Source organism: Euleptes europaea, chromosome 9, assembly GCF_029931775.1.
Source record: "Euleptes europaea isolate rEulEur1 chromosome 9, rEulEur1.hap1, whole genome shotgun sequence".
In the NCBI taxonomy this organism is placed as follows: domain Eukaryota; kingdom Metazoa; phylum Chordata; class Lepidosauria; order Squamata; family Sphaerodactylidae; genus Euleptes; species Euleptes europaea.
The window spans coordinates 10680550-10968907 of record NC_079320.1 but is presented as its reverse complement, the minus strand read 5'-3'; the positions used below and the strand labels follow the sequence as shown (position 1 = coordinate 10968907).

Genomic DNA, 288358 nt, shown 5'->3' with positions numbered 1-288358 from the left:
TCTGCTGTCACACTGTCCCACTATAACATTTTTATGTCACCCTGCCCTCCAAGGAGATCTGTGGCCTACATTTCTCATCTCACAATAAATGCCTGTGAAGTAGGCTAGGCTGAGAGAAAGGCCTTTTATGATTTCCCTCGTGGTCACCCCTCTGGCGACTTTGGGTCTTTGTTTTGATTATGCGTGCCGTTTCCGGCCATCAAAGGTCGCCTCGCTCTCCCCCTGCCTTTCCCCATGTTTTCCCCATGTTTTCCCCACGTTTTCAAATTCGAGAGAAAACAGGTCCCTGAAAATGCGGGCAAAACGCGGGGAAACGCAGGGGGGGAGCGAGGCGACCTCTGAAGGTCAGAAGCGGCATGCATAATCAAAACGAAGTCCCGAAGTCCTCACGAGGAAAACAGCCAAGCATAAAAGGCCAAAGTGTGGCTCCAGTTCACCCAGTGAGCTTCATGGTAGAGTGGGATTTGAACCTGGATCTCACTCTCCTCATCCAGCATTCGGACGCCTCAGGTTGTCTTAACTATGTATACTCCCTCTTATTGTCAAAACAGTGAGAAACTGGATTTCACCACAATAATTTTCAAGGATAGAAACATCTTGTCCCATCTAACAGGAGCTATCTTATCTCCTTCTTTTGCTCTTTTTTTTTTTAAAGCAACCATACGTGGCAACCATACTCATTGTTCTGTTGCAAATGGAGCTCCTTCTCCACCTGTCTGAGTTGTGGATTCAGGAGCTGCTTTCCTCTCTGAAGAGGTGAAAAAGAAACGACTCCCCCCCACACACACACACACTTCTCAAAACTTCGCAATTATGGCAGAGGAAAATCAGAAAAGAGAAAACAGTATCTAGCCCAACTATAAGAGCTAATTTACTTCGATCTGAGATGCACTTATTATATGAGGCTGCCACTAAGACTTGTTCACCTCTTTATCATGGAATTTTTCCTAAGTCTGGTGAAATTGCCCTGTACTTACGTCAACCGTGTACCCCAGCTTTGCGCAGGGCTTCCTCCTTAGCCAGATTTAATGTACTACCATCAGCTTTATTAACTGGTCGTTATCTTGGTGTTCCCCTTTCTGATAGATTTTGCCCTTGTTCAAACGAAGAGGTTGAAACTATCCAACATGTTTTTTTCCGGTGCCTCTTTTACCAAATGTTGCGTTTAAAATTCTTAAATTCTATCTTAACTCTGAGAAATTTCCTAATTATTTAATGGTTCTCACTCTTCTTAATAATCAGAACCCTAATATTATAGAAACCGTGGCTAACTTCTTTGTTGGTATGGTTGCAATCCGTTCTGCCTTATAATAGCTTTCTAAGTGTTTTACCGTATTTTGCCAAATGTTGTTATGCCAATAAAGGTACCTGAACTGAACTGAGTGGCTAAGCAGATTGCCTTACAATGAATATTACTGCTCAGCAGGAATCTGGGTCACTCTAAGACGCCTCACACCGAAAAGAGATATTCTACATACATGGGGAGAAGAAACAGTTCTGCACAACTGATTGTCAGAAATATGGCAGGGAATAGCACAACGTCCGTACGGGCACAGTGGAAAGTATTTCAGATGGATGCAGTGGGATTTGTGCTCAGGCACAATGCTTGCCAAATACGTCTAAACTTCCCTAATGGTTTCTCCATCTATGTACCCACTACTGGTGTGTGCCAGATTTATTCCTTCTACTGGTGCATAATGCACAAAAGGAAACTATTTGAGTAAGAAAATATGAAGGGGGCGCTTTGGTGCTGAAGTTAACCTTCTCTGAGTTTTGCACAGCTCGTACCCATCACTTCTAGTCCCGCATGAACACGTGAAGCTGCCTTATACTGAATCAGACCCAAAAAAAGCATATGTGATCTTAAGAACATAAGAAAGGCCATGCTGGATCAGACCAAGGCCCATCAAGTCCAGCAATCTGTTCACACAGTGACCAGCCAGGGGCCTCTAGGAAGCCCACAAACAAGATGACTGCAGCAGCACCATCCTGCCTGTGTTTCACAGCACCTAATATATTCGACATGCTCCTCTGATCCAGGAGATAATAGGTATGCATCATGACTAGTATCCATTTTAACTAGTAGCCATGAATACCCCTTTCCTCCATGAACATGTCCACTCCCCTTTTAAAGCCTTCCAAATTGGCAGCCATCACCACATTTTGGGGCAGGGAGTTCCACAATTTAACTATGCGTTGAGTGAAGAAATACTTCCTTTTATCTGTTTTTAATCTCTCACCCTCCAGCTTCAGCAGATGACCCCGTGTTCTAGTATTATGGGAGAGGGAGAATCTTGGGGTGCATCAACAGAGACCTCACATCCAAATCGCAAGATGCCATAGTTCCGCTGTACACTGCATTGATCAGGCCGCACCTGGAGTATTGTGGGCAGTTCTGGAGGCCTCACTTCAAAAAGGATGTGGACAGAATGGAGCGGGTGCAGAGGAGAGCGACGAGGATGATCAGGGGCCGGGAGACCAAGTCCTGTGAGGAAAGGCTGAGGGAGTTGGGAATGTTCCCTGTTGATATTTACAGAAGTTCCAAATATTTGGTAGTTCTGAATTTTTCAAATCCCAGATTCTGAATCCAAAGGGTCACAATTCTGAACCTGAATTTTGGTGCTAGTGCACCCCCCCCCCACCAAATAACATTATGTACGTTCATGTAAATCTTGTGCCTTGGATTTGCCACTCTCTAGATGCACATTTTTTCCCATCCAAATTCTCAAAAATAAGCCCCCATGCAGAGTTTCGAGAATTTGGGTGAGAAAAAGGTGTATCTAGAGAGTGGCAAAACTTCCCATGCATAAATTACTTGGAAATTCAGGTATTCTGGAGCTCAACAGTATAAAATACTGCCATACTTTTTGTGCTGGTTTTGTTCCATTTCATGCTCCACAGAGCACAGTCGTATGAGAGTCCCATTCCATACAAATAAACAGGTGCAACATAAACCATGAAATGAAAGATGATCTCTTTTCCTTTCAGAAGGACTAGCACAACACATGGGAATGAGGATTTTTTTCCAATTTGCAAAAAATGCAGACTTCCCCTCCTTCTGAAAATCTCATTGAGTCTCATCTGGCAAGAAGATTCTCTATGTCTCTCTTGCCAAAAGCCGTCAGTGTGAGACCGAGCTGGCTCAGGACTCCATCCTGACAAGTCCACAAGGTGCGGTATTTCTCAGAGACATATGGATGGCAGACAAGAACCTTCTTTTCTTAAAAAAAAAATGATGAGATAGTTAGAGAGGGACTTTCCAATTAGTTTTTGTCAAGAAAGTTAACAGGCAAAATCCCATGGAAAGATGCCCCACAATCCCATGGTTAAAAAGTTCTCCAAAATTATAAATAGTGAAACAGCAATACCATTCATGCATTACATTTGCTGGAGAAAACACATGTCTAGTACCTGTCTGTACACAACTGATGAGTTGTCGGAGACTATTGAAGAAGCATTTTGTCGTAACACACATGATGGTGGATTAAGTGTAAGGATGTGTCACTGGGAACCAAGATCAAGTTAGTTCATGCCATCGTATTCCCTATTACTATGTATGGGTGTGAAAGCTGGACAATGAAGAAAGCTGATAGGAAGAAAGTAGATTCCTTTGAAATGTGATGTTGGAGGAGAGTGTTAAGGATACCATGGACCACCCAAAAAACAAATCAGTGGATTATAGATCAAATCAAGCCTGAACGTCCCCTAGACGCAAAAATGACTAAACTGAGGTATAGTACTTTGGTCACATTATGAGAAGGCAAGAGTCACTGGAAAAGACAATAATGGTAGGAAAAGTTGAAGGTAGCAGGAAAAGAGGAAGACCCAACAAGAGACTATAAAGGAAGCCACGGCCCTCAGTTTGCAAGACCTGAGCAAGGCTGTTAAAGATAGGACGTTTTGGAGGACATTGATTCATAGGATCACCATGAGTTGGAAGCAACTTGACAATACTTAACACACACACACACATCCTCCAGGTGGCACCTGGAGATCTACCACTACTATCTCCCACCTGCAGGGTTTTTACCTTCCTCTGGGCATAGAATAGGGGTCACTGGGGAAGTGGGAGGGGAAGGTAATTGTGAATTCCCTGCATTGTGCAATTGTTGGACTAGATGAGCCTTGAGGTCCCTTCCAGCTCTATATTTCTATGTTGCATCAAATCCAGAGAGAGAAAGATCCTACACCCAACCAACCAGTGGCTTCAACCAACTCATAGCAATGTCTGTCTGCCTCTCTCTGGCTCCGTCACTTCCAGCATGTAAACTCTGTGCATTGGTTTCAGCTAGGGTTGCCATCTTTAGATTGGGAAATCCCTGGAAATTTTGGGGGTGGATCTTGGGGAGGGTGGGGTTTGCAGAGGGGAGGGACCTCAGCATAGTATAATGCAATAGAGTCTACCCTCCAAAGAAGCTCTTTTCTCCTGGGGAACTGATCTCTGCAATATGGAGATCAACTGTCATTCTGGGAGAGCTCTGGGCCCCACCTGGAGGTTGGCAACCTTATTTTTCAGCCAGGCACCATTTTGTTCCCCCAATTCATCTCACTTCTAGCTCGGACCAGCACTTGGCTCAAGCCTTTTCCTGACATGGCCATTTGAGATAGGGTTGCCAACCTCCAGGTACGAACATGAAATTATCCCAATATATAATGGGAATCAAAATGCAAGAGTACCATATGTTCAATGTCAATTTTCCAAAAATGGTGTTTCACTGTAATATTACAATCGTGTATATTAGCAAAGGTAAGTATACATTCAATCAAAGGTTCTAATACTAATATTATTGTACAAATGTTGTCTTTTTACAGGAACAACATTCCTTGTATTCAACACATGTCAGGTTGAAGAGGAAGTCTTCCTCTTCAACCTGACATGTGTTGAATACAAGGAATGTTGTTCCTGTAAAAAGACAACATTTGTACAATAATATTAGTATTAGAACCTTTGATTGAATGTATACTTACCTTTGCTAATATATATGATTGTAATATTACAGTGAAACACCATTTTTGGAAAATTGACATTGAACATATGGTACTCTTGCATTTTGATTCCCATTATATATTGGGATAATTTCATGTTAGTGATTTTCTGTGTGTTTTTGGGTTAAACTAATTAGTGCACAGAAGTGTCCATTTAGATATAACCTCCAGGTACTAGCTGGAGATCTCCTCCTATTACAACCAATCTCCAGCCGATAGAGATCAGTTCCTCTGGAGAAAATGGCAACTTTGGCAATTGGTCTCTATGGCATTGAAGTCCCTCCCCAAACCCAGCCCTCCTCAGGCTCCAACCCTAAACCTCCTGCCCGTGGTGAAGAGGGGCCTGGCAACCCTATTTGTAGGGCATATCTACAATGTTTAAGCAGCATTACCATTCCTTTAGCCGTGTGGGATAGACTGGTCCAAGAGGGATCAGAGGCCCAGCATATAGGAATAGGGCTGCTAGCTTTTCATAGAATCATAGAGTTGGAAGGGACCACCAGGGCCATCTAGTCCAACCCCCTGCACAATGCAGCAAATTCACAACTACCTCCCCCCCACACCTAGTGACCAGAAGATGGCCAAGATGCCCTCCCTCTCATCATCTGCCTAAGGTCACAGAATCAGCATTGCTGACAGATGGCCATCTAACCTCTTCTTAAAAACCTCCAGGGAAGGAGAGCTTACCACCTCCCGAGGAAGCCTGTTTCACTGAGGAACCGCTCTAACTGTTAGAAAATTCTTCCTAATGTCTAGACGGAAACTCTTTTGATTTAATTTCAACCCGTTGGTTCTGGTCCGACCTTCTTGAGCAACAGAAAACCACTCGGCACCCTCCTCTATATGACAGCCCCTCAAGTACTTGAACATGGTTATCATATTCCCTCTCAGTCTTCTTCTCTTCAGGCTAAACATGCCCAGCTCCTTCAACCTTTCCTCATAGGACTTGGTCTCCAGACCCCTCACCATCTTTGTTGCCCTCCTTTGGATGCTTTCCAGCTTGTCTACATCTTTTTTAAATTGTGGTACCCAAAACTGAACACAGTACTCCAGCTGAGGTCTAACCAGAGCGGAGTAAAGTGATACCATCACTTCGCGTGATCTGGACACTATACTTTTGTTGATGCAGCCCAAGACTGCATTTGCCTTTTTAGCTACTGCATCACACTGCTGACTCATGTTCAGTGTTTGGTCTACTAAGACCCCAAGATCCTTTTCACACACACTACTGCTCAGACAAGTCTCCCCCATCCTATAATTATGCATTTGATTTTTCCTACCTAAATGCAGAACTTTACATTTGTCTTTGTTGAAGTGCATTTTATTAGTTCTAGCCCACTTCTCCAGCCTGTCAAGATCATCCTGCATCTTGGCTCTGTCTTCTACTGTATTTGCTACCCCTCCCAATTTAGTATCATCTGCAAATTTAATAAGCATCCCCTCTATTCCTTCATCCAAATCATTTATAAAGATGTTGAACAACACAGGGCCCAGCACAGTTCCCTGAGGAACTCCACTAGTCACTTCTCTCCAAGTGGATGAGGAACCATTAACTAGCACTCTTTGGGTTTGGAAATACCTGGAGATTTTGGGGGTGGAGCCTGGATAGGTCATGTTTTTTGGGTGGGGGCAAGAGACCTCAGCAGGGTATAATGCCACAGAACCCACCTCCAAAGCAGCCATTTTCTCCAGCAGAACTGATCTTGATTGTCTGGAGAACAACTGTAATAGTGAGAGATCTCCAGGTGCCTCCTGGAGGTTGGCAGCCCTATATAGGACAGAACCCTTCACAAATCCTAAGCTCATTACAACATCAGTGGGCTTTAGACCCAAAGATACGAACATATGCAATTTCAGTTGGCTTGTGACAGGGGCCTTCTTGTATGGCAAAGGGGTTATTAAGCAATCCCCTTCCCTAAACTGCCATGACAAACCGAAGAAAGCTGAACTCAGAAGCAGTTCCCTCTTTCCCAGCCAGAGTTTTACGGTCAGTTAGTGGTTTCGAGCAAGACGGTTTTCTGTTTGGGAAGTCAGCCTTTCCGTGGCTTCACAGTCAGCTCCGCTCAGTTGGTATCATTATGCACGAGGCCAGGGGTAGGGTGGGGGTGGGCAGCCCTAAATTGAAAGTAATACTGTGGGTAAGGAAGACTGATGAACTAAGAGCTCAGGCAGGGAGAGACTTTGTTGACTGAGAGGCTGGGCAAAAACGCACGGTCACTTTAGCCTCCTTTATTCCCTATATAGCCAGGATGCAGCCAGGATCGAATGCACGTTTGGCGAAACGCATGTGTTCGATCCTGGCTGAATCCTGGCTGAAACAGGGAATAAAAGAGGCTAAAGCAACCATGCGTTTTTGCCCGCTGTCTCCCCCTGAGCTGTTAAGCATCGTTTGGTGTGTGTTTTTCCATTGGGAGGGAAGTTTTAGGGCTGTGGTGTTTCCTTTGTAGAGTGGCTTTTTAAAAAATGTTTACTTAGCCTCCAAAATGGGCAAGGGCCTGTATGAGGATGAAAAACTGAGGCGATCCTTGTGCTGACAGCTCACAAATCACATTAAACAAGATAGGGCTAGAAATACTTGAGCTTGCAGGGCTAATTTGGTCCTTAAAAACAGAAGGACGTAAGAAAAGCCATGCTGGATCAGACCAGGGCCCATCAAGTCCAGCAGTCTGTTCACACAGTGGTCAACCAGGTGCCTCCAGGAAGCCCACAAACAAGATGACTTTGCTTTGAACATAGGCAGGACAATACTATAGCAGTTGTCTTGTCTGTGGGCTTCCTGGAGGCCCCTGGTTGCCACTGTTTGAACAGACTGCTGGACTTGATGGACCTTGGTCTGATCCAGCATGGCTTTTCTTATGTTCTTATGACCCCTTACCTTATTGTGCTTATGGAAGAGGAAGGAGAAGCCCTTTTACTCCCTTGACCTCCCTCACTTCAGCTCCCCCCCAACTTGCACAGTTATTGAACACATGAATACATGAAGCTGCCTTATACTAGAACACACCAATGGTCCATCATGGTCAGCATTGTCTACTTGGATGGATAGCGTCTCTCCAGGCAATGGCTCTCCAGGTGGCTCTCCGGGCAGCAGAGGTCTTTCACATCACCTGCTGCCTGATCCTTAACTGGAGATGCTCGGGACTGAACCTGGAACCTTCTGCATACCAAGTAGATGCTCTACCACTGAGCCACAGCCCCTCTTCACAGATCACACAACCCTGGGAAATTATCTTTCTAGGTGTTAGGACATGAGGACTGATGTGGTATAGTGGTTAGAGTGTCAGAGTAGGTCCTGGGACAATAGGGTTGCCAACCTCCAGGTGGTGGCTGGAGATCTCCAGCTATTACAACTGATCTCCAGCCAATAGAGAGATAAATTCACCTGGAGAAAATGGCCGTTTTGGCCATTGGACTCTATGACATTGCAATCCCTCCCCTCTCCAACCCCGCCCTCCTCAGGCTCCATCCCCAAAATCTCCAGGTATTTCCCAACCCAGAGCTGGCAAACCAATGAGACAACCAGGTTAAAATCCCTCACTCAACCATGGAAACATGCCAGGCAACTTTGGGCCCCATCATAATCTCTAACCTAGCCTCACAAGGTTGATGTGAACATTAAGTGGAGGAGAGAGGAACCATGTGAAAAGCTGCTTCAAGTCCCCAATCAGGGAGTAAAGTGGGATATAAATAAATGATAATCATAAATAAATGTGCTACAGGAACGGGGAGAAATGTCCCATGTGGTAGTATACTGCCCAATGAAACATGTAAATACTTTTTTTTTTCAATTTCAATTTCAATACCTTTATTGGCATACCATCGAGCAATCAAACAGAGTATAACCTAGCCTCTGTACATCATTTTACCTCACCTCTTAATTACATCACCAAGAAATTTAGCCACGGATTCAATAATCTCAGAACTTCGGGAGGATAACAACAGGTTAATCTTACTATCATCAGCTTGATCAGCATAATTTGAGAGAAGGATCTAAAAGGGCAGCACGAATTTCACAATAAAATGGAAATACTTTTTTTTTTTTAAGGACCAATTTAAAGTAACAAAAACTCAGGGACAAGCGACAGAGGAACTCCAACATTATGTTAAAAATAATAATAAGAAGAAGAAGAGTTGGTTTTTATCTGCCGACTTTCTCTACCACTTAAGGAAGAATCAAACTGGCTTACAATCCCTTTCCCTTCCCCTCCCCACAACAGACACCCTGTGAGATAGGTGGGGCTGAGAGAGTGTGAGTAGAGCTGGCTTCATGTGTAGGAGTGGGGAAACAAATCCAGTTCACCAGATTAGACTCCGCCGCTCATGTGGAGGAGTGGGGAATCAAACCCGGATCTCCAGATCAGAGTCCACCGCTCCAAACCACCGCTCTTAACCACGCCACCATGCTGGCTCTCATTGGTTAGGTAAAAACGTGCACATCTGATAGGAAACTATTGCATTTATTAGATTAGATCGCTACGTTGGAAAGCATGGTAATTTACTGTGTATAATCAGTATACGATGCATATTTCAGAAGCGACGTGGAGACCTGTCTGTCCCCACTGTCTGCAATTCGTCCTTCATGCTACGGAGGCCTCTGGGTTTGCCCGTCGTTTCCCAAGCAGCGGGTGACTCACGTCAGTGTGACCACAGCTGTTCCGTTTCGACACACATGACCCCCACTAATTGCATCTCGCTCTTGCGGCTGTGTCAGGACGGCCAGTGCGCTAAGCTGGCTGAAACCAACTTGGAAAAGGTCCTTTTGCAACCAAAATGCTGACAGCGTCGAAGGACCTGAACAAGGCTAAAAAAAAAGAAAGAATCAACACAAAGATGGGGGGAAAGGCGGGGAAATGGCCATAAGTGGGTGGGGGGTTAGGGTGAAAGCAAAGTGGCCCCAAATCAGGCCCTTCATGAGGAAATTGTGACTGGCGAACAGGTCAGGATGCGAGCCAGTTTCTAAAATAACATCAAATGGGAACTGCAAGTGGATTTAAAGCCCTCTTTCCACTGCAGTCCTAGATGTACGAGGCCTGAAGGAAAGGCAGGGTTGCCAGCTCCGGGTTGGGAAATACCTGGAGATTTTGGGGGTGGAGCCGGGGGAGGGTGGGGTTTGGGGAGAGGGAGGATTGTGGAACTCCCTGCCCCAGGATGTGGTGATGGCTGCCAACTTGGAAGGCTTTAAGAAGGAATGTCCATGTTCATGGAGAGGATAGAGCTATTCATGGCTACTAGTAAAAAGGGATACTAGTCATGATGCATACCAATTCTCTCCAGGATCAGAGGAGCAGGCCTATTATCTTAGGTGCTGTGGAACACAGGCAGGATGGTGCTGTTGCAGTCGTCTTGCTTGTGGGCTTCCTATAGGCACCTGGTTGGCCACTGTGTGAACACACTGCTGGACTTGATGGACCTTGGTCTGATCCAGCAGGGCTTTTCTTATGTTGTCATGAGGACTTCAGCGGGGTAAACTGCCATAGAGTCCACCTTCCAAAGCTACCATTTTCTCCAGGTGAACTGATCTCTGTTGCCTGGAGATCAGTTGTAATCCAAGGGGATCGCCAGCCACCATCTGGAGAGTCACGTATATGGTCTATGTTTCACCTCAGTAGCTTATAAATATTTGCACTTTGTGTATATACAGTTTCCTGTACTGTTTTTCTAAATCTTTTGGTACGAGTACAGAGGTGCCGTTTTTCTCCCCACCATCTGGAGAGTGGCAACTCAAGGAACACCTCACAATTTCTCTGTTGAGTTGCGTGCTGGAGAGCTGAGGTCTCCTAGCCACTGCTACTTCATAGATATGAAGATGAAGAAAGGAGGGGAGAAGTGAGGAGCTTAATAATCTTTTCACTCTTGTGTTGTTTCTTCCTAGCATTGCCAGCCTCCACTTGGGGCCTGGAGAGCTCCCAGAATTACAATTGCTCTCCAGACAAAAGAGAACAACAGTCCCCATGGACAAAATGGCTGCTTCGTAGGGTGGACTCTACGCCATTATACCCAACGGCAGTCCCTTCCTCCCCAAACGCCATAGGGATGCAAGGTCCCTCTTCGCCACCAGTGGGAGATCTCCTGCTATTACAACTGATCTCCAGCCGATAGAGATCAGTTCCCCTGGAGAACATGGCCGCTTGGGCAATTGGACTCTATGGCACTGAAGTCCTCCCCTCCCCCAACCTCGCCCTCCTCAGGCTCCACCCCCAAAATCTCCAGATATTTCCCTACCCGGGGCTGGCAACCCTAGTGGCTTCCCATTCCAAGTACTAACCAAGACCGACCCTGCTTAGCTTCCAAGATCTGACAAGAGCAGTCTAGCCTGGACCATCCAAGTCAAAGCTTCAAGTAAGGTTGCCAGGTCCCTCTTTCATCACTGGTGGGAGATTTTTGGGACGGAGCTTGAGGAGGGCGGGGTTTGGGGAGGGGACGGACTTCAACGCCATAGAGTCCAATTGCCAAAGCGGCCATTCTCTCCAGGTGAACTGATCTCTATTTGCTGGAGATCTCCAGCTAGTACCTGGAGGTTGGCGACCCTAGCTTCAAGCCACTAGCACTCTGGAAATCCAGGCAGCCTATTTCTGTCACCCACACAAAGGTCCAAGTTCAGGCCAGTATCGCCTCGGCAAGATCCTGGCCCAGCTGCTCTCCTGGGCTCTCCTGAGGCGTTTCTCCAAGGGCCTCTTCACGTCTGAACCCGTCCTGAGATTACCAGTGAAGCCGCAAAAGATGAAAGCTGGAAAATGCCACCGTTCTGGCATTCGTTTCTGGAAAAAGAAAAACCCAAATTAATCCTGTTAATTAAATTTTTGTTATATAATTTTTATTGAATTTTTAACAAACCATACAATATACAAAAGGGAAAAAAAAGAAAAGAAAATACAGTACTATCAAAAAAAAGAAAAAAAAGAAAAAGAAAAGTGTAGAAGGGTATTTGTACAACATCAATATTCAATACAGTCATCAATTTAAGTAATCAAAAATACCCTTTCTCCCCCACCCACCGAAAAAAACAAGTGACCCATCACCAGACTTCCGAAGAAGTGTCTGGTAGTTTTATTAATCAATTGTCTGAAGTTTAATTTTGCTTAAAAAATTATTTTCTATAACTCACTAAATAACATCCTAAAATCCATTTTTGCCCTCTTATCCCAATATGAGGTGGCCTTAGACCCTGTTTGTTTAAACTCTTCCATATCATTTCCGTGCAGAAATTCCGTTAATCTGGCCATCCTCATATATAACCATAATTTCTCTCTCCAGTCTATATTTGAAGGTTTATTTGTTTGTTCTGTTAATTAACTTTCAACCACAAAGTGTAGCACAACTAACAAATGTGTCCGGGGGGGGGGGGGGAATAACTAGGCCACCACTACTCAGAGCTTCGGTGGGCATCTCTACCCTCCCTACAGATGTTTGCCTTCGGCCCTTTTTGTGCTGGCGAAGAGCGATTTGAATGAAGCGTTATTAATAAACTGGGCAGGTCGGCGGCAAATGAATAGCAAGTCTTCCTTCTCCACCACTTGTAATGGACCCCGGCGCTTTCTTCCACACCAACTCCTTTTCACTCCTCTCGCAGTTGCGAGGGGTTGCCAGGGAACGGGGTGGTTCTACTCGAGGGTCAGCCGTGAGCTCCGGTTGTATTTCATTACTTCTCTCTCTTTGTCCGTTCTCATTTCCTCAAGGAACACTTTTGTTTATGCCCTCCTTGAGGTACAAGCCTCCTTTTCGGGAAAAGCCCACCCGTGAAACTCCCCACCCAATCCTCTCGAACTGGCATTGTGAAATTCCACTATCATATGGACAAAGGTCTGTAAATGAAACTGGGGGAAAAGCAAAGTCAGAGCAATGGGGATACACAAACACCGCTCCAGGGTCTCATCAGACAGACGGGATGGTTACAATCCTCACATATGAAAGGATATGATTATTATAAAATACCAAATGTCCCTTTCCTGAGAGGCAGTTTGCAGACAGAGTCTCTTTTTAGGATACCTCTTGCACTGCTAGGGCTGCCAACCTCCAGATGATGACTGGAGATCTCCTGCTATTGCAAGTGATTTCCAGGTGACAGAACACATGAAGCTGCCTTTCACTGAATCAGACCATCAAGGTCGATCAAAGTTACGAATACCGCCTCTGTCCATGCCAATCTGGAATGGTGGAAACTGTTGAACATGTGCTATTACACTGCCCATTTTATCAAGACATACGCAAAATGCTCATTGATCCAATTTTGTCTAGCTTCCCAGATAGAGACAGAGTTGGTTATACCACTTTATTATTAGAAGATTCTGTTAAAGATATTACCTATCAGGTTGCAAGATTCTGTGCAAGGCATGTGCAATAAGGCAGAAGAAGCTGCTAAAATGACTTTTACGTTAAACAGACTATTTTACCAAATATCAGACATTCTGCTTTAATTATTATATCTCTTTTTGTATAAACTGGTCTTTGACCGTAATAAACAAATGATGATGATGATGAAGGTCGATCAAAATCAGTATTGTCTACTCAGATCGGCAGCGGTTCTCCAGGGTCTCAGGCAGGGGACTTTCACATCACTGACTTGCCTGGTCCCTTTAACTGGAGATGCAGCAGATTGAACTTGGGACCTTCTGCATGCCAAGCTGATGCTCTACCACTGAGCCATGGCCCCTCCCCAAATCAGAGATCAGTTCCCCTGGAGAAAATGGCCGCTTTGGCCATTGGACTCTATGGCATCGAAGTCCCTCCCTTCTCCAAACCCTGCCCTCCTCAGGCCCCACCCCCAAAATCTCCAAGTAATTCCCAATCCGGAGCTGGCAACCCTATGCACTACACAACTAAAGGGTTGTTCTTTTCAGTTCACGTGTAATGGATTCTGTGGTGCGGTAGTTCCATGGCTGGTGTGATATAAAGGACAATGTGTTGAAATAGGACCTAGAAGACTCAAGTTTAAATCCCTACTTTGATCTTGAGCTGATCGCTCTCTCTCAGCCTAGCCTACCTCACAACTAGGGTTGGGGGTGGAGGGTTGGGGGTGGAGACCTGGTGGGGGCAGCATCGTAAGCGTGATGACATCACTTCCAGAGAAAACCCAGAGGTGATGGTAGTAGCTCAGGGAATCACCAGATTTTCAGGGGATATGACAGTGGCCTAGGCCTTGATGCCTCCATGTTGAGAAAGTAAGGCTGCCCAACAGGTGGACACCGCCGGGGTGAGCCTCAAGGGGTGGGAGTCATTCTAAAGGCAAGGTGCCACCACTGAAAAAGCCCTGTATCTGGTCACTGCCCACCTCACCTTTGCAGGTTAAGGGCACAGAGAACAGGGCTTGAGAAGATGATCTTTGGTGGCAGGCTGGACAATCCAGGAGGAGGTGGTCCTTCGAGTACCACCCCAGTCCCTAGCCACTGAGGGCCATAAAGGTAAGAACCAGCACTTTGAATTGTTCCCAGAAACAGACAGGAAGGCAGTGGAGATCTCAGCCCAGGAGTAGAAATGTACAGCTTGAACAAGCATCATAGAGAAGTAGCATGAAGCATTCGCCAAATTCACAGCAGCACCCTGAGATTCCCCATCGGCAGGTTTTCTCTTCATATTCTTTATCATTTCTTTCTGGCCAACTCTAAACACGGGTTCTTGCAGCTTTTTCAATGAAACAGCTGAAACCAGAGTTCCAGTAATAACTTGGAATGTCATGGATGTTGTTGCAAACGTGTTAGACAGTCACACTTGCCATATTTGACAATGACCATATGATCTACTGTTCTGTTTGCTTCAGCACCAAACCTCTTGGAACGCCTGCCAAATAGGTTTGTATCTGGTGTTCTCAAAACTGTGCATGCAATAAAACACTGCCAAGCCAAATAGATCAGCCACCACTAATGAGGCCCAGGGCTACTCAGATGAACATCAACGGTAGGAGTTTGCTTATTATGCATGATTCGTTTATGACTGATTTATATGATTTGTGATTGATTTAACTATCCATTTAAACAATTTGTCTGCCAATTGGAGCAAAAGGAGGGAAGAAGAAATTGATTGGGCTTTGTGAGAACACACAGGCACAAAAAGCCAGCTACGCCATACTGGACTGTTAACAAGGAAAACTGTGAAATAACCTCCTGAACAGCCACAAACGGGTTGGTAAACAGATGAACCATTTGATGGAAAATCGGCTCCCTGTTCGTGACTGGTGAACAGGATGTGAGCTGAACTGCAGGGTGTTTGAGCATCCCTAATAAAAACAGCAACAGTCACTATTCTGCCCAAAGGCCTCCAACAGGAGGGAGTCACCACAGAAAAGACCCTGTTCTTCATTCCTAAATTCTTTGCTTTGGATAGCAAACCAGGACCAATCCATATAATATAATTCAATGTTTAAAAAAGAGCTCAAATGAAATTGGTCATAGATCTCCCTCCACAGCTACTGCCAGGATCTGATAGATTCCTCTGCTTCTGCCCTATTTGCTTTGTAAAGTAAAAGTAAAAAAAAAATCAATCAATTGCGGTGTCAATTTATTTAAAAGAGCTAAAAGAGCCCTTTAATTGTCTGGTGCTTCCTTCACTGCCTCCATCTTTCTTGCCTTTCAACATGTCGTTGTTGCCTGAGGGCGAAAACTCATGGTCGCTTTAGCCTCCTTTATTCCCTGTTTCAGCGAGGATTCAACCAAGATTGAACACATGCGTTTCGCCAAACGTGCAGTCGATCCTGGCTGAATCCTGGCTGAAACAGGGAATAAAGGAGGCTAAAGCGACCGTGCGTTTTCATCCTGATTCACGTATCCTTCTTTACTGCAACACATTTAGACTCAGACCACACTATGCAGAGAGAGCCAATCAAAGTGCTTTAAGGCAGCTCAGAAATACACATGCACACACACATACACAAACCAGCAGAGTCTTTGTGCTGGTTGTGTTTACTAGAAAAGCAACAATCTCACATTGTTCCTTTATGCAAGGCACATTGTAACCGTCCACCCACTAGAGAGCTAAGGGCAGGCTCCTACTGAGGTCAGAGACACCCTGGATGGGGAAGGGAGACCAAAGAGATTGAGCCCTTGAGAGCACTGAGGGACCAAGGTAAAACAACGTGGTGTAGTGGTTAAGAGTGGTGGTTAGGAGCAGTGGATTCTAATCTGGAGAACTGGGCTTGATTCCCCACTCCTCCACATGAACGGCGGACTCTAATCTGATGAACCAGGTTGGTTTCCCCACTCCTACACATGAAGCCAGCTGGGTGACCTTGGGCTAGTCACAGCTCTGTTGGAGCTCTCTCAACCCCACCTACCTCACAGGGTGTCTGTTATGGGGAGAGAAAGGGAAGGTGATTGTAGTTTGATTCTTCCTTAAATGGTATGGAGAAACTAAAGATTGTGTCGTTAAACATTAACGGCCTGAATTCCCCCTCTAAAAGAAACAAGACATTTGGGGTGGATATAATATGCCTCCAAGAAATTCAAATTAAGAATTCTTCTTCTTCTTCTTCTTCTTCTTCTTCTTCTTCTTCTTCTTCTTCTTCTTCTTCTTCTTCTTCTTCTTCTTCTATGCACATATGCAAAACACAATGCCATCCCTGCAAGGGGATCCCTTTCCCCCTCGTTTTCCATTTTCCTGAGCTGATGCCAATTAGTAGCATAGTCTTCAGGCTGGCCTTCTCTTCCTCTCTGTCACCGCGCCAGCAGCCAGTCCTGATCTCAGGACGGAATTATCAGACAGCTGTCCAGCTCTTTAAAGAAAAGTTTAACAACTGCAGGAAAGGATCCTCCCTGCATAGCTTTTTGCCATCTGCTGATTCAGCGAAGTCTGTGCTATCGGAATGCGATGCGAAGTTTCCTTGTTTAGTTTGTTCAGGAGCCAGGGTTGCGCGGAGCAAAGTTTGTTCACACTTCTACTGTACTGCCGAGGAGTCGGCTCTTCTTGGGTACGCAGAAAGAGTACGTTTATGAGCCAGCTCACTTCAAATGGTGAGGCTAATTATAGAAGGGGAGCGGGAAACTTCAGGCCACTTTCACAAGAGATGTGGAAGCTGATCTTTGAAATTCCCCACATCTGCGTGATGACCTCACTTCGAAACTCAGAGGGCCTTTGACTGTGATCAGAGGCCCTTGCAAACATTGGGGTTTTTTTTACAATTAACCATCTAAAGCAAAACAGTATTTTAAACCCCTCAATAAAATGATTTTAAAAACCAAGAAATACTAGAAATGTCATGAATCAAATAATTTCAGTTTGGCAACTATTATCTAGTGCCATATGAATATATCCATGAACAAGCTAATGCAGTAGTAGAGGCCAAATCTAGGGGTGCCAACCTCTAGGGAGAGCCAGTGTGATGTAGTGGTTAACAGCGACGGACTCTACTCTGGAGAACCGGGTTTGATTCCCCTCTCCTCCACATGAAGCCTGCTGGGTGAGCTTGGGCAGGGTTTGGAGTGGGGAGGGACTTCAATGCCATAGAGTCCAATTGCCAAAGCGGCCATTTTCCCCAGGGGAACTGATCTCTATCAGCTGGAGATCAGTTGTAATAACAGGAGATCTCCAGCCACCACCTGGAGATTGGGAACCCTAAATCAGGGGGGGCACAGTGCCAGAGGGCATTTAATCCCTGGGGACATTCCTCGTGTTCCTCTTTACCTGTGAGCTGCTTATTATCCGTCAGTCCCATCTTTATCCCACTGTGGAGTCAGGGGAAAGTTTGTGAGTGGAAGGTGATATAACAAAGTCGTCATTCCCCTGTTCCAAATCAGTCTGTCATCTCTGGTCAAACAGCTAGCATGGTTTTCCAAAGACGTACAAAACCCTGCAAAGCTGATGGATCTGGTATGTCCCTTTCAGCATTCTTAAGAGGGGGAAAAACACCCCTATCATCTGTCTCCAGCTGCAGAGTTGGGCTGAATGATTTCTAGTGGAGGAGGAAGGAAATTGCCCAAGCAGGAAATGCCCTTGTCATCTTTAGCGGAACAAGATAGTCGTAAAATAATTGGGCTATTTTCAGAATGCTGCGCTGCCAATGCATCTGGACTTTCTTCGTGTTGTGAAATGTTTTGACATCCATTTGAGCTTCTAGGACTCGGCTCTGACATCTGTTTTAGCACCACAGTGCAGACTTGAAATCTGTGAAGTGAGCCTGTGGAACCAAGCGCCTTTGGAGCACGTGGCCCTCCTCCTTCTTTGGTTTTAATTGTTGGTTTTATTTGTACGTATTGTTTCCAGAAGTTGGTTTTTATTCTATTTCAATTGTTTGCCACCTCGAGGGCCCAAATTGAGCAGAAAAGTGGCATATATACGTTTTCAATAAATAAAACGAATCAACGCGCCCAATGCCTTTCCCCCCTATAACCACTAGGCTTGTCAGCATCCCGTGGGGGTGAAAGGTCTTCTGTTCCTGGTGCTTGTTTACATTTTGTTTTAATTTTTAACAAGAATTTTTTTTTTTAATTAAAAGACTTTTTTTTAATGGCCATTGGGCCAACAGCATTATGTCACTTCTGGAGATCATTCGTCCCTAGGAATCATTCTTCTCTAGGAATCACCAGAAACTCTGTGGTAAAACCATAGGGTTTCTGGAGATTCCTAGAGGGGCATCGGAACTTGGAATCGGAAGGTTTAGCAGCCCTTTTTTGGGAGCATAAAAATTAATAAAAAATTGCAAAAAAGCATATTATAAGAAACTAATACGTTTGAATGATAAAAAAATAAAAAAATAAACTGTATGGATTATATTCCTCCCAACTAGTATACCTTCTAACACACCAAGAGGCTGATGAAGCTATGCTTTGGTGAAAGCGCTAAGATATCCGGAATTGCGTTTCCTCCTTCCCTTTTTGAAACAATCTTTTTGGACTTATGTGGACTTTGTACCTACGCTTGGATCAGAAGATTTTGGAATAGGATAAGACCGTTGGACTTTGGACTTTTTCCATTTGCTCCTTGTATTCCATTGTTTATATTGTATATATTGCACACTTGTGGTGGTTTCATTTATAGCACTTTAATGAATTGTTCATTTTCTTAATTGAGTTGTGCTAGTTCTTTTTTCCTGGACCTCCAGGTACTAGCTGGAGATCTCCTGCTATTACGACTGATCTCCAGCTGATAGAGATCAGTTCACCTGGAGAAAAATGGCCGCTTCAGCAATTAGACTCTATGCCATTGAAGTCCCTCCCCTCCCCAAACTCTACCCTCCTCAGGCTCCGCCGCAAAAACCTCCCACTGGTGGAGAAGAGGGACCTGGCAACCCTACTTCTGAATAAGATGTAGGCTTGGGCATTATTTGTTTCATACCCCGTGATTACCTTTTGATTCGGTGGCACTTTCCATTCAGACAGACCCTGCTCTCGTTGCCGAGTTCTGTGTATTTTCAGAATGAATGTCTGAGTCGGATTATGTTTCCGTCCACACTAGGGTTGCCCACCTCCAGGTAATAGCTGGAGATCTTCTCCTATTACAACTGATCTCCAGCTGACAGAAATCAGCTCCCCTGAAGAAATGGCCACTTTGGCCATTGGACTCTATGGCATCGAAGTCCCTCCCCTCCTACGGTTGCCAGGTCCCTCTTCACTACTGGTGGGAGATTTTGGGGTGGAGCCTGAGGTGGGCGGGGTTTGGGGAGGGGAGGGACTTCAATGCCATAGAGTCCAGTTGCCAAAGCAGCTATTTTCTCCAGGGGAACTGATCTCTATCAGCTGGAGATCAGTTGTAATAGCAGATCTCCAGCTACTACCTGGAGGTTGGCAACCCTATCTCCTCCCCAAACCCTGCCCTCCTCAGGCGCTGCCCCAAAAAGCTCCCGCTGGTGGCAAACAGGGACCTGGCAACCCTAGTCCACACAACAAATTACAGTTCCCACCATGCTCTGCCTTCCGCTTGCTCAATATTCCGGCTTCATGTTTGGTTCGTTTCTGAGCTGCTTGTCCCAGCGATAGCAAATTCCATCACGATTTGGTCTGTTGGTCATTGTTCTTTAAAAAAAAAAATGGTTTTAATTCTTTGTGTTCTTAATGGGGGGGGGGTCATACTGCCCTAATTTAAGTATTTAGGTTTTGTAGCCTAAAATGACACACACACACACACACACACTAACCATGTCATGGCCAGCCCTCCACCATCACCCAATTGCTTGTATGAATAACCAAGAAGCATGTTTTTTTTAATGGTCTTATTTTTCCTTTTAAATCACCTCGATTTTCCTCCCCTCCCCTTTATTGTGATTTATTGTGATTTATTGTGTTTGAGCCCTCGTGCTGCCAATTATCTTAAGTTATCTTAATTCTGGCACAGGTTGCATATTTTTTTGTAACTGTACCTGGAGGTTGGCAACCCTAACAAGCATGTACCCAAGTCACATGTGGGCTTGCCATGGGGATAGGGTTCCTAGGCATGGCCCTGCAACCGACCCAAGATGGGAGGAGGCAGGAACTTGTAGAGGGAAGAGGTGCAGTCGTCGTCCCTGTGTGATGATTCAGCTTCCTGGAAGCAATGGCATTGTGCCAGAGGCAACGCTCTAGCAGTTTCTGGCTGAGTGCTAGAGCGTCACCCCTGGCACGACGCCACAGCTTCCGGGTTGAACCAGAAGGTGCGTCATTGCACCAGGATGACAATCACCCCTCGCCCAGTTTGGCCAACCAGTTTGCATCTGGGAAGGGTGTAGGGTTGCCAGGTCCCTCTTCGCCACAGGCGGGAGGTTTTTTTTGGGGGGGGAGCCTGAGGAGGGCAGGGTTTGGGGAGAGGCTTCAATGCCATAGAGTCCAATTGCCAAAGAGGCCATTTTCTCTAGGTGAACTGATTTCTATCGGCTGGAGATCAGTTTTAATAGCAGGAGCTCTCCTGCTAGTACCTGGAGGTTGGAAACCATGCGGCATGGTTTGTGAAAAGGAGGGACCTAAGCAGGATATAATGCCATACAGGGTTGCCATATTGGGAAATACCTTAGGGTTACCAGGTCCCTCTTCACCACCGGCGGGAGGTTTTTGGGGCAGAGCCTAAGGTGGGTGAGATTTGGGGAGGGGTGGGACTTCAATATAGAGTACAATTGCCAAAGCGGCCATTTTCAGGTGAATTTATCTCTATCAGCAGGAGATCAGTTGTAATAGCAGGAGATCTCCAGCTACTACCTGGAGGTTGGCAACCGAAGAAATACCTGGATATTTTTGGGGTGGAGCCTGAAGAGGGCAGGGTTTGGGGAGGGGAGAGACTTAAGTGCCACTGAGTCCAATTGCCAAAGTGGCCATTTTTTCCAGGGGATCTGATCTTTATCAGCTGGAGATCTGCTATTACGACTGATCTCCAGCTGATCAGTCGTAATAGCAGATCAGTCGTAATAGCAGATCTCCAGTTAGTACCTGGAGGTTATGGAGAAAGGCAGCACTTTCTCCATAGTTTTTACTATTTCCAGCATAGGTTTCTCTCTCTCCTAGTACCTGGAGGTTGGCAACCCTGCAGACAGTCCACCCTCCAAAGCAGCTATTCTCTCCAGGGGAACTGATCTTTGTAGTCTGGAGATCAATTGTAATTCCGGGAGATCTCCAGGCCCCACCTGGAGGCTGGCAACCCTAAACCCCATCCTCCTCCGGTTCGACCCCCAAATCTCCAGGGATTTCCCAACCCAAAGTTGGCAGCCCTAGCACTAGCAGTTGGCCAGTGTGTCTAGTTTTTGAATCCATATTCTGATGGGGTGGTGTTCCAGTAGTAGCCAAAACAATGAATAAAGGCCTCTTTTTTCACACTCCGGTTGTGTTAGTTCTCCCAGATCTCCCCCCCCCACACACACACACACAAACACACACTGAGTTTTCTTTCTTTCTCCATCCCACCCTGGTACTTACTTTCCGTTCAATGCTCACAGACAGATATGAAAACCGTTCTGTTATCTGCTGCCCCTTCTTTCCTGAACGCCACAGCTGATCACTCACTAAAGGGGCCTTATCACCGCAGTACAAAACTAAAAAAAATGTAAAAAGAGACTACGCCAACGGACCATTTTGTTTTCCACAATCCCCTTTCGGTTTTTACAGCCTGGATTTCTTCTGGCATCACAATGCAGGTTTTCCTTGGACACATCAAACGAGGATTGGATCTGAGTTGCGAAAGCCCAGGAAAGCGCTTGAAAATCTCCAACGGGTGGAAAAATTTCGCCTCCAGACCTGGTCTTCAAGGTTTGGGACCATCTGTTCAAATCACTTTGAAATATGCTGCTAATGGAAAACCTTTCAGAGATCGTAAAGACTCATCAGGGAGGCCAAAGATAATAAGAGGCTGAACTATACAAACCTCAGGCAGAATACGTTATCCTTTCCATACACTTTAATCTTGATATTTCAGTGTGTGTGACAGCAAGAGGTGTTTTTTTTACCTGCTGCTCAGTATATATTATTTTGAAAGGAACTGGTTCAAAGGTAGAGACAAATTCACTACTAAACAGCAGCATTTGATATAGGATGACCCGCAGTTTGCTGCTCTGGGCATAGAATCATAGAGCTGGAAGGGACCACCAGGGTCATCTAGTCCAACCCCTTGCACAATGCAGGAAATTCACAACTACCTCCCCACACACACTCCCAGTGACCCCTACTCCATGCCCAGAAGATGGCCAAGATGCCGTCCCCCCTCATGATCTGCCTAAAGGTCATAGAATCAGCATTGCTGACAGATGGCCATCTAGCCTCTGCTCAAAAACCTCCAGGGAAGGAGCGCTCACCACCTCTCGAGGAACTCTGTTCCACTGAGGAACCGCTCTTAACTGTTAGAAAATTCTTCCTAATGTCTAGATGGAAACTCTTTTGATTTAATTTCAACCTGTTGGTTCTGGTCCGACCTTCTGAGGCCAAAGAAAACAACTCAGCACCATCCTCCATATGACAGCCCTTCAAGTACTTCAAGTGAGCTTATAATTCTAAAACTATGAGCCATAAAGGGACAGAAACTAAGACAGCTGCTGAACTGTACATTATTGATATCTGTGTTGGGGAAAACGGACAATCTGGCATCTGCAACTTGTCAGGGAGCTTTGCTGTGGTCCAGTTTCCACCTCCCAGAAGAGTCTTTTGCATCCGATCACACTAAGTTCCCACTTCTTTCTATCCTTCCCTCAAGGGGCTCAGAGTAGTATATATTTAAGTATTTGAAAAGCTGCCACTTAGAGGAGGGCAGGGAGCTGTTCCTTTGGCAGCAGCGGGTAGGAATTGCAATAATGGGTATAAATTTCAGCCAGAAAGGTACTGGCTGGTTACATTAAGAGTATTTCAGCAGTGGAACTTACTGCCTAGAGAGGTGGTGAGCTCCCCCTTTAAGCAGAAGCTGGACAAACACTTGTCAGGGATGCTCTATAGGCTGACCCTGCGTTGAGCAGGGGGTTGGACTAGATGGCCCCTTCCAACTCTATGATTCTACGTAATATTCTGCCGGCCATTTTAGCCTCACAACAACCCTGTGACTTGGCTAGGCTGGCTGGCCCAAAATGACTCAATAAACCTCCAGGTACTAGCTGGAGATCTCCTGCTATTACAACTGATCTCCAGCCAATAGAGATAAGTTCACCTGGAGAAAATGGCCGCTTTGGCAATTGGACTCTATGGCATTGAAGTCCCACCACTCCCCAAACCTTGCCCTCCTCAGGCTCCGCCACAAAAACCTCCCACCGGTGGCGAAGAGGGACCTGGCAAACCTATCTCCAGGTGCTGGCTGGAGATTTCCTGGGATTGCATCTGATCTCCAGGTAGAGTTGCCAAGTCCTCCCTGGCCTTTGGTATGGGTAGGGTGTAGGGTTGTTAGATCTAGGCTGGGAAACTCCTGGATATTTCAGGATGGAGCCTGGGGAGGACAGGGGCCTCAGTGGGGTACAATGCCACAGAGTCCACCCTCCAAAACCTCCATTTTCTCCAGGGGAACTGATCTCTGTAGTCTGGAGATGAGCTGTAATTCCAGGGGATCCCCAGGTCTCACCTAGAGGCTGGTACCCCTATCTCCAGGCAGCAGAGCTGTTCACCTGGAGAAAGGTGGACTCTATGGCATTATACACTGCTGAGGTCTCTCCCCTCCTCAAACCCCACCCTCCACAGGCTCCACCTAGGGTTGCCAACCTCCAGGTACTAGCTGGAGATCTCCTGCTATTACAACTGATCTCCAGCCGATAGAGATCAGTTCATCTGGAGAAAATGGCTGCTTTGGCAATTGGACTCTTATGTATGGCGTTGAAGTCCCTCCCCTCCCCAAACCCCGCCCTCCTCAGGCTCCGCCCCAAACACCTCCCACTGGTGATGAAGAAGGACCTGGCAACCCTAGCTCCACCCTCAAAATTTCCAGGTATTTCCTGACCCAGAGCTAACAACCCTAATCCTGTGTTTGGTAAGGGTAATGTCTCTCTCCTGAGCTCTGTCTGGTGTTGCAAAGATAGCTGCTCTGAATCCAGAATGTCCCACCACTACCAGTTCTACCAGAACGCCGAAAGCAGCCACTGAGATCCTCCCGTTGTAATTAAATCTGATTGAGTGGCAAGCAAAATAACCAGGAGTAAAATTTTAATCATAGAGCAGCTGGGTCGCTTCCAGCCTCTATGAGCTATAAATCAGCAATTAAAAAAATGCAAATGCAAGCTGAGCTTCTGTGCGGCCAAGACATGGTCATTTCCATTTATCCAAAGCAGCTGCCATGGATTCATGCTTAGGAATCATCACACGCGGATGCTAATTTTGGATGGATCTCCTTTGGGCAAAGGGAGGATTTGAACACGCAGCCTGTAACAAAACTACTTGGGGGGTCGGGAGCCTGTGGTTTTTCGCAAGTGATCTCATAAGCACAGCAGCCTTGCAGGTAGGCATGTTGCTTTTTTGTTTTTGCTTTTATATAGTTGTATTTGTTTGTTATCACATTATTTATTTATTGCCCATCTATTTATATTACTTACACATTGATTTCAATCGGAAGTGTGTTTCTAGATTTAATTGTGTGTGTGCGCGCGCACACACATGTGCTTTGGATTCTGTTTGCATGTCATTTTCAGGCTGTTTTTAGTCATCTAAAAACTAGGGGAGATCCTAATCACAGATCTCCAAGGTTCCATCTAAGGCCAAATTCACACATAACAAAGGTCTTTTAAGCATGGCTGTTTCCCTCGCCATCACCCCTCCCACGACTTCGGGTCTTTTTTTTATTATGCACGCCGTTTCTGACTGTCAGAGGTCGCCTTGCTCTCCCCCTGCGTTTCCCCATGTTTTCAGGGATCTGTTTGATCTTGAAGTTGAAAATGCGGGCAAAACACAGGGAAATACAGGGGGGGAGAGAGGCGACCTCTGACGGTCAGAAACGGCGTGCATAATCAACACAAAGACCCGAAGTTGTCGGAGGGGTGACCGCGAGGGAAACAGCCATGCATAAAAGGTAGGGTTGCCAGGTCCCTTTTCGCCACAGGCAGGAGGTTTTTGGGGCGGAGCCTGAGGAAGGCAGGGTTTGGGGAGGGACTTCAATGCCATAGAGTCCAATGGCCAAAGCGGCCATTTTCTCCAGGGGAACTGATCTCTGTTGGCTGGAGATCAGTTGTAATAGCAGGAGATCTCCAGCTAGTACCTGGAAGTTGGCAACCCTAACAACGACCCTGTAAGGTAGGTGTTGACTGAGGAAGAGAGCAACTGGTCCAAAATCATAAGCCAAGTACAGGAAGCCCCTCTGGGCATTTAGCACAGGATGCTGTAGATTGCCAGGAAAGACAGCCGCCTGTTTTGCAAAGAAGAGTGACACAGTTGTTTTTCCTGAGCAGCTGCCGAAATTAGAGTCCCCATTAACTGTTTGCCTGCCGTTGCCCCATGAAATCATGGGACTTTATTGCTGCAATGGAGTCCGGGCCAGCTTCTGCATTTCCCCAGCTGCCATTTGCTTCCTCAGAATAAAGGGCTGCCTCTGAGGCAAGGTGAGTAACCAGAGCCCACAGCCAGAATAGTTGTGCTATGGGTACACCTGGGGTGGGGTAGGATTAAGTCAGTGCAAAAAAGCAAAATCCTAATGTCAGTTGATGTAAATTATTTACAATTAGGGTTGCCAGCTCCAGGTTGGGAAATACCTGAAGGTTTTGGGGGTGGAGCCTGAGGAGGGTGGGGTTTGAAGAGGGAAGGGACTTCAGTGCCATAGAGTCCAATTGCCAAAGCGGCCATTTTCTCCAGGGGAACTGATGTCTATGGGCTGGAGATAAATTGTAATAGCGGGAGATCTCCAGCCACCACCTGGGAGTTGGCAACCCTATTTACAATGCAGTGCTAAACATAGTTGTACCCTTCTAAACCCATGGACTTCAGTGGGTTTAGATGGGAGTGATTCTGCATAGTACTGTGCTGTTTATCCTGTCACATAGGGTTGCCAGCCTCCAGGTGGTGGCTGGAGATCCCCGCTATTACAACTGAACTCCAGACAACAGAGATCAGTTCACCTGGAGAAAATGGCCGCTTTGAAAGGTGGACTCTATAGCATTATACCTCATTGAAGTCCTTCTCCTCCCCAAACCCCACTGTCCTCAGGCTCCACCCCCAAAATCTCCAGGTATTTCCCAGCCCAGAGCTGGTAATCTTATTCCAGGTGGTTGCTGGAGATCTCCCGGTGTTGCATCTGATCTCCAAGCCACAGAGGCCAGTTCCCCTGGAGAAAATGGCTGCTTTGAAAATGACATTCTACCCCGCTGAGGTCCCTCTCATCCCTAAACTCGGCTTCCCCAGGCTCCGCCCCCAAAATCTCCAGGAATTATCCAACCTAGAGTGGGCAACCTGTCAGTCAATCTCAGGTCTTGGCTAAAACACTAGAAGAAGGGAGCGTGAGCCGGCCTGTTTGCTTCTTTTTATGCAATCAAGGAGAAGATAGCCTGCACATTTTAACCAGATACCTTCTCACGAGAAAGGGCTAGAGGCATGCAGCCTGATCCTTTGCTTGTTTACACAAGAGTAAGTCCTGCAGATTCAATGGAGGGGTCATTATCTAGCACGTGTGCCTAAACCTGCAGCCTTAGGGCAAAAACGCATGGGAGGTTTTACCTTGGATTTGCTGCTCTCTAGATGCACATTTTCCCCATCTGAATTCTCAGAACTCTGCATGGGGGGCTTATTTTTCAGTTTTGAGAATTTGGCTGGGGAAAATGTGCATTTTGTCCTTAGATCTTGGCATCTGGAGGGTGAACTCCATAGCGCTCACGTCAGACTTACTTCTGAGTAAAAATGTGTCAGATCCAGCCATAACTTTAAAATAATGAAAAGGAGGGTTTTTTTAAAGAGGATTGGCAGAAGTACAAACACAACAGGCCGCTGCATTGGAGGGAAATAATCTCCCCCCCCCCAACTGCAATTACTCCAGCCTCTTGCGCAAGCAGTCAGAAAACAGTAAAACAGAACAACATAATATTTCTTAAGAATATTGCACCAACGGGATGAGTTACGTTCTGGCAATTGGTGGGACTTCAGTTCCTTTGTTTGTTTTCTTTCCATCTTCCTATTTTTCTTATCAGTTGTCATTGAGGCTACATATGCACAATCAAATTAGTGAATCATGTAAATAAAAAATGTCCAATCAATGCCCTGCCTCTAGGACAGGGGTGGGGAACCTTTTCCCTGCCAAGGGCCATTTGCACATTTATAACATCATTCGAGGGCCATAACCAGGTGTAGATCTCCCAGCGGGGGGGGGGAAGGCTAGGGTTGCCAGGTCTCCAGCCACCACCTGGAGGTTGGCAACCCCAGGGGAGGCCACGCAGAGAAGGCCTGGAGGGCACCCCTGCTCCCCCCTTCCTCCTCCCCCCCCCAGGCGGGAGGGCAGCCAGCAGTGGGTCCGAGCAGATGAGGCGCCAGGGGGGCGCAGCCCGCAGCAGATCCGCAGGGGAGGGAGGAAAGAAAACAGAGAAAGAGGAAAAGGGAGGGAGGCGAAAAGAGAAAGGGAGAAAGAAATGGAGGGAGGGGGAGAAAGAAAGAAAAGGACGGAGGGAGACAGACAAAGAGACAGAAAAAGAGGGAGAGAAAGGAGAGTGACAGAAAAAGAGGAAGAAAGAAAAGCCTTCCCCCCACACACACACACACATCCGCCCGCCGGCCCCACGCAACCAGGCCCCAGCCTCCACGCCTCCCACACACACACACACACACACACACGGCCCCGGAGCTCCCGAGGGCCATGGAAAATGTCCTCGGGGGGCGCATACGGCCCCCGGGCCTGAGGTTCCCCATCCCTGCTCTAGGATAATGGTTTGCTCATCCGTGCTGGTGAGGGAGTCTCCTTCAGAAGGCTGGTGGTATCTGCAGCTGTTGAAGCCGGTTCTTTTAGCTGGAGGGTATATCCCTCCGGACAGGACTCGGTGAGCTCGCCTTCTAAAAAAACCCTTATGCTTGATCCATATCAACCCACTGAATGGTTGGTCAGACCAAGTTGTCTCCGATTACACGACCCTGACCTCAAAAGGGCTCCAACTTTGGGGCCCTAACAAAACCAGTAAAAAAAAAAGATAGAAAAATGGGAGAAAGCACAGTGCCGTGCATCTGAGCAAAGGGGAGAAGCCGAAGCCGAATAATTATTCGGTTTTTTCGGGAATTGCCTAGTCAGCTTTGGGCAGACCCCCAGGTTTTGGTGTTCGGTAAACCCAGATCCCAAAATTTGCTGAAATGGTAAATTTTGGGTTTATTTTCGGTTCGGGTTTATAGATATGCACAACCCTAGTCATAACCAAATTATTGCAACCCTGTGGGGTTTTCAAGGCAAGAGACATTCAGAGGGGTTTGCCATTGCCTGCCTTTGCATAGCGATCCTGGACTTCCTTGGTGGTTTCTCATCCAAGTACTAATAAGAGCCAACCCTACTTAGCTTCAAGATCTGATGAGATCAGGCTAGCCTGGGCCATTCAGGTCAGCGGCCTTAGTCTGGAGAAACTCTGAATATGATTGGATTGCTCATCCCTTGTGTATCGCAATGGCCAATTCCAGATGTATCAGAGAACGTCCAGGACTGTTATTGTAAAAGCTCAATCCAGCATATGGATTGATTTTAAATTCTGGAATTGTTTAAGACTCGGGGTCAAAATGCAGAACCACAACAGGACATGTTGCTTAGCAGCTACCACACCCAGCAGCATTCTCATACCCGTGTTCCACAGCACCTCATATAATAGGCATGCTCCTCTGGGACTGTAGAGAATAGTTATGCATTATGACTAGGAGCCATTTTAGAACATAAGGAAGGCCCTGCTGGATCAGACCCAGGCCCATTAAGTCCAGCAGTCTGTTCACACAGTGGCCAACCAGGTGCCTCTAGGAAGCCCACAAACAAGACGACTGCAGCAGCACCATTCTGCCTGTGTTCCAAAGCACATGATATAATAGGGATGCTCCTCTGATCCTGGGGAGAATAGGTGTGCATCATGACTCCAGGGGAACTGATCTCTGTAGTCTAGAGATGAGCTGTAATTCTGGGGCATCCCCAGGTCCCACCTGGAGGCTGGCATCCCTACCAGGAGAGAAACAGTTTCTAGTTCTTAACCAAAACCAAAAGCCATGGAATACCTTCAGTGAAGATCAACCAAAATGACACGGCACATTGTGAATGCTTTCCTGTTCTGCAGAATTCCTCATTAGACTGGATATTAAAAGGTAAAGCTGGGGTGGGGGGAGACACATCTTTCAGTTCATGGTCTTAAGGCCTCTTTGTGTGTATCCTGCTATCATCTCCCCCTAGCCTGAAAAGGTGTGCTTTTCTGCCCCTTTTTTGTTTGTTTTTAAGATCCAGACTAATGAAGCGTTCTGGAGAGTTATTTTGGTTGTCCTTAATAAAAGGTACTACGTGGGCTCTTAGTTTGGGATTTTGTGGTAGACCAACACGGCTACCCAGTTTGTTATTAAACGTTTGTCATTTTGTAAATGCTTTTGCCATCTTCAGGCTCTGAGGAAGCGAACACTAGGAATGCAAAGGGCCACCAGCTTGTAGAGAAGGGAACGGAGGAGGAAGGAGGTTGCCGTGCAGAGAAAGGAAGACCACAGAGGGGAGAAAAACAGGAAATAAAGGGCCTGATAGACAACCCAGCAGAAAACCCACAGCTGTTTTCTTTGAAACCTTTTTTGCCTGGAACTCAGCAATTCAATTGAGCCATGGACCCCAGTTTTTTGAGAAAGACAACCTCCTCCCCAGATAGTGATGGAAATGACTCACAGAAGATTACAGAGAAGAGACATGGTAAAAGTACAAGGCTTATTATCTTTGGTTTTCATAAAAGTATCTCTAGCGGTTGCTTGGACTATGGACATAGGGTGATTGCTGGCATTAGTGATGCACTAGAAAGTTTTTAAAAAAGGAAGGTCTAGGAAAGTTTTTAAAAAAGGAAGGCAAATGGAACTCAACCAAAATGCTGATTCCAAACCGAAGAGTTTGAGCTGAAAAATGCTAAAATTACAAATATATAAATTTTAATAAGGTGCACAATCAAGTTAAAAACATAAGGCCTCTACCATAGGCAAGACTTTCACATTCAATATATACAAACATAAACACCTGCGATATACAATCTTACATTGACCGAAGTAGGATCCAAAAAGGACCAAACGCATTTCAGCCTGAGAAGGCCTTCCTCAGTGGTCAGTCATAGAGTTATAATTTAGCACACATCCTAATAATATAATTCTGTCATACTAAACAGTAAAAAATGTATAAAAGCCCTTCTAGTATAGTGAAGCTCCCTGTAAGTTTATTTATTCCTTGTATACTAGAACATGGCTTCCATGTCTCACCTTCTTTTACATGCCGGGCCCTTGAGGATGTGTATACCTCAAGCAGTGTATTAGGTCATTTGCGGGGGGAAATAGCCCATAATGGCAACCATAGTGACACTCTAGGAATTTCCCCATGTCTCTATGGTAAAGACTGTAGAAACATGGGGGAATTCCTAGAGTGTCACCATGGTTGCCATTGTGGGGGAATTAGCGGGAATTCCTAGAACGTCAGCCAGAAGGGATGTCACATCCTTCCCAAACCCCACCCTTCCCTGGCACCACCCTCATAACCTCCCAGCATTTGCTGAGGCAATGCCCGAAAACTGAATGCAAAGTGTAGGAACAAGTATGTAGAAATACTAGAATAACATGCATCACTTGGTTTCCGATTTGATTAAAGAAATCCAGCCCTCTGTGAGTGGGGCTGGCTCTGCTACGAGTGAGGCTGGCCATTTTTGTGTTACCTGCTGTAAACTTGGTAGTGCAAAGGTGCCACCATGCTGAATTGATGCCACATCTCTGCCTCTGAAAACATGTCATGATGTTTTGATTGATGTACTGGAAATATTCACGCCCCAACCTTTCAGCCCACACTCTCAAGGAGGCTCCCAGCGATTACTCAAATACTGATAAAAAGCCATTAACTGAAAGCCACAAGAAAGCAGATAAAACCAGCAATAAATTTTAAAAACCCAGATAATTGTAAGCGCCAGCTGCAAGACTGAAGCATAAAGGAGATGAATAAATAGACACCATCACTCCACAGAGGACTAAAGCCATATCCAGTCATTAGCTAGGCATTGGAGGGCCAGTGTGGTGTAGTGGTTAAGAGTGTTAGGCTAGGATGTGGAAGACCCAGGTTCAAATCCCCACTCGTGCCATGGATGTTTACTGGATAACTTTGGGCCAGTCTCACACTCTCTCAGCCTGACCCACCACATGGGCTTGTTGCGAGGATAAAATGGAAGAGAGGAGAATGATGTAAGCCATTTTGAGTTTCCATTGGGGGAAAGGCAGAGTATAAAGGAATTAAATAACTAAAAATAAATAGCATTTTGATAATCCAACCACAAGTAGCGAGCAGTCCTCTCAATACGTGCCGTCGCCATCTTGTGTGAATAGGGCAACCTGCGTATTTTCCAGCTTCGATATGTGCACTTAGAAACCCAGATTTTTGAGGGCACATCTGCACACACCAGTGTTGAACAATATGCATGTTGCCATGTGTACACTAAATGGCAATTGTGCGTTATCAAGAAGATTGTGGGTAGCATTCTTTCCCACTATATAAGGCTGGAGCACCAGAATTGTACAGACCAGACATGGTTTATCTTAGGAAAAAGCTTGGGAAAACAGAATGGGGTTTTCTATACCCAACAGGCTATAATGCACAATTTGCTTTAGACTTTTTGAGTTACAAGCTGTTCAGACCCGATGTTCAGTCACTCGTATTCCTCTCTGGTCTAGAACATGGATGTTTGAATGTACCCTATTTTGTTTCTGTTTTCTATTCATTTCTATTTGGTCAGTGCTTTCAGTTCTCCACTTTCCACTGCTGGTTTCAGTGTGCTATGTTGTACTGGCTTTATAATCCATTAACATTGTATTTATCTATCCAAGGGTACGTTCAATGCTGATTTATTGATGCATAAATAACCTTGAAAGATTTTTGCATATTACAGGAAAGAAATCAGCCAGAGGAAACAGAAAATGGTGGGGGAAATAAAAGATCAGGGGCTCAGTTCACAGAAGGGAGAAGCGAAATCAAGACAGATTTGCAAGATGAAACCGCAGAAATTCAAAACCGAAAGGGTTGATAAGTGATTGGGGGAGAAATGGGAAATGCTTCTTGCTTTTGTGGGTGCATAAGGGAGCAACAAGGATGATCAGGGGTTGGGAGACCAAGCTCTACAAGGAAAGGCTGAGGGACTTGGGAACGTTCAGTCTGGAAAAGAGGAAGTTGAGGGGGATCATGTTTGCTTTCTTAACGTTATTTGAAAGGCTGTCACTTAGAGGAGGGCAAGGAGCAGTTCCTGTTGTCAACATGCAGAGGATAGGACTCGCAGAGATGGATATAAATTACGGACGGAAAGATACCGGCTGGATATTAGGAAAAATTCTTTTACAGTAAGAGTAGTTCAGCAGTGGAATCGGCTGCCTAGAGAGGTGGTGCGCTCCCCCTCTCTGGCGGTATTCAAGCAGCAGCTGGATGAACACTGGTCAGGGATGCTTTAGGCTGATCCTGCTTTGAGCAAGGGGTTGGACTAGATGGCCTGCATGGCCCCTTCCAGCTCTATCGTTCTACGATTCTAAAATTGAAAACATCTCTCCCCCCACCACCACTTAGGTCAGTTGAATCCCACTTTTTGGTTCAGGGCTAGAGACCATCATTTCCAGACACCCCTCCCCAGACGCATTGCTGCAAAGCAACCAGTGGTGTATGAAGACTCTGGTTGGGGCTTATTGGTGGAAGGAAGAGGAAGAGGAGGAAAAGGAAGAAGAAGAAGAATTCTTAATATGAGTTTCTTGGAGGCATATTATATCTGCCCCAAGTTTATTCAGGGCATGGAATGTCCTATTTCTTTTAGAGGGGGAATTCAGGCCATTAACATTTAATGAGATGATCTTTAGTTTCTCCATTTTGTCTGTTACTTATATGCAGCTGCTTTAGGCTGATCCTGCACTGAGCAGGGAGTTGGACTAGATGGCCTGTATGGCCCCTTGCAGCATTATGATTAAAGCTACAGCATGCTCTTGCAGCATAGATCAGTTCCAGGAATCAGCTTTGCTGTTGCCTGGGCTGATGGATCAACTAATCGTTTTAAAAGCCAGCGGTTCCCACATTTCTGTGCTTGTGAGCAGCACGCTTCAGCAGAGCTTTGCTCACCCACAGAAATCAGCCACAAAACACACATTTTGAATTTGTGGGACGTGTGTGCAAAGTCCACACCTTTTTAATGAGGTCTCGCGGTTAGGGTGGTTTTTTTTGTGCATATGTGAGAGAACTGGCCCCTCAGTAAGCCCCCAAATGATGAGCCCCCTCCCGATAAACTAGCTGCGAGAAGAATATGGAAATGATGTATTATTCTCACTCCTGCTGATTTACTGAGATGTTCACCTTTGTCTTTGCAGGGCTACTTTTCTTGGGAGGAATATAACCCTGTGGATATCTGAGGCATCTTTGTCATAAGTTTGTTCAGTGACAAATGTACAGGTTGAGCAGGTATATTTAAAGAGCCCAATCTGCTAGCCCATAGACTGTGTGAACTGTTTAATTTTTAGAACAACAACAATGGTCTTTTATGCATGGCTGTTTCCCGCCGATGACATCAGGTCTTTGTTTTGAATATGCATGCATGCCTCGCTCTCCCATGTGCTTCCCTGCATTTTGCCTGCATTTTCAAATGCGCTGCAATAACATTACTTCCAGGTTTACCCCTGAAGTGATGGGGGCACTCTAGCACATTCCTCCAAAACCTCTACGGTTTCCACAGAGTTTTGTTATTTTTTAGAAACCCGCTAGTGCGTCCCCATTGCTTCCGGGGTAAACCAGGAATTGGTGTTATCATGGCGCCCTCCCCCCAGCCCCACCACAACGAAGGTCCCTCCGGTGGCAAGGGGGGACCTGGTAACCCTTTGGGCACCGCAAGGAACACATTGATGTCCCCAAATGACACCACCAGGATTTTTTTTTTTTGCCATCAAGTCACAGCTGACATATGGTGACCCCTGGAGGGGTTTTCAAGGCAAGAGATGTTCAGACGTGGTTTGCCATTGCCTGCCTCTGCGTCAAAACCCTGGAATTCCTTGGTGGTCTCCCATCTAAATACCGACTCTGCTTGGCTCCCAAGATTTGATGAGATTGTTTTAGGGTAGGGAAATGGTTCAGAGGGGAGGCTGAAGTCTAGGGTTGCCAACCTCCAGGTACTAGCTGGAGATCTGCTATTACAACTGTTCTCCAGCCGATAGAGATCAGTTCACCTGGTGAGAATGGCCGCTTTGGCAATTGGACTCTATGGCATTGAAGCCCCTCCCCAAACCCCGCCCTCCTCTGGCTCCACCCCAAAAACCTCCCGCTGATGACGAAGAGGGACCTGGCAAGTTGCAACCCTACTGAAGTCCCTTCTCCACATGCACCATGAACCTGATCCTAATTGGGCACCCACAACTCATGTGTGAATGTGGAACATCTGGCAGCAGGTGAGGACTCAGACCCAACCTGTGTACTCTGTAATGTGTGATCACACTTTCCACTTTACACCCAAGCAATTGCATTATAGCCAAGCCATGACCTGAGCTCCACTGCCTCAGTTTTTCAAAGACTCAGGTATGTTTACCCAACTTCTGGATAAGAAATTGCTGATGGTGCACACCCTCTGGCCCATTGTTTCTGCTTGAACAGCATTTGGCTGAAATGATCCCCATAAATCACTCAGATCAAATAGTTTTCTTACAATTACAAAGTAAGTTCGGAGCAAAGGCTGTTGCTTCCCACGCAGCTTTGCCGGAAAGTTCCGTAGAATAACAATTTTGCAAGGTGGATCACCCATCAGTAGGGTTGCCAGATCCCTCTTCATCACTGGTGGAAGGTTTTGGGGGCGGATCCTGAGGAGGGCGGGGTTTGGGGAGTGTCAGGATCAGGCGTCCATCCCTAGCATCCCTTAAGCAAACTCATCCAGGCAGGTAGCTCTGAAGCAGTAGTACTTTATTAGGTACAGGCAGATGAGGCTGGTAATGGCGAAACTTAGGCAGGTTACATGTTTAAAAGCACTACAGGCTGTGAAGGTGAACATGGCTAAGCAACCCCGAGATAAGCGATTCCCAGGAAAGGGAAGACTAAACATTAGAGCACAGCTGTGGAAAACAGGACGAGCGAAACTGTACAGAGTCTACAGGCATGAGAACCAAGGACTTGACGTGTAGCCAGAAACTGGCCTACTCATGTCAAGAGCTTTTACTCCTGCTATCAGCAAAGGCCTGACAGGGAGGGGAGGGACTTCAATGCCATAGAGTCCAATTGCCAAAGCCACCATTTTCTCCAGGGGAGCTGATCTCTGTCGGCTGGAGATCAGTTGTAATAGCAGGAGATCCATAGCTAATACCTGGAGGTTGGAGATGGGAGAACTTACCGGAGGCCCATTGAATTGGCAACTATGAACTTTGCACTTTTTGCTATCAAATGATATATAGGAATTTATTGTAAATTGCATGTTGTACTTTTGGAATGCGTTGTTGTTCCTTGGAATATATTCACTTGGCATAATTGTTCTCGTGTGAGTGATTTATTGCCAGTAGTGCTTTTGTGATTGTATAAATACCTGGAGGTTGGCAACCCTACCCATCAACCTACTGGGATTGCAAAGGATACTCAAAGGTGTCAGACACTTGGTTTGTTTGCCTCTTGAGCCAGACCTGATATCTGGCACAAGTGGGACTGATGCTTAAGGTGTCAGTTAAGCCTTCTTCTTTGGTTGCCAACTTGTGATTTCAGAAATTTCAATATCTGGGCAGAACCCTGGGGCAAGCCTGAGGAAGGGCCAAGAATGGTTTCTGATGTGAGATCAAGTCCCCCACAGCTGTCCTCTTGTGGGGCAACTGTTGACCTTGTAGGTAGGGCGCGTTGGAATCCTGCAAACCCACATGTCGCCTTTTATTTCCAAAATAATTCTGGCTTCACTAAAAGCAAAAGATACCTTGCAACCAAATGTCTGATCACACAAGACATTCTGGAGACTGGTCTAGAAGTACAAAAAAAAATCAGTCTGGTCAGAGAGCCAGTGTGGTGTAGTGGTTAAGAGCCGTGGACTCTAATCTGGAGAACAGGGTTGGTTTCTCCACTCCTCCACATGAAGCCAGCTGGGGGACCTTGGGCTAGTCACAGTTCTCTTCGAACTATCTCAGCCTCACCTACCTCACAAGGTGTCTGATGTGGGGACAGGAAGGAGATTGTAAGCCAGTTTGATTCTCCTTAAAAAGTAGAGAAAGTAAGCATATAAAAACCAACTCCTACTCCTCTTCCTCTTCGCCTGGAGGTTTTTAAGAAGAGGCTAGATGGCCATCTGTCAGCAATGCTGATTCTGTGACCTTAGGCAGATGAAGAGAGGGGAGGGCATCTTGGCCATCCTCTGGGCATGGAGTAGGGGGTTACTGGGGTTTGGAGGGGGGAGGTAGTTGTTAATTTCTTGCATTGTGCAGGGGGTTGGACTAGATGACCCTGGTGGTCCCTTCCAACTCTATGATTCTATGACTCTTCACCCCTTAAATGTGTAGGAAAACGCAAGATTTCGTGTGCATCCGTCGCAGGGTTCCATCTGCTGTGACTTAGAGCAGCCAGGGGATTTGGCTGCAGAAGGAAGCCAGAGCCTTACAGCGAAAAGTATCCAATTCGGGGTTTTTTTGTTTTTTGTTTTAGTAACAATGAGTGGGTGGAATTTCAAGCACAAAAGCAGAGTCTTCACCCAAGGCATGAAAAAGACTCTTTGTGTGTTGCTCGCACCAGCCCAGGGGCTTTACCAAAGGGGGAAAAAAGAGAGGGCGTCGCGATTCCAGTCCCCTATTGGCTGCTAAAACCCTTTTGTTGCCTGAAGTGCTGGATTTCGGCTACCATAAGGGATCGCTGGCTTTAAGGCCTACCCATCGCACGGTCGGTTCGGCGTTCCTCCCGTAAACACTGGTATGGTATATAGTAGCCCATTATGTGTTTTGCTGAGTAGCCTTTTCTCTTCGGCGCTGGCAGGGGGGCGGTTTTCAGATGGCCATCGATGGCGGACGCGGGCGACATCCTCGCACGACGTTGCGCGAGCCACAAAAGGGTTTGCTTTCGTTGGCAGGCGTCCTGATGCCGACGCATTCAGGGCCTGCCAACGGCTTTTGTCCCCGACAAGTGACTCTGTGCCGGAAACAGAGGAGTCTCTGTGAAACCCCTCATGGGCTCCGAGGCTGGCATCTTCAGGGGAATTTGGAGCAGCTAGGAAAGCCATCCCATCATTGGTTAAAATCATCAACCCTAATGAGGTTTGAGGTTCCTCTTCCCGCCCAGCATAGTGGTAAACACCAAACAATGACATATTTTTGAAGTCTCCTTTGATCCGAGACCTTCCACAAGATGGGTTGATTTACTACGCCAACGTGGTGTAGTGGTTAAGAGCGGTGGTTTGGAGAGGTGGTGGACTATTGTCTCCAGAACTGGGTTTGATTCCCCACTCCTCCACATGAGTGGCGGAGGATAATGTGGTGAACTGGATTTGTTTCCCCACTCCTACACATGAAGCCAGCTGGGTGACCTTGGGCTAGTCACACTCTCTCAGCCCCACCTACCTCATAGGGTGTCTGTTGTGGGGAGAGGAAGGGAAGGCGATTGTAAGCCGGTTTGATTCTTCCTTAAGTGGTAGAGAAAGTCGGCATATAAAAACCAAGTCTTCTTCGAATTGTCCACATCTCAGAGGATGTTATCTTTGCTTTGGCTAAAAGTAAACTATTTTCTACCTTGCGTGTAAGGTAGACATTAGCAAGCAAAGTCAACAGCTAAAATCATTACAAGCAGGAAGCAAAGTCCAGGCTTAGGGTTGCGGATAGTAATGATAATAAAAATTTCTTCTGTAACCTGAAGCTTAGCCGCGTGATTGCTGGGGAGCGAGGTATAGAAGTAATGTTTTTATTATTGGCGAAAGGGACATAGGTAATTGTTAGAGCATCTCCAGTTAAAAGGATTGAGTAGTAGGTAATATGGAAACACTTTGCCTGCAACCCTGAAGAGCTGCTGCCAGTTAGAGTAAATAAGACTGACCTTGATAGACTGATAATGTGAGTCAGTATAAGGCAGATTCATATATTCAAGGCGAAACCACCCCAAAAAAACCAGTCCATCACTGATCGCCACCCAGCTCATTTGGAAGCACAAAGAGCAGGTTTTGGAGAAAGCTCTTCACATGCAACCTTGCAGAAGAGCAAAGAAATTCAACAAAGATGTAGACAGAATGGAGCGGATGCAGAGGAGAGCGAGGAGGAGGATCAGGGGCCCGGAGACCAAGCCCTACGAGGAAAGGCTGAGGGAGTTGGGAAGGTTCAGTCTGGAGAAGAGGAGGTTGAGGGGGGACAGGATTGCTCTCTTGAAATATTTGAAGGGCTGTCACTTCGAGGAGGGCAGGGAGCTGTTCCTGTTGGCAGCAGAGGATAGGACTCGCAATAATAGGACTCACAAGGTGTCTATTGTGGGGAGAGGAAGGGAAGGTGATGATAAGCCGGTTTGATTCTCCTTAAAAAGGGAAAGTCGGCATATAAAAACCAACTCCTTCTTCTTTACCAGAGATCTTGGATAGATGCTACCAGTTTGACTAGACAATACTGACTGTAATGGACTAAGGGCCTAAATCAGTATAAAGCAGCTTCATGTTTGGAAGAAAAAAAGCTCTAAGGGATTGTGTATTTGCGAATCTCTCACTTCAGAAACAGCTAGGGAAAATTTCTTAGAGGAAGCTCCTTTCCTGGAATGGGGGGAAATTTACTCTATAACAGAAAGGGAAATTCCAAAACTGTAGGGCAACTGCCAGGGGTTGGAGAGTGTAATGAGCATTCTTTCTTCCCACAAGAATAAGAAAAAGAAGAAGAGTTGGTTTTTATATTCCGACTTTCTACCATTTAAGGGAGATGCAAACCGACTTACAATCACCTTCCCTTCCCCGCAACAGACACCCTGTGAGGTAGGTGGGGCTGAGACAGCTGTGACTAGCCCAAGGTCCCCCAGCTGGCTTCTTGTGTAGGAGTGGGGAAACCAATCCATTTCACCAGATTAGCCTCCGCTGCTCATGTGGAGGAGTGGGGAATCAAACTCAGTTCTCCAGGTCAGTCCACCGCTCCAAACCACTGCTCTTAACCACTACACTAAGAGAAGATCCATAAACCTTTTGCCTTGTAAAATGATCAATGGCTTGTGTCCAATCACTTGTTTCTGATGGCAAAAAAGCACTTCCATCATTTGGGGAGGGGGGGCAGATTTCAACTTATTTCCCCCTCCCACTGCAGATGCCTACGTTGCCCCTATGCTGTTATTCAAAATCAGCTGACCGCCCAGGAACAAAATTTCAGAGGGCTGCACTTTGCAAGACAGTCCAGCCCTGCCAATGGATCTCACAGGAACCTTGGCATGGAAAGATGGGGTTTAACTGCAGTTGCCAACCTCCAGGTGGTGGCTTGAGATCTCCTGGGATTACAACTGATCTCCAGGAGACAGAGATCGGTTCACCAGCGGAAAATGGCCACTTTGGAAGGTGGACTCTATGGCATTAGACCCCACTGAAGTCTTTCGCCTCCCCAAGCCTCACCCTTCTTAGGTTCCACCCCCAAAATGTTTTCCAACCCAGAGCAGGAAACCCTAGGTTTAATTCTTTCCCCTTGGTTTACACTCTTTTCACACACTCTGTTTCCTGACCCCAAATTGGTATTTTCTCTATGCCTGGATATTTTCCCCAGTGGACCAAATACCAGCTTCCGGTGGGGAGGGGAAGACTAAGTCTGCAACCTCCCAGCCACTAAGATGGATCCTCCCCACCGCATGGCTAAAATTTAGAACAACAGGAAATCCTGTTTATGACTCCACAGTTCAGCCCTAAGGCTCAGTTAATGCAGTCAGCAGGATCAAACAGGAAAGTCTTTTTCTTCATTCTCCCCACCCCGCTTCAGCTTGCTTGGTAAAGTGGCTGAAATCTAGGTTTTCATGCTAGGTATGTAGGGTTGCCAACCGCCAGGTACTAGCTGGAGATCTCCTGCTATTGCAACTGATCTCCAGGCGACAGAGATCAGTTCACCTGGAGAAAATGGCCACTTTGGCAATCGGACTCCATGGCATTGAAGTCCCTCCCCTCCCCAAACCCTACCCTCCTCAGGCTCCTACCAGTTGTGAAGAGGGACCTGGCATTGCCACAACTGGCAGGAGCCTGAGGAGGGCAGGGTTTGGGGAGGGACTTCAATGCCATGGAGTCCAATTGCCAAAGTGGCCATTTTCTCCAGGTGAACTGATCTCTGTTGCCTGGAGATCAGTTGCAATAGCAGGAGATCTCCAGCTAGTACCTGGAAGTTGGCAACCCTGTATGTATGGGGAGAAACACACACATATACACTCCCTGCACATAGGGTAATAATGTCAGGGACAAAATGAGGCCCAGCTCTTCTCCTTAACATATAACATTTCTTAAAGGAAGGGTGTTTTGTCTGAGCACTGAAATATGGCACACTTTCCCATCACTGTAGTGGTTTAGTCAAGGGCTAAAGCAGTGGTTCCCAACCTTTTTTTGACCAGGGACCACTAGGACTTTTTTGTTCCGTGCAGGGACCCCAAGGTTCAAAATAAAAATTCAGAGAATTTGAAAATAAACTTTAATCATAACTGTTAGTGAAACATTAAACTTAGAATAATATTTGAATATATATATATTATAATAGAGAACTTTTAATTGAAAATATTAATTTATTATGGGTTTATAACTTTGTTTTGCGGACCTTAATTTAGTTCTCGCGGACCCCTGGGGGTCCATGGACCCCTGGTTGGGAACCAGTGGGCTAAAGGCATCGAAAAGGCCTGAATTAGAGGCCTGTAAGGACACTGCCACCTGGTGGCAGCTCGTGGGCAAAACGTCTTTTTGCAGAGCCCGCCAGCCGCCGGTTGCCAACCAGAAACGCCAGCAGCAAATGAGAAAAACGCTTTGCTCCTCAGATTTGCTTGACTTCGCTCAGCGTGGAAGGGTAATTTGGGAGTGGGTGGGCCAGGGAAACGGGGCCAGGAATTTAGAACAAAAAAAGGCTGGTCAAGAGTTTTTTGGGTGGTTTTTTTTTTTTTTTTTTAAGAATAAATTGAGCTTACGGGAACAGTACGAAATTCCCCACTGTAGTTCTTGATGTTAATTCAGAGCTAACTAAAGCTTTACGCCGCCACAGCTGCAAAGTGAGGAAGCAGGAAATGGAAAAAAAACACGTTAACTGAAGCAGCTGCAAGTTTTGTTTCTTCTCGTTTGCACAGAGTAGGGGAAGAGGATTGTGAGCCTTTTTTGATAATTTTACCTAGTTGATAATTGCATACACATTTTATATGGGAGACATATACAGCCCAGTATAACAACTTGTAGACAATCTAACCAGATGTTTGCATAATTGGAAATATACTATACAACCCACATACATGCCTGGTCTGAAATATAATTGTCTGAGAAAGCCAGCGTGGTGTAGTGGTTAAGAGCAGTGGTTTGGAGCGGTGGACTCTGATCTGGAGGACCGGGCTTCATTCCCCACTCCACATGAGCAGATGAGGCTAATCTGGTGGACTGGGTTGGTTTCCCCACTCTTCCCCATGAAGCCAGTTGGGTGACCTTGGGCTAGTCACAGCTCTCTTTGAGCTCTCTCAGTCCCACCTACCTCACAGGGTGTCTGTCGTGGGGAGGGGAGGGGAAGGTGATTGTAAGCCGGTTTCAGTCTCCCTTAAGTGGTAGAGAAAGTGGCATATAAAAACCAACTCTTCTTCTTCTATATCTTTGTAAATCTGTAAATATGTGTGTTTTACATGGGTATCAATTGACCACTGAGGAAGGCCAAACAGGCATGTGGTTACAGTATATCAACCTAGGATATGCTATTGTGCTGTTTTAATGATATTTTAAAATATTTTTTATCCTGACATAGCGCCTTAAATAAATTATATTTCCTTTATCTATTTATTTTATTTGTCCCGCCCAACCTTTTCGACAAAAACGTCTTAAACGCGCTTTCTCACCCTCGGCCAAGGCCCAATCCTGCGGGGAAAGCTGTTCCACCAAGCTCTAGTGCGCCTCCTGCTGGTTTCAGTGGAGGATATTGTAGGAGACCTTACTTTCCTCCCCCAATTCAAGAGTTGCCCGATATCCTAGCCCCCTAGAGAAGGGATTGAGCCTAGGATGCAAAAGCCACTGATATACAGGTAGAGTTGCCAACTCCTGCTTGGGAAATACCTGGAGGTTTTAGGAATGGAGCCAGGGGAGGGAGGGGGCTGGGGAGGGGGCAAACCTCAGTGGGGCACTATGCCATAGAGTCCACCCTCCAAAGGTAGTAATTTTCTCCAGGGGAACTGATCTGTCGTCTCGAGATCAATTGTAATAGCAGGAGATAGCCAAGTACCACCTGGAGGCTGGCAACCCTATATACAGTCCTCCTCCCACCTCCCCTGGAGGTTGCCATAAATCAAATCAGACCACAAGATCCTGCCCTACAACACGGCTTGAAAACCATCAATGGCTTCATGCCAGTTAGACAAACCGTGAATACGAGACTTTGCAAAAATAATTGGGCAGGGATCGCAATTTTTTTATGAGCTTCATTGAGTGACCCGGGATTCCATCTCTTTACATTTTCTCACTCCTTCCAAACAGACGGCAACTTCGCAAGTGGCAACGATTCTTGCAGCGCAGGCAGATTTGGCCTATAAAAATTCAGAGCGCGGGTAATTCCTCCAGCTCCCGGCGTGCAGAGAAACGAGCGTCATCAATCGCCGGAAGGGATGCGCTCCGAGAAGCATCTGCTGGTTACGATGCAGAACGACAAAGCAATCCAAAAAAGAGCGTCGGCAATTTTACACTTGCTTAAGACGTTTCAGAATGCCGTGAGAAAAGCTGTGAAGAGCGGGGGGCGGGGGGGCGGGGGGGGGGGTCTCAGCACTTCTCCCAAGGTCCTTCCTCGTCAGTCGTCTCCTCCACAAATCCGGAGCAACGTGATCCTGTAATCCCCAGAGGTGTCCGACTGCAAGGAAAAGAGAGAGAGAGACGTAACTGTCATTTCCAGCATGGTCTCGCTGGCCACTGTAACACTGGAATTTTTAACCATGCAAATAGGAAAGAGGGCAAGGGGATGACTGGTCATGTAGCCAGCGTGTTGCAGTGGTTAAGAGCGGTGGACTCTAATCTGATGAACTGGGTTTGATTCCCCACTCCTCTACATGCGCGCCAGACTCTAATCTGGTGAACTGGGTTGGTTTCCCCACTCCTACACAAGAAGCCTGCTGAGCAACCTTGGGCTAGTCACAGTTTGCTCTGAACTCTTTCAGCCCCACCTACCTCACAGAGTGTCTGTTCTGAGGAGGGGAAGGGAAGGTGATTGTAAGCAGGTTTGAGTCTCCCTTAAGTTGTGGAGAAATTCGGCATATAAAAACCAACTTTTCTTCTTCTTCAGCTGCTGCTGTCACCATATCCCTTAATTCTGCACAGACAGCCTTTACCCTACCTCGGTTCATGGCAAAGTGTGGCATTTAGGGGGATCTCAAGTGAAGAAAGTTGCCTGACCTCACACTATTACCTCCCCTAAATCCTCAATATTCGAACAGTATCTTTCCTGTCCAGATCCGAAGGTGGACTGACACAATCCCGCACGTCATCAGAGTTCACTGAAGCACTCACTTTAATAGCAGAATACAAGGAATGTCCATACAGCTTCTTATATTCAGCTCGGATGTCCAAAAGGTCAATTTCTGATCTGAATACCATGATTCTGTTCAGTGTAAATTCGTCTGTCCCAGCCCCCTGAGAACAAGGAAGGGGGGGGGTAAAATATTTTTTGTATTTGTAAGCCATCTTTCTATTTCGAAAACAAGCGGAGGCAACATGCCACATGTAAAACATTTCATAAAATTCCAAGCACGAAACCTCAATTTGAGAACAAAAACAGCAGCTAGTATTGAGTACCGCGGACCCCTCTGACTCTCTTGCCATGCTCCCACGTGGCCCAACACGAACACCTTTTTTCTTACTCATGCCTCTAGAATGCAAGCTAGAATCCTCCAAACTGCCCATCCATATTTATTTAAATTCTATAGACCCTCCCTTTTGAGCCAATGATTTCCAAGAGGAAATCAAACTGGGGGGGGGGGAGATGCATAAGGGTGCTGCTAAGCAACATGTGATGTGACCTCCTTAAGGGACGGGACTTCTCAGCTTGGCCAATGGAATGTGACTCCCAGTTCATCTTTTGGAAATGGGACAGCTAAGAAAGGCGCTGTTCTTAAAACAAAAGTCCAGCGGTACCTTGAAGACTAACATTTATTCCAACATGAGCTTTCGTGAGCTGGAGCACACTTCTTCAAATGCTATGAAGAGGAAATCGTATTCTAAGTGATGGTAATGTTTTTCCAATTCTTCCAGTCCAGTCCCACAACACTGTTTTATTTCATTAACAATCTTTGCTGTTAGACTCAATGGTTTTATCACATTTTGTACCCCTCTCGCTGATTGTCTGAATAATATTTCTCATTGGTTCTTGTAGGTTATCCGGGCTGTGTAACCGTGGTCTTGGAATTTTCTTTCCTGACGTTTCGCCAGCAACTGTGGCAGGCATCTTCAGAGTAGTAACACTGAAGGACAGTGTCTCTCAGTGTCAAGGGTGTAGGAAGAGTAATATATAGTCAGAAAGGGGTTGGGTTTGAGCTGAGTATTGTCCTACAAAAGTATTGTCCTGTAAGTATCAAGATAATGTGCTAATGAGGGTATGGTATGTTAATATGGAACCATTGTATCCTGAAGTGATCTGTTAATGTGTGTAATCCAAAGCTAATCTGTATGGCTATTGTTTGGCTATATATTACTCTTCCTACACCCTTGACACTGAGAGACACTGTCCTTCAGTGTTACTACTCTGAAGATGCCTGCCACATATGCTGGCGAAACGTCAGGAAAGAAAATTCCAAGACCACGGTTACACAGCCCGGATAACCTACAAGAACCAATGAACTCTGACCGTGAAAGCCTTCGACAATATTTCTCATACCTGTAATCTGCCCAACCCCACTGCATTCTTCTGTTTTACTAGGCATTTTTTTTACGTTCAGAATGTTTATATCATACTATGTAATATACTTGCACCCTGACCTGGATGGCCCAGGCTAGCCTGATCTCATCTGATCTCAGAAGCTAAGCTGAGTCAACCCTGGTTAGTACTTGGATGGGAGACCACCAAGGAAGTCCAGGGTTGCTACACAGAGAGAGGCAATGGCAAACCACCTCTGTTCATCTCTTGCCTTGAAAACCCCTTGAGCGGTTGCCCTAAGTCGGCTGCAACTTGACAGCACTTTCCACCACCAATTTGTTTGCTGAGTGTAATCAACCATAGCCCCAGTGAGAAAGGCGAACTATAAATGAAGCTTATTATTATTACAATATAAGAGCTGGCGTGATGTAGGAGAGCTGGCGTGGTGTAGTGGTTAAGAGTGGTGGTTTGGAGTAGTGGACTCTGATCTGGAGAACCGGGTTTGATTCCTCACTCCTCCACATGAGCGGCGGACGCTAATCTGGTGAACTGGATTTATTTCCCCACTCCTACACATGAAGCCAGCTGGGTGACATTGGGCTAGTCACAGTTCTCTTAGAGCTCTCTCAGCCCCACCTACCTCACAGGGTATCTGTTGTGGGGAGGGGAAGGTGATTGTTAGCCAGTTTGATTCTGCCTTAAGTGGTAGAGAAAGTTGGCATATAAAAACCAACTCTTATTATTATTATTATTATTAATTATTATTATTATTATTATAGGAAAAAGTACAGAAGGGAAAGAGGAATAAACACTGGAATAAATGTTATTAGTCTTTAAAGTGCCACAGGACTTCTCTTTAATTTTGTTACAATGAACTAGCACAGCTATCCCTCTGGAATGATCATGGAAGGCTGTCCTTAAAACCATTCCCCTGCTCTCTGGCGTCCCTGCCGCAGTCTTTGTGTAATATGTGGCAAGCTCAACATACCGTATTTTTCTCTCCATAGGACGCACCTTTCCATAAGACGCACCTAGATTTTAGAGGAAGAAAACAAGAAAAAAATCTTGTTTTCCTCCTTTAAAAACTCGTCTTATGGAGCGAATGCCAGCTGGGCGCGTGCGCGTCGGGACGGCGCGAGTTGGCGTTCCCTGGCCCGACGGCCAGCTGGGAGGCGGGTGGGGCCGCACAGAGCGAGCCAGCGCACCCGCCCAGCCAGCTCTGTGCGGCCCCGCCCGCCTCCCAGCTGGCCGTCGGGGCGGGGAACGCCAGCTCTCGCTGCCCGACGCGCATGCGCCCAGCCGGCTCTGTGCGCCCCACCCGCCTCCCAGCTGGCAGGGCGCACAGAGCCAGCTGGGCGCGTGCGCGTCGGGACGGCGCGAGCCAGGGTTCCCCGCCTCGACGGCCAGCTGGGAGGCAGGCGGGGCGCACAGAGCTGGCTGGGCGCGTGCGCGTCAGGACAGCGCAAGCCGGCGTTTCCCACCCCGACGGCCAGCTGGGAGGCGAGCGGGGCCGAACAGAGCCGGCTGGGCGCATGCGCCTGCTTGCTCTGTGCGGCCCCGCCCGCCTCCCAGCTGGCCGTCGGGGCGGGGAATGCCTGTTCGCGCCGTCCCGACGCGCACGCGCCCAGCCAGCATTCGCTTATGGAGCGAAAAATACGGTAAATAGCCTCCATCTGATTGGAACCTTTGTACCAAGATGGCATCTTATCTGTGACAATCTAGAGGGTGGCACAGAAGGAGGGCTGCCCCTCCTTTAAATCTTCCAGTGCAGCAGGAAAGGGAGCAGCCGTGGTTCCCCTTGCTCCTCCGCCCCCCGATCTGAGTGTTCGTCCCTCCCTCATCGGCTGTAGTGCCTTTGACTGCAGGTGTGCCACGCAGCAAGTGAGAGAGGAAGAAGGTCAAAACCAGACACCAAATCAGTGGGGAGGAGCAGCAATCTATAAACTTCGTCAAAGTCTTTTTTGATAAAATCCAAAGAAATTATGGAAAACAAAGAAGAGAGAGGGATTTAAAAAAATGTGTCAAAATGTTTATTTTTTACCTAACTGTAAATTATTTTAATTATATATACTCTTTCAATTTAATACGACATAACTTTTAAATTATATCAATGTACCCGTGGTAACATTGCTGTTATGTTCTTAATCTTTATTGGCGCAACGCCGCAATAAATGTACTACTACTATTACAGTGGGGAGGAGCTGTGTCGGGAAGATTTAAAAGATACCTGTCCCAGGACAGCAGAGGCCAGACCCAGACAGCAGCGAACTTAAGCAAGAAGAAAAAAGCATGTGCTGTCGAGTTCCATGGTGGTCTCTTATCCAAGTACTGGCCGTGGCCAACCCTTCTTAGCTCCCAATCCCTGACAAGCTTGGGTCAGACTGGGCTATTCAGACTGCTCAGCAAAGCCTTCTTCAGATAATCTGAGAATGCAGCTGAATTCTTCATAAGAACATAAGCAAAGCCCTGCTGGATCAGACAAAGGTCTATCAAGTCCAGCTGTCTGTTGACACAGTGGCCAACCAGGGGCCTCTAGGAAGCCCCCAAACAACAAACAGCAGCATTATCCTGCCAGCGTTCCAAAGCACCCAATACAATAGGCCTGCTCCTCTGATCCTGGAGAGAACATGTATGCATCATGTCTAGTATCCATTTTGACTAGTACCCATGAATAGCCCTCTCCTCCATGAACATGTCCACTCATAAGGACATGAGAAAAGCCATGCTGCATCAGACTGAGGTCCATCAAGTCCAGCAGTCTGTTCATACAGGGGCCCAAACAGGTGCCTCTAGGAAGCCCACAAACAAGATGACTGCAGCAGCACCATCCTGCCTGTGTTCCACAGCACCTAATATAATAGGCATGCTCCCCTGATCCTGGAGAGAACATGTATGCATCATGACTAGTATTCATTTTGACTAGTAGCCATGGATAGCCCTCTCCTCCATGAACATGTCCACTCCCCTCTTAAAGCATTCCAAGTTGGCAGCCATCACCACATCCTGGGGCAGGGAGTTCCACAATTGAACTATACATTGTGTGAAGAAATACTTCCTTTCATCTGTTTTGAATCTCTCACCCTCCAGCTTCGGAAGATGACCCCGCGTTCTTCATGTCAGGAGGTGGGTGGTCCAGCTCCTCCGGGCATCAACCCCCCCCCCAAACTACAAACAGAACTGGAAGACTTACCCTCAAAGCCCCACGCAGCTTTTCAGCAAAGAAGACGGGAGTGTTTTTCGCGCATTTAACTAGCAAAGGGAAAGAAAAAAGAATTCGAGTAGACCCACCAGGCTGCTTTGCTTCTGTTGGGCAACCCCTAAGCTCACATATTCACAGTTTTGGAGGAAGGACTTACTGAAACGGCAAGTGAGGGACTCGCGAAAGATTCAACAGGTGTTCCATTATAGGCCACGTGTAGCACAGCTGATAACTTAATGGCATACTTTAGTTAGTATGTTTTAATTCTTACTGCCCCCTTGTGGGTAATTATATTAACTGTTAGATTTGTCCAATACCACCATAGAGATCAACAAGAGTTTCAGGGTATAATCTTCCTTCGTCAGGCACGAATAGATCTCAGAGAGATCTCCATTTCTACTCATGTCTGATGAAGAAAGCCCTGACTCTGAGCCAGCTTCCTTTTCTCTGTTTTGAGTCTCTCACCCTCCAGCTTCAGCAAATAACCCCGCGTTCTCGTATCCTGAGAGAGGGAGAAAAGCTTCTCCCTGTCCACTCTCTCCATTCCATGCATAATTTCATAGGCCTCTATCATATCTCCCCTTAACCGCCTTCTTTCCAAGCTAAACAGCCCTCACTAGCATGCCAGAACCAGGTAAACACACATGCCATGACCCAGTCCCTCCCTGGCTGCAACAGGTACATGGCAGCTCTCCTCCCGTCCTCCTTACCGATAGCCAGCAGCAACTCCTCAAAGTGCCCCGACATCTCACTCCTTATGCTGTCCTCGATGTCCTTCCCGCAGAGTTTGTGGTATTCCTTAAAGGCTTAGAAAGGACGAAAGAGAAAAACACCAAGACTGTCAGTGGAACATGCTTGGGAAAACATGAGAAGGAAAATTAGTGACATTCTCCTGTTCTATGCTCCGGGCCGTATGGAATTTGATAGCAGAGAAAGCAAATTCCCCCACCTCGCACATAACACAAGAACTCCGATCCAGTGATACTGAAGGTCTGTAGATTCAGGAGAGATTAAATAACGTCCTTTCGTACAAGGCATAATTAGTCTCTGGAGTTCACTGCCATATGATTCATTCATTCACTCATTCATTCGCCACTTTTCTCCCTAAAATTCACCCAAGGTGACTTAGATCATTCTCCTCTCCTCCATTTTATCCCCACAACAACCTTGCAAGGTAGGTTAGGTTGAGATTGTGTGACTGGCCCAAGGTTACCCAGCAAGCTTCCAGGAAAGAGTGGGGATTCGACCCTGGTTCTCCCAGATCTGAGTCTCACACACTAACCTCTACAGCTTGCTGGCTCTACATAAAGGGGGTGGAGCCCAGTGCCTTAAAATGAGGATCAGACCAATTGATTGAGAATTCGGCAAAAGCTAAGCAAGCTATTGCTAAGAGCTGAATCTGCCTCTACAGGCTCAGGCAGTGTATCAAATGCAGGGGACAGGGCATCGGGGGAAAGATGCTGACTTTGGTACAGGCAACTACCTCTTTTGCCCGTTGTACCAGCCCAGAGACCAAAGCACCTTTTGGTATTCAGCAAAGGCTTAGAAAGGATGAAAGAGAAAAACAAGACTGTACATCAGCATTATTCAAAATACAACCAGACATACTTGTCTGCCTAAAACACTTGTCACTAACTGAAGAGATGTAACTTAATTGACCAGTTTCTTACTGTTTCTTAGCTGTGGCATACTGCTAAAGCACAGGATCTGTATGAATTTGTCTTCATCTGTGCCCCACTTCTTCTCACCGGCATTGTAGAGGATCTAGAAAAGGGAAGGAAGTGAATGATCCTCTTCCATCTATAATGCCCGAGTTCTTTTATCAACACTGAAGAACAGGGGTGTCAAACAAATGGCCCACAGGCCAGATATGGCCTGTTGAGAACTCTTCCTTGGCCCGCAAGCCAGCCACACATACCCCACTCCCGAACTGGGCTGGCGAGGCATGGACCGGCCCGACCAAGTGACATTTGTGTCATATCTGGCCCTCGTAACAAATGAGCTCAACACCCTTGCTGAAGAAGGTTACTTTGGAAAAGTGCAATTCGTTTCACACCACCATGACCGACAAGGTAAATTCAACATCCTGTTACATTTTCCCTCCAAGGATCTCTGGTGTGCGTTAGACTGATCTTAAGAAGAGCTAGATTCGAGTCCAGTGGCATCTTAGAGACCAGCAAGATTTTCGGGGTATGAGCTTTCGAGAGTCAAAACTTCCTTCGAATATTTTACGATATTCGTCAAATATCTGATGACTATTCATCAGATATTTGACAAAGGAAGTTTTGACTCTTGAAAGCTCCTGAAAATCTTGATGGTCTCTAAGGTGTCTCTGGTTGCTATGCAGAGGCAGGCAGTGGTAAACCCCCTCTGTTCGTCTCTTGCCTTGAAAACCCTACTGGGTTGCCATAACTCGGCTGCGACTTGATGGCACTTGAAACACACACACACACACACACACACTGTCTCTCTTGGTGGGGTCGAAGCAGATGTGAGGTACGACTCTAGCTACTTAGTGGTACTCTACGCATCAAATCACATCAAGTGCCATCAAATCACAGCTGACTTATGGTGACCCCAGCAAGGGGCTTTCAAGGCAAGTGAGAAGCAGAGGTGGTTTACCATAGCCTTCCTCTGCAGAGCCTCCCTTGGTGGTCTCCCTTCCAAGTACCAACCCTGTTTAGCTTCCGAGATTGGGCTATACCATGCTGCCATTCCTCAGTGGTACTCTGTACTAGCCCATGTCTGCTTTCTCCACCCATTCCACCATAACTAGCAAGTACAAATTAAGCTAATATCTTTTTAAAAAGTTTAGATTTGCATGATTTTTACATGATTGGAGAGCATACCGGATGCCCCCTGCACTTCAAACTTGGAAGAAACAGTCAGGAAATGTCCAGTCATGGGATTTATCTGGCTACCTCCTTTCTAAATTGGCATACCTGTGCATCATTCTTGGCAAGATGGGCGTCCACAATTGGGCTTTCATTTCTTCGGCTCTGCAGTCACAGTGAAAAGTGAAGTGGTTAAAACAAAGCCCAAGGAAATTCACAGAATCCTTATTTAGTTCTGTTATTTATTTCTGTTATTTAGTTTCCCGTGTCCCAGATGTGAAAGTGAAGACAGAGGGAGGGGCCGTGGCTCACTGCAAAACATCTGCTGTGAATGCAGCAGGTTCCAAGCTCAATCTCCATCATCTCCAGTTAGAAGGAACAGGTTGTAAATTATTTGAAAAACCTCTACCAGAGATCCTGGAGTGTTGCTGCCAGCCAGAGTAGGCAATACTGACTTTGGCAGACTATGTGTCTGACTCAGTCGGCAGCTTCACATGCTTTCTTTGGAAAGAACAATGGTGACCTGGTATCTGTGTTGCATTCCATTTACTTGGAAATTAAAATGTCAAGACATTTTCACACAACGCATAAAATTGTGGAACTCCCTGCCCCAGGATGTGGTGATGGCAGCCAACTTGGAAGGCTTTAAGAGGGGAGTGGACACGTTCATGGAGGAGAGGGCTATCCATGGCTATTAGTCAAAATGGATATTAGTCATGAGGCATGCCTATTCTCTCCAGGATCAGAGGAGCATGCTTATTGTATTAGCTGCTGTGGAACACAGGCAGGATAATGCCGCTGCAGTCATCTTGTTTGTGGGCTTCCTCGAGGCACCTGGTTGACCATTGGGTGAACAGACTGCTAGACTTGATGGACCTGGGTCTGAACCAGCATGGCCTTTCTTAAGATGGCTTTATTACAAGAGCCCTCCTAGATGGTCTCATTTTGCCTGTGCAGGAAAAAAGGAAGTGATGCTGTGTTCACTTTCTCATGGAGAGATCTAAACTGGCATCCTTCCACTTAAAGCCTGTGAAAAGCACAAAGAAGCACCTTCTGAGAGCATGAGAAGGACAGACTGGCTACGTTCAGAACTGAGAGGAGCATTCATCAAGAGCCTGGTCAGAAGTGGGCATTTGTGAATGCCATTGTAGGGGGCAAGGCACACCAAGCTCTGCACAGTGTGCCGAGGCCAGAAACCCAGCCCAGATGGGATCATTTTCTAGCGGCAGAGGTGCCACAAGAGGAATCGTGCGATTCACTACAAAAACTTGCAACCCGGCGTTTGAGGGAAGCCGAAAAGTCATGAAAAGAACTACTAAGGGGGCAGAGGGCACAGTCAATGGATACGGGGCGCTCTGGCCAATCACCCCAGAGGCTGCCGAAGGATCACTTACACCTGCCAGGGACACCAGGGCTTGTCGGAAGTTACCAGACGTATCAGAGCTGATGTCGTCGCCGAGGCTCTTCTTATACTCTTAATTCGAGAAATAAAAAAAATCAGGGGGGGAATTGCCAGTGACATTTGTCCTCAGGGAAAGCAGCAAGAAAGAAAAGTGAAGAGCAAGGAGGCATGTACGGGCAGAAGGCCCGTATCCTATTGAGTATCACAACAACAGAGAGCCAATATAGTGTAGTGGATGAACTAGGATCTGTAAGACCCAGGTTCGAATCCCCCTGCTGCCATGGAAGCTTGCTGGCTGACCTTGGGCCAAACACACGCTCTCAGCCTAACCTACCTCACGGGGAGGAGGAGGAGAAGGAAGAAGAGGAGAAAGAAGAGGAGTAAGAGGAAGAAGAGAAAGAAGAGGAGGAGAAGGAGGAAGAAGAGGAGTTGGTTTTAATATGCTGACTTTCTCTACCACTTAAGCAAGAATCAAAGTGGCTTACAATCCCCTTCCCTCTTCCTCCCCACTGGAAAGAAAGAAAGATTGCAAAGGGGCTGATCCACAACTAAATGCTTGTGTGTTTGTGTGTGCGTGTGAGTATGTGTGTGTGTGTAAAGCTCCGTCAAGTCGCAGCCGACTTATGGCGACCCCTTTGGGGGTTTTCATGGCAAGAGACTAACAGAGGTGGTTTGCCAGTGCCTTCCTCTGCACAGCAACCCTGGACTTCCTTGGTGGTCTCCCATCCAAATACTAACCAGGGCTGACCCTGCTTCGCTTCTGAGATCTGACGAGATCAGGCTAGCCTGGGCCACCCAGGTCAGGGCAAATGCTTGTCTGCAGAACTTTAAACATGCTCACTTACTCCACTTCTCAGGTAACGTGGAGCCAACTAGCCTGCCAGGACTCGTGAGAAACTGTACATGGAAGGCAAGTGCTCCAGAGTCACATGGAGCTGGTCAGCACAACACACCGTTCAAGGAAGGGAAGCCTCATTTCAATGGTACTGCAAAGAGTTTAGTGATGCAACTATGCTGAACGCGGAGGTCTCGTTTACACGGTTAGCTCCACAATGCTTCAGATTAACCAGACAAGACTTGACATTCACATGAACACATGTAGCTGCCTTCTACTGAATCAGACCCTTGGTCCAGCAAAGTCAGTTTTGTCTACTCAGACCGGCAGCGGGGTCTTTCACATCTCCTACTCGCCTGGTCCCTTTAACTGGAGATGCTGGGGATTGAACCAGGGACCTTCTGGATGCCAAGCAGATGCTCTACCACTTAGCCACAGACCCTTATGCTACAAGAAGAAGAAGAGTTGGTTTTAATATGCCGACCTTCTCTACCACTTAAGGAAGAATCAAATCAGCTTACAATCACCTTCCCTTCCCCTCCCTACAACAGACAGCCTGTGAGGAAGGTGAGGCTGAGAGAGTGTGACTAGCCCAAGGTCACCCAGCTGGCTTCATGTGTAGGAGAGGGGAATCAAACCCGCTCCAAACCACCACTCTTAAGCACTACACCATGCTGGCTCTCCAATTGCTTATTCTGGTCTGGATTGATCCATCTGGCCTTGGGTGTGATTTCTTTACAAATTGTCATTTACAAGAAAACTAAATTAAAGGTCTTCTAGCCAGCTGTGTAACATCCCTGGAGAACACCACCATGCAGTTAATGGGTGATAATTCGCTCTCATGCACGGGGGGTGGGGGTGGAGGATGGCTTCGGGACAAGTCCATTAATGACTCAATAAGCTTGTTCTTGGCTCCCATTTTTATTGGCACCGTTCAGCCTGCCTGGCTTATAATTAGCATACAATGCACCGGAGCTGGAAGCTAAATCTACCCTCCCTCCTGGAGGGGATTTATCCATCTATCCAGGAAAACAGCCATTAATCTTCCTGATCTTAATCAAAGCAATGGCCGCCCTCTGACCGAGCTGTACCTTCTCCAAATCTCTACTTCTCTGGGTTGGCTGCGCTAAACTTCTCAATCCGTCTTGTTCGGCTTCTCTAGAGCTTGGGGAGGGGCCGTGGCTCAGTGGCAGAGCACCTGCTTAGCATGCAGAAGGTCCCAGGTTCAATCCCTGGCATCTCCAGTTAAAGGGACTAGGCAGGTAGGTGATGTGAAAGACCCCTGCCTGAGACCACTGGAGCGCTGCTGCCAGTCTGAGTAGACAATACTGACTTTGATGGACCTTGATTGTCTGATTCAGTGTAAGGCAGCTTCATGTGTTCATGTGAGCTCAAAAATTCAACTGCCTGAAAAGCAGAAGAATCTCTTCCAGGAATCACCTGAGAACTAAAGCGATTTGGGATGGATTTGGGGGGGGGGTGGCGGCGGGGGGATATCAAGCATTTCCAGCGACTCGGCTGAAGTTCATCAGGTTGGTCCCCTTGGAAACAAACGAAAAGTCAGTCAGTTGTGATTAACTCGTTCTGTTGGTTTCAGTGGGGCCTGTGACCAAAGTCTGGTTCCTCGTGCTACATTCTTCAAGCATAGTCGGATCAATGGGTCTGTGACTGCCAGAAGATCCCAGATATTAGGGTCAGTTCAATCGTTGCATGGTATAGAACAATCTGAGCGTCCCCTTTCAGACATGTAGAGATAGCACACTGTAGACTACAAACGAGGAAATGATCAGAACATTCCCACATATGGGAACCATGCACTGCAAAGGGAAAGCTAGATTAGAAGAAGTGTACCTATCAAGCTAGGTTTCCATAGGCAGGGAGATCTGGGTGGGCTCCAGGTGACATCCTTTTGGATGGTTAAAGGAGTGGATTTTATCTATTTACTTTATATATCCTGCCTGTCTCCCTAATAGGAACCCAAAGCAGCTTACGTCATTCTCCACTCCCCCATTTTATCCTCACAACAACCTTGTGAGGGAAGTTAGGTTGAAAGTGTGTGACTGGCCCAAGGTCACCCAACAACCTTGCATGGCAAAGTGGGGATTTTCACCTGGGTCTCCCAGACCCTAGGCCAAAATCTAACCACTACACCATACTGGCTGTCTTAATCCAGAGTCCCACCAAGTTGCAACTTCCCTGCAAATTTTACCTTCCTGGTAAAGTCCAGGAAGGGCTATACCACAGATTATATCTGCTCGTTTTCGTCATCCACAGGATCCCCCGACAGAAAGCGGATATACAACATGCTTTCACAAAGTGCTTTTTGCATACAATGAGAATCGGGGCAAGGCTACTGCTGATGCTATTAAATTCTTGTGACATTCTCCAATTTCAGAGAGATTGTCTCCTAGGGGTTGGCCTAGCAAATTACTTGAAAAGCCACAGGCTGGGTGAACCTGTGAAGGCAGACGTGTTCCAGAACACAGGACATGCTTTTCCAGGGCCTTCTGGAGAGCATTAAACTCCTCTCCAGCTGGTCTTTCCTATCCTAAAGAAGCCTCTTTTGCCAATCTCCAGCTCAGCCTGGCTACCTCATGCCTGCTGGCAGGGAGAGAAAATCGATATGCTAACTGCTTTACTAAGATTTCACCCCGTCAGAAATATCTTTACTTGTATAATATGCCTGGGCGACTTCCTTCATTTGCCTGTTGCTCCTGGAAGCGAGGATTTCGATCAGCGTCTTCTCTTCGGTCCCAGAACCCTTAAATACAAACAAGCAAAAATGCCCTTGCACTAAAATCAATAAGTATTTTCCCCTCATAAATGGATTCGAGAGGATCTCTTTGAGGATCCTGGATTTATCAGCCTTCAGAAAAAGCTGAAACACCAATAAATTGTGTGGGTTTTTAAAAAATAACATTTCAAAAGAGGGAACAACCACAACATTCACTCGGGCAGGAAGGAGGAAATGAGCACAATACCAGCCAAGTGAAGTTACTTCTAAATTTCTATCAATTTGAATGGGAAAGGTTTCATTGTGGGGTTGCAGAGATGTAAAATTTGCAGATTCTGAAGACATGGGGGATTTGTTTGTTTTTTCCTCAGAATAAAACTTAAATTAAAAAAAAAAGGAACTATATGCAATTGTTACTTTTCTGTAACACCTAAAACCATTTTCCAGCTTAACAACGTAAAATGCATCATGTAAAACTTAGTTAGCATATAAAATTGTGTTAACTGAAATAGTTATGGCATTAACTATATAAAATTGTGTTAACTGAAATAGTTATGGCATTAAATATAAAGGCCTTTGTTTCCCACACGATAAACTGCAAATATACCCAATACTTGCAGTATCCTATGCTATTTTATCACATTTTACTTATTCCAAAAGATATATAGATATATACACTCACACACACTCACTATATATATATATATATATATGTGTGTGTGTGTGTGTGTGTGTGTGTGTGTGTGTGTGTGTGTGTGTGTATTCCATGTGTGTGTGTGCGCGCCATCAAGTCACAGCTGACTCGTAGTGACCCTGTGGGGTTTTCAAGGCAAGAAACGTTCAGAGGTGGTTTGCCATTGCCTGCCTCTGCGTGGGCTGAGTGAGTTCTGAGAGAACTGTGACTGGCCCAAGGTCACTCAGCAGGCTTCATGTGGGGGAGTGGGGAATCGAACCCGGTTCTCTAGATAGAGTCCAGCGCTCTTAACCACTGCATCACGCTGGCTCATTTATATATTCCATAGGAGGGTTTTTTAAGTGCTCTCCACTCAAATGAAATATACATATTTGAAAAACTGAAAACAAAGTCCTCAGACTTTCATGCTACATATTTGGAGTAAATAAAACCTTGTCTTAAAAAGCATTTCACTCATTTCAAAAGCGAAAAAAATAGGCATTTCCACAGCAAAAAATGCAAGTCACATGGTAGTGAGATACCCGGTGGTTGCTGTCTTGCCTGGCCCCAATGAATCCTCCCCCAAAGGCCAAAACAACCCTGGAAAGGGCGCTGCCCCTTCCCCCTGCCTTTTACTGAAAGAAACCCAAGCTTCAACTGGCAATACTGTTGTAGTTGTCTAGCAACAGCCACAGAGGGAATTTGTTTCTTAAAGCTACAGGCACTACTATTATTATGGGGGAGGCTTAACCCCCACACACACTGTTTTTTTTTTGTTTTGTTTTTTGTTAGATTTCAGAGTTTTTTGCAAATCTGGGGCTTGTAGAAAAATTTGTCTTGTCTGTTCATGGCTCCAAATTCTGGATTTAAATATCTACAGATTTGGCCACTTTGAGGATTGGATATATGGATCTCATATACATTAATATGGTCATCTTTGTTCGTTTTTTTTTTTTATTATTTGTCTCAAAATATCACCAGAAAGAGCAGGCTAAACACTTCAAAGAATACAGCAAGTGTAACACCACCTTTACAGACACTTACCTTCATGGCTTTCTTCAGCTGTTGAGCATCAAAAACCGCTGGAGGAGTCACAAGAGCCACCATAACGTGCTCCAAATGGCCTGTCAGATCACCCTTCAACGCATCTTTCAGATCCTAAACAAAACACACAAGGAACGGAATACTTCTCACATCCATACGTCACGGCTCATCACTGGGATATTACCAAAAAGGTCCTTCCACACAGAAATCCAGCATCTCAGGAAGAAGGGTTCTAGCCAATCCTCGTAGGCATGTACCTCATCCAGAACCAGAGAGCCCTGCCTCCCTACACCCACCAGCAAATCCTCACCCCCACCCTGACCGCTGATGGAGCGTGGGGGCACACAGGGCAGCCAAGCACTGATTCACTACAAACAGCACTCACAAAGCCCTGCTTCATCTCCTCACCCCTCTACATCCTGACATGCTGCCGTATTTTATATCCTGTTGTTCCTTGGAGGCGCTAGGGGCACTGCGCATGCGGCTATCCTCACAACAATCCTGCAAGGCAGGTTAGGCAGAAACAATGAGACCTGCCCAAGGCTACCCAGAGAGCTTCACAGAGATCGGAGCCCTGTTCCTCCAATTCCAGCATTATCCCCTATGCCCCACTGCTTTTTTCTCTTTTGGAAGGAAGGCTCCACCACCTCCTCCCAGTGGGAAACTCCTGAACGTCGGCTGACTCTTATTGTAAAACCAAACCTGCAGTTCAGTTATCACGATGGTTCCAGAAATGTTTCCATTCCATCCCTGCTTTGATGGACCCCTTTGTTGCCCCGACAGCCTTTCCCAAACCTTACCTTCCCCGCCGCTGCCTTGTACTCCGCCACAATCATCTGTCGCTGAGCACTCGACCTGCTCGTAAGGATGTCGATCAGAGTTTTCTCATCTGTTCCTAGAACGAAATGTACCACCTTCTCATTTAGAAGTGGTGGAATTCCCAAGCAGTAAGCACCCCAGTCCAATGGCGAGCCTGTAATTCGGTGTGGTCCGTAACTTGGTACCCGCCTCCACCACTGGATCCTAATCTTTGGTATTCTGGCTAGCCAGGGTTGAATGCTGTTGGTTCCCCCACACTGCGATGGAGTTCCTTGCAACCTTGCTACTGATAAGCCCCAACCAGAGTCTTCATACAAGGGACAACGCTGGTGTTGTGGCCCATCAAGTCCTGCATCCTGTCCCACACAGTGGCCAACCAGTTCCTGTAGAGATCCAGCAACAGGGCACAGAGGCTGAAGCCTTCATACGAACATCAGAAGAGCCCTACTGGATCAGACCAGTGGTCCACCTAGTCCAGCATCCTGTCCCACACAGTGGCGATCCAGTTCCTCTGGAGGTCCATCAACAAGGCACACAGGCCAAGGCCTTCCCCTGGTATTGCCTCATGACACTGGGATTCAGAGGTTTACTCTGAATCTTGGAAAGAGAAGACAGCCCAGCTGAGCCTAACTGACATCATTATATTGTCGAAGGCTTTCACGGTCAGAGTTCATTGGTTCTTGGGGGTTATCCGGGCTGTGTAACCGTGGTCTTGGTATTTTCTTTCCTGACGTTTCGCCAGCAGCTGTGGCAGGCATCTTCAGAGGAGTAACACTGAAGGATAGTGTCTCTCTTGACACTAGACACTGAGAGACACTGTCCTTCAGTGTTACTCCTCTGAAGATGCCTGCCACAGCTGCTGGCGAAACGTCAGGAAAGAAAATACCAAGACCACGGTTACACAGCCCGGATAACCCCCAAGAACCAATGACACCATTATATTTTCTTAGGTTTTCCCATAAGAACGTAAGAAGAGCCCTGCTGGATCGGACCTGGTGGTCCATCTAGTCTGGCATCCTGTCTCACACAGTGGCCAACCAGCTGCCCTGGAGGACCAAACAAACAGGGAATAAAGGGCATGGCCTTCTTCTGACGCTGCCTCCCATCGCTGGCATTTAGAAGTTTGCTACCTTTCTATATGGAGGTTGTGTTCACTAACTGTAGCTAGTAGCCACTGACGGCCCTCTCCTCCGTAAATCTGTCTAACCCCCCTTTTAAAGCTCCTGATGCTCGAGGCCTTCACTACCTCCACCAGCAGTGAATCCCACAGTTTAATTATTCATTGAATAAAGAAGTCTGTTCCTAATCTCTTTTTTGTCGGTTCCTAATCTCTTTCCTAGTATACCTATAGACAACACACTAGATTTGGTTAATTCATGCCATCATATTCTGTATTACTATGTATGGGTGTGAAAGCTGGACACCGAAGAAAGCTGATAGGAAGAAAGTAGACTCCTTTGAAATGTGGTGTTGGAGAGTGTGTTATGGATACCGTGGAGTGCCAAACAAACAAATCAGTGGGTTATAGATCAAATCAAGCCTGAACTGACCTTAGAAGCTAAAATGACTAAACTGAGGCTGACGTACTTTGGTCACATTATGAGAAGACAAGAGTCACTGGAAAAGACAATCGTGCTAGGAAAAGTTGAAGGCAGCAGGAAAAGAGGAAGACCCAACAAGAGATGGATGGACTCAAAGGAAGCCACGGCCCTCAATTTGCAAGATCTGAGCAAGGCTGTCAAAGATAGGACATTTTGGAGGACTTTGATTCATAGGGTCGCCGTGAGTCAGAAGTGACTTGACGGCTCTTAACACACACACAGATTTGGATGGGGTCTGTTCTATTCCTTTACTAACATAGCAGCTGATGGCGAGCTCAGTGCAACCCCAAAAGGTTTTTTTCTAAATGTCTATGACTTATTTTGGGATCTATTCGATGCCCGCTGAACCCCAGCAAGATTTGTAGAGCAAACGATTTTTGGATGAGGGTGAAATGGCTTTTCAAAAAAAAGGATAGACCAATCCATAGATCCATCAAAGACCATTAGGCCGGACAGTAAGATGCAGACTTCCTGCCTATAGCTCTAAATAACAACCACTGTGCGTAAGCAACAGGAAACGGCTACCTCCAGTGCATAGCGCTACTGATTTTTAAACAGTCGCAATATGTGGCCAGAGCCAACTCACAGGGGTCTTGATTGAGAAAGAGACAAATTACAAGGGAATGGGAGAGGCAGACTCACCGGAGTGGGGGAGAGAAAGAGGAACCTCCCCAAGACCCCAGCTAAATACTAAGAACATAAGAATATAAGAAATGCCATGCTGGATCAGACCAAGGCCCATCAAGTCCAGTGGCCAACCAGGGAAGCCCACAAACAAGACAGCTGCAGCAGCACCATCCTGCCTGTGTTCCACAGCACCTAACATAATAGGCATGCTCCTCTGATCCTGGAGAGAATAGGTAGGCATCATGACTTGTATCCATTTTGACTAGTTGCCATGAATAGCCCTCTTCTCCATGAGCATGTCCACTCCCCTCTTAAAGCCTTCCACGTTGGCAGCCATCACCACATCCTGGGGCAGGCTAATCTGGAGAACTGGATTTGTTTCCCCACTCCTACACACGAAGCCAGCTGTGTGACCTTGGGCTAGTCACAGCTTTCTTAGAGCTCTCTCAGCCCTACCTCACAGGGTGTCTGTTGTGGGGAGGGGAAGGGAAGGTGATTGTAAGCCAATTTGAGTCTCCCTAGACTGGTAGAGAAAGGCTGTTACCGCACTAGGTATTCCCAGCGATGTATTAAGAGTTTGACAATGTTATAAAAAACATCACTTTAAAAGGGTTTTTGGATGCCATGGCTAAAAAATGGTTGGAAGACGTCTTCACAGCTAAAGGGGCCAAACAAAGTGCGAACAGTATTTTTTATAACAGTTTCAAACTCTTAATACATCACTGGGAATACCTAGTGCGGTAACAGCCAAAGTCAGCATATAAAAACCAACTCTTCTTCTTATGTGTAGCAATCCCCTGGCACCAGTTCAGGTCAAGAAATTGTATGGTGGGGGGAAGCTGAAGCCCCTTCTTCACATGCATCACAGTCCTGACCCAAATCAGGACCCTGCACATCTGGAGAGCATGACTCTCCCAACTCACGCATGTCCCGAAGTCCTCGTCTATCATGGGAATCGGAAGTTACATTCTTCATGGACAGGAAGCAGATGGTTAAGTGCTTTACACCATATCCCGTAGGCAATTTTGACACGCCAAAGCCACAAAGGTCGGTGTGATGTCAAAAAGCCAGCTGCAGAGTCAGATGCCAACCTTTGCATTCACGCAGCAACCCAGTGAAGGTTCAGCACGCCAGCAGCTCTGCTGGTCTTCCTCCTAACCACAGTGCAAACTTACCCATTCCCCTAATGGCTTTCCGAATGGCCTCAGCATCTCTCGCCGGATTAAAACCTGAAGCATCCTGGATTGTTCCTCGATTGCCAACCTAAAACAGACAAACAAACAAAATAATTCAAGTGTATGAAGATACTCTGGTTTTAGGATCAAGAAATTCACGAACACACATTAACACAGGAGGGTCATATCTCTATGACCGAGCCTCTGCTTTGAGCGTTGAAGGTCTCAGATTCAGTTCCTGGACTCTCCAGTTAAAAGGACTGGAAACAACCTTCATTTTCATAAATGAAACGAAGGAATGGGAAAGCGGCAAACCAAAGACCAAATCCACCCTCCCCAAAATAATTTTGTTTTGGCATAGCAACCCGGTTGCCGTGAAAGAGGAACTTTGCTGCCTTGAACCAAGAATAAAGGTAGGGAATCTTTTATAAATATTCCCTGGAGAGGGACCATGGCTCAGTGGTGAAGCATCTGCTTGGCATGCAGAAGGTCCCTGGTTCAATCTCTGGCATCTCCAGTTAAAAGACCAGGCAAGTAGGTGATATGAAAGACCTTGGAAAGTCGCTACTGGTCTGAGTAGACAATACTGACTTTGATGGACCAAGGGTCTGGTTCAGTATAAGGCAGCTTCATGTGTTCAATATTCACAGAAATAAATCAATTAAAATTAAATAATTAAACTATTGGTTTGTGTGGAGGGTTCTAGAAGTTCTGGGTCTCACAGCCAATTTCACCATGATTTTTTAAACCGTCATGAAACTTCACACCAGTTCTGTACCGGTACCTGATTCTTTTAACCCGATTCTTTCAGTGTAATTATTTCAAGGAAATTATGCAGCTTCTCCCACCAGAAGCATGAGGACAAGAAGCATGATTCACTCGAAAGGGAAGGGAATGCCACTGTAAGTCCCCCCACCCAAAAAACATACCAAATGCAACAATCTAAACCACATTCCTCCAGTTACGGCCTGACCGTGGGAATGCAAATTTGGCCATACCTTGGAAAAAAATTACTTCCCCGTTAAGCCCTGTGGTTGCTTTGTGCTAACATCTGATCTGGCTAAAATGGGGCAGAGGGAAATTCACGGGTATGGAGGAGGGGAAAAAACACCAAGAGCTTATGATCTCAGTCTTTCAGGAATGTTGACTTAGTTGCTGTATTTTTAAAGAGAGACAGAAAGGGGGAGGGATTGTCCAAGACCAGGATCCAGCCCGCATGATATGTTTTTGTTCTGCGCATGGCCAAATCCAGCCCACTGTAAGAGACACACAAAAGAGACACACACCCAGCACATTCCTGAAACTGTCCGTTGTGCATTGGTGGTACAACAGGGAGTGAAACACTAGCTGGATCAAGTGCTCATAAACCACAATGTCTCAGAAAGCCCTCTGTTTATTAAGGACAGATGCCTTTTAAGTAGGGTTGCCAACCTCCAGGTGGCACCTGGAGATCCCCCACTATTACAATTGACCTCCAAACGACCAAGATCAGTTCTCCTAGAAAAAATGGCAGCTTTGGAGGGTGGACTCTATGGCGTGGAAGGAAAGAGTGAAACCACCTTCCCCCGCACACAAAGGCCCTGATCCATGCTGGTCCTCATTTTGCTGCCCAATTTCACGCCAATCTCTGCTCACTAGTCCCAAAGACCAGCCTGCACCAAAATCTGGGGAGAAAACCCCTTTGCATAAATTAAAAGCTTTACAACCAAGCATGTGGGACATTCTGATTTAGAAGAGGAAGAAGAGGGAAAAGAGGAAGAAGAGGAAGAGGAAGAGGAGGAAGAAGAGGAAGAGTTGGTTTTTATATGCTGACTTTCACTACCACTTAAGGGAGACTCAAACTGGCTTACAATCACCTTCCCTTCCCCACAACAGACACCCTGTGAGGTAGGTGGGGCCGAGAGAGCTGTGACTAGCCCAAGGCCACCCAGCTGGCTTCGTGTGTAGGAGTGGGAAAACAAACCCAGTTCACCCGATTAGCCTCCGCCGCTCATGTGGAGGGGTGGGGAATCAAACCCGGTTCTCCAGATCAGAGTCCACCCCTCCAAACCACTGCTCTTAGCCACTACACCATGCTGGCTCCCCGCTTCTTCCCCACTTAACTGTTATTGCATGATAGAAGACAGAAACCTGGAAGCAGCTGGCCAGCGTCTGCCATCCCCTCCCCACTCGTCCCTCCCTGTCTTGCAAAGAATCATCCTCTAGCACAGACAGGCCTACCGCTTTTATTATGCCATACTTCAGAGGACAGAGGATTTCAACACACCGTCCTTGCATCCGCATTCCAAATAAAGTGAGAAATCCTTCCTCAGAACTTTGTTGGCCTCGCCAGATTCTCAACCCACCCCTTCTGCCAACACATATCTTTAAAAGAACGCTTCCTTTTAGTGCCTACAAAACTGACTCCACTGCCTTTTCTAAACCATTTATTGACAGTCTTCGGCCACACCATTATTGACCTAAGGAGCAGTAGGATGTGGGAGGCCTTTGCTCCAATGCCAGGAGTCCCGCTGGCAGGAGGCGGTCTTCCAAGCCGGGCACCGCTCTGCTAGGGTTGCCAGGTCTCTTCTGGCAGCCAGCAGTAGGTGGGAAGGACTTACTGGCAGTGAGGAGAGGCCTAGGCCAGTGTGGTGTAGTGGTTAAGAGCGGTGGTTTGGAGACCTGGACTCTGATCTGGAGAACCGGGTTTGATTCGCCTCTCCTCCACACGAGCAGTGGAGGCTAATCTGGTGATCAGGGTTGCTTTCCCCCCTCCTCCACATGAAGCCAGCTGGATGACCTTGGGCAAGTCACTCTCACGTGAACACATGAAGCTGCCTTCTACTGAATCAGACCCTTGGTCCATCAATCAGTATTTACTCAGACTGGCAGTGGCTCTCCAGGGTCTCAGGCAGGGGTCTTTCACATCACCTCCTTGCCTAGTCCCTTTAACTGGAGATGCCAGGGATTGAACCTGGGACTTTCTGCATGCCAAACAGAGGCTCTACCACTGAGCCACGGCCCCTCGCTCCCTACTGTCTCAGCCCCACCAACCTAACAGGGTGTCTGTTGTGGGGAGGGGAAAGGAAGGTGATTGTAAACTGGTTTGAGTCTCCCTTAAGTGGTAGTCGGCATATAAAAAACCAACTCTTCTTCTTCTTCTTCGCTAGCGATGCAATAAGGTTGCCAGCTCTAGGTTGGGAAATACCTGGAGATTTGGGGGTGGAGCCTGAGGAGGGAAGGGTTTAGGGAGGGAAGGGACTTCAATGGGGTATAATGCCATACAGTCCACTTTCCAAAGTGGCCATTTTCTCCAAGTGAATTGATCGGTATCACCTGGAGATCAGCTGCCGATTCCAGGAGAGCTCCAGCCCCAGCCTTGAACTTGGCAACCTTACAATGTTGTGACATCACTTCCAGCATACTGCAGAAGTGACAGCATTGCATTGCTGACGATGCAGGTCGAGGCCTCTCCTCGCTGCTAAGTCCCCCGCCGGCCAGCTCATCGGCCAGTGTGCCAAATTCTACACACAGCCCAACATCCAGATCTTTCATTATGGCAGCTACATAATCAATCAATCAGTTCAATACGGTCCAAGACCAGCAAACAAAAGATATACATAAATATACATAAGCTATCTCATGAGATCTCGGAAGATAGGCAGGGTTGTTCCTGGTTGGTACTTCGATGAGAGACCGCCAAGGAAGTCCACGGTTGTTACGCAGAGGCAGGCAATGGCAAACCACCCCTGTTCGTCCCTTGCCTTGAAAACCACACAGGGTCGCCATAAGTCGGCTGCGACTTGATGGCGCTTTCGACCCACCCCCACATAAGCCCAGTTGCTCAAAAAAAAACATATTTCAGCTTTTTCATTTTACTCACCCAAGCTGAGGCCATGATTATCTTCTCTCAGGAAGGGGTTGAAAAAGAAATCAGATATTAACGGGATGATGACATTGTGAGCGTTCACTTATGATCAATCAATCAATCAAGTTTTATTTTGATACAATATCAGCTCGGAGTTAAAATCAAACGTATGAGAACATGGGCTCCACCCATTGGTCTGACTGTCACAGGGATATATTGGACAGTTCCTGGAACATCACCACAGTGTCCCAAGTCTCTCTGTCACACACCGCATCGAATGCGCCACCATTTCAGAACGTTTTGCATTTATCTTAGTTCTGCAAAGGTTCTTCATTCTGCCTTCTAGACCTGGAGCAAAGGGCTCCCACAAGAGTGTCTTTCCATCCTTAGGGACGAGGGCCATGGCTCAGTGGTAGAGCAGCTGCTTTGAGTGCGAAAGGTCCCAGGTTCAAGCTCTGGCATCTCCAGCTAAAAGGGTATCAGATGGGCCAGTCACAGTTCTCTCCGGACTCTCTCAGCCCCACCTACCTCACAAGGTATCTGTTGGGGGAGAGGAAGGGAAGGAGATTGCAAGCCCGTTTGATTCTTCCTTAAGTGATAGAGGAAGTCAGCATATGAAAACCTTCCCCACTCCTCCACATGAAGCCAGCTGGGTGACCTTGGGCCAGTCACAGTTCTCTCCGAACTCTCTCAGCCCCACCTACCTCACAAGGTGTCTGTTGTAGGGAGAAAGGGAAGGAGATTGTCAGACGGTTTGAGTCTCCTTAAAAAGGTCGAGAAAATCAGGGTATAAAAACCAACTCTTCTTCTAGAAACTGGGTTGCCACCCACACAAAACAGCTTTGCTCCCCCCGGAGCTGCTCTACATAGATCACTGGTTCCCAACCAGGGGTCCGTGGACCCCCAGGGGTCCGCGAGAACTAAATTAAGGTCCGCGAAACAAAGTTATCAACCCATAATAAATTAATATTTTCAATTAAAAGTTCTCTATTATAAATATATATATATTCAAATATTATTCTAAGTTTAATGTTTAACTAACAGTTATGATTAAAGTTTATTTTCAAATTCTTGGAATTTTTATTTTGAACCTTGGGGTCCCTGCACCGAACAAAAAAGTCCTAGTGGTCCCTGATCAAAAAAAGGTTGGGAACCAGTGACATAGATGGTAGCCCCATGTTAACAAGACCCCACAAGGTGCTCGGTCCCCATAAGTGCACGCTTCCGCTCTCACATTGAAACCAAACAGCAAGGGAACAGAGAGCCTCCCTTTCGGAGCTAGCCCCCACCCCACCGAAGAGACTCCTTAACTCAGGTTAAGGAACACTTTGGCTGAACACGGCCAGAGACGAAATATGCAAGACCGCAAAGGAATCCTGAATCAGACCCTAAAAATGAATTTTCCACTTCACACCCAGGCAGAACTGAAACGCCCAGAGCTGACCACAGTGGTGGTGGTGTTTTTCAGGGAGAAAAACCTTCCCACCCATCCTGATGCAATGGAAACCAGGAAGCTACAAGCACATTAAGAAGTGGGAAAGATTCTCTCAGCTTTTTTCATCGTATTTAGAAGACCAGGCTACTAGCACGTTTCATGGAGAGGCTCTACAGACCTTTGTCGGGCTTTGAAGGCAAGGCCCAGATCAGACTGGATGGCCATTCGTTTTAAGAGCCCCATACTCCGAGCATAAGCAAAGTGCAATGTCAAGATACATCTTCATGTGAAAAACCCCACCATAAAAATTAAGACAAAGCATTAATATCTATATATCCATACAGGTTAAAAACGTATTTTTTAGAAATACCTAGGACCATTCTCAGATGAGGCACCTTGTGAAGGAGGTGAGGCTGAGAGAGTTCAGAGAGAACTGTGACTAGCCCTAGGTCACCCAGCAGGCTTCATGTGGAGGAGTGGGGAAACCAACCTGGTTCTCCAGATTTGAGTCCACCACTCCTAACCACTACACCACGCTGGCTCTCACCTGCCCATTCATACCCAAGTGTGCTTGGCATGTAGGGTTACCAATCTCCAGGTGGGGGCTGGAGTTCTCCCAGAATTACAACTGATCTCCAGACTCCAGCGATCAGATCCCCTGTAGAAAACGGAAGGTTCAGAGGGTGGATTCCACGGCCTCACAGCCCCGCTGAGCTTCCTCTCCTCCCCAAACTCTGCCCTCCCCAGCATCTTCGCCCCAGCAACCTGGAGTTGGCTGCCCCAGCACACTGGTCTGGCCCATTCACAGGTCGCCTTCCCTGGCCACCTATCAGTAGCCTGTGCTAAAGTTGCCAGGTCCCTCTTCCCCACTGGCAGGAGGTTTTTGGGGAGGAGCCTGAGGAGGGCGGGGTTTGGGGAGGGCAGGGACTTCAATGCCATAGAGTCCAATTGCCAAAGCGGCCATTTTGTCCAGGTGAACTGATCTCTATCGGTTGGAGATCAGTTGTAATACCAGGAGATCTCCAGCTAGTACCTGGAGCTTGGCAACCATAGCCTGTGCAGATGTGCCCCTGCTGGCACGCTACACGCTAACGGGCGGTTGCTGCCCGGTGCATTTGAACGTGGGGACGTGCATGCGGGACATTTAGCGTGCTCGATCCGTGAGACACGTCACATCTGTTTCAGCCGTCCCACTTTTCCTGCTTGGCACCGATTGCCATGGAGGAAATCTGTCTTGTGCCCAGAGGCCATCAAGAGGAAAAAAGGCACCCCGCCTCCCTCACTTTAAAAGTAAGCCATTTATGCATGGAAGTTTTTTTTGCTTTGGATTTGCCGCTCTCTAGATGCATGTTTCCCCCATCTGAATTCTCAAAACTCTGCATGGGGGCTTTTTTTTTTTTTTAGTTTAGAGAATTTGGATGGGGAAAACGTGCATCTAGAAAGGGGCAAATGCAAAGCAAAGCCTCCCATGCTTAAATGGCCATAGTCATGGAGCTGGAAGGGACCATCAGGGTCATCTAGTCCAACCCCCTGCGCAATGCAGGCAATTCACAACTACCTTTCCTCTCCCCAGCTGTTTGACAGGTCGGTCACTGGCTGCAATCAGCTGGATATTAGGAAAAAGGTTGTGTTTTTTTTTTTACAGTAAGGGTTGTTCGACAGTGGAATCAGCTACCAAGGGAGGTGGTGCTCCCCCCTCCCCCCGCTGGCTGTCTTTAAGCAGAGTCTGGACAAGCACTTGTCAGGGATGCTCTAGGCTCCTCCTGCATTAAGCAGGAGGTTGGACTAGATGGCCTTTATGACCCCTTCCAACTCTATGATTCGGGGCAGGAAACTTTCTCTACTCCTGCCCCACTCCCAGGTCCTCTCTCTCTCTATATATATAATTATATATATATATATATATATATATATATATATATATATATATATATATATATATATATAATTTTTCAATAATTACTGTACATCTCATTTGACAATACATCCTATAACCAATCTTTGAGTCAATAAATTTTTTTAAAGAATTGTTAGGTGTACGTCTTCAGTATTAAATGTAATTAGTTATAATTGACTTCCCCACCGACTTCCTCCCTCCCTACAAATATCTAGCATCTCCTTTGTATTAATATTTTCTAATCCTTACAAGTCATTATTCTTAATGTTCTATTTTCCCCTTAATGAATATATTTCAACAAGCAATAATAATATAATATTGATAATAAAGAGGGGGGGGGGAAGGAAAAAATCCTTTAAAAAATAAAAATAGGCAGAATAAAATAAAATAAACAATAAAAACAGACAGAATAAAACAAAACAAAATAAAAATAGACAGAATAAAATAAAATAAATAAAAACTGACAGAATGAAATAAAGCAAAATAAAAACAGACAGAATAAAATAAAACAAACAATAAAAACAGACAGAATAAAATAAAATAAAAACTAAAAACAGACAGAATAAAACAAAACAAAACAAAACAGACAGAATAAAATAAAATAAAAACTAAAAACAGACAGAATAAAATAAAATAAAAACTAAAAACAGACAGAACAAAACAAAACAAAAACAGACAGAATAAAATAAAACAAACAATAAAAACAGACAGAATAAAATAAAACAAAAAATAAAAACAGACAGAATAAAATAAAATAAAATAAAAAATAACAGACAGAATAAAATAAAATAAAAAATAAAAACAGACAGAATAAAATAAAAAATAAAAACAGACTGAACAAAACAAAACAAAAACAGACAGAATAAAATAAAACAAACAATAAAAACAGACAGAATAAAACAAAACAAAATAAAAACATATTAACATAATTTCTCCAGTCATTCATCTCTGTCATATAAAATGGATTAGATTTATTATTATTATTATTATTAATAAAGATTTTTAATAAATTTTAAATGGATTAGATCTTAACCCCACTCCCGGGTCCCGACCGATTCCTCCCTTGGACCCCCCACCCCCACCCCCCACCCCCTAGACTCCCCCCGGCGAGCGCCCCGGGCCAGCGCCCAGCGCAGCGCAGGAGGAGGGAGGCGGCGAGGGTTCGGGGCGCGGCTGCCCCGGCCGGAGCCACGCAGGGGGGAAGCGGAGCCCCGGGCGCGGCAGCCCAGCCCAGCCCAGGCGGGGGGCTGGGAGCGGACCCCGGGGGGGGGGAGAAGCCCCACTCACCCGCCAGCCGCAGCCCAGCCGCCAGGTTCGCCAGCCAGCCAGCCAGCCAGCCCCGCAGCGGCCAAGGGGAAAGTTTGCGCCTCGCCCTGCTGGAGGAGGAGGAGGAGGAGGAGGAGCGCCCGGGCCAGAGCGCAGCGCCGCTGGGCAGGGAGCCTCCCCGGGGCCCGCTTCGCCTGCTGGGCGGGCCGGTGGGAGGGCGGCGGGCGGCAGGCGGCCGTGCAACAGGGGCAGCGTCCGTCTGGACGCCTGGCTGCATCTTTGATGCACTCGACCGAATGACAAGGCAGCCCATGGGGAGCAATGGCAGAGGCTGCCCAGCCCGTGGAAGATAAGGGGCGAGGAGAGTGCCGGCTGACTCTCTTGCGCGTAATGACCGCTTCGCCGCCTCCGAAAGGGGGGGGGGATCTACGGCCTGGGGGCCGCTGAGCGCGTGCAGAGTGCTAAAGCCTTGCAGCCCTCGTTAAGGACGTCAGAAAAACCCAGGCTGGATCCGACCCGGGCCCGTCAGGTCCAGCGGTCTGGCCACACAGGGGCCAACCAGGGGCCTCTAGGAAGCCCACAAGCAAGACGGCTGCAGCAGCATGGTCCCGCCTGTGTTCCGCCGCACCCAAGATAATGGGCATGCTCCTCTGATCCTGGAGAGAACATCAGATCATAAGAAAGGCCCTGCTGGATCAGACCAAGGCCCACCAAGTCCAGCAGTCTGTTCACACAGGGGCCAACCAGGGGCCTCTAGGAAGCCCACAAACAAGACAACTGCAGCAGCACCGTCCTGCCTGTGTTCCACCGCACCCAAAATAATAGGCATGCTCCTCTGATACTAGACAGAATAGGTATGCAACATGACCAGTATCTAAGCCATGAATACCCCTCTCCTCCATGAATATGTCCACTCCCCTCTTAAAGCCCTCCAAGCTGGCAGCCATCACCACATCCTGGGGCAGGGAGTTCCACAATTTAACTATGCGTTGTGTGACATTGAAGTCCCTCTCCTCCCCAAGCCCTCCTCAGGCTCCATCCACAAAATCTCCAGGTATTTCTGAACCCGGAGCTGGCAACGCTAGGATGGAGGACAGGGACCTCAGAGGGGTACAATGCCATAGCGTCCACCCTCCAAAGCATCCATTTTCTGCAGAGGAACTGATCTCTGTAGTCAGGAGATGAGCTGAAATTCGGGGGATCTCCAGGTCCCACCTGGAGGCTGGCATCCCTAAAACCAGCATGGTTCCTTGAGTGGCACTGGCTACAGATTTGTTGAATGTTCGGTCTGCCAGACCCAGAGTTTTGCTTGGATGATTCGTTTGGAAAGAATGGCAGTTGCTTCTTCTTCTGTGAACAAATGAAACGCCTGAAGCGGGAACAGGTGGAAGTTTGCTGCGACTGCAGCCAAGACTAGAAAAAGGAAATGCATTTGGCATTTCTCCCTAAGCTGCCTCTGCAAGTCTTCCATGCATCCCCGCTTTAGCCAATGTGTGCTATGAGTCATTCTTAAACCCTGTATATCTGTTGCAATGAACCGGCATGCATCTGTTTTAACACACATTCGCTTTCAAACCAGCACCTGGATAAACAGGTAAAGGTAAAGGTCCCCTGTGCAAGCACCAGGTCATTCCTGACCCATGGGGTGATGTCACATCCCGATGTTTACTAGGCAGACTTTTGTTTACAGGGTGGTTTGCCAGTGCCTTCCCCAGTCATCTTCCCTTTACCCCAAGCAAGCTGGGTACTCGTTTTACCAACCTGGGAAGGATGGAAGGCTGAGTCAACCTTGAGCTGGCTACCTGAACCCGACTTCTGTCAGGATCAAACTTAGGTCGTGAGCAGAGCTTTTGACTGCAGTACTGCAGCTTACCACCTTGCGCCATGGGGCTCCTGGATAAATAGGGGCAGGGGTTAAATCATCCTTTCTGCTCTGTGCATAGTGAAAGTCATGTAAGAATTACTTGGCGTGCATGCAGAAAACAATTGTGTGCACTGCACGAAGATTGTACAGGCATCCACTGGCATCCACTCTGTTCCGGGTTACTTACAGGGTTTATCCAAAACAGAAAGAGGTTCTGGCACCTTAAAGACAAGCAGGTTTATTGTTCCTTAAGCCAACTTCATCAGCTGTCTCACTTGACAAAGCGGGTTCTACTTATTTCACTCAGTATCTTCTCAATATAAGCAATCCAGAACGTAGGAGAGCTTTCACCTTAATGTGATATAACGCTCTCCCATCGGCCGTGATAGAAGGCAAATATAACAAGTTCCCTTTTCAGGAATGAATGTGCATCTGCCAGGATGGTAGTGTGGAGACAAAAAAACATGTGATATTTGTTTGCAGGATTTACAGTCCAATTCAGCATTGATACCACCCATTTTGGCTGGCCTTCCAAACTAGACAAAGATCCATCCAACTAATGAAAATACTTTCAGATAGGAATAATGTGACAACTTATAAAATGCAAGTTTACGAATTAAGCAATAAATCACTGAATGGGTAACAATAAGCAAATAGAATTTTTATTGCAAACATTTTTATAATTAGTATTTTATGGAAAAACATATTGCTATATTTTACCGGTATCTTTTTAATCAATGTTAATCCCATTGTATATCTGTTTTGCTGGTCAATGACTGTAATAAATTGAATTGAATTGAATACTACTCTGTATCTGTAGAAAAGAGCAAGAGTCCAGTAAGCACCTTAAAGACGAATAAACATTTCTGGCAGGGTTTGAGCTTTCGTTGAGTCACAGCTCACTTCTTCAGATACAGCGAGAATGTGAGTCCATCTATCCTTAAGTACAGAAGAGTGAATTAGGACACCCAATGGCAATAGCGTGTAAATGTCAAAAGAAAGTAACTGACATTAGCAGGCGTGATTAGATTAGGTGTGATTCGCAGAGGGGTAGTAGGTGTATCTGTTCATCTTCAGGATACCAGAAAAGCAGGTCTCTGAACAGGTGATGTATATATGTTAGAGTGGTAGAGCATCTGCTCAGCATGCAGAAGGTCCTGGGTTAGAATCATAGAGTTGGAAGGGACCTCCAGGGTCATCTAGTCCATCCTCCTGCACAATGCAGGAAATACACAACTACCTTCCCACACCACCAGTGACCGCAGAAGATGAGCTTGAAGTCTCCAGATGGTTCAGTCCCCAGCGTCTCCAGATTAAAAAAGGATGAGGTGACCTGGAAGATATGAGAGGCTGGAGAACTGGTGCCGGTCTGAGCAGAAAATACTACCCTTGATATACCAATGGTTGTGGTTCAGTATAAGGCAGTTTCTTGTGAATGTGATGTCTAAAAATAGGATACATTTGGGTGGGTAATGGATGGACTCCTTTTCTGGAGAGATGGCATATAAAAGTTATAGACTCTTTTTTCTGCGGGCTGCAGCAAACATATGAGGCTGTACCATTGGTGTTCAGCCAGCTGTGGCAACATCTGGGCCAGATTTTGAGGATGCTCTCTGGACTAGTGTTATCCTGGTCCCCTGCATTTTTGTCTTCCTTCACCCTGGATCAAGCATGAGCTTTGTCTACTGAGCAGACCTTGCCACTCTCATTAAGTGCTTTGGCTTCAACTGGTCCAACAGACCTTTCTGCTCCTAGGGCAACCCTGGGAATTGTAGTTCTGCCATGACATCCACCAATTTAGGCCCTGTTTTGCTGTTGTTGACAGTACACATGAACACATGAAGCTGCCTTCTACTGAATCAGTCCCTTGGTCCACCAAAGTCAGTATTGTCTACTCAGACCATCAGCGGCTCTCCAGGTTCTCAGGTAGAGGTCTTTCACATCACCTACTTGCCTAGTCCCTTTAACTGGAGATGCCAGGGATTGAACCTGGTACCTTCTGGATGCCAAGCAGATGCTCTACCACTGTGCTATGGCCCCTTCCCCATGACTTGACTTGTGTGTCAAAAGGCCATTTCTTCTAATAAGGTGCACACCTGGTTGTCAATTGAGATAGGGATGGACTTGAATTCATGAAGCTGCCTTATACTGAATCAGACCCTTGGTCCATCAAAGGCAGTATTGTCTACTTAGATGGGGAGTGGCTCTCCTGGGTCTTAGGCTGAGGTCTTTCACATCACCTACTGCCTGGTCCCTTTAACCGGAGATGCCGGGGATTGAACCTGGGACCTTCCGCAAGCCAAGCAGATGCTCTACAACTGAGCCACAGCCCCTCCCCTTGGATTCTATCCTCAACTTGGCAACCAAGGTCACGAGGACCTTGGTGAACACCTTGGGGGCTGATGATAGTCCGAATGGAAGCACCCTGAATTGGAGGTGATCACTCAAGTGCACAAATCGGAGGAATATACGATGGTCTTTGTGAATCAGCATGTGTAGGTAGGCTTCCATAAGATCGATTGATGTCATGAACAATCCCGGCCTGAGGGCTTCTACAATGCATTTTAACATTTCTATCTGTGAGATAGGAGGGACTAAGAGAATTCAGAGAACTGTGACTAGCCCAGGGTCACCCAGCTGGCTTCATGTGGAGGAGTGGGGAAACCAACCCAGTTCTCCAGATTAGAGTCCGGTGCTCATGTGGAGGAGTGGAGAATCAAACCCAGTTCTCCAGATTAGAGTCCACTACTCATGTGGAAGAGTGGGGAAACCAACCCGGTTCTCCAGATTAGAGTCCACCGCTCCTAACCACTACACTACACTGACTATCCTGGATTTTCTCCATTCGGCAGTGACTAAATGTCATGCACATACAAGAATGTTGGCTGTTTTCATTTGTGAAATGTGGCAGGGATATGTCACATTTGCCCTGAATGAGAATTCCATTTGTCACAACCCTTGACAACAATTGGACAGATTTATGCTATCGAATAAGACTGAAAGACTGCTCAGGTTAAAAAGTAACCAACCGTTTTTATTGGCGGGCAAGGGAGGACTGTGGAATTAAAAAAAAAAAAACTGTAACAAATTGAGAGGCTGATATTCCAAAATACATAAACGGTGAAATTCAAGACAACAGGTTTGACAGCACCAAACGAGATTTACTCAGAGCAACTGAACACATTCTTTGTGAATGGAAACAGGCAGCGATGAACAGGAGGCCTGGAGCATCTCTACCTGCCTACCCACCTCAGTTCAGAGAAAGAATGTACGCTCTTTGTCTCTGGGTTCTACAACATTGTAACTATTTTTGTTAATAACACACCACCAGTGTATTTGAAGTACTATACCAATGGGATGGCCCAGGCTAGCCCAATCTCAAGATCTCAGAAGCTACACAGGGTCTGCCCTGTTTAGGACTTGGATGGGAGACCACCAAGGAAGTCCCAGATTGCTATGCAGAGAGAGGCCATGGCAAACCATCTCTGAACATCTCCTGCCTTGAAAACACTATGGGGTAGCCATAACTTGGCTGCAACTTGACAACACTTTCAACCACCATCAATAGGATGGATTTTCATGCTTATACCAACAGTCCACGCCAGTATTGACCTCTTCTTGCATTTTCATCCCACCCTTCCTTCAAGATGTCACACACAGACACAGCCCGTTTTATCCTCCCAACAACCTCTGTATGGTAGGGATAGACTAAGAGATTTTGATTTTCCAGCAGTCGCCCAGTGAGGTTCATGACTGGTCAGAGATCCAAACCAAGAACTCTTTGGTCAAAGTACGATAACATATCCTCTGAGTCTCACCCACTTCAGTTCAATAACTTGCTACGGGCACAGGGGCTCTAACTCATACACTGAGTTATGCTACCTAAAAAAATATGGCCTTATGTAACATGAGAACGTAAGAAAGGCCATGCTGGATCAGACCAAGGTCCATCATGTCCAGCAGCCTGTTCCCACAGTGGCCAACCAGGTGCCTCTAGGAAGCACACAAACAAGGCAGCTGCAGCAGCATTATCCTGCCTATGCTCCACAGCACCTAATATAATAGGCATGCTCCTCTGAGCTGGACAGGGGCAGCCAGCAGAAGAATGAGCTGCCTAAGTGTAATGGAACATACATGGAGCTCTGGACAGGACATTAGCTTGTATTCTTATAGGTAAAGTATGCCATTGAGATGCAACCGACTCAAGACGACCCCATGAATGTTTCCAAAGCAAGAGATGAGCAGAGATGGTGTGCCATTGCCTTCCTCTGCATAGCAGCCCGCCTTCCTTGGTGGTCTTCCATCCAAGTATGCACTTTGCTTACCTTCTGAGCTCTGACAGGATCAAGCTAATCAGAACTATTAGGGCTGCTCCGGTATTCTTTCATGCAATCCTAAACATTTCTTTGCCAGTACAAACACAGTTTAGGTGTAGTTGCAAGACCATTTTTTGAAGTGAGGTCAACAAGAGTTGTCCTTTTCACTGGGTGTCTCTGTGTTGACCCATTTGTGTGATTAGTCCAACAAATGTTCAGCTGGCAAATCAATGTGCCGGGGGGGGGGGGCAACCTTCAAAAAGGGGTCCCAATCCAGGTGCATTCTGAACGCAAATGTCAGAGCATTCACAAGGCTTCCTCAAAACATCAGGTGCATAAATGTATACTGAAGAATACTGATGAAACTAGATAAACGGGTTCCATGTTATCAGACAGAAGCCAAATACTGCCTGCGGTTGTCACTTGGTCTCAATCAAAATGCATGCGAAATGAATTGCTGAATCAAATGGTTTTAAGTACTAATGATTTCAGTTCCTTGACACTTTTCACATATCTGTCTGCAAGTAAAGTTATTAGCCACACAGAAGGATTTTAATACCTTCTGCGAGCTTCATAATTGCCTGGAAAGCCATCACCGTGGTGAGGTTGTCGGAACAAAATTTGTCGCGGGTACATGAGCTGAGCTACGAGATTAATTTACGATGGATTTATACCCAAACTTTCTGAAATCAGATGAGCCTGACTTCAACATCCATTGCCCGTCTCTTTTTGGGATCCCTGTCTTCAGACCTGTGCAACTTAACCTTATGGTGTGCTTACTGAGAAGGTGTGCTTTAGAATAGTAGCCCTGAGGCTAAGTTAATAGGCACTAACAGAGGAATTCAGTCATTCCGGTCTAACCGTCCAATGTGTGTGTGATGCTCCCGTCATCATGTGACTTCCCTATTCACTTCAAGGAAGCAAGCTAATCTGCACATCTGTCCCTTTGTGCATAGACCGGTTCGTCCTGCTAAAATGCACAGGGAAGCCCACTCTTCTCATAGCCCCGTGTGCGCACAGGCGCATATACGGATCTTTGAATTGGGGTGTGTACTGCAGGATGGATAATTAGCAGCTACCATGAATTAAAAACGCTGGGGCTTAGCTCTTTTTCAAACCCGGCACAGTTCCCTGCAATGCAAATGTAATTCTTGTAATGACCTATAATGTGGCTATACTGGGAGAGGGGGGGATCTACATTCCATCTGAAAAAAATCATTCTTTTTCTATCCTGCATGAACAATGTTCTACCTGGACACAGAGTGGAAGAGCATAGAAGGTGTCTTTAGGGTCCTGTGCTACTGCTGTTCCCATGTGACCTCGTCCTTGTTCTGAAACAAGACCTGATTCACACAGTAGAGCTGCCAACAGACGTGGAGAAAAATGTCTTGTTGCTTTCAGAAGCTTGCTGTGTGGACATTGGTATCTGCAATTTCTCATGGCATGGAGCTAAATAAAGTCACCTGGAAAATAACATCCAATTATGCCTCTACTAAAGAAGTAGTAGTAGAAGAGTTAATTTTTATATGCCGACTTTCTCTACCACTTAAGGAAGAATCAAACTGGTTACAATCACCTTCCCTTCCCCTTTCCACAACAGACACCCTGTGAGGCAGGTGGGGCTGAGAGAGCTCGAAGAGAGCTGTGACTAATCCAAGGCCACCCAGCTGGCTTCATGTGTAGGAGTGGGGAAACCAACCCGGTTCACTAGATTAGAGACCGCCGCTCATGTGGAGGAGTGGGGAATAAAACCAGATTCTCCAGATTAGAGTCCTCTGCTCCTAACCACCACTCTTAACCACTACACCACGCTGGCTATCTAAAGGGATAGGACATTTTTCCCCCCAGGTAGCTGGCAACCCTATCACACAACCACTGTTGTTTTCAGATGACATCAGCCGAAATTGATTCCCCTCACCAAGAATATGGTTTTCAGCACAACAATCAGGTGCTAAAAATGCTTCAAAACAAATCACTGCTTTCCACATCCAGAGCATGTGGCACTAGGATATTGCGTGAGTTGTGGTCTTGACAGGAGTCAAAACATTCACAAAAGTAATCTGGGCATGCCAACATCCACCGGTAAAAAAAAAGTTAACTTCCAATACATAAATGATGATCCTGTGAACTGCCCCATATCAGACATGTGAGTTCATGTGGTAACGCATACTTTCTAATGCAGATGACGGCTTGGGCACACAACCCACTAGGCTGTACTGCTGCACACGCAGCTCAAGTGAAAGAGCAAACAGCGCATTGGGGACGGCATCCAAAGCGGCTTGTGGAATTCAAGCCGACGGTGCAATCCTAAACACAGTTACACCTTTCCCAGCACAATGACTTCAATGGACTTAGAAGGGTGCGACTCTGCTGAGGATTCCACTGCAAATTACACCAAGAAGAAGAAGAAGAAGAGTTGGTTTTTATATGCCAACTTTCTCTACCACTTAAGGAAGAATCAAACCGGCTTACAATCACCTTCCCCTCCCCACAACAGACACCCTGTGAGGTAGGTGGGGCTGAGAGTGCTCAAAGAGAGCTGTGACTAGCCCAAGGTCACCCAGCTGGCTTTGTGTGTAGTAGTGGGGAGACAAATCCAGTTCACCAGATTAGCCTCCGCCGCTCATGTGTAGGAGTGGAGAATCAAACCGGGTTCTCCAGATTAGAGTTCACTGCTCCAAACCATCACTCTTAACCACTATACCATGCTGGCTCTCAGTATAAATTCCCCATATTGTTATGTGATAAATAGTTTGGCACAAGATATTTTTAGTTTCCAAAATTAATGGTCATTTTATAAAGAAATTCCTAGCGGGAATCTTAAAAAAAAATCATTCTGAATTAGCATTGCAGGGATGGGCCGGAATGCTGTTGATGTCGGGCTTCTTCAGCATTTATCTTGGCTGGTTTTTCAAAATTGCAGAACTCCTACAATGGGCAACCAGAGGAATCAATATACCCTGTCTTCTTTGGCTCCCTTTACACAATCAGTGAAGGGGCCGATAATCAAGCTATAAACATGATCATTGGCTTCTGTTGATTAAAGCTCTGCGCTTGGAAAGCAGTTTACAAATAACCATTACCCACAACCAAGCAAGCTCTCACTTGTTAGATGGGAATCTCAGGAGCTGCAAACGCACAACCCAAGAGCAGTTGTCAGTTGCATCTCCATGCGAACACAGTCTGGTGCTAGCTCCGCGCATGTCAGCGGTAACACACACGAACTGACTCAAACAAAGGAATTAAAACACATCCGGCAACGTGTTTTCATTTCCATTTAGGAGCCACATAACTGGAGCACTGATGCTCCAGCAGAACTGTGTCCAGAGCATTACTGAGTCTGGAGTCACGGCAACCTCTGGCTAAAACAAAAACCCAGCGATGGTCAACTCTAGTGCAGAAATGTCTCGGGGGCAAAGGTCGCGGTCTGTTGCCCATGAGTGTAGTGTTGTGATACTTCCACCTCCAGTTAGGCCTCGAGGATGTCGGACCCTGTGCTTTTAAAATATTTTCTAAAACAAGAATGACATCTTCTGCAGCAAGAGCACAACACATAGAACTGTAGAGATTTAGCAACCCTCCAGGTTGGGTGACTGGAATGCCCTTATGAAGGTGACCCACGAGACGCCACTTAGCATAACCCGCCTCGGGGAGCTTCACGCGGATCTGTGTCCAGTGAGGTAGCCCCGGGGGGACATGTCGCTTGTTCACCACTCGAGCGAGCAAACCCCCCCCCAAAAGTATCATTCTTCCCTTTTCCCATAAGATTATTTATAAAAATACTAGGATGGGTTTTCTTTTTTCATTTTAAAAAAACTGTATATACTTTTTTTTTTTACAATTTATAAAAAGATGTTACAAAAAAGAAATCTGTGTGCCGTTAAACTTCTGTCCCGTCATGTAAATTGTTGTGGACCTTCACCTCCAAGTTCACTTGCTTGACCTTTGCCCCTTTGAAATTGTAGGTCCCCTCATTTTCACAGAGTATATTCAAGTTCTTCACGGTGCAATACTGTCGGTTTACATTTTTCTCTCCCCTCTCTGTGCTTCTCCTGGCTGCCTCCACTTTGGTATTGAGGGGATACTCCTCCGCACCATCCGTGGCGGACTTTTTCTTCTTCCTGTGTTTCCGACACTTCTGGGTCACGAAGCAAACCACCAAGAGCACGAGGAGCAGGAGCAAGATGGCAGCAAAGGCGCTGCCGATGGAAGCCCCTGTCTGCGATAGGGAGGCGGCGGACACGGCCTCTTGGCGCTCCAGGTTGAGCGACTTCATGTTGGTGCCGTTCTTGACTTGATCCCCTTCGTTGTCGTAGATCAAGGAGTCGTCCAGAGACAGGCTGCCCTTGTTGTCCGCAAGATCCCGGCGGTGGCGCTTTAGTTGGTGTACGAGGGAGCGCGGGACTCGAGGGCCCGTGATGGACTCGGGACCAATGATGTAAATCACTTGAAGGTACCACTGGTGCCCAGCTTCCACCTGTACAAAAGGGGAAAGAATCCAAAGACTTTATTTGTACATTTATATTCCATCTTACTCCCATCATTATTATTTATTCCAGGTCCCTGTGGTGATAGAAAATGCTGTCAAGTCACAGTTGCCTTATGGCGACCCCGTAGGTTTTCAAGGCAAGAAGAAGAAGAGTTGGTTTTTATATGCCGATTTTCTCTACCACTTAAGGGAGAATCAAACCAGCTTACAATCACCTTTCCTTCCCCTCCCCACAACAGACACCTTTTGAGGTAGGTGGGGCTGAGAGAGTTCGGAGAGAACTGTGACTAGCCCAAGGTCACCCAGCTGGCTACATGCGCAGGAGTGGAGAAACCGACCCGGCTCACCAGATCAGAGTCCAGCTGCTCATGTGGAGGAGTGGGGAATCAAACCCGGTTCTCCAGATTAGAGTCCTCTTAACCACCCACACCACACTACATCATAAAGATGATCGAGCCCACAAACCCGGCCCCACCACTTCTAGCCACCTGCCACACAAAGGTTAGGAGAAAGGGCTCCATGGCAAACAGCCAGTTTAAATAATGACGTTTGGGCCGGACATAATCGTCACATCACACACACCTTGTAGAGGGCATCCACCTTCATGATGAAGCCATCCACTCCTGGCATGCTGGTGACGGGATGGAAATCTGGCAGTTCAGAGGCAAAACAGGCGTCGAAAGGCACATCATGGAAATATTTGTCCGTCACTTCTGGCTGATTCCGGTCCTGCAATATGAAGAAAGCAGCACGTGAGAATAAGTTGAATGCAGCCCAAGTTCTTGCCCAGACCTGGATGGCCCAGGCTAGCCACATCTCAGAAGCAGGGTCCACCCCAGTTACTACTTGGATGGGGGATCACCAAGGAAGGCCAGGGTGGTTCTGCAGAGGCAGGCAGTGGCAAACGCCCTCTGTTCGTCTTTTGCCTTGAAAACCCTGCAGGGTCACCACAGTCTGCTGTGACTTGACAGAACTTTCCACCACTAGTCCAAGCTCGAATAAGAAGAAGATGATGAAGAAGAGTTGATTTTTATATGCCGATTTTCTCTACCTTTTAAGGAGAATCAAACCAGTTTACAAAGTTCTTCTCTCCCCACAACAGACACCTTATGAGGTAGGTGAGGCTGAGAGAGCTCGAAGTGAGCTGTGATTAGCCCAAGGTCACCCAGCTGGCTTCATGTGGCGGAGCGGGGAAACAAATCCAGTTCATCAGATTAGCCTCCGCTGCTCATGTGGAGGAGTGGGGAATCAAACCCGGTTCTCCAGATCAGAGTTTACCACTCCAAACCACCACTCTTAACCACTACACCAGACTTGCCATGGAGGTTGTAAGCATGGAGGCCCGCCACTCATGTGGAGAGGTGAGGAATCAAGCCCGGTTCTCCAGATCAGAGTCCACCGCTCTTAACCAGTGCACCACGTTGGCTCCCAAGAAGCAGCACGTACCAGCAGGAGGAATCTGTGTTTCAGATGCTTGCTGGGTTGGATGCATCCGTACTGCGGTCCCTCGTTATAGATGGTCCCAGTGGGGTCGAAGAAAGGAATGTAGCCGTCCTTCCCGGTGCAGAGATAGACTTTCTCCAGCTGCAGCTTGTAGGCAGAGTTTAGGTTTTGTTCAGGGTTCCACATCACTCGGCCATATAGGATTTGACCTGAGACAAGGAAACTTACAGGAGTCAGACGGATGAAAAGAATTTAGAAAAAAAAAAGTACAGCATAGAGAAGCAGAGAACTTTCACGTCAGGGGTGGCAAGTGGCTGCAGCAACCCCAGGGCCTCCTGGGATTGTATGTTTAGCCTGGAAAGGAGAAGACTGAGAGGGGATATGATAACATCTTCAAGTACTTGAAGGGCTGTCGTGTAGAGGAGGGTGCCGAGTTGTTTTCAGTTGCCCCAGAAGGTCGGACCAGAACCAACGGGTTGAAATTAAATCACAAGAGTTTCCGTCTAGACATTAGGAAGACTTTTCCAACAGTTAGAGTGGTTCCTCAGTGGAACAGGCTTCCTCGGGAGGTGGTAAACTCTCCTTCCCTGGAGGTTTTTAAGAAGAGGGTAGATGGCCATCTGTTAGCAATGCTGATTCTATGACCTTAGGCAGACCATGAGAGGGGAGGGCATCTTGGCCATCTTCTGGGCAAGGAGTTGGGGTCACTGGGAATGGGGAGGTAGTTGTGAATTTCCTGCATTGTGCAGGGGGTTGGACTAGATGACCCTGGTGGTCCCTTCCAACTCTATGATTCTATGATTGTCTGCAGTGCCCTACAAGATTCAGAAGCACAACTCTTAGCTCGCGTGTCAACCCAACAGACCCCACGGAGGAAGAAGTGTTGGTGTTTATATGCCGACTTTCTCTACCACTTAAGGAAGAATCAAACTGTCTTACAATCTCCTTCCCCTCCCCACAACAGACACCCTGTGAGGTAGGTGGGGCTGAGAGGGTGTGACTAGCCCAAGGTCACCCAGCAGGCTTCATGTGTAGGAGTGGGGAAACCAACCCAGCTCACCAGATTAGAGTCTGCCGCTCATGTGGAGGGGTGGTGAATCAAACCCGGTTCTTCAGATTACAGTCCACCGCTCCAAACCACCACTCTTAACCACTACCCCACTCTGGCTCCAATAAGTTAAACATGTAATGAGAGAGGGGGCATTTCACTTGCTCGGTTTCTCTTTGGCCTCTGGGGAAAAGGGAGAGCGAAGAAGGGCCCAGAAGGAAAGTGTGTTCAATAGCCGTGTTATGAAGCTGGCTGCTGTGTGAAGAAGATCTGGCCCTGCCAATAGGAAATCAACCTGGTTTCCTTTGAAATGTGGTGTTGGAGGAGAGTGTTACAGATACCATAGACTGCAAAAAACAACAACAAATCAGTGGGTTCTAGATCAAATCATGCCTGAACTGACCCTAGAAGCTAAAATGACTAAACTGAGGCTGTCGTACTTTGGTCACAATTTTAGAAGACAAGAGTCACTGGAAAAGACAGTCATGCTAGGAAAAGTTGAGGGCAGCAGGAAAAGAGGAAGACCCAACAAGAGATGATTGACTCTATAAAGGAAGCCACTGCCCTCAATTTGCAAGACCTGAGCAAGGCGTTCAAAGATAGGACACTGGAGGACTTTGATTCAAAGGGTCGCCATGAGTCGGAAGCAACTTGATGGCACTTAACACACACATAGGAAACAAGCCGTTAAAAAAAAAAGGTAAAGGTCCCCTGTGTAAGCACCGGGTCATTCCTGACCCATGTGGTGACGTCACATACCGACGTTTACTAAGCAGACTTTGTTTTGTGGGGTGGTTTGCCAGTGCCTTCCCCAGTCATCTTCCCTTTACCCCCAGCAAGCTGGGTACTCATTTTACCGAACTTGGAAGGATGGAAGGCTGAGTCGACCTTGAGCAGGCTACCTGAAACCAACTTCCATTGGGATCGAACTCAGGTCGTGAGCAGAGTTTGGACTGCAGTACTGCAGCTTACCACTCTGTGCCACGAGGCTCCTTACCCTTGGAGAAAGCTCCTTTGTAGTCCATCTCTTCCAATGACACTTCCGATTTGGTTGGGTCCATCAGAAACACTTTTTCGTTATTGCAGAGCTGAAACTCAGTGTTGAGGGAATACACAACAGGAACAGGCCGGTTTGTTTGCTGAAAGGCAATTGGGATCAAAAATCTAAATGGGGAAAAAAAGGAAAAGGGGGGGGGGAAGAGATGGCAAATGAAATACTTTCTTAACAATGATAGCGAATGGCTCAGATGGGCCGGCATATATTTTCTCCCAGATCAATCTGACCTTCTTCCAGTTAAGGTTGCTAGGGGTCTGGTACTGACCCGGACAGTCCAATATTTTTACTGACTGTCTGGGGGGAAAACTGGAAAAATACTAAACAGAATTGCTGACAGATGACCATCTAGCCTATGCTTAAAAACCTCCAGGGAAGGAGAGCTTACCACCTCCCGAGGAAGCCTGTTCCATTGAGGAACAGCGCTAACTGTTAGAAAATTCTTCCTAATGTCTTAGGAGGTTGTTCTGGTCACCTGTCTGAATGAACAGACAAATGAACAAAGTTTTTTTAAAAAAAATTCATATTAGCAATTTGCCAATTTTTTTGCCATCACATCACAGCTGACTTATGACAACCCCGCAAGGTTTTCAAGGCAAGAGATGTTCAGAGGTGATTTGCCATTGCCTGCCTCCACATCACAACCATAGTATTCCTTCGAGGTCTCCCATCCAAATACTAGCCAGGGCTGACCCTGCTGAGCTTCTGAGATCTGACGATAAACAAACAGAAAATACACCCAGGTACAGTGAATCTAGCTACAAATAAGATAAAGAACAGTGAATGTGTTTTCTTACTTTTCGGGAGCATGAGCAGTACAGGGAAATGGCTTGTCTCCGGGATCAACCCACGATTGTGTGGGCTGTACCGTACATGGTATTAAGTAGATGGTGTATTCTCCTGAGTAATCCTTCCTGGAAACAGAGAGAAACCACCATAGATGCTGCATTAATCTGAGAGCTGTTTATACACAGAGAATACTTTTGCTCATAGGACAAAATGCATGCTAGTCTAAGAGAGATCAGTTGAATAAAAAAATAAACACACAAACCAAACAGACTTCCAGATTGTGCATGTGTAAAGTGCCATCAAGTCACAGCTGTTTTATGGCGACCTGGTAGGGTTTTCAAGGCAAGAGACATTCAGAGGTGGTTTGCCATTGCCTGCCTCCGCATGGGCTGAGAGAGTTCTGAGAGAACTGTGACTGGCCCAAGGACACCCAGCAGGCTTCATGTGGAGGAGCGGGAAATCAAACCCGGTTCTCCAGATTAGAGTCCACCGCTCCTAACCGCTACACCACACTGGCTCCCAATTTACCACGAGGCGTCTGAAGCACAGAGCAGGTCCAGGTCACATGTGATTCTTTCATCTGTGTAATTTGCCCGTTAGGTTCCTGATAATGACAGTAACCAGATGCGACCCCCAAAGGGTGCACGAGTGACTCTTGCATACTCTTCCCATGCTTCAGGATAATGCTGAAGGTGGAGACTGAACTATGGAGAGATACATGACCTAAATGTATAGGACAGGTGGAGTCACCCTTTTAAAGATTAGATGGAAGCATTGAAGGATATTCTCTCTCATCCCCTTTCCAGAGCTCTTGGGCAATATCCAAAATAGCTCTAAAGGATTCAGCGCAATGCTGTTGATGGAGAGCTGGCGTAGTGTAGTGGTTAATAGCGGTGGTTTGGAGCAGTGGACTCTGATCTGGAGAGGGTTTGATTCCCCACTCCTCCACATGAACAGCGGAGGCCAATCTGGTGGATTTGTTTCCCCACATGAAGCCAGCTGGGTGACCTTGGGCTAGTCACAGCTCTCTTAGAGCTCTCTCAGCCCCACCTACTTCACAGGGTGTCTGTTGTGGGGAGGGGAAGGGAAGGTGGTTGTAAGCCGGTTTGAGTCTTCCTTAAGTGGTAGAGAAAGTCGACATATAAAAGCCAACCCTTCTTTTCCCCCTCGTGTGCTTTCCCCCATTTTGTAGACCTTTCACACGTCTCTGGTCAGGTGGCAGGGGTCAAATATAGCAACTCTACAGCCTGCTTAGCTGAAGTAGTTTAGAACCACGATCTTTAACTGCCAGAGACTCGGTGAGTACCGTCAACTGCCTTTCATCACCTGCATTCAGGAAAGGAGACAAGTCTCATTACCAGCCCTTGCTGTTCTCCTCTAGGTTTCCCCTCTGACCCCCAATGCCTGTCATAATCACCCAGTTTCTCCAAGCTCCTAGCACCAGCTGCACCCTCATCCAGCTTCCCCCCAGCTCAACACCATCACCACCAAATGGCTGCAAGCATTAGAGCAGAATTCCAACACAGCATATCCAGAAGCCGTCTCGGACGGCAATTTCAACGGCCACACATGCCACAGCTTTCCTTTTCCTTTACCTGCTGTAAGAGCTGGTGGCCCTCCAGAGCTGATAAGGGGAGTCAAATGTCTGGCTGCTCCACAAAAGCTGCAGGTCAAACTCGATCCCTCCCAGGTGGTCGGGAGTTCTTATGAAAGACTTCGCGTCAGGCAACGTGTGATGTTCCATCACGAAGTGTCCTGTAAGGGATTTCAAGGTTGAGTTCATGACCGAAGGTCCCAAATTCAATTCCCCGGCATCTCCAGTTAAAGGGACCAGGCAAGTAGGTGATGTGAAAGACCTCTCTCTGCCCGAGACCCTGGAGAGCCAGTGCCAGTCTGAGTAGACAATACTGACTTTGATGGACCAAGGGTATGATTCAGTATAAGGCAGCTTCATGTGTGTTCAAGCCTAGTCTGTGTGTGTGTGTGTGGGGGGGTAATTTGGTCCATTACAGAAGACTTTGCGGCTCCACCTGGTTTGTCTCTTTGCCATGGCTTCTTCCAAAGAATCTTGACTGTTGAGAGTTTTCCGTGTAGGGGTTACTGGCCCCATCACAGATGTTTTTTGGGCGACTCCCAGAGGAGAAGACGTTTTGGGGATGGGCTGTGGCTCAGTGGGAGAGCATCTGCTTGGCACGCAGAAGGTCCCAGGTTCAATCCCCAGTGTCTCCAGTTAAAGGGACTAGGCAAGTAGGTGATGTGGAAGACCTCTGCCTGAGACCCTGGAGAGCCGCTGCCGGTCTGAGAAGACAATACTGACTTTGATGGACCAAGGGTCTGATTCAGTAGAAGGCAGCTTCACATGTGTTCAAGCTCCTGGTCTAGTTTACAGAACTAGAGCTTATTTCCTTTAGAACAGAGGTTCCCAAACTATGCTCCTTGGAGCACTTGGTGCTCCGCGAAACATCTCCTAGTGTTCCGTGAAGAGTTTGGAAAGAAAAATACTACTGTCATTCGGTTTAAATATATAGGTGCTAGGTGAAAATTAGTGCTCCATGACAAATTTCTCTGCTGAAAAGTGCTCCAAGACTCAGAATGTTTGGGAACCGCTGCTTTAGATTATCAATATTACAGTAGCAACCGTATTGATGAACAAACAATTCTACTATCATCACTATTGTCAGCACTGATGAATAAGCAGAGTTACACCCTTCTAAGCCCATCGACTTCTTGCTTAGGAATGCACTGTGAGTTTGCAGGAAAACCTATCTGTGTGTGAAAAAGAATTTCAGAAAATCCTTTGTGTAGGAAAGGCCTGTATTTTTTTTTGCCGTCAAGTCACAGCTGATTTATGGCGACCCCATAGGGGTTTCAAGGCAAGAGACAAACAGAGGCAGGTTACCATTGCCTGTCTCTGCTTAGCAACCCTTACTAATCAGGGCTGACACTGCTTAGCTTCCAAGATTTCACAAGATTGGGCTAGCCTGGGCCATCCAGATCAGGGCAGGAAAGGCCCTACCTTACCAGAAAATTAATTCTAATTATTTCACTCAAATGCTCCTCTGATTCCCAGACAAAAGATCTTCTCTAGCCAGCATGGTATAATGGTTAAGAGCGGTGGTTTGGAGTGGTGGACTTTAATCTGGAGAACCGGGTTTAATTTCCCCACTCCTCCACATGAGCGGCGAACACTGACCTGGTGAACCAGGTTGGTTTTCTCACTCCTCCACATGAAGCCAGCTGAGTGACCTTGGGCTAGTCACAGCTCTCTTAGAGCTCTCTCAGCCTCACCTACCTCAGTGGGTCTCTGTTTTGGGGAGGGGAGGGGAAGGGAAGGTGATTGTAAGCCGGTTTGATTCTCCCTTAAGTGGTAGAGAAAGTCAGCATATAAAAACCAACTCTTCTTCTTCTTCTAGTCCTTTTCCTAAATGGTTTAACTAGTATATCAAATAACCTTTGAGAAAACCAACATTTTAAAATTATAGATTCACAAAATTATACATTATTTTAATAAAAATTATAGCTAAAAAGCCTATATATGGCTTACCCAAGTTTTCTAATAAAGGCAATCCATTCAAATTTGGCGACTTTGAAAGCGATCTCTTGATTCTTATCTGCTAGCATAACTGAGAAAAGAGTCCTCTATTTTTACCGGGATGGCGGGAAATTATGGGGGTAATTAAAGTTTCTCTAATATGACTACAGATCTTACAATCAAAAAAGATATGCTCTAGGGTCTTGATATTCCCATCTCCACATAAGCACACACATTCTTTAGATGGTAAACCTCTATATCTACCCTCAAGAATCTCTGAGGGCAGCATATCATACCTTATTAAAGTGAAAATCTTTCTATGATCAGGGTTATCTAAATGCTTAACATAAGGCATCAAAGCCACCTTATTTAACATGCCTGGATCATAAAGAAAGTTAGCGTGGCGTAGTGGTTAAGAGCGGTGGTTTGGAGCAGTAGAGAACCTGGAGAACCAGGTTTGATTCCCCACTCCTCCACATAAGCAGCGGAGGCTAATCTGGTGAACTGGATTTGTTTTCCCACTCCTCCACACGAAGCCAGCTGGGTGACCTTGGGCTAGTCACACTCTCAGCCCCACCTACCTCACAGGGTGTCTTTTGTGGGGAGGGGAAGGGAAGGGAAGGCGATTGCAAACTGGTTTGATTCTTCCTTGAGCAGTAGAGTAAGTTGGCATATAAAAACCAACTCTTCTTCTTCTTCTTAAGTTTATTCAAATCATGCTGCCTAAATGGTTTAACTAAGCACTTCTCGGACTGTGGGCTGAGATCTGAAAGTTGACGGTGACTCTCTTGCAGGGGTGGGTCAAAAGGCCGGGAGCAGAACAGGGTGAGTTGGAAGAGTAAGCTCCCAACTTGCCTCCTCACAGTGGTAGGGGAAAAAAGGGAAGAGAGGGAGGAATGTTCATTCCTCTGTTTCTCCTTCGCCCTCTTCCCCACTCATTCCCTCAGAGAACCTGCCAGCTTTCTAGCCCAAGGTGGGTTCCCCACACAGTCTCATGGGAGGGGAGGATCAGAAATGCCGCTCTTAATTCCTTGAAGGAACGGAAGGATAAAGATTAGACAGACAGACGATCTGACTCCATCAGGCCCTGCCAGTGTGGAAAGCAACAAGCACAGTAGGCTAGGCCTGTCACCTCTGGCTCCGCATCTCAGAGCATTACCCTGAAACCCTTCTATTAAAACCAGGGCGTAGCCCTGGAGAAAGTGAAGAAATAATAAAGGTGAGCATGTGCAGAGTACCTGTCTCCCTCCCTGCAGACCCAGACACCCCAACCAGCCTCTTCACACATGGTGGATTAGGGGTAGGGGCCAAGGATCTAGGGCAGAAGACGTAACCTTCCTCCCAGCAGGTTTCAGACCCGAGCCCCTCTCTGTGTAGAAATGGAGTGCTTGGATACCTCTGAACTTGGCATGGGTCTTGAACTCAACAACGAGGCGACCATCATCTCGGATGTAGATCCTTATTATCTGCAGTCTGGCTGAAAGGACGCTGTCTGTCTGGATACCTAGAAGGGGAAACAAAAACGGAAGAGGAAAGTCAGGAGCACTGATTGAATTGAACCTGCCCTTTTGTCATGAGGAGATACAAACCAGCTAATCAGCTGGATTTGAGTCCAGGAGCTCCTTAGAGACCAACAAGATTTTAGGGGAATAAGCTTATGAGAGTCAAAGCTCCCTTTGTCAGGCCATTTATCCAGGGGTATTTACTTCGCAGTCCCTGCTGGACTGCTTCAAGGCTTCCTTTGCATTATTCATGATTTTACCAACCTTCAGACGTGACTTCGCTCTGGCTTCATTCTTCCCCCTTAGTTCTGGGATGCTGTTTTAGGACAGATTTAAATACTGCTTCGAGGCAAGAGCGACGCAAATTCCCCCTATTTCCATGCATAGCTCTTAACTTCGGGTTTCTCTCCCCACGCCCGTTTTGGCTTCTCCCTCCCACGTGTCTGTCCCTCCCATCCAATCCCTTCACTCAAACAAAGCACAAAAGAGGGAGTTAAACCTTCATGAAATGTGCAGGAAGACACTAAAGTGAGGTTGCAAAGGTTGGAAGGCAGCTCCCAGCAGGGAGCTGTTGAAGAAAGGTGGGGAGGAAATACCCAGCAAAAGCACACGCAGCCCCTTTAAGAGCTGACCCGCCCCTCCAAGTAAAGTGCAACAAGGCACTGTTTTCAGGGGGAGGGACTCAGAAGCTCCGTGATTCACTGGGGATGTAAAATTAATCACAAGTAACTCCTGGAATTAGGGGGGGAGCCCTCATGCATATGATGTTTGAGAATTTGGAGCAGAAAACTGCAGCAAACCAAACACAAATTTCCCCTGACTAAGTGACCTTAGATTCTCGGAAGGTCATACCCTGAAGATCTTGTTGGTCTCTAAGGTACTCATGGACTCAAATCTAACTGTTCTACTTAGGGTTGCCAGCTTCGGGTTGGGAAATACCTGGAGATTTTGGGGGTGGAGCCTGAGGAGGGTGGGGTTTGGAGAGGGGAGGGACTTCAATGCCATAGAGTCCAATGGCCAAAGCGGCCATTTTCTCCAGGGGAACTGGTCTCTGTCAACTGGAGATCAGTTAGAATTCTGGGAATTCTCCAGCCTGCACCTGGAGATTGGCAACCTTAGTTCTTTCTGGAGTATCCAGTGCCACCACTCAGAAAAAAAGAGAGAGAAAATAGTTGCTGCTGCTATATCTATAGCGTTGCCAGCTCCAGGTTGTGAAATACCTGGAGATTTTGGGGGTGGAGCCTGAGGAGGGCGAGGTTTGGGGAGGGGAGGGAGTTAAATTGTCAAAGCGGCCATTTTTCTCCAGGGGAACTGATCTCTGTCGCCTGGAGATCAGTTGTCATAGTGGGAGATCTCCAGCCACCACCTAGAGTTCTACTGCAGACCAACACGGCTACCCTCTGAAACTCAGCTATAGAGACCCTCTACTGAAACAACGAGAAAGAATGCAAGGCTGCTAAACCCATTTTAATTCTGCAGTGTAGATTCTGATTCTCAGATGATGCTCTCTGCTTTGGACTCCTCTGAATCCAGCAAGGTTGCTCCCTGGCAACTCAAAATTAACACCTGAAAAGTAACTGGACTCCCTACCTGTTCTCCAAAGAACGGTGTCATAAAAGAAGGAAAACTCCATCTCAGTGTGATGCTCAAGAGAGGCCCATCCTCTGGGTGCCGTCACGTAAATGTAGGACACGTAGAGCGGGACGTGGACGGTCAGGAAGGACTGAGCCGAATCGCGAACCTACCAAAACATATGACACGACTGTCATGCTCATGGAAAATAGGCCACTGATGGTACTTATAAGCCACATTGACTGCTATAATTTGGAAGCCTTGTGAGTCTCAAAGTGCTTTGGAATATTTCTCCCCTCTAGATCAGAGTCAGTCCAGGGGCCAAGTAAACGATGTCCAGAGATAGTGCAGTTGTACAAATAAATCTTATGATATCAGCATCCAGTTATGTAACCAGGCATACTTTATGGTGCAGCATCCTGCTTCACACAGAAAAAATTATACTTACTATGTTGAAAACTTGGAGATGGAAAGTACCATCAAGGCACACCAGCGTGGTGTAGTGGTTAAGAGAGGTGGTTTGGAACAGTGGAGTCTGATCTGGAGAACCAGGTTTGATTCCCCACTCCTCCACATGAGCAATGGAGCTGATCTGGTGAACTGGAGTTGTTTCCCCACTCCTACACAAAAAGCTAGCTGGGTGACCTTGGGCTAGTCACCACTCTCTCTGAACTCTCTCAGCCCCATCTACCTTACAGGGTGTCTGTCGTGGGGAGGGGAAGGGAAGGTGATTGTAAGCCCGTTTGAATCTCCCTTAAGTGGTAAGGAAAGTTGCAACCCCATAGGGTTTTCAAGGCAAGAGATGAGCAGAGGTGTTTGCCATAGCTCGCCTCTGCATAGACACACTAGACTTCCTTGGTAGTCTCCCATCCAAGTCCTAATCAGGGCCAACCCTGCTTAGCTTCCGAGATTGGGCTAGCCTGAGCCATCTGACGAGACTGGGCTAGCCTGAGCCATCCAGGTCAGGGCCCTGGAAACACAGGGCCTCATTAAACATTACACTGTTTGTGGGTCGGGCCCATGTCCTCTCATCATGCACTGCTGGTCGTGTGTTGAAACTTAATTCCCAGGCGTGCAAGGGTCTGATTTGGACCGGAACTGGCGTGTGAAGAAAGGGGGCTTAAGCCTCTCTCCCCGCAATTTTCCTGCCCCGCAGCAGCCCCTGGGAGCTACTGTTTTACTGACATGTAGCCCATCAATATGCACGTACACAGGAAGAAAATAAGGCCACACAGGTAAGTGGGAGAAAAAAAGGAGGAACGAGGCGCAAGGGAGAGTGATTTATTTGACCTTTTAGAGTCCAAGTTTATTTGACCATTTAGATCTAAAAGGTCAAACAAAGAGAGCCAGTGTGGTGTAGTGGTTAAGAGCGGTGGTTTGGAGCGGTGGACTCTGATCTGGAGAACCAGGTTTGATTCCACACTCCTCCACAAGAGCGGCAGACGCTAATCTGGTGAACGGGGTTGATTTCCCCACTTCTACGCATAAGGCCAGCTGGGTGACCTTGGGCTAGTCACAGCTCTCTTAAGATCTCTCTCAGCCCCACCTAACTCACAGGGTGTCTGTTGTGGGGAGAGGAAGGGTAGGTGATTGTAAGCCGGTTTGATTCTTCCTTAAGTGGTAGAGAAAGTCGGCATACAAAAACCAACTCTTCTTCTTCTTCTACATTCTCTTGGGCCTTGAGCCTTCTTAAAGGTAAAGGTCCCCTGTGCAAGCACCGGGTCATTCCTGACTCATGGGGTGACGTCACATCCCGATGTTTACTAGGCAGACTTTGTTTACGGGGTGGTTGGCCAGTGCCTTCCCCAGTCATCTTCCCTTTACCCCCAGTAAGCTGGATACTCATTTTACTGACCTTGGAAGGATGGAAGGCTGAGTCCACTTTGAGCCGGCTACCTGAAACCAACTTCCGTAGGGAACGAACTCAGGTTGTGAGCAGAGCTTTTGACTGCAGTACTGCAACTTACCACTCTGCGCCACGGGGCTCCTTATACAGGCCTTCTTACACACGTTTTCCCAGTGGGACAAATAACAGCTCCACAGAGATTTCAGGTCAGGCACCAGAGCAGTGAAGACAAGCCCCCTACTCCCTGTGCACTGCAGTCCTCATTCAAGTTGTAGATCCAGTGTGGCGTAGAGGTTAAGAGTGGCGGACTCTAATCTGGAGAACCAGGTTGGTTTCCCCACTCCTCCACATGAAGCCAGCTGGGTGAACTTGGGCCAGACACAGTTCTCTCCGAACTCTCTCAGCCTCACCTACCTCACGAGGTGTCTGTTGTGAGGAGGGGAAGGGAAGACGCTTTGAGACTCCTTACACGTAGAGAAAAGCGGGGTATAAAAACCAACTCTTCTTCTTCCTCCTTGCAGCTGGGAAGGAACTTCAACACTGAACTCCCAGCAGACATTTAACAAGGCCCAGAGCAGACCCATGAACAGAGTAACATGTAGTTAGGCCCTTACATTCACTGGCAGCCGAAACTAATAGACTGAAAGCTTTACATATGGTCCTACCTGGAAGTCAGCAGTGACTGATCCTCCGCAGACATCAATTAATTCCGTCATGTCATAGTAAGCATCGAAAGTCCAAATGCAACTCTTCAGGTTCAGGTGTTTGTAAAGCTGGATCGTCTTCGGCTCCCTCACGCTGGGGTCAAACTGGTAGGGCCGATCATACCCAGGTCCCAGAATGATGCTATGGTAGGTCACTTCATCCAGGAACCCAGCATCTGGGAACAAAAGAATGCACGGAGATCTCTTTGGCCATTTATGCAGGCTCAATTTTGATGCTCGCTCAAAGCTATTTTTAAAAATGCGACCTTTAAAATGTCTATTCACGGTTCCAACACAAAAGGAGAAATTCCAACCCCCCCCCCCACTCGCCTGCTCTTTCATTCCTTTGTTTGCATATCCATTAGCATTGCCGGTTACATAGCTAACGCGCAGCGGTCATTTTGCATGCTTCCTTGAGGGGATTCTTCGCGGCAGAGGCGGAGCAAACACAAAAGGTCGTGTTAAAGGGGCTCTTAAGAAATGCGAAGCAGGTATGCGCCGGCTTCGCAGTCACTTCCTAAATGAGGTTCAGCATGCAAAACTCAAAAAAGTATGCAGGGCACTTCAGCCTGGAACGCGCTGCTAATTACCAAGCATAAATGGCCTTTGTGTGTATTTGTGACAGGCCTTAGCTACATCAGATCTCCTGTTGACATTCATTTAGTGCTTGAATAGAGGCCAAATGTTCCAGTGAAAGTATATTTGTCCCAGTATGCAGTGCTGCAGGAAGGGCCAGGGGCTCTTGGAGACTGTACCTGGTGCTTTGCATCTTTTACCATCCTTGGCTTGATGCTGACCATGCAATGCCCCAGGCCCAGTTTTCCATTCTGGAAAAGGGATTAATTCATAGCAGCTGGGAGAGTCCCTGCAGGAATCTGGCAACCAGGATATTTAGGGTTGCCAGGTCTGTCCTGGCAACTGGCAGGGGGTGGGGACTTACTGCCAATGAGGAGAGGCCTAGGCTGGTGTTGCTGGCGACATGGCAACTTAGAACCATAGAGCTGGAAGGGGCCATAGAGGCCATCTAGTCCAACCCCCTGCTTAATGCAGGATCAGCCTACAGCATTCCTGACAAGTGCTTGTCCAGCCTCTGCTTAAAGGCTGTCAGTGAGGGGGAGCTCACCACTTCCCTAGGTAACATCACGATTCTGCCCCTCTCTGCCCTAACACATCTGTTCAAAGTTCACCTAGTGGATAGGAGTGGGGCTGTGGCTCTGTGATAGAGCACGTGCTTGGAATACAGAAGGTTCCAGGTTCAATCCCGGGCATCTCCACTTAAAATGACCAGGCAGCAAGTGATGTGAAAAACCTCCACCTGAGACCTCTGGAGAGCCACTGCCGGTCTGAGCAGACAATACTCGCTTTGATGGACCCACAGTCTGATTCAACATAAGGCAGCTTCATGAACATGTGTTTTAATTAATCTTTCTTTCTATGCTGGACTCCCTTAAAATTCTTTGCTACTCTTTTTTCATACAACAAAGAAACAGCAGCCCTGTTTTTATTTGGATGGGGGGAGATGCTGTTTAAAATGCCGGTCCAGCATAAGCCGTGGGAAGTCTCTGCTAACTAAGCTACATCAGTGTGTAAATGCCAGAGGCTTTCGAGATGCCTTTCAGAACGGGCTCCCCCCCCCCCCCCCCGCTCCTTAATCCATCCCTGAAGCCGAGCTCTCTCCAGGGCCGGAACTGAAGGATGGCAACAAAGAAACACCTGCTTAATTAATGCGATTTTTACCGTGCCGGTTTGTCGTTTCGTTGCACAAGCCAGCAATTTAGTCGGGAGGGTTCATTACCCGAGATGCCTTTAAGGTCCTGGATGCCCACAAGGTTGGAGCAGACATGCTGGTGCCTGTAGATGGACTCTGACAGTAGGAAATGCAGGTTGTGCAGAGGCATCGTGGAGATGAGAGGCAGCATCCCGTCCTGGTGTGGAATCTGCACCGAGATGTGGATTCTGGTAACATCACAAAGGAGGAGAAATTGAAAGGGGAGATGGAATGAGTAGAGGGGGGAGAAGAAATGCATGAGTCAGATGGCCACTCTTTTTGTTGGATATTATACATTACATTTAGCAGAGTAACTAATAACAGATGCTAATGGTAGTTTAAACTTAAAAATTTATTCCTTAACTAACGTACTAGATTTAAGTCTTACACTATGGAAAAGCTAAATCAACTACAACAACTGAACCTAGCACAATGTCAGTTGAACTCCCTCTTTTAAAATCAACTGCTTTACTTGACGCCCAATTGGGTACATACTAACACAGAAGCAGTTACCGGTAACTTTCTCATGACTGGATGCTGAGACATGCATATCACAACACTTTTGTATAATCATACACAGTGGGGAAGGTGAGAAACATTTATAGTGCTGGTGGAAAGTGCTGCCAAGTCACAGCTGACTTATGGTAACCCCATAGAGGTGTAGTGGTTAACAGCGGTGGTTTAGAGCGGTGGACTCTAATATGGAGAAGTGGGTTTGATTCCCCCACTCCTCCACATGAAGCTAGTTGGGTGATCTTGGGCCAGTCACAGTTCTCTCTGAACTCTCTCAGCCCCACCTACCTCACAGGGTGTCTCTTGTGGGGAGGGGAAGGGAAGGAGATGGAAAGCTGGTTTCGTTCTTCCTTAAGTGGTAAAGTCAGCATATAAAAATCAACTCTTCTTCCTCCTCTTTTTCTTTTCAAGGCAAGAGACGATCAGAGGTGGTTTGCCATTGCCTACCTCTGCACAGCAACCCTGGAATTCCTTGGTGGTCTCCCACCCAAGTACTAGCCAGGGCTGACCCTACTTGACTTTTGAGATCTAATGAGAGCTGGCTATCCTGGGCCACCCAGGTCAGGGCAGCAACATCTCTACAGTCCCTAAATTCCTTTTGGTATTTCTCTCTTTCCAAAGACAACAGACTAATTGGTCATTTAACACATCGTATTTACACTTTTAAAAGCCGATGCTTCCCTTAAGATTTAATTGCCAAAAATATCTGCCAGTTTCATTTTTCAGAAACTGTTCATTTAATTAGCAATTCCTGTAATGTCGGTATTTTTAATTCACTTTTTTTTAAAGCTAACAGGCAGAGGTTGGTAACAAGCTTAATAGATTTCATAAAACAATGTGTATTATGTACTAATACTTTTATATGTTGGTCTTGATTTTTCCCAAAAAGCAAATAAAGTATGAAAGCCAGTGTGGTGTAGTGGTTAAGAGCAGTCGTTTGGAGCAGTGGATTCTGATCTGGAGAACATGGTTTTATTCCCCACTCCTCCACATGAGCGGCAGAGGCTAATCTGGTGAACTGGGTTTGTTTCCCCACTCCTCCACATAAAGCCAGATGGATGACCTTGGGCTAGTCACAGCTCTCTCAGCCCCATCTACCTCACAGGGTGACTGTTGTGGAGAGAGGAAGGCGATTGTAAGCTGGTTTGATTCTGCCTTAAGTGGTCAAAAAAGTTGGCATATAAAAATCAACTCTTCTTCTTAATGAACAGAAGGAAGCTTATTCGCTTGATTATTGCCCCCTTAACTGATTGTATAAAGGGGGCCTAAGAGACAGGCTATATTGATTTCTCCGGTTGGCCATTGTAGGAGTTCTGCAATTTAAATTCACTTTTTGGACAGGGTGTCTGTTGTGGGGAGGGGAAGGGAAGGCGATTGTAAGCCGGTTTGATTCTGCCTTAAGTGGTAGAGAAAGTCAGCATATAAAACCAACTCTTCTTCTTTTCTCTCTTGCATATTTTGATGGGCTGAATCTAGGGTTGCCAGCTAGGGGTTGCTAAATTCCTGGACATTTTTAGGGTGGAGCCTAGGGAGGGTGAGGTTTGGGGAGGGGACCTCAGCATGGATGTGATGCCATAGAGTCCACACTCCAAAACAGCCATTTTCTCCAGGGGAACTGATCTCTGTGGTCTGGAGATCAGTTTTAATTCCAGCTTTCCAGGTATGTCCCACCTGGAGGTTGGCAACCAACCCATGGATCCACTAGCAGAGGTGCTTTTCTCCTGCTAGTAGGATGTGCCTTCTGCTAAAGGAAGGGATCAACAGGAACCACCCCAAACAAAGAACCAGCTATGTGTTTCATCCTTTTCTTTCTGGTTTTTCTGTAAAAAAATATCAATCGGTCACAATTTTATTTGGGCCACCCCTTTGCTGAGCTCGGTCTCCTGTTGCGCTCTACCTGTTGGGGTGTTCCTTGTGCTTGACATCCAAATATTTCAACGTGGCGATGAAGGACTGTGCCTGGAACCCCCTGGCTGTCCCAGCCACCACGGGAGTGTGGCAGATGGCGCTGTCCGTCCCTATGGTGACTACATTGCTCCTCAGGGGGGTGCCTGCGTGGCCGACCTTATCCACGGCTTTGGCCACGCAACGCAGGTGGAATCGCCGGCTGAAATAGATGCTGTCCAGCACCTGGTGGAGAATAACAGAAAAGAAAATTCTGGGTGTGTTACACAAGGTAACCTTATTTATTGACATTTTACTTACTATTCCATTTGGTAGTAAACATTTTCTCCTTTCCGTCTGCTTGTATGCATGACAACACATAATAATATTAAAACCAACAAAACAGCAAGGGAGGTGGAAAGGGCCATCAAGTCACAGCTGACTTATGGCTGCCCCTCATAGGGTTTTCAAGGCAAGAGACTTCACATGAACACATGAAGCTGCCTTCTACTGAACCAGATTCTTGGTCCATCAAAGTCAGTATTGTCAACTCAGACTGGCAGCAGCTCTCCAGGGTCTCCGGCAGAGGTCTTTCACGTCACCTACTCGCCTAGTCCCTTTAACTGGAGATGCCAGGAATTGAAACTGGGACCTTCTGCATGCCAAGAAGAGGCTCTACCACTGAGCCACAGTCCCTCCAGCGGTGATTTGCCATTGCCTGCCTCTGTGTAGCAACCCTGGACTTCCTTGGTGGTCTCCCATCTGGCCTGTTGGAATGCTCTGCCCGGTGACACAGGGCCCTGTGGCCCTGCAGGGCCTGCAAGACAGAGCTTTTCTGCCAGGCCTATGGTTGAGGACAGTCGCAAATATCATCATCTGCTGGCCTCCCTATCCCCCTCCCTTTGGGTATATTGAGGGGTAACCTGATGTCAACTGAAGGGTAACCTACTGCATATATCTGGCAATATAAGCAGTGGTTAGGCGCCATCTGTACTTTGTAGTTTTAAGTTTTTAATTTGGATTTTATTGTTTTAAATTCAGTTTTTGGATAATTTTATTGTTGATTATATTATATGATGTTACCCACCCTGAGCTGGCTTCGGCTGGGGAGGGCGGGCTATAAATCACAAAATAAAAAAATAAAAAAATATTAACCAGGGTTGACTCAGGTTAGCTTCTGAGATCTGACACAATCAGGCTATCTTGGGCCATCCAGGTTCAAGCAAAACAACAGTACAAAAATACAGATTATCCTATAGATAACATCACGTCTCTTAAGATCTGCCAATGTAGCCCTGCTCAGATGCTGGTTCTGGATTATGACTTTTAATCTGTGGCTTCTATATCTGATTATTTTAAAGGCGTTTGCCGTTTTGTGATGCTGTTGCTAAAAACCGCTTTGCATCGATTGTTTAAATGTTTTGATAGAAGTTTTGTTCTTAATATACCCTGTAAACCACATTGAATACTCTCACTATAAACACTGTGCGTTTTGCATGCACAAGATCATAGATTCAATTCTTGAAATTTCCAGTTAAAAGAATCTCAGACAGCAGGACTGGAAAAGATCCTTTGCCTGAGAACCTGTAAAGCAGCTTGTAGTGGAGTAGATGGATCTGTGACTTTAGAGTAGACAGCTTCATATCTACTATAAGAAATCCAGTTAAACATCCTGGGTGAGGTAAAAACTTTATATAGAAATATGTACATTAACTTGTTTAGAATTTTAATACAGCAACAGAAGAGCATTTCAGAGGGTAGCCATGTCGGTCTGCAGCAGAAGAGCTGGATTCGAGTCCAGTAGAACCTTCTAGACGAACAAGATTTTCAAGTTGAAAAGAGCAAGAGTCCAATAGCACCTTAAAGACTAACAAAAGTTCTGGCAAGGTTATGAGCTTTCGTGAACCACAGCTCACTTCTGAAAGGTATTTTCAGGGTATAAGCTTTCAGGGAATAAGCTTTTGAGAGTCAAAACTTCGTATCTGACAAAACGAGCTTTGACTCTTGAAAGCTTATACCCTGAAAATCTTGTCGGTCTCTAAGGTGCTACTCAAATCTAGCTCCAATACAGCAACAGAGTAACACAGGTCCCTACGACCTGGAACTTGCAGGTCAGTGGAAACTGAGGATAAGAAGAATGCAGCATCACTTATTTCCAGTTGTTCTCTTTGACAAGCTAATTTTTTATGCACAAGGAACGTGTTCTATATTTATATATGCACACCCCTCTGTATGCTGAAGACCAGCAGAGGTTATCCCATGAGTCTCTACTGTCATGTGTAGCTCACCTCTTAACTTCACACGTACCATGTGATTGATGCTGGTGAACGGCGTGTTGTCTGTAATGGTTTCAAAGGGGGATCTGGCCCCATTCCCATCCGTGGGGGTTGCCACCTCCCAGCTGAACTGTATGGAGGACTGGTTAATGCCAGCCTCACTGCAACGTTCCTTCATGACAAAGTACTTGGGGAAGTGAGGGTCACAAGGGGTCACACAGACCAGCGGGTAGCCTGGAGAGGGAGACTTCTTGGCACTGTCTTTGGTCTCTTCTTCTACGTGGTCATACTCAGACAGGGTAACCACCTGTAGTATCACAACACAAGAGCTGAGACCCCAGAAAAGAAACCTGTCAAGGCTCTCAATGCTGCAAGCCCTAAAGTTGCCTCATCTGGTGTAGTGGTTAGGAGCAGTGGACTCTAATCTGGAGAACCGGGTTTGATTCCCCACTCCTACACATGAAGCCAGGTATTTCCCAACCCGGAGCTGGCAACCCTATCTCCAGGTAATCCCCAGCCTGGTGCTGGCAACCCTACCTACCTCACAAGATTGTTGTGAGGATAAAATGGAAGAGGTGCTTTGGATCCCCACTGGGAGAAAGGTAAGGTATAAAATAAATAAACAGGCAGGGGGACTTCCTAAAGCTGCCAACTGCCACCTCCCCATCGCTACCTTTTCCCCTCCCCAAGAATCAGAGCAGCTAATGCTCCTTCCTTCCTTGTTCTTCAGGTGTTTTAAAAATCAGCAACTCTATATTTCAAGATGTCTGGAGAATGAGGTGGGAAGAAATGTTAGCAGTTCCTGTGGGGCAGGGGCAGTAAAAATGGAGGCCAAATTTGCCACTTGGGACAGCCACCCTCTTTTCTCTCCTCATGATAGCGCTAGCCTGGGGAGGGGGGGTGACGTTTGCTGTGTCAGGAACTACTGTGAAAACTGGGCAGTCGTTCTAGTTAAGTCACTTACAATGGGAGGTGCAGGTAAAATGAGGCTTCCAGCAGCTTCCTGGTCCAGAATGGTCACTATGGTTGTGGTGATCTCCCCCAGGACCGCCTCGATGGGATCGTCCGGTCCCAGCACCAGTGAAAAGGACTCGTGCCATTCCCTGTCTTCATTGGACATGATCTCCACCTTAAACATGATGTGGTCTACCCCTGCAGGAACGGAAACGAAAGAGGGCTGAAACAGGCTGGCGAATCTTCTGATGGGATTTTAACGGCTTCCATAAAGCGATGCTGAGGTAAGGCCCACTAAATCACTGTCATAAACCAACACAGAATAACACTGTTTTTTAAAAAAATCTTTACCCCTCTGGCTCTAACGATTTGGCTAAGAAGCCGCTGTTTATAGCACACAATCTGACAGATCATTTGGCAGGTTTACTAACAGACGCCAGTGGAGATTAACGGAGCCCGTCTCCTGTTAATAAAAATCTACGATCCGAAATATAACTCCTAGCCCCACTTGGGTGAGCGAAGAGCTGCTGCTCTCGGGAGATTCTCTGTGAGGCCTTTGTTCCCATTTGGGAAAGAGCTGGTAAAAAACAATCCTGAAAGAAAAGCGACATATTGGATCAAGGGAGAAAAGAAAGCAAGCAGATGGAGAGGAAGATAAGCGAATGTTTGAGGAGCCCACTGGGTAGATAGGGTTGCCAACCTCCAGGTACTAGCTGGAGATCTCCCACTATGATAACGGATCTCCAGGTGACAGAGATCAGTTCCCTTGGAGAAAATGGCCACTTTGGCAATTGGATTCTATGGCATTGAAGCCCCTCCCCTCCCCAAACCCCACCCCCTCAGGCTCCGGCCCAAAAACCTCCTGCTGGTGGCAAAGGGGGACCTGGCAACCCCATGGGTAGAGATGAGAGCCAGCATGACAAGGTGGTTGCCATGCCCGACTAGAATCTGGGAGACCCGAGTTTGAATACCCCCTCATGCCATGGAAGCTTGCAGGGTGACCTTCGGCCAGCCACTCTCTCTCAACCTAACCTACCTCACAGGGTTGCTGTTGTGAGGTTCCCAAAGTGGGAGAAATTGAGGAGAACTGCAAGGTACAAACATCTTTTTAAAAGGAAATTAACACATGTATTCTTTACCAGGGCTAAACTTAAGGACTCGACTTTTCGGGTAGTAATCAATCCCAGACTGAGCTGAGCCGTCGCGGGTGCTGCAGCGGACCTTTGAGGTCCTGTTCTGGTCCCCTCTCCGGATCACCTTGACGTTTAAGAAAGCAACGCCATCTGGCCCTGGCGGTTCTCGGATCTGGTAGGCGCCTTCTTCAAATTCAATGGTTGGTGCTAGAAAAGTGGAAAGAGAACCACAAAGAAGGCCTGATGTCAGCAGTTTTGTCCATCCACAAGTGAACTTCATAGCATAGATTTATTTTCAAAAGTGAGAAATATTAGCAACAAAATGAACAAAATTAGAACAAAACAATGAAATTCAGCATCCAGAAGAGAACCAACGTTTCCTTGCTGGACAACATCATTTCAATTAACAGCTTTTAGAAAACAGCTTTTAGAAAAAAGAATAACTAAGGGAGGACACAGTAAAGATTTATACAGTTATGCAGTGTAGAGAAAACGGATGTAACACTAGAACTTGGCGATCTATTGAAATTTATTGGCAATAGGTTCAAGACTGGTGAAATAAAGTCCTTCTTCATACAATAGCAGTTAATGTATGGGATTCTCTTCCCCTTGGCTTAGATGGATTTAAAATGGGAGTAAGCCAATTCACCGGCCTATGGATAGCTATTAGCCATGATAAATGGAACCTTCATGTTCAGAGGCAGTATACCTCTGGATACCAGTGTTGGGCATTTTAGGCTTTCATCTCCCTGTCCAGCTTCTGGTCTTCTTGGAAGCCCCTGGCCGCCACAGTTGGAAACCAGATGTTGAATCAGATTGATATTTGTTCTGTCCCAGCTGACCTCTTACAGTGTTATTATTGGTCTCCAAGTTCATGAACCACAACTGTCTTCAAACCTGACCGAAGATAAGGCACCCCAGTGGCCCTGCTGCCATTTTGTTTCCTTCTGACTGCCACAGAACAGTCATGTGCCACGTGGGGAAGGAAATCTGGTGGTTGTTTCTGAGCACTGGCAAACCAGCAGTTGGCTCATGAAACCTGGCCAGGTTACTTCAGAAGAGAAGATGCAAAAGGTAATTGAGAGAGACAAGAAAAATATAGGTCCTGTGTTGATCGCTGGAGTTCAAGGCGGGCATTGGACCCAGAAAAGTTGAAAATCACTAGCCTAAGGGGACTGAAACACACACAAGGTGAGCACTTAGACCGTTTCCTCTTACCATCTTCATCGTTGGCAATTATGATGGCAGCCATATTGTTTTTCCCAATGGTAGCTCCACTCCAGTGGTTTCCAAGGGGGTTGCTTAGATACACCTGGAACTTCTCCTCTGGTTCAAATGCAGAGTCATCATTAATATAGATGGTGCAGTTCTTCACCTAGATCCAAGGAAGTCAGCAGTTAAGGGCTAGAAATCAGTCCGTGCAATTTACCTGAACAGTTCTTGGCTATCTGGGATTATTGTATCAACAGCGATCACAGTCAGAAGACTGAGAGTTTATGTCTAACTTGACAGTAATTTCAGAGGGGTAACCATATTGGTCTGCCGCAGAATAGTTAAGCAGAAGTCCAGCAGCACCTTAGAGTCTGACAACATGTATTACAGCATAAAATTTTGTGAATCAGAGCCCACTTCATCAGATGCATGCAGCACACATCCATAAGAGATATATTTATACTTAAAAGTAAGATTCCCTTACCTTCTCTCCTTTCAGAAAAGTGATGCGTGACTCCTCAGCATTTCTTCTTTCTTCAAAGTCCTCCATGACTTTTGCTGTTTGACTCTGGGTATAACACCTGACAGAGGACTCATAGCTCAGGTCTCCAGTACGGATGATAGGAATGTGCAGGAACCCGTCCTTCTCTTTGGCAGGGTACAGGTCTTTATTAAACTGCATACTTGGTACTGAAGAAGGAACAAGTAACACAACTCCTCAAACCCTGCCCTCTTCAGGCTCCACCCCCAAAATCTCCAGGTATTTCCTGCCCTGGAGATGGCAACTCTACCAGTTACCCATGTGCATGACTAGGGAACCAACGTGTGCAGGAATTTCAAGTGGATCACCTCCCTTAGCTTGCAAGAAAATGTCATGAGTGAAGGTGTCTGAGCTGCATTTAGGTTACAAATCATATGAACACGTGTAGCTGCCTTAAACTGAATCAGACCCTCGGTCCATCAAAATCAGCATTGTAAACTCAGACCAGCAGTGGCTCTCCAGGGTCTCAGGCAGAGATCTTTCACATCACCTACTTGCCTGGTCCCTTTAACTGGAGATGCCGGGGATTGAACCTGGGACATTCTGCATGCCAAGCAGATGCGGATCCACTGATTGTCTTACCGTCCTGGAAGGCGTCATTAATGGCCACCACTGCTTGGGAAGGTTTGGCCAGTTCAGCTCCTTGCGGAGAGCTTAAATAGACCACAAACGTTTCCACCCCTTCGATCACCGGGTACTGTGCATCGTCCAGGATTGTCAAAGTGCAGTACTAATAGAGACAAAAGGAAGACTAAGGATCGATCTCCATAACATACAATACTAGCAAGCCAACATGGTGTAGTGGTTAAGAATGGTGGCTTGGAGCAGTGAACTGGATAACCGAGTTTGATTCCCCCACTCCTCCACATGAGTGGTGGACACAAATCTGGTGAACTGGATTTGTTTCCCCACTCCTACACATGAAGCCAGCTGGGTGGCCTTGGGCTAGTCACAGCTCTCTTAGAGCTCTCTCAGCCCCACCTACCTCACAGGGTGTCTGTTGTGGGGAGGGGAAAGGAAGGTGATTGTAAGCCGGTTTGATTCTTCCTTAAGTGGTAGAGAAAGTCGGCATATAAAAACGAACTCTTCTTCTTCCTCCTCCTCCTCCTCCAACCATGTAGCTTGACCTGAGAGAACTTTTCTGAGCCCCCCTAGGATTGTAGGGAGCAATGCCTTTTGGAACTCCAGCACATTGTTGTGAGAGTATATCCTGCTTATTCCACAGATGGATCAGTGAACAGCCAAAAGAATTCAGATCATGAGATGCCTTGGGTATAGACAAATGCATCAGGCTCCAGGTTCATCAAACTCAGCATTGCTTACCCTGACTAATAGGATCTCAGGTAGACAAAGGTCTTTCCCCAACACCTGCTACTTGACATCTCTTAACTACCCACATGAAGCAGCCTTATACTGAATCACTGGTCCATCAAGGTCAGTATCGTCTACTCAGACTGGCAGCCGCTCTCCAAGGTCTCGGGAGACATTCATCACCTGTTACCTGATCCTTTGAACTGGAGATGTCGGGGATCGAACCTGGGATCTTCTGTATGCCAAGCAAATGTACTACCATTGAACCACGGCCCCTGCCTGAGAGATGCAATGGACCTCTACATGGAAAACTGGTGTTCTACCATTGAGTTATGGGACTGGTTTCCATATGGTCCATCCCAGCTCAAACCGCCTATTCTGAACAGCAGTAGATACAGGGATTCTGGCACCGAAAGGCCTTTTAATTAATTAGAGATGTCAGGTACTGATCCTGGGAACTTCTGTCACCAAAGCAGGTACTCTATGGTCATTTATGCAGGGGAAGTTTGTGTTTGGTTTGCTGCACAATTTTCTGATCTGAATTCTCAAACATCATATGCATGAGGGCTTCCCCCCACCCAAGAAATTCCAGGAGTACCTTGTGATTAACTAGGCATGCTTCTGAGTCCCTCCCCCTGAAAACGCAGCCTTGTTGCAGTTTACTTGGAAGGGGCGGGTCAGCTCTTAAAGGGACTGCTCCCTATTGTCGAAGGCTTTCACGGTCAGAGTTCATCGGTTCTTGTAGTTTATCCGGGCTGTGTGACCGTGGTCTTGGTATTTTCTTTCCTGACGTTTCGCCAGCAGCTGTGGCAGCATCTTCAGAGGAGTAACACTGAAGGACAGTGTCTCTGAAGGACAGAAGACACTGTCCTTCAGTGTTACTCCTCTGAAGATGCCTGCCACAGCTGCTGGCGAAACGTCAGGAAAGAAAATACCAAGACCACGGTCACACAGCCTGGATAACCTACAAGAACCGATGGACTGCTCCCTGTTTGTGCATGGGCATTTGCAGAGCTGGGTATTCCTCCCCTCCTTTCTTCAACAGCTCCCTGCCAAGAGCTGCCTTCCTGCCTTTGCAGCCTCTCTTCGGTTGGTGTCTTCCTACACATTTTGTGAAGGTTTCCACATTCCTGACCCATGGGGTGACATCACATCCCGACGTTTACTAGGCAGACTAAGTTCACTGGTAGTTTGCCAGTGCCTTTTCCAGTCATCTGCCCTTTACCCCCAGCAAGCTGGGTACTCATTTTACCGACCTTGGAAGGATGGAAGGCTGAGTCAACCTTGAGCCGGCTACCTGAAACCAACTTCCGTCGGGATCGAACTCAGGTCCTGAGCAGAGCTTGCAGTACTGCAGCTTACCACTCTGAGCCATGGGGAGGAAAGGAGGGATATAAATGTTTTAATTCTCTGTTGGGGCTCTCACCTTGTGGAATGGCCTCCCTGACAAGGTTAGAAAGGATCCCCTATCCTGGTTTTCCGTAAAGTGTGCAAAACTGAATCGTTCAAGAGGGCTTTTTATATGAAGACAATAGATTCTACGAGCCAAATCCTATTTCATTGTTTATCGATTATCCCATCCTGTTGATTGTATTGACTCACTCTGTGTCATCCGCCTTGAGTCCCAGCGAGACAGACTATAAATAATGTAGATAAACAAACTTGTCTAGCTGCGCCCAGAATACCAACCATTCTGGGAAAACAAGACACACAGCCCAATACCTCTTCGGTTCTGCCTGGACGGAAGTCCACCTTCTTGGAGCTGGGGATGTAATCAATCCCTGGAGTGGCGGAGGGTGGATCTGAAATTCGAGTAGCACACCACACTGAGGTGGGGGTGGACAGATCTGGTCCATGCCTGGTCACTGGGATTTCAATAATCCCTACCAAAAAAGAACACAAACACACACAAAGGAACATTTGGCACTCTCTTTAGCGTAACTACATTTATGTGCTTTGCAAAGGCAACTTAAAAATACACAATGCTCTAGGGATGCTCTAGGCTGATCCTGCATTAAGCAGAAGGTTGGACTAGATGGCCTGTATGGCCCCTTCCAACTCTATGATTCTATAATGCCTCTCAATATCCTAAAAACAGAGCGAGCAGGAAAGAATTCTGACATCTTACCTGCATCTTCACTGACCGTAAAAGTAGCATTTCCAAGAGACACTGTAGAGGCATCGTTGGGCCCGCTGATCATAACCTTGGCCGACGCTATGCTCCCAATGCGTGCATTCTCCGATGTGTCAGCCAGCGCGATTTCAAACTCTTCCTCCTCTTCGTACACGCTGTCGTCAATCAGTTTCACATCACAGGTTGTCATGGTTACACCAGGGCCCAGCACAACGCGGTTCTCGTTGGACATTCCTCTAGACTTAAAGTCCGAACCGGACTCCAGCGCATGCGCACTGCTGCCTTTGGCGCTTCTGGGGACTGTGTAGCAAACTGCAGATACACTGCTGCTGGAGTCTCCTGCAACAAAGTGAAGAAATGAGCTGTAGTACAACGTTTTTTTTCTAGAAGTCACCCTTCTTGACAGCCAGGGTGGTGCAATGTTTAGTATGTTGGACTAAACTCTGGGAATCTTGGGTTCAGATTCCACCCCGCTCTCCTTTGGGTTACCTTGGACTGGTCACACTCTCAGCTTAACCTACCTTACAGGGTTGTTGAGAAGATAAAATGGGGTATGGAGAACATGTATGATGCCCTGAGCTTCTTGGAAGAAGAGGAGGAGGAGAAGAGGAAGAGGAGGAAAAGGAAGAAGAAGTTGGTTTTATATGCCGACTTTATCTACCACTTAAGGAAGAATCCAACCAGCTTACAATCACCTTCCCTTCCCCTCCCCTCCCCACAACAGACACCCTGTGAGGTAGGCGGGGCTGAGAGAGTGTGACTAGCCCAAGGTCACCCAGCTGGCTTCATGTGGAGGAGTGGGGAAACAAATCCAGTTCACCAGATTAGCCTCTGCCACTCACGTGGAGGAGTGGGGAATCAAACCCGGTTCTCCAGATCAGAGTCCACAGCTCCGAACCACAGCTCTTAACCACTACACCACGCTGGTACCACGTGATGTGGTTCTTGTGAGCCCTAATACAACAAACCTTTCCTTTCAATGGGGGCAGAGAGGATGCCGGCACTCTCGCTGACGTGGTAAACCTTCTTGTCAAACTGTATGGTGGGTTCATCTTCCGTATCACTGATGAAGACCTTGGCAGCAGTGACCCTCCCAAGCAAGGCATAGGCCGGCATGCTCAGCTCCACCGTGAAGCTCTCCGTGTTTTCAAAGACGTTGTCGTCATTGATAGCAATGGTGCAGGATTTAGTGTCCTCCCGCTCGTCAAACTGTACCTGTGTGGTGGGGGGCAGTAGCACGCATGAACACATGAAGCTGTCTTAAACTGAATCAGACCCTTGGTCCAACAAAGTCAGTATTGTCTTTTCAGACTGGCAGTGGGCTCTCCAGGTAGGGTTGCCAACTCTGGGTTGAAAAATACCTGGAGATTTTGTGGGTGGAGCCTGAGAAGGGTGGGGTTTGGAGAGGGGAGGGACTTCAATGCCATAGAGACCTATTGCCAAAGCGGCCATTTCCTCCAGGGGAACTGATCTCTACCGGCTGGAGATCAGTTGTAATAGCAGCAGATCTCCAGCTAGTACCCAGAGGTTGGCAACCCTATGTCCAGGGTCTCAGGTTGTGGTCTTTCACATTGCCTTTTGACATAAAGAGCGATAGAGTTTTAAAGTTTCTGGGTAGGATTTAAATTTTTAGTATTTGTCAAGGAGAATTTCAAATTGTAAATTTGTTTATAGGTTTACAGGTTATGTTTATCCTGCAGTTTGTGTTTGGTATATACTATGTTTGTTGGCAGTTGCTACATGAATTTGGTTGTATACTGATCTTATTCCTTTTGTTTATTCCCTGTACCTGTTTTTGTGCTGGCCGTGGACCGTAATAAAGTTTTAAATGTAATGTAATGTAATACCGTCTGGAGATCAGTTGTAATAGCAGATCTCCAGCTAGGACCCAGAGGTTGGTGACCCTATCTCCAGGGTCTCAGGTGGAGGTCTTTCACATCCCCTACTTCCTGATCCTTTTAAACTGGAGGTGCCGGGGATTGAACCTGAGACCTTCTGCATGCAAAACAGAAGCTCTTCCACCCAGCCACAGCCACTCCCCCTTTGTCCTGCCTGCATATACAGAGTATAAGCAGGCCTTTCAGAAGCAGTGTGCACCAGGCCGTGTTATGATGCCAGCTTCAGACCTGCAGAAAGCATTATTATTGGGTACCATCTCCAGTGGGGCATTATCCAAGAATGGTGATTGTTGCAGGGCGGCATGAGTTGATCCCCCCCCCCCACCTCTGAACGTAACCACTCTTAAATCACCCCATGTGGCCCTTTTAACCTTAGTCCAATCCCACCCTTCCTCCAATTTAGGCACATCTGACCCAAGAAATAAGGCAAACCAATGACTGCTCTCTTTAAATATTTGAAGGGCTGTAACTTAGAGGAGGGCAGGGAGATGTTCCTGTTGGCAGCAGAGGATAAGACTCCCAATAATGCTATCTCCCCTTAGCCTGCTACGGAGCGCACAATCTTATTTTTCTGAACCCACCTGGCCCGCGTGCTCCACATAGTCCTGTTCTCCTGGCTGCAAGCTCGATCTGGAAGTGGCCGTCCCCTGCTCGGTACGGCAGAGGATGATAGCGTATTGTTTAAGGTTCCCGGTCCTCTTCACGGTTACGCTGACAGAGCCTGCCTTTTCACTGACGTTGTAGCTGGAAACAGAGAGAGAGAAAACCAAGTATTCTTGAGTCTCAGCTAAGGTACGATCTGGAGTAGTGGAGCCCTGAGCTGAACGGCCTTGACTAGCCTGATCTGGGAAGCTAAGCAAAGTTGCCCTGGTTAGTAGTTGGATGGGAGATCACCAAGGATGATCCATGGTTGTTACACAGAGGCAACGGCAAATCATATCTGTTCGCCTCTTGCCTTGAAAACCCTACAGAGTTGTCGTAAGAAGAAAAAGAGGGTTGGTTTTTATATGCCGATTTTCTCTATCTTTTAAGGAGAATCAAACTGGCTTACAATCTCCTTCCCTTCCTCTCCTCACAACAAGCACCTTGGGAGGTAGGTGAGGCTGAGAGAGCTCAACGAGAACTGTGAGTAGCTCAAGGTCACCCAGCAGGCTTCATGGGTAGGAGTGGGGAAACCAACGAGGTTCACCAGACTAGATTCTGCCGCTCATGTGGAAGAGTGGAGAATCAAACCCAGTTCACCAGATTAGAGTCTGCCTCTCATGTGGAAGAGTGGGGAATCAAGCCTGGTTCACCAGATTAGAGTCTGCCACTCATGTGGAGGAGTGGGGAATCAAACCCGGTTCTCCAGATTAGAGTCCGCCGCTCATGTGGAGGAGTGGGGAATCAAACCCAGTTCTCCAGATCAGAGTCCACTGATCTAAACCACTACACCATGCTGCAACTATACAGCACTTTCCACCACTAGAGTACTGGAATGTACTGAAACCAGATGGAAGGAGTCCCTGAAGCTCAGAGGTGACCTGCAGCTGTTTGCACTTTTAGCATAGAAGTGTAACGTGCATTAATTTACAGTTGTCAGCATCAAGGAATGGTGGGTGAAAACCATCACTGTTTGAGATGCTTACCTGGTGTGCTGAAAACTAATAAGAGACCACTGGATATGGAAGACATTGTCAGTGACCATGCTGGGTTTGCTGTCCTTCACCAGGAAGTAAAAACTGTCCTCTGTCTCTTGAGCCTTCTCCTCATGCAACACATATTGGATCAGTCCCAGGTTCACCTCCTCTGTAGGGAAGAGACCCGTCAACAAACTATTCCAGAAATTATAGAACTATTTCTCCAGTGCGTAACAACCTTGTCGACTCAGGTTCTGGACCCAAATATTAGTGGGTATGGCTTAGAATTCATACCGACTGTCAGAAGAAATCAAGAACCACCGGTGCGACAATGAAACGGCCTTGACTGCTATTGCTTGGAAACAGCTCCCCAATCCCTAGGCTAGTTTATTTATATTTGCTTTAAAAGAACCATCAGATTAAAGAACAGGTAATGTTGGCAAAGATTTCAGTCCCTGTCTGATAGGGTTTCCAGGTCCCTCTTCGCCTCCGGTGGGAGGTTTTTGAGGAGGGCAGGGTTTGGGGAGTGACTTCAATGCCATAGAGTTCAATGGCCGAAGTGACCATTTTCTCCAGGTGAACTGATCTGTATCAGCTGGAGATCAGTTGTAATAGCACAAGATCTCCAGCTAGTACCTGGAGGTTGGCAACCCTACTGTCTGGGAAGTTCTTAGATCTGAGTTTATATCTCAGTCTGCTTAGGGTTGCCAGGCCGTCTGCTAAGGTGGGAAGCTTCCTGCTGGCATCCCTTGCTGCCTACCACTAAGAGGGAAAAAAGACAGTGTCATGTGTGTCATCATGTCACTTCCAGGGAGAACCCAGAAACGATGCTGGGTAGCTCTAGGAATCGCTGGAAATTCTATGATAAACCATATGATTTCCCAGTGATTCCTAGAGCTACCCAATGTCACTTCTGGATTTTCCTGGAAATGATGTTATGGGACATGCAAAGCTGCCCCCTCCATGTCTCTGCCCCCCAAGCTCCCACTGGTTGGCTAGACATGGCCTGGCAACCCCAAGTCTGCTGTTCAGATTATACGAGTGTTGCAGAACGTAGATAATGGAAATGGGAAGTTCTAACAGGTGAGACCATTTCACTGTAACCCTTCAAGTGCAGACAACTCCCATGTCAAGGAAGAACAGGACAGGACTGAAAATATGCACAAAAATGGCAAATGCACTTCAGCTGTGCTTCCCTACCTTGTGTAAATGTAGTCACGGGTGTTCCTGGTTGCAGCTTCTTCTCCACGTAGCCGTGTTTGGGCCCTGTTGTGATCTCATAGATCAGCTGCTTGTCTTCCGTATCAGGATCCACAGTCAACAGCTCTTTCTTGGTGATCAGGTTTTTGGGCTACATTGAAGACACGATGCCAAAGTAAGTGAAACACAGTGCATTCCTGAGCTGCTGGTGTGCAGGGACGGCAGGGAAGAGGAGTGGACGCGCCGCCTCCTAACCCGTTTCCCACACGCTGCCAGGACAAAAAAAGCCTTTAAAAGGCTTTTTTCCATTTTCTATGAGGCTAAAAGCTCCACTGAAAACAGTGAGACTGCGCCTTCTAAAAAGCAGGCGCAGCAATGTTGTCCTGGCCGCTGGCGTCCAGGGCTGAAAGGGCATAGGGAGCAGCCTAATGGCAGCTCCACCCTCCGGAACGGCCCCAGGGATGCCGGCGTGGGCCTCTACGCCAGCAAGATGCCAGCGGAAGCCCCCACCAGCGTCTTGGGGTGGTCGAAGACTGGCGTCCAGCCCTCCACACCGGCATTGGGGCCACTAACGCCAGTGTAAGAGGCCTGGGCGCCGGAGGCCCAGATGCCAGCTCAGCTCCTTCCTGGCCTCCTAAGGGCTTTCGCCTTGGAGGCTCACGAATGCACTGTTAGGGTAGAACCAGAAGTCATTCTACAGCTGTATCCTAACAGGAGCAGGTTATCCCACTGGCCTTCACTTGCAATCTGTGTGTCCCTGAAGGATTTAAGAAGCCTGCCTCTGATGACTACACTTCCCAGAATGCTCAAGCAGAAAAGTTGAAGAATGAAGAGCTTTGCACAAAGGGGGAGAGGAATTGGAGCACTAGAAGAGTTTAAAAATCAGGGCTTCGTTGTTTAGTTAATTAATCAGGCAGAACGGATTGATTAAAATTCTTGATTTAGTGAAAGTGGTGTCTCTGCTCTGGTTAACTGGGTAGACAATTTTTTAAAAACTGTAAATTATTTTTAATTCAAGTAATAGTACTAAAAGGAGCTCCGTGGTGCAGAGTGGTCAGCTGCAGTATTGCAGTCCAAGCTCTGCTCACGACCTGAGTTCGATCCCAAAGGAAGTCAGTTTCAGGTAGCCGGCTCAAGATTGACTCAGCCTTCCATCCTTCTGAGGTGGGTCAAATGAGTACCCAGCTTGCTGGGGGTAAAGGGAAGACAACTGGCGAAGGCAATGGCAAACCACCCCATAAACTAAGTCTGCCTAGTAAACGTCGGGATGTGACGTCACCCCATGGGTCAGGAATGACCCGGTGCTTGCACAGGGGACAACGGAGTTGCACTTACCTGTAACTGCTGTTCATCCAGTGTCTTCTGTGCAGTCCCACATGGGACTACACAGAAGACAAGCAGATGAACTTTACCTTTACTAGTACTAAAATTTCAGCAAAGAGGTATTGGTCTTAAAAGAGGCATTCTTCCCTCAAACAGGCTCTTCCACTGAGCCACAACCCTTTCCCCTATCCTGCCGCCGGTCAAGAGTGGCCCCTCACGGGAGAAAACAGGGCCTGAGGCAGATGCAGGACCATGCACAAACATCCCTTAGGCTATCCATGTCCACAAGCCATTTATTGCTACCAGGAGACAGCCACTTAACACCAAGGAGTGTTGTTGCTACTGTCGGCAGCAGAAGAACACCTTCTCATGCTCAATGCCCCCGGGTGGACAATCTGTCTTGAATTCCACAGGTTTTTTAATTGGCGATGGAGGGATTACTTGATTAATCACTGCAATTAATCAACGGAGACGTCTCACTTTAGGGATGTGAATGCCAATAGCAGCAGAGTAAGACATTGGACTGTGCTTGTCTATGGAGTGCCCCGTGGAGTGGGAGTTATGCAAACAGCAGTTTAAGATAGATGGCTTGGTTTAGCCACAGCTGCTGATGCAACATGGAACACAACCTTGCTCCATCCATCATTTTGGCTGGCTGGAAAGAAAACAACAACAAGAACTCCCTTTTCCATAAGAGGTTCTTACTTTAGCCCTGACTTTTCCTTGCCAATACCCCACGGCGAGATTTATGCATTTCATGCCTCGGAGACTCAGGCCGACAGGCCACGGCGGCGTGAAAAGTCCTGCATACTTATGTCTTAGAGTAACTGGAAGTGTTAAGTACAGATGCTGCAGAAACAGGAGGGAGCGGCTTCTTCTTCAGTTCTCTGAATATTTTTACCAGGAGTAGCGCTGCTGCTTTTAATCCTGGATTGACTTGGGACAAAGACGAGCACTTCTTCATCCCTGACCCCTCGAGTTCAAAACTGCAGCTCTATTTTTATAAGCACAGAGTCCACCCTTCCAAATTTTGTGAGGAGGAGCTGACGGAAGAAGAAGAGTTGGTTTTTATATGCCAACTTTCTCTACCTTTTAAGGCGAATCAAACCGGCTTACAGTCACCTTCCCTTCCTCTCCCCACAGCAGACACCTTGTGAGCTAGGTGAGGCTGAGAGAGCACTTAGAGAACTGTGACTAGCCCAAGGTCAGCCAGCTGGCTTCATGTGGAGGAGTGGGGAATTAAACCCAGTTCTCCAGATTAGAGTCTGCCACTCTTAACCACTATACCATATTGGCACAGGTTGGAACCATGGACACTGTTATGTCTAGTTTGGCCCTGAATAAGAACCAGACACACCAAGAGTGACCACGTGGTCATTCTGGCATATGCTGTGTGCCCTAAGATAAGCAAATGCATTGCAATCCTCCACTTCAAAAAATGATTTCCAATGTGGTTCTGGGAACTGAACAAGTTGCCTCATTTCCTGTTCTGCATCTTCTGACATAGGTTGGGTGGCCTCTCGATATATGTTCAACCATTCGTGCATCCACTCATCCATCATCAACCTCCCTGTCTGTATAAAGAATCGACTGGATCCCATGGATCTTTTCTGCTAACACTGGTGCTTCCCTCTGGCCCAAACATCCTTCCCCTGCTGCAAGAGGCTAAGCCAGGGGTGTCGAACTCAATTGCTACGAGGGCCAGTTATGACATAAATGTCACTTGGTCGGGCTGGGCCATGCCTTGCCAGCCCACACCGAGTGTGTGTGTGTGTGTGTGTGTGTGTGTGTGTGTGTGTGTGGCTGCCTCGGCTGGCTCATGGGCCTGATAAGAGCTCTCAAGGGGCCGGATGCGGCCCCCGGGCCTTACGTTTGACACCTCTGGGCTAAGCCATAGAGAAACATCAACGTCAGTGGAACAGATCCACAGGGTCCAACACGGTAACGACCTGACTTTAAAACAAACCCAGCGTTAAATCCTACCTTGCCGTCCATGTATTCCAGCCACTGGAGGCCCAGGTTAGTGACAATTCTTGGGGTCCCATCATCCACAGGAAGGATTTCCACTCTGAACCACTGGGGCACAGCGGTCACAATCTGAGAAAACATCCACCAAAAGAGGCATCTGTGGTCATTTATGCCTGGGAGTTTTTACCTCAGGTTCGTTGCTCGCTGGACCCACACCTTCCTGTTGGGAACCTCTGTACCAGCAGTCTTCAAGCTCAAATCAAGTCCCCGCCTCTTGAAATGCTGCTTTGTAATTGGCTTACTTCGCAGGGCTTACTGTGAAAGAAAATTCCCCCACCCAAACCCAATCACTGCATAAAAAAGCATTTTAAGAACAAAAAAACAAAAAACGGAGCAATCTGAAAGGAAAGCGGGGGTGGGGGGAGAAATCCAGGTCTCGGTTTTTAAAAGCCTTTCTTTTGCTCAGAAAGAGCCCCAAGGAAGCAGGAAGCATTTGAATCCCTGCCTCTTTACACACTGCTTTGTGACTGGCTGTGAGAGAAAGCAAGCTTCTGTGTCCAGTGCTTTGCCTTCTGCTGGAGATTTCAGCCGGGCTGAGCTCAGGGGAGAGAGAAGAGTCGGGTTAACAGAGGAATGGGAAGACCTAGACATTGCGAGGGCTGGCAGCGAGGTCATCTCTAATGGACGGAAAACTCATGCAGAACTCCAAGGAACAACCGAGTCAGACAGGGGGCGAACATGAGTCCAAGTACCCATGCATAAATGACCTGTGTCTATGCCTTACAATCAACGTCTCATCATCACCATTTATGCAGAATCAGTGTTAGCACACAGTGATCTTTCCCATCTTGATTCCAGTTCTAAACAAGCCTTTGAGGAAGAGGAGGCTTTTAATTCCATTCTACAGACGGAGAAGGAAGGTCAAAGCATAGCACCTTGCTCAAGGTTGACTCAGCCTTCGGCTTCCGGTGCTGACGCTGGGCTGAATGCCACGTCCTCCCAGGGGCTCCTGGGGGGAATCCAAGTTTGCGTGTAATTTGGGGTGTTTTACTGCACCCCAATCCAGCCCTTGCAAGTGGGCTGGGAAGCAGGAATTCCCTGCAGCCATATATGCGGTTTGATCTCCTGAATACTCCGAGGGAGCTTTATTAAGTCCCCCGGAGTTTCAGACGTTTGATCCCGTGGGCACGAAGGGATTGAAATCGCCAGCGCGCAACTTCGGCATTAGACTCTACCCTCCAGCACCTTATAAACATCATAAGGACTACATCAAGATTAAAACCTCACCTCCAGACGCCCAAGTGAGTAGATAAGAATCCTTCGCTTTTCACTGGCGTTATCGAATAACAGGAGGTTGAAGAAAATATTCCTGGTAATCGTTTTCCTCCCTTAATTGAACTGGATGATTTTGCTGCATGAGATCCATCAGACAAAGCAGCAGGAGCCTTATCAAACTGATCAACTTAAACTAAAACAACGAGCTTGAATGATTGACGTAAGATCTGCCAATCCGACGCATTCTTAAAGGAAGGGGAGGGAGAAACCTTTGAGAATTTGCTCAGGGCAAAAAAGGTCCTCCAGCCACGTTTTACAACAAAGAGGATTTCTTGGCCGGAAGACTCTGTGCTTCATTCAATATCCCTCTCTATTGTTCTACAAGCAAATCAACAGGAAGAAGGTCGTAGGACCGGAAACTCGTCTTACTCGTGTTACACCAAAACCATTCCTGAAGGTAACAACCATAGAGAAGAGACGATAGAAGGTCCGCGATGAGGCAACTCCTGGAATACTTCCTGGTTCTGCCGATCTAGAGCGTCTGGTAAAACTCGTTGGTATTTTCAACTTTAAAAAGTTATTTTAAGCCTAAATACTCATTTCTTCAACCCGAAAAAGATATTAAGCTGGTCAATGAAATATTCTCTATCAACTACATGTAATGGACTCCTGCTAGATGACCATCAATTTCTTAATTAAGTTACATATGTAAATGTCTGGAACCTCTCCCTGATCTGGCTAAATTCATAGCCCTGCCTTTATGAAATTAAAGGAAACTTTACAGAATTTAACCATGGAAAAAAAAGTACAGGACATGCTTGCTAAACATTCTGAGGCGACAATTAAACAATTAAAACAGATATCAACACAGATGGCTCAACTGATTTCAATGATGATGACTCTTGACCAATCATCACAGGTATGTAATCAGAAGTTGGATCTGGTTACAGAAGACATAAAAATCATGAAAATTCAAATGATGGCCACAAATACAGACATACAAGTAATGGATTCTTCTGTCCAAAAAGTCATGGAAGAATACAAGGATACAAAGAAGAAGACAGAAGTCCAAGAAGGTAACCAGCTGGTGACAAAGAGATCAGACATACAAGAAATGGACTTTTCATCTAAAAAAGTCATGGAAGGACGTGTGGATATAAGGAAGAAGAGAGTAGGTCAAGGAAAACAGATTGAAGCCATGATGGAGATGAAGCCCAGAAAGAATTATTTTTGGATACGCAGCCTGCCTGAGGAAATGAGAGAAAATAAAGAAATCCTGTTCCCATACCTGACTGACTTATTTCAGTTGCAGAAGGAAGTATTAGACCATGGTTAAAGGACTGATTTAAATATGATTGCTGGATTGGAAGGCTTTGACAGTGTGGATGGGTGGCATGGCTATTAACGATGGAGTGGAATTAAGATTTAGACATCATTTTGAGATTATGTAAACAAGTCCTCCTTATATAGACTATCAATGTGATATAAAGGTATACTGGAATTTTATAAGGGGTGGACTTGTGATATGGATTTGGGATATGATTTACAATGAAATAAGATCGATTAAACAGGAAATATCCCTAAAATATTGGAGAGGATGTTGTTTAGTATGATTAAATTTATGTTATAATGGCTGCAAGATTATTTTATGCAGCCAAATGGAAAGGGACAAAGGTTTCAGAATAAAGGGATTAAATCATTTAAATGTTAGAACTGGTGGAGTTGGAGAGATTAGGGAAAAGGGGAGAATTGAAGGAATCATTGTGATAATGTATAAGATCTGGGGAAAATGGAAGGTTACTTTTTACTCTGATCCAGAATGTAAAATTTTATATAACATGAAACTTTAGAATGAGATGAATACTAGGATCAGAATATGTTAACGAAGGAAAATAACATTTCATTAAGAGGTAGATGGAGGTGATGGGGAAGTCGATTTATTTTTATGTTTAATGGTAATCAAGACAACAATTAATGTAATTGTGATTTTGATATTATTTTTACATTGTTGTTAAAATTATGAAGAATTTATAGTTTTAAAAAACCAATAAAAATTTATTTAAAAAAAAAAAAAAAAGGTTGACTCAGCCTTCCATCCTTCCGAGGTCGGTAAAATGAGTATCCAGCTTGCTGGGGGTAAAGTGTAGATGACTGGGGGAGTAAATGGCAAACCACCCCATAAACATAGTCTGCCTAGTAAACATCGTGATGTGACATCACTCCATGGGTCAGTAATGACCCAGTGCATACACTGGGGGCTACCTTTACTGGCTAATCTGACGCCCTTCTCTCTGTTAGTGTTTTGTGGTTACACTGCATTCTTCAGTTTGCAAAGGGCTTCCCAAATCTGTATGGTATTCTACGTGCAAGAACTCAGTATTATTCCCATTTTTACAGATGAAGGAGCTGAGGTAATGTTTTGCCTGAGGCTGTACAGTGACTCTGTGGGAAAATGTCAGGTGGGTAGCCTTGTTGGTCTGAAGTCAAACCAGGATCATGGTCTGAATTTGGGTTATTAACTACAATTGGTTTTTGCTAGGATTTCACATAATGTCTGATACAGGCTCAATCCTTTGCGCTTTCCCTGGCTCCCATGATGCTTAGCCAGAGAATAAACCAGCATTTGTTGAGGCAAACCAGGATTCATGTTACTGCCTGTGAGCCAAATCCTGGTTTCACAAAACTAACCACAGGCTTTGATCCAGTGATGCATGAGTGGAAAGGAAAATGTATTTAGAGCAGTTCGGCTCACGGAAGGACTGCTGCAGCAGGATAATTTTTAACAAAACAGCGATGTGCAGATGGCGCGATGGAATGTAAGGTGGTTTGCATGATTTTATTTGATTTGCTTCTGAAATTTTATCAGAGGAAAGACCGTGTGCAATGCATGCATGGGAAAGAAACGGAGGGTACAATTGCTTTCACTTAGTGCAAGCAGACAGGGAGGAGTGATTTTAGTAACTCCAAATGAGAGTTAAAATAAACTGTGATCTCACAGACATTCAGCAAAAATTACCACATTCCACGTGACAATCCTGTGTCGCTAATGGAAATGATGTGCAACTGCCACTAGGGAACATGATTATTATGACTCTCCCACAGGGTTGCCAACCTCCAGGTGGTACCTGGAGATCTCCTGTTATTACAACTGATCTCCAACCGATAGAGATCAGTTCCCCTGGATAAAATGGCTGCTTTGGAGGATGGATTCTATGGCATTATGTCCCCCTGAGGCCCCCCCTCACACAAGCCCACCCTCCCCAGGCTCCACCCCCAAAATCTCCAGGCATTTCCCAACCCAGATCTGGCAACCATACTCCCACTCTCCTGCCACAGCCTATTCTGCCAAAGTTTGAAGAGGGAAATGCCACAGAAAATGGAAAGGAATCACCCACATAACACAGACTTTTCCTTATTCTCCATTGCCAGAACAAAATTTAGTTTGTGCCTATGGCAACATAGTGTGAGAATCTTCTTAGCCTCTTTAGTAGTATTTTTGCCAACAAACTGTACTAATGCTAGAGAATTATGTGGTACAGCTCTCACTGGACTGTTCCACTTTAACTGCAGGAGGGGAGGGCACATTTTCAAATGCTCCCTCACAATTTATTTTTTAAAATCTCCCAGCATATAGAAAGCTAGAAAGTCAAGGAGAAAATTCATACGCTAGCCTTCTCTTTGGCATTACAGCTTTCAATTACAGCATGATTAAAGACCAACAATGTTTTTGAAAGGTAAACGTTTTCGAGCATCAGTGCTCCCTTCACCAGAGCTTTGACTCTCATAAGCTAATAACTTGGAAAAACGTTGTTGGTCTTTACAGTGCTACTGGACTCAAATCTAGCTCTTCTACTACAGACCAAGACGGCCACCCACCTGAAACTACATTTCTATGAGGAAGGAGACTTTTATTTCATGGAGAAGCAATTAAGCGCCCCATCCCACTCCTGAAGCAACCCAGTCCAGGAGAAATTGTATTCTGCAACTCTGTTTTACATGTTGATTGGCTCTGGCTGGAATGTAAAACCGCCATTTTATTTTTGTTATCACTACCAACCTCTTTTCCCTCCTCCTCCACAACAAAAAAGGGGTTGGTTCCATCAGATGTTTTGAAGGTGAAGTGGTCATTCAGTGAGTTGCTGCCATCATGACTGTAACTGATCCGGTTCTGGTAGATGTCCTCCATCGTGAAAGCATGGGTTGGGCGATAATGGTGCCCATCACTGGTACGCTCTATCAAGCCATGGTGTGGGGGCTGTACGATGGAGAATGTGATGGTTTTGGCCTATCACACCGAAAAGGAACATGTGAGAAGGTGACAGTGGAATGGAAAAAGAGCTGCAGCCATCAATATTCTTGAAAATCCTTCCAAAGTCAACGCGAGTCCATCCCAAACACTTGAGTTCTGGACTACTATTTCAAAAGCTTCAGTGGAGTTGATTCTCTTTTTGCAAGCTAGTAATTGACCCTATGAATCAGCCCTCCCATGATTTCTGGTATTCTCTTCACATAACATGCAAACACCTTACAGAATTCACCATGTCATGGTGATGGCCACTCTCATTTAGATGGCCTTCAAACAGGTTAAACAAATCCACGGAGGCTATGTCAATCAATAGGTATTAGCTATGATAGCTAAATAGATAGCTGGTATATCTCTGAGAAGAAGAAGAAGAAGAAGAGTTGGTTTTTATATGCTGACTTTCTCTACTATTTAAGGAAGAATCAAACTGGCTTACAATCACCTTCCCTTCCCCTCCCCACAACAGACACCCTGTGAGGTGATTGGGGCTGAAAGAGCTCTAAGACAGCTGTGACTAGCCCAAGGTCACCCAGCTGGCTTCATGTGTAGGAGAGGGGAAACCAACCCGGTTCACCAGATGAGCCTCCGCTGCTCATGTGGAGGAGTGGGGAATCAAACCCGGTTCTCCAGATTAGAGTCCACAGCTCCTAACCACAGCTCTTAACCACTACCCCATGCTGGAGCCCTACAGGATGGATTCCTTTCCTTACCTCCGTGTCAGCATCCATGGCTTTAAGCTCAAATTCTGTGATGGTTTTCCTGATTCCTTCCTGGACTCTCATTCCTGGGCTTTGCACTATGGGCAACGAGTCATCCACCGGATTAATGTTGATGTCAAAGGTCTGGCTCACCTATCAGCGGAAAGAAACACAAGGGGAAACAAGCAAGCATATCTCACCCGATGCAGCTTTTCCACCGAAGGACAACACCTGAGGAAGAGGAGCCACTCACCTCGTGAGTCCCATCGGAAACGGAGAAAGTTAAGGAGTCCGAATGTTTCTCCTCCTCACTGGTATGGATGTACTGTACACTGCGGGAAATGAGGTCCGCCTGTCTGAAGGAGCTAATCTTTCTGCCTAGAGTAGGGGGGAAATACAAAATAATAGCAAGAAAAAGAAAAGCAGCTGTCATAATTATGTGGACTAGAAACGCTCTTTCTAAAAAGAAAGCTTAATTTTCCCGGGGGGGGGGGGGAGGCGTCAACTGCACAAAAGAGTCACTGGGAAGTCCCTGTTGTAGGCTAACCGTCCCATGGCAGCTTTGAAAAAAGACTGAAGATTGAATTATCTTGGCATAATTTGAGTGCAAGTTTTGGTGACTGAGGCAGGAAATCTAAACATTGCACGGCTGGAAATATACATAGAATCATAGAGTTGGAAGGGACCACCAGGCTCATCTAGTCCAACCCCCTGAACAATGCAGGAAATTCACAACTACCTCCTCCCCCAGTGACCCCCACTACATGCCCAGAAGATGACCAAGATGCCCTCCCTCTCATCATCTGCTTAAGGTTATAAAATCAGCATTGCTGACAGATGGCCGTCTAACCTTTTCTTAAAAACCTCCAGGGAAGGAGAGCTCACCACCTCCCGAGGAAGCCTGTTCTACTGAGGAACCACTCTAACTGTTAGAAAATTCTTCCTAATGTCTAGATGGAAACTCTTTCGATTTAATTTCAACCCGTTGGTTCTGGTACGACCTTCTGGGGCAACAGAAAACAACTCGCCCCCCTCCTCTATGTGACAGCCCTTCAAGTACTTGAAGATGGTTATCATATCCCCTCTCAGTCTTCTCCTCTTCAGGCTAAACATACCCAGCTCCTTCAACCTTTCCTCATATGATTTGGTCTCCTATTGGTCTCCTATACTATTGATTGCTGCATTTTATATACCAATTTCCCCTACCTTTTAAGGAGAATCAAACCGGCTTAAAATCTCCTTCCCTTCCTCACCGCACAAGAGACACCCTGTGAGGTAGGTGAGGCTGAGAGAGCTCTAAGAGAACTGTGACTAGCCAAAGGTCACCCAGGTGGCTTCATGTGTAGGAGTGGGGAAACCAACCTGGTTAACCAGATTAGAGTCCACCGCTCACGTAGAGTATTGGGGAATCAAACCCGGTTCTCCAGATTAGAGTCCACAGCTCCAAACCACTACACCACGCTGGCACTCAAAGAAAAGCTCACAGTTAAAACACTTTGGTCTCTTGGATTTCAATGAGCTGGGAGTAGGGTTGCCAGCTCTGGGTTGGGAAATACCTGGAGATTATGGGGTGGAGCCTGAGGAGGGCCGGGTTTGGGGAGGGAAGGGACTATAACAGGGTATAATGCCATAGAGCCCACCTTCCAAAGCGGCCATTGTCTCCAAGTGAACTAATCTCTGTTGCCTGGAGATCAGCTGTAACAGTGGGAGATCTCCAGCCATCAACTGGAGGTTGGCAACCATACCTGGGAGCCTTGTCTTTGTTTTTGACTGTCAAAAAAAAAAACCAAACCCCAAATGCATGCAAACCTGGCAATGCAGTGTGCTCCAGGTGTCCCAATTGAGGCTGTTTGATGATCCTGTACAAGAGATTGGTTGGCTCGCTGTCCTGATCTGTGGCAGACAACTCAAGAGTGGTGATCTTCTTTACAGAGTTTTCATCTAGGGAGAGTCCGGTGTTGACAGTGATGGATGGGGGCAACCGGTCCTCTGAGAGTGATGGAGGGGGGGAAAAAGAATTTGCAGCAAAAGACAGACAGCTTGCTTTGCTTTCTCTCTCCCACTCTCTCTCTCTCCCTCCTCCCCCCCATCACTAGGTTTTTTCCTCTGTCTGTCTTCTATACATACACAAATATTCTAAAGCAACATTTTTTTAAAAACCTATCAATTTTTTTGGTAACTGTTTTTTTTTTAAACCTATTGCCAAACATATTGTGGAAGAATGAATATTCTTGAATAATGAATGACCCTTCAGGAAAGAATGACCTGTCTTTTCCCTAAGAGGGCACAATTCACCTATGGAACTCTGTTTAAAAATGCAAAGTAACAAATAAAATTGCCAACAGGTTATGGGGTCTGTTACAGGGTTTGAGGATTTTATTGCTGCCTTTGTTGTTCTATATGATTATGGACTGTATGTTATGTTTTAATGATGTTACCCGCCCTGACCCGGCTTTCTGGGGAGGGTGGGATACAAATTGAAAAATAAATAAATAAACAAACAAATAAATAAAAATGACTATGGGTTCAATTGTGAAATGAATGGGCTGGATCCAGACTACACTGGCAATTTCTACCAGTCTTCCCCCCTCCCACTGCAGCCTCCCCCATGTCATTCCTCAGGGCCCCCTCTCCCCCAAGAGCAGTATTTTGTGGAGCTCAGTGGCCTCCGGTGGAAAGAAGGAGTTGGATTTTATACCCCACTTTTCTCTACCATAAGGAGTCTCAAAGCGGCTTACAATCACATTCCCTTGCCCTCCCCCCAACAGGCACCTTGTGAGGGTAGGTGGGGCTGAGAGAGTTTGGAGATAACTGTGACTGGCCCAAGGTCACCCAGCAGGCTTCACGTGGAAGAGTGGGGAATCAAACCTGGTTCTTCAGATAAGATGCAGGGAATCAAACCCAGTTCAACAGATGAGAGTTCACTGCTCTTAATCACTATACCACAATGGCTCAAGGAGTGAGGCACAAAAATTCCATTCTGCCCTTGGAGAATTTACTCTCGGTCCAACAAGTTCATGGAATTAAGCTTTCCTTTCCGCCTGCGACTCTCCAAAAAGGACTGGGAGATTTATGGGGAGGGGCTGCAGCTCAAAGGGAAATTATCCCCCTTCCCTCTTGTGCAATCTCTTCTACAGATGGAAGAGCTTGCAGAACAGTATGTTTTGGGAGATGGGGGATTTCTGCTAATTCCCCCTTCTTGCTGCATGGCAGTCAAATTCATTGTACCCAGCTCCATGCAGATTAATAGAGAATAATAAAATTAATGACTGTTGATCAGGAAGATGAGAATATGTTACTCTGGGTGACCTTGAACTTTAGGACAGTAAAATCAAAAGTTTCACTCTGTTATAGTCCCTGCCTGGATTATCACCTACTGGTGTTCATGCTTTTTCTTGAAATCATGTTCCGTGGTCCAAATCTTGGCCACAACTTTCTGGTTAACAAATCACCTTCCTTGCCAAAAGGAAACAATGCAGTGGCAGGATCTCTGACCTTACCTATGACGTTAATAGCAAATGACTGGTTGGCCATTTTGTTTCCCTCTGCATCTGCCACATCAAAAAAGACAGCAAACGTCCCAGCTCGCTCCCCTTTTTCGTGGCTGTACTCCACATGTCCTGTAGAGAAGAGGCAGAAGAGAAAGGAGAGATGTAATACTGAGCACAAGCCTGTGTTGAACTGCCAGTCGTCTACAAATCAGAGACATGACATCACCCTTTCAGGATTTTTTAACCTTCTTCTCCCCTGCATTTGGGCTCCACTTCCCACAGCCACCATTTTCTGGTTGGCTCCGCCTCCATTTTGCCATAGGCAGCCACCACCCTGTGTCACATTTCCAAAGGTGCCCACCGGCTCAATAAGGTTGGGGACCCCTGCTGTACGAGCTGCATCCAGAAGCACTCACCTTTGTTTATATCAGCCTGGGTGAAACTTTTGACTGGACCGTTAACGGAGATCGGAACCAGGGAATCCTTCTGATTCATTCGCAGGAGTCCGAGGCTGGGATCCCTGCTCAAGACGTATCTGACAGACAGGGCATCGGAGTCAGGGTCGATGGCTTTTAAGTGCTGATCTGTGATGGCGGCCACAGAGCCTGGATGGTAAGAGAAAACACTCAAGACCTGCAATTCCTCCTTGTCGAGTCATTCCAGAAATAATGGACACTGCTGAAGAGTCTCGTTTTATCCAAAAATATTCAGATGCTACAAATGTTTAGATACATAGGATTGCTACTGCGTACAGACCATACTGTCACTGTAAGTAAGATCCTACAATGAAACTTTTGCATCATTTAACACGTGACATTGATTCTTATGTTCTGTGCAGATTTCTGCTTGGTTCTAGATTCTGCAATACAAATCCTATTGCACTGTATATCGGATGCCCCATCCCATTGATTGTATTGACTTACACTGTGTAATCTGTCTTGAGTCCCAGTGAGAAAGGTAGAGTATAAATAGGTTTGCCAAACCTCCGGGTAGTAGCTGGAGGTCTCCCGCTATTACTACTGATCTCCAGCCAATAGAGATCAGTTTCCCTGGAGAAAATGGCCACTTTGGCAATTGGACTCTATGGCATTGAAGTCCCTCCCCTTCCCAAACTCCGCCCTCCTCAGGCTCCACCCCCAAAATCTCCAGGTATTTCCCAACCTGGAGCTGGCAACCCTAACTATAAATAATGTAAATAAATAAATAAATTTAGGGGTTCTATCTGAGAGCCCCGGGGGGTCCAGAAGGACCTGAGTTTAGCGGGGAGCCCCACAACATTTTCCTCACCAGACTGAACTCGGGGTCTCTGAGGTCCCTGCCCTCCCCAGGCTCCATTCCCAAATCTCCAGGAGTCTCCCAACCTGGATCTGGCAACCCTACCCCCCACCCTTGCTGGTGGCCAGGGCGGACATCGCAACTCTATCTCATAACCACTTGTGAGGTAGATTAGGCTGACTGCGTGCAACTGAACACAAGCCCATCACAACAGCTTCATGGACGAATAGGGTTTAGAACCTGCATCTCCTAAATACTTATCCCACACTCACCATTAGCCTTCACTGGCTCTTGTAATGCCATTACATTTTCAAGAAATGTGATGGCACAGGAAGGATAAAGCTTAGTGTACAGTTTAACTATCAACACTGTTACTGTCCCCATGGTAAGTGGGGACACTCCTTCATTCTGTACCAGCAGGAAGTTGTAGGCCCCTGTTGACAGCCAGCCTGGGGGGATCCATGCTCAGCTGCTCCATGGAGAACTCCACCTTCCCAGTCTGTGTGTAGAGACCATCAGTGAGTGAGAATGTGAACTCATCCGACTGGGCTCTGGGATCCTCAAGCACATAAACAATCAGCTCATCCAGGACATCCTGATAGGTGAAGGTCGAACCCTCTGAAAGTGCCTGTCCATTCTCCACAGGATCCAAGCGAGACCGCTTCAGGAGCAAGCCTAAGGACAAGAAGCGCTTTACGGGTTCATCCCTACAGACTTCAGACCCCCTTCCTTCTCTTCTCCCCTGCACCTTACTTCTGTTCCCTACCCATTGCTTCTAATTCTTCCCATAAAGGTAAAGGTAGTCGTCCCCTGTGCAAGCACCAGGCCATTACTGACCCATGGGGTGACATCACATCCCGATGTTTCCTAGGCAGACTTTGTTTGCGGGGTGGTTTGCCAGTGCCTTCCCCAGTTGCCTACACTTTACCCCCAGCAAGCTGGGTACTCATTTAACCGACCTCGGAAGGATGGAAGGCTGAGTCAACCTTGAGCCGGCTACCTGAAATTGACATCCGTCAGGATCGAACTCAGGTCGTGAGCAGAGCTTGGACTGCAGTACTGCAGCTTACCACTCTGCGCCACAGGGCTCCTTTCATTCTTCCCATAATGCATCATTAACTGATGGTATTTATTACAATAAGATCAGTGGAGCGGGGCACTAGCTTAGATGCTCTTCAGACAAGATATGTTCAAAGAGCATCATTCCCTCTCTCTCAAACACTAATTACCACAAATGCAACCTCTATCTTCAAGCCCAGTGCACCTCTAACCAGCAGGTGGTTAGGAGAACAACTGGGAGCGGCTCTCCCCAATCATGCGCTCTTTGTGAGCTGCTGGACGGCTGCTGTCAGAGTGGTGGTGGAAAGTGCCATCATGCCACAGCCAACTTATGGTGACCCCATAGGGTTTTCAAGCCAAGAGACATTCAGAGGTCTGAAACTTCCATTTGCTCAATGGTCCACTTATAACCATGGATCTTGCACTAATGGAGGTCTCAGTGGAAGAGGGAGTGCACTCCACAGCAAAATCTATCTAGAATCATGGAATCATAGAGTTGGAAGGAGACATACAGGCCATCAAGTCCAACCCCCTGCTTAATGCAGGAGCAGCCTAGAGCATCCCTGCTTGTCCAGCCTCTGCTTAAAAACTGCCAGTGAGGGAGAGCTCACCGCCTCCCTAGGTAGCCGATTCCACTGTCGAACATGAAATTTGTTCATAGGATTCAAGCTCTTACAGTTAAAAGGACTCCTTTGTCCACAGACAATATCAAAACCTGAGCAAAAATTACTGCATGATCTCTTGGCTTTGGGCTGCTCAAGCTAAACAGGTGGGAATTTAAGCCACCTTTTGGGGAAGTCCCAGATTCCAGGAGCTGCTAATAGGGCAAATCCATCTAATCACATCAGTGAGCTGCATAAACACATTCTTGGTCTGTGCTGTGAATCTCACCATGAGTGGGTTTCTTGGTGATGGCAAAGACCACCTGGGTGTCAGGCGTGTCCAGGTCTTTGACCCTCAAGGAGGAGTTTGTGATGACCACTCTGTTGCCATCCTGAACTTTAACAAGCTCCAACTGCAGTTCTGGGGACTCATCATTCAGACGCTACAAAAAAAAAGCACAAAGGCTGTCGTGAGAACAAAGATGCTGGTGAAAGAAACGGACGTTCCACAACAAAGAAAAAAGCAGGAAATGCAAGGAAAAGGTGCATCAGATGAAGCTCAAAAGGGGCTCTGGAAATGTAACAAGTGGGCTGAACCAGATGAGATGCTAAGAGTTCTGTGAACAGAGCTCCTAGGGTTCTTTTTCTCTGAAAAGTCAGGTGTGCGGGTGACCAGTTCATATCTGGGAATAGTGATGCTCAAATAGCTGCCAGCTCAGCTCATGTCCTGTTCACAAGGAGTCAATTTTTCAGTGATCATTTTGGGTTCTGCAGGTTGCGTCACCTGTTACCCAAACTGGACCCGGAGAAAGAAAGCAGCCTTGGGCTTGAAAATAGTGGTGCCACACCCACCAATGGCCCCAGCATAGTTCTCAGCATAGAGAAGTAAAGCAACAGGTCAGCCTTGCCTTTTGGCCTAAAGATATTTGACAACTACTTTATTCCTGCAGTCTCAAACCAGCACAAAAACAAACAGTTTACTGTTCAGAGCACACAAGACACATTTGGCAGTCTAATCTGAATTTGTGTGTGTGTCTTAAGTGCTATCTCGTCACTTCCAACTTATGGCAACCCTATGAATCAATATCCTCCAAAATGTCTTATCGTTAATAGCTTTGCCCAGGTCTTACACACTGAGAGCCATGGTTTCCTTCATTGAGTCAATCCATTGAGTCATGGACCTTTCTTACATGCCCAGGGTAATGCTGATCATCACTTTGGGGTCAGGAAGCAATTTTGCTCCAGATTGGCCAGGGATCCTGGAGTGTTTTTTCCCCATCTTCTGGGCATGGAGTAGGGGGTCACTGGGGGGGGGGAGGTAGTTGTGAATTTCCTGCATTGTGCAGGGGGTTGGACTAGATGACCCTTGGGTCCCTTCCAACTCTATGATTCTATCTCATGTTGGGTCTTCCTCTTGTCCAGCTGCCTTCAATGATTCCTAGCATTATTGTCTTTTCCAGTGACTCTGGGTGGGTCACAAATTGTGCAGGAGAGCCAGTGTGGCACTATTGGCAAGTTTTTTCAGGTGTTGCAGTGTTCATGGTGTGGAGAGGGCTGTGGCATAGGGAGAGAGCATCTGCTTGGCATGCAAAAGGACCCTAGTTGAAACCCTGGCATTTACAGCTAAAAAAGAATTCAGTGGTGAGAAAGACCTCTGCTTGAGACCCTGGACAAGCAGTCCAAGGTTTGAAAGTCATAGAATCATAGAGTTGGAAGGGACCACCAGGGTCATCTAGTCCAACCCCCTGCATAATGCAGGAAATTCACAACTACCTCCTCCCCACACACACCCAGTGACCCCTAGTCCATGCCCAGAAGATGGCCAAGATGCCCTCCCTCTCATCATCTGCTTAAGGTCATAGAATCAGCACTGCTGGCAGATGGCCATATAACCTCTTCTTAAAAACCTACAGGGAAGGAGAGCTTACCACCTCCCGAGGAAGCCTGTTCCACTGAGGAACTGCTCCGATTATTAGAAAATTCTCCCTAATGTCTTGACGGAAACTCTTTGGATTCAATTTCAACCTGTTGGTTCTGGTCCGATCTTCTGGGGCAACAGAAAACAACCCGGTTATCATATCCCCTCTCAGTCTTCTCCTCTTCAGGCTAGACATACCCAGCACCTTCAACCTTTCCTCATAGGTCTGACCCTTGATAGACCAATGGCTGACTCAGTATAAGTTAAGCTTGATGCGACATATGATATCACAAGATCCCAACCAATCAGGGCACTGGACAACCAGTTTCTGCCTTGAACACTCAGAATTGATTTTGCCCAAGTAGAAAGTCAGGGTGAACGTAATGCAGTGGATATGTTTGGACACACTCTAAGTCCTGCTTTACACTGAGGGAGCAAGAGATGTGTACACAAAACCCAACTCGTGAACTCTCTTACCTTAATAATGATATTGACGATGCTAGTTTCTGATTGGCTGAAACCATCACTGACGAAAAAGCTAAAGGAGTCCGTGGACGGTTCGATATTTTCGTGAACGCTTTGAAAGTAATAAATGAAGTTCTCCACCACATCTTGAATGGAGAACGTCAGATCTGAGCTTGTGATGCCTCCAGGACCAAATCGTCTACCTGCAAACACGGCATCGTTCATGTGAATGATTATGCACTGCTACTGAAATACAGAATCTTTTGCATTTGCTCAAAAGGCCACTTAGAAGTAATAGTTGTTGCTGTTATTGGAACCTGCTCATCCTACTGAACTCATGTAGGGCTTGCATCTTACCTGTTTTGGTGTTTTCAATGTATCCATATTTTGGCAAAGTTACGATTTTCACCACTAAGTCTTCTTGGACAAGATCAGAGTCCAGAGCAAGTGCATGGTGAGCTGAAAGTGGTACCCTCCCTCCTTCATCCACCTGAAAATGCCAACAAAATACTGAGGTGCGCGACATTTGATTTAGTCAAGATGCTTTCACCCCACCCTCAGAAGCTATTCTCAAGCGCCAGTTTCAACATTGATGAGAAAGGGCCAAATGGCAGGGCTTGCTCTTCTCCAACAGCTTCTTCCCACTGGACTGAAGAGGTCTGAGAAGGATGTGGGCTATTATATCCTCAGCTTCAGCTCCACTCTTTCCAAGACGATTGCATTTTGCATTGTACTTCTGCATCCTGACTCTCTTCTTTGCAACACCCCTCTCACCTTCTGACTGTGATATAAGGGCTCAGAGATCTCCATTCCAATTTGTATCTGACAAAGGGAGCTTCGGCTCTCAAAAGCTCACACTCCAAAAATCCCGTTGGTCTCTAAGGTGCTACTGGACTCGAATCCAGCTCTTCCACTGAAGACCAACACAGCTACCCTCTGAAGTGGTCAATTGCTGTGGTAAGTGGCTAAATTTTTAGATTTTGTATTTCACTGGAAAATATGTTATCTAATTTAACCAGCCACCCCATGCAATGACACAAACTTTGAATTTAAAAAAATCCTTTTTATTGTAAAAACTTCAGTAATAAAATAATGTAAAATGTAAAAAAACACAAAAATATATGTAAAATATATGAAAGTTATGTTACACGAAAAAATCTAACAGCAAATTAGTATAGATCTGGATACAGGAACACGGTTAAAAATTCATACATACCATAAAGAGTCATGTTAGGGAGTCTTACTCAGACAGCGTATTAGCCAAGCATGGCTGAGAAGAATCCCCAACTTTTCACACATCAGAAGACATCCTTTCCCATCCATTCACATTTCCCAGTCTCTCAATGTCTTATTTAGAAATAATTCAAAGATTCCATTCAAATCTATGCTGAAGTTTGTCAATAATCTATACTTTTAACACTAAATATATTGAAAACCACTACACCTCCAGAATTATTCTTTCCACTCTTCCTCATTTAATCAGTAAAAACTGAAATATTTTTTAAAAAGAATTCACAGCCACAGTTTTTCAGAGGGAAAACAGAGTTGCACTTACCTGTAACTGCTATTCATCCAGTGTCTTCTGTGCAGGCACGCATGGGACAGCGCAAGAACAGGCCGGCTGCAAAGATGTTCTGAAAAGCTTCTAGAAGCTTCAAAATACTTGGAGCGCTCCCCCCTCCCCTTGTCCAGCCCCGAGCGCGGGCTTTTTTCCTGCTCAATGATCACATGACGAGGGGGAAAGGGGGTGCTCCTCCCTCAGTTCTCCCTTCGCCGCAGTGGAGGAGTACATTAAGATGTATAAAATCAAGAAAAAACAGCCCACAGCAGGGAAAGGAGGGAGGGATGTGTGCCTGCACAGAAGACACTGGATAAACAGCAGTTACAGGTAAGTGCAACTCTGTTTTCATCTGCTTGTCTTCTGTGCAGTCCCGCATGGGAGAGTAGCAAGCTCAATTATCTTGGAGGAGGGTGTGGGCTCCTCACCTGAACAATGACTGTAACACCGCTCTCCCCACAGCTGCATCGCTCCTGGAGTCAACATCGATCGAGTAGGTCGTGGAGGCCATATGTCCAAGGAGTTTTTGTATCTGGACAGCTTTTAGAAAACGGTTACGTGTAAAAGAAGAGACCATTGATTGGATCACTCGGGCTCTATCAACAGGCAGAGAGGCCATCAAAGTGGGGGCACCTAAGACAGCGCCGATAATTGAAATGCGGCGAGCAGGGGATAAGTGTGATTTATCCCTATTAACGATAAGGCTTTAAGTGTATCGCAAGCCAGGGCAATGTCCCGTTCCAGCCCTTGGGGGGAGGAAGAGACAAAAAGCCAGTCATCTAGATAGGGATAGACGGCACAACCTCTAGAGGCAAGGAACCCCGTGGCAGCAGAGAGGCATTTAGTGAAGACCCGGGGAGCAGTAGCCAAGCCGAAGGCGAGGAAGTTATACTGAAAACAGCGGCCCCTGTATTGGAAACGCAGGTACCGCCTATGTGCAGGGTGTACTGTCAAATGGAAATAAGCATCTTGTAAATCCACCGTGGCAAACCATAGGTCTCCTGACAGGAGAGGCAACACGTCTTTCAGGGATAACATTCTAAACTAAGGGACAATAAGGAACTTGTTCAGTGCCCTAAGGTCAAGGATTGGCCGCTGGCCTCCACCCTTTTTACGTACAAGAAAGTACCTGGAGTAAAAACCCAAGTCCACCATGGGGGAGGTGACCTCTGATATTGCACCCTTCACTAACAGTTTAGCAATCTCTTCCTCCAAAAGGGGAGATGCAGATACAGGACCCGGTGGAGGAGAGGAACAGGGAGGCAAAGAATGAAAATGCAACCGGTAACCAAACTTTATTATAGACCTTGTCCAAACATCATCAGTGATTTCAGTCCACTGATCATAGAAATAGGACAACCTGTCCAAAAAAGTAGGATTAGGCTCTAGTCAGGCCATATTTTTAGAACGTGCCTGAGGATCCCTAGGAGACTGGCCACCCTGTCGCCCTTTGTGCTTAAAACCCCCTCTTCTTCCCTGCTGGTAGGGGGCATATGGGGCTTTATAAGCCTGAGGAGATGGGTAGGGTTGAAACCTATATGGTTTATTATAGGACGCTGAAACAAAAAATCAGACCCTTCTGGTATTATTTTATACTGAGCCTCCACCTTCTTGGTCAAAGCCCGCATGGTGGAGGGTCTAGACAATGCTGATAAGGCAATATCCTAAAGTCCCTGAATAAAAGGGAGTGCAATTGGTCCTGAGTCAGAACTGAAAAGGACTCCTAGAATAGGGTCCGTCGCACGGGAATCAGGCTGGGAGTATGGAATATCAAGGGCTTTTGCCATTCTCATGAGTTGATCCGAGTACATTTTCCAATCCAGAGGGGGGGATATAGGCACCAAGTCCTCGACAATGTCATCAGGGGATGGGATCGAAGACTCTTCGACGTCGATATCTGAGTCAGAACAATCGAAGCGTGTACGCGTATGAACCGGCATCGAGGCAGGTTGCGTTTTTGACAGCGGAGCGGCTCTATCCGGGTCATCCATCGATGCCGAAGAGCGGCTGGAGTGATGGCACCGACGGTAGGTTGTGGGGAAGGGAACTTCCCTATAGGGAGGGGGAGGCATGTAGGGGTTGGGAAAATATGGCCATTGATGGTACGTCGCAGCTGGCATCGTCCCTTGATGAGGGGCAACCAGCTGAGCCTCCTTCCCTTTCGACGCCGAAGGGCACCGCTGGAAAACCTCCGGCTTGGAACATGAAGATCTCACCTGCCCAAAGGGGGAGGGCGCTCTGGAAGGAAAGAGCGGCTCATTCTGTAACACAGAGACAGAAGCCAAGCCCTCTATAGGGGATGCTGACTTACGGCATCGAGCCAGTCCCGGACTCCGCCCCCGACTCCAGTGATTGGAAAGTCTCGGAGACGCCGGGGATTCCTGGTGCCGAGAAGAGGAGGGCTTCGGTGAAGCATTGTGTCTCGTGGATTTCTGTCGGTGCCGAGAAGCATCTGAAGACCGGGAGGCGTCTGCCGTCCCCTCCTTATCAGGCAAAGGCTGCTTGTCAGTTTTTTTGGCTTTTTTTGCCTTTCTGGACCTTTTTATTGCCCTTAGAGTCCTTCTTATCAACTTTTTTCTTCTTAGACATAGCAGAATCCGAAGCAGGCTTCTTGGGCAATACCGGAGGTTCAGTAACCTTTTCAACCGGCAGAGAAGAGACAGAAGGGGCTTGTTGCCGTTCCTGTAACTTCGAGGACTGCTTTGGCTGGCTTCCTCCCACAGGGTAGCTTTAAGGCGGGATGCGCGGTATTGTCTAGCCTTCGGGGTGAGAAGCTGACAGGCTGAACAAGCATCTGGGACGTGCATCTCACCAAGGCAAAATAAGCAGAGATCGTGCTGGTCATCTGTGGCCATTTTAAACCACACTGAGAACATTTTTTAAATAAGGCCATTATAGATGAGTAGGCTCTCCTAAAACGACCCACCAGCTCTGAGGAAAACTCGTCAGAGCTCATGAAGCTGTGTCCTAACTCCGCAGCGGCGAAGAGAGAACTGAGGGAGGAGCAGCCCCTTCCCCGTCATGTGATCATTGAGCGGGGGAAAAGCTCGCGCTTGGGGCTGGACGAGGGGACGGGGGGGAGCGCTCCAAGTATTTTGAAGCTTCTAGAAGCTTTTCAGAACATCTCCGCGGCCGGCCTGCTCCTGCGCAGTCCCATGCGGGACTGTACAGAAGACAAGCAGAAGAACAGGAGACTGCTGGGGTAAAGGACAAAAACTGCTTCTGTGGACTCGTTCCATCCATAGAAGCGCTGGATCCAACCCAAGGTATCCTAGGGCCTTATGGTTCTCGTAGTATTTGATGTCTGCCTGTTTGCCATCTAACATCAATTAAATCCTCAAGAAGAAAAGAACCAGAGTATTTTAGCATCCCAGCTAATGATTCTCCACCTTCTTGTGAAAGTAGCTTCTCCAAAACCTAAAATGGAGGAGAATTAAACTTGGCCTGTGCCAAGTACGCCCTGCTACAATTTGGACCTCTGCCAGGCTATTTACATACCGTGATATGGTCGGCAAAAACGATGACAGGAGACATGCCCGGGACATCCGTGATTGTGATGGTGAACATTTGACTGTCGAGCTGGTTGTCGTCAGCATCGAAAACAGCAAAGTGGAAAATGTCTGTGACCGGCTGATCGATGGCTGCAAAATCTGTGGAATATCTGCACAGGACACAGGAAGGGGGAGAGAAAGCTGAATCACGTTGACAGCCAGATGAAAGGCTTTCTCATCCTTCCCTGTCTCCAAACGATGAGGTGACAATTTAATCTTCTCCACCTCCGTTTCATCTGCTTGGGGGGAAAAGCACCTGCAGTTTTATGTTACTGGTTGAGATACAACGACAGGGAAAAGGTTATTCCAACAGCCCTGGAAGAAGGGCCAGTGATAACAAATGGCTATGTTTTGTCCGCTTGGATCCTACAGCAGTGTTAAAAGCAGAGACAAGACTCGGGAGGGTGCTATTGCAAGAAACCGAAATTGTGGAGCAGGTTGATACAGGCTGGACACAGTGTACAAGAGAGCTGAAAGAAGTCTGAGAAAGGTGTCGGATTCTCCAGCCTGCCAGCTAATGGGACCACAAGTCCCTGGAGAAGCAGACAGGAAGTTGCGGAGTTGCAGGGGCCATGACCAGGAAGCTGAGCAGCCCCACCTGAGGAAGGACTGTGGCTGTGGCTGCAGTGCTGGGACCCAAGGGAGAAGCTATGGCTCAGTGGCAGAGCATCAGTTTAGCATGCAGTAGATTGGGACCCAAAGGAGAGGCTATGGCTCAGTGGCAGAGCATCAGTTTAGCATGCAGAAGATTCCAGGTTCAATCCCCGGCATCTTCAGTTAAAAGGATCAGGGAGTAAGTGAAAGACCTCTGCTTGATACCCCAGAGAGCCACTGCCAGTGCAAGTAGGCAGGACTGACTTTGATGGACCAATGGTATGATTCAGTATGAGGCAGCTTCATATGTGTTCACTGCTTCATATGTGTTCATATAAAGCCAAAGACAGCAGAGAGGTGGTGTCAGGGGTCAGGACAAGAAAGGAGGGAGAGCAGAGAGATGGAGCCAAAGAGGCCAAAGGATTCAGAGTTTGCTTCCACTGCGTTGCAGGAAGGACAGCTAGATCAGAGACAGTGGGGGTAGCTGTGTATGTGGAGGCAAAGGACTCCAAGGAGTCTTGTGTGCAGTTCTGGAAGCCTCACTTCAAAAAGGATGTGGACAGAATCAAGCGGGTGCAGAGGAGAGTGAGGAGGATGATCAGGGGCCCGGAGACCAAGCCCTACGAGGAAAGGCTGAGGGAGTTGGGAATGTTCAGTCTGGAGAAGAGGAGGTTGAGGGGGGACAGGATTGCTCTTTTGAAGTATTTGAAGGGCTGTCTCTTAGAGGAGGGCAGGGAGCTGTTCCTGCTGGCAGGAGAGGAGATGACTCGCAATAATGGGTTTAAATTGCGGGCGGAAAGGTACTGGCTAGATATGGGGGGTGGGAATTTACAGTAAGAGTTGTTCAACAGTGGAATCAGCTACCCAGGGAGGTGGTCACTAGCAGTCTTTATGCAGAGGCTGGACAAACACATGTCAGGGATACTCTAGGCTGATCCTGCATTAAGCAGGGAGTTGGACTAGATGGCCTGTCTGGCCCTTCCAGCTCTATGATTCTATTATTCTAAGGCACACTGGAGAAAGGCACACTGGGGTAGGGACCCCAGTGTTGGTGCAATAGTGGAGCCTGTGGCTCTAGAGATGGATCTCAGGCTAAGGCACAACAATAAGCAGGGGAGTTCCTGCCCCTTCTTTTGTATATTAAGACAGAGCTGTCCTGTCAAGAACAGAAGCTCACCAGGTATTTGTGGCTACTATCAGTGGCTCCTAGCCATGGTGACCAAAGGGAACCTCTGAATACTAGTGCTGGGAGGCAACATCAGGGGAAGGCCTCGGCCTGTATGCCCTGTTGTTAGACCTCCAGAGGGAACGGTTGGCCACTAGTTGAGACAGGATGCTGGACTAGATGGACCATTGGTCGGATCCAGCAGGGCACTTTTTATGTTCTTATATGTAAGTGAAAGGCCAGCACGACCAGAAGGTGGGGCATACGCCAGGTTTCCTGAAGAAAAGCTGCACAGCCCCAGGACAGAAATGTACTCCATTGCAAATAATGCCATAATAGACACATATTTCTTTGTATATACTGTTGCTCAAATAGGTTTTGAAATCGCTCAAAAAATGTTTTACCAAAGGTGGAAGAGGGGCATGTGAGCAAAGCGCAAGCAGCCATTGTGCTCTCAAACAGCCTGAAGCTGTCGTAAAGACACTCTATCTCCAGTCACGAAACAGAGGATTGAATTTGGGACCTTGCGCATGCCGAGCAGGTGCTCTGCCACTATGTCCCATCCTGGGGAGAGGATGTAGGGCAGATATATTTTATCCCTGGCATCTCTACTTCAAAGCATCAGGCTGTGTAGGTGATGTGAAGGACCTTGGCCTGAGACCCTGGAGAGCCACAACCAGTCAGAGTGTACAATACTGGCAACGATAGGCCGATGGTCTGACTCAGAATAAGGCAGCTTAATGCATTTGATTCCATAATTTCACAGGCTGAAGTCATTTAGTCCACCAACTATCAAAAGAGAAACGGTTTGTCAGAAACTCTCCCATGACAGGCTATGAACTAAATGCAGCATTGCTGATGTTAAGAACATGTTTTCTCCTGTAGGTGGCACTGTGGATTTCTGAATGGTTTGGGATGGAAGGGCTATAGGGTCTGTTAAAAGGGCTTCTGAAAATTTCTTTTGGGTTACCTGATTCTTTGGTTATTGATGTCTTCCATTGTGAAATTGTACACCTCGGAAAACTCCTCAGAATGTTGACCCGGAGTTATTCGCAAAAGGGTCCCATACATGGGAAGCGAAATTAACTGAATCCTTATCTCAGAATCAGGGGAATTGTTATCCTGAGGAGAAAAAAAAAATTATTTTTTTTTAAAAAGCAGAATTATCACATGTAATCATTGGTTAACATAGGTAAAAGGGAACAGGTGGAAGGAAGGAAGGAAGGAAGGTCCTGTATTTTAGTGCAAAAATGAAAAGTTTTGAGGCAGTTCTTTCGGGGGCTGCAACATCTAGCTGTCAAGTCAGTTAGATGAACTGATTTAAAATCTCGCCATTGATGAAAAAGATCCTTTGATTTGTGTCGTAGCTGATCCCTCCCCCCAATTTTATTTATTTATTTAAACATTTGTAGCCCATCACGCAACCAGTTCCTGGGATGGCCAACAACATATTTAAAAGTTAAACTCGACATAATAGAATATCATTCAATTAAAAAAAATTTAAACAGCAGAGAATAAAGTTATAGACAACAAGAAACATTAAAATCTGTGATTCAACATCAGCAGTAAAAGCAATAGACTTGAAAACAAAAGCTGCAATACAAAGGGGAAGGAGGAAGAATACTCGCTTAAAGACTAAAGCCTGATCCCACCACTGGAAAGAGAACAAATCTGGTTCCAGGTCAGTATCCAACGACAGTCATTCCAGCACTGGGGGGCCACAACTGGAAAGCCTCTGCTCCTATCTTCTACTTAAAATCATAGAATCATAGAGTTGGAAGAGACCACCAGGGTCATCTAGTCCAACCCCTGCACAATTCAGGAAATTCACAACTACCTCCCCCCACACACACACACCCCAGTGACCCCTACTCCATGCCAAGAAGATGGCAAAGATGCCCTCCCTCTCATCATTTGCTTAAGGTCATAGAATCAGCATTGCTGACAGATGGCCATCTAGCTTCTGCTTAAAACCTCCAGGGTAGGAGAGCTTACCCCCTCCCGAGGAAGCCTGTTCCACTGAGGAACTGCTCTAACTGTTAGAAAATTTGTCCTAATGACTAGACGGAAACTCTTTAGATTTAATTTCAACACACTTGTTCTGCTCCGACCTTCTGGGGCAACAGAAAACAACTCGGCTTGATTTCCTCTATATAACAGCCCTTCAAGTACTTAAAGATGGTTATCATATTCCCTCTCAGTCTTCTCCTCTTCAGGCTAAACATACCCAGCTCTTTCAACCTTTCCTCATAGGACTTGGTCTCCAAACCCCTCACCATCTTTGTTGCCCTCCTCTGGACCCGTTCCTGCTTGTCTACATCTTTCTTAAATTGAGGTGCTTACCTCTCCTCCAAAAAATGGAGGAAGGTGGAGCAGGGCCTCAGACAAAAAAGCTCAAAACTGAATTATTTTTAACGTTAGTAGCTACAAATCAAGGAGTAGGTGTCACATTCTGGGATAGGGCATTCCTCCTAGGGCTGTTGGGGAAAAAAATTAGGTATAGTTCGGCTTCGCAAAATTCGGCCCGTTTTTATTCGGGCCATGCCGAAGTCCGAACTCCCCCGCTTCGGATCCCCGGAAATTCGGGGGGATCCGGAGTTCAGGGGAAAATTCGGGCCCCCGCGCGCCTTCAGGTGGGAGGCGCAGATCTGTTTAAAGGGCCCGCCGCGCACCTCCAGGGAAGCTCCCTGGAGGCGCGCGGGGGGGGGAACAGATCCAGCTGGAAGGCGCGGATCTGTTTAAAGGGGCCGAATTCGCCGAATTTATTTGGGGACACCCCGAACTCGGCAAATTTTTTAGTTGGGGGACCCAGTTCGGATTGCGGCTTACCGCTCGAAGGACCAGGCTCAGCAGATTGACCTTGTGGGCGAACAGACTCCTTATAAAGATGAGAGAGCAGGAGAGTGGATCGAACCATCAAGGCCTTGTTGGTGAGTTTGGAGCAACTTTTACAAGTTGCAGGAATATGGCCTTCCCCCAAACAAAGGAGGCATTCAAGGTGAGGATCATTCTTCGCCACCTTGGTACCACAGGAGGTACATTTCTTGAAAAGTGGAGCTTTCTTGGACTCCATGGCTAGAGACAAAGCTAACACGTTCTCTCTCCGTGGCGGCAGAAAGAGAACTGGAGGGAAGAGTGCTCCCTCCCCCTTGGGTCATGTGACCGAGGGGAGGGAAGATTGCATGCCCCAAGGGGAGGGGGAGCACTCTCTTAGATTTTGCTAGAAGCTGACAAATCTTATCCATGGCTGGCCTGCGCCTGCGCAGTCCCCCCCCCCCCCCGCAATGTGGGACTGCATAGAAGCCACGCAGATGAACTATTGTTTTATAGATATGGAAATTTGTGCAGCTGTACATCAATAACAGATTGATTAAACACTCACGATTAATGCATTATTTCTTTTAATATGACAAGATTAATAATTCTGTACAATCATAATTCTTAGAAGACCCTAGAACCTTAACAAACCATATAGTTTGTTCAATCCTCTTTAAAATCACATGTCCCCCCCTCAATGTTCTGAATATGGCAGCCACAAACTCTTTTTAGTTTGTGATTTTAAAACCTTAACTACATGGGGTGTTCATCTTCTTTTCAGCACTGTTATTTAAAGATAAGGAAATAAATCTTCAAAATGCTGACAGAGAATTCCAAGGTTCAGTCCCAGATGCTGCCACATGAATTTATGTAAAATCATACTGCTGAAGATTTCTGGAAGGTCATGTCTAAGCCGACATCCACCAATGAAGGATCCGCAGCTCACATCTCCATAGGCTAAATCCACATAATCCAGACCCCCCACATATTATCACCTCACATATTGGTACAATAGGAGTAGCTAGGGTTGCCAGGTCCCTCTTTGCCTCCGGTGGGAGGTTTTCAGGGTGCAGCCTGAGGAAGGCGGGATTTGGGGGAAGGGAGGGACTTCAATGCCATACAGTCCAATAGCCAAAGTGGCCACTTTCTCCAGGGGAACTGATCTCTATCAGCTGGAGATCAGTTGTAATAGCAGGAGATCTCCAGCTAGTACCTGGAGGTTGGCACCCCTAGGAATAGCAGAATTGTTGCTCCCTCCTTTTCTCCTTCCCACTACTCCCTAAAATGTAGAAAACACACAGGAGGGGGAGGATGAAATTACACATGAATGCCATCGCCCACATCTTGATGCGGCTTTTGGATGCTGGCATCGTTCTTCCCATGCCCTTCGAACCATATCAGAGCAGTGGGAGAAGACTGATGGGAAAGTGTCAGTCCTATCACCCTGTAAAGCGAGAATAGGGCCTGAAACAGATCACAGCTAAAAAGGAACACAGCATACAAAGTGCTCGCCGTTCAGATCACTCAAGCAAGTGAGAGCAACTGCACATGATATTGGAAGGAAAAGAAAAACTATAAAGGGGGGGAAATGAGCAAACTTTACCAAGAGACACTCAAAAGAAGTGGAGAGCCAGTGTGGTTTAGTGCTTGAGAGCGGTGGTTTGGAGCAGTGGACTCTGATCTGGAGAACCTGGCTTGATTCCCCACTCCTCCACATGAGCAGCGGAGGCTAATCTGGTGAACTGGATTTGTTTCCCCACTCCTGCACATGAAGCCCGCTGGGTGACCTTGGGCTAGTCACAGCTCTATTAGAGCTCTCTCAGCCCCACCCTACCTCACAGGGTGTCTGTTGTGGGGAGGGGAAGGGAAGGTGATTGTAAGCTGGTTTGATTCTTCCTTAAGTGGCAGAGAAAGTCGGCAACTCTCCTTCTTCTAAGTTTTTGAAGCATGCTGGGAAATACCATAGTCACACTCTGATTAACTCTAGAAGAAAATCCCTACATTCTATGCATACAATGGTCAGTCGGTTCCACACATGGTCTCTGGTGCCTACACGGTGGGCCAGTAAAGAGGCTTAGCAGCACCCAACTCTCGGATTAGCTTAATTTTCATTGCACCCTCTGCACTTCACCTCTACCTCAGTGTAACCTGCACAGTCCAAAACTCCTGGCGAGAAAGAAAGAACCCATTATTCCCCCTCTCTCTTTTTTTGGCAGCCATAGGCGGGACACGCTAGAAAAAGGTTATAAAGCTTTTGCCAAGTAAGAACGTTCAGAGGGATGTCGGTAGTTTATGTTACCGGGGGAAGGGGGTTGTCTCATTCGCATATTTACATCTTGGCCCCCGATCCCCTTTTTGTCTGCGTATAATAAAACACTAACAGAGAGCCCAGGCAACATGCCTGGACTTTGCTAGTGGCTCCCGAAAGTGCCAAAGCAAACAGGCCAAGTTTTCCACCTGTGCAGGAGTCAGAGTTGTGGAGTCTTGGGTAGCGAGAAGAGACAGCACCCTTCACACCTTTGCCACAAGCCCTTTCTTCAGCCAGGGCACAGGAGAGAGTGAGAGGCAAGACAACTCAAAGAGCAGGCCCTGATCTTGGAAGAAGAGTTGGTTTTTATACCCCTTCTTTTCTCTACCTTTTAAGGAGAATCAAACTGGCTTACAACCTCCTTCCCTTTCTCTCCCGACAACAGACACCTTGTGAGGTAGGTGAGGCTGAGGTCGTTTATGCATGGGAGTTTTATCTGAGATTTTGTTGCTGGCTGGACCCACGCTTTCCTGTTGGGAATCTCTGCACACCCTGTCTCCAAGCTCAAATCAAGCCCCCGCCCCTTTAAATGCTGCTTTGTAATTGGCTTACTTTGTAGTGTGAGAGTGTGATTTTCTCTCTTACTGTGAGAGAAAATCCCCCCCCAAACCCAATTGCCACATAAAAAAGCATTTTAAGAACAACAACAACAACAAAACCAGGAGCAATCTGAAAGCGGGGGGCAGGGAGAGAAATCCAAGCCTCGGTTTTAAAAAGCCTTTCTTCTGCTCAGAAAGAGCTTAGAGGAAGCAGGAAGTATTTGAATCCCCCTCTGGACATGTTGTTTTTTTACTGGCTGTGAGCGAAACCAAGCTTGCATGTCCCAGACTTTGCCTTCTGCATGGGGATTTCACCCAGGCTTTGCTCAGGGAAGATGGAAGAGTCAGGTTAACAGAGGAATGGGAAGACCTGGACATTGCGAGGGCTGGGCACAAGGTCATCGCTAATGGACGGAAAACTCATGCATAACTCCAAGGAACAACCAAGACCGACGGGAGGTGAACATGAATGAAAGTACTTGTGAATAAATGACCTCAAATACCCTGAAACTCTTATTGGTCTTTAATGTGATACTGGACTTGAATCTTGCTCTTCTACTGCAGACCAACACAGCTATTCACATCAAACAATATGTAAGGAAGACAGTTGAAAGTTTCTTAAGGCTAGAAAGTAAGACAAGTTTTTCAGGAAATGGCTTACCATATAAGCAAGATGGGATGGAGTGATGATCACAGAGCTTTTACTAGAAACCATGACACTCAGTGGGCAGCCAGGAGCTAACCGGGGCCCATCGTCATCTGTCAGCGACACTTTCACTTTTAACACAGTCGTGGCTTCAGTCGTCCCATCGGTTACTGAAATTTCCATCCTGTCCTCTGCTGTGGAAGACCCATCGTGGATGTATTGCAAAGCATTCCTCGTGATTTCCTCGTATGTGAAGGTATCACCTTCTCAGAAAGAAACGTTGGAATTAGGAATTGCCTCTTAAAAAGGCAAGCCACTGCCATTAAAGCAATGCAAGGTTCCCATTTACTAAATTCAGAAGCGTCGTCTAGACATCCTAAACTTGCCATACTGCACCTGGATGAAATGTTACAGCACAGATTTCATTAGGTGAAGCAGCACTCAAGCAGCACTTCACACGCACGGGGTTTCCCCTACAGGGAGACATATCTCAGTATATGAAAAACATAGTCATTTATACAGGGGAAATTTGTGTTTGGTTTGCTGCACAGTTTTCTGTTCCGAATTCTCAAACACTTTAAGCATGAGGGCTCCCACCCCCTCAAATTCCAGGAGTACCTTGTGATTAATTAGGCATCCTCAGTGAATCACAGAGCTTCTGAGCCCCTCCCCCTGAAAACACAGCCTAGTTGCACTTTACTTGGATCTCTTAAAGGGGCTGCGTTTGTTTTTGTTGGGTATTTCCTCCCCACTTTTCTTCAACAGCTCCCTGCCGGGGCTGCCTTCCAACCTTTGCAACCACTCTTCAATGTCTTCCTGCGCATTTCATGAAGGTATAACTACCTTTTGTGCTTCGCTTTGAGGGAAGGGGTTGGATAGGAGGGACAGACATGTGGGAGGGAGAAGCCAAAATGGGCATGGGGAGAGAAACCTGAAGTTAAGAGCTATGCGTGGAAATAGGGGGCATTTGAGTTGCTGTTGCCTCGAAGCAGTATTTAAATTCGTCCTAAAACAGGATCTTAGAACTGCGGGGGAAGAACAAGGCCACAGCGAAGTCATGTCTGAAGGTCGGTAAAATCATGAATAATGCAAAGGAAGCCTCGAAGCAGTCCAGCAGGGTAAATACCCCTGCATAAATGGCCTCTGAGAATATGAAAAACATCATGTACGAAACACCCGTGAGACTTCTGCCCAGCTCACCAGCACTCATGCGGTTGGGAAATCCAGCGCTGTGCTTGAGAAGAACTCCATGATGTGGCGGATCCACCAACTCAAAGAAGAGGCCTTCAGGAGCTATGCGGGTGTCACTGAGTTCAAGCTGTATCCCTGAATCATTCATATGCAGAGGGTGGGGGGAGAAACAATCTTTACTTAGTTGGATTTTTATCTGATCCCACTGTCAGAGAGCAGGACAGGTTACAATTCATAAAACAGGTTCCAGGAGGCGAAGAGCAAACCCTACAATGCTAATGCACTAAACAGAGCCACGTATGCACCAATATGGATCTGATATGTTACAAGTCCGCCAGAGAATATTCAAGTAGATTCAAGCAACCGTGTCAAATTCAAAATATAAAAGTCATACCCACTTTGGGCTAATGTGAGCTGACTGAAAATGTGCAAGAGTACTAGTCGCCGAGCAAATCCAAGAGACGCTGTGGGGAATGTGTTTGCAGTTTGCATATTGTTCAGTCAAGGTCATGCTTTCTCCAACAGATATCTGAGAATGTAAGGATTTCATGCCTTGACCTGTGAATGAGCACAGATGTCCAATATGCACAGGGACCAGCAATGTTTAGAATTTCCTATTTATGCTGTTAATGCATGCAAGTTTCCCAACACAAATAAGGATTCAGTATATGGGCTGATTTAGGCATCTTGTTAAGTGTTTGAGGATGTTTACTTTCCTGTAATTTATTTTAGACTTATATCTTGCCCCTCCACTAGGTCTCAGGGCTCGGGGCGGCTCACAACAGTTCAAGAAACAATCATTCAACAATGATGAAACACACAAAATCTTTAAAACATAACACAATAAAATAATAACCTAACATATATATATATATTAAAAAATCATTGATCGGCACCCGGCAACCTACATCCCTGACTGCTGTCAAAACCAAGCACAACTGCTGAAAAATTGGCCTCAACCATTGTAACTGTAGAAGTCTAAGAAGGGTTGGTTTTTATGTGCCAACTTTCTCTCCATTTTAAGGAGAAGCAAACCAGCTCTAACAGCCCATTCCTGAGCTGGCAGTGGCCGGGGACGGCGGGAAGGAGGCGCCACTGCGCTGCCTCCTAAGCCGTTCCACGGCCACTGAAAGACAAAAAAAAAAGCCTTTTAGATGCTTTTTTTTTTGTCAAATGGGGCTGTTTTGCCCCATTGAGAAAAGCGAGGCTCTACCTGCTCGCTTTTCTCACCGCCGGCATACCCGGGGCGAACGGGGACAGGAGGCTTCCTAACGGCAGCTCCTCTCCCCGGAAAGCCCCAGGAACACTCCCAGGATGCCGGGACACCCCCCGGGATGCCAGTGTGGTACTGCTGCAGCAGCGACCGGCATCTGGCCCTTTCAGCCGGCGTTGGGGCCACTTACAGAGATGTAAGTAGCCTGGACACTGGCACAGAGAACCCTAATGCTGGCGCAGCGCCTTCCTGGCCTCCTAAGGGCTTTCACCCTTAAAGGTCAGGAATGCGCTGTCAATCTTCTTCCCTTCCTCTCTTCACAGCAGACACCTTGTGAGGTAGATGAGGCTGAGAGAGTTTGAAGAGAACTGTGACTAGCCCAAGGTCACCCAGCTGGCTTCATAATAATAATTCATAATAATATCCATAATAATACTGGGTTTGGATAAGTGTTTTAATGTGAACAAATTGACCATAACTGACCACTAACAAGGAAAATGAGCAAATATTGTAGGTCTCTAAGGTGCTACTGCAGTCGAATCCAAAGCAGTTTTACACCCTTCTAAGCCCATTGACTTCAATTTATTTATTAAAGCATTTATATCCCACCTTTCCTCGTGGTTCAAGGAGGCTCACGATAAAACTGCCGACGGCATATTTTATTGTGATTTTAGATTAAATAAATACAACAGAATCTAAATGTAAAAGAAGAAGAATTGGTTTTTATATGCCAACTTTCTCTCCCTTTTTAGGAGAATCAAACTGGCTTATCATCGCTTTCCCTTCCTCTCCCCACAACAGGCACCTTGTGAGGTAGGTGGGCTTAGACAGCTCTGAAGAGAACTGTGACTATCCCAAGGACACCCAGCTGGCTTCATGCGGAAAAGTGGGGAAACCAACCTGGTTTACCAGATTAGAGTCTGCTGCTCATATGGAGGAGTGGGGAATCAAACCCGGTTCTCCAGATTAGAGTCCACTGCTCTTAACCACGACACCACACTGGCTCTCACCCCAAAACCAGAGAAATGCATGTTTGAAAACATGTTTATCATGTGGATGAACATAAAGACAAGATTTTCTGCAGTTCCCTGTCAAGATGACACTTGGAGCTTAACTATAGGTTCAGCAACAAGCCACAATCTGTGAATGCAGGTCTTGACTAAACATCTGAAAGCAACAGAGGGCACAGTTGACAGGGGAGGGATTCTAAAGCATCATGCAGGGTTTCCAGCTACATTTTTGCCACCGCTGGAAGAAGAGAACAGGGAAGAAGCAGCAGATATGAGGGGTTGTGCTCTCCCACCTGCGACTCGCTAAATTGTGCCCTCAGAAAGGTCCTAAATCAGGGTTCCAGCTTTTTGAGCCTGCAGGCACCTTTGGAATTTTGACACCGGGTGGTGGGCGCAGTAACAAAACGGCTGCCACAGGAGGCGGAGCCAACCACAAAATGTCAGGGAGTGAGGCTATGCATAACTGTAACAGAACTCTTCAACGTTTCAGGCAGAAGCTGTGTTTATCAGGACGCCTTTTAATTTGCACAGACAATTAGGTCTCCAGTAAGCAACCAGAAGCCCTGCTGGGCAAAAACCTCACCTGGCCCCACCAGCTTTCTAAAAACACTTGGTGTTGGTAGGCACCAGGGTGCCCAGAGGCACCTGTCCTAAGTGAACTGCCACATGCATAAACTAAAAAAAGAGGAGGGCAACCAAGATGGTGAGGGGTCTGGAGACCAAGTCCTATGAGGAAAGGTTGAAGGTTTAGCCTGAGAGGAGAAGTACTTGAAGGGCTGTCATAGAGAGGAAAACAAGCCGAGTTGTTTTCTGTTGCCCCAGAAGGTCGGACCAGAAACAATGGGTTGAAATTAAATCAAAAGAGTTTCCGTCGAGATATTAGAAAGAATTTTCTAACATTTAGAGTGGTTCCTCAGAGGAACAGGCTTCCTCGAGAGGTGGCAGGCTCTCCTTCCCTGGAGGTTTTGAAGCAGAGGATAGATGGCCACCTGTCAGCAATACTGATTCTGTTGCATTAGGCAGACCATGAGAGGCAGGGCATCTTGGCCATCTTCTGGGCATGGAGTAGGGGGTCGCTGGGGGTGAGAGGTAGTTGTGAATTTCCTGCATTGTGCAGGGGGTTGGACTAGATGACCCTGGTGGTTCCTTCCAACTTTATGATTCTATGATTCTAAGAGTTTCAAGGTTACACAGGGGACCTTTACCTTTATACTGGACTCGAACCGAGCTGTTCTACTGCAGAGTGACACGGCCACCCTTCCAAAACATGCTCTTTTAAAAGCTTTGCAATGTCACTTTGTTTGGAAACAAGCCGTGGGAAGAAGGCAACCAAAGAATGCATTTTCCCCCATTGGCAAGGGAAGCAGCGAGGAATGCCGCCATGCAGGTGACACAACCCAAATTAAACCATTATATGAAAAATTCCCTGGCTCTCATTACTGAATATGGTATTGAACAACTCTATAAACAACATTAACTTCTACCTCATTTTTGGGGGGGAGACTGAGATCAAACACATGTGGAACAGGCTTCCTCGGGAGGTGGTGAGCTCTCCTTCCCTGGAGGCTTTTAAGCAGAGGCTAGATGGCCATCTGTCAGCAATGCTGCTTCTATGACCTTAGGCAGTTCATGAGAGGGAGGACACCTTGGCCATCTTCTGGGCACGGAGAAGGGGTCACTGGGGGTGTGGGGGGGAGGTAGTTGTGAATTTCCTGCATTGTGCAGGGGGTTGGACTAGATGACCCTGGTGGTCCCTTCCAACTCTATGATTCTATGAAATGGAATCTGATGCAGGCTTAGTGGCTGCTTCTTACCGATGGTAGCTCTGCCTCCTTGGCTGACCTCCAGGACCGGCGCTGTGATCTGGAATAATGGATTCTGCTCATCGGTGGAGAACAAGTGGATGGTAAACACCATTTCTGGAGTCGTATGTTCACCGTCAGACACTAAAAGAAATCATTTAAACAACATCATTTAAACCAGTCATTTCCCAAACAGCTCCTGTAGTCTCTACGGGCAAGGGGAATGAGCAGCTGTTTGCAAACTAGGACACAATGAGGGTCCGAGTCTATCCTTGCAATTTTATTATTAGATTATCTCCTGGTCATTCTCCGAGGAGCTCAGGGTGATGTACGTAGTACCCTCCCCCTACAGCTGCAAAATAGCAGAGGAGGGGGCTGCTTTTCAGCAAGGGTGTGTGGGAAAGGGCACTTAGCCTTCCCCACATAAGAAAGGCCATGCTGGATCAGACCGAGGCCCATCAAGTCCAGCAGTCTGTTCACACATGGGCCCAAACAGGTGCCTCTAGGAAGCCCACAAACAAGACAACAAGACAACTGCAGCAGCATTATCCTGCCTGTGTTCCACAGCACCTAATATAATAGGCATGCTCCTCTGATCCTGGAGAGAATAGGTATGCATCATGACTAGTATCCATTTTGACCAGTAGCCATGACTACCCCTCTCCTCCATGAACATGTCCACTCCCCTCTTAAAGCCTTCCAAGCTGGCAGCCATCACCACATCCTGGGGCAGGGACTTCCACAATTCAACTATGAGTTGTGTGAAGAAATACTTCCTTTTATCTGATTTGAATCTCTCACCCTCCAGCTTCAGCAGATGACCCAACGTTCTAGTATTATGAGAGGGAGAAAAGCTTCTCCCTGTCCACTCACTCCATACCATGCATAATTTTATGGACCTCTATCAGGTCTCCTCTTAACTGCCTTCTTTCCAAGCTAAACAGCCCTAAGCATTTTAACTGCTCCTCATAAAGCAGTTGCTCTAGTCCCCTGATCATTTTGGTTGCTCTTTTCTGCACCTTCTCAAGCTCTGCAATATCCTTTTTTTAGGTGTGGTGACCAGAACTGTACACAGTGTTCCAAGTGTGGTCTCACCATAGATTTGTACAAGGGCAGTATGACAGCAGCCGTTTTATTCTCTATTCCTTGTCTAATTATGGCCGGTATGAAATTTGCTTTTATCACAGCAGCCGCACACTGGGTTGACGTTTTTATCGAGCGGTCCACTACCACCCCAAGATCCCTTTCTTGGTCTGTCGCTGCCAGCACAGATCCCATCAGTGTATAACCTGCACTTTTCATTCACACCTGCATTTTTCACCCGTAACACCTCCCCCCTCCCAAACACACCTCTCCTGGACGCATGTTTACTCCACCGTGGAAAAAAGTTCCTGCCCAGGAACTAAGATCACAGGGAGAGGCCCTTCTTGACTGTCCCGTCCACCAAAGAAGTTCATCTGGTGGGTACACAAGAGAGGGCCTTTTCAGTGGCAGCCCCACGGTTATGCAACAACCTCCCAGGGATGTGTGCCTGGTCCCCTCACTCTCCATCTTTAGGAGGCAGCTGAAGACAGTGTTTATTCATGACAGCATTTGATTACTTCTTCTGCCTGCTGGCAGTTTTAAATTACTACTTATGTCATAAGCTGCCTTAAGTTCCTATAAGGTAGTAAGGCGACTAATAAATGTTTTTAATAAATAAATAAACAAATGCAACCTTCTGGGGAAAAGAAGCAGAAAGAGGGAGAGTTAAGCATCACTTTCCCTCGGCAGTTGCGGTTTTCGTACTTCAATTGTGTGACTTTTTGGGGTTTCCCAGGTTCTGGTCTACCACCAAACCTGCCACTCCTGACCTGGGGTTGCTATGTGTCAGAAGCTAGTAAAGAAGAAAGCAAGCAGGTACAAGAAAATAAAAGCACATGGATGTACCTGTAAAACGGAAGCTGATGGACTCTGGAAGACCTCGAAGGAAAAATAAAAAGAGAACATGGTTGATTTCAGTGTGTCAAAAAAGTAGGCTTGATCCACATACCAGTTAAGTCTCACGGTTGCCAGTGGGGCTGTTGGAAAAAAAAATCGGTATAGTTCGGCTTCGGCAAAATTCGGCCCGTTTTTATTCGGGCCATGCCGAAGTCCGAACTCCCCCGCTACGGATCCCCGGAAATTCGGGGGGATCTGGAGTTCGGGGGAAAATTCGGCCCCCAGCGCCTTCAGGGGGATTCCCTGAAGGCGCGCGGGGGGCCCTTTAAACAAGCCCCTCTGTGCTGTCTGCGCAGGCAGCGCAGAGGGTTTCCAGACACCCCCCCCAGCACTGCCGGGAGTCTGGCGGGGGGCTGGCGGGGGGCTGCGCAGACAGTGCAGAGGGTCTTTCCAGCCCCCCGCCAGCCCTGCCGGGACTCCCGGCAGGGCTGGGGGGGGCTTTAAATAGATCTGTGCCTCCCGGCCGGGAGGCACATATCTGTTTGAAGACCCGCCGCGCGCCTCCAGGGAGCTTCCCTGGAGGCACGCGGCGGGCCCTTTAAATTGATCTGTGCCTCCCAGCCAGAAGGCACAAATCTATTTAAAGCCCCCCCCAAGTCCTGCCGGGACTCCTGGCAGGGCTGGCGGGGGGCTGGCAAGACACTCTGCGCTGTCTGCGCAGACAGCGCAGAGGGTTTCCAGCCCCCCCCCCAAGCCCTGCCGGGACTCCCGGCAGGGCTGGGGGGGGGGCTTTAAATAGGTTTGTGCCTCCCGGCCGGGAGGCACAGATCTATTTAAAGGGCCTGCCACATGCCTCCAGGGAAGCTCCCTGGAGGCCTGGGGGGGGGGAACAGATCTTTTAAAGGGGCCGAATTCGCTGAATTTATTCGGGAACACCCCGAACTCGGCTCCCCGGTTTCCCCCACTTTTTGAGTTCGGTTCGTCCAAACCGAAAAATCACCAAATTGCGGGAAATTCGGCTGTTTTTTGGTTCGGACCAAACCGAATCAACACCCCTAGTTGCCAGCGCCAGGTTGGGAAATACCTATAGATTCTGGGGGTGGAGCTTGAGGAGGGTGGGGTTCGGAGAGGGGGACTTCAGTGCCATAGAGTCCAATTGCCACAGCGGCCATTTTCTCTGGGGGAACTGATTTCTATCGGCTGGAGATCAGTTGTAATAGTGGGAGATCCGCCACCACCTGGAGGTTGGCAACCTTAGTCTCACTATACTGAGGTAGTTTTCATGGGCTTAAATCCAAGCCATTGGTCTTAACTATTTGTAAGGTAGGGAAGGCCAATGTAGGAATATCTTGGTTGAATTAGTGTTTAGAATAGGTCTTCTTTTCAGTATGCTCCCACCAGAAAGACTCAGGCCTTCTCAACTGAAGGTCAGATCAGCTTGTGGTGTTTTTTTAATTGTTTGCTTTGGGAAAGGTTCTCTGGAAGAGATTTTTAACGCTTTTCTTCCACACCTCTTCTCCAATTTAAATTGCACCCCCACCAACACACACACACCCCCACACCCACATACACACATACACCTGCAAACTACTTGAGGGGGAAGACAGGTACAGGGGAGTGATTGACACTGGGGAGAAAGTACGAAGGAAAAGAAAAACATCTCTTCTACAAATGATGCCTCCTTAATCTTCCAAGCAGCAGTGTGGGGATGCTAATTAGTTTCAAAAACAATAATTTAAAAAGTGGGAGATCCTAACTAAGAATCTCCCTCTTCGTGTATAATTTCACCCTCAGCAATGCTCACAGACAACATACAATAAGAACAAATTCTTTCAGTTAAGGAAAGAAAATGGGCTTCTGAATACTCATTTATTTTAATTTGTCTTTCTCCCTGATAATAATTAAAAAAAAAAAAAATTTAAAACAGAACAAATCCACCTTTGTTCAGTTTAATTCTGGCAAATAAATGTCAACATGATTATTATTACTTTAAAAAAAACAGAGCAATTCTGAATATGCTCAGGCTGTTCTTGCTCAGAGGGGTCAGGACTCTGCCATTGACAGCCAGTGTGATGTAGTGGTTAGAGCATTGTATGTAGGATCTGGGAGATCCAGGTTCGAATCCCCGCTCTGTCATGGAAGCTTGCTAGGTGACTAGGTGACACACTCTCAGCCTAAGCTATCGCACAGGGTTGTTGTGAGGATTAAAATGGAAAAAGGGAGAACGCTGTAACCCACTTTGGGTTCCTATTAATTTAATTAATTTCAACGCGGCTTGCATAAACAGATTTCTCAGAGGATTGGTCCCCACATGTTTAATGCCAGCTGGTCTCATTTTTCCTCATCGGTAAATTGCCAACGAAAGCCGTTTTTTCTTTTTTCGCAGGCCTGTTTGGAGAACCTTGCTTGCTTCGTACTTCTTAAAAATGGCAGCTGTTTGCATTGTCATATACCCAAGGGAGTAATGCCGTAATGCACAAATTATTTGATCGTACGCCAGGGAATTTCACGAGCTGATATTTATGTTCCTGGTAAAATCCAGTGATTTAGTGATATAATTGCTTTTAGATTTCATTGCCTTGGAACGCAGCGGTCCAACAAACGAGGGACTGCGTATATCATCAGAAACACCATAGATCATCGGGAGAGGAAGGATAATGAGCTCATCGGAGGGGAGGTGGGAGGGTTTTCAGTTTCACAAAGGTGCACGTGAAGGAGCTCGTGCCTGTGGCCCAATCCCTCATACTCAGCATATTTACACAACGCGTCAATTCAGCCACGGATCGTAGGGCCAATCCAGGGCTCGTTTCATGAGATATTGATTGTCCAAAACCTTCGTTCCAAGGTGATCTTCACTTTCTAGCTGTATTAGAAGGGCACGGTCGCAAGACATCTTCATATCAGTGTGGTGTAGTGGTTAAGGGTGGTGGTTTGGAGTGGTGGACTCTGATCTGGAGAATCAGGTTTGATTCCCCACTCCTCCATATGAGGGGCGGAGGCTAATCTGGTGAACCAGGTTGGTTCCCTGCTCCTACACATGAAGCCAGCTGGGTGACCTTGGGCTAGTCACAGTTCTCTCCGAGCTCTCTCAGCCCCACCTACTTCACAAGGTGTTTGTTGTAGGGAGGGGAAGGGAAGGTGATTGTAAACTGGTTCGATTCTTCCCTAAGTGGTAGAGAAAGTTGGCATACAAAAACCAACTCCTCCTCCTCTTCTTCTTCTTCTTCTCCTTCTCCTCACAGCACTTCCAAGAAGTTGTTTATTTTTCACCGTCAAGTCACATCTAACTTATGTCGACCACTGGTGGGGTTTTCAAGACAAGGAATGCTCAGAGGTGGTTTGCCATTGCCTGCCTCCACATCATGCCCCTGGTATTCCTTGAAGGTCTCCTGTCCAAATACTTGCCCGGGTCGACCCTGCTTAGCTTCTGAGATGCGATGAGACCAGGCTAGCCTGAGCTAGGCTAAAAATGATACTGATCCATACAACATTACAGAACAGCCCAGTTGGGGGGGGGGGGTTGGACCTGTTTCTTCCATTTATAAATTCAGCACTCAGCCCACTGGTCTGTACTGGTTCTCTTTGGACTGTACCATGTAATACAGCTCAGGAAGGACTGTGCCACTTCAGTTTCTTACCAGCAAAGGAGAACTCCATCATCTCTCTGATATGCGGAGCTGCAGTGGGTGGGCGGTACACAATCTTGCCTTGGTTGATGTCGGCCTGTGTGAAGTACTTTACTGGAACCAAGGGCCTGTCCCTGTCTTCCAAAACACCTGCCGACACAGAGAGCTTCATGTGAAACACACTGCATACACTTTTTTAAAAAGTGTGATTGCCATTCTTCCTGTAATGCTAAATAAGGGTTGGGTGACTTCACTACATCCTATAACTATATAATCTATACTGGACTTGGACCAGGAGTTCACTCTTGTGCTTCTACAAGGAGCCCCTTTGGGTTGGAAAATGGAGAGAGAACATAAGAAATGCCAGGCTGGATCAGACCAAGGCCCATCAAGTCCAGCAGTCTGTTCACACAGTGGCCAACTGGGTGCCTCTAGGAAGCCCACAAACAAGACGACTGCAGCAGCATTATCCTGCCTGTGTTCCACAGCCCCTAAGAGAATAGGCATTCTCCTCTGATCCTGGAGAGAACAGGTATGCATCACGACCGGTATCCATTTTGACTAGTAGCCATGAATACCCCTCTCCTCCATGAACATGTCCACTCCCCTCTTAAAGCCTTCCAAGGTGGCAGCCATTACCACATCCTGAAGAAGAGGCAGGATTCCCCTCTAGTAAAGCTTCGCCCTAAGGAAGTCTACTGCTGTGCCCTGAGCAGGCTTGGCTGTAAATATTGGCAGGGGAGACTTGATTCTTTGCCTATGGGGCTCCTTTCCTCTTAGCTGCATAGCCCAAATTCATAAATGCCACTTAAAGCCATTTTCAAAACTTCTTCCACCATTGGTGTACAGGAAGCCCATGTGAGTCCGTGCATCAACTTCAATCCTCCCAGAAGGCCTTGCTGATGGTACCTCCTCTCTGCCCAAATCCATATTGCAACCACTAGGCCTCCCGTACCTTCTCCGTTGTGTCCCCCACTCTGCAAAACAATCTACCCAAAGAAACTCTGGGCACTTTCACACATCCTGAACAATGCACTTTCAATCCACTTTCAATGTACTTTAACGATGGTTTGCAAGTGGATTTTGCCATTTCACACAGTAAAATCCAGCTGCAAACTGCATTGAAAGTGGATTGAAAGTGCATTATTCAGGATGTGTGAAAGCGACCTCTGGCTTGAAGTATTCCACATGGCCTATAAGACCTTGTTGTGTTGCAGGGCTTTAAATCATATCTGATACTGTGTCTTTTGCCCATTCCCAAAGGGGGAGTAGATCAGCGGTGGCTGGGAGTGGCACAGCCACACTGCCTCCTCTGAGGCTTCCCAATGGAGGGAAAAAAACCTTTAAAAAAAATAAGCGAAAATGGGGGTAAATTCCCCGTTGAAAAAAGTTGCGCCAAAAAGGTGGCGCAGCCCTGCCGCCACTCAAGGGGGCGTTCCCGGTCCAAAAGTGCAGTGGAAGATGCCTAAAGGAAGCTCCACCCCTGGGAATGCCTCCCCCACAGTGGCACGGTTGTTCTCTTCTGGGATTTAGTTCCTGGACTGGCTGTGCTGGCGGTGGGGGCTGGCGGCGCTCCGTTGCTCCCAGATGCTGGCATGTATGCCCCTGCACCAGCGTGTTTGTCACATCCCATGATAAAGAGGCACCCACACCAGTGTGGGGTCAGGCTGGCTCCTATGGAGATCCCCCCCTCAGGATTGCAGCCTTTGTGTCTTTTTTAAAGACTTCTGGGCCGTTTATGCTTGCTAATTAGCAGCGCATTTCAGGCTGAAGTGCCCCGCATACTTTTTTGATTTCTTCAGGCTGAACTGTCATTCCAGCCATCACTGCGAAGCCAGCACATACCTGCTTCGCATTTCTTAAGAGCCCCTTTAATGTGACCTTTTGTATTTGCTGCACCCCCACATCAAAGCATTTACTGAAGGAACCATGAAAAATCACATCCTTGGCTTAGCTATGCAAACAACCATTGCTAATGGCTATGCAAACGAAGGAACGAAAGAGCAGGCAAGTGGGGGTGGAATTTCTCCTCTTGCATCGGGACTGTGAATAGTCATTTTAAAGGGTGGATTTAAAAAAAACAGTTTTGAGCGAGGAGCAGAATCAACCCTGCATAAATAGCCCTGGTTTCATAGTAGTCACACTGTGGCTTGTTGCCTTTGAATTTCATGCACTGTGTTTCTTAAAATTATTAATGCCTTTCTTGACTGGTTGTACTCCCACCTTGAGCTTTTTGGAAAGGTGGGATATAAAATAATTGAAAGTGGCGAAAACAGAAAAACAATTGGGAAAGGTGCCCCTGCCAGGTTTCAGAATCAGCTTCTGGTTGAACACATAAACACATGAAGCTGTTTTCTACTGAATCAGACCCTTGGTCCATCAAAGTCAGTACTGTCTACTCAGACCGGCAGCTGCTCTCCAGGGTCTCAGGCAGGGGTCTTTCACATCGCATACGTGCCTAGTCTCTTTAGCTGGAGATGCCGGGGATTGAACCTGAGGCCTTCTGCATGCCAAGCAGAGGTTCTACCACTGAGCCACGGCTTTACAATTGCATTTTGACCTTTCTGCGCTTTACAGGGCACATATGATTTCATTACGAATCTGATTTCTTAAGTATCTTGCCTTGATTTGGAGGCAGAGGTACAGTCACATTGAACACGAGTTTCTCACTGGGACTCTCTGAGTCAACAAAAGAAAGATGAAAGGGCTCTAAGGTGGTCACACGGTCTTCCAAAGCCTGAAAGAAACAGAGAGATGATACAGTAGGCGCCAAGGACACAAACAAATGCAAGGAAGATCACACATCTACCTTCATCTACAAGATGTAAATTGCAGGTTGCTGCAGCCTCAGTATGAATCAAAATTATGGGGGGGGGGTGAGGAATAGGGGTTTAACCCTTCATTGTCCATACAGATTTGAGAACTGAAACCAGTCTCCCTGCATGGTGTAGTGGTTAAGAGCAGTGGACTCTAATCTGGAGAACCGGGTTTGATTCCCCACTCCTCCAAATGAGTGGGGGATTCTAATCTGGTGAACCGGGTTGGTTTCCCCACTCCTCCACATGAAGCCAGCTGGGTGAACTTGGGCTAGTCACAGTTCTTTCAGAATTCTCTCAGCCCCACCTACCGCACAGGGTGTCTGTTGTGGGGAGGGGAAGAGAAGGTGATTGTAGGCCAGTGCAATCCGAAGCAGTTATGTCCTTCTAAGCTTACCAAAGTCAATGGGCTTAGAAGGGCGTACCTCAGTTTAGGATTTGCACTGTTACTCGTTGCTGTTGACTTGGACTTACAGTCATATGGAGAGAAGAGCCAAGGGAGAGCTGCGGCGACTCAGAAGCATGCGGAAGAACAGCGATGTTGAGCAGATGGGTCTCCAGGTGGACTTGTGGAATGGTGCTGCTGGACACCTGCAAATGTGACATCACACACACGAGGTCAAGCCAAAGGGAACAATACACAGATGCACCTGCTTTCCTCGTTTTATCGTGCAGTTTCTAGTTTCGTCTGCGTACTTCTGAAAGTTGCCTTTGGAAAATATCCTCAGCATCACTTTCTTTTCTTTTCTTTTTTTTATAACTCTTTATTTTGAGTTTACTTTATATTGACAACAACAAAAATAAAACTACAACAGCAGTACGTTAAACATCCTTGTACATCCAAGATATGTTTCAAGATTTGGTTCCAAAATATAACAACTTGTTGGTATTTCAAAACTTTAAAAGTCATTTTCTACTTTATTATTGAAGATTTTTGAAAAATGCTCTAGCGATTATGTTTAGCATGAACTGTTATTCTACCCACATCCTGGAAACCCGGTTTTTTGAGACCTGCCAAAATCGCTAAAAATAGAGTAACAAGAAACATCAAAATATCTCCAATTTGGACCCTTACAAGTAATTATGGAAAAAATAATTCAAGAATTGTTTGTTCAACAAAATGAGATATCTGCAAGACAGCATAAACTGCTGTTAAAACAACAGGAGCAGATATTAAAGCAGATGGAACGGATGATGAATATGATGAATACTTTTACCCAGTCAACTACTCAAATAATGAACGAGGAAGACCTCACAGACCGGGTGCCTCTAGATGACAAGACACATGAAGAACAGAACTCTGTAAAGGAACTGGGAAACCTCAGCAAGCAACGTGTAATAATCCACCTGTCAACAGGAGATTTCAACATGGGTGGCTTTGATCTCTGTCTCTTTGACCTGCATGATGAACTTTTCAATGTTTGCTTGGAAGACTTAAGGAGCAGGACAATTGGAATTGACAGGATTTTCTTTTTTGAAGTTGGGATGGAACAGACAACAATGTGGATTCACTATGAAGACCATCTGTTTGCAGAAGGGATTTTGCTAATAAACTCCAAAGATGATCTTCGATGTTCATTGCTAATGGAGAAAAGAAGGAGATGCTGGAAATTCCGGGCAAAGGGACTAATTTAAAAGTTTGGTTTTTCTTGCTGATATGATAAAAAGGAACTGGTTAAAAGGACAGGCTCAAATGGAAACATAACACTAAATATGATTATGATTTATTGAAATTAATATGTTTGAAACGAAAGCAAGGGTGAGATGGAAACTTAATAAAGCAATTAATTCTTGATTGAAGGAGGGAGGTGTAGGGAAGTTAATACTCTTTTTTAAAAATATGTTTTTATAATTGTTCCTATTTGTTTTTATTTTTTATTGAGTACCTTAATTGTTACTAATAGGACCATTTTGAGAATAATTTTTGATTTAATCCCTTACTTATACTTTCTATTAATTTTATGCCAAGCATTGATTTAATTATGTTAGATAGGGTAAGAGCATGTTAATTAAAATAGCAAAGGGATTAATCTCGTTAGCAAAAGTTTTTACGATTTATTTTTAGACGGAAGAGGGTGAGGGGGAAGTCAATTTATGGTTAACTTAGAAATTTTAAGTGTTTTTTTTTTTGTATTGTCAATATTGGATATTATTCTATATGTTAACTTGTCAAATTAAGAAAATAAAAATTTATTTAAAAAAAAAAAAGATTTGGTTCCAAAATATGTTCCAGTGCTATACTTTGTTCCAATATTATACATTAGTGCATTTTACAGAAATCATACCACTTAGTAGAACTTAATAAATGCAAATCACATGATAGTTTCGTGGACATCATTTATTTTGTGATGTCCCCTTCTCCTCATATTCTAGAAAAGGTAGCCATCTATTGAAAAAGTTTGAAGAGTAAGATAAGTTATTTGCTACTTAGGTGAAACACTCTGAACCGCAGAACACACAAATAAGCCATCAGGTAGCCTCCTTTCTCAACAAATACAGTTGTTGTGTTATTGCTACAGATGCACAAAGACACCATCAGCTCCACTATACCTGACTTTGATACAAGACTTTGCTAACTGCTCATGGCAACCCCAAATAGGCTAATATATAACAATGTGCTGAATTCTGTTGGCTTACTTTTCTCCATGTACATTAAGGTTGTAAGCCTAGTCAGGCTTTCTGGGAAGTAAGCCCCACTGAACCCAATGAGACTTACTTGGGAGTAAATGTGGATAGGATTCAGCCACACAATACTTGACGTAACCCCCATAGTGCCTTGCTTCCTTCATAAGTTATAGTGTTAATTTTATATGAGAGCCAGCATGGTGTAGTGGTTAAGAGCGGTGGTTTGGAGCGGTGGACTCTGATCTGGAGAACCGGGTTTGATTCCCCACTCCTCCATATGAGCAGCAGAGGCTAATCTGGTGAACTGGATTTGTTTTCCCCATTCCTACACACAAAGCCAGCTAGGTGACCTTGGGCTAGTCACAGCTCTCTCAGCCCCACCCACCTTACAGGGTGTGTGTTGTGGAGAGGGGAAGGGAAGGTGATTGTAAGCTTGATTTGATTCTTCCTTAAGTGGTAGAGAAAGTCAGCATATAAAAACCAGCTCTTCTTCTCCTTCTCCTCCTCTTCCTCCATACTTAAACTGATTGAGGTCAGATTACAGACAGAGCCAATAACTCCATAATCTTTTTAATGGTGTGTGTATATGTACGTGTATACACATATGTATACACACACCCCTTCCATTAAAATAAAAACCCAACATGTAATTTCCTGAAGTTTTCTATTGTTTTCTGTTCACCTAGTACAAACAACACAACAGTAGCATCAAGGCCACACTGATTTCCATTCCAGTAAGCATGGCTCTTGTCCACTGCTCCATCTTTTTGTAAAATGGAAAAAGCAGAATATAAATTTTCAGACTAAATATATAAATAAAATCACCTTCCAGCAAGGTATCAGGTCAAAAGGTAGAGTGGAAATGTTATAGAACTGGATCTTTAATGTTCTAAAATTAAAGATAAAACTAAAATTAAATAAAAGTGCATTTTCCCATCAAGTATATTTAAACTGCTGAAGAATTATCTACTGTTCTCCTCTCATGTTGCATTCTTCCTTCCTGGTATCCCTGTTAGGTTTAAAAGCTCAACATTAGGATCAACAACAAACTTTATTGCATTTTTAATATATTTGCACTGTGGCTATATAAAGCAGCCTGAATAGCCCAGGCTAGCCTGAGCTTGTTGAAGCTTGGAAGCTAAGCAGGGTTGACCACGGTTAGTATGTAGATGGGATACCACCAAGGAAGTTGAGGGTTGCTTCGTGGAGGCAGGTAATGCCAAATCACCTCTGCTCATCTCATGCCATAAAACTCCCTTGCGGGATCATAGGAGAGAGCCAGCGTGGTGTAGTGTTTAAGAGAGGTGGCTTGGAGCAGCGGACTCTGCTCTGGAGAACTGGGTTTGATTCCCCGCTCCTCCACATGAGCGGCGGAGGCTAATCTGGTGAACTGGATTTGTTTCCCCACTCCTCCACATGAAGCCAGCTGGGTGACCTTGGGCTAGTCTCAGCTGTCTCAGCCCCACCCACCTTACAGGGTGTGTGTTGTGGAGAGGGGAAGGGAAGGTGATTGTAAGCTTGATTTGATTCTGCCTTAAGTGGTAGAGAAAGTTGGCATATAAAAACCAACTCTTCTTCTTCATAAGAACATAAGAAAGGCCATGCTGGATCAGACAAAGGCCCATCAAGTCCAGCAGTCTGTTCACATAGTGGCCAACAGGGGCCTCTAGGAAGCCCACAAACAAGATGACTGCAGCAGCATTATCCTGCCTGTGTTCCACAGCACATAATATATTGGGCATGCTTCTCTGATCCTGGAGAGAACAGGAATGCATCATTAGTATCCATTTTGACTAGTAGCCATGAATAGCCCTCTCCTCCATGAACATGTCCACTCCCTTCTTAACGCCTTCCAAGTTGGCAACCATCACCACATCCTGGGGCAGGGAGTGCCACAATTGAACTATGCATTGTGTGAATAAATACTTCCTTTTATCTGTTTTGAATTTCTCACCTTCCAGCTTCAGCAGATGACCCCGCCATAAGACGCCATAAGTCAGTTGCAACTTCATGGCATTTAATTATTATTATGGTTGTACAGATTGATGGTATGAATCATCAATTTTTATAAGATGTATTTTGATAGTGCCTGCTAACGGTGTGTTGCTGTTTCCATGACGTGTGCATGCATATGTAAATAAACAGTAAGGTTCATCAGTGATCATAATCTTGAGGTTTTATGCACAAATTCTGATAATGTTTTAATTGACAATGCCACCAGCACCACTCAAAGAGGCAGGCCCACTATTAAACTTTGATTAAGGCTCACCCTTCTAATATGCAATTAGTGAATTGACAAGAGTTACTGCGTTTTAGCTCGGAGGCAAAGTATGCACACAGAATACACAAAGCCCCAGGTTTGGTTCTTCTAATCGGCAATTAAAGAATCTCAGATAACAGAAAGGGAGACACCCAGCTCATTAGCCCTAAAGAGCTGGATTTGAGACTTAATTTAATCTGGGCAAGAGCAATCTAGATGGCCCACTACTTGGATTCAATGTGGCTCTACCCACTTTCTTCTACAAGAGGGAAATATTCAGAATGCTACAGCACTGGAACTCCTAGGTGAGCATGGAGCATTGCGGTCTCCACACAGGGGTCGTTTATGCATGGGTACTTTCACTCATGTTGGCCCCTGGTCTGCCTCGGTTGTTCCTTGGAGTTATGCATGAGTTTTCTCTCCATTAGAGATGACCTCGCTGCCAGCCCTTGCAGTGACAGGGTCTTCCCATTCCCATTTCTCTGTTAACCCGACTCTTCCCTGAGCAAAGCCCAGGTGAAATCCCCATGCAGAAGGCAAAGTGCGGGACACACAAGCTTGGTTTCACTTACAGCCAATTACAAAGCAGCATATTCAGAGGTGGGGATTCAAATGCTTCCTGCTTCCCCAGAACTCCTTCTGAGCAGAAGGAAGGCTTTTTAAAACCGAGGCTTGGATTTCTCCCCCCCTCCCCCATTTCAGATTGCTCCGTTTTTTGTTATTAAAATGCTTTTTTATGTGGCAATTGGATTTTTGGGGGAGGGATTTTTTCTCACAGTAAGCATTACGAAGTAAGCCAATTACAAAGCAGCATTTCAAGGGGTGGGGACTTGATTTGAGCTTGGAGACTGCTGGTGCATAGATTCCCAACAGGAAGGTATGAGCAACGAACCTCAGGTAAAACTCCCATGCATAAATGACCAGGGTAACCAAAAGCCCATTCACATGAGGTTTTCTGGACAGCAGCCAAGAGTTCTATCCTCCGAGGTCGTTGGCAACACAATTCCCACAACGCTAACAAAAATCATTCGTCTGTGTTTTCTCTGCAACAGCAATCCATTCTTCAGGAACCTGGCAGATGGGTTATCGTTTTCTGATACAGAACGGCTAACTGTGGCTTCCTGCCCCAGCCCTCCCTACCACCATAGAGCTGACCATACCTTTATGGCCACAGCAAGAAGGTGCCACTCTCATGGAAAATGCATTCAAGCTAACAGCAGCACAGCAATTAAATTAAAGATTAGCTTGTTCAACAGCCGGCACTTCAACACTTCCTTGTTATCACTTATGTTAATTACCTCAGAAATTACCTTAATTGCTTCTCCAGTGCTATAGTAATAGCTCCTACAGTGTAAACCAAATGTACAAAATATTGCAGGCAGGCAATATCACGGACAAAATATTGCAGACAGGTGTATCTGTGTGTGTGAGAGAGAGAGCTGGGGGAGAGAGAGAGAGAGAGAGAGGTCCCAGGCAGAGAGATTCTATTTCACATTTATGCCTCCTGGGAAGGAGATCTGGCTTTACATTATACAATTACATGTCTGCAGGGAGATTGTAAACAAGTACCCTTATGATGAACGATGCGCGGGACTCATGAAATGTATGACAAGCAGCTTGAACACAGGACATTTATCTTGTATATAGTGGCTCCAGGCTCGGTAACTGAGAGGGCCACATGGAGCTAGTTACAGGTCAGAGTCATCCCATACCTGGAAGCGGAAGGAGTCGCTTTCCGTCTCAGATCCAGAGTGCCTGTACCATATGACACCTTCGTTGATGTCCTGCTGGGTGAAGGAGGTGGTGGGTGTGGCTGCTCTTCCGTTGGGCATAGGCTGCCATTTTAGACCCGGGTCATCGGCAGGCATCGGGACCAGAAACACCACTTCCCCTGAGAAGGAAGAGAAGAATAGTGAGTGCCTCTCTATGGAGACTCTCCACGTGGGGGAAAGAAATTATCATAAGAAGGCCTTCGTTGGGAGGCAGTTTAAGAAGACCAGAAGATTGTTCCTAGAGTAGGCCAAAGAGCCATCTTTTCTAGCATCTTCTTTCCCATAGGGGCCAAGCAGATAGAAGAAGAAAAGTTGGCTTTTATATGCCGACTTTCTCCACCACTTAAGGAAGAATCAAACTGGCTTACAATCCCCTTCCCTTCCCCACCCCACAACAGACACCCTGTGAGGTAGGTGGGGTTGAGAGAGCTCTAAGAGAGCTGGGACTAGCCCAAGGTCACCCAGCTGGCTTCATGTGCAGGAGTGGGGAAACAAATCCAGTTCACCAGATTAGGCTCCACCGCTCATGTGGAGGAGTGGGGAATCAAACCCGGTTCTCCAGATCAGACTCCACCACTCCAAACCACCACTCTTAACCACTACACCACGCTGGCTCCCACTGAAAGTGTTGCAGGCTGTGGCTAATTCTAGAGAGAACAGAGGGGAGCAACTGCTTTTCCTAGTCACTGAGAGCCATTCTCTTAGCATTCATAAGCTTCAGTGTGTGTGTGTGTGTGTGTGTGTGTGTTAAGTGTCGTCAAGTCGCTTCTGACTCACGGCGACCCTATGAATCCATGTCCTCCAAAATGTCCTATCCTTAACAGCCTTGCTCATATCTTGCAAACTGAGGGCCGTGGCTTCCTTTATAGAGGCAATCCATCTCATGCTGAGTCGTCCTCTTTTCCTGCTGCCTTCAATTTTTCCTAGCCCGATTGTCTTTCCCAGTGACTTTTATCTTCTCATAACATGACCAAAGTACAACAGCCTCAGCTTAGTCATTTTAGCTTCCAGGGTCAGTTCAGGCTTGATTTGATCTGGAACCCATTGATTTGTTGTTGTTTTTGGCAGTCCACGGTATCCGTAACACTCTCCTCCAACACCACATTTCAAAGGAATCTACTTTCTTCCTATCAGCTTTCTTCATTGTCTAGCTTTCACACCCATACAAAGCCTCAGTAGCCTTTATTTTTTTAAAAAAGACCTGAAGCTGTTGCAAAGCTGCACCGTCCAAGCATTATTACAAATGTTGCAACCACTGAAATCCTATCAACCTGACAGTAATATTGGGATCCAATATTAACTTCACCACCAGCAGATGTCTTCTGGGCCAGCAAAGGGGTTCAGCTGTTCATGCCCATAATCTGTTCTGACACCAGAGTTACCGATTCCATTACATTGACAGTTTGGATTCCGCTCTAGCAACATCAAGTGTTTGAGCTCCTGACAGATCGGCTCCAGTTGGGGATTCGGTGATGCCTCTTTAATATCCAGCTGCTAAATTATTTAAAATGCATAGATCTCAATTAAATAAAACTCCACGGCAAGCCAATCTGGCGTGTGGCTCGATTCCTCATTCCCTGCAGTCTTCCTCAGTCTTTCGGGGGATGACACTACCTTAAATTGTAGTTGCTAAATCTGATTTGAATCTAGCCTGGGCATTAGCTGTACATGTAGGGCACCCCAGTGCATGACTCATGGGCCATCTGGTTGCCTCTAGCAGCACCCTGGAGCACAGTTGACTCCAGTCCAGCTTATTAGTTCTTTTAGCTAGAGTCATAACAGAACACGTGCCGACTAAGATACGTCAGTTGTTCTCAGTCCCTGCAGAGCAGAGGGAAAGAACACAGGCCTTTGTCAACTCGGACGCTAAAAACGGAAACAGAAACCAGTGCTCTTAGACTTTCCTGGCTATTCAGTAACAACTCACTTCAAGGTTGCAGTGGTTCAACAAAAGAGTCCTATGAGGAAATGTTGAAGGAGCTGAGTATGTTTAGCCTGAAGAGAAGAAGACTGAGAGGGGATATGATAACCATCTTCAAGTACTTGAAAGGCTGTCATAGAGAGGATGGTGCAGAGTTGTTTTCTGTTGCCCCAGAAGGTCGGATCAGAGCCAACGGGTTGAAATTAAATCAAAAGAGTTTCCATCTAGACATTAGGAAGAATTTTCTAACAGTTAAAGCGGTTCCTCAGTGGAACAAGATTCCTCGGGAGGTGGTGAGCTCTCCTTGAGGTTTTTAAGCAGAGGCTAGATGGCCATCTGTCAGCAATGCTGATTCTGTGACCTCAGGCAAATGATGAGAGGGAGGGGATCTTGGCCATCTTCTGGGCATGGAGTAGAGTTCACTGGGGGTGTGGGGGGGAGGTAGTTGTGAATTTCCTGCATTGGGCAGGGGGTTGGACTAGATGACCCTGGTGGTCCCTTCCAACTCCACAATTCTTTGATTCTGTTCTATGATTCTATGCGTTTCCAAGGGGAACTCCAATATGAAGCTGTTCATATGCTGATTTTATACTATTAGACTTGCCCCGACCTGGATGGTCTAGGCTAACTGGAACTCATAGGATCTCAGAAGCTAAGCAGGATCAGCCCTGGTTAGTACTTATATGGGAGAACACCAAGGCAATGGCAACCCACCTCTGTTCATCTCTTGCTTTTTAAACCCTACAGGGTTGCCATAAGCAGGCTGCTACTTGACATCACTTTCCACTTCCAGACCGGGATTCGGTAATGGCCGAGTATGGTTTGCTCACTACAGAATGTAATTGTAATCCCAGCAGTCGCTGCAACATCAAGGGTAACAGGCGCCTGAGCTCACAGACTGGCTATGCTCATAGTGGGGCTGAGTATTTGCTTGAAACTCCTACACGGCAACAAAAGCTCCCCCACCAGCAAAAAGGACATAGAGGAGGTAGGGGCCTTCACTAGAATAAGTGAAGAGGAAATAGAAGAAAGGGAAGGACTCTGGCTCAGTGGTAGAGCGTCTGCTTGCCCTGCAGATGGTCCCAGGTTCAATCCCTGGCATCTCCAGTTAAAGGGACTAGGCAAGTAGGTGATGTGAAAGACCTCAGACTGAGACCCTGGAGAGCCGCTGCCGGTCTGAGTAGACAATACTGACTTTGATGGACCGAGGGTCTGATTCAGTAGAAGGCAACTTCCTGTGTTCAAGAATATTCCATGAAGAGGGTTTGAACCACCGTCGCCATGCCGAAGCTGAGCAAAGAGGCGAAGCAGCGGCTGCAGCATCTCTTCCAAGGCGGCCAGTTCGCTATCCGGTGGGGCTTCATCCCCGTCGTGCTCTATCTAGGCTTTAAGAGAGGTGCAGATCCTGGAATGCCTGAACCATCCCTTTTAAGTTTGCTTTGGGGATGAAGGATTTAACCATAATATTCTGGAAGTATCCTCTGAACAAATAAAGTTGCTGAAGATGCGTACATTCCATTTGTTGAGCTTTGCCACTGGCCAGCACTTCCCAGACATCATAGAAAATGCTTACAACACCATGGAATTTCTGTCAATCTAATTTATTTGTGTCCCACTTTCATTTTCTACTGTTAGAATAAATATTTTGTCTCCAAAAAAAAAAGAATATTCCATGAAAATAGTAACATTTCCCATAGAGTTTCCATAATCTCCATTTACCATATAGTGGTGGGTCTCTGATGGTGTAGATTATTGCAGAATTGCTGACCCCTGGCATCTCGGCGTGTAGAACTCTGCTGGTGATCTGCAGCATCCCTCCCTCGGGAACCCACACCGTGGAGCTGGTCACTAGCTGGGGACCCTCGTTGCTCTGCAAAGAAGGAAGAAAGCAGAAATGCTCATTGAATGATCCACGACGGATGCAAAAACCTGGATAACAAGGCTCGGCTCATCCAGTACTTGATGTTCAGACAAAGTCTTGAGCCAACTAACTGCCTCTTCGTCCGCCTTTCCATCTTCCGCACTGTCTCTATGGGAGATCCATGCATATTAGATGGAGGTCAGCTTCGTTTTACCAACGTCTCCTTCCTACAACCCTTTATTAGGAGTCACTATTGACTAAACCCGGAATCTTCTGCATGGAAATAAATTGTTTTACTACTGACCCATGTCTAGGGTTCCCAACTGCCCGGTTGTGGCGGGCACTTGCCTCATATCTTCCTAGCTCGCAACTTACCATAGCCTCTCTCCAAAGCAGTTCAGCCTTTTAAAAAGTCTATCTATTTGGTTGAAAATTGGGGTGGGGGAAAAACACTTTTTCTTTTACAGAGTAGAGGCATCGTATCTCTGCTCTCACTCAGACCCACTAATTAATCATCAGCAGAGATGGGCAAATTTTAATCTATATTAAAGTTGCTGTAGAGCAGAGGGACCATTAAAGTATGCATCCCCATTAATTATTATCATCTCAATTTTATATTGCACTTTTAATTATTGGAGAACCCTTAAAAATCTCAATAGTGATAGGGGTTCTGAATAGGGTCGCTGGGTGGGCGGTTCTAACACACTTATTAAAAACTGCTGGTAAAAAGGATGTCTTTTTCAGCGCAACGCAGCTGACGTTTGGGAGGAAGGGGCCTCTTGCAAAAGTGAATGAGATTAGAAGGAAAAGGAGAAGGAGGAGGAGGAGGAGTTGGTTTTTATATGCTGACTTTCTCTACCACTTAAGGGAGAATCAAACCAGCTTACAATCACATTCCCTTCCCTTCCCACAGATGGCAATCCTACCCCTCAGGTAGGACATTCCAGAAGGTTTGAGAGTGAGGCCTAGGGAAGGAAGGGTTTGAGGGGAGGGGGAGGGACCTTAGTAGAGTATAATGCCATAGAATCCACCTTCCAAAGCAGCCATTATCTCCAGGGGAATTGATCGCTGTAGTCTGAAGAGCAGTTGTAATTCTGGGAGATCTCCAGGTCCAATCTGGAGGTTAGCAACCCTACTCTTAGGGTGTCAGATAGGGCTGCCAGCTCTGGATTGGGAAATGCCTCTAGATTTGGGGGTGGAGTTTATGAAGAGACCTCAGTGGGGTACAATGCCATACAGCCCATCCTCCAAAGCTTTTCTCCAGGGGAACTGATCTCTGTAGTGTAGAGATGAGCTGTAATTCCGAGGGATACCCAGGCCCCACCTGAAGGTTGGCAACTCTACCCTGGGTCAGAGTCACCTCTGTACTGCTTCCCCAGGCACTGGAAGAGGCTGTCCTCCTCCCAGATGTAGCTAGATGAGTGCCCACGCATTTAAATCTAAGCACAAAATGCCACTACGCTCCTTCTCTTCACTCCTCCTCCCCAATAACTGCCCATTGAAGTGATAAATCTTTGAGCTGCAGCTATTGTGTAGGTGCAACCCGATTTGCCATAAAGGAAAGTGTTATGGTCTGTTTACTAGCACACTCTGCTTTAAAAAGCCAGCACAAGACAAGCAGAAAGCAAATACACAAACAGAGAAGAGCCTTCGGCCATGTCCGATGCTTGTGGGTGGAGGGGGGGTAAGAGTCAAGGTAGAATAGAATCATAGAGTTGCAAGGAACCAGCAGAGTCATCTAGTCCAACCCCCTGCACAATGCAGGGAATTCACAACTACCCCACACACACACACACCCAGTGACCCCTACTCCATGCCCAGAAGATGGCCAAGATGCCCTCCCTCTCATCATCTGCCTAAGGTCATAGAATCAGCATTGCTGACAAATGGCCATCTCACCTCTGCTTAAAAACCTCCAGGGAAGGAGCACTTACCACCTCCCGAGGAAGCCTGTTCCTCTGAGGAACCACTCTAACTGTTGGAAAAGTCTTCATAACGTCTAGACGGAAACTTTAATTTAATTTCAACCCACTGGTTCTGGTCCGACCTTCTGGGGCAACAGAAAACAACTCGGCACCTGCCTCTCTATGACAGCCCTTCAAGTACTTGAAGATGGTTATCATGTTCCCTCTCAGTCTTCTCCTCTCCAGGCTAAACATACCCAGCTCCTTCAACCTTTCTTCATAGGACTTAGTCTCCAGACCCTTCACCATCTTTGTTGGTGAGGCGTTTAGGCCAATCTGCGAGGCGAAAACAGAGGCTTGTTTTTTAAAATGATGGCAAACCTGTGCCTGAGTTGGACCATTTCAGGCAGCAGGTGGAGGTCCACAGGATAGAACGCTCCTCCATAATTCACTCGCAAAAAAAATAACAATTTTTTGGGGGGAGTAGACAAAACTTAGCTCTCTAATAGTTTTCTGTGTTCAGGGAAGTTTTTGTATGAAGGATCATTCAGTTGTGCGAGATCTCACTGCAGTCTGAAGCATTTCAGCCCAGAGACAAGCTTACCACCTCACTTGGTGTAGTGGTTAAGAACGGTGGTTTGGAGTGGTGGACTCTCATATGGAGAACCAGGTTTGATCCCTCACTCCTCCACATGAGTGGCGGAGGCTAATCTGGTGAACCAGGTTTGTTTCCCTACCCCTCCACATGAAGCTCAATGGGTGACCTTGGGCAAGTCCCAGCTCTCTTAGAGCTCTCTCAGCCCCACCTACCTCCCAGGGTGTCTGTGGTGGGGAGGGAAAGGAGTGTGATTGTAAGCCAGTTTGAGTCTCCTTAAAGTGATAGAGAAAGTCGGCATATAAAAACCAACTCTCCTCCTCCACCTCCTTCTTCTCCTTCTTGCATTCATTGGAGTTCTCCCATCCAAATACATGAGACTGGCCTAAAGTTACCCAGCAAGTTTTCATGGCAGAGTGGGGATTCGAACCTGGGTTTCTGAGGTCCTGGTCCGACACCTTAACTACTACACAATGCTGGCTTCTGCTTGCACAAGACCAATGTCCTTCAATGTGTTGGACCGCACCTGACTGTCCATGCAATGTATGAAGTCCAGAGAAATGAGCAGCAATGCTTAGAATCCAACCCCCTGCATGTTGTTCATAAAGATCGGGGGGGGGGGTCCCCTCTAAAAACTGGATTGCCTAGAAACTCATGCAACAAGGCAAATAGCCTTTGCAGCTGCCAGAATACATCTACTGCAGATTAATCTCAGCTCCACTGACACTTTTATTATTGCCTGGCTGCCTCTTTATATGTTGTTGTTTTTTTAATCATTATTATCCCTTAAGCCAACAGTGTCAATCTTTAAAAATGTCCTTTCAAATCAGGAAATACCACACTGAAAGTTTGCAGCCCTTCATTCCAATAAACCTCATGTCCTCAGATTAAGAGCATGGGTTAAAGTTGGGAGGGAAAACCTCGAGCGAGAGCTAGTCCAGTATCTGTAACAGTTTTTGGATAAGCACCAAGACGAAGGAGAAAGAAATCTGCTTTTATGTATGTCTAGACACCACTTCTCCAGAAATAAACCTGGCACCTGGTTTATCTCCCAAGGCTGTTGGGGAAAGGTGATAATTAGGCGAAGGCAGAGCATGGGTATCTGCCAGCCCTACTTCACACAAAATCCTCCTGGGTTTTTCCATGTCTCTCACACCACCGGCTTTCCTTGCTAACAGTTCTACAGCAGCATTCGAAAAATAATGAGGCAAGGGAGTGTGAAATTGGCTAATAAAGCAGACTATATTCAGCAATTCACCTTCATCGTGGTTTCTTACAAAATCTGCACGATCGACAGAAGGAGAAGGTTTTCAGCAACTTAATGGAATCAGTATTAATAGAATCATAGAATCATAGAGTTGGAAGGGGCCATACAGGTCATCTAGTCCAACCCCCTGCTTAATGCAGGATCAGCCTAGAGCATCCCTGACAAGTGCTCATCCAGCCTCTGCATAAAGACTGTTTCGTGCTCGCCACGTTTGTTCATCCCAGTTCTTCGGAATACCACCACCACACGGTTTGCCCACTTATACTTATCATTTGACAACTCCTCGTCTTTCTAGAGCCTTCTGTTTAGCTAGACTGAATGCTAACCCCTCTGTGGTTATGCAGGGCAGGATTTTGAATATACCATACCCAGACAGGACCTGTCCTTGCTCTTCTGGCTCTGTTGATTCATTAGCTCCATGCCCTCTTGGAATGCCGCTTTTATGAGGAACTTCGATACCATTATATCTCTCCCCTTTTAACATATAAATCTAATGCCTCTGTCTCTGACATAATGCCTTTTTTATTAAGTGACAGGGATCCCAAGGCTACATTGTTAGTGGCAAGATTTATTTCAGTCCTTTTATCCCTGAAACACTAGATTTACGCAGCTCAAGATCAATGGATCAAGGAGCTTCTAAGGGATAAAGGAAAGCAAAGGTTTAAAGACTGCCAGTGAGTGGGAGTTCACCACCTCCCTAGCTAGCTGATTCTACTGTCGAACAACTCTCACTGTAAAAAAATTTCTTAATATCCAGCCATACCTCTCCACCCGTAATTTAAACCCATTATTGTGAGTCCTATCTTCTGCTGCCAACAGTGCCCTGTCCTCCTCTAAGTCAGGGCTTCTTAAACTTTTCCACTCGCAACCCCTTTTTGCATGAGAAACTTTTACGCGACCCCGGGTACATAGGTATATAAAACAGGTATACAAATAAAACATTTACTGATAATAAATCATCAAGAAATTTATTTTAAAACAATTCTTTGGCATTACTGTTGCCAAATTTTTCACGACCCACAGTTTAAGAAGCTTTGCTCTAAGTGACAAACCTTCAAATACTTAAAAAGAGCAATCCTGTCCCCCCTCAACCTCCTCTTCTCCAGACGAAACATTCCCAACTCCCTCAGCCTTTCCTCAACAAATGGTCTTAATAGAATTATTAAGACAACAAATTCTCTTAATAGAATTAAGATAATTTGTTGTCTCTTAAGGCATGCCTGGATGACACCTTTTCACACTCAGTGCCGCATCCGGAGGCAGTATACAGAAGACCTTCAAGCATCAGAGGACTTCCAAGGCAGGCCAATTGCTAGATACAAACTGTTCCATTCCATGGGTGTTTGATGAAGGACCTCAGGCACTTCTGTTCTCAGCTCATTGCCAAATGTGCTGGGTTTTGCTATGTTGTGGCAGGCCCAGGGTAAAGGAGGACCCCTCTGCACTACTTGTGTGCTTTACAAATATATCAGGAGTGAGAACAATCCGTGCGTGGGCCGCTCCTCTCGACTTCGGTATCTGGCAGAAAATGAAAGCTGAGCCACACCTTGCATTTCTTGGTTGCAAAACCACAAAGTCCAACAGACAAGTTGTTACAAACTCATACCAGCTGAGCGGGCAGGGTATTGAGGGGGAAAGGGGCTCCCCTACCTTTTCTTTCTTTCTGCCCAGCCATGAGGTCACAAAGTTTAACACGTCCAATTTCTTCATCTCTGACCACAGAAGAGCCTCTGTGTGACCTTATCCCCTCCCACCAGAAATGCCACTCAATAATTGTGGTGGATAAACATAAGAACATAAGAAAAGTCATGCTGGATCAGACCAAGGCCCCTCAAGTCCAGCAGTCTGTTCACACAGTGGCCAACCAGGTGCCTCTAGGACAGATGTGGGGAACGTCAGGTCTGGGGGCCGTTTAAGGCCAGCGAAATCATTTGGTCTGGCCCTTCGTGGGTCCTGGCAGATCTCTAGCACAGAAGGATCTACGACTGGCGATCCGCCCCCTCCCGTAGAGAGGAATAGCCTCTATTCAAGGTGGACGTGAGTTTGTTTTGCCGAGAAAAGGAACCTTCTTTCCCCCTTGCAGAAGAGTCATTAGCTATGGAGCTGGTAGGACCGCCCAAGAAACTGTGTTAACCCTTTCTCACCCGGGCCATGGAGAAACGTATTCCCTCTGTACTACAAGAGGACTGGGGGGGGGGGAAGTGGTGACAATGAAGGGGTTAGACTTCCGCTAGGGACGCTGAGCTGAGCACCACGTCTCTTGGGGGCTCCCAAGGGAACCAAGATTTGTTCGAATCTGGGGTGTAATCCTGCACCCCTACCCGATCCTAAATAGTGGATTGGGAAACAGGATTTCCCCTGCTGCCCACGAAGTGCGGTTTGACCCCCAGTTTTGCTGAGAGAGCCATCGGACGACTCTCGGAATCCTGGATGAGGTCCCGCCTGGCCTGAGGGGAAACCATTGCCGCGAACGTCTCTCTGGAATTAGGCTCAGCTTTCCCCTACCTATTACCATCTAAGCAACGATACATAAGCAAAAATACCTACTCTTCTAAAATCTGAGTTAGTAACAAGAACTCTTTTGTTTTACCTGGAATTGGAAGTCCCGAAGGAGTGGAAAAAATATCTATAGAATCCGTATCTCCCCATCTGAGGTTTGGATGACTCTTTGACATTTAAAAATATTGGATAAGCCGGCAGGATCTTAATCAAATTGATCGATGGATAGACATAACAATTGGGACCTTTTGAATGACGTTATAGCCACCAGTCAGAAACTCAGAAGTGTAAAGGGGAGGGACGAGCAGATTCCCCCCCACTTCTGGGAGGAGGCTTTTCTGAGTAAACAAATTTTCAAGCCATCACTGTTGGGTTTTTTTCTCTCTTGCTGCCGCTCAAAGCAGCTTCAGACAACTAGGGCTGGTGGCGGAAGGCCATAGCTGGAAGTCCGGTAGCCCTAGTTCCAACATAAGACAGCGCTAGAAATAGTTATAAATCCACAAACTTACCTTTGGAGCAATCCTGATATGGAAGAGTATGTTCTGGGAGTGGTACCCATCACTTGCTTGGAGAACAGCCATGTCTTCTGAACTCCTGGATCCATCATGGACGTAACGTACGAGTCCTCCTACGAGGTCAGCAAGCTTGAACATGCTCGTCGCAGACAATGTGTTCTTGGGAAACCTGGCGAGCCGGCCATGATGTGGAGGACCCACAATGGTCACCGTCACATCCTGGGGATTGTCGTTGTCCCGAATGTCAAGGAAGAGGTTGGTTAAGGGTGCAGCTTCCCCTCTACTGAGAACGAGGACTTCATTCTTTAGCACACGGGGGCCCTGAAATACCAAAAGAGCCTTCAGTCCCTTGGTTTTGGATATGGCTTTGGGTGACCTTTTCTGCACAGTAGAGTTACTCCTGATTTTCTCGGGAGTCCATCCACAAACACTGGAATTCGTTTGGGCCAGGTTCTTCCCCACATCTGCTCCCCTATGCGTTTTTACAGTTGTGGAGTCTGTTTATTTTCTTCTGTGCTTAAATAATGAGGATTTTCAAGGGAGGGGGCTTTCGTCATTGGTGTCGTTATCAGTGGCATCAGAGCCCTCCTTATTTTTTTTAAAAAACAGCCCTAAGATAGCGATATAATACTGTAGTGTTTCAATGACAGTTTGAGCAGGTTCTCTGAATTCCCAGATTTTTTTTTTCTAAATACATCTCTAGCTCCTTCCCTCGCAGAGATATAAGGGGAAAGGCATATCTCCGCAAGGGAGTAGACTAGAAACACATTTTTTTTTTAAATGAAAGCTGAGAATTCAGAGAACCTCCTTAAACTATCACTGCCGCACTACAGCACTATATTGCAATTTTAGGGCCAGTGTGTTGTTTATTTTAAATTGAAATTACTTGTGTCGGGGGACAGGGAGTGGCTTAATGATGATGACCATCCAATCACTGAATAGTGACTGGAGGTGGGTGGGACAAAGAAAACCGATATTACGCACTAGGAAAAAGCTGACTCAAAATCATCTTCCAGAAAAACATCAGGGTAAAAGTGGTCTCAAAAGAGCTGGGGGGGGGGGAATACCGAGGGAAAAACAAAAAACCTGAAGTGAAAATGAAAGGCACAAAAATCCATTAGGAAATCTAGGAATAAAGAAGAAAAAGAGTTGGGTTTTATATGCCGACTTTCTCTACCATTTAAGGAAGAATCAAACCGGCTCACAATCACCTTCCCTTCCCCTCCCCACAACAGACACCCTGTGAGGTAGGTGGGGCTGAGAGAGCTCTAAGAGAGCTGAGGCTAGCCCAAGGTCACCCAGCTGGCTTCGTATGGAGGAGTGGGGAAACCAACCTGGTTCACCAGATTAGTGTCCGCCACTCATGTGGAGTGGGGAATCAGACCCAGTTCTCCAAATTAGAGTCCACCACTCCAAACCACTGTTCTTAACCACTACACCACGTTGGTACTGAACCAGTATGGGGCCAGAGCCAACGGGGGGTGGGGTGGGGAACCATGCAGAAAAGCCCTATATTCCCTGCTTCATTTAATAGCAAAAATCCTGGAAATTTGGGGGTGGAAACTGGGGAAGACAGAGTTTGAGGAGGGGAGGTACCTCAGTGGGGTATAATGCCATAAAATCCATCCAAAGCAGCCATTTTTTCCAGAGGAACCGATCTGTGTAGTCTGGAGATTAGTTATAATTGTGGGAGATCTTCAGGCCCCACCTGGAGGTTGGCAACCCTACCCCCAAAAGCCCAGCTTTATATCTGTGAAAGTAAATCACACTACTGGGCCCACTTCAGAGGCCTCCAGCATCACAGGCCACTGAAACTTTGCCACTCCTAATCTCCCCTCTCCCCACTTTCACAGCAGCTCTGGAGGCTTGAAACTGAGGAGGGGCTCCCAAATAAGGAAAGTTCAAAGCAAATTCTTCTTCCCGAGCAACTCCTTGCAAAGTTTGATGAATTGGCCTTTTCAGCTCCATGGTGAGAGTCAGCAGTTCAAGGACTCGCTTTAAAAAACCAGGCAAGTAATTCTCTGGGTATATCAGAAATAACATATTACAGAGATCTCATGTTGCGATGATTGCAAACAATGGGCCAAAATACTGAGCGCTCATCTCTTGGAGCGCGAGGACAAGGCTTAGTTTAGGAGTATCAAATAGGAGCTGGGGGAGGGGGGAGGAAAACAGTGCACGGTCCAAAAGGGAAGAAAATCTGAGAATAATGGGGCTAGCTCTTGGACAGAGAGAACAAAAGACACTGTAATCCCACTCAAAAGGCGCTGGAAGTCTTGTGGTTGCAGAGATATACAGCCAGTGTTTCTTCAAGGTCTTCAACATCATGTGGACTGGAAACACGGTTCCTTTTTTAAAACAATTATATTAAAGTTCTCAAGATGTAAAATGGTGATATTGAACACTTGGCTTTTGCATAACAATCATGTGTGTGTCAAATACTTTCAATTCACAGCTGACATTTGGCGACTGTGGCAAGGAGCTTTCAAGGCAAGTGAGAAGCGGAGGTGGTTGGCCATTGCCTTCCTCTGCAGAGCCTTCCTTGGTGCTCTCCCTTCCAAGTACCGACCCTGCTTAGCTTTCGAGATCGGATGAGATTGGACGACTTCATACCACCTTCAAACCTGCTACAGGTTTACACAATACATACAGCGCAATCCTAAACAAAGATATGCCAGTCTGGATAACTCTGTTTAAGATTGCTCTGATAATTCTGAAGGGAGGGGAGAAGGGAATGAAAGCTGACGAGATGAGAAAAGCAGGGGTATGGAGAGCTATGCACAAGTATGTGCTTTGCCGCATTCTCATTTTCCATGCTTGTAGGTTCCTGTTTCTTGGAGGGGTGGGCAGGGGAGAGGGTTCAGATCCACATGTGTTTTGCTCCCTCTAGTGGCCGATTCGATATCATGCAGGTTTACGTCGGGCGTATCTCCATGCAGATTTAAACTGCAGGTTTTTATGCCAGACAAACTGGTGTAATATCGAATCGACCACTAGAGGGAGCAAAACACGTGCAGAGCAGGAACCCCCCCCCCAAGAAACAGTATCTTGCAAGCAAGAAAAATGAGAATGTGGAAAAACCCTCCATCTCTACACTGTGATTAACGTGCCTCCACGTCACCTCATAAAAGGACTTACCAACTACGTTAAATGAAAAAGGGGAAAGGAAAACGGGACAATAATTGCCTAGAAAGTTTAGTGTAGGGGAAGGTTAAGCGAGTGATGGGCATCAACTGGGACTTAATGTGTGTGTGTGTGTGTGTAAAGTGCCGTCAAGTCGCAGCCGACTTATGGCGACCCCTTTTGGGGTTTTCATGGCAAGAGACTAACAGAGGTGGTTTGCCAGTGCCTTCCTCTGCCCAGCAACCTGCTTAGCTTCTGAGATCTGACAAGATCAGGCTAGCCTGGGCCATCCAGGTCAGGGCTAGGACTTAATACAGATCAAAAATACATATTTTCTATTCATGTTTGGGAAAACATACAAAATGGATATCTGTCTGTTACATTACCTGTGTCGAAAGTGCTTGAACGATGAATACTTCAGGTTCAGAAAAGTACTGCTGAACACCAACTTGCAAGGAAAAATGACCGTTCCTACACCAAAATCCCCCCAGAGATGATATAAATGGATGTCAGGCACCAAACAACTGGAATACAGATACACATAGAGCAGGAATGCGCAGAGCGATGATCTATTATCTCTACTGCTTCAAAAGCCTGGCAAAACTGTTTCATCACAGACTATAATAGGCTAGAGGGGGAAAATGAACTTTCGTGTCCTACCTAACAATGGCACCTTCACATCATCACTATATAGCGTTTCACCAGCCTTTGCTTGCACATTTTCAAACCTTGGGGGCTAGAAGCTTAACGTAAAAGAAAAAGATGAAAACTGAGATTCTGAGAATAAGGAATACTGTACCAGGTACCTGTTTCTGCACCTTAGAGGTGTGACTGCAGAATTGCAGCACAGATTAGCCCCTGATGATATGTAATACTCTAACAGTGCATTCCTGAGGGGGGGAACTCCTTAGACGGCGGCGTGACCTCACTGACAGCGTAAGTGCCTGTAATCACGAGATTAAATGCACTTACGCTGTCAGGGAGGGGTGGCTCCGCCGGCGCCCAAGCACCGCAGAGCCGCACCATACCCCTCCGCCGGTGCAGCCTCTCCGTGGCGAAGGCCACGGCGTAGAGTGGCTGCACTGGTGCAGGGGGGCATTCCCGGGGTAGGCTGGGGGGAGGAGCCACCGGTTAGGTGGCTTCCTATCCCCGTTCAGCCGGGCACACTAGTGCCGGAAATGGCGGTGCTGCGCCTGCTTTTTAGCAGGCACAGCCTCGCTGTTCTCTATGGGGCGAAAGGCCCATTTTAAACACAAACAAAAAAAGCCGTGAGGCGGCTTTTTTTTGTTAACAGCGTACGTGAAACAGCTTAGGAAGAGGCGCAGCTGCACCTCTTCCCCGCCGGCTGTGTACGCCGTCAGCTCAGGAATGGGCTGTAAGACATCTATGCAGTAGAAAAGAGCAGAAGTCCAGTAGCACCTTAAAGACTATCAAAATTTCATGCAGGGTATGAGCTTTCATGAGCCACAGCTCATTTCTTCAGATACATGAAAGCTCATACCTTGCATGAAATTTTGTTGGTCTTTAAGGTGCTACTGGACTTTTGCTCTTTTCTACTGCTATTGACAGACTAACACAGCTACCCATCGTGATCTACATCTATGTAGGAATGCCATTCCGCCTGGCAGGGTGGGGAATTCCCCACCCCAAGCTCCCATTGCCTGCCACTGCTCCAAGCAGTTTTCTCTAGGTTTCCCAGAGGTTATGTCTTCTAATAGAGCATCTGGCAATTGCTAGAACTACCCTTGTCACTTCTAGGTAGCTCTAGGAATCACCAGGAATTCTATAATCAGAACTTCCAGTAAGTAGCCGAGGCCTTACTTTTCTTTTAAATTTTCTTCTGGGATGTTGCCCCCACCTCCCACAAGCTGCCAGGCATTGCCTGGAAACCCTAAGTTCAAATAAAGCCATCGTATACCCTTAACCCGCTGGTATTAAGTCAAAACTTTACACTCTAATCTCTCCGGGCTTCTCTTCACAACTCTAGAAAAAATGGGCAACAACTTCCTTGGATGGGGTTAAATCAATTAATTGCTTCATAGCCGCCAAGGGGAGACTGCAAAGTATTTGGCCCAATTTTGTCCTGTCTGAAAGTGCCACCCTTGTATTCATAGCCAGAGGAAAAATACATTTTAAAAAAGCATCACCTGGATTTCTCCTTATCATGAACAAAGAGAACCCGCCGCTGCTTCGCATCCTCCCAAGTGAAATGGTCGCCCTGGTTCAGCACTGTCTCCTCCCCGGTTGCCACCGTCAGCAGCCTGCCGTTGGTGGGAGAGCCAGCCACACGGAACAGCAGGTCTTCTCTCTGCCTGGCAAGGCCCTGGATGTCCATCAAGGAAACATCGAGCGGCTTCACCCCACCGATCCCCACCTGGAGCGAGCCGTTGGCGCTGAGCACAGGAGAGCGCATGACAACTTAAAACAAAGCCAAAGAAATAATGCCCAATTAATGTCATGATGCAAACTTCCATTGAGAGCATACGATAAACGGCAGTATCCCAGGGGCACAAGGGGCAAAATCAAATCAAGCAGTGCCTGGTGGTCCAAGAAGTCAGATGAGGGCCATTGAGAGTGTACGATAAATGGCAAGATCCCAGGGCTCAGCCCAGGGGCACAAGGGGCAAAATCAAATCAAGCAGTGCCTAGGCGGTCCAAGGAGCCAGATGAGGACCAAAAGGCCACATGCAGGAGACAGGGCCAAAGGCAGGCAAAGTTTAATATCTAGACAGGCACTAAGTCAGAGGTCTCCTACAGGTAGTTTGTGAGCTACCAGGAAGAAGAAGAAGAGTTGGTTTTTATATGCCGACTTTCTCTACCACTTAAGGAAGAATCAAACCGGCTGACAATCACCTTCCTTTCCCCTCCCCACAACAGGCACCCTGTGAGGTAGGTGGGGCTGAAAGGGCTCAGTCCACTGCTCCGAACCACAGCTCTTAACCACTGCACCATGCTGGCTCTCACTGGCTGTGGCAGAGTAGCTTGTGCATCCCCTACAAGGCCAAAGAAAGATCACCAAAAAAATCTGCTCTAGGCTTCAAAAAAACAAAAAACTTTCATTTTATAGGATTTCCCTCTGAGCTGCTGAGCTGAGCTGCTGAGCTCATAGCTGCATCTTTGGTGCTTTCCCTAACCCATGTTCTGTTTCTAGGCCAGAAGAAAACTTGGGAACATGCCAGAGAGAGGAACTCAGGATATTTTCCATTACGCAGAAGCAGCTCTCGATAAAGAAAAGGGTGGTGAATTCTGCTCTAGATAGAGAAGATATGAATCTGCGGTAGGTCTGCTCTAGGGAAATTTACTTTGTGGTGGAACCCCTTGCCAATGATGTTGTAATGTTCCCAGCACTGTGGTGATGTCATCACTGGGGGCAACCCAGAAGTGACTTATACAAGTATGGGCGACATTCTAGCATTTACCCAAAACTCTTTGGTTAAACTACAGAATGTTGGGCAAACGCTAGAGTGTTGCTCAGCACGATGATGTCACTTCTCAGTTATGCCAGAAGTGACATTATGGTGTTGACCGGCAATTCTTTGGTTAAACTACAGAATTTTGGGCAAACTCTAGAGTGTTGCTCAGCACGATGACGTCACTTCTCGGTTATGCCAGAAGTGACATCATGGTGTTGACCTGCACCAATTGCCACCCTATTTCCCCCACAATTTTTCCACCACTGCCCAGCTGAGCAGCAGAGGGCAAAGCTGAGGGGAAGGGAGTTTTCCCGCCAAAGGGGGAGACTTGGCCTCTCTAGTCTGTTCTCAGTTCACAAGTGGGCCAGACTGTAGCAGTAGCCTGCAAGCTACGCAGGGTCGCCAGCTCCAGGTTGGGAAATACCTGGAGATTTTAAGGGTGGAGCATGAGGAGGGCAGGGTTTGGGAGGGGAGGGACTTCAATGGTATATAATGCCATAGAGTCCAATTGCCAAAGCAGCCATTTTCTCCAGGTGAACTGATCTCTCTTGTATGGAGATCAGTTGTAATAGTGGGAGATCTCCAGCCACCATCTGGAGGCTGACAACCCTAACACCAGGGCTTTATACAGCTGGAGGTATCCTGACTGGCCCCAACTGCCATGTGCTGAGGCCCAAGCAAGTAATACTTAAATTTCAGGAGTGGAGGCACACATTGTAAGGCATAAAGGCCTGGCTGGTAGAAGGCCTGATCTGAGTCCCACCTGTCCTTATTACAACCAGTCCTGCTGGATCAGACCTACAATCCAGCATCCTGCTTCCAACAGCTTCCAGCCTAGGGTTGCCAGGTCCCTCTTTGCCACCGGCGGGAGGTTTTGGGGGGCGGAGCCTGAGGAGGGTGGGGTTTGGGGAGGGGAGGGACTTCAATGCCAGAGTCTTATTGCCAAAGCAGCCATTTTCTCCAGGGGAACTGATCTCTGTCACCTGGAGATCAGTTGTAATAGCAGGAGGTCTCCAGCTAGTACTGTAATGCCCAGAAATAAGGGCTGGTTTAGAACTCTATGTATTCATATGCACACACATGGAAGCTTTGGGAACGTTGGCATCCACAACTATAAGAGGCCAACAGATTACATTGCTTGCCTGGTACGGCCTTTCACCAGTAGAGAAAACAGTGTCTTTGAATTACCTTCATCTTTAGGAATGTGGTTTCTAGTTACTAAGATCACAAGACCTAGCACTTGCTTAGAGACGCCTTCGGGCAATATCTATAGGCTATGCTAATTAATGTGGAGTACACACCTAATGTCTATGGGTGCTTTTGTGTATCAATCTGCTTGTCAGCAGCTATGGGCCTGCCCCATCCGAATGCATAAATGATACTGAGCTTCCTTTGTTCTCTGGTGAATAACTGCATCTTATTTGTGGGTTATTTCACCCCAGGTCTGTGTTTAGCTAAAAAAAGAACTGTTGCTTTTAACCTCCTCCTTGTTGTCTTTATTGGACTCTATAAGACAACCAGGCACTTCAGTACCTGGAGGTTGGCAACCCTATGCCAGCCAGTTGTTTCTGGAAAACACACAAGACAGGCACAAAAGGCAAAATTATGGACTTGACCATATGAACACTGGCATTAAACCTTCTCTTCATGGATAAGTTAGCTGCAAGAAGAAAAATCCTTGATAAAATGAACTCAGACTCAGTTGCTTTTGGCAAAATGTTGCGTGCTGTCTGTACTTGGGTTAAGCCCTTGGGGAAATGTGCTGGACAGCTGCATGTTAAAAGGTACATCCTTTTGAAGGCTTTGCATTTTCAATCTCTTGAATAGAACTCTTACATTTATGTGTTATCTGTATTCTAGTTTCTCTTGCTGGGTGGTTGCAATTTTGCTATGCTCTGATGATAAAAAGCGTGTTTTAGACTATAAACAGAATGAGCTATGTTGTTTTTTTAACTACTGTCATTAGATTCTTTTGTATTCTGATATTACATTCTTTAGTATTCAGCTGTTCCATCATTTCAAACCCTCGCTTTGTAAAACAGAGCTCTGCGTGGGATTTATGAAACATTCTGTGAAGTGAGTTTTCCCAAAGGATGGAACATTTTTTAAAAAAAATATTGTTTTACTTGGTTTTGTCTGTGTGTGTTTAATTGTCTGCTGCCTTAAAAAAAACTCCTGAAAGGTAGGATATACATTATTTAAAGTAATGGGGGTCGGATTCTATCACTTTATTCCTGTAAGCAAGATGCCTTGCTCCAGTGGAAGGAATCTTGCCATGGAGGAAGGCTTGTTCCATTGGCAGAAGGCTCCCCACTTAGCTGGAGTCATAGGATCTCTCCCAACAAAAAAAATCAATTTATTATTTTAAATTTATATGTATGCAGATCAACATCCCATATCACTGATTTTACAGAGATATGAGCCAACGCATTATTTTACGACCCGTGATCCAAGAACCAAAAAGAATATGTCAGAAAGCGTTAGAGCTTTGTGGGAGACTTTGAATTGTCCTTATTAGGATATATAAATGCAGTAAAAATGTTGATGCTACCAAAATTGAGTTTTCAACGGATCAATTTTCCCATGGTAAACCCAGGCAAAACGTTGGGGTTGCCAGCCCCAGTTTGGGAAACTGCTGGAAATTTTGGGGTGGATCGGGGAAAGGTAGGCTTTGGAGAGGGGAGGGACCTCAGTGGGGTATAATAGCCTTGGCAATTAATGCCTTGTGGTTTCCCTTTTCTTTGCTGTGCCACTGGAGGGTTACTTTTCCTTTAAAATCAGTAATTGGAACTGTCCTTACAACTAAAAGACTTATTCAGATATGCTACAATGACGGTGAGAGTTGTTCTCGCAAGAAGATGGAAACAACCAACTTTGCCAGATGTAGACAATTGGAAAGACAAAATGATGGAATACGCTACCATGGCTAAAATGACCCACGTGATGAATACAACTGACAAGGAGACCCTCGATCGGTTTACTGAAAAATGGAAATTGTTTTATAGATATATAGAAATTGACGGTTGAAACTTAATAATGATAGGAGTAGATTAAATGTTATAAACATAGGTTAATTTATAGTGAAGTTAACTCCTAGTAGAAAAGTCAAAAAGAACATGTCAAGAGATAATCTGCTTGATTAATTGAAAAATCAGATGTTGTAACTATGTTGTAACTTCTTTCTCTTTTACATATACTCTATCCGCAGACGGATCCCTTATCCCCTTTTTTCCTCCTTCTGTATCTCCTAGTCTAAATAAATAAATAAATCAGTAATTGGTACACTAGAGCAATTATCCATTCTTTAAAAATTAGCACTCCAGGAGTGCAGGGTGGAAAACAGTGGCCGCAAAGGGTTGTGTCAGGAAAGCACGCATAAAACTCCCACGGGGACCCTCCACAGCCAGTGCCTAGGAATGCAGGGCTCTGGAAGATACTCACCTTCACACACTCTCTTCCGAGGATGGCCATAGAAACTGTGGCCGCAGTCGGAAACACAACGTCCTTCCTGCAGAAACGTGGTGGCATCGCACACTCGGCACCGACTGGATCCGTCACATTCCAGGCATCCTTCAGGGCAAGCTAGCGTGAAAAGGAAAAGGATGGCTTTCGAAAGGAGACCCAAACCCCATCAGCGGCATTCTCTGGTCTCCTATTGTTGCCTCTTTGCTTTGACCTTTGACCTGACCTCCTTCGATCTCAGAAACGAAGCAGGGTCAGCCCTGGTTAGTACTTGGATGGGAAACCACCAAGGAATCATAGAATCATAGAGCTGGGACCACCAGGGTCATCTAGTCCAACCCCCTGCACAATGCAGGAATTTCACAACTACCTCCCCCCAAACACACCCAGTGACCCTTACTCCATGCCCAGCGACGGTTCTGATTATAATTACTGGCCTCCCTAGTCCTTTCCCTCCATTTCCCCACTGCTGAGCGCCACCCCTTCAATACCACCTTAGGGTGTGGTTGTGTGTGTAAAGTGCCGTCAAGTCGCAGCTGACTTATGGCGACCCCTTTTTGGGGTTTTCATGGCAAGAGACTAACAGAGGTGGTTTGCCAGTGCCTGCCTCTGCACAGCAACCCTGGTATTCCTTGGTGGTCTCCCATCCAAATACTAACCAGGGCTGACCCTGCTTAGCTTCTGAGATGTGACGAGATCAGGCTAGCCTGGGCCATCCAGGTCAGGGCAGGGTGTGGTGTGGTTAGATTAATTTTATTACAAATTTCTGCTCTGGAGTTTTGGCGCCATTGAGGGGCATTACTGGGCTATTTTAAATTATTTTAAACTATTTTAATGGGTTATTGTTTTATTGTGTTTTTAGACTGTGTAAGCCGCTCTGAGCCCGACCTTCGGGTTGGGGAGAGCGGGGTAGAAATATAATTATTATTATTAATAATAATAATAATAATCATAGTTCCATGTATCCACATGGAAAGCAGCACACAGGCATATGGACAGTGTTTCAGAACCTTATGTCCCACGAGCTTTGATATCTGTTTAGCTTGTACACACTGAGTGGTTACTGTTGTCAAGAATAAAATGGGCCTGTAAGCTGCATATGGAAAGGCACAAATGTTTGGGAAGAGCATAAGGCAACATTTGGAAGATTCTTTATTAATTAGGACTTGTGTGGAGAAGTGTGGTGTAACGTTTAGAGTGTCAGATGAGGATCTGGGACACGCAGGGCCAAATCCCCAGTCAGCCATGAAACTTACTGGGTGACCTTGGGCCAGGAACCCTCTCTCAGCATAACCTATCTCACAGAGTGGTGAAGATAAAATGGAGGAGAAGAGGAGCAGGTTGGAAGAAGGACAGGATAAAAATGAGATAGCCAGGCAATTATCTTAACTATCTGGTGGCGGAAAGTGACACCAAGTCGTAGCCAACTTATGCTGGCCCAGTAGGGTTTTTCAAGGTAAGAGATGAACAGAGGTGGCTTGCCATTGCCTGCCTCTGCGTAGCAGCCCTGGACATCCTTGGTGGTTTCCCATCCAAATACTAACCAGGGCTAACTCTGCTTAGCTTCCAAGATTTGACAAGAACAGGCTAGCCTGGGCCATCCAAGAAGGTGCTAGCCTGGGCAAACTATATCTACTGCCAGTCAAATTACTTAACGGATGCTGAATTCTAGTGTTATTCAAAGTGGGAGGGGAGGAGAGAAGAGAGACAGAAGTTCCACTCTGCCCACTTTTCTTACTCTAGTCCTAATTTTATAAAACACTATTGTGCTGATGCTATTGGACCAGTTGTAACTCGCTGGTGAGAAACATGCAGTTTTCACAGACTCCCCTCGTCTTCAAATCCACGTCTCATTAGCGTGTAACTCCTTCGTAACGTTCTCACGTCAATGCTATTTTCCTAACTTTCCACCGCTAGATGTGAAATTCTTCTTTCTTCCTCTTTGGGTCAAAACGTCTGGGCGTAAGTTTGAGAGTGTTTAAACTTTGAACCCCTTTCAATTCACCTGCACATTTTTTCTCTCTGTGGTCTGCGTAGTAGGAATTCCCACATTCAATGACGCACTGTGAACCCAAGAGAAGAAACGGGGGTTCGCAGCGGTTGCATTCACCAGGGCCATGGCATTGAAGGCAGTGGACATCACATCCTGGAAAAAAAATACACTCAGAAGACACAGAAATCTGTTCTCCTTGGTCTAAACATACATACATTTGCATGCCACCCTTCCTCAAAGGGACTCAGGCCAGAGGCCATCTCATTCTATCCTCAGAGTCAAATAGCTGGAGGTTAGAAGCCAAATAGAAGCCTATCCAAAGTGGAAGTATGGATGGATGGATGGATGGATGGATGGATGGATGGATGGATGGATGGATGGATGGACGGACAGATGAATAGATGGTTGAATGAATGAATGGATGGATGGACGAATGAATGAACGAACGGATGGACGGATGAATGGATGCATGCATGGATGAATGAATGAAAGAAAGAGTTTTACACAAAGTGGAAGTATGTCAGATTATCTGTTGTTGTATGTCTTGTGAAAGATCTCAGCTGAAGACCCTGGTGAGCAGCTGTGTGAGTAGACAATACTGATTGTGATGGACCAGTAGTGTGACTCAGTAAAACACAGCTTCATGTGTTCATGTGTCTGCCTGCTTTAGAAGAAGAAGAAGAAGAAGAAGAGTCAGTTTTTATATGCCGACTTTCTCTACCACTTAAGGAAGAATCAAATCGGCTTACAATCACCTTTCCCTTCCCCCTCCCCACAACAGACACCTTGTGAGGTAAGTGGGGCTGAGACAGCTCTAAGAGAGCTGTGACTAGCCCAAGGTCACCCAGCTGGCTTCATGTGTTGGAGTGGGGAAACAAATCCAGTTCACCAGATTAGCCTCCACCACTCATGTGGTGGACTGGGGAATCAAACTCAGTTCTCCAGATCAGAGTCCTCCACTCCAAATCACCGCTCTTAACCACTATACTATGCTGACTCTCATATAAAAGTAACACTATAACTTATGATGGAAGCAAGACATTATGGGGACTACGTCAAGTATTGTGTGGATGAATCCTATCCACATTTACTCCCAAGTAAGTCTCATTGGGCTCAGTGGGGCTTACTTTCAATAAAACCTGACTAGGCTCATGTGAAGGAGCGAGTAATCAAACCGGGTTCTCCAGATCAGAGTCCACCGCTCCAAATCACTACACCATGGCGGCTTTAGAGAGATAGCATGTGAGCTATCTATCCCACATGCTTACTGGGCCAAAAGAAATCCTCCCCAAGTGGCAGAAGAGAAACCTACCTATCAGAGAAAAACCTATCAAATGAAGCATCTGTGAGTATCCTATAACACCCCACACTGGCAAGTTCTGAACTGTGTCCTTCGCACAAACAAGGAAGTAACGTAGCATTGTGCATTAGCGGTATGCAGGAAGAGCCATCACGCAGACTTACTTTGGCATGTATCGGATTCCTTGTAGAAAGCTGACGGGCACTGTTCCACGCAGGCGCCACCGTGGAGAACATATCCCTCCATGCATTGCAAACAGTCGGTACTCCGGGGACCGCTGCAGGCGTTGCAGCTCCAGTCGCACTCTAGAACATCGATTTAAAAAAGATATTGCCAATGGAGACGCCGTCTGTCTTTAACACACACCCTGCAGCCTACTGACTGTAGATGGGTTGAAGGGCAAAGGAAGAACAGCGGAACAGATGTGAGACAGCGAGAGAGAGACAGCGAGAGAGAGACAGCGAGAGAGAGAGAGAGAGAGAGAGAGAGAGAGAGAGAGAGAGAGAGAGAGACAGCGAGAGAGACAGCGAGAGAGAGAGAGAGAGAGAGAGAGAGAGAGAGAGAGAGAGAGAGAGAGAGAGAGAGAGAGGATAGAGAGAGAGAGAGAGAGAGAGAGAAGAGAGAAGAGAGAGAGAGGAGAGAGAGAGAGAGAGGAGAGACGAGAGAGGAGAGAGAGAGAGAGAGAGAGAGGGAGAGAGAGAGAGAGAAAAAAGCCTAAGGAGAGATCTTCTTAGAATAACAGGAATTCTTCTCTGGGTTTTAACATTTCCCAGTTATGTTAAACATGGGCATGGACCGGTGGGTCTGGCTGAGCTCTCAACAGTCTCTTCTAGGAGCCTGTGGCCTCTGTCTGCTAACACTGAGCGTGAATACCCATCGCTCGCCAGTCTGTTCTGCCACGGTTAAATCATAAATCTCTTATCTGCCTTGCACGGAGACTTCCGGGATTTTCCACAAGCACTGCTAATTAAGCCGGCCAGATTGATGAGGAAGGTGACATTGCTCTCACAGTCTAAATGAATTTCCGGAAGGAAGAGGAGCAAAATGAAGAGGGAAGAGGAGACAGGCGGGTGTCTCTTGAGATAGGCAATGTAAGAACATAAGAAAGGCCATGCTGGATCAGACCAAGGCTCATCAAGTCCAGCAGTCTGTTCACACACAGTGGCCAACCAGGTGCCTCCAGGAAGCCACGAACAAGACAACTGCAGTGGCATTATTCTGCCTGAGTTCCAAAGCACCTAATATAATAGGCGTGCTCCTCTGATCCTGGAGGGAATAGGTATGCATCGTGACTAGTATCCATTTTTACTAGTAGCCCATGGATAGCCCTCTCCTCCATGAATATGTCCACTCCCCTCTTAAAGCCTTCCAAGTTGGCAGACATCGCCACATCCTGGGGCAGGGAGTTCCACAATTTCACTATGCATTGTGTGAAAAAATACTCCCTTTCATCTGTTTTGAATCTCTCACCCTCCCAGCTTCAGCAGATGACCCCACATTCTAGTATTATGAGAGAGGCGAGAAAAGCTTCTCCCTGTCCACTCCTCTCCACACCATGCATAATTTTATAGACCTCTAATCATGTCTCCCCTTAACTAGGGCTGTCAATTCGGTTCGGCCCGAACTGAAAATCAGCCGAATTTCCCTTGATTCGGCGGTTTTTAGTTCGGGGAGGAACCGAACTCAAAACTGGCGGGCAACCGGGGGGGCCGAATTCAGCGAGTTCGGGAGTTCGCGAATAAATTCGGCCAATTCGGGGCCGTCAGTAAGCAGCATAACCTTCAGTAAGCAGCATTCTCCTCCCCCGGCCAATCGGTGGCCAAGCTGGGTCTTCTTCTGGCCAATCAGTCAGGATTGAGTACTGAGGAATCAGCTGATGTGCGGCCGCCCGGGGAAAGAGAGAGAGAGAGGGAAATCCTCATGTGTGTGTGAGGGGGGTGCTTGTGCACATTCGCTCCTTTTCCGTGGCTGCAGGGGGCGCATTTTTTGGGGTACCAACCCCAAACTTTCAGGGGATATTCAGACAGGTTTTCTTAAGAGACCACCCAACTTTTGTAAACATTGGGTCAGGGGGTCCCGAGATATGGGCTCCCCCCCTTTTTCTTTCCATGGCTGCAGAGGGTGCATTTTTGGGTGTGCCGACCCCAAACTTTCAGCGGAGCATCAGACAAGGCTTCTTAAGATACCCCCCAAGTTTTGTAAACATTGGGTCAGGGCCCCCCGAGATATGGGCTCCACCCCCTTTTTCCTCTCCCCCCCTTTTCTATTTTCGTGGCTGCAGGGGGCGCTTTTTTGGGGGTGCAGCCCCCAAACTTTTATCAGAGCTTCAGAGAATCCCTCTTAAGAGACCACCCAAGTTTTGTAAAGATGGGTTCAGTGGGGGCTGAAATATAGGCTCCCCCCCCTTTTCTCTTTCCGTGGCTGCAGGGGCGCATTTTTTGGGTGTGCCGACCCCAGACTTTCAGCGGAGCTTCAGTCAAGGCTTTTTAAGAGACCACCCAAGTTTTGTAAACATTGGGTCAGGGCCCCCCCGAGATATGGGCTTTCCCCCTTTTCCCTATTGGGATGAATGGATCACCCTCGAGAGATGCATACATATGGATCTTATATTGGATACAAATGGAATCATATTGGATTACCCAGCCTCCCAGCCCCTCCTGCTGGAACAGAAGACAGCCACAGTAAGACCCCTTTGGGGCTTTAATCTATATTTTTTCTTTTCTGTGTGTGTGTGGGGGGGAAAGCAGAGTCTGTGTGTGTGTGTGGGGAGGGAGCAGTTTCTGTGGGTGGGGGGGGGGAAGCCAAAGGGGGCTTTTGCCGGTTCTGCCTGGGGTGTGTGTTCCCCCTCCAGTCTCTCTCTCCCTGGTTTGAGCGGGGGCTTCATTTTTATTCTTCAGGTTTTTCCTCATTCATAAGATCAGTTAGGTTATTTTGATGCTTGCTCAAAACTGGTTTTCAAATGGTGACTTAAAGAATGCATCTTCCTGGTCCCAAAGTCCAATGCAAAAGGAGAAATTCCACCCCCTCCTGCTCATTATGCATAGCTAGCTGCCTCTGTCCCTTTCCCATGGTATGCAAACTCCCAGGTGTCAGGTGTTGCTTTGCACTGTTGCAAAGGTGTTGCATTGCGTGCTTGTGTTGCTTTGCAGTTGTATTGTTCTTGTGCAAAATTCTTCACACCCTGCCCCGCCCTTTGCATGTTTGCAAAGGTGTTGCTTTTCAGTTGTGTTGCTTTGCAAAGTTCTTAGCACCTGCCCCGCCCTTGCTCTCATCAGCTGTTTGTCCGGCCGGGAGCTTTGTGCTGGGCGGCAAGCTCTGCTGAGAGATACACATTAAGGTGGGGGGGACCCCTTTCAGGGCCCATATCTCAGCCCCCCGACCCAATCTTTACAAAACTTGGGGAGTCTTTCAATATACGTCCTTTGAAGCTCTGCTGAAAGTTTGGGACCTCTAAGCCCAAAAATGCCCCCCCCCAGAGCCGCGGAAAGGCGCGGTTGTGTTTTTAATGGCTTTATTCGGCCAAATTTTTTTTCCGAACTTTGAATTCCCGCCGAATTGAACACGGATCCGAAGTGGGGAGTTCGGACTTCGGCACGTACCGAACCCACAAGGACCAAATTCGGCCGAATCCGAACTGTACCGAAATTTTTTTTTTTTGACAGCCCTACCCTTAACCGCCTTCTTTCCAAGCTGGACAGCCCTAAGCATTTTAAAAGCTCCTCATAGGGCAGTTGCTCTAGCCCCCTGATCATTTTGGTTGCTCTTTTCTGCATGTAAGAGCAATAGGAAAAGACAGCCTTATTATGAACAGGGCTAAGGGTTTATTTAGCACTAATAGTGTGCTAGATGCGGTATGCCACAGAGATGTGCCAGGGTCTTTACCTAGAGTGCCTCAATTCCACAGCAGACTGTTAAGTCAGTCATGGAACACTGACTTGAGGAGGAGCATAGATGAGATTAAGGAAGACAAATAGCAATGGATGGGCCAGAAAAAGTGAGCCTTGGATGTTGCTTGAAAGGCTTTGTTAAAGAAAGGGGATTTGTGGAAGAGTTAAAGGAAGAGGAGAGGTCAGTCCTGCGGTGTGAGTCCATGCAGTGTAGGGTTTAGAACACTGGACCTAGGAGGGGTGGCGGAAAGTGCTGTCAAGTCATAGCTGGCTTATGGCGAAGGGTTTTCAAAGCCAGAAACGGACAGACCCTGATGGACCAATGGTCTCATACAGTATAAGGCAGCTACTACATTTCTACCTTACTACATATGCTAATACATTTCAGAAATCTGACTGACCCTTGGAAGAGAGTTGTAGCTCAGCCATGCTCATTTGCAAGGAAAAGAATCACAATAATCTTGGTCCTCACTGAAGCATGTGACAGCAGATAATACGTAGGAACGCCCAAGGTGGGGAAAAAGAGGTATGTGGATGGAAAGACAATGAAAAAGACCTCTCAAAAAGAAGAAGAGTTGTTTTTTATCTGCCGACTTTCTCTACCACTTAAGGAAGAAACAAACCAGTTTACAATCACCTCCCTTCTCCTCCCCACAACAGACACCCTGTGAGGTAGGTGGGGCTGAGAGAGCTGTGACTAGCCCAAGGTCACCCAGCTGGCTTCATGTGTAGGAGCGGGGAAACCAACCTGGCTCACCAATTAGCCTCCGCCGCTCATGTGGAGGAGTGGGGAATCAAACCCGGTTCTCCAGATCAGAGTCCACCGCTCCAAACCACCGCTCTTAACCACTACCCCACGCTGTAGTGGTTATAAACTAGACAGGTAAGTGGTTATAAACTAGACAGGTAAGCCAGACTACATATTGTCATGATCCGGCATGAGCACATCAGGATTTCTGTTTTCACCTTTGCAAGTCTTGGAAGAGAAGTCCAGGTAGTACTGAGGAGCACAGCTGTCATACTGGCATTCTCCAAACAGCAATACTTTGGATGGGTCTCTGCAGGAGGTACAAAGCGGCTCCTGAATCACAGCTCAGGCATGAACGGCCGCAAGCTGGAAGGAGAGATAAGAATAAGGACACTACTCAGAGCTGGGCCAGTTTAGAGAGCATGAACTAGGAAGTCTCTGACAACACTCTTGCTGTGAACAAGCCACCACCAATCATCTTCAGCACCTACCCACCCTTTGCCATCTGCCACATGAAAAAATATACTGGCCAAAGCAGATGTGACCTGGTAGATGGGGACAGACTGTGTTTATAAAAACGGAAGCATCATCCAATGTATGGCAAATCATGCAATGGCCCATTGTTTGTTATAAGAACATACGAAAGGCCATGCTGGATCAGGCCAACGTCCATCAAGTCCAGCAGTCTGTTCACACAGCAGCCAACCAGGTGCCTCTAGGAAGCCCACAAGCAAGACGGCTGCAGCAGCATTGTCCTGCCTGAGTTCCACAGCACCCAATATACTAAGCATGCTCCTCTGATCCTGGAGAGAATAGGTATGCATCAGGACTAGTATTCATTTTGACTAATAGCCATGGACAGCCCTATCCTTCATGAACATGTCTACTCCCATCTTAAAGTCTTCCAAGTTGGCAGCCATCACCACATCCTGGGGCAGGGAGTTCCACAATTTAACTATGCCTTGTGTGAAGAAATATGTCCTTTTATTTGTTCTGAATCTCTCACCCTCCAACTTCAGCAGATGACCCCTGCATTCTGGTATTAGGACAGAAGGAGAAAAGCTTCTCCTTGTCCACTCTCTTCATACCATGCATCATTTTATAGACCTCTATCATGTCTCCCCTTAACGGCCTTCTTTCCAAGCTAAACAGCCCTATGCTCTTTAACCGCTCCTCACAGAGCAGTTGTTCTAGCTCCCTGATCATTTTTGGTTGCTCTTTTCTGCACTTTCTCAAGCTCTGTAATATCCTTTTTAGGTGTGGTGACCAGAACTGTACACAGTATTCCAAGAGTGGCCTCACCATAGATTTGTACAAGGGCAGTATAATAGCAGCAGTTTTATTCTCTATTCCTCATCTAATTATGGCCAGCATGGAATTTGCCTTTTTTACAGCAGCCGTTCTCTAAGCAGGGCCAAAGTTTTCCCGGAATTCCAGGCTACAGAGATCAGCTCCCCTGGAGGAAATGGCAGCTTCAGAGAGTGGCCACTATGAAATAACATTGCCACTGAGCTCCCTTCTCTTCCCAAATTCTGCCCACCCCAGGTTCTGCCCCCAAATCTCTAGGAATTTCCCAAGCCCTATTCGGCAACCCCGGTTGGAGGACAGAGATGAAGCCCGGTGCCTCTCAGCACAGTTCATGTGTAGGCAAGGAGAAATAAAGCCAGAGGAAATCACTGGCCAAGTCTGAAGCCAGTATGGCGTTAAAGGTAAAGGCCTGCGCAAGCACCGAGTCATTCCTCAGCCATGGGGTGACGTCACATCCCGACGTTTACTGGGCAGACTTTGTTTACGGGGTGGTTTGCCAGTGCCTTCCCCAGTCATCTTCCCTTTACCCCCAGCAAGCTGGGTACTCATTTTACCGACCTCGGAAGGATGGAAGGCTGAGTCAACCTCGAGCTGTCTATCTGAAACCGACCTGCCCCAGGATGTGGTGACAGCTGCTGACTTGGAGAGGAGTGAACATGTTCATGGAAGAGAGGGGTATTCATGGCTACTAGTAAATATGGATACTAGTCATGATGCATCCCTATTCTCTCCAGTATCAAAAGAGCATGCCTATTATATTAGGTGCTGTGGAGCACAGGCAGGAGAATGCTGCTGCAGTCATCTTGTTTGTGGGCTTCCTAAAGGCCCCTGGTTGGCCACTGTGTGAACAGACTGCTGGACTTGATGGGCCTTGGTGTGGTCCAGCATGACCTTTCTTATGTTCTTATTAAAACGTATTAACAGTAGCAAAACTGTGTTAAATGTTTCACGGAGTCCACATCATGACACTCCAAAGATTGAAGCCTCTTTCGAATTACGTTGCCCTCCAGAAAAATACACAAGTCATTATCCACTGAGATGCCGATGTTATACCACCTCTCCTCCCCCACCCCGCCCAATACTCTGCCTACAATCTCTAATTTATCTCATTTTCTATGCGGCTGCATCTATCTCATCTCATCAGTTCCAGAGGGGTGTCATGAGGCTTAATTAATTAAGATCTGCAACACATCTAAAAAGATGTGTGGATTAATAGAGCAAAGAAATAGCTAATAATTAGACGTGTGATGAGGTACATTTGCAAACTTCAAAATATACCAGTGACACATTATTCAAAAGGACAGGGAAAAGGCAAAATAAAATTTACAATGTGAGCCAGTTAAGACAGAAGTGCCTTTGCAGTGTTCTTATTAACATTACTTGACATGAGTCTTTTTTTATGCCCGTTTTAGTGAATTCGTTTCTATTATGCATGTCTTGGTCCATTACACAACGCACTTTTGCCAAAATTCTTGGATTAAGGAAAATTTCATCCCTTTGAAGCCTATTCTCACATCTTTATTTCAGTATCTATCTTTCCCCTTCCCTGGGACTTGGGGTGTGCAGCATGAACACATACATGAACACATGAAGCTGCCTTCTACTGAATCAGACCTTTGGTCAAACGAAGTCAGTATTGTCTACTCAGACAGGCAGCAGCTCTCCTGGGTCTCAGGCAGAGGTTTCTCAGTTATCGGGCTATGACAAGCAGGAGAAGATGACCACAAGCATGTCACCCCACAAGCATGTCACCCAAATCGCCTGCGTATCAGTTCAGGGCTCTTCCCCAATCACAGGGATCAAACGTCCTTCGCATTCCCTTCCCCCCACCCCCGCCTCAGTTTCTCAGACTCCCCAGATGTGGGAAATGGTACAAACTGGATTCTCCCCCCCGGTTTAAATCCTTTTTGGCATATTGAGTGAGTGAGTGAAAGGTAAAAAGAATGTTAACCGGTTAAATGTTTCTGGGGAAGATTTTTTTAAATATATGGTCTACAAACTTCTGAAAGCCGGCTCTGTGAAGTTAGCAGAATTTTAAAGCATTCAAAGATTACTTTTTGAAAATGTATTATGGAATACGCTTCTGTAGCATGCTAACCCACAGACGTGGGTTGTGAATATATCCACAGCATGAATCAGTATCAGATGTAAAGGCTCTTTCTCCAGAGTCAAATCTGTGTTCTACTTTAGCTTAACACTGTTCTCGAACTGGCAAAGGCTCTCCAACAGCTTTGTCCCAGCATCGCTACCTGGGTTTCCTTTTTATTTGTTATTTACTTTTACCCCCACCTTTCTCTGAAATGGGGACCAAAAGCAATTTGCAACATCATTCTCCTCTCTTCCATTTTATCCTTACAACACCAACCCTGTGAGGTAGGTTAGGCTGTGAGAAAGTGGGGTGCAGCCTACCCTTGTTTCTGTGTTAAGTCCCATCAAGTTGCTTCCGACTCATGGCGACCCTATGAATTAATGACTTCCAAAATGACCTATTCTTAACAGCCATGCTCAGGTCTTACAAACTGAGGACCATGGATTCCTTGATTGAATCAATCCACCTCTGGTTCAGTCTTCCTCTTTTCCTGCTGTCTTCAACTTTTCCTAGTGCTACTGTCTTTTCCTGTGACTCTTATCTTCTCATAATGGTGAGTTCAGTCATTTTAGCTTCTAAGGAGAGTTCAGGCTTGAGTTGATCTAGAACCGTGGATCTAGAGTCCACGGTATCTGTAAAACTTTCATCCAACATCACATTTCAAATGAATCGAACTTCTTCCGGTCCACTTTCCTCATTGTCCAAGTTTCAACCCCATACATAGTATAAGCAAAATTTATTAAAATATTTTACCCCACTGTTCCTTTTGGCTCAAGTTTGAAGTCTTCCTTCTGTCTACGGAGATTTCCTTCAAATTAAGTGGCTCTTCCATGGACAGAAGCTGGAGGAAGAACGACCTGGAGGATGGCTGGATCCCCCTCAGTACTGGCCCAAGGTCACTCAGTGAGTTTCCAAGGCAGAGTGGAGATGGGCTTGCGGTTTGCCCTCTTCGGGTAAACATATATGAGCCCTACATACAATATCACATTTGGCAAATAAGAAGCACATTAACAACTGTCAAGGAAACGTACGTTTGCAATGCTGGTTCTCATCCCTGTAGTATCCCAGGTGACAGGCCGAGACGCACGTGCCGGTGTGAGACAGAACAAGGTGGAAATCGCATGATGCACAGGAGGAAGGCTCTCCGCTGCTGCAGGTTTTACATGAAGGGTGACACTCTGGAGGGGAAGACAGAATGAAAGCAAGCATCTAAAGAGGCAGAAAACAAACCACAAAAGGTTCTGCACATGGAGCCATTTCTTAAGTGCCAGTTCCCCTGGGTCAGTCACCCAAGTGAATGCTTGAGGGGAATCATGGTGTTTGGCTTGCTCCCAGAGATCAGCAAGTGGCTAGGAGTCAGTGGGCACCCCATGCTTGGGGTGACCAAATATCTTGAACCAGCCCCTAGGTGTGTGTAGCATGTTGGACCGGAAGCAGTGTGACCTAGTTTGGCCATGAAAGTTATTGAGTGGCGTTACTGAGGGCGCTTTCACACAGGCTGAACAACGCACTTTCAGTCCACTTTCAAAGCATTTTGCAGATGCATTTTACTGTGCGAAATGGCAAAATCTACTTCGAAACGATCGTTAAAGTGCACTGAAAATGGACTGAAAGTGCATTATTCAGCATGTGTGAAAGCGCCCTGAGTGACCAATGGGCCACTCACTGTGTGAAACGGCAATGGGCATAGTGCCAATGGGTCACTCACCCTTTCTCTACTTAAAGCCACCTGGAAGGATTGTTGCAAAGGTCACAAGGGGGGAACGCCCTCACCATATGTCCACAAGCAAAGGTACGTGTTGACAGATTGATCATATATGAGTTTAACTGGCGTGCTTGCTCCTCTCCTTTAACGACTCCTGATTTTTCAGCTGGTACTCACTTTTGCACATTCCGCCATCCTTATAGTGCCCCACGGGGCAACCGGGCACACAGCGGTCCTTCAGGAGCGAGTGGCGGCCGTTTTGGCACTTCAAGCAAATGCTTCCTGTGTCCTGGAGGTCTGCCACACACTGCTGGCACAAAGGGTGGCAGTCTGAAAGGAATAAAAAGCAGTGGACAAAGGAGAGAAGATCACCATCCGCCAGTCAGCTCTCAAATGAGTCCTGCTTAAGTTAAAAGGGTATGATCATCACAACCTTTAGACGTTTTAGTACACAAGGACACAAATTTCTAGATGCTCACAGGAAGAAATAAAAATGCAGTAGATTGGTTTTATGGATTGTTCTTCGATTTTTTATTAGTATTGTTATTGCTGAGTTTTATTATTTTAATTATAACTAAAATTATGATTTTAAAATTTATACTTATAAATTATAATTAAAAATTATAATTATAATTTAAGATTTAATTAATTTTAATGTGGGTGTATATAAAATTTAAATTAATACTTCCTTGTTAGGCTAACAATGGCAGGATAGCAACTCAAATAAATAAATAAAATTGCAATCCTAAAAACAATTTTCTGGGAATAAGCTCCGTTGAATAGAAGAAGAGTTGGTTTTTATATGCCAACTTTCTCTACCACTTAAGGAAGAATCAAACCAGCTTACAATCACCTTCCCTTCCCCACAACACATGCCCTGTGAGGTTGGTGGGGCTAAGAGAGTTCGGAGACAAATGGGACTAGACCAAGGTCACCCAGCTGGCTTTATGTGTAGGAGTGGGGAAACTAATCCAGTTCACCAGATTAGAGTCTGCTGCTCATGTGGAGGAGTGGGGAATCAAACCCAGTTCTCCAGATTAGAGTCCACCACTCTTAACCACTACATCACACTGCCTCTCATAGGCCTGAGTAGGATTATGAACAACCTGCTTAGGATTGGTCTCTAAATCCATCATATTGTATTATCTGAGGAGTTCAAGGCAAGAGTGTATGAGGTTTACCATCCTATCCTCTCAACAATGCTGTGAGGTTAGAGTTGCCAACCTCCAGGTGGTATCAAAGTAGACACTTCTGTGTACCTTACAGCTCAACCCAAATCACACAAACTCAATTATATAAATAAGCCAATTCTATAATCCAAAATACAATTCTTCCATATAGTCAACATACATTCACTGGAAAATACATTCATGTCCTAGAATATCACGCAAAAAAATGTTTACAAAAGTGAGTATACATAGAGATAAGTCCATATACGTTCAATCCAACTTTCTAATAATACAATCCTGTCTTATTACAGGAACGAAATTCCTTGATTAAACAACAAATGTCAGGTTGAGGAGGAAGACGGCCATTTCTGTTCTTATGTCTTCATCAGTTCCCCTTCAGATACATATAGTCATTGCTAGAATATCATCTATGCCAGGAATCAGTATGCTGTAGAGATTATGCAACTAGCCCATTTAGGCAGAAGGACTAGCACCTACCCTATGGGAGACTGTACCAACTAAAATGCTGCATGGCATAGATGACATACTAGAAATGACTATATGTATCTGAAGGTGAACTGATGAAGAAATAATAAGACATATATGAGGGAACCATATATGAGGTAGACAAAAGCTGAGTTAACATCTTCACTAGCCTTCATCCAAGCAGGCTCCAATGCCACATCCCACATTATCTTTTATTTTTAATCATCTGGACAATTACATATAAAAGACAAAGAAGTCTGAAGCACAAAACAGAAGTGAGCCTTGAACTGACCCTAAAGGGAATGATTTGGAAACTTCCGGGGGTGACTAACATACAGCTCTGAACCTTTAAGAATAAACTGCAAGCTCTCACACTTGAGACACGTTTCACCTGCTGTTCTGTAATGACTCCAATCACAAACTGTTATGCGAAAATCATTCATGGTTCAACTGGTACTAGCAGACTAGTTTTCTGCTCTGCTGCTAGCAGTATTTGGTGGCTGAGGGTGTATTAGGCTGACATTACCGAGCCAGCGAGAAGCCATAACTGTGGCATTCTGCTTGGCTTGCTGCTGATATACACCGATGTCTGGATTTTTATCTACCGCTTTGCAAACGATATCTGAAATGGAAACTGAGAGAGCTGTGGGGCTGAGAGAGTTCTGAGAGAGCTGTGACTAGACCAAGGTCACCCAGCTGGCTTCATGTGAAGAAGTGGGGAGAGTCTTTCCCCTTGAAGTTTTTATCCAGCCACAACATTAGGGGCTCCGTATCATTACAGAGAAGAGTTTTAAATTGGGGTTGATTTTATTAGTATAGATGTAGAATGCAATCAATTCTGAGCTGTTATAATTTGTTATGGTTGCCTTGCTGGAAGCCACCCTGAGCCAGGCTGCACTGGAGGAGGGCAACGTATAAATTAAATAAAAATAAAATTTAAATTTAAAAAATCACAACAATGCTCTATTTCTGGCGGCCACTGGCCTTGCTTCCCACAAAGGGGGGGGAGGCTGTTGGATTAAACACTGGAGCATAATTTGATTGGCAGAGAGCTCTGTGCTCCTCCAGAATCAGCCCCTCCCTTCTGGTGACAGTTACTCGTAACCAACTGACACTGCCAACTGCTCTGTCTCTCTCTGCCTCACACTCAAGATGTCACACTGTTTGAGTTAAGGTAAATGTTATAGAAACCTGTTAAGGAAAATGTTGTTTGTTTTAAATGACTTTATGGACATTTATTAAAAACAGTTTTCTTCCATTTTAATGTGTGTGCTATTCATATTCCTCCACATATATAGTATTGGCTGTTTGCGAACACTGCTGCTTGAAACAGGTGGAATATCCTGCACCGAGTGAGTGCTGGGATATTGCCGCACAGAAGGGATTGGATTATTTTCCTTCCCCCCCCCCTACAGGGGCACACAAAACAAGGCCACTGAAATCGCACCTACCAAACTCCTAGTGCCAGGACATGGTTTCCCACCTGTGCCAGGAGTGCAGCTCTGCCGCTCTTCCAAGGAATAGTATGAAAAGAACACCTCTATGCTAAATTAGTACAATCACAAAAAAATCAGCATAGGAATCCAACATACAATGAAATCTATTTCTAATAGTATTTTTCATATACAACGATGGTCCTATAATGCACAACTTGCCAAGACACTTTGAAGTCCAAAACAAATCAAAGGATCCACCCCAATCTGTCTTGGGTCCCAATCCGTCTTTGATCAGACTTGCCACTTCACAAGGAGATCTCCATCCTGTATAATCTCCATCCTGTATAGACAGTCTTCCAGAAACATGTACCGTTTCGTCATCCAACTTCTTCAGTATAACGTAGTATCTGCCATACAAGAGCTTAACCAATACATATGCAGCGGCAAGTCTGATCAAAGACGGACTGGGACCCAAGACGGAGTGGGGTGGATCCTTTGATTTGTTTTGGACTTTGAAGTGTCTTAGCAAGTTGTGCATTATAGGATCATCATTGTATATGTAAAATACTATTTAAAATAGGAGATTTCATTATATTTCGGCTCTCCCAAGGAAGGCAGCCCAGCCAGGAAGACAGGGGCGGAAATTATAGCAAGGAGAGGCAGTCTCATGACCCTCTTTTTCTCAGCAGCCAATCGCCAAATGGCTCCTGACCTTCCCCTGAACTGCAGGAGCTCCAAAAGGTTTTACAAGAAGTCTTTTGTCTGAGATGCAGGGACAATGTAAGGGAACCTGGAAGCCAAATTAATTCTCATTACAGTGATTTAGAAAATTATAAGAAAATGATGGCTGTCTTGAATGAAATGCCCTGATGAGGCTGCCTTCGACCAACTGGGCTTGATGTCAGGGCCCCTCCGGAAGGCTATATTTTTCCGCCCCTTTTCTCTTCTTCTGAAAACTTTCACTGAAGATGGATGACAAGATAACTGGGAAGCAGATGACTTTTCAAAGGAAGCAGGAGCTCAAATTCCGATGACGCTCCACTGGCAGCAAATGAACAAAGGCATCTCTGCACAGTCCAAAAGGAAAGCATTTTGAAGCCCTGCAGATTTCAGTTGGAATGAGTTAGGAATATATTTAAAAATCGATGGAAATAGAAAAAGCTGAACTTTAGCTGGATCGTGCCCCAATTAGAATAATAGAATCATAGAGCTAGAAGGGGCCATACAGGCCATCTGGTCCAACCCCCTGCATAATGCAGGATCAGCCTAAAGCATCCCTGACAAGTGTTTGTCCAGCCTTTGCTTAAAGACTGCCAGTGAATGGGAGCTCACCACCTCCTTAGGTAGTTGTCGAACAACTCCTTAGTTGTCGAACAACTCTTACTGTAAAAAACTTTTTCCTAATATCCAGCTGGTCCCTCTCCGCCTGCAATTTAAGCCCAATATTCTTACTATTCTAACTATTATGAGAGATTCTTACAATGGAGAGCCAGTGTGGAGACAGCCAGTGTGGTGTAGTGGTTAAGAGTGTCAAACGAGTATTTAGAAGACCCAAGTTTGAATCCCCACTCGTGCCATGGAAGCTCGCTGGGTGACCTCTGGCCAGTTACGCTCCCTCAGCCTAACCTACCTCACAGCGTTGTTGTGAAGACAAAATGGAAGAGAGGAGAATGATGCGAGCCACTTTGGGTCCCCATCGGGGAGAAAGGTGGGGTAAAAATTAAATAAATAAATAAGTTATTGTGAGTCGCAGGGATCAATCTAGGAACCCTAGGCAACTGAGAGAGGATGATGGATAAACACATTATTGCTTCTGCTAAGAGAGCCTTCTTTCAGTTAAGAACATAAGAAGAGCCATGCTGGATCAGACCCAAGGCCCATCTAGTCCAGCATTCTGTTCACACAGCAGCCAAACAACTGCCTCTATTTTTGCCGTCAAGTCACAGCAGACTTACGGCAACCCCGTAGGGATTTCAAGGCAAGAGACGTTCAGAGGTGGTTTGCCATTGCCTGTCTCTGCATAGCGACCCTCTACTTCCTTGGTGGTCTCCCATCCAAATACTGACCAGGGCCGACCCTGCTTAGCTTCCAAGGTGAGCACTGCTTGAGCACCAGGGTGTGTGTGGGGGAGAATACCTGTGCAGTAGCCGGTGTTGGTTTCAGGCATGAATTTGTAAAGTGGTGGTGCAGTGAGTCGCGCGTCAGGCGCAGAGTCCTATCGAGAGCAGTGCTCTGAGCAGGGCCCCACGGCTAGATCTCACTGCTGCCCTGAATTCAGTTTATGCCCCCTAGGGAAGCTCTGGTTCTGTAAATCTCAGCCTCTTTCAGTGTGGGTTGGTAGCAGTGGTCTACCCCCTTTTGGGAGGGGCCGTAGCTCAGTGGTAGAGCATCTGCTTGGCATGCAAAAGGTCCCAGGTTCAATCCCCGGCATCTCCAGTTAAAGGGACTAGGCAAGTAGGTAATATGAAAGACCTCTGCCTGAGACCCTGGAGAGCCGCTGCCAGTTTGAGTAGACAATACTGACTTTGATGGACCCAGGGTCTGATTCAGTATAAGGCAGCTTCATGTGTTCATGTGATCTGACGAGATCAGGATAGCCTGGGCTGTCCAGGTCAGGGCCAGCTGTCTCTAGGAAGCCCAAAAGTGGGATGACTGCATACAGCTAACAAGCTGACCCCTTGTTTAGACACTGCTGCCCTAGCCACGTTGATCCTCACTACCGTAACCTCCAGACTGGACTACTGTAACACAGCCTACATGGGGCCACCTCTGAAAACATCTCAGAAGCCTCACTTGGCACAAAATGCAGTGGTGAGACTCCTCCCAGGGGTCAGCCGTTCAGAACGTATCACTGGTACATCAGCTACACTGGCTACCTCAGGGTTGGCCTGCCCATCCTAGGGCACAGAATTTGAGCCCCCAATGGTCTTTAGAAGAAGAGGAGGAGGAAGAGTTGGTTTTTATATGCCAACTTTCTCCACTACTTAAGGAAGACTCAAACTGGCTTACAAACACCTTCCCTTCTCCTCCCTACAACAGACATCCTTGCAACTTGTAGTTGGGGGTTTAGTCACCTTGAGTCCAAGGAAACAAGGGGGAGGGATACAAATATTTTAAATAAAAATGAAATAAAAGAGGTGATCTGTAGGCAATTTCAGCCACAAATGTTATATAACAATTCTAAATGTTCCCGGCCTGGCAGGGAAAGCTCTCCTGGGCCAGGCAGTGGCACCAGATATCAAGGCTCTCAGGTCTACTACCTCCTCTGCCTCTTCAATTACAATTCTCCCAAAAAGTGATACCTCGAAAGTTTAACTTTCCGGTTGAACTGAACGTTGACGTGTGTCAGTTTGACTTTGCAGTCTGTGCTTCTGTGAGTTTCCATAATTGGGCGACTCTGTTCTGGGGGGGAAAACAGATCTCACTATAGCCTCCAGTTCTGCTTTGACCATGTGGACATCAAAAAATGAGCACCCACCATTGATCTCTCCAGAAGAGAAAAACGAGAGAAGAAAAGGCTCAGAGTGCGTTGGATGGCCCATGGGGAATGGGGTGGAGGGAAAGGGGAGGGGGCGACACACTTTACATTGCAGAAACTGCTTTAGATGTTTCACTAGAGCATTTTGTTTAATACAGAGTTCTCTTTAATGTTCCCTGCTCCCATGCCAATATTTTCCCGATATTTTTCTTCACGAGTCACATGGGAAATGAATGGGGAATCTATTTTATAGTCTGTTTAGAATACAATCACAAGCTGCTGGGTAGAAGGGAAGAGGTGCATTGTGTGGACTCAAATATACACAGGTTTCTCATAAATGCAATGGAAGCACCCCAGATAGGGTTCCCAACTTCCAGGTGGCACCTGGAGATCTATTACAGCTGATCTCCAGGTGATCAAGATCAGGTCCCCTGGAGAACATGGCTGCTCTGGAGGATGAGCTCCATGGCATTATACCTTGTTGAGGTCCTCCCCACCAAACACTGCCCTCCCCAGGCGCCACCCCCAAAATCTCCAGGTATTTCCCAACCCAGAGCTGGCAACCCTAACCCCAGGGCAACTGGTTGGCAGTTACATGAAGCAGGTGGACAGATCCAGCGGGGCTCTTCTTATTTAATTTATATTCTTGTGGTAAATATGCATGTTGCCCATTCATACAATATGATGACTGAACATATCAGGAGGACTGTGGTAGCGCACACTCTCAACATGCTTGGTTGATAGTCTCCTAGTGTAAGGTCTGAAAAGGGCCAGAGGAATGTGTGGGGTAAGGGCCGTCAAGTCGCTTCCGACTTATGGTGACTCTATGAATCAATGTCCTCCAAAACGTCCTATCATTAACAGCCTTGCTCAGGTCTTGCAAACTGAGGGCCATGGCTTCCTTTATAGAGTCAATCCATCTCTTCTTGGGTCTTCCTCTTTTCCTGCTGCCTTCCACGTTTCCTAGCATTATTGTCTTTTTCTGTGAGTCTTGTCTTCTCATAAAGTGACCAAAGTATGACAGCCTCTGTTTAGTAATTTTAACTCCTAGGGAGAATTCAGGCTTGACTTGATCTAGAGCCCACTGGTTTGTCTTTTTGATGGTCCACGGTATCTGTAAAACTCTCCTCCAACATCACCTTGCCTAGATAAGGTGAATGAATGCATATTTGGAAGGGTGCAGGATCACACCTCTTGATTCACCCCAGTCTGTGCACCTATGCAGCTGTGCCTGCATCGACTCTCTGCAGAAGAGCCAATCCATGTGCAGAGTTCAAGGGCAGGGAGAGTAAGTATAATCCTGCTCATTCCACATGTGCTGATTCTCCCTGAATGAAAGCATACAGGTTGCATCTAGGAAATTAAAAAGCTCGCCCACTGTCGCATCAACAGGCACCATCAAAAGCAGACTCAAATCACAATAGGGATGATTTAGAAATTTCCCTTCAAAAACAACTGAAGAAAAGGGGGAACAAAGAAACTCAACCTAAAAGTCAGGGGAAACCAAAGGGGGTGAGCTAAACACTATCTAATATAACAACCAATAAATCTATTTTTATTATATATTGTGCACAATTGTATTTAAAAACACAGGGCCTAAAATACAGGTTTCCTAAAAAAAAAGCACAAGCATAGTTACAAATATTACCAACACGTAACAGTTGATGTTAGTACATAAAATGACCAAAATCTGACCAGACGTGTTTTGGCCTTTTACAATCACACTTGTTTTGGCAAATAATTCTCTTTCAGTCTAGCCTTGCTGGGGCTTGTAGGCAAAAATACCATGGGAATACCCTCCTGATGCCCTGGAAGGGAGGAACACCAAAATGTAACAAATAAAACTCATTGCATCCAACCCTCCAAAATTCCTCATTCCGCTCAATGTTCTCGTGGTTATCATGACGAGCTACTGAACCTCCGCCGCTTATGATTCCGCTCCCCGCGTTAGTGCGGCTCGTGTTGATTTTTACCAAGTGTTTCCGATTGTTGTAAACTGCCGCAAAAACACTGCGGCAGAGCAGTATATAACGCCGTCACCCATAAAAACAAACAGACGAATAGATCACATTCTTCTGGAACCCCACCTCCGCTAGCTTTCAGAAAGGTTCTTCACATTTGCCAATTAAATTAACTCCCGTTAATTGGTTCACGTAGCCTACAGCCTTCTTTCGACCTGAGTAACTGCCATCCCTCGCTAAAGCCAGAAAGAGATATTTTTCTCGCCAAGACACACCGGGAGGGTGGATTTTACAGTCTCTCACTGTTAAAATGTTCTCTTTTGCCACGGGCATCTCTTGTTGAAATTAGGTTGCAATCAGCAAACAATTTCCCCTCCGGGTACTGAAGGAATAAGATGTGACTCGGAATGCAAAAAACAAAAAAAAGTGTTCCATTGAAGTCCAAGCAAACTGTTCTCCCTCAAGGATCCCGGAAAGAACATTCTGAATTAGCACTGATGGATGACTTCATAGACATGAAAATATTATTATAAAAGTTAGGTGTGTGTGTGGGAGGGGGGTTACCCCTCAAAAAAGCCCTTATGATATTTTGAAAAGCATTATATATGTAGTGTTTCCAGTTGTACCGTGTTATGTGACAGCCGCTTGTTAGCTGATGATTAACAACCAGCAGTTGTTAAAACAAATCCACACAGTGATATTTCGGTAATAAGTGTTCAGAGGCACAGGAAGAAGGACGCCCGCCCATTACAAATCAAAAACCAGCATTCTGTGACAAGCGACTGCCACGTCGAATTCTTCAAGCTCACAGTGAATCAAGCAATGCATGCAAATTATGCAGCTTATGGAAATATGAGGGTTCCCCCCCCAAAAAAAAACACCAATCAAACTGGATTGCCTATCGACAGGAACGTGCAACTGAATGTTTTGAACAGCAAGCTGAAAGATCTTTTGAACAAGGTGAAAGGTTGACTCAGGTCATAGAAATAAGTACAGAAGTGTGTTTTTTTACCCGTCTCTACTTTCTCCATCTCTGCTGCTAGAAAATAATAACTTGGCTATGGAAGAAAACAAATAAGCTGGGAGAAATAACTTCTCAAGATCAAAGAAATGAGCCTTCTGGTTTCTGAAAGCCAAATAAAACGGAGTGAAGGGGAGCGGGTCATAGCTATGAACTCGAGTCGAGAAGGATAATGTTTGAAGCCTTTTTTCATTTTTCCCTTTCTTTATCCCCCCCTCCCCAATCCATTATCTTTTTGGAAGCTCCGAGTGTTGGCATTAGCCTCGGTAGTCTTATCTCTCCCTCGATAAGCAGAGAGGGAAAAATAGCCACATTAAAGCATTGAAGTGACTGGACCGATTCCCAGGCAGTATTCATGCTTGCCCTCCCGGCAGATTAAAAGGCGATGCATCTCCTTTAAATAGGTAAGTGTAATTAGCATCTCCTGGCTGAGGTTCATGTGTACATTGCGGACGGTGCACAATCGACTGAGAAGTCAGAGTGGATAGGCTGGGAGAGCCGAGTTCAAATCCACATCCTCCCAACAAAGCTTGCTGGGTGACGTTTGGCCAGTCCCTCCCCCTCAGTCTAACTTACCTCACAGGGTTGTTGTTAAGAATAAAAGGGGAAAGGGAAAGCCTTATATATTGCTCTGAGTACTTTACAAAAAGGGTGGAATGAAAACGTATGGGATAGATAGATAGAAAGCCATTAGATGCATGCCCTATGGAAATGGCCACACTTTCATAGATATCATTCATCCCAATGGATCTTGCACACTTTACCAGTGGATTGAGTCTACTGTCTATATAAAAATAAATCTTCGCTTTCTCCTCACCCTCTTGACATAGTCCATCCATCATTCAAAGCTCTGCCAACATACCTTTTCTGAGGATCTCTTCTATTCATTTCAGTGGGTCTTGGGAACTTTCCCCGGGGGATTGCGTCCACAGTCGATATGAATAAATCTTATCTTTCTCCTCATCCACCCTTCTCTTGATAAGGTCTATCCATCATTCAAATCTCTGCCAATATACCTTTTCTGAGGATCTCTTCCATTCTTTTCAATGGGTCTTGGGCCCCTTCCCAGTGGATTGTGTCCACTGTCTATATGAAGAAATCTTAGCTTTCTCCCTATACCCTCTATTGACATAGTCTATCTATCATTCAAAGCTCTGCCAATATACCTTTTCTAAGGATCTCCCCCTGACAGTCCTGGCCTCTCATATATTAAAAAAACTCAACTCAATTCTGACCTAATCAATTTCTCTGACAGGTGGCCCACACCATAGACTCAGCCATACATTTTTAAATTTTCATTTATCTAGGACTCGTAGCTCTGTGTGCCCTGCTAAAAGACCATGTATAAGAAAATCCTCAACACGTACATGAATGAAAACTGGGGAGGGGGGGAAGAGGTAGTTAATAAAACCCACAAAATACTAGCTTTGCACAAGTTATCAAAACTCAGCTCAAATAAAACAGCCTTATAGAGCATTCATGAGAAATACGAAACTAGATTGCCAGAGTGATATGGGACTAACACATAGAATCATACAGTTGGAAAGGACCACCAGGGTCATCTAGTCCAACCCCCTGCACAATGCAGGAATTTCACAACTACCTCCCCCACACACACCCAGTGACCCCTACTCCATGCCCAGAAGATGGCCAAGATGCTATCCCTCTCGTGAACTGCCTAAGTTCATAGAATCAGCATTGCTGACAGATGGCCATCTAGCCTCTACTTAAAAACCTCCAGGGAAGAGCTCACCATCTCCCGAGGAAGCCTGTTCCACTGAGAAACTCTTCTAACTGTTAGAAAATTCTTCCTAATGCCTAGATGGAAACTCTTCTGATTTAATTTTAACCTGTTGGTTCTGGTCCGACCTTCTGGGGCAACAGAAAACAACTCGGCACCATCCTCTATATGACAGCCCCTCAAGTACTTGAACATGGTTATCATATCCCCTCTCAGCCTTCTCCTCTTCAGGCTAAACATACCCAGCTCCTTCAACATTTCCTCATAGGACTTGGTCTCCAGACCCCTCACCATCTTTGTTGCCCTCCTCTGGACACGTTCCAGCTTCTCTACATCTTTCTTAAATTGTGGTGCCCAAAACTGAACACAATACTCTAGGTGAGGTCTAACCAGAGCAGAGTAAAGCAATAGCATCACTTCATGTGACATGGGAAACCCAGGTTCAGATCCCCACTCCAGGGCAAGCTATGCGTCACCATTTCCTTAGGTCCTCCCCAGACAAGGTTGGCAGCTCTATGTTGGGAAATTCCTGGAGATGTGGGAGTGGAGTCTGGGAAGAGGAGGGTTTAGTGAGGGGAAGGACCTCAGTGGGGTATAATGCCATGCAGCCATTTTCTCCTGGGGAACTGAGCTCTGTCGTCTGGAGATCAGTTGTAATTCCAGGAGATCTCTCGGCCCCTCCTGGAGGCTGGCAAAACCTATCCCCAGATCTGCCCCAAGAACATTTGATCAGTAGTTAGGAGCAGTGGTTTGGAGTGGTGGTCTCTACTCTGGAGAACTGGGTTGGTTTCCCCACTCCTACACATGAAGCCAGCTGGGTGACCTTGGGCTAGTCACAGCTCTCTTCGAGCTCTCTCAGCCCCAGAGGGTGTCTACCTCACAGGGTGTCTGTTGTGGGGAGGGGAAGGGAAGGTGACTGTAAGCCGGTTTGATTCTTCCTTAAGTGGTAGAGAAAGTCGGTACATAAAAACCAACTCTTCTTCTTTATCATGTGGAGGAGTGGGGAATCAAACCCGGTTCACCAGATTAGAGTCTGCCGCTCCTAACCACTACACCACGCTGGCTCTGAAAAAGTTCAGGAACCCCTGCTGTTAACACATTACTGGTGGACTTACCGACACAATATCCCACCAGGTTAAGGTATTGCTGTTCCGTGCAGGAGGTCCTACATCTCCCATTTGCAAACGTGGCGTGGGGTTGACAGGTTGCACAGTCAGCGTCTGAAGGGCCCCAGCACGTTTTGCAAGACGGATGACATGCTGGATGGGCACAGGAAGATAGAGCTCGGTTAAAGACAGTCGACATCTTTGACAAAAGGCAAAATATTTACTTTGCATAGGACAAAATATAGATAACCTCCCCTCCCCCAAACACAGCAGATGTTTGCCTGGAGCTGCTTTACCGTTGAGGGAGTTTGGCAGCAGAAGTGTGAGAAGCAAACACATTCTTTACACCAAATTTATGATACGTTCAAGAGCAGTCTTACAAAAAGGTGCACTGTTCTCTTGAGAAACAGCTGCAACTTTAGTGCCAGGACCAGATTAACCCTCATGCTAAGTAAGAGCTGCTTTCTAGCCCTATAAGGGCCACTTTACTAACCTAAGTACCTAAAGCTTATTCCATACACTGAAATGAAACCATCTGTCATGCGCACATGGGCTCCAATCTCTTACCACTGTAATAGCCCACACTGACTGCATAAACAACTCTCATATGGCGAGATAGCCAACTACAATATATGCTTTTCCTGTATCTTTGCAACATTTCCTCCTCCATAAACTTAAGTCTGTAGCACACTCCAAATGAGAAACAATAACCCAACACACAGTTACAAAAAAAAGGGTTAATCTCGTCTGTCATTGTGTGGCAAATAGACTATCCCCAGGCTTCTCCTCAAAACGAAAAACAAATCGGCGGTATACTTTTCACCAGCGTTTCCCATTAATAAAATGAAAAGGGCAATTCTCCGTTATCTGTATAGCTGTGAGCCAGGCATTCCTCTGGATCTGGACTCACAAAACTCAGCCTGAAAATTAAATGGAATCTTTACTGAAGATTAAGGTCCACATTCATCATGGTCTTGACGCTTCTAACAAACACATGCTGTAGAGCAAGGAAGAATTGTGGGTTACCTCCACCGCCTCTCTCATTCTCACACACATGTACAAAATCAAACTGTTTGATTTACCAAAAAAAGAAAGAAAAAACCATGAAACAGAAAAGATTATAAACACACAGAGAAGTGGATCATTTTATTCAATATATTTTGGAACGTTTTCTATATATAAGCACAAAGAAGTTGGGTTTGGGACCATATTTAGTAGAAGAGGGCTTGTTTTGTTTTAATGAAGAAAGTCCTGGGTTTAAAGCCTGGAATGTGTAATGAAAGGATGGCAGGTAGCATTGATGGAGATACCTCAGGAATGAAACCATGGCTCAGTGGCAGCGCACCTGCTTTGAATGCAGAAGATCCCAAGTTCAATCCCCAGCCTCTCCAGTTAACAAAGATCAGGTTGCAGGTGGTGTGAAGGACCTGGAGAGCAGCTACCAGTCAGAGCAGGCAATGCAGACCTTGAGAGATCTACTCAGTTTCAGAGGGTAACTGTATGGGTCTGCATTGAACAGCTTGGTTCGAGACCAGTAGCACCTTACAGACCATCAAGATTTTCAGGGCATAAGCTTTCAGGAGGCTAAGCTCTCCTGGTCAGATACCGTCATCAAGGTATTAGACAAAGGGAGCTCTGACTCTCAAAAGCTTATACCCCGAAAATCTTCTTGGTCTCTAAGGTGCTGCTGGACTCAAATCTAGTTGATAGATTAAGGGTCTTAGCTTAGGAGAAGGCCGCTTCATGTGTTCAGCAACTGCTAGCTGATGACACTGGGCTAGACTAGGAAAAACTCTGACTCATTATACAGTAGTTAAATATGGTCCACACAATAAGAACATAAGAAAGGCCATGCTGGATCAGACCAAGGTCCATCAAGTCCTGCCGTCTGTTCACACAGTGGCCAACCAGGGGCCTCTAGGAAGCACACAAACAAGATGACTGCAGTAGCACTGTCCTGCCTGTGTTCCACAGCAGCTAATATAACAGGCATGCTCCTCTGATCCTGGAGAGAATAGGTGTGCATCATGACTAGTATCCATTTTGACTAGTAGCCATTAATAGCCCTGTCCTTCATGAACATGTCCCCTCACCTCTTAAGGCCTTCCAGCTTGGCAGCCATCACCACATCCTGGGGCAGGGAGTTCCACAATTCAACTATGCGTTGTGTGAAGAAATACTTCCTTTTATCTCTTTTTAATATGTCACCCTCCAACTTCAGCAGATGACCCCCCCCCCCCGTTCTGGTATTATGAGAGAGGGAGAAAAGCTTCTCCCTGTCCACTCTCTCCAAACCATGCATAATTTTATAGACCTCTATTATGTCTCCCCTTAACCGCCTTCTTTCCAAGCTTAACTTGAGTTTAATGGACCAAAAGAAACTAGGAGTAGCTACCTTACTGCAATATATCCCACTTCTTTGGTTTTAGCACACTGTGCTCTTGGATTGTACGTCCTGGGTGGATGAGCCTGGCTGGTAGACACCACAACTGATCACACGGAAGTCTTGGTGCAAGGTCTCACCCATGTTGGCAGGCCGCGTTGTGAAGGAGCACATAGGTTTGGGGATAGGAAAGTAGAGGATGGGTGGGCAATAGCCACCACTGCCAGCCTATGAACTGGGGGCTTAACTCCTTTCCCACCATCACACCTCCAATTCTGTCCCGTTTCTCTCTCCCTTGCTACCCCAGCTCTGCCTTCCCTGACTCCTGTATCATCCTTTGCCAAGGCTTCCCCACCGCAAGCCCAATAAAATGTGTATAGATACACTTTTTAAAGACAATAAGCACTCCCCTGTTGACCATTCAAGTGCCGAACAGCTAATGAAGCCCTTTAAAAAAACAGAAAAGGTGCTCATTATTAGCAAGCATGTCCCCAAGGCCCACAGCAATGTGTCACAATTGTGCAGATCATATTTGTTTCTCTCCCTCTCCTTATTTATGTGTTAATTCTCTAGAACAGGGGTGTGAGACATACGGCTGAGGGGCCAGATCTGGCCCCTTGAGACCCCCTTGAGAGCCAGCATTGTTTAGTGGTTAAGAGCAGTGGTTTGGAGCAGTGGAGTCTGATCTGGTGAACCGGGTTTGATTCCCCACTCCTCCACATGTGCGGAGGAGGCTAATCTGGTGAACTGGATTTGTTTCCCCACTCCTACACACGAAGCCAGCTGGGTGACCTTAGGCTAGTCACAGCTCTCTTTGAGCACTCTCAGCCCCACCTACCCCACAGGGTGTCTGTTGTGGGGGGGGGGGGGAAGGGAACATGACTGTAAGCTGGTTTGATTCTTCCTTAAGTGGTAGAGAAAGTCGGCATATAAAAACCAACCCTTCCTCTTCTCTTATCTGGCCCGCAAGCCAGCCAAGTAAGCCATTCCCTCCATTCCCGATCTGGGCTGCCAAACGTGTTGGGCTCGCCAGCAGAGGCAGCCACCACCACCCAGTCCCAATCAGCCAAAGCAGCCATCCCCCCAACCCAATCTAGGCTGGCAAGGCATGGCCGGTCCAACCGAATTACATTTATGTCATATTTGGCCCTCATAAGAAATGACTTCAACACCCCTGCTCTAGAGGCTAGACATTCCCCCCCATCTCTGAGGGAGCACAACCTCTCCTCTTCTCAGAAAAAACCCCCCATGATGAAGCAGGCTATCCATTTTGCAAAAAGCTTCATCCATTTCTCTTAATGTTAAGTGAGAGAGGAAGGTCAAATCATGCTGAGTATGGTGGTGGAAAGTTCCATCAAGCCCCAGCCAATTTATGGCAACCCCATAGGGTTTTCAAGGCAAGAGATGTTCAGAGGTGGTTTGCCATTGCCTGCCTCTGCATAGCAACCCTGGACTTCCTTGGTGGTCTCCCATCCAAGTACTAGCCAGGACTGACCCTGCTTAGCTTCCGAGATCTGACAAGACCAGGCTAGCCTGGGCTATGATGAGTAGAGGGCTAAGAAAAAACATTAAAGTAAGGTTTGTCTGGATGGTCTTCAGAGGGTAGCCACGTTGGTCTGCAGTAAAACCGCTAGATTTGAGTCTCATAGCATCTTAGAGACCAACAAGATTTTCAGAGTCTGAGAATCCAATCTGACAGAAGTTCATACCCTCAAAATCTTGCTTGTTTTAGCTGAATGCCCCGTAAATAAGCAAGGATGAAACCAGGAGTGGCTTGCAACTAGAATCCTAGAATAGAATCATGGAGCTGGAAGGGACCACCAGGGTCATTTAGTCCAACCCCCTGCACAATGCAGGAAATTCACAACTCCTTCCCCCCACCCCCAGTGACCCCTACTCCATGCCCAGAAGATGGCCAAGGTGCCCTCCCTTCCTTAATCTGCCTAAGGTCATAGAATCAGCATTGCTGACAGATGGCCATCTAGCCTCTGCTTAAAATCCTCCAGAAAAGGAGCACTTACCACCACCTCCTAAGGAAGCCTGATCCACTGAGGAACCACTGTTAGAAAGTTCTTCCTAATGTTTAGACGGAAACTCTTTTGGTTCTTGTAGGTTATCCGGGCTGTGTAACTGTGGTCTTGGAATTTTCTTTCCTGACTTTTCGCCAGCAACTGTGGCAGGCATCTTCAGAGGAGTAACACTGAAGGACAGTGTCTCTCAGTGTCAAGGGTGTAGGAAGAGTAATATGTAGTCAGAAAGGGGTTGGGTTTGAGCTGAGTATTGTCCTGCAAAAGTAATGTGCTAATCATTGTCCTGTAAGTATCAAGATAATGTGCTAATGAGGGTGTGGCATGTTAATATGGAACCATTGTATCCTGAAGTGATCTGTTAATGTGTGTAATCCAAAGCTAATCTGCATGGCTATTGTTGAATGTTGTCTTTGTTAGTCTGGAGGTTTTTTAGAACAGGAAGCCAAGCCTTATTCATTCTTAAACTCTCCTCTTTTCTGATAAAGTTGTGCTGATGTTTATGAATTTCAATGGCTTCTCTGTGCAATCTGACAAAATAGTTGGTAGAATTGTCCAGTCTTTCAGTGTCTTGGAATAAGACCCTGTGTCCTGTTTGTGTCAGTCCATGTTCAGCCACTGCTGATTTCTCAGGTTGGCCAAGTCTGCAGTATCTTTCATGTTCTTTTATCCTTGTTTGTATGCTGCGTTTTGTGGTCCCGATGTAAACTTCTCCACAGCTGCAAGGTATACGATATACTCCTGCAGAGGTGAGGGGGTCTCTTTTGTCTTTTGCTGATCGTAGCATTTGTTGTATTTTCTTGGTGGGTTTAAACACTGTTTGTAGGTTATGTTTTTTCAAAAGTTTCTCCATCCTATCAGTGACTCCTTTAATAAATGGCAAGAATACCTTTCCTATGGGAGACTGTTTTTCCTGAGTTTTCTGATTTTTGTTTGGTTTAATGGCCCTTCTGATTTCATTCTTGGAGTAGCCGTTTGCTAGCAGTGCGTGATTTAGATGATTAGTTTCTTCCTTGAGAAACTGTAGTTCAAAGATCCGTCTTGCACGGTCCATTAATGTTTTGATTATTCCTCTTTTCTGTCGGGGGTGGTGGTTGGAGTTTTTGTGTAAGTAGCGATCTGTGTGAGTTGGTTTCTGGTAGACCTTGTGACCTAACTGAAAGTTTGTTTTACGGATGACAAGGGTATCAAGAAATGGGAGTTTACCCTCAATTTCCTTTTCCATGGTAAACTGAATGTTTGGATGGATATTATTAAGATGGTTTAGAAAGTCCATTAATTTTTCTTCACCATGGCTCCAAATAGTAAATGTATCATCTACGAACCTGAACCAGACTGTAGGTTTGTAAGGTGCTGATTCTAATGCTGTCTTTTCAAAATATTCCATATAAAAGTTTGCTATTACTGGACTGAGTGGACTTCCCATAGCTACTCCATCAATCTGTTCATAAAATTCTTGATCCCATAGGAAGAAACTTGTTGTCAAGGAAACTCTTTTGATTTAATTTCAACCCATTGGTTCTGGTCCGATCTTCTGAGGCAACAGAATACAACTCAGCACCATTCTCTTTATGACAGCCCTTCAAGTACTTGAAGATGGTTATCATATTACCTCTCAGTCTTCTCCTCTGCAGGCTAAATATACCTAGCTTCTTCAACCTTTTATAGGACTTGATCTCCATGCCCTTCACCATTTTTGTTGCCCTTCTATGGACACGTTCCATCTTGTCTACATCCTTCTTAAATTGTGGTGCCCAAAACTGAACACAGTACTCTAGACACCAAACTTTTCGGGCCCTTGGTTCCACAAACTCAACACCACACCCCCTACCCTATCCTATAAAAAGCATTATTCAAAATAGGGGTTTGCATGACTCACTAAAGAAGATAACAACAATAAAATTTCAAAACAGTAACAATTAATTGCACATCTATTCAAAATCAAATTAAAACTTTAAGTTGAAATTTATTCAACAAAACTTGAATTTGATCCAGTGGTATCAGCTTTTCAAAGTCTGGGGGAAAATTCTGATAATTTTCACCAAATTTGCCAGCATGTGCCATAACCTGATCTATTGTAAATTAGTGAACAACACAGTTGAAGGAGCCCAACTCTAGTGCCCCCTGCTGCCCTCTTGCCTCTTAGTGCCCCCCTAGGTAATTCTACCGCACCCGAGGGGGTGGTACTGCCCACTTTGGGAACCACTGCTCTAGACACTCAAAACAACGAGAAATTCAAAAGTGCGGACTCACGATAGCAATGCGCCTCCTGATCATGCCACCCCACCGGGCACGCCGACAGACACTGGGCTTTGTAAAGGACTTGGGAAAGTGCACACGCTGTGCAGTTCTCAGCAGATTCCTCGACACAGGAGGAACAGGAAGAGTGGCATTCTGTAGGGAAGACACAACAGGAAAAAGGGGAACAACAACGTGAGAGCAGCTAACAGAACTTTCCCAGCTGTGCTTTTCTTAGGGCATCTTCTGACGTTACCTTTGTAGCATGAGAACTTTTTCATACTGACAACACCCTGGTGCTACAAAGAAGGAACACTGTAGTAACAGCTATCACACCACAAAGACAATGTGAGGAAGCAACCTCAGTCACTTGTGATAATCAATTTAGCTTTCTTCAATGATTGCCTATGTAACACAGAACCCTGGCTAAAATCATGTACTCATCTTCTGTCTCCCTAATTTGATATCTGTACCTCTTCAGAATATCACCTTCCTATTCTAATCTCCATCCCTTCAAAATATGAGAAGAAAAAATCTAAGATTCAGAAAGCATGCTACTATTGCCACAGAGATTTTGAAAATCGGATCCCTGTGACAGGTCCATCTCCACCCTACTATGAAATTCTACAATGGTTTACTGTGGGGATGACCTCCATTTAATCAGAGAGCCAGTGTGGTGCAGTGGTTAAGACCGGTGGACTCTTATCTGGAGAGCTGGGTTTGATTCCCCAATCCTCCACATAAGCGGAGGACTCTACAATAATTTTTCAAGGCAAGAGACATTCAGTGGTGTTTTGCAATTGTCTGCCTCTGTGTAGTAACCCTGGACTTCCCTGGTGGTCTCCCATCCAAGTACGAACCAGGGTTCCCTCCTTAGATTCTGAGATATGACAAGATCAGGCTATCCAATAGGGTTGCCAACCTGGACATCTCCTGGAATTATAACTGGTCTCCAGAAGTCACAATTCAGTTCCTCTGCAGAAAATGGCTGCTTTGGAGGATGGAGTCTATGGCATCATACCCTGTTGAGGTCCCTCCCACTAGCCTCCCCAGGCTCCACCCCCAAATTTCTTAGGGATATCCCAACCTGGAGCTGGCAACCCTAGCCCATCCAGGTCAGGTCTCTGGTTCCAGCTAGCTCTTCTAAAGTCTAACAAATGACACTGAAACAAATTTTTCTCTTCCCATCAAAAATCTATATAATAAGTAAATCTTTTTGCAGAGAGCCATGTTTGGGAAAACAAATGCTGAACTGGTGCTTTTGCAAGAGAATCTGAGGCACAACATATGGCTGACTGTTAACAGAAGACCCTTGAGCACAACAAAAGCCAAACTACTTTTGGAAAGGCCTCTGTCCAAATAAATGTCAACAAAAACTAATACACGGAGGAAAACCACTTTTTTTTACTAGCCAATCGCTCCCAGGCAATTTATTAGGCAAGATGAAAAACGAAACAGACTCTGGTCAGCAGAATCTCTTCTTTGAAGCTGGCCTGCAGTAGTAGCCATCTAACAAATATTTGGTCTCCTTAAAGGCAGACTGAACTGTTGAGTGCTTTTTCTGAGTCCCTCCCCCCTCCCACTTCCATCACTTGCAAAGCTATCATTTCTCTCTCCTGGACAGCCGTGATCTAAGCAGCTATAAACCATGTGCAGTGATCTCAAAGAAGTGGCTAACCTCAAAGGACCCCCTACGCTGAATTCCAGGAAGCAATAAGCAAGTCCCAATGCTTCCGTTACTCACCAATTCAATGTGGGCCAGTGTGAAGAACAACATCCTGGGCAGCGCAGTGTTTTTCCGCCCCAGCCTTAACTCCTGCTACATACCTTAAACATTCTCCTGACCTAGCCAAACTTCAAATGGATGGGAAAAAAATTAACTGCCACCATTAGGTACTTGAAAAAATATTAACTGCCACCACCAGGTGACCTGAACCCCTTTTAAGACTCCTGCTATACTAGATACAAAAGAGGTACAGTACAGTACTTCTGCATTCTCCTGGACTTAATAGAGATCTGGAATTCCTGTCTCATTAACAATGCTAATTTCTCCACGCCTACTCCTCTGCATATTACACCTAATCCAATCACACCTGCTAATGTCATTTACTTGCTTTTGACATTTACATTGCCGTTGTGTGTCTAATTCACTCTTCTCTACTTAAGGATAGATGGACTCACACTCTAGCTGTAACTGAAGAAGTGAGCTGTGGCTCACGAAAGCTCATACCCTGCCAGAAATTTTGTTAGTCTTTAAAGTGCTACTGGACTCTTGCTCTTTTCTAGTACTGTCTGTGTTTACCCTAACAGCATCGGACAGTCGATTTGGCTGTCCTCGACTAGGGCCAGAGCCTTTTCGGCTGTGGCCCCTACCTGGTGGAACTCTCTGTCTAAAGAGACCCAGGCCTTGAAAGATCTGGCCCAGTTTTGGAGGGCATGGAAGTCAAAGATGTTCCACCAGGCCTATAGCTGAGAACAGTGACGGTCTTACAACTGCTGACCTGACCTGAATTTGTGGATTTCCCTCTTGTCTTTTCCTATCTAGCCCTCATCAAATCAAATTTATTAATACAGTCAATCAGACCAGTAAAAGCTATACAACAATGAACCAGACATGGCCAATATATCTAGCCCTCATTAGCTCTTTTTCCAGGCAGCTGTGGGGCATTTTTATGCCCTGACTAGTTGTTGTTAAATTTACACTTTTAAATGTCAGGAGGCAGCTGTGAAATTTTTAGGCTCTGTCACTTTTAGATTGGTTTTAGATTTGTCCAGATCTGTATCGTTTTATTAGACCTTAGTTTTATCATTGCTTATATATTTACGAATTTATGGTTGAATTTATTTTATGATGTAAGTCCTCCGGAGCCCTGCCTAGGTGGGGGGAAGGCAAGATATAAATACGATTAGACATACAAAAAAATAAGTAAAAATAGGTAGACCACTGAATGGTAATCAAAAAGATTAACATGGGGTTCTTACAAAAGAAAACCAGAATTGACTTGGCTTTTATGGGTCAAAAGTAGGAAAAAAGCTAAATTAATAAAATGCAGGAGTCTTACACAGGACTTAGAGCCAAACAGGGCCCAACATTTACAGGCCTTTGTTCAAGCTATTTCAAAAAACAGAAGTGGACACACTTTCCCTCAGAATGAAGGGCCAGTCAGAACCAAGAATGCAAGCCATGTTGTACTAATTGGCTCTTGTAGGTTATCCGGGCTGTGTGACCGTGGTGTTGGTATTTTCTTTCCTGATGCTTCACCAGCAGCTGTGGCAGGCATCTTCAGAGGAGTAACACTGAAGGACAGTGTCTCTCAGTGTTACTCTTCTGAAGATGCCTGCCACAGCTGCTGGCGAAACGTCAAGAAAGAAAATACCAAGACCACGGTCGCACAGCCCGGATAACCTACAAGAACCAATGAACTCTGACCGTGAAAGCCTTCGACAATAACATGTTGTACTAAATTTATCTCAAGTACATGCCCATCTAAAATTAAAAAGCACCACCACCACCCCAGAAATAAAGGAGCTAACTCTTACTTAAATCTTCCCAGGGTTCAAAACTGGTCAGTCCAACAGGAGAATGGGTGAACAGCTGCCAATCGCAACCAACATTCAAGTCAACATTAGAAACTTGATGTAAAAGAAGGAAGGCAACAAGGATTATTCCACTCATGCAGGCTGCTTCACACGTCCTAGGGGATGCCACGGGCCAGATTTAACTATATAGGATGCTGGCAGAGCCAAAGAACTCACCTGTGGAACCATGTGCTTGTACAGCGTCTCATTTACACTGGGAGAAGCGGGCTTAGTTAGCCCGCCAGAGATCCATAGCTCCGGCAGATGTTGCGTTGGCATGCCAATTAAGCAGGTGTGCTAATTATGTGAGCTAATTAAGCACCTAGATGAGGAACAACTAGAAGCAGCATCAAGCTGGTCAGCATTTTGCCAAGGCACAACAATAAGGAAAAGCAAGCCGAGCAGCTCTTTGAACGCCAAATGATGCTCATTTCCTTCTGCTGGGATAGAAACTAATTTGGAAACATTCGGAAATCCCAGTCTGTAAAAGGTTTTGTGGGTGTGATTGGATTTTTTTTTTACTTTAAAAAAACTTTTTATTTACTTAATTTTTTTAAACCATCCTTCTTGATCATATGAAGCTGCCTTGCCTTAAACTAAATCAGACCCTTGGTCCATCAAAGTCAGTATTGTCTACTCAGACTGGCAGTGGCTCTCTAGGGTCTCAGGCAGGGGTCTTTCACATCACCTGCCTGCCTAGTCCCTTTAACTGGAGAGGCCGGAGATTGAACCTGGGACCTTCTGCATGCCAAGCAGAGGCTCTACCACTGAGCCACAGCCCCTCCCCCTCCTCTTCTCCCATGGACCTTAGGAAAGTATAGATGGCTCCCCTTCATTTGCTCCCTTGCAATACATCTGTGAGGTAGGTTAGCCTGAGGGCCTGTTCACACATAACAAAGTATATGACCATGGTTCATTGGGAGAGTGCTGGAGTGAGCAATTCAGCATGTCTGCACATTGGGGGTGCTACGTCATTCTAAGTATGTATAAGTGTTATCTCCTTGAATGAGAAGTCCCTCTCTTTGTCTTAACCTCAGTGCTGGAGAGCCACTGCTGGTCTGAGTGGAAAATACTGACTTTGATGGACCAAGGGTCTGATTCAGTATAAGGCAGCTTCATGTGTTCATGTGATCAGGCCAAGGCCCATCAAGTCCAGCAGACTGTTCACACAGTGGCCAACCAGGTGCCTCTGGGAAACCCACAAACAAGACAACTGCAGCAGCAGCATCCTGCTTGTGTTTCACAGTAGACGAGGAAACATCTGCTTTTATACTTCTCTAGCTAATCAAATAATAAGTAGTACCAGAACAGATCAAGACTATTTCCGCTTTTTGCTTTGATTTTTGAGAATCTGGGTTTCCAAGGTGCAGATGTTGTTAACACGATATGCAGACAAGCTTATCAAGGCCTAGGTTTGGATTTGATCACTGCGGGTAATCCCTTGCTTTACCTCTGCATACCCCATCATTACTGAGGTAGAAGTGTGCTTTGCATTGGGGGAGACAGACCCCAACCGGTGTCCCGCCAAGGTCCTCTTCTGGTTGAAGACCTTCCTCTGGCTTTGTGCAACGAGTACAGTGTAAAGGTTCCGGGCCAACACATTCACGGCACGACGGGTGGCACCCTGCGTAATGAGAAACAATCTGTGAAATTCCCACAGAAAACAGCTGTACGATTTCCACAGGAGAATGGGAAAGGATTTCTGCAGCAACAAGAATACCCTAGAACAGGGGTCCCAAACCACGGTGCCCGCCAATACCTTTCCTGGCACTCGCCAAGTGTTTTTAGAAAGTAGGTGGGGCCAGGTGCGGGTCCTGCCCAGCAGGGCTTCTGATTAGCCACTGGAGATCTGATTGGATAATCAGATTAAATTATTGTTATTATGGTGGCAGATGCACATAATGTGCTGGTTTTATATTCTCTCCCTCACTCTTCTTTCCCAGTATATTTTTAAAAATTACTCCTCTGGTAACTACTCCTGCACTTGGACTTCCTCTGCAGAAGAAGAGTTGGTTTTTATATGCTGACTTTATCTACCACTTAAGGAAGAATCAAACCAGCTGACAATCACCTTCCCTTCCCCACAACGGACACCCTGTGAGGTGGGTGGGACTGAGAGAGTTCTAAGAGAGCTGTGATGAGCCCAAGGTCACCCAGCTGGCTTCATGTGCAGGAGTGGGGAAACAAATCCAGTTCACCAGATTAGATCTTATTTAACCTGATACAGGTATTCTGTTGAGATAATTACACCTTTGCTTTCTGGTGGTTCAATGTACACAAAATTATTTAAAATATTGTTTAAAATTACATTCAGGTTACATGTATAAAGTTCACATAAAACATAAATGGATTTGGGTCCCGTCCCGAAGTTATCTCATTATGTATATGCAAATATTCCAATATATGGAAAGATCTGAAATACGGACTACTTCTGGTCCCAAGCTGTCCAGATAAGGAATACTCAACCTGCATTTCTGTATTCCTCCCCCACCCTAAGCATTTCTTCCAGCATAACTCGCTGAAAACTCCCACAGCGCATTCCTGACTCCTGAGGACGAAAGTCCTCAGGAGGCCAGGAAGGGTTTGCGCTGGCGTTGGGGCTGTGACCTGGCAGTGGCCCTCTACCGGACTGTGTTATCTGGCCACCCCAAAGATACATGTCACCACCGTTCCAGACCTGCAACAAGCCCTAGACGCTAAGGGAAAGACTCATGCATCCTCCCGCGAGACAGGCAGCACGGATCCAAGGGCAGGACGGCCCCTCCAAGTGAACCAGAGGGAATCCATTTTCCTGCAAACCCGTTCGAGTGTCCAGCAGATGCCATTTCGCAAGGAACAACTAGACATGTAGCCAGCGCCCCCCTCCATCTGCATGACTAACGATCCATCGGAAGCCCCCAAGGTATCAGCACCAAAGAGACCACACCTCAGGCAACTAGGAAGCGACTCACCCCGGACGCAGCTGTTTACGCCTTTGTGCCAAACTCAATTAACCCATCAACGATTGTCTCCCAGACCTCCCCGAATTGTGAAAGGTCCATAGGTTCGAGTTAGCCCGTCTAAATCACTCATCGCCCCACCCCAGTAGCCGATCGTTAACACTATTGTCTGCCTTTGTTTGCCATGGAACCATGAAGGGGTAAGTCCATCATCCCCCATCCCAAAAAGAGTATAACTGGGGTAGTTTTCAGCCATAAGCTACCCCTTCCTCTACCTCCCACCCAATACTTGCTGTTATTCTGTTGGTGTGGGTTTTGCGCAGTCTGGCCAATATCCTTCCCCGACTTGCTGGTCAAGCCCCGGAAACCCCCGTTCCCTTCCCCCTCTTCCTTACTAGCCGCACGGAACCCCGGACGTCTCTGCTACTGGATCAGGTGTAGTATTACCCCTCTTCAAACGGGAAAACTGGCCACATGGGCAAAGATCTCTACTCTACCACCTTTGATTCTCTAGGATCTGTGTGTGCTTTGTAAGAATCTGTTTTATTTGTGTGTGAACATATAATCAAGTAAACACCTTTTAATTTTAATTCCATTGCTTCTGCCTTATTCTTTGAACCACGGAATGGACTCTGGTAGACACAGGCTTAGATCCTGCAGTTAAGCCCATTGTCGGTTATTGATTTGCTAATTCCCCCATATAAATATTCATAACCAAGCATTTTGGCTAACAGGGCCCCCGGCGCCCGGGCTACTTACGCCGTCATGAGTGGCCTCAGCGCTGGCATGGAGGCCCCCACGCCAGTCTCCTGGTGCTGCTGCCGCCCCAGAACGCCAACGGGGCCTTCCGCCGGCATTCTACCAGTGTAAAGACCCATGCCGGCGTTCCAGGGGATGTTCCAGCATCCCGGGGGCCTTTCCTGGGGCATGCCAGGGGGAGGAGCTACCTTTAGGCAGCTCCCTGTGCCCTTTCAGCCATGCATGCCAGCAGCAAGACCAGCGTTGTTGAGCTTGTTTTTTAGCTTTCGGCAGGCAAGGAACTGCTTAGGAGGTGCCGCCGCAGCACCTCTGCCACGCCATCCCTACACGCTGCAAGCTCAGGAATGGGCTGTCAATACCACACAATTACAGGTGAGTAGATGCACCATGAGAAGACAAGACTCACTAGAAAAGCCTGCTAGGAAAAGTTGAAGGCAGCAGGGAAAGAGGAAGAGCCAACAACAGATGGTTCTTTAACAGGCTTCAGCAGAAGGCAAAGTCTTGGTTACCTTTGCAGACAGCGTAATCCTGGTAGAAGCCCTCTCCACAAGCTGACAGGCACTGACCCTGATGCAGGGCCAGAGGATAGGAACAGGAAGTGCAGTGAGAAGAGAGAGGACCGGTGCAGCCAGCACACGAACTGTGACAAACTGGAAGAGGAACAAAAAGAGTACATGAAAAAGAATACTTTATAATTCAAATTCCATCAATATCTACCTACCTACTCCCTGGCACAATTTTATCCCACCTTTCCTTCAAGAAGAAGAAGAGCTGGTTTTTTATATGCCGACTTTCTCTACCACTTAAGGAAGAATCAAACCGGATTCCAATCCCCTTCCCTTCCCCTCCCCACAACAGACACCCTGTGAGGTAGGTGGGGCTAGCATCCCTAGCAAGAATATAAAGATGCAAAAACCCACTTAAAAGACTGAACCTTAATGGGGGCTCTTGCTTGTCAAAACCCAGGATGGAATCAACAGCTATTTATATTGCACAGCTATAAAGTTAAAATTGCCCTTAAAATCTTCCAGAAACTTACAAAAGGCCCAATAAAATCCTTTAAAAAACAACAACAACTTCTTTAACATTTCTACAAGGTCACCAGAAAGGTTACAGCAGAAAGCGACATGCTAAATCAGAAGAAGAGGTGGTTTTTATACCCCGATTTTCTCTACCGTAAGGAATCTCAAAGCTGCTTACAGTCACCTTCCCTTCCCCTCCCCACAACAGGTAACTTGTGAGGTAGGTGAGGCTGGGAGAGCTCAGAGAGAACTGTGACTAGCCTTTAAAAATTAATAAAAAATTATAAAAAAAAAAAAAGAACTGTGACTAGCCCAAGGTCACCCAGCAGGCTTCACGTGGAGGAGTGGGGAATCAAACCAAGTTCTCCAGATTAGAGTCCTCTGCTTGTAACCACTATACCACGCTCACTTACCTCTGCACCTCCGAGAACTATCTGAGTAGTAGCCACTGGGGCATTCGAACATGCAATCGCCATCATGCAGAACTCTGTCAGAAGCACAGGTTAAACATCCGGGATTGTCGGGATAACACATTTCACAAGTTTCATTGCAAGCTGGAAGACGATAATTTCATTAGTGAAATGCAAGGAAGGGGGAGAGAAGAGCATACCCATGAATATGTTGTTTTTATTTATTTAAAACATTTCTAGGCCATCTTTCCACCAAAAGAAATAGGGTTCCCAAGGTGGTAAACATCAAAACCTTGCAACATGTCAACATTAAAACATTTGGGGAGGGGCCGTGGCTCATAGAATCATAGAATAGAATCATAGAGTTGGAAGGGACCACCAGGGTCATCTAGTCCAACCCCTGCACAATGCAGGAAATTCATAACTACTTCCCCCCCACACACACACAGTGCCCAGAAGATGGCCAAGATGACCTCCCTCTCATGAACTGTCTAAGTTCACAGAATCAGAATTGCTGACAGATGGCCATCTAGCCTCTGCTTTAAAAAGCCTCAGTTTGTACAGCATCTGCTTGGCATGCAGATGGTCCCAGGTTCAATCCCTGGCATCTCCAATGAAAGGGACTAGGCAAGTAGGTGGTGCAAAACACCTCTGCCTGAGACCCTGGAGAGCCGCTGCCGGTCTGAGTAGACAGTATTGACTTTGATGGACCAAGGGTCTGATTCAGTATAAGGCAGCTTCGTGTGTTTGTGTGAAGACATAAAAACAACATTTAAAATAGAGTATTTAAATATTTAAACAATTCAATAAAAACATATAAACACACAACATGTCCAACAGCAATTCCATGTCCAACAGCACAAATGGGTTTGTTTTCAGAGCTGAAATGCTGCAATATGCTAGCTAAGTAATCGCTGTTTGCCAGATCAGTCATAACACAAGGACATTCAGGAATCAACAATGCATGATATCAAGCACCATCAGTCGATTCTAGTTTGGCAGGATGTACAGAGGATTTCATATGAAAGTCCTGGATCCAATGCATGTTTGCCTCATTAAAAAGGTAAAAGTCCCCTGTGCAAGCACCGGGTCATTCCTGACCCATGGGGTGACATCACATCCCAATGTTTACTAGGTAGACTTTGTTTACGGGGTGGTTTGCTAGTGCCTTCCCCAGTCATCTTCCCTTTACCCTCAGCAGGCCTCATTAGCATCAACAAAATCAATAGGCTTTCCTAATGGCGATAACTGCTTAGCAGACCTGCTACTCACTAAAAAAATGTATAGCATGAAAATGTGGGGATTTTTTTTTTTCAAGTTTTCCAGTGGACATTTTGGGGAGCACTGAAAAAAAGTGCTATGAAATATGTTGTTTTTTCCCCTTCTGGAAAGAATGAAATGCTTTTTAAGACAAGGTTTTGGTCACTCAAACTATATGGCAATTTTTCTGATGGAAAAATTGGGAAGTTTGGGGGAGCAGTGGAGATGTGTGTGTGTGTATATATACGTGTGTGTATATGTGTGTGTGTATTTAATTTGGGAACTAGTGAAACATACAAAGGTATGGTGTACCAACTGGAAGCTCTCTCTCACTTTAATGTCTGCTATATTGAGATGGCAGTAGAACTGGAAAATTTTGTTTGTAGAAAACTAAGACGTGTATACTTTTGAATTCCATTCATATGTCAATTAATACAATTTTATGTATTAGCTTGAGTTATAATTGATGTGTTTTATGTTCTTAAAGCATATAATAGTATACCGTATATACTCACGTATAGGTAGAGTTTTTCAGCCCAAGAAAAGGGCTGAAAATTCCCAACTCGGCCTATACGCGGGTCAATACGGTAGGTGGAGGGAGGGGGGGAACTTACCGCCACCGCGGCCACCTCCAGCGCGCCTTCGCCCGGGCCTGCACGGCCGCCTAAGTGCTGGGGGGGGCCAGCCGCTGCCAACTGATCGCCCCTCTCCCGGTAAGTAGGGGGTTCAGGGGCTCTTCCCCCTCCCCCCCTAGGGTGGCACTGGGATCGGGGTGGGTGTGGAGGGCCGGGGAGGCCGGGCGGGAGGGAGTTGTATAAGCCGACCCTCGGCTTATACACGGGTGCCTAATTTTTCCCCATTTTTGGGGTGAAATTAGGCACCTCGGCTTATACGCGGGTCGGCCTATACGCAAGTATATACGGTAGATTGGCTAGGAAAAATCAGTATTGCATATATTTCAAACTTCCTGAAAATTTCTGGGGTTTTTCCTAGAAAAAAAAAATTGTTTTCTCCCACAGCCTCAAAATGTGTGAAAATTATACATCTTTGGGCAACACACAGGAAACAGTTACTGTGGTTTGTGAATTCAGACATTACAACTATACTGGTTTTGATTAAACCTCAGAAATCATGTCTTGTTGAGATGCCTGAATGCAGCCGCAAGGTTTCCAAATGTCCTGAAAAATTCTCCAGCAGTTTTATTTCTTCCCCCTCAGTCACTCCCTCATTTACTTTCCTTCCACATCTCCTGTCCATTTTTCCCCCTCTTTGAGACCAGCAGCAATCTTTAATCACCATGCTGCTGAAGTATTACATAACTGGAAATTAACTGTTGACAAGGTTTGAGTCTGTGCTTGGTGTGTTTTTTCCTCCTCACATGTGCGCGGGTTTGCCAGACTCATTTTGTTTTCACTGTTATTGCCACTTGAAAAGCAAAATAATCTCCCATCTTTCGCCATCTGATTATTTAGAACAATTAAGGACTTTTTTTGTGAAAGGAGTGGCTTTTGACACCAAATATTTATACTATGGGGTGTGTATGGTTTATGAAATGCGGACACCAAGATAATATGATGTTTACTGTCTACCTAACTCAGGTTTCGCAAAGGGATAACTATCCCTGGGGGAAGAGGGAAAACATGAGAAGGGGTGTTGTGAATCTTTTGGGAATGCTGACAAAATTAGTTGCCAACTTTTTAAGTGAGCTCTATTCCTGTTAAGGTCGCCAGGTCCCTCTTCGTCACTGGCAGGAGGTTTTTTGGGTGGAGCCTGAGGAGGGCAGGGTTTGGGGAGGGGAGGGCTTCAATGCCATAGAGTCCAATTGCCAAAGCGGCCATTTTCTCCAGATGAACTGATCTCTATCAGCTGGAGATCAGTTGTAATAGCAGATCTCCAGCTAGTACCTTGAGGTTGGCAACCCTAACTCCTATACCTTTAACAGCAGCCAGACACAAGAGAAATATTCTTATTCCTTTCCTCTGCTTGCTATGAAAGGCGTCATCAGCTTAACTGATGTACATCAGGCTGCTCTTTAGGGTTGTTGGCTCTGGGTTGGGAAATTCCTGGGGTGGAGCCTGGAACGGATGGGGTTTGGGGAGGGGAGGGACCTCAGCAGGGTATAATGCCACAGAGACCACCCTCCAAAGCTGCTATTTTCTCCAGGGGAACTGATCTCTGTCATCTGGAGACCAGTAGTAATTCCGGGAGATCTCCAGCCAACACCTGGAGATTAGTATGTTGGTTCCTATCTCCAGACTGAACTCCTGGAGATAGGAACCAACATACTAGGGTCCAAATACATGGTCCATCGTTTAATTCTCTGAAGAAGAAATGGTGAAACAAGTGTGAATACCGGATCCTTGTTAAAGGATGTTGATGGACATGATGCTAACACAAGTTGCCCTACACAGGATTCTGATCTCAACTCTGCCGGGAGATCAGTGGATATATTCTCATTTATGGACTTTACATCGTTTAGACCCTCATTTGACTTTTGTTCAGTCATTGTCTTGCAAGATATGTTATTGGATATTTGCATGGGCTTTTCACAGTATTGTTATATTTATTGTGATATTCTATAGCACAATACAGATTCTAGCTGTTATCTACTTGTATACAGTAAATGATGTATTGTTAGCCACGGTTGCTGTGATTTTGTTTGAACTTCCTCATAACGGCACGAAATACCCCATTTGTTGGTTTTAGAACCACCTGGAGATTGGCAACCCTATCTTAACAATATCTCCAAACAGGGCCAGTTAGTTGGAAACCTTAGTAAAAACGGGAAGACATCTGGCTCCCTTACACCACCACAAATCTGGTTGAAAACATAGAGGTATAGCAAGCAATTGCAACATACAGGTGGAAGAAAGGCCAGAGAGGCCTCAATAAATTTCCACAGAGTGGTCAGAGTAAACTCAGGGCTTCTATGAATATATGAAGCTGCCTTATGCTGAGGTGGATCTCCAGCTACCACCTGGAGGTTGGCAACGCTAATGGGAACCCTGTTTTTTAACTCAAAAAGTGTGGGGCCAAATCTTCAAGATGTTCAGTGGGGAGGAAAAGAGACTTTGTACATGCTGAGAAGTACTTTTATTATATTATGTTTCTTTAAAGAGGGACTCAGCCATGGATTATGATGAGTGATGCTAAATGGAGGGAGGTTGAGACCAACAAGAATTTCAAGAGCTTTACTTTTTGTCTACGTATACCCTGGGTATTCTGCAGGTATACTGGGTATAGCTGCAGTACTGCAGTCCAAGCTCTGCTCTTGACCTGAGTTCAATCCCGACAGAGGTTGGTTTCAGGTAGCGGGTTCAAGATTGACTCAGCCTTCCATCCTTCCCAGGTTGGTAAAATGAGTAGCCAGCTTGCTGGGGGTAAAGGGAAGATGACTGGGGAAGGCACTGGCAAACCACCCCGTAAACAAAGTCTGCCTAGTAAACGTTGGGATGTGACGTCACCACATGGGTCAGGAATGACCCGGTGCTTGCACAAGGGACCTTTACCTTTTTATACCCTGGGGGTTTTACCCCCCAGGACAGGAGGCAGTGGCTCATAAGAGACCTCTAAAAATGGTAGAGAGAATTGCAAAAATTATTTAGAAATTCGTGATAAAAATCTACATTTCCAGTGTAGATTCCTGCTCTGCTCAGAAAGAAAAGAGGATTTAGGAAGGCCAAAAACTTTTACCATTGCAAATGCCATCCCTGACGTAGAATCCTTGGCTGCAAGCAGTGACACAGCTCCCTTCTAGTAACACTCGAGATGGGTCTTTGCAGGCCAAACAGTTGTTTGTGGCAGGGCCCCAGCAGGTGGAACAAAATTCATGGCAAGCTGAAAGAAGGAAGAAAATTTGCAAGTAACCAATCGCCAGATTACCTCACCTAGCAATCTGGCATCAGCCTGGAACTCCATAGAGGTGCCAGCTTCCCAGTTGTTCTTTGCATTCCTTCAGAACAATGGCTCCATCTGCAGCAACTGGCATCTAAACAAAATTTAATTCCATGTTATCCAAAGTTTTATCAGCTAATTCCTGCAGATCAAGCCACTGTACATTAGTCTGGCTACGAAAGTGGCACGTAACCCAATTCCTTTGAATAGTTACAAATAACAATCTGAGTACGGGGGATGGGGGACGACGACGGGGGACGACAATTAGTTATTTCAGATCTCTGGTGGATCCTGTAGCTGATCTAACCTTCAAGATTCCAGTCCAGTAGCACCTTAAAGATGGGGTTGTCAGCTCCAGGCTGGGAAATTCCTGGAGATTTTGGAGGTGGAGGGTGGGGAGGAATTTCAGTGGGGTGTAATGCCATGCAGTCCACCTTCTGAATTAGCCATTTTCTCCAAGGAAACTGATCTCTGTCACCTGGAGATCAGTTGTAATCCCAGGAGATCTCCAGACACCACCTGGAGGTTGGCAACTCTACTTAAAGACCAACAAGATTTCCAGGATATAAACTCTCAGGACTCAAAGCTCCCTTTGTCCAACGCTTGTATCTGACAAAGAGAGCTTTGACACTTGAAAGTTTGCACCCTGGAAGAAGTAGAAGAAGAGTTGGTTTTTATATACCGACTTTCTCTACCACTTAAAGAAGAATCAAACCGGCTTACATTCACCTTCCCTTACCCTCCCCACAACAGAGACGCTGTGAGATAGGTGGGGCTGGGAGAGCACTAAGAGAGTTGTGACTAACCTAAGGTCACCCAGCTGGCTTCATGTGTAGGAGTGGGGAAACCAACCCGGTTCACTAGATTAGCCTCCGCCACTCATGTGGAGGAGTGGGGAATCGAACCCAGTTCTCCAGATCAGAGTGCACCGCTCTTAACCACTACACCACACTGGCTCTCAAGACTTGTTAGCCTGTAAGGAGCTGTGACTTAACGGCACTTTCCACCACCAGTTTTAGTGTTCTATAATTTGATGACTTGTTTTATTCCTTCTTGTAATTGTTCTCAGTTTTTGGAAACTGCTGTAATATTTTTTATATATTTTGTAATATATAAATATTGTAATATATTTAAAGGTAAAGCACTGCAAGTTTGTATTGGCAGCTTTTTGGATCGGAAAGGGCTCAGAGCTTGGAGAAAAACTGAGTTGAAGAGACCGCTGAGGGTCCCCCCCCTTCCTGAGTGTGTGGGAGATTTCTATGGAAGAAGAAATTCCAGAAAAGACAGCCCAGGAAGCCGTGAAATGGGTAGTTGGCAGGAAAGTGGCCATCTTCTGGCATGGGTCTTTTGTTCTGCAGTTTCTTCTACTGCTGTGAGAAAAATTTGCTTCACGGAGTCTGTAAAGAAGATATACCTCACCGGATTTGGACTACTATATATTGTATTGTTAACCGTGTTTTGTGCAAAGACCCCAGTTCTACATCCCTGTGTCTCCCTCTTCCAGTTTGGCCCTGCCTTTCAATAAAATGATGTTTGTTTAAGCATCAGGTTAGGTTCTGAAAGGGATATCCACAAGTCTGTGACTATTAATCTGGTCCCTTTAAGGCTGAAAGGATTGCATAAAAGCAGCTTAAAATTCTTTTTCTCTCTCTCTAAATAACCAAGTCTTTTCTCTCATCCAAGGAAACTGACGTTCATGGCTGCTGTGGAGAGCAAAGGATCAGTCCTGCTGGTCTCGCCAAGGGGTCCCCGATGTTTTTTGAGCCCGCGGGCACCTTTGGAATTCTGAAACAGGATGGTGGACAACACAGCAGCCACAAGGGGCGGAGGCATCAACAAACTGTCAGGGAGTGAGGTTATCCGTAACTTCGTAGTAACTCTTCAACATTTCAGGCAGAAGCTGTTTAACAGGATGCTTTATAAATGAATGTACTGTTTAAAAATGTTTCTTTCATACACGCAGCTTGCTTCACTCACACAATTACGATTCTTGCGCTATGGTGGCAGCAGCTACCGAAGCAATATTTTTTAAAAAAATCTACACAGCCAATCAGCTCTCCAATGGCCAATCAGAAGCCCTGCTGGGCAAAATCCTGACCCACATCCTAAAGACACTTGGCAGGCAGGTGCCAGCTACCATTTTTGGGAACCTCGGTCTAGAAGCATGTGTGTATTGCTGGCATGAATGAAACCCCACTGACTTTTTTGCTTCATGTCCAATGCATGTTTTTTAAATCACTTCTTTATTGAGACATGTCTTCTAATACGTTAAGGACTGTTACCTCTTTGCGACGGGTGTAATATCTACAAAAACGTCAACTGGCTGTAATCAGCCACTCAGTACTCGGTCCCACAAGGAGAGAAAAGCGAATCAGCACAGGCAAGGCGCCAATGGAGATATTTCTATTTGCTGGGAAAGATAGGAACTTGTGCTGAATTGCACATGCAATGAAATAAATGAATGTCGGCTCTGCAGCAAGCCAAGTACAGAGAGCGCTGGGGGGGGAAGTCAGTTTTGTGTTTACGATTAGTGCAGAACAAGAATTTTTATGTTTGGTATCTGGAATGGTTGCTGGCATGTTCAGCCATGTGCAACTGGCACTTAGTGGAAAATTACACCACTTTAGGAATTTTTTTTTTCATTATTACGCCCAAGTTTTGTCCTAAAGATGTTCTTAATTTCTATTATCCCTCAGCAAGGCACGCACGTGCTTGTTGAACGAAGGGGAGCGCTTTCGACTTTGCTGAAAAACACAAATATGGAACCACCTGGGGAAAGGGGGGGAAGCATGCTCGATTTGTAGGATCTGTAACACACAAGTGAACTTCTAACTGCTTTATAAACACATAAAAAATACATCAAAGTCAGGGAGAGCCATTACTCAAGCAGAACAGGTCTCAGCTTGGTCACAGCCTAGATGCAAGACCTCCTGAAAGGTTCAAGTTAACAGCTTTGACCTTCCAAAAGGGACAGAGGAATCGTTAACAAATTGAATCAGCAGCCGCTCCTCTGTTCAGCAAGCCATAATTGAGCCTCTAGGGTCAGACCTAGCCACGAATAGAAATGTTATCAATGGTATGCAAAAGGTTCCTGGTGAAGGTTTGTTTGTCGCATTTGTACCCTGTCCTTCATCTGAGCATCTCACGGCAATCTTCACGGACTTTTCAGTTCAATCTTCTGGGTCTTTTCAGTTTAGAAAAGAGATGACTAAAGGGAGACATGATAGAGGTTTATAAAATTATGCACAGGGTGGAGAAAGTTGACAAAGAGAACTTTCTTTCCCTTTTCCAAAATACTAGGACTCGAGGGCATCCAATGAAGCTGCTGGGCAGTAGATTCAGGATAGACAAAAGGAAACACTTCTTTACACAGTGAGTGAGTAAAATGTGGAATTTACTGGTAGAAGAAGAAGAGTTGGTTTTTATACACAGATTTTCTCTATCTTTAAGGAATCTCAAACTGCGGGTGGCAAAATGCTACTTCCCCTAAATAAGGCGCAAGCCTTTAGAACTCTAGAACTAAGGATTACTGACATTGAAAAACAAACGCTCCTTGCTAGAGCTACAAACTCTTGCTCACCCTTAGCTCATGGTATCTATCCGGCTCTGGGCTCACTACCTAGCTACTTCTGCACCCTGACCTCCCCTTTTTTGAGACGTCTTTTTATGCAAGCCCGTCTAAATTTTCTCCCCACAGCCTGGACCACGGGCAGATATGCCAGAGTCCCCTATGAGAAAAGGCTGTGTTCTTGTGCCTCTGGACAGGTTGAAACCGTGGCCCATGTTCTGCTACACTGCAAGCATGGCTCACCTTTACAGGAACTTATTGAACCCCTTCTGACAAATTGCCCCGGTAGCACTGATAAGTAGTTCGATTTCTTTTAAGTGATATTTATCCTCTGGTTACTGCAGGGGTTGCTAGCTTTCTGGGACTTATATTAAAGTTTTAATTTTTAATGTTGTAAGGAAGAGATGTCCGTTCGAAGTTTATAACTCTCCTGTTAACTTCAATATGTATTTACTTTTATGCCAATAAAGGTGTGATTTGATTTGATTTGAATCTCAAACTGGCTGACAATCGCCTTCCCTTCCTCTCCCCACAACATACACCTTGTGAGGTAGGTGGGGCTAAGAGAGTTCAAAGGGAACTGTGACTAGCCCAAGGTCACCCAACAGGCTTCATGTGTATGGTTGGGAAATAAACCCGGTTCACCAGATTAGAGTCCACCGCTCTTGTGGAGGAGTGGTGAATCAAACCCGCTTCTCCAGATTAGTGTCCGCTGCTCTTAACCACTACACCATGCTGGCTCTCTACTATGCTGGTAGAGAATGTAGTGATGGCCACAGGCATAAACAGCTTTAAAAGGGGATTAGACAGATTCACGGAGGACAGGTCTATCAGTGTCTACTAGCCATGGTGACTGAAGGTAACCTCCATGTCCAGAGCCATTAACCTCTGAATCCCAGTGCCAAGAGGCAACTTCGGGGAAAGGCCTCGGCCTCTATGCCCTGTTGTAGGCCCTCCAGAGGAACTGGTTGGCCACTGTGTGAGACAGGATGCTGGACTAGATGGACCACTGGACTGATCCAGCAGGGAGCTTCTTATGTTGTTATGGAATTTACTTATTTTACCTTCTCATAAACTTGTACATTTTATGACTTGGGTTACTGGTCTCTGTGGTCCAGGTCTACCCATTAATCCAAATTAGTACCTTCTTTACCACAACCACACCGACATGGTCAAGATATTAGGTAGATCCATGCAAAGCTCAGCATTCACCACACAACTGGACGCAATGTTGTAACCTTTGTGTTGGCATAGTAGATGTGAGTTGAATTGTGAAGTGCCCATCTACCATGTGTATTTTGTATCCCACCCTTCCTCAAGGAACTCAGGGCAGCATATCTGATTCTCCCTTCCCCGTTTTAGCCTGTGATATAAATTAGGCTGAGAGAAGTCATTCAGTAAGCTTCATAGCAGAACTGATCATTTGAACACAGGTCTTCCGGACCCTACTGCAAGACTATGACCATTACAGCACACTGTTTTCCCGCAGCTGTCATAATCTAAATTAGACTAAAAGTAGGAGCTGGTAAGATGGGGCCGTGGCTCAGCGGTAGAGCATCTGATCGGCATGCAGAAGGGTCCCAGGTTCAATCCCTGGCATCTCCAGTTAAAGGGACTAGGCAAGTAGGTGATGTGAAAGACCCCTGCCTGAGACCCTGGAGAGCTGCTGCCGGTCAGAGTAGACAATACTGACATTGAGGACCGAGGGTCTGATTCATTATAAGGCAGCTTCATGTGTTCAAGAGTGTTGGGCTGTGAATGAGCCAGATTCAAACACTTAGCAACAAAGACTCGATCTCCAGGATGACCAGTGTCAACAACAATGGACAATTTAATAAGAATAATAAAGGGCTCTACCCTTGAACCCTGACCCCACCACAAACTACTTTGGATGCTGAAAAAAATGCCATCGAAATAATAATAATAATAAATGGCCCCCTGCTAAAAGGGTGAATAGGGGGGTATCTGTCTCAGGGGTCCCAACCTTGCCAGGTTGCAAGGCTGTTACTATACTACTTCTTTAATAAAGCAGAAATTTTCTTTTCGTATGCATGGAACGGGACAGTAAAAACCTAAGGTCACATCGGTGTGGTCCCACCTTGAGAAATAACAAGAGAACAAGTGATCTCAGTTGGTGGAATTTTCCATTGAAATGTTCTTCCTCAAAAGCATGTCTAGCCCCTATTCAGCCAAAGTGGTAATCCAAGACATAAATGATGACAGCTGGCTCACGTCCAATGACAAATAAAAAATGTTTGCAGGGCAAATGAGGACACTGAGACGTGTAAGCTGCAATTAGAAAATGAGCTGAGTCAAAATGGCTTTGCTTCTCAAATTCAGTCCCATGTTTCCCTTTTACTCTCCTTCTGAAGGTGAAAGGACATGTGACGTTAGAATTGCCAGTGTGTTTCTTGGCATAAAAAATACTTGGGGAGGGAAGTGCTGTCCAAAAGGAGAGGATTTAACACTTTCTTCATTTATGCATGGGAGTTTTACCTGAGGTTCGTTGCTCACTGGACCCACACTTTCCTGTTGGGAGTCTATGCACCAGCAGTCTCCAAGCTCAAATCAAGTCCCCGCCCCTTTAAATGCTGCTTTGTAATTGGCTTACTTTGTAGAGCTTACTGTGAGAGAAAATTCCCTGAGCAGGTATTGCTAAAGTGCAGAAGCAAGCACATGGCCATTCAGTACTGATTCCAAAGCAATATCCATCACCACAAAATCTTAACACAAATACAGAAACAGGTGGTTTTCAGCTTTCTTGGCACATGATTTTCCAGGCCTTCTCCAGTGGTTAAGAGTCCACCACTCTTAACCACTACACCATGCTGGCTCTCTAGCTCTGGTGGGAAAACCTCTTGTGATTGGTCTTTATTGTGTGATTGCTGAATTCATGTACTCTTTCTAATAGCCCTGGAAGGCTCTATAATGAGGCAAGGTGAGGCAGTGGCCTCAGGCAAAGAATTCTTTCCTTCCTTTATCCCTTAGAAGCTCCTTGATCCATTGATCTTGAGCAGCGTAAATCTAATGTTTGAGGGATATAAGGACTGAAACAAATCTTGCAGCTGACAATGTAGCCTTGGGACAGCTGTCACTTAATAAAAAAGGCATTATGTCCGAGACAGAGGCATTAGATTTATATGTTAAAAGGGGAGAGATATAACGGGCATGAGCTAGTGAATCAATAGAGCCAGAAGAGCAAGGACAGGCCCTGTCTGGGTATGGTATATTCAAAATCCTGCCCTGCATAACCACAGAGGGGTTAGCATTCAGTCTAGCTAAACAGAAGGCTCTAGAAAGACGAGGAGTTGTCAAATAGTAAGTATAAGCGGGCAAACCATGTGGTGGTGGTATTCCGAAGAACTGGGATGAACAAACGTGGCGAAAGAGATGAACAAACGTGGCAGAGAATTCTGGAGGATCTGCTGAGATTGTACCACAGGGAAGTGGTTCCTGTGCTACTCTGGGAGTGTGTAGGACAGGCACAAGGTCCCCACTTCCCACCACCCATCTCCCAGTTAGTAAAAGACTACCATCCTTGTACCGCACCCTTTTGATGATCAGTGATAGAGATGGATAACAGATAAGGAGAAGTTTAGCTTTGCAACACAAATGAGCCATGAGGAGGGAATTACAGGGGAGCTACAGACCCAGGCACATCTTTCCACATCCCACTTGGCAGATCCATTTGAGAGCTCCTATTATAACTGTCAAGCCTAATCTGCAAAATGGTTTTTTGAAGCAGGGATCATTAACCTGCCTGGGAGCCAACCATCACCCCTTCGAAAGAGAAAGCCGCCAGCTATCTTGATCAGAGTGTCAGGTGAAAAGTCCCTTTGTAGGCCCAAATTTCCTGTCAGTGGTTGTCCAATTTGGGCTGCTGCTCAAGTGGACGTTCGGAGCTCTCCGGCCCACAATGAAAGCCAATTAGGCGATTTTTCACAGCCTGCTTTCAGATACACCGGAATGGCTATTGATTTCCCACTGAGATGTCTCTTCTTCCATTTGTCTGTGAGGCTCTGTAGAGACGGCGACACTCTAAAGGGAAACGGATCCATAGCAATGATGCCTTGCGGCAGACGTTGTCTCAGACACACCGGCTACATTTAGCGCAGAGCTTTCTTGAGAGTGGTTGGGGGAGTGGGATTCTACAGAAGAGGAGCAATATGGAGGACAAGAAATGTTGTGGAGGGGACACAACACATAATATGAAACCTTTGGGGGGTGAGTGGGAAGTGCCACCAAGTCGCAGCCAACTTATGGCGATCTCCGCATGGCAAGAGATGTTCACAGATGGTTTGCCATTGCCTACCTCTGTATAGCAACCTAGACTTCCTTGGTGGTCTCTCATCCAAATACTAACCAGGGCGGGCCCTGCTTAGCTTCTGAGATCTGAGAAGATCAGGCTAGCCTGGGCCATCCATGTCAAGGCGATGAAACCTTACAAGTATAAAAGACCCCTCGAGTTAAACCTCGTAACTACTGGTATTTTAAATAAGCAGCAACTCTAATTTTTTTCGGTCCCCTCTTTGTTTGTAGCCATTTGTTTCCCTATCTTTGGTAAAAGAAATCTGCTTTACTTAATATTGCCTTTCTGAAAACCAAGATAGATTTTTTAAAGCTTTACATTTTTCCCTAAAGCTGACATATGAAGTATACTGCATTCAGGCATCATGAACAAACAACAATTTGATCTTGACAAGAATAAACCTCAGATTTGGGTGCCTGTATCTTCCCTCTCTTCACATCCAGAGCCACTGCTGAAGATTTCCTGACTTTGGAAATCTTCAATCTGATTCCAGCTTGCTGTGTGGTCTAAACTGTGGCACCTTAACACACCGGGGTTTAGTTTCTTGCTGATGAACCAGGATTCGAAACCACAATTAAACTGTGGTGCGGAATTTGTATTCCTGGGAAAGAAACAAACCCCCATTTATTAAGAAGCTTGGGTTAGGATGCCATAAAAAACTTCCTTGAAACTAGGGTGTTTTCAATTGTAGCACCACATGCAAGGAAAGAAGAAAAGTGTGCACATGCAAGCCTTTGAGGTTTGTTCCCCTCATTGCGGTTTGCTCAGGCTGACAGAATACAGCCATGCCGCTTGCCCAGAAGTATTCTAGTCTTAGGTCTCCTACAAATCTTAGGTCTCTGAAATATGTCGTTCCCAGTGAGCCTACACACGACCTTCCACCACTCAGGGATTCCATGAATATTAATCAGGCAGTTACCGTTCCTTACAGATTTCCAATTTCCCCTTTGTAATGAAGTTATGCCTCTTTCAGAGAAATGCTTGTCAAGGAAGAAAGTTCCATAGCAAATTACTTTACCCAGAGATCTTCAGGGAAGATCTCAAGCAGGGAAGATAGAGATGATAAAGGAAGCTTCTTGGTAAAACAGGCTTACTGGATAAAAATGACTCCTAAGTCACACTTTTACTCCCTTGATCTAAATATGCTTCAAAATACAAACTTTCCTTGCCCGCCTGAAGTTACGGTCCATCTCTCCACATGATCAACCTTCTCCAGTCTTTATAGATGAACAGAGACTTTGTATTGCATTCATTTTAATTATGGGTTTCTCCTTCGGTGCGGAAGTGCACATTGATGGACCCAAAGTTATACTAAAAGTCCTCCGCTGAGTGACCTCCAATGCCAAATCACAGTGCAAGAACACAAACAAACATCCGACGGCCATGAATAGCACTGTTCGTAATGTCCTACGCAGTCATTTCTGGAAGCTACCATAGGTATGTTTTTGTAATATGCTGTATAGTTGTTACAGTTCTACTAATGAGTGAGCACAGAGAACTATGCACAGGGTCTTCTCACTGGTGGTGCTACGGTTGCCAGCCTCCAGGTGGTGGCTTGAGATCTCCTGGGATTACAACTGATCTCCAGGCAACAGAGATCAGTTCACCTGGAGAAAATGGCTGCTTTGGAGGGTGGACTGTATAGCATTATATCCCATTGAAGTCCCTCCCTTCCCCAAACCCCACCCTCCTCAGGCTCTGCCCCCCAAATCCCCAGGTATTTCCCAACTCGGAGCTGGCAACCCTGGGTGGCATCCAGGCTATGAGACTCCCTCTCTAAAGAAGTTCACCTGGGCCTTTTATGCACAGCTCTAGCCCTCTCCATTTTGGAGATATGCCTTTCCCCTTCTATCTCCACAATGGAAGGCGACAAAGACTTTTTTAAACTGAAAGATGGGGATTCAGAGAACCTGGTACACATATTTGCTGTAACAGTATACTGAAATAACGATATTCTAGTGCCAATGTAAAAAAATGTAAAGCCTCCTATGGTGGGGGAAGGAAATGGCTGCTGCGGAGACAACCTCAGGGAAAATCCAGGGGACTTTACTAGCCTACCTCCTCTCCATGGATAACATGGACAACTTTTCACATCTCTCCAATTTTCCTTCCTCAGTAAGCATTTTTATGTTCTTGTGAGCTTGCTTTTATGTTTGGAGTGGCAGAAATACTTTAAAGTGTTTTTTTCAGCTGAGTACTTTTTGATGGATGCTGATGTCTCACTTCATTCGCTGTGGCCTATTCCTAGACAATTTGTGTCTTATCTGTATTTAAATTATAGCATACTTCAGTATTCTGGCTGGGTCCTTTGTATAGCTCTGCTCCGTCCCCTCCCCCTACACTGAACCAGGGCCTGGACATTTGCCCAAAAAGCCCAGCCCGGATGACACCGCTGTTCTTGAACGGAGATGTGGGTTAAAATTCACCCACCACCACAGGGGACATTACTAATAAGTGGTTTCCCATGTGATTGCATACACAGTATGGAGAGTTACCACTTCAAAATGGTCCTTTGTATACAGTATCATACGCGGGGGGGTGGTACCAGTTTCCTTGCTGCTTGTGCATCAAGCACACACACACCCAGCCAAAGCCCCACGTGGTAAGGAAAGTGGGAAACAACGGAGTTACGAGCGAATGCTGAAACCCAAAGCTTTCTCCACAGGTTTTGTTTTTATGCAGAAAAGGGAAGCCAGGCAGAACTAAAGCAAATTGTCTGAACTCCCTGGAGGAAACACAGAGGAAATTTTCCCAGCTACTTTCTCCCACCGACACGCATGAGTGAGAATGTGGATGAAATGAACGATGAGTGAGCTGCGAAAACCAGTAATAATAACATGAAACAAATAGCCATATCCATCTATGGGGGACTCGCCAATTAGAAACACCAAAGGTGGGCTGAGAAGGGAAGAGAGAGAGAGATTTATTATTATGGCATTAGCCAGAAAAGATACAAACCTTGTCAATAAAACCCATTACATTATAATCTTTTTTGTAAAAAATACAGATAAAATTATATCAATTAAATTTAACCTTATTAACACTAATAACCTTTTCTGAGCTGATTTTAATTGCCGCAGAACAATATTTGCCTACCTGTAAATAACACTGAGAGTCAATATTTTGAACACTGAGAGCCTCCCTCCCATAAGAGGAATTTCATTTTCTCTTCCTCCAGACTGGATTCCATTGTGTTAATGAGAGGAAGAATTAGCTTCTGACAGATTCCATCATAATTGATACACCTAAATAGAACATGAGTTATGCTTTCCATTTCACCTGACCTGCAAGGGCATCCCCACTCAGACCTTGATAACTTCCTGTACTTTCCCTCCAGGATTACTGAAGGCAAGGCCGACCCTCTCGCCAGGGGGCTGAGAAGGAGAAAAACAAAAGACAAGGAATGAAGGCAGGGGATGTGGCGTTCGGCTCCACTGTGTGAAATGGACTATCTTTTCAGGGCGGTAGTTTTTTTCTGCATATCCTTTAGTCCACTTTGTGTAATATCAAAATTGGGATTTGGCACTGAATTTCACACTCCAAGAATCCCAGCTTTCAGTTGGCCAATATTACTATGTTTCTGGTTCTCAGAGGAAACCATAAAAACACGACAGGTGTTTCCTTGTAGGGGTTTGAGCATCAACTAGTTTTGATCGAGGACTGAGGATACGTCTCCTGCACTGCTAACTGCTAAATAGCAAGTCTCACTTTTAGCACATCAATAGTGCAATCCTAATAAGGTTGCCGTTTTCCCCCATTCCTGTTTCCCGCCACTACTCCTGCGGCCAGCAGGAGAAAAATAATCCCAAATAAAAGTCGCTGGCTTTTATTTGAGTTTGGTAACCTTAACCCTCCTTTCTCTTTCATAGCAGAAACCCACAGTTTAAATCCAAACCACTAAATTTTTCCTACAGGAACAGCAATATTTGCAGACCACTGGAAATTGAATTTATGAGCAGAACAACAGCACAGATATTTAAGAGAACGCACAACTCTCATGCCCTGACCTGGATGGCCCAGGCTAGCCTGATCTCATTAGATCTCAAAAGCTAAGCAGGGTTGGCCCTGGTTAGTTCTTGGATGGGAGACCATCAAAGAAGTCCAGGGTTGCTACACATAGCCAAGCAATAGCAAACCACCTCTGAACCACCTCTGAACATAGGGTGTTCTCTTGCCTTGAACACCCTCTGAAGTCACCATAAATTGGCTGCGACTTGATGGCACAGTCAATCACCACCACAATTACCTTGGGACAGAAGTTACTTATGATTTTCTTTTGGCCTGATCAAATGCATTGATGAATGTGTGGTCTAACATTTGTTAAATTTGGCTTCGATGTACTGTAACAATACCATTAATGGGAAAACACATTATACAATAGGTAAAAGGTAAAAGTCCCCTGCGCAAACACCAGGTCATTCCTGACCTATGGAGTGATGTCACATCCCGACTTTTACTAGGCAGACTTTGTTTGTTGGGTGGTTTGCCAGTGCCTCCCCCAGTCATCTTCCCTTTACCCCCAGTCAATCTGGGTACTCATTTCACTGACCTCGGAAGGATGGAAGGCTGAGTCAACCTTGAGCTGGCTACCTGAAACTGACTTCTGTCAGGATCAAACTCAGGTCATGAGCAGAGCTTGGACTGCAGTACTGCAGCTGACCACTGCGCCACGGGGCTCATATTATACAATAGACAAGGTAGATATAAGTAGACCGAGCTGGTCTTCCAATACTGTCCCTTTCCCTTTTCCATGCCTCACCCAAGCTGAACTGTTTGCCTCCACACAATCCCCTCCCTCCATTCTCTACCCTGACTCCTTGCCAAACCAGATTTCCAAATTTTTAGAGCAGTGGGATCACGGAAAGAAAACCAATACATAAATTACAGCCTTTGAAAGTATATGTTTCTTGCCGGATGCCTCGATGCACAGGATTTAGGCTTCCTCAACAAATAACTATTTGGCCATGTATGCTTGATAATTAGCAGTGCGTTACAGACTGAATTGCCCAGCATATTTTTTTGAGTTTTTCATGCTGAACCATCATTCAGGAAGTGACTGCGCACATACCGGCTTCGCATTTCTTAAGAGCCCCTTTAAAGCGACCTTTTGTGTTTGCTCTGCCCCCGCCTTGAAGAATCCCCTTAAGGAAGCATGAAAAAGCACACAGCCACGGCTTAGCTATGCAAACGACTATTGCTAATGGAAAGAACAAAGGAGCAGGCGAGTGTGCGTGTGGGGGTGGAATTTCTCCTTTGTGTCAGGACTGTGAATAGGCATTTTAAAGGTCACATTTTTAAAAAGAGCTTTGAGCGAGCATCAAAACTGACACTGCATTAATGGCCTAAGTGACAGCCCTTCAAATACGTAAAGAGAGCAATCATGTCCCCACTCAACTTCCTCTTCTCCCATCTGAACATTCCCAACTCCCTCAGCCTTTCATCGTAGGGCTTGGTCTCCAGGCCCCTTACCATCCTCGTCGCTCTCCTCTGCACCCACTGCACTCTTAGCAAGATCACATGCCAAAAAGAATGGCGGATGGAGAATTCTTGCTCTCTCTCTGTCTCTCTCACACACACATACATGTTTTTCATTGCAGTTAAATACAGCCATCACTGGATAATTTGAACACATGAAATCCTGGTTCATTGTCTGCTATTCCATCTGGCTACTTTGTGTTCATTCTAGCATGGCTAATTCAGATTCTTCACATATTCCAATCAGTTTCATTTTAATTGTGGTAACTGACCTCTGAGCAATGTGGCAGGAATTGAAATCATTGTGGCTTTCTTTCTTTTTAAAAATAACATATTCTTTTGTATAAGTCGCTGATGACAACTGGTATTGAGGGAGGGAGATGCTAGTGAAATTGATCCAGCCCTTCTAATTACATCATATATAAATAGTCATTCAAGACTTCAGAGATTAACTGGGATTTAAACTCCATTCCACCTCTAACATGCTACCAAACGCTGGTTCACACTGGCAGCACATACTAGACTGAAAGGAATTTAATGTGGCAGGTCTTGCTACCAAAAGCAAAAAATGCTTATAAAATTCAGTTGACTTGCAAGTCACAGAATCATAAAGTCAGAAGGGACCACCAGGTCATCTAGTCCCACCCCCTGCACAATGCAGGAAATTCACAACTACCTCCCCCCCACACACCCCCAGCGACCCCTTACTCCATGTCCAGAAGATGGCAACAAAAACCCTCCAGGATCCCTGGCCCATCTGGCTGGGAGGAAAATTGCTTCCTGACCCCATAGTGGCAATCGGCATTACCCTGGGCATGCAAGAAAGGGCCACGAGAGCCAAACACTGACACAACCCTTCCTGCCCTCCCTCTCATGATCTGCCTAAGTTCACAGAATCAGCATTGCTGACAGATGGCCATCTAGCCTCTGCTTAAAAACCTCCAGGGAAGGAGAGCTCACCACCTCCCAAGGAAGCCTGTTCCACTGAGGAGCCACTCTGACTGTCAAGACAATACAATCCCATCATCTATTACAATAAAAATAACATGTACTTAATATTGCACCACGAACACTAGACTGAATATACTGATTCCAGTACTGGGATTTTTTCTTACACTTCCAGCTTCCTTCCGTTCAATTGTTTTCTAGTTCATATTAGCAGAGACAGACAGACAAACAGAGAGAGAATTTACCTGTACACTGAAGGAGTTCTGGGAAGAACCCTTCCCCACACAATTCCACACACTGGCCATTCTTCAACAGAAGCGTATCGTGACATGAATTGCATGTGAATGCACTGGTGCAGGTAGAGCACGTATTCTTGCAGGCTATTCAAAGAAGGAGAAAAAGAAAGGGGGTGATTATCTTAAACAGGGATCAGCAACTAGTGACCCTGTGGCCAAATACAGCCTTTTTAGACAGAGATTAATTTATGCACAAACTATAGTAAATACAAAAAAATCACAAAAATCACTAAATTAACATTTTTGATAATGCTATGGACCCTCTTAAACTTGACATAGCTTGGAGCCTTAGCATGACTAAGGGGGTTACCGCATTAATATTCCAGCGATGTATTAAGAGTTTGAAAATGTTATAAAAAATACTGTTCGCACTTTCTATGTATTCCCAGCGATGTATTAAGAGTTTGAAAATGTTATAAAAAATACTGTTCGCACTTTGTTTGGCCCCTTTAGCTGTGAAGACGTCTTCCAACCATTTATTAGCCGTTGCATCCAAAAACCCTTTTAAAGCGTATTGTTTTTTATAACATTTTCAAACTCTTAATACATCGCTGGGAATATATAATGCGGTAACCCCCTTAATCAGGCCCTGCTCTTAGGAGTACTATCTAGCCCCAAGTTGCTAAGCCATGGGCAAGAAGGGTGTCTGGCAGAAGTAGTAGAGGTGGCCATGGAACTTAGTAACACCCCATGTTTGGGGAGGCTGTCCTGTCCTGACCGAGAACCCCTCCATTCTCTCCTCAGCATGGAAATCTCCTGCTATTACAACTGATCTCTACACTCTCAGGAGGCGGCACAGTGGCACCATTCCCAGCCTTCACTTATCTGCCACCCGCTTTTGGATTGGGCTACCCAATTTCAAATCCCTATTCTGCCATGGAAGCTTGCTGAGTGGCCTTGGCCCAGTCACACATTCTCAGTTTAACCCACCTCCAGCGTGGTGTAGTGGTTAAGAGCGGTGGTTTGGAGCTGTGGAGTCTGATTTGAAGAACCCAGTTTGATTCCCCACTCCTCCACATGAGCAGCAGAGACTACTCTGGTGAACTGGATTTGTTTCCCCACTCCTACACAAGAAGCCAGCTGGGTGACCTTGGGCCAGTCACACTCTCTCAGCCCCACCTACCACACAGAGTGTCTGTTGTGGGGAGGGAAATGGAAGGTGATTGTAAGCTGGGTTGAGTCTCCCTTAAGTGGTAGAGATAACTGGCATATAAAAACCAACTCTTCTTCTTCTTCTGCCCAGGGAGAGCCACGTGGTGCAGTGGTTAAGAGTGGTGGTTTGGAGGGGCGGAGTCTGATCTGGAGAACTGGGTTGGTTTCCCCACTCCTCCACATGAAGTCAGCTGTGTGACCTTGGGCTAGTCACAGCTCTCTTTGAACTCTCTCCGCCCCACCTACCTCACAGGGTGTCTGTTGTGGGGAGGGGAAGGGAAGGTGACTGTAAGCCAGTTTGAGTCTCCCTTAAGTGGTAGAGATAGTTGGCATATAAAAACCAACTCTTCTTCTTGTTGTTGTTGTGGGGATAAAATGGAGGAGGGGAGAACAATGTCAGGTGCTTTGGATCCCCAATGGAGAGAAAGAATATTTCTGCACTCCTAAACAATTCTCAGGCTGAATTTTTTTTATATTTCTAAGAGGCATCTTGCCCAAACCAGAAAAGACTATGCACCAAGCAAGGAGATTTCCAACATCACACAGAAACCACAAGGCAGGCCTTACCTAAGCAAAGCCCAGAATCCTGATAGTATCCAGGTCCACAACTGGCCACACAGCGTCCGTTCTGCAGGAATTTGCTTGTATCACGGCATGCGTCACAGTGATCAAAAGACTGCAAGCAGGTCGAACAGTCCGCATGGCACTGCCCTGGCACCAAGAACAGACAAAACTCAGTTTGAGCGTATGTAAGCATTGCATGTACATGATGCATATTTCCCTGCTCGATGCTAGCAAACCACATTCTGCAGCGCTAGCTTTCAAATAGTGTCCCTCCAGGATCCCTGAAGAGCTTGTTGCGTTTATTCAACAGAAAAATCAGTAACACAGAAGAAGTGTCTTTAAAACTCAGCATGGCCTGCATAAGAACATAAGAACACAAGAAAGGCCATGCTGGATCAGACTAAAGTCCATCAAGTCCAGCAGTCGGATAAGAAACGGACGATCTACAAAACAAGATTAGCTACGCTAAACAAAAGTACTTTGAAAGTGCCAACAAGCCGAGGAGGTACCTCGCCCAGTGTCTAAGACAAGAAATTCTCAAAAGAAGAATCCTACGAACTAAGAAAGAAGGAAAGATATCAAAAAAAAAGAAGATATTGAAAAGATATTTGTTGATTCCTTCAAAAAACTACATGCTAAAGATAGTCTTGAAAAAGAGGGTCTTGAAAAATTCATTTCTTGTGCACATCTACCAAAACTTCCTTCTGAAGACCTTGACAGTCTTAACCAGAGTATCTCCATTCAAGAAATAGTGGACACAATCAAAGAACTCAAGTTGGATAAAGCACCAGGCCCAGATGGTATAACCCCTAAATTTTATAAACTTTTTGAGCAGCACATCTCATCGAACCTGCAAAGACTTTTCAATGATATAATCAGAGAGGGGAAAAGAAGCACCTAATATAATAGGCATGCTCAGAGGAACATGCCTATTATATTAGGTGCTGTGGAACACAGGCAGGACAATGCTGCTGCAGTCGTCTTGTTTGTGGGCCTCCTAGAGGCACCTGGTTGGCCACTGTGTGAACAGACTGCGGGACTTGATGGGCCTTTGGTCTAAGCCAGCATGCCCTTTCTTATGTTCTAATGTTCTTAAGATGCTAATCAGCCATTTCTTCATGGCAGGGCTGCTGCTTTTGCCTCGGCTTCCCTCTCCACAGCCCTCCACCTTCTTCTTCCCACATTCCTATTGTGGACTTTCCTCCTATATCTTGGGGGGGGGTTCATCAAGGTGGGAGTACCTCCAACGAGCTTCTCCCTCAGATAACCACACAGGCAAGCAAGCAGTAATGGTTAGTGTAAACATTTAGGAGGATTTTTGTTGTTGTTAAATAGTTTCTGAATGTTACACATCTAAGCCTCCAGGGATGAAATGGTTTGGCAATCCAGTGGAACAAAGAGTTTAATCATGCAAATACCTGGCTTGCACTGCGGGCAACATTCCCCAGGAACAGCTACTGGCACGCTGCCCAAGGGGCAAGTTGGACAAGATGCAGAATAGCAGACCACCTTGGTATCCTGGCACTGACATTCGCGGCACAGACCTTCCTTCCATTTCTCACCGCTCTGAACAGAAGAACATTAAAGGCTATGAGATTTTGTATCATCCCAGCATTACAGAGGTCTCTTCAAGCAGTTTAAATCTGGAAAGGATGTAAGTGGTGTAGTGTGGTGTAGTGGTTAAGAGCGGTGGTTTGGAGCGGTGGACTCTGATCTCGAGAACCAGGTTTGATTCCCCACTCCTCTGCATGAGTGGCAGAGGCTAATCTGGTGAACTGGGGATTTGTTTCCCCATTCCTACACATGAAGCCAGCTGGGTGACCTTAGGCAAGTCGCAGCTCTGTTAGAGCTCTCTCAGCCCCACCTACCTCACAGGGTGCCTGTTGTGGGGAGGGGAAGGTGATTGTAAGGTGGTCTGAGTCTCCCTTGTGGTAGAGGAAGTCAGCATATAAAAACCAACTCCACCTCCTCCTCTTCTTCTTCCCACTTGAACTCTTCTTGAAAGTCCCTGCAACTACTTCTGAGATGCCATCACCCAGTATGAGTCACTGTTCTGGGCATGTGTCCATCCCACCATGCTTCTATGATGGGCAGCCCAATTCTGAAGGGGGGGTAGTCACGAAGTGCCCAGGGATGCGCCGACACGCCACCTTCTGTTGGCCCTGGTTAGTATTTAGATGAGCAACCTCCAAGGAATATCAGGGTCATGGTGTGGAGGCAGGCAATGGCACACCACCTCTGAACGTCTCTTGCCTGAAAACCCTTCGGGGTCATCGTAAGTCAGCTGTGACTTGATGGCACACACAAAAATATTACAAACACACACCCTCTTCTGTAACCCCCTAAATTGCAGAGTATATACCAAACCTGGCCAGCCTATACTATATGCATATCAATTTGCATATAAATATGTCTTAGACTTAAATAACTTGCGTCTTGATGGGAAAATACCTGCCGCGCCTACTGTAACAAACACCAAACCCTAGCCTCAATTGTAGTCCTGGAAAGGGATTTGCTGGACACGTCTGTGAACTCTTTGATGCAGGATGGGATGCTAGACTTCAGAAAATATTGATCTTTCTTTCCTTTTCTTGTACTGATAACATTGTTAGGCCCCGTTCTTTTCTGCAAAAAGTAGCAACTAATGTCATTATGACCAGAATAAGGAAAAGTCCTCCCGATTTGTAATAAAATAGCAGAATGTTTAGCATATAGATTATTTGTGAATGATTCGATCCTTTTCCAGTAGAGGCAGTAATCAACAGAACGCATCTCAGGAAAGTTTCAAAGAAGTCTGGCTGTGCCTCTCCCTAGGACTATAATTGCCATCCTGCTTGCATTCTGCATGGCACCTATTCTAGCTGTAGCTGAGGAACATTACGGTCTGATGCGCAGACAACCAGTTGGGAGAATGATCTTTCCTTCAGCCAGGAAGACTGGTTGGTATGGATGCCTCCTTCATCTGTCTGGCACTAAACCAGCTGAGCTTTCAGGGCCACATGGCTGTTTTGTTTATTTATTTTATTTATTCAAATTTATAACCCGCCCTCATCCCCAGCGAACCAGGCTCAGGGCGGATAACAATAATTAAAAACAGATTACATCTATAACATCCTTTTAGATTACATCAGATTCAGATTACATCTAAAACATCCTTAAAACCATAATCATTCAAAACCCTACTCAGATGGCCGTAACTACCCTAGGTGCCACAGCAACAAATATTAGCTTTTTGTTTTGTTCTACCGTGGCTTCCAAACCGGAGCTGTGTTTTTTTGGAAAACCCACATGACATCATCCTCCAATCACCCACTTCCCAGCCTTTCCTTTGGTTTGCTACAATCTTTGCAATCTACAAACTGGGTTGGCTTCCCCACTCCTACACATGAAGCCAACTGGGTGACCTTGGGCCAGTCACAGTTCTCTCAGAGCTCTCTCTGTTGTGGGGAGAGGAAGGGAAGATGATTGTAAGCCGGGTTGATCCTTAAGTGGTAGAGAAAGTCGACATACCAAAAAAAACCCTCTTCTTCTTTCCTGACAGTCCTCAGCCAAATAAGGTTTTTTTGGACAGGAAGATGCGCCTCCTGTCCACAACAGCGGTATTTTACATTAATCATCCCTTTGAGTCTGCAATCTCCACTCCCTGAGATATCACTGGAGATACTTTTTTTTTGGTGGCTTATAAAAATATCAGTAGTTGCCTACAGTGACATAAAAAACTACCATTTGGGGGGAAAGTCCTCTGGTGGGTTAGCAGCTTGAATAGCCCAACTTATCCCGAGCTCATCAGAGTTTGGAAGCTATGCAGGATCAGCCAAGGTCAGTACTTGGATGGGAGACCACCAAGGAAGAATGGTTTTGCTATGATGAGGAAGGTAACGGAAAACCACCTCTGCTCATTTCTTGCCTTGACCACCCCATAGATGGAGTAGTCACAAGTTGGTTGCGAATCAATGGCATGTTCTTCTTCTGACGGTGCAGGCTTTGTCCAGACTTTCCATTGATAAGAAAAGGGATTTTTCCTCCTTCCTTCTCCATCATTTATTATATTTTTTAATTTAATTCTTTAGTTTTGGCCATTGGTTTGCTTTCCCTCCCCTTTTCCATTCTTCCTTGTTTGGCTATCCCCATCATTGTGTTATTGTTACTGTTAAGGCACCTACTGAACTTGAGATTAAGGTTTTAAATTTTTGTAGTATGTATTTTAACTTGTTTATTTCTGTTGGTAGCCACCCTGAGCCTGACTGCAGTCAAGAAAGGGCAGGATACAAATTGAATCAAATGAAGAAGAAGAGTTGGTTTTTATATGCCGACTTTCTCTACCACTTAAGGAAGAATCAAACCGGCTGACAATTGTCTTCCCTCCCCCTCCCCACAACAGACACCCTGTGAGGTAGGTGAGGCTGAGAGAGCTCTAAGAGAGCTGTGACTAGCCCAATGTCACCCAGCTGGCTTTGTGTGCAGGAGTGGGAAAACAAATCCAGTTCACCAGATTAGCCTCCACCGCTCATGTGGAGGAGTGGGGAATCAAACCCGGTTCTCCAGATCAGAGTCCACTGCTCCAAACCACTGTTCTTAACCACTACACCATGCTGGTGTGTTTATTAATTAAATAAATAACTAAAATAAAATTTGTAATTAGTCATGGGATTTCTGTGTGTGTGTGTTAAGTGCCGTCAAGTCGCTTCCAACTCATGGCGACCCTATGAATAAAAGTCCTCCAAAATGTCCTATCTTTGACAGCTTTGCTCAGATCTTGCAAATTGAAGGCTGTAGCTTCCATTTATCGAGTCAATCCATCTCTTGTTGGGTCTTCCTCTTTTCCTGCTGCCCTCAACTTTTCCTAGCATGACTGTCTTTTCCAGTGACTCTTGTCGTCTCATGACGTGACCAAAATACAATAGCCTCAGTTTAGTCATTTTAGCTTCTAGGGTCAGTCCAGGCTTGATTTGATCTATAACCCACTGATTTGTTTTTTTGGCAGTCCACGGAATCCGTAACACTCTCCTCCAACACCACATTTCAAAGGAATCTATTTTCTTCCTATCAGCTTTCTTCACTGTCCAGTTTTCACACCCATACATAGTAATAGGGAATACGATGGCATGAATTAATCTAGTCTTGGGGATTTCTGTACTCCTCTAATTTTTAGACTTTTTTAAAATTCCTGCTATGTATATTTGAATATTATACTCTTATTTACCCCCTTTTTTGTTTGTTGGTGTCCAGTTTTTCCTTGCTAGATTTTCTTTACAGTCTCCCTGCTTTGCAGGTTATTCTTTGGTGCTGCTAACTTATGAGGTTTTCTTGTTGCTGTTGTTTTTTTAATCTAATTGTTGTTTTATTGAAGGGCATGGTTTATTTTATTACATAAGCTGGCCTGAGATCCATGTTGGTTTAGGGCAGGGTATGAGCACTGCAAATAAATAATATAAAATAATAACGGCCTTTGGATCAAATCTGTGTTTTCCCAAGGCGCCTCCCCCACATTTCCAAGCTCGCCTTTGAAGGCTTAAGGGCAAGAAACTTGTGTGTACTGACATGAAAAGTAGAGACATTCAGAATAAAGAATACCAAATGTTACGCATGCAGAATACAAAAACGCCCGCCTGTGATCTTTGGAAAACAGACTTGCAAAAAAGTCCAGCGTAGTTTATTCACCGTCTCCCTTTCCGTTGGGGATTGAAAAATGACTTGTGCGATGCAGCAATTGGCATTGGAACATGTTTCCCCTCCTAAACTGCAGCGGCAGTGCATGCTTTAAATAACATTTCTCGATCGTTCCTTCATAAAATCCATCAAGTCTTATTCTTTAGAGAAATGTACTTCTCCCAACCATCACGTGCACCCTGACGGGTCTACGTGCTCGGAATTATCAGGCTACTTACATCTTTGGTATGTTCTTTGTAAACACAGGGGCCACCTCTTGAAATACATTCAGGACAGCACTTGCCTTCTAAATGAATTAATTCTTCACCCTGTGGAGAAAGAGGCACCAGCAGCACGATACGGGGAATTAGCATTTCTCAGTGATAGCGGCAGAAGATAGTGGGAATCGGGCCATTTTTGCCAGAATGCATACCTCACGGTCCTATTTCCCCCTTATCTTTCTCACAGCCCATTCCATCACTTTTCGTTCTTTCCCAAAAGATACTTGCTTAAATAGCATTGTGACTGTAGAACAAGCCCCACAAATTGTCCTTGAAATCCTACGCAACTGGCACAGCCTCAGCTCCCGGGGATCTGTAGATCCATTTTCAGGAGCCAAATTCATTCTGCATGGCTGTTATGATCGGCACATTTGAGACTTCAACACACATCACACATTGGTATCCGCGTGGTGTAGTGGTTAAGAGCAGTGGACTCAAATCTGGAGAGCTGGGTTTGATTCCCTGCTCCTCCACATGAGCAGCGGACTCTAATCTGGTGAACTGTGTATGTTTCCCCACTCCTGTGCATGAAGCCTGCTGGGTGATCTTGGGCTAGTCACAGTTCTTTCCGAACTCTCTCAGACCCACCTACCTCACAAAGTGTCTGATGTGAGGAGGGGAACGGAAGGCGACTGATAGTAAGCCACTTTGAGACTCCTTAAAGGTAGAGAAAAATGGTGTATAAAAACCAACTCTTCTTCTTCTTCTTCTTCATTGTCCTTCCAAGATCAGAATAGTATATATGTTGGGGGGATACAATTATCTACTCACAATTACCCCTGTCAAGTAAGTAAATCTCAAAGACTTGCAAAGATCTCCAAGTGAGTTTCACAGGCAATGAAGGTTTTGAACTTGGATCTCCTTATCAGTACTCACGTAGAGGAGGGAGTGAATACACCTTATTATGGCATGGGGAAGGCCCAGCCCATGATGCAAACCCATTACCATGATATGGTCATAAGAACATAAGAAGAGCCCAGCTGGATCAGATCACTGGTCCATCCAGCCCAGCATCCTGTCCCACACAGTGGCCAACCAATTCCTCTAGAGGGCCACCTACAGGGCAAAGAGGCCAAGGTCTTCTGCTGATGCTGCCTCCTGGGCACTGGTGCTCAGAGATTTACTGCATCTGAATGTGGAGGTCTAATTATATCATTTCAGAAATAAAGCAGACATTCATGAGATCATATGTACAAGATGAGATTTGAGGTGTGTGGTGGTCTGTATTATCTGGCTACCAACTGAGTGTCTCCTCCTCTTCCTTCCTGGCCTCTCCTTATCCCCCATGTGCTTTAGCAGCTTGCCACATGGGGTGGGGCTGTGGCTCAGTGGAAGAGCACCTGCTCAGTATGCAGAAGGTCCCAGCTTCAGTCCCCGGCATCTCCAGTTAAAGGGACTGGGCAAGTAGGTGATGTGAACAGACCTCTGCCTGCGACCCTTGAAGGTCGACTTTGATGGACCAAGGGTCTGATTCAGTATAAGGCAGCTTCATGTGTTCATGTGCTCACAGAGTTCTCTTCAGCCCTCATCTACTGGAACTTTCATACCTTCCACAGCAGCCTCTATAGGCCTTACTCAACTCCCCCATCCCTGGCTTCACGAGACCTCTTCTGCTCACTTGGCCCCCATTGTCCTGACAAGCAGCCTGATGCCTGAGATATGGAGGCCAACACTTCCAGGAAATATGCTGGTCCTTTGGGCAACTGTTGGCATCTTGAGGGGGATGGGTTTAAACTTCATTCACACAAAATGACAAACCAGGGTCTGCCATTATCAGCATGAATCTTGGATGTCCTCAAGCTCACAAATTCCCCTTCTGCCCCCAAATCACAAACTACGATTTGTTGTCTTGTCTAAAAACCAGGATTCCAAACTAGGGGGGTTACCGCACTTGTATTCCTAGCGATGTGTTAAGAGTTTGAAAACGTTTTAAAAAATACTGTTCGCACTTTCTATGTATTCCCACCAATGTATTAAGAGTTTGAAAACGTTATAAAAAATACTGTTCGCACTTTCTATGTATTCCCACCAATGTATTAAGAGTTTGAAAACGTTATAAAAAATACTGTTTGCACTTTGTTTGGCCCCTTTAGCTGTGAAGACGTTTTCCAACCATTTATAAGCCGTAGTATCCAAAAACCCTTTTAAAGCGATGTTTTTTATCACATTTTCATACTCTTAATACATCGCTGGGAATACAAAGTGCGGTAACCCCATAGGAATAAACCACAGGCTTGGGAGTCCTGACCTGTTTTGTTGGAGAAGAAGAAGAGTTGGTTTTATACCCCGCTTTTCTCTACCTTTAGGAGTCTCAAAGCAGCATACAATCACCTTCCCTTTCCCACAACAAACACCTTGTGAGGTAGGTGGGGCTGAGAGAGTTCGGAGAGAACTGTGACTAGCCCAAGGTCACACAGCTGGCTTCATGTGTAAGAGTGGAGAAACCAACCCGGTTCAATAGATTAGAGTCCGCCGCTCATGTGGAGGAGAGGAGAATCAAACCCGGTTCTCCAGATTAGAGTCCAACTCTTCTAACCACATCACCACACTGAACAGTTATAGCCCAAGGTCACCCAGCAGGCTTCATGTGGAGGAGTGGGGAATGTCAGCATTCCAAACCCCATAATTTAATCCTAGTTTGGAATCCTGGTTTGTAGGTAAGAATACAAACCACAGTTTGTGTTTTAGAGAGAATGACAAGCCGTGGTTTGTTCTGAATGTGGAAATCTTCCATTTCTGAACCACATGGGTCAGGGGAGAAAGGGAAGGAGGAGTGAGGCTATGGATTTCCAGGGCTCATTCTTAGACAGGCAAACCAGGGTGAGTTGTTGAATTTCAATGTAAAGGTTCATCTCCAATGCTGTAGAGCAGGGGTGTCAAACATACGGCCCGTGGGCCAGATTCAGCCCCTTGAGAGCTCTTATCTGGCCCACGAGCCAGTTGAGGCAGCCACACACACCCAGACCTGATCTGGGCTGGTGAGGCATGGCCCGGCCAGACCAAGTGACATTTATGTCATATCCAGCCCTCGTAACAAATGAGTTTGACACCCCTGCCATACAGCGAACTTGGCAGCCTACACTGACGGGAACATTTCATTCACTTATTAGGGGAGAAGAGTTTGGTGAATGTTGACCTCTTCTGGAAAGCGTACTTCTAGTAAAGCATATGCTAACTATTTAAACATCTGTTACAAAATTCCGTGGTATGGAAAGAGCCCTTGTCACAGTACATATTGTTAACATTCCCGTCCCTGCTGTTACCTACCCTAGCCCGCACAAGTACACACTTCAACTGAAAAGCAAGGACAAATATGTATGGGGGCCCGTTCTTCTTGCCAAAAAATCTGTTCATGTCTGCCAAGATTCAGGATTGGGGAGGCATCATTTAAGATAACTAGATCATTTTTCACTGCCTGGCCTACAATGTGATAGCAGAGGCAGGGCAGCGGTGGGGAGACTGTTGAAAAGAAAGACACTTCGATTGTGTACACAGCATTTTATACCTCATGCCATTCCTGAGGTAACATAATGTCCTGAAGGGAGAAAACAAAACTCTTGTTCTATAGTTCTTTTTTTACCTCAAAAAGTGGTGGTTTGTGATTTTTAACAGGCAGGGACCTCTCTTATAAGACCATTATTATTGTGGGACTAGGAAGAGGGAATTAGTTCATGAAATCTCTTTCACCTCAAAAACGGTCTAAAGGAACATAGCCTATTATCCAAGATTTTGAGCAACTAGATGTATGGGAGGGCCTTTCTGAGGGAATTATGGGGAGGCAGGCCCTCTTCGCTCCTATTTAGAAGAAGAAGAGTTGGTTTTTATATGCCTACTTTCTCTACCATTTAAGGAGAATCAAACCGGCTTACAATCTCCTTCCCTTCCTCTCCCCACAACAGACACCTTGTGAGGTAGGTGAGGCAGGGAGAGTTCGGAGAGAACTGTGACTAGCCCAAGGTCACCCAGCAGGCTTCATGTGGAGGAGTGGGGAAACCAACCCAGTTCACCAGATTAGAGTCCACCACTCATGTGTAGGAGTGGGGGATCAAATCCGGTTCTCCAGATCCACTGCTTCTAAACACTACTCCACGTTGGATTTCTATTTACTGAAGTGGGCTAGAAGAAAGTCCCACTGCAACAGCCGCCATTCCTGTCACACACTTCTCTTGCTTCTGGACTGGCCACCGGTATTCCTCAGGTAGCTAAATTTGGCCTAGGTTTCTCCAACCCTTTCTCTTTCACATATTTTGGCTGCTCAGTCATTTGCCCAAGCCAAGACACAAGCAAATAGTTATGAGCATTTGTGGTGTACAAAGGGAGAACTCTGCCAAAGCCACACTGAGGAGGACGAAGAGGACAAGGAGCCCTTTGCCGGACATTTGGCTCATATGTCCCCATGTGCTCCACATAGGGCTGCCAACCTCCAGGTGAGGCCTGCAGATCTCCCAGAATTACAACTGATCTCCAGACTATAGAGGTCAATCCCTCAAAATAAATGGCTACTTTGGAGGATGGATTCTATGGCATTATATCCTGCTAAGGCCCCTCTCCTCTCCACATATTTCCCTGATCGGAGTTGGCAACCTTAGCCGTGCATCAGATCTCCACCTGATGGTTTAGCACACCTGGCTTCAACTAGAGCTCATGCCTGTTCCATCATAACTCCCACCCTATGAAATGGGCTCCCTAAGGAGCTGAGGAGGGTGCCATCACTAGAAATTTTCAGGAGGCACCGCAAGGCCATTTTATTTGGTAGGGTATAGAAGAAGAAGAGTTGGTTAGAAGAAGAAGAGTTGGTTTTTATATACTGTTTTTCTCTACCTTTTAAGGAGTCTCAAAGCGGCTTACAATCACCTTCCCTTATCCTCCCCCCAACAGACAACTTGTGAGGTAGGTGGGGCTGAGAGAGTTTGAAGAGAACTGTGACTAGCCCAAGGCCCCCCAGCTGGCTTCATGTGGAGGAGTGGGGAATCAAACCCGGTTCTCCAGACTACAGTTCACCGCTCTTAACCACTACACCATGCTGGCTCTTTTGGGGAGGGGGTATTTGGAATTTAACTTTAATGGAGAACCGTTTTCTCCAAGCTCTTTGCAGTCTGGAGATCAGTTGTAAAAGCAGATCTTCAGGCCCCACATGGAGGTTGGCAACACTAGGGGCACTTTCACACATGCTGAATAATGCACCTCCCACTTTCAATCCACTTTAACAATCGTTTGCAAGTGGATTTTACCATTTCGCACAGTAAAATCCTGCTGCAAAGTGTGTCGGAAATTGATTGAAAATCGATTATTCAGCATGTGTGAAAGTGCCCTATTTCTTCTTCAGGCCAAAATCACAGAAGGGACTTGCTGTGCATTATCAGCATCTCTCAAACACCGAGCCATCTTGTGCGATGGCTCTTTACTGCACACAGTGCACAGGACAGATATATTAAGCACAGCCTTTCAAAGATCAGCAGCCCTGCTGCACTTGGGAAGAATTTTCTAACACCCACAGCGAAGCGATACCTTTAAAAAATATTCCAGAATGTTTAGAATGTTGCGTTATATCAGTAGAGAAGAGGTGTCATGGGAATTAGCAGCACAGAAGATTGCGGGATTTCTCCAGCAGTTCAATGCTTTACATCAAACAGTACCCTTTTCCCCAAGCGAGAAAAAAAAATCCACATTTGCTGGAGAACTTCCAGACACTCTCTCGAGGCTTGAAACTCACGGCTTGTCAGTACATTAAGTCAAACAGGTTTGCTGGAAGGGTGTTGAATCCCTCGCTCCGTTCCTAGTCCCCCTATTTGCACTTGATAATCTGGTGCCTGCCTGCCTACCTACCTGTCTGGGATTCATGCCTACGCCTCTGGCCTCGTTACAGTTTAAACAGAGTTATGTGACCAGAAAAGTTAATTCTTCCCCAATGAAGGACGAAACCCATGGAGACGTGGCTTCAATTTAGCTCTGGCTCACTCATGCAAGTGCCCTAAATACTGAGCTGGCGAGCAGATCTGGAAGCTTGTGCGACAGGGAAATTATACCTGTTCTTGTGCTAGCATTGAATATTTCAGTGAAATAACACTGGTATCACATCTTAGGCAAATGAGCTGGAATGCACTGCCTTATAATAAGTAGATAGATAGATAGATAGATAGATAGATAGATAGATAGATAGATAGATAGATAGATAGATAGACAGACAGACAGACAGACAGACAGACAGACAGACAGACAGAAACACACACATGGGGACCTGCGATACTCAAAGGGGGATCCCATCTTGCTCCCCTCCACACCATCGCAACCCCCTGGCCTGCCACAACTCCTAGATTCTATCTGCATAGGGTTGTCAGGTCCCTCTTTGCCACCGGCAGAAAGTTTTTGGGGCGGAGCCTGAGGAGGGCGGGGTTTGGGAAGGGGAGGGACTTCAAACCCTACAGCAGCAGCAGGGCCCTGGGCAGCCAGCAGAGCTCTCCAGAGCCGTCGTATCAGCAGTTCAGGGAAGTAATTTGTGCACGTACTGATAGAATGTTATGTTTTGGGGAGGTTAAAACCCCCAATGTAACAACTTTGGGGTTTCTGCAAACCTGGGGGAGGAGTTCCCCAAGTTTGGAGGAAAATCTAATTTCTCTCGGCGTGGCCTCGAAGCACAGATTTAGATATCCGCAGATCTGGTCACACCTGAGAAACAGTTATATAGATTAGATCTAGAGACACACATACACATTCTGTATGAAATATACAATATAAAATCAGCACCACAGTTACAGAAACTCTGTGTCAAGTGTTGAATTCTGCAGCCTGCATGAATTATGCACCTCTGCAAAATGTCTCCTGTTGTGTATCATTTATTCAGTGGTTTCTCCTGATGAGTTTGCATAATTTATTCTATTTTGGTTAATCATGGGAAGGGAGAAGAACTACGCAGTGCAATGAAGTCCCACCCTTCCCCCCACCCATACAATCTGCAGCACTTCTGGCTTCTTAGATTTTACTACTTCCATGCATATTTTTGCAGCCATAAGGACTAGACACTTTAAAAAAACGACATTTGTTGTTGTCAAGAAGCCGAGAGTTATACAACCCGTCAGCTGCTGCAGGCTTTTTTTGGGGGGTGGGGGGGTGCCTGCGTAGAAACATATACCCAACTAGGTCCTAATGAGGTCAGACATTCTCAAAACTGGTATGGGTGGGATGAAAAATTCATTTATCCACAGTACTAAGGCATTCTCTTTCATTCTTCTCCACGGGCAAACTCAAGGTGCGTTTTATTTATATGTTTAGAATACTTTTAGATGGCTTGGAAAAGTATGCAAGGCGATAGACAAAATAATATACCAAAAGGGGAAAAAAGTGTACTCTTAAAGTGTACTCTTATCTCAAGTGTAAAGTGTAAAGTGTACTCTTATCTCACATCTCTTTCCAAGGATATTTTTAAAAATTACCACTCTTCACCCCAGCAATTGGGCTTCCTCTGTGTGGGAGGGGGCTCCACTTCCTGTAGCAGCCATTTTGTGATTGGCTCCGCCTCCCATGGCAACCATTGGGGACCCCTACTACAAACCATCCCAGCAAATGCTGCAGGGTTATACATGCTTACACTGGTTCCCAGGCTCCACCCCCAAAATCATAGAATCATAGAGTTGGAAGGGGCCATACAGGCCATCTAGTCCAACCTCCTGCTCAATGCAGGATCAGCCTAGAGCATCCCTGACAAGTGGTTAAAGGCTACCAGTGAAGAGGAGCTCACCACCTCCCTAGGTAGCTGATTCCACTGTCGAACAACTCTTACCGTAAAAAAAAAAAAAATCCTAATATCCAGCCGGTACCTTTCCTCCCATAATTTAAACCCATTCTTGCAAGTCCTATCCTTTGCTGCCAACAGGAACAGCTCCCTGCCCTCCTCGAAGTGACAGCCCTTCAAATACATCAAGAGAGCAATCCTGTCCTCCATCAACCTCCTCTTCTCCAGAGTAAACATTCTCAACTCCCTCAGCCTTTCCTTGTAGGGCTTGGTCTCCAAGCCCCTGATCATCCTCGTCGCTCTCCTGTGCACCTGCTCCATTCTGTCCACATCCTTTTTGAAGTGAGGCCTCCAGAACTGCACACAATACTCCAGGTGTGTCCTGACCATTGCTGTGTACAGCGGAACTATGACATCTTGTGATTTGGATGTTATGCCTCTGTTGATGCACCCCAAGATAGTATTAGCTTTTTTTGTCGCTGCATCACACTGGCTGCTCATATTTAATTTACGGTCCACCCGTACCCCAAGATCTTGTTGACACACACTGCTGTCCAGAAGTGTATCCCCCATCCAGTATGCATGTCCCTCATTTCTGTTACCCAGGTGTAGAACTTGGCACTAATCCTTGTTGAATTGCATCCTGTTCACATCCACCCACTTTTTCCAGTGTGTTCAGATCTCGTTGAATTTTATCTCTAACTTCTGGTGTGTTCGCTGCTCCTCCCAATCTCCAAGTATTTCCCAACCTAGGGCTGGCAACCCTATGCTCTACCGACAAACAGAAGACCCGATTCCCACTAGGGTTGCCAACCTCCAGGTGAGCCTGGAGATCTCCCATAATTACAAGTGATCTCCAGACTACTGAAATCTGTTCCCCTGGAGAATATAGCTGCTTTGGAGGATAGACTCTATGGGAGTATAGCCCGCTGAGGTCCCTCCTTCCAAAACCCTGCCCCACCACCAAATCGCCAGTAATTTTCCAGCCTGGAGTCAGCAAATCTGATTCCCACAGGGTGGTTTTTTTAGTTGTACGCCTAACATGAATCATAGAAGCATAGAGTTGGAAGGGGTCATGCAGACCATAGTCCAACCCCCTGCTCAATGCAGGATCAGCCTAGAGCATCCCTGACAACTGCTTGTCCAGCCTCTGCTTAAAGACTGCCAGTGAGGGGGAGCTCACCACCTCCCTAGGTAGCTGATTCCACTATCGAACAACTCTTACTGTAAAAAAAATGTTTCTAATTAGTTCTCGTAGTTTATCCGTGCTGTGTAACCGTGGTCTTGGTATTTTCTTCCTGACGTTTCGCCAGCAGCTGTGGCCGGCAGCTTCAGAGGAGTAACACTGAAGGACAGTGTCTCTCATGACACTGTCTCTCATGACATGAGAGACACTGTCCTTCAGTGTTACTCCTCTGAAGATGCCAGCCACAGCTGCTGGCGAAACGTCAGGAAATAAAATACCAAGACCACGGTTACACAGCCCGGATAACCTACGAGAACCAATGAACTCTGACCGTGGAAGCCTTTGACAATGTTCCTAATATCCAGCTGGTACCTTTCCGCCTTCAATTTAAACCCATTATTGTGAGTCCTATTCTCTGCTGCCAACAGGAACAGCTCCCTGCCCTCCTCGAAGTGACAGCCCTTCAAAACCTTAAAGAGAGCAATCATGTCCCCTCTCAACCTCCTCTTCTCCAGACTAAACATTCCCAAGTCCCTCAGCCTTTCCTCATAGGGCTTGGTCTCCAGGCCCCTGATCATGCTGAACAAACAAACCTGAAAATGTAAAGTGTGAACAAAAGGGGGACAAATCGGTGTTTGCGAATGCATACATCCTACACATAGCCTTGTAAAGGAACTAGGACTGGCCATGTCCTCCTGTTGAATAGCCTTTCACCAGCAAAGCTACGTAATGTGTTAAAAGGCCTTTGATACTGGTGGTCTTCCAAAACACAGTCACTTTCTTACCACGCCACACTCCACTTTGGCACATTCTCCATTCCAGCAAGCAACCTGGCCTGTGTCGCACACGCAGAACTCGCAACGAGGACCCTGCCACATCTCATTGTGGTATCTGACAGACCCTTCGTGTACGCAGCTCCCCTCGGCAGGCACGCACTTCTCACAGCACTTCTCTGGACGTCTCACTTTGTTCTCCCCCTAGGAACAAGCAGAACATGCAACTGAACAGAGAGATTTTTGCAAAGGAATATTTATAGGTTTTCCACCCTCCAAGTGGCACCTGGAGATCTCCCACTACTACAGATAGGGTTGCCAGCTCCTACCTGGAGGTTATTGGGGCGGAGCCTGAGGAGGGTGGGGTTTGGGGAGGGGAGGGACTTCAATGCCATACAGTCCAATTGCCAAAGCAGCCTTTTACTCCAGGTGAACTGATCTCTATCGGCTGGAGATCAGTTGTAATAGCTGGAGATCTCCAGCTACTCAGTTGTTCTCCAGACAACCAAGATCAGTTCCCCTGGAGAAAACAGCTGCTTTGGAGGGTGGACTCTATGGTATTATACCCGACTGATGTCCCTCCCCTTCCCAAACCCCACCCTCCCCAGGCTCCACCCCAAAAAATCTCCAGGTATTTACCAACACAGAGCTGGCAAGCCGAATTACATTTACTCTCAGAAAAGTATTCTTAGGATCACACTGTAAGTCAAAGGGCTTAGAAAAGTGTGATTCTGGGGGTTACCGCACTTGTATTCCCAGTGATATATTAAGAGTTTGAAAATGTTATAAAAAATACTGTTCGCACTTTGTTTGGCCCCTATAGCTGTGAAGACGTCTTCCAACCATTTATAAGCGGTGGTATCCAAAAACCCTTTTAAAGTGATGTTTTTTACAACATTTTCAAACTCTTAATGCATCGCTGGGAATACAAGGTGCGGTAACCCCCTCTGTTTAGAACTGCACAGTTACAGTGAAATCCTAAACAGCGTGGTGTAGTGGTGTAAGAGCAGTGGTTTGGAGCGGTGGACTCTGATCTGGAGAACCAGGTTTGATTCCCCACTCCTCCATGTGAGCAGTGGACGCCAATCTGGTGAACAGGATTTGTTTCCTCGCTCCTACACATGAAGCCAGTTCGGTGACCTTGGGCTAGTCACAGCTCTCTTAGAGCTCTCTCAGCCTCCCCTACCTCACAGGGTGTCTGTTATGGGGAAGGGAAAGGAAGGTGATTGTAAGCTGGTTTGATTCTCCCTTAAGTGGTAGAGAAAGTTGACATATAAATACCAACTCTTCTTCTTCCACATGAACGGCAGACTCTGATCTGGAGAACCAGGTTCGATTCTTCACTCCACCTCATGAAGCCTGCTGGGTGTTCTTGGCCTAGTCACAGTTCTCTCAGAACACCCTCAACACCACCTACCTCACAAGGTGCCTGTTGTGTGGTGGGGGGAGGTGATTGTAAGCCACTTTGACTCCTTATGGTAGAGAAAATTGGGGTATAAAAACCAACTCTTCTTCTTCATCAGACCAGAGGTCCATCTAGTCCCACATCCTTTCTCACATAGTGGCCAACCGGTTACTATGGAGGGCCAACAACAGGGCATAGAAGCCAAGCCCTTCTCCTGACATTGCCTCTTAGCATTGGTATTCAAAGGTTTACTGCCTCTGAACTTGGAGGTTCCCTGGAGTCTTCAAGTCTAGTACCTTGTGAGGTAGGTGGGGCTGAGAGAGTTTGGAGAGAACTGTGACTAGCCCAGGGTCACCCAGCAAGCTTCATGTGGAGGAGTGGGGAATCAAACCCAGTTCACCAGATTAGAGTCCATCGCTCCTAACCACTACACCACGCGGGCTCTAAGGGAACTAAAATTGCCTATGGAAGGCACACGGTCCTCACAGCTTTTCTCTGCACATCTCACTTTGCTCTCCCCCTAAGAACTGTGGGGAAAATAAAGAGCAGGGGGAAATACTCAGTACTGGGAATTTGACGGCACTCATGTAGAAGATTTGTTGAACTACACAGTTGTTATTTTGGAATGGCACATTATTTTCCTGGAATTGTATATTTTGTGTCTGTTGTACATTTTTTTAAAAAGGTCCTGGTACAGTACACAGACAAACACATTCACTTCGTAAGAAGAGAGAGACTGGTAGGAAACTCCCGGTTTCTAAGCAAGGGAATTAATTACCTTCTCGCATGTCAGTGGACCACAGGTCTGTCTGAGACACCTGGTCTCTCCTCGGTCACATATACAAGTCATGCAGGCATCTTTCTGCCACTGTTCTCCATGCTGAAAAACAAGAAAGTGCAGGCATGTTATAATTACTGCTGATCTCCATGCACTTTTCCCACAGGGGTGCTTTTTATGAATTCAGGTGGGCTGCATTCATGCAGGTACAAGCCACGTCTTTTAAAGGAAAGGATGAGCCAGCAGGAAAAGGTATTTATTGAGCATTCCTATCTCATTATTGGTTCCATTTTTATATAATACAAGTGCACCTTACTTTAACGTGCTCTTGGCTTTGCAGGGTTACTAGAGTGACATGGGACTTAGCTATGTGGAAGCAAGCCCCATACCACTAGGATAATGCATAAATTAATGCTTTCAACAGTCACCCCCACTCCATCCGCAGTGGCTTCCCATTTATTTCAGAGGGCAGCCATGTTGGTCTGCAGAAGAGGAGCCAGAGTTGAGCCCAGTAGCACCTTATAGGCCAAACTAAAATCTTGTTGGTTTCTAAGTTCAAGGAAAAAACAGAAGGGGAATGAGACCCAACCTGAAAAACAGAAGCTGGGTACCCAAATTTGGGTGGGATAAATCAAAGAAAGAAAGAAAATACAATTTACTTAAGGTGCTAGTCTTGGTGGTTTTAAAGGAAATGGAAACCAGCTCTGGCTGGTTTTAAAGGAAATGGGTGTGCCACTACATCTGATCGTTTTGATGCACAACCTGTATTCTGGACAAGAGGCCACAGTTAGAACAGAATATGGAGAAACGGAATGGTTTCCAATTGGCAAAGGTGTCAGACAAGGATGTATTTTATCTCTCTATCTCTTCAATCTATATGCAGAACATATAATTAGGAAAGCTGGATTAGATTTAGATGAAGGTGGAGTGAAAATTGGAGGGAGGAACATTAATAATTTGAGATATGCTGATGACACTACATTATTGGCAGAAAATAGTGAAGATTTGAAGCAACTACTGCTGAAAGTTAAAAGAGAAAGTGCCAAAGCAGGACTACAGCTGAACATCAAGAAAACAAAAGTAATGACTACAGGAGAATTACACAACTTTAAGGTTGACAATGAGGAAATTGATATTGTTCAAGACTTTCTATTCCTTGGCTCCACTATCAACCAAAAGGGAGACTGCAGCCAAGAAATTAGAAGGAGATTGAGACTGGGAAGGGCAGCCATGAAGGAATTGAAAAGATTTTGAAGTGTAAGGATGTGACTCTGGCCACCAAGACTAGATTAATTCATGCCATCGTATTCCCTATTACTATGTATGGGTGTGAAAGCTGGACAGTGAAGAAAGCTGATAGGAAGAAAATAGATTCCTTTGAAATGTGGTGTTGGAGGAGAGTGTTACGGATTCCGTGGACTGCCAAAAAAACAAATCAGTGGGTTATAGATCAAATCAAGCCTGAACTGACCATTGAAGCTAAAATGACTAAACTGAGGCTGTTGTATTTTGGTCACGTCATGAGACGACAAGAGTCACTGGAAAAGACCGTCATGATAGGAAAAGTTGAGGGCAGCAGGAAAAGAGGAAGACCCAACAAGAGATGGATTGACTCAATAAAGGAAGCCACAGCCTTCAATTTGCAAGATCTGAGCAAGGCTGTCAAAGATAGGACATTTTGGAGGACTTTCATTCATAGGGTCACCATGAGTCGGAAGCGACTTGACGGCACTTAACACACACACAAAGGTGCTATGTCAGGATAAAAATTGTTTAAAAATATCGTTAAAACAGCACAGTGGCATATCCTAGGTTGATATACTGTAACCACATGCCAGGCGTGTTCCGGCCTGTTTGGCCTTGCTCGGTGGCCAATTGAAACCCATGTAAAACATACACACACATTTACAGATATATAAACATATACAGACAATTATATATCAGACCAGGCATGTATGTAGGTTGTATAGTATATTTCCAATTATACAAACACCTGGTTAGATTGCCTACAAGTTGCTACACTGGGTTGTACATGTCTCCCATACAAAATGTGTGTGGTTTCTAAGATGCTATTGAACTTGAATCTAGCTGTTCATTTCTGGGCAAAAGCAGACCCAGGTACGTCTGTATGATATTATATCTCACGCTGTTGAAGATATCAGCCATTATATGGCTCCTTAAATATGGAAACGGGATAACATAAGGAGTCTTTTTACTGAATCAGACCATTGCCATCTTGTGTCTAATTCACTCTTCTCTACTTAAGAATTGATGGACTCACATTCTAGCTGTACCTGAAGAAGTGAGCTGTGGCTCAAGAAAGCTCATAACCCTGCCAGAAATGTTGTTAGTCTTTAAGGTGCTAATAGACTCTTGCTCTTTCTACTGTATCTGAAAAAGTGAGTTTTGATTCTCGCAAGCTTATACTCTGGAAATCTTGTTGGTCTTTAAAGTGCTAATGGACTCGAATCTTGCCCATTGTAGAGGAGATAAACTGATCAGAATGATTTGTAATTTTATTTTTTCACATAAGATAAGGCAGAATTTCCAAATGCAACAAACTGAATGGATGATCCAAGTATGCATTCCCCTGCACACGTGCGGGCCTCCAACATAATGAATGCGCAGCCCACATGCACATTAGCTTTCAGTAGACAGACAACTCTAACTTCCCGCCTCCTAACAAAAGAGGGTATACTGCTGGCTCATCTTGGCCACCTTCTGGGCGTGGAGTAAGGGTCACTGGGGGTGTGTCCGGGGAGGGGGAGGTAGTTGTGAATTTCCTGCATTGTACAGGGGGTTGGACTGGATGACCCTGGTGATCACTTCCAACTCCTATGATTCTACTCTCTGCAAAGAACACAGAACTCTATCATGAAAGGAAGGGCAGGAAGGGTTGCATCAATGTTTGGCTCTTGTGGCCCTTTCCTGCATGCCCAGGATAGTGCCGATTGCCACGTTGGGGTCAGGAAGCAATTATCCTCCAGGACAGATTGGCCAGGGATCCTGGAGGGTTTTTTTTTTTTTGCCATCTTCTGGGCATGGAGTAGGGGTCACTGGGTGTGTGTGCGGGGGGGAGGTAGTTGTGAATTTCTTGCATTGTGCAGGGGGTTGGACTAGATGACCCTGGTGGTCCCTTCCAACTCTATGATTCCATAATGCATCCTTGATTATAAAAGGCAAAGCTCCAACCTTGATCAGAAAAGCCTATCATCCCGTCTACCGCCACTCCTGCCCATCCCTTTCCAAAATGTGTCAACAGTAACGGTCTTATCTACTCCGGCTTGTGAACCGAGTTACCTCTTGCCAGAGCATTCCTTTCTGTTTCTAATCCCTTTCAACTCATGGGGCTTCCCAGCAAGAAGAAAAGGAGCAGGTTATTAATGCTGGCAGAATGTTGGGTGCCGGGGGAGGAGCGGAGATGTGTGTCATACCGTCCCCGTCAAGTCAGCTCTTGTGTAGTTCATCAAAGGGTTACCTCAAATGCTCTCCCTGAAATGGAGCAGGATTTTGGGATGCATTCTGGGCAGCATTTTCCAGCAGGTACAGCCAATGTTTCATCCTAAACATCAGAAGGGTGGGTGGGAGACACAAAGAAGCCATATGTAAGAACTGAAAAAGAGCAGATAACAGCAGGGCTGTGACTGAGAGAAAAAACACATCCAACTCCATGTTCTGCTCTAGAAATTGACTATGTACAAATAAGGCGAAGTAAACATACATTTACCCTTGGATTAAAGGGTTAGAGACTATAGACTACACCGCTGTGTATAATTCGCACTCTGTGTTGTTGTAAGTAGGTTCCTACTATGTAATTGTTGTTAATCCTTCCCAGGGCTCAGGGCTGCTGAAGCCCCCTGATCACTCACTTTGGGGAGGGGCTGTGGCTCAGTGGTAGAGCATCTGCTTGGCATGCAGAAGGTTCCAGGTTCAATCCCCAGTGTCTCCAATTAAAGGGATGTGAGAGACCTCTGCCTGAGACCCTGGAGAGCCGCTGCCGGTCTGAGCAGACAATACTGACTTTGATGGACCAAGGGTCTGATTCAGTGTAAGGCAGCTTCATGTGCTCATGTGGTCCATCACCTGTGGTCCTTGCTGCATGCATTGCCCAGTGCCATTCTGGAAAGGGCTGCAGGCAGTTGTGAACCCAGGGCTCATGACCGGATAAGGGACGGACACACAAGCATGTGGGAGGAATGAGGATGGGTGGGTGGGAGAAAGGGAAGGAGAGCACAAGCGGGAGACCTGGTGGTAGGCAGAGGATGGGAGGGGACCCTGGGAATTCTCTTCCTTGGGCCCCCCAAAACCTGGAACCGATACTGAAATAAGCCCAGTTCTTTGCTAACTCAGGAATTTAAAATGCACCAGAAAAGGAAGAAGAGAAAAGTTGGTTTTTATACCCCACTTTTCTCTACCGAAATGAGTCCCAAAGTGGCTTAAGATGAAGAAGAACTGGTTTTCATATGCTGATTTTCTCTACTTTTTAAGGAGTCTCAAATTGGCTTACACTCTCTCCCCCACCCCCCAAACAGGCACCTTGTAAGGTAGGTGAGGCTGAGAGAGCTCAGAGAGAACTATGACAAGCCCAAGGTCACCCAACAAGCTGCATGTAGAGGAGTGGGGAATCCAATCTGGTTCTCCAGATTAGAGTCTGCCACTCATGTGGAGCAGCGGGGAATCAAACCCGGTTCTCCAGATCAGAGTCCACCGCTCTTAACCACTGCACCACTACAAGAAAAGAAGAATAAGCACTGTAGGATTTCCCCCATTAAGGTTAATGCATTTTCCATTAGAGCCTCTTGTTAGGACATCTATCAAACGTTCTCAGAATTAGCTAAAGGGGGATTTGGTTGCTGCTTTTGCATTAAGCCGGAGCCTCCCGGCCTGATTATTCACACCCTGCCTGAGTCAACAATATAAGTCTTCAAAGTTCCACGGCATTCTAATGACCGGCTGATTAAACATCTGAGTGATCAATGGTGGGAAAACAGCACTTTGAAGATGAGGGGAGGGACAGAGATCTTTTGGAATCTCCCTTAAATTTGTTCCGAGACATTTTTAGTTGAGTTATACAAACTGGAGCAAAAGACGTTTTAGTGAGCGAAAAGAAGGTGTGTATTTTCCCTCTCCCTGGGATTAGTGATGCAACACCTGGCTCCTTAAAATGCAGGTGAGAGAATGTTAAAAGGCGAGGGGGGGGGGGAAGAATACTTTATGATGGGAAGATGATGAGGTTTGCCACCGCCATTTCAATTACGACCCCCAATGACTAACCTCACCCACATCAAGGGAGCTCTACTGCTGAATATAAAACAGGAATGTGCCGAAGAGCAAAAAACACCAACCTCCTGACACCGAAGGTAAAGCAGAGTTTAGTGAACTTGTAGGAGGTTTACCGGCAGTGGCCTTTTATGCAGGGACGTTTCCCCGTGGTCACCCCTGCCGGCTGCTTCGGGGCTTCCTTTTGATTATGTATGCCTTTTCCACTGTCCCCTTGCTCTCCCCACAAGTTTTTTCTGTGTTTTCCAGATGCTGTTTTAGCCAGAATCTGGAAAATATGGGCAAAACATGCGGGGAGAGCAAACCAACCTCTAACAGGCAGAAAAAGCATGTGTGATCAAAAGGAAGCCTCGAAGCAGTTGGCTGGAGTGACCGCAGGGAAACGTCCCTGCGTAAAAGGCCAGTGTCTCAGTTCTGCTCCACACTAAGGAACTGAAATGCTCCCAAATGTAGTGGGGGAAGGAAACAGTTGCCTTCTTCCTTGGATTGGAAGGTCAATGAACTTATGAAACCTTGACATACTGAGGCTCCATATAGCCCAGGATTCCTCTTTTCTTATCGACATCAGCTCTCGGGTAAAGAACGGGTCTTCCCTAACATCGACTCTGACCTGGAATTTAAGCATCACACATTCCACGTTCCTGGTTGGTGATGTGATGTGTGGTGTTCATACTTGCCATATGTGTTGATCACTGCAGGTGATAACACACATAGTAAATGACTTTTTTTGGTAAAACGTCTATTGTAATATGCTTCCCCCTCCCCTCTCTTGGAGCTCTGAAGATTTGTATCCCGTGAGTCCTTGTTAACTTTGTCATGGAAGTCGTTGAAACTGTACCCAAACCCAGTACTCTGAAGGAGAACCATAGACACAGAAGGCTAGACTGTCTCCATTCGTTTGGATAGTTTCGATCCAGAACACAATGCCTGGGGGGATATATAATGTCGCACCTGCTGCCAAAGCAATATTTAAAAAAACCTCCACAGCCAATCAGATCATGAACACATGAACACATGAAGCTGCCGTATACTGAATCAGACCCTCAGTCCATCAAAGTCAGTATTGTCTACTGAGACCGCCAGTGGCTTTCCAGGGTCTCAGGTGGAGGTCTTTCACATCACCTACTTGCCTGGTCCCTTTAACTGGAGATGCCGGGGATTGAAACAGGGACCTTCTGCATGCCAAGCAGATGCTCTACCACTAAGCCACAGCCCCTCCCCAAGATCTCCAATGGCTAATCAGAAGCCGTGCTGGACAAAAGCCCCATCTGGCTCCACCCACTTTCTAAACCCATTTTGTGGGCACCACAAAAGATGTCTGAGGACACCATGGTGTTAACAGGTGCATTATAGGTTGGGGGACCCCCAGCCTATAATGACTGTCTTTGGGGAACATTCCAGAATTGATGAGGTTACAATCTCATTTTTGTAGGATAATCTCATTGTAAATTCTTTTAACAGAGCAGTCAACTCTACTGGGGAATATGTATATGCAAATTTTTAAAGCACATATAATGAAAATATGTGGACAGCATACGTTTCATCTTACCTGGTTGCATGATACAGGATGACAAACCATTGTAAAGCACAATACGGTCCCATTCCAACAGGTACATCTAGCACACTGGCTGGGTTGCCACTCTTCACTATCCCGGAACATCTGGCCGTCGAAAGAGCAAGCCTCTAAAAAACATTTAAGGCAACAAGGTTTTCCCGGAACATCCCAGAATTAATGAGGGTACAATTTCATTTGGGTGGGATAATCTCATTGCAAAGTCAGACATCCCTGGCGATAATTCTGTACTCACAGTATCTTATAAATATGCCTCCCTGTGGTGAAATAAGAGACACAAACTCACGCGAAGGCCTTCAAGTGCCTCTTCCTGTGGCGGTATCTCCTCTGGGAAGTGCACTTATAAGAACAAAATAATCATGGAAGATTACAGAGATATCTCATCCTGTCTGAAGGGTTCTCTATTAAAACCTACCTGGAAATCCAGAAACTTGAGACCAAACTACAAATATGCTTAATAGAATCCTGAAGGCCCAACCAGATAAAGAAAACCTGCTTCCAGTGGTGACGACTGGGGCAAAGGGCCACGGGGAAAGATGGACAACTGAATCCCATCTCCTGTGGTTCTGTTTACTGCGTTTCTATGGTTTTGAGCTACAAATTGGCTCCCAAGTGGCTTACGCCGATCCGAACCACTACCAATATCGATCCCAATATTATTCAAAAGATGCTTGGAGACAGGAGTTCTCCATAAAGTATACTACCCATACACTCCAGTCACCTGGAGTGAAGCTTTTCTCCCTCTCTCAAAATACCAGAATGCGGGGTCATCTGCTGAAGCTGGCGGGTGAGTGATTCAGAACAGATGAAAGGAAGTATTTCTTCACACCACACATAGTTGAATTGTGGGACTCCCTGCCCCAGGATGTGGTGATGGCTGCCAACTTGGAAGGCTTTAAAAAGGGAGTGGACATGTTCATGGAGGAGAGTCAACACAGTGGAACACAGGCAGGATAATGATGCTGAAGTCATCTTGTTTGTGGGCTTCCTAGAGGCCCCTGGTTGGCCACCGTGTGAACAGACTGCTGAACTTGATGGGCCTTGGTCTGATCCAGCATGGCTTCTCCTATGTTCTTATCTTCGAAGGGCCTGCTTTGGCTGCCCCTGCCATCTGAAGCTAGATGGGGGAGACCTGAGAAAGGGCCTTCTCAGATGTGGCACCAAAACTCTGAAACTCCCTCCCCAGGGAGGTTCATCTGTCTTCCTTTATCGATGTATTTCACCAGCAGGTGAAGACTTTTTTGTTTCAGCTGGCATACCTCCCCCCCCCAATAACAGTTATAATTTTAACTGAATTATTAATTGCTCGAACATTTTAATGTTGTTTATGTTCAATGCCTTGTGGACCCCGATCAGGTGGAAAGGCAGCATTAAAATGTTTTAAATCATAAAAATAAATAATAACATCTTGGTAAAGGCATGATAGAAGGACGTCTGCCTGCTTCTCCTCCTTCTGGCTTCATCAAAGGCTATTTATAGATCAGAAGCAGCAGCTGTCAGCTGAGTCATGCTCCAGGCATGACGGAGGGGTTGTGATCTTGAGCTCATTTTACTGTTTGTTGTGCTGACGTTTTCTAGTGCTGGAGCTGTTGGTGCACCCTGCAGCTTAATTGTTTCGTTGCTTTTAATGAAACTGTTCTAAGACTGCTTGTCGGCCACCTTGGGCTCCATGGAAAGGCAGAATCATAGAATCATAGAGTTGGAAGGGACCACCAGAGTCATCTAGTCCAACCCCCTGCACAATGCAGGGAATTCACAACTACCTCCCCCCCACACCCCCAATGACTCCTACTCCATGCCCAGAAGATGGCCAAGATGCCCTCCGTCTCATGATCTGCCTAATGTCACAGAATCAGCATTGCTGACAGATGGTCATCTGTGTGTGTGTGTGTTAAGTGCCGTCAAGTCGCTTCCGACTCATGGCGAACCTATGAATCAGTGTCCTCCAAAATGTCTAGCCTCTGCTTAAAAACCTCCAGGGAAGGAGAGCTTACCACCTCCCGAGGAAGCCTGTTCCTCTGAGGAACCACTCTAAATGTTAGAAAATTCTTCCTAATGTCTAGACAGAAACACTTTTGATTTAATTTCAACCCGTTGGTTCTGGTCCGACCTTCTGGAGCAACAGAAAACAACTCAGCACCATCCTCACTATGTGACAGCCCTTCAAGTACTTGAAGATGGTTATCATATCCCCTCTCAGTCTTCTCCTCTTCAGGCGAAACATATCCAGCTCTTTCAACCTTTCCTCATAGGACTTAAAAACATTTTAAATAAATCTGAAAGCGAGGGAGCTTGGCTACTAAGTGACTTACAAAACACTGGGAAAACATGCCCAGGGATTTCTCATCTACCCATATTTCTAAAGGCACAAAAACAGCAAATCCAGCCCTCCCCTTCCACTCACTCACCTCCACTGCCAACGCATTTTGGACAGCACTCTCCTTGGCTGATGGATTCCACCTCTCCCCTCTTGCAAGAAAGATTGGGGCAGGGCTTGGGGGTGCAAATAACGCTCCCCCTGTCACAAAAGCAGGTTGTGCATCCAGAGTCGGCCCATTCCGTACCATGCTGCAGGGAGAAACAAAGATGAGAGAGACCTAACAGGCCACTGTGGGAAACGGCACAAGAGCAGAAAATACAACGCCATCTCTCCGCATTGATCTTCCCATTGCTGATCCCCATTATTTGACCCAGGAGGAAAGTAAATCCGAGAAAATCAGGTCATATATTTTAATGTCTGCATGAGTTCCGATAATATTCTTGAACAAATGTTGAAAATGCAAACATTACTCCCTTGCTTTAAGGCTGGAAAGTACATTTAAACCTTTATTGTGTTTGCCATGTTCCTTCATTCGTGCCAATTTGTGCCCCTTGGTAAAAATATCCTTTTGATTAGAGACATCTAGCACTCCCATTAGTGGCATAAGCAATGATAAGATGTATGCAATCAGTCAGGAAGGGATCGTAAGTCATAAGAACTGCCCAAGGGACAGAGCAAAAACAGGATCAACCCCAGCATTCTGTTTCCAACAGTGATCAGCCTCATAACTTAGACGGGTCGCCAGTTCACCATAAATTGACAGCCATCCCGTTGTTATCTCCATCTGATATTCAAAGGTATAGTGCCTCTGAACATGGAGGCTCCATTTAGTTTTTGTTTTTCAAATGTCATAGCTCATCGCTATGGAGAAGATGCGGAGGGAGGGCAGCATGGTATAGATCTCCGAAGCTAAGCAGGGTCAGTACTGGGATGAGGGACCTCCAAGGAAGATTCTGCAGAGGAAGGCAATGGCAAACCACCTGTGCTTCTCAGTTCCAGCATGGTGTAGTGGTTAAGAGCGGGGGTTAGGAGTGGTAGACTCTAATCTGGAGAGCCGTATTTGATTCCCCACTCCTCCACATGAAGCCTACTGGGTGACCTTGGTTAGCCACAGCTCTCTTAGATAGCTCTCAGCCCCACCTACCTCACAGGCTGTCTGTTGTGGGGAGGGGAAAGGAAGGCGACTGTAAGCCACTTTGAGACCCATTAGAGAAAATCAGCATATTAAAACCAGTTCTTCTTCTTCCCTTGAAAGACCTTTGCTGAGGTCGCCATACGTCTCCTGTAACTTGACAACACTTTACACACAGCCAAGATGGGGGCCCACAAAGAACTGCGGGGCAAAGAGGAAAATTTGGAAATCCCACCCCCCAAAATCTTCCTCTCCAGGAGTTTCTAAGCAATCTGGGGCCTGGACAGATTGATTACCTCCCCACCACACACACACTTTTCTTTTAACTGATTCTCTGCGCTTCCCAGAGCATAATCAGTCCTTACCCTGCCATTTTTTGAAGGAGAATGACCTTTTGATTTATTTACAGAATCATATTTTTCTGCAACCCTGAGGAGGCCCCTAAGGATCTAGAAACTTTCACTTTGTCTGCAGGTGGCTTCCAGTTTGCACCTTTTCTTATTCACAACTGAGGACAAACAATTGCTGTTAGGTACAATGATAAGTCCATTTTTCAGAGCTGCATTTGATTCCTGGAAAGGTCACCACTGGGATTTAAAGCTCTTTTTTTGTACATTGTCATTGTGAGCCTTTTTGTTATGTCCTGTTTTGTTGCGTGTGTGTGTGTGTTTTATGCTATTTATATGCCACCTTTATGCAATTGGCACAAAAATAACGTTAAGAACGGTGTGCATTTAACAGGACAATTTCAGTATGGGGAAACAGAAGATGGTACAAAAATAATTCAAAGGTTCGACTTGCACCAGGGAAAAGTGAAAACAAAACAGGGATTTGAGTTAAAGCGGCAGGACTACCTTTACTGTTTGTCTCTCCGTTAAAGAAAACCTGCTGAAAACGATTCACAGGTGGCATTTTGACTCCTTTAAGTTTGGCTAAGAGCTTTAAAACTGGAACCAGCAAGTGCTGGTTCTGGGGAGAAAATGAGGCAGATTTCTTTTATATGTGGTGTACATGTACGCGTGCCTCCAGCTATTGGAAGCAAGTTGGGGAAATTATTTCAGCTGGGTTGAGAAAAAGATACCCTACAAGCCAGAGACCCTGCTGCTAAATTATCTACCTGGTATCCCTAGTGACCTTTTAATGGTTGCCTTACACATGCTTACTGCTGCCAGGTTGGTCTTGGCAAGGCAATGGAAACAAAAAGAAACTCCCAAGTTACAAGACTGGCTGTTGAAAATAAAGGAGATCTATATCCTTGCAAACTGACCCTAGAAGCTAAAATTACTAAACTGAGGCTGTCGTACTTTGGTCACATTATGAGTCACTGGAAAAGACAATCATGCTAGGAAAAGTGGAAGGCAGCCGGAAAAGAGGATGACCCAACAAGAGATGGATTGACTCTATCAAGGAAGCCATGCCCCTCAGTTTGCAAGACCTGAGCAAGGCTGTTAAAGACAGGACGTTTTGGAGGACATTGATTCATGGGGTCGCTACGATTCGGAAGCAAATTGATGGCACTTAACACACACACATATCCTAGTGAAATTAACAGCACACCAGAAAAGCAGAGATACATGGTCAGGGGCTATACTGAGAATGGAACTGGCAACAGGAAAGACTGAATTAACACCATAAGTGCCCTCTACTGATAAAGGATGTCTATCAGTGCAATCCTAAACAGAGTAACTCAAGTATAAGCCCATTGAAATGAATAGGTTTATAATGGAGTAATTCTCTTTAGGATTGCACTGTTCATCTACGTCCACAGTTTCAAAGGAGAAAGGGATGATTATGTGGTGTAGTGGTTAAGAGCGGCAGACTCTAATCTGAAAAGCTGGGCTTGATTCCCCGCTCCTCCACATGGGCATCGGACTCCAATCTGGAGAACCGGGTTCAATTCGCCATTCTTCCACAAAAAGCCTGCTGGGTGACCTTGGGCTAGTCACAGTTCTCTTCAAACTCTCTCAGCCGCACCTACCTCACAAGGTGTCTGTTGTGGGGAGGGGAAGGGAAGGTGATCATAAGCCGCTTTGAGACTCCTTAAAGGTAAAGTGGGGTATAAAAAACAACTCTTCTTCTAATTTATGTATCTTTGTATTTTATATTTCCTTTTGTTGTTCATTTCTTTTAGTAAATTAAAATGTTTAAAAAAATTAAAAAGAAGAGCAGAAACTATGGGACTGCGGAGTTTTGGTAGCATGCATCCTGGCCTCCAGCCCAGCTAACTCTTGTGTTTCTCTTTTCTGCAAACAAGGAAGAAATAATGAACAAGGGGAGGAAATGATTTATTGTCTTTTCCCAATGCTTTCCAAACCACCTCGCAACAAGCGGGCTCTTGCGAAAGGCTACAAGAAGATTCCTCCAGTGAGAATGCCAAAGCTCGTCTCTCTGACCCAGTTGGCAGTGAGAACATGCCAGTAACTTTTGGGTATCTGCCCAAAAGTTAATTTGCAGCAATAACTTTGGTTAGGTCATGTGCGAAGCCCTGTAAGACTTCTCTGACCTAGTTCTCTGAATACAAGAACTAGACAAATCTGAGGCAGGCAAAGAACTTAGTCGGGCAGATTACTGCAATTCTTTGCAGGTATTAAGAAGAGACAGCCCTCAAATACAAAAGGAGGTACTCTGAGTATCCCTCCAAACAGCCAAATAATATCCCACCAGGATGTTTGCCCTAAGAACAAAGCAACCCCAATTTAAACAGCTAGAAGCCAAAATGACTAAACTGAGGCTGTCATAATTTGGTGACATTATGAGACGACAAGAGTCATTGGAGAAGACAATCTTGCTAGAAAAAGTTGAAGGCAGCAGGAAAAGAGAAAGACTCAACAAGAGATGGATTGACTCTATAAAGGAAGCCATGGCCCTGTTTGCAAGATCTGAGCAAGGCTGTTAAGGATAGGACATTTTGGAGGACTTTGATTCATAGGGTTGCCATGAGTCAGAAGCGACTTGATGGCACTTAACACACACACACACACACATAATGAAGCTGTAGTGGGGTTGCCAGGTGGGTGTTGTTCGATGCAAAGGCACCAGAGAGTTGAGAGGTCGGATGGCACTATGTATGTATGTATGGGTGTGAAAGCTGGACAATAAAGAAAGCTGATAGGAAGACAGTAGATTCCTTTGAAATGTGCTGTCAGAGGAGAGTGTTACGGATACTGTGGACTGCCAAAAAAACAAATCAGTGGGTTATAGATCAAATCAAGCCTGAGCTGGCCGTAGAAGCTAAAATGACTAAACTGAGGCTATCGTACTGTGGTCATGAGGACAAGAGTCACTGGAGAAGACAATCACGCTAGGAAAAGTCAAAGGCAGCAGGAAAAGAGGAAGACCCATCAAGAGATGGACTTGACTCTATAAAGGAAGCCCTCAATTTGCAAGACCTGAGCAAGGCTGGACGTAATGGAAGACATTGATTCATAGGGTCAACGGCACTTAACACACACATTTTAAGAGATCCTTACCCCATAAGTTCGTCTTTGATGCTCGCAAAATCCTTCTCTTTGTGAAACACACTTTGGGCAGCAAGTGTTGGGAGGTACTTGGAGCACTTCCCCCTAAATAGGAAAAAAAAAAATTCAGTGAGTGTCGCAAACTTGAGTTGCAGTCACACATTTTTTGATCTTGTGCTATAGCAATAGATACTGTTGGATTGGCTTGACCAATAACTGAGTAGTGGATTACTGCTCAGGTGTCAGGAAAGCGCAATATCCACTAATATGTGGAGTTCTGAATGTAAAGTTATTGAACACTCCACCTAGGGTTGCCAACCTCCAGGTACTAAAACAAAACAACACTAAACTATACAGTCTTATGAGCTATATTAACAATACATAACAATCAATGTGACAAGAAAGCAAATTACATATAATATACAGATAATGAGCGCAAGTTAAACAAGAAATGGAACGTATGGACATTTCAGTCCTGGGAGTAAGTGAATTAAAGTGGACTGGATTAGGACATTTTCAATCAGAAAATTACAAAGTGTTTTATTCAGGGAATGACAAAAAGAGAAGAAACAGAGTTGCTTTAATAGTGAGGCAAGATGTAGCAAAGGCAGTCAGGAGCTATAATGCAAAGTTTGACCGAATAATATCAATCAGACTTCAGGGAAAGCCTATCAACATAAGCATCATTCAAGTTTATGCCCCAACTACAGATGCTGATGAGGAAGAAATTGAAAGTTTTTATGCCAGTGTTCAGGATGAAATTGATCACACACCTAAACAAGATATGCTGATAATCATAGGTGATTGGAATGCAAAAGTAGGAAACAAAGCAGAATCAAATGTTGCTGGCAGATTTGTCCTAGGAGCACGGAATGAAGCAGGAGAACGCCTCTGTGAAGACAACAATCTGTTCATTGCAAACACATGTTTCAGGCAACCAAATAGACGATTGTACACATGGACAGCACCAGACAGCCAGTATAGAAATCAAATAGATTATATAATTGGATGCAGAAGATGGAGAAGCTCTATTCTTTCAGCCAAAACAAGACCAGGAGCCGACTGCAGTACAGATCATGAATTGTTAATATCGAAAATCCAGATAAAGCTTAAGAAAAATACCAAAACATTCATAGCACCGAAATATAATCTAAGCAATATTCCGGAAGAGTTTAAAGACCATGTAAGGAACAGATTTGTATTACTGAGTTCAAGTGAATGTAAACCTGAAGAACTATGGGTGGTAACTAGAGATATTATCAAGGAAGAATGTGCAAAGACTATTCCTGTAGCGAAAAAGAAAAACCTCGATGGATGTCTGAGGAAACTCTTAAAATTGCCAGAGATAGACGAGAAGCAAAAGTAGAAGGTGACAGAAATAGAATCAAAAGTCTAAGCATGTAGAGACAAAGAGACCTATTATAATAACCAGTGTAAAGAAATAGAAGAGAACAACAAAAAAGGAAGAACAAGAGATCTGTTCCACAAGATCCAAGAAATCAAAGGGAAATTTAAAGCACAGTTAGGCATGCTGAAAGATCAGCATGGAAATACATTCACTGAACAGGACAAAATAAGGAAAAGGAGGGAACAATACACTGAAGAACTATATAGAAGAGATGAAAGGATAAAAGATTCTTTCCAAGAAGAATCTTTTGAAGAAGAACCTACAGTTTTATAAAGTGAAGTGAAAGCTGCATTGAGAGCAATCGAGAGAAACAAATCACCAGGAGCAGATGGGATATCAATAGAGATATTCCAAGCCACAGAAACGGAGTCCATCAAAATCTTGACAAGAATATGCCAACAGATATGAAAAACAAAACAATGGCCCACAGACTGGAAACAATCCAGTTACATTCCAGTTCCCAAGAAAGGAGACATCAAAGATTGCAGCAACTATCGGACCATCGCATTAATTTCTCATGCGAGTAAAGTGATGCTCAAAATTTTACAGCAAAGGCTGTTACCATATATGGAACAAGAAATGCCTGATGTTCAAGCTGGTTTCAGAAACGGAAGAGGCACTAGAGATCATATTGCTAATATACGCTGGTTACTGGAGCATACGAGAGAATTTCAGAAGAAAATCAGCTTGTGTTTCATAGATTACAGCAAAGCTTTTGACTGTGTGGATCATGAAAAGCTATGGCTGGTTTTAAAGGAAATGGGTGTGCCACTACATCTGATCGTTTTGATGCGCAACCTGTACTCTGGACAAGAGACCATAGTTAGAACAGAATATGGAGAAACGGAATGGTTTGCAATTGGCAAAGGTGTCAGACAAGGATGTATTTTATCTCCCTATCTCTTCAATCTATATGCAGAACATATAATTAGGAAAGCTGGATTAGATTTAGATGAAGGCGGAGTGAAAATTGGAGGGAGAAACATTAATAATTTGAGATATGCTGATGACACTACATTATTGGCAGAAAATAGTGAAGATTTGAAACGACTACTGCTAAAAGTTAAAAGAGAAAGTGCCAAAGCAGGACTGCAGCTGAATATCAAGCAAACAAAAGTAATGACTACAGGAGAATTACACAACTTTAAGGTTGACAATGAGGAAATTGAAATTGTTCAAGACTTTCTATTCCTTGGCTCCACCATCAACCAAAAGGGAGACTGCAGCCAAGAAATCAGAAGGAGATTGAGACTGGGAAGGGCAGCCATGAAGGAGCTAGAAAATATTTTGAAGTGTAAGGATGTGTCACTGGCCACCAGGACTAGATTAATTCATGCCATCGTATTCCCTATTACTATGTATGGGTGTGAAAGCTGGACAGTGAAGAAAGCTGATAGGAAGAAAATAGATTCCTTTGAAATGTGATGTTGGAGGAGAGTGTTACGGATTCCGTGGACTGCCAAAAAAACAAATCAGTGGGTTATAGATCAAATCACACCTGAACTGACCCTAGAAGCTAACATGACTAAACTGAGGCTGTCGTATTTTGGTCACGTCATGAGACGACAAGAGTCACTGGAAAAGACAGTCATGCTAGGAAAAGTTGAGGGCAGCAGGAAAAGAGGAAGACCCAACAAGAGATGGATTGACTCAATAAAGGAAGCCACAGCCTTCAATTTGCAAGATCTGAGCAAGGCTGTCAAAGATAGGATGTTTTGGAGGACTTTCATTCATAGGGTCGCCATGAGTCGAAAGCGACTTGACAGCACTTAACACACACAATGAGCGCAAGAGTGCAAAAACCCAACCCCCAATGGAGGTGAAAGCGAATCCGAGAGTTCAAAAGGTAAGTCCATGTTTATGATGTAAAGGGATAGTCTTCTTGTCAAGGGACAAAAAAGGCCAAGGTCAGGTACAGATAGTCTCCAGAAGATCGCTGGAAACCTATGCTGAGAGCGATGCAGTAGAAATGGACTCTTAAGGAGTTTCCAAGAAAAAACATATGGAAAACATTGTTATCTGGGTAACAAGCATGAAGCTAATAGCATAAACGGAGCACAGCTTTCATCCGGAGAGCCAGTCTTCTTGATCTACCTCTTATGTTCTTATGAGTGGACATGTTCATGGAGGAGAGGGCTATTCATGGCTACTAGTCAAAATGGATACTGGTCAAAATGGATGCAAAATGCATACCTATTCTCTCCATTAGAACATAAGAAAAGCCCTGCTGGATCAGAGCAAGGCCCATCAAGTCCAGCAGTCTATTCACACAGTAGCCAACCAGGTGCCTATAGGAAGCCCACAAGCAAGACGACTGCAACAGCACCATCCTGCCTGAGTTCCACAGCACCTAAGATAATAGGCATGCTCATCTGATCCTGGAGAGAATAGGGATGCATCATGACTAGTATCCATTTTAACTAGTAGGCATGGATAGCCCTCTCCTCCATGAACGTGTCCACACCCCTCTTAAAGCCTTCCAAGTTGGCAGCCATCACCACATCCTGGGGCAGGGAGTTCCACAATTTAACTATGCATTGCGTGAAGAAATACTTCCTTTTATCAGTTTTGAATCTCTCACCCTCCAGCTTCAGTAGATGACCCCGCATTCTAGTATTATGGGAGAGGGAGAAAAGCCATGCATAATTTTATAGACCTCTATCATGTCTCCCCTCAGCCACTCTGTAATATCCTTTTTTAGGTGTGGTGACCAGAACTCCAGGATCAGAGGAGCATGCCCATTATATTAGGTGCATTGGAACACAGGCAGGATGCTGCTGCTGCAGTCGTCTTGTTTGTGGGCTTCCTAGAGGCACCTGGTTGGCCCCTGAGAGAACAGACTGTTGGACTTGATGGACCTTGGTCTGATCCAGCATGGCTTTTCTTATGTTCTTATGAGTGGACATGTTCATGGAGGAGAGGGCTATTCATGGCTACTAGTCAAAATGGATGCTAGTCATGATGAATGCCTATTCTCTCCAGGATAAGTGAGCATGCCTATTATGTTAGGTGCCTGGAACACAGGCAGGATAATGCTGCTGCAGTTGTCTTGTTTGTGGGCTTCCTAGAGGCCCCTGGTTGGCCACTGTGTGAACAGACTGCTGGACTTGATGGACCTTGGTCTGATCCAGCATGGTCTTTCTTATGTTGTTATGTATCATACATGGGAAAGACAGTAGTGTTACAGCAGGGTTTTTCTTTAATTAAAAAGAGATGTTGGTGTAAGTCATTCCGTCCAAATGCTTCCCACCCCAGTACAGCTACTCAGTTACGGGTTGGAGGTCCTCTCGTTGCCTTACCTTCTGAAAGTCACACTGTGGGTTTTTGCAAACAACATTCTCGCACAGGACAATGTCGCCATGGCAACTGCACTCTCGACAAGCGTCCGGCTTCCAAACGCTGTTGTTCTGCAAACAAGAAATAAGCTCTGAATTAAAACTGTATTAAAAATATGTTAACACTGCATGCAATTATGGGACGGCGGCCGCTTCAAATGAATTAACAGAAGCCTCGTGTTCGAGAAGCAAACTTGGCAAACGAAGCCTATCTGCTACGCGCTGATTAGTACTCTGTGGCTCTAATAAGACCAAAGTGATTCATTTCATACTTCCAAAACATGTAATCAAAAGACTTGGCCCTGCAATGAAAAACAATCAATTCTAGCAGCAGAACAACTGATCCACCTAAGCCCGGGTAGCTACAATCTGATTAGAGCTTCTATTCTGTCCTGCCCTGGCATCTGTTAACACATTCAGGCTGGGAATTCTAATAGATTTGAAAAGGTTTTTAGATGGCCCGTTCATATTAAAGTGAATCTGCTAGGGGGAAATTCCCTGGGATGGTGAATGGCTTCTAAGAACAGAGATCAGGGCTCTTTTGGTTACAAAGGCGACGGGGACTATCACAGACCAAGGACTTAAAATAATGGGGAGGAGGAGGAGGAGAAGGAGAAGGAGAAGGAGAAGAGTTGGTTTTTATATGCCGACTAGTACCAGGAGGCTGGCAACCCTAGATGCAGAGCCTTACTACCTCTGAAAGTGGAGGTTCCCTGTTTTAAGAGGGTTGGTCAGAGACAGAAATGAAAACTGATGGTTGGGGTGGAGGATATTTTTTCTTAAGAGATTGTAAACTATATTTGTAACTATACGAAGGTAAATGTACAGTTACAAGTATAAATTTACATTTACAAACTATACAAACGTAAATGTATAGTTACAAATGTAAACTATATTTAATTTAAAATGATAAATTGGACTGTGTGTGTGTGTGTGTGTGTGTGTGTTTTGGTTTTTACTGCTGTCAAACCCAATCTTTGCAATGCATTTTTACTCAGTGCTTTGGCTATGTTCCTACCAATATGCCATACCAGCCCAAAACTGACCTACTTTCACCCTGGTGCCGGCCCTGCCAATGGCGAGAAGATGCTTTCCTATGTCCGCCATCACGTTTTGGCTCATGGCGAAGTACAGTGATAAGATGAACCAAAGCTCCTTCCATTCCCAGCGGAAGGGCAAATGGAATTCAGCCCACTTTAATAAAGCTGATAACAATATTAAACCTAAGTACAGCCACAGATCGGGCGTAAATTTACAGCCCTGATGTGTGAGACATAAAAGACACCAGAGAGAGACGGTCATTTTTAGTCCAATAACATAACGGGCCCACCATGCTGAGGCACAACTAGTAACAAGGGGTATTCAGAGAAAACTGTCTTTCTCGGCGAGATTTATCATACGGTCGCAGAATCAATCCAGGCCGAGTTATATGGCTGTCAAGCTTGGCCTGATGCTTGCGCTGTATTTAATCTATTTCTGCTCCTTGGGAAAACACACACGCGCACACACACAAAACCAAGCTGTGCTGTGTCAGACACAGCGTGTGTGTGTTTTTCCTAAGACACCTGGCGCCAAAGAGAGTTCCTGGGCCCCGTATATCCGCCCCTTTTGCAAGACTGATGTTTTACATTTGCACAGGGATTAACCGCCTGATCTAGCTGCTGATTTCACTCATTTCCTTGTTCATCCGCACTGAGTGAGGGGTTGAGAAGGCCACCTGAGAATAAGGGAGAAAGCACAGCAAGGCTTTATAATTAGCTATAGATGGGGAAATTAGGGTTGCCAACCTCCAGGTGGGGCCTGAAGTGCTCCTGGAATTATAGCTCAGACCCAGACCACAGAGATCAGTTCCCCTATAGGGGGAAAGAAGGAGGAGGAGGAGAATCATAGAGTTGGAAGGGACCACCAGGGTCATCTAGTCCAACCCCCTGCAAAATGCAGGAAATTCCAAACTACCTTCCCTTCCCACACCCCCAGGCACCCCTAATCCATGCCCAGAAAATGGCCAAGATGCCCTCCCTCTCATGATCTGCCTAAGGTCATAGAATCAGCATTGCTGACAGATGGCCATCTAGTCTCTGCTTAAAAACCTCCAGGGAAGGAGAGCTTACCACCTCTCGAAGAGGAGGAGGAGGAAGAGTTGGTTTTTATATGCCGACCTTCTCTACCACACCCTACTCCTGTTGTAGAAGAATTGCTGAATGCCAAGGATCTCTTTAGCCTGCTCTTTCAACCTGAGCAAGCAGCGATATTCCCGTGTTTTTTTAAAAAAATGTAGCCATGATATTGATATATCAACATAAGCATGTGCAAAGAATAAAAAGAGGGTGCTCTGATGGCAACAATGACCACAGCACCCTCCCTCGAAAATCCTGGTTGTTTAAGGCACTTGGGGAGGAAGGGAACCCATAATGGCGAAAATGCAGAGGGAGGACAGATGTGCACAAGAACCATGCCCAAATTGATTCCAATGTTTGAGGATCGGCTGCCAAGAAAAACAGGAGTTAAGTCGAGCGTGCGGAAAAGCCTTAAGAGTCTGTGGCATCTCGTCACCAAAGAACAAGGTTTTGTCTAGAGAGACTCATAGGAGTGCTGGACCATTCAGGGGCAAGGGCAGAAGTATGCAATCCAGCGCTTCTGCATATGTTTGAAGGTATTAAGTCTGTCACTCACCGCTAGATCCCTGAGAGAATTAGCTGGCTGCAGAGCCAAGAACCTCGAAAGGGACAGGGATTTCCCCTGGGGGACAAAGAACATTTCCATATTCTGAGAAAGCATGACTAGCTACATCGGACACGTGAAGTTTCCAGCAGCTGTTCTCTCCCCCCTGCCCATCTCTCTTTTCACGGGCTTTATGAAAGCATTCATTCAGCGACTAACATGTAACTAGATGCTAGCCGTTAATCACACGAAAGAATCTGAAATTCACACATCTGTTTTAGGATGTCTCTCTTTCACTGGATAACTGCGGGGAAAGGGAAGAGGCACTAGTCAATGGTTCTTCATCCAGATGAAAAGAAAACTTGTGATTCAGCGGCGATTAATTTCAGAGTACACAGTTTGTAACTGCATGCTTTGTATGTCATTGGTTCTACAGTGAACAAATATGTTGGTCCATTTTTGGTCCAAGTTGTTATAGAAAACCTGAAAACAGCTGAAGTTGTCCCCACAAAAATTATTCTAGAAGGTATACTTGCAAGCCTGAACTCTCCCTAGAAGAAGAGTTTTTATACCCTGCTTTTCTCTACCTTTAAGGAGACTTAAAATTGCCTTCCCTTCATCTCCCCACAACAGACACCTTGTGAGGTAGGTGGGGCTGAGAGAGTACGGAGAGAACTGTGACTAGCCCAAGGTCACCCAGCTGGCTTCACGTGTAGGAGTGGGGAAACCAATCCAGTTCACCAGATTAGAGTCCACCGCTCATGTAAAGGAGTGGGGAATCAAACCCAGTTCTCCAAATTAGAATCACTGCTCTTAACCACTACACACTGGCTTTAGAAGGTAAAATGACTAAACTGAGGCTACCATACTGAGGCTATCACATTATGAGAAGACTCACTGGAAAAGACAACAATGCTAGGAAAAGTTAAAGGCAGCTGGAAAAGAAGAGGGCCCAACATGAGATGGATTGACTCAATCAAAGAAGCCATGGCCCTCAGTTTGCAAGACCTGAGCAAGGCTGCTAATGATAAAGTCATTTTGAAGGTCATTAATTCATAGGGCCACCATAAGTCGGAAGCAATTGACAGCACATAACACGCACACCACGTAACACGCACACAAAGACTGATCATCATGGTGCCCACTGGAATGGCAGCCGCTGCGCTTGCTGATTTCTAGTTACCACAGGTGCATGTATCGATACAAGTTGAGAACACATGTCCCTTTAGCATACTAATGGAAGCTTTCAAAAAGTCCCATGCGGAGAAAAGTCAAAGCATGCCAGAGTCTTCAGGCCATTTCTGACCGTCAGAGGTCGCCTCGCTCTCCCCCTGCATTTCCCTGCATTTTGCCCACATTTTCAAATTTGAGATA

At 46.0% G+C, this 288358-nt stretch overlaps 3 protein-coding genes and 1 non-coding gene across 4 annotated transcripts; 2 read left to right on the top strand and 2 right to left on the bottom strand.

The window, feature by feature from the left end:
- Window positions 1–43370: 43370 nt before the first annotated feature.
- On the bottom strand, window positions 43371–66245 carry ANXA3 (annexin A3). The gene is made up of 12 exons (XM_056855718.1): window positions 66231–66245; window positions 62369–62456; window positions 58947–59041; window positions 58147–58260; window positions 56366–56456; window positions 52853–52932; window positions 51567–51623; window positions 50295–50388; window positions 49335–49430; window positions 48616–48674; window positions 44084–44206; window positions 43371–43430 (listed from the first exon to the last, which is right to left on the bottom strand). Exons 1-12 carry the CDS (start codon window positions 66243–66245, stop codon window positions 43371–43373), a joined length of 972 nt encoding a protein of 323 aa, XP_056711696.1.
- Window positions 66246–80826: 14581 nt separating this feature from the next.
- Window positions 80827–275177, bottom strand: FRAS1 (Fraser extracellular matrix complex subunit 1). The gene is given in 68 exon segments (XM_056855545.1): window positions 80827–81470; window positions 82065–82211; window positions 82929–83134; window positions 84971–85137; window positions 85825–85941; window positions 87412–87571; window positions 90745–90852; window positions 92441–92591; window positions 94934–95148; window positions 96768–96928; window positions 99151–99383; window positions 101445–101720; window positions 102378–102565; window positions 103507–103707; window positions 104719–104875; window positions 105197–105402; window positions 105836–105983; window positions 108287–108447; window positions 108693–109037; window positions 109667–109913; window positions 111178–111340; window positions 112225–112384; window positions 113416–113566; window positions 116722–116835; window positions 122039–122266; window positions 122995–123135; window positions 123236–123360; window positions 124792–124971; window positions 128163–128423; window positions 129699–129852; window positions 131805–131995; window positions 132150–132282; window positions 136849–137011; window positions 139631–139782; window positions 144986–145233; window positions 146171–146296; window positions 150199–150330; window positions 152116–152148; window positions 155745–155882; window positions 158355–158469; window positions 159023–159139; window positions 165146–165324; window positions 168846–168996; window positions 175762–176088; window positions 179277–179361; window positions 181038–181308; window positions 185745–185885; window positions 187771–187911; window positions 189223–189363; window positions 193912–194017; window positions 194019–194059; window positions 198122–198268; window positions 198973–199125; window positions 211203–211346; window positions 217857–217997; window positions 222871–223044; window positions 225628–225768; window positions 226554–226694; window positions 231504–231647; window positions 246250–246384; window positions 248020–248163; window positions 249435–249582; window positions 253905–253994; window positions 263647–263838; window positions 265818–265919; window positions 269296–269379; window positions 272647–272780; window positions 275079–275177. Coding segments are annotated over 67 exon segments (11190 nt in total). The 5' UTR covers window positions 272758–272780; window positions 275079–275177; the 3' UTR covers window positions 80827–80873.
- TRNAG-GCC (transfer RNA glycine (anticodon GCC)) lies at window positions 168163–168233 on the top strand. Its single transcript has one exon. It is a non-coding gene; the product is annotated as a tRNA-Gly (tRNA).
- On the top strand, window positions 168397–168770 carry LOC130482720 (mitochondrial import receptor subunit TOM7 homolog). The gene has a single exon (XM_056855546.1). The coding sequence runs from the start codon at window positions 168408–168410 to the stop codon at window positions 168573–168575; it is 168 nt and encodes a 55-aa protein (XP_056711524.1). The 5' UTR covers window positions 168397–168407; the 3' UTR covers window positions 168576–168770.
- Window positions 275178–288358: the final 13181 nt, after the last annotated feature.

Excerpts from the sequence above, each read along its gene's own strand:
- ANXA3 (XM_056855718.1), bottom strand. Across the intron at positions 56,457-58,146 it reads AGCTGAAGAAAGCCATGAAG|GGTTCTGGGACCGAAGAGAA; the intron begins GTAAGTGTCTGT and ends TTTGTATTTAAG. Across the intron at positions 43,431-44,083 it reads CCTTGTATTCTGCTATTAAA|TCGGACACCTCTGGGGATTA; the intron begins GTGAGTGCTTCA and ends TTTTCCTTGCAG.
- LOC130482720 (XM_056855546.1), top strand. The coding sequence starts at position 168,408 with ATGCCGAAGCTGAGCAAAGAGGCGAAGCAGCGGCTGCAGCATCTCTTC.